The sequence below is a fragment of the Pristiophorus japonicus genome, unplaced genomic scaffold (genome assembly GCF_044704955.1).
Source record: "Pristiophorus japonicus isolate sPriJap1 unplaced genomic scaffold, sPriJap1.hap1 HAP1_SCAFFOLD_100, whole genome shotgun sequence".
Taxonomy (NCBI): Eukaryota; Metazoa; Chordata; class Chondrichthyes; family Pristiophoridae; genus Pristiophorus; species Pristiophorus japonicus.
Genome location: NW_027250650.1, coordinates 1086983 through 1363382, shown reverse-complemented (window position 1 = coordinate 1363382; position 276400 = coordinate 1086983).

Sequence of the window (276400 nt, the reverse complement as noted above, 5' to 3'; positions counted from 1 at the left end):
CTCAGTGTGTGAGGGACCAGTCTCAGGGTCCAGTGATCCAGAGCCAGCTGAAGTGTGTGTGAATGTGAGGCTCAGTGTGTGAGGGACCAGTCTCAGGGTCAAGTGATCCAGACCCAGCTGAAGTGTGTGTGAATGTGAGGCTCAGTGTGTGAGGGACCAGTCTCAGGGTCCAGTGATCCAGACCCAGCTGAAGTTTGTGTGAATGTGAGGCTCAGTGTGTGAGGGACCAGTCTCAGGGTCTAGTGATCCAGACCCAGCTGAAGTGTGTGTGAATGTGAGGCTCAGTCTGTGAGGGACCAGCCTCAGGGTCCAATGATCCAGACCCAGCTGAAGTGTGTGTGAATGTGAGGCTCAGTGTGTGAGGGACCAGTCTCAGGTTCCAGTGATCCAGACCCAGCTGAAGTGTGTGTGAATGTGAGGCTCAGTGTGTGAGGGACCAGCCTCAGAATCCAGTGATCCAGACCCAGCTGAAGTGTGTGTGAATGTGAGGCTCAGTGTGTGAGGGACCAGTCTCAGGGTCCAGTGATCCAGACCCAGCTGAAGTGTGTGTGAATCTGATGCTCAGTGTGTGAGGGACCTGTCTCAGGGTCCAGTGATCCAAACCCAGCTGAAGTGTGTGTGAATGTGAGGCTCAGTGTATGAGGGACCAGTCTCAGGGTCCAGTGATCCAGATCCAGCTGAAGTGTGTGTGAATGTGAGGCTCAGTGTGTGTGGGACCAGTCTCAGTGTCCAGTGATCCAGACCCAGCTGAAGTGTGTGTGAATGTGAGGCTCAGTGTGTGAGGGACCAGTCTCAGGATCCAGTGATCCAGACCCAGCTGAAGTGTGTGTGAATGTGAGGCTCAGTGTGTGAGGGACCAGTCTCAGGGTCCAGTGATTCAGACCCAGCTGAAGTGTGTGTGTATGTGAGGCTCAGTGTGTGAGGGACCAGTCTCAGGGTCCAGTGATCCAGACCCAGCTGAAGTGTGTGTGAATGTGAGGCTCAGTGTGTGAGGGACCAGTCTCAGGGTCTAGTGATCCAGACCCAGCTGAAGTTTGTGTGAATGTGAGGCTCAGGGTGTGAGGGACCAGCCTCAGGGTCCAGTCATCCAGACCCAGCTGAATGGTGTGTGAATGTGAGGCTCACTGTGTGAGGGACCAGTCTCAGGGTGCAATGATCCAGACCCAGCTGAAGTGTGTGTGAGATGAGGCTCAGTGTGTGAGGGACCAGCCTCAGGGTCCAGTGATCCAGACCCAGCTGAAGTGTGTGTGAATGTGAAGCTCAGTGTGTGAGGGACCAGTCTCAGGGTCCATTGATCCAGACCCAGCTGAAGTGTGTGTGAATGTGAGGCTCAGTGTGTGAGGGACCAGTCTCAGGGTCAAGTGATCCAGACCCAGCTGAAGTGTGTGTGAATGTGAGGCTCAGTGTGTGAGGGACCAGTCTCAGGGTCCAGTGATCCACAGCCAGCTGAAGTGTGTGTGAATGTGACGCTCAGTGTGTGAGGGACCAGTCTCAGGGTCCAGTGATCCAGACCCAGCTGAAGTGTGTGTGAATGAGAGGCGCAATGTGTGAGGGACCAGTCTCAGGGTCCAGTGATCCAGACCCAGCTGAAGTGTGTGTGAGATGAGGCTCAGTGTGTGAGGGACCAGCCTCAGGGTCCAGTGATCCAGACCCAGCTGAAGTGTGTGTGAATGTGAGGCTCAGTGTGTGAGGGACCAGCCTCAGGGTCCAGTGATCCCGACTCAGCTGAAGTGGGTGTGAATGTGAGGCTCAGTGTGTGAGGGACCAGTCTCAGGGTCCAGTGCTCCAGAACCAGCTGAAGTGTGTGTGAATGTGAGGCTCAGTGTGTGAGGGACCAGCCTCAGGATCCAGTGATCCAGACCCAGCTGAAGTGTGTGTGAATGTGAGGCTCAGTGTGTGAGTGACCAGCCTCAGGGTCTAGTGGTCCAGACCCAGCTGAAGTGTGTGTGAATTTGAGGCTCAGTGTGTGAGGGACCAGTCTCAGGGTCCAGTGATCCAGACCCAGCTGAAGTGTGTGTGAATGTGAGGCTCAGTGTGTGAGGGACCAGTCTCAGGGTCCAGTGATCCAGACCCAGCTGAAGTGTGTGTGAATGTGAGGCTCAGTGTGTGAGGGACCAGTCTCAGGGTCCAGTGATCCAGACCCAGCTGAAGTGTGTGTGAATGTGAGGCTCAGTGTGTGAGGGACCAGTCTCAGGGTCCAGTGCTCCAGACGCAGCTGAAGTGTGTGTGAATGTGAGGAACAGTATGTGACGGACCAGTCTCAGGATCCAGTGATCCAGACCTAGCTGAAGTGTGTGTGAATGTGAGGCTCAGTGTGTCAGGAATCAGCCTCAGTGTCAAGTGATCCAGACCCAGCTGAAGTGTGTGTGAATGTGAGGCTCAGTGTGTGAGGGACCAGTCTCAGGGTCCAGTGATGCAGACCCAGCTGAAGTGTGTGTGAATGTGAGGCTCATTGTGTGAGGGACCAGTCACAGGGTCCAGTGATCCAGACCCAGCTGAAGTGTGTGTGAATGTGAGGCTCAGTGTGTGAGGGACCAGTCTCAGGGTCCAGTGATCCAGACCCAGCTGAAGTGTGTGTGAATGTGAGGCTCAGAGTGTGAGGAACCAGTCTCAGGGTCTAGTGATCCAGACCCAGCTGAAGTGTGTGTGAATGTGAGGCTCAGGGTGTGAGGGACCAGCCTCAGGGTCCAGTGATCCAGACCCAGCTGAATTGTGTGTGAATGTGAGGCTCACTGTGTGAGGGACCAGTCTCAGGGTGCAATGATCCAGACCCAGCTGAAGTGTGTGTGAGATGAGGCTCAGTGTGTGAGGGACCAGCCTCAGGGTCCAGTGATCCAGACCCAGCTGAAGTGTGTGTGAATGTGAAGCTCAGTGTGTGAGGGACCAGTCTCAGGGTCCAGTGATCCCGACCCAGCTGAAGTGTGTGTGAATGTGAGGCTCAGTGTGTGAGGGACCAGTCTGAGGGTCAAGTGATCCAGACCCAGCTGAAGTGTGTGTGAATGTGAGGCTCAGTGTGTGAGGGACCAGTCTCAGGGTCCAGTGATCCAGACCCAGCTGAAGTTTGTGTGAATGTGAGGCTCAGTGTGTGAGGGACCAGTCTCAGGGTCTAGTGATCCAGACCCAGCTGAAGTGTGTGTGAATGTGAGGCTCAGTCTGTGAGGGACCAGCCTCAGGGTCCAATGATCCAGACCCAGCTGAAGTGTGTGTGAATGTGAGGCTCAGTGTGTGAGGGACCAGTCTCAGGGTCCAGTGATCCAGACCCAGCTGAAGTGTGTGTGAATCTGATGCTCAGTGTGTGAGGGACCTGTCTCAGGGTCCAGTGATCCAAACCCAGCTGAAGTGTGTGTGAATGTGAGGCTCAGTGTATGAGGGACCAGTCTCAGGGTCCAGTGATCCAGATCCAGCTGAAGTGTGTGTGAATGTGAGGCTCAGTGTGTGTGGGACCAGTCTCAGTGTCCAGTGATCCAGACCCAGCTGAAGTATGTGTGAATGTGAGGCTCAGTGTGTGAGGGACCAGTCTCAGGATCCAGTGATCCAGACCCAGCTGAAGTGTGTGTGAATGTGAGGCTCAGTGTGTGAGGGACCAGTCTCAGGGTCCAGTGATTCAGACCCAGCTGAAGTGTGTGTGTATGTGAGGCTCAGTGTGTGAGGGACCAGTCTCAGGGTCCAGTGATCCAGACCCAGCTGAAGTGTGTGTGAATGTGAGGCTCAGTGTGTGAGGGACCAGTCTCAGGGTCCAGTGATCCAGACCCAGCTGAAGTGTGTATGAATGTGAGGCTCAGTGTGTAAGGGACCAGTCTCACGGTCAAGTGATCCAGACACAGCTGAAGTGTGTGTGAATGTGAGGCTCAGTGTGTGAGGGACCAGCCTCAGGGTCCAGTGATCCAGACCCAGCTGAAGTGTGTGCGAATGTAAGGCTCAGTGTGTGAGGGACCAGTCTCAGGGTCCAGTGATCCAGACCCAGCTGAAGTATATGTGAATGTGAGGCTCAGTGTGTGAGGGACCAGTCTCAGGGTCCAGTGATCTAGAGTCAGCTGAAGTGTGTGTGAATGTGAGGCTCAGTGTGTGAGGAACCAATCTCAGGGTCCAGTGATCCAGACGCAGCTGAAGTGTGAGTGAATGTGAGGCTCAGTGTGTGAGGGACCAGTCATAGGATCCAGTGATCCAGACCCAGCTGAAGTGTGTGTGAATGTGAGGCTCAGTGTGTGAGGGACCAGTCTCAGGGTCCAGTGATCCAGACCCAGCTGAAGTGTGTGTGAATGTGAGGCTCAGTGTGTGAGGAACCAGTCTCAGGGTCTAGTGATCCAGACCCAGCTGAAGTGTGTGTGAATGTGAGGCTCAGGGTGTGAGGGACCAGCCTCAGGGTCCAGTGATCCCGACTCAGCTGAAGTGGGTGTGAATGTGAGGCTCAGTTTGTGAGGGACCAGTCTCAGGGTCCAGTGCTCCAGACCCAGCTGAAGTGTGTGTGAATGTGAGGCTCAGTGTGTGAGGGACCAGCCTCAGGATCCAGTGATCCAGACCCAGCTGAAGCGTGTGTGAATGTGAGGCTCAGTGTGTGAGGGACCAGCCTCAGGGTCTAGTGGTCCAGACCCAGCTGAGGTGTGTGTGAATTTGAGGCTCAGTGTGTGAGGGACCAGTCCCCGGGTCCAGTGATCCAGACCCAGCTGAAGTGTGTGTGAATGTGAGGCTCAGTGTGTGAGGGACCAGTCTCAGGGTCCAGTGATCCAGACCCAGCTGAAATGTGTGTGAATGTGAGGCTCAGTGTGTGAGGGACCAGTCTCAGGGTCCAGTGATCCAGACCCAGCTGAAGTGTGTGTGAATGTGAGGCTCAGTGTGTGAGGGACCAGTCTCAGGGTCCAGTGCTCCAGACGCAGCTGAAGTGTGTGTGAATGTGAGGCTCAGTATGTGACGGACCAGTCTCAGGATCCAGTGATCCAGACCTAGCTGAAGTGTGTGTGAATGTGAGGCTCAGTGTGTCAGGAATCAGCCTCAGGGTCAAGTGATCCAGACCCAGCTGAAGTGTGTGTGAATGTGAGGCTCAGTGTGTGAGGGACCAGTCTCAGGGTCCAGTGATGCAGACCCAGCTGAAGTGTGTGTGAATGTGAGGCTCATGTGTGAGGGACCAGTCTCATGGTCTAGTGATCCAGACCCAGCTGAAGTGTGTGTGACCGTGAGGCTCTGTGTGTGAGGGACCAGTATCAGGGTCCAGTGATCCAGACCCAGCTGAAGTGTGTGTGAATGTGAGGCTCAGTGTGTGAGGGACCAGTCTCAGTGTCCAGTGATCCAAACCCAGCTGAAGTGTGTGTGAATGCGAGGCTCAGTGTTATGAGGGACCAGTCTCAGGGTCTAGTGATCCAGACGCAGCTGAAGTGTGTGTGAATGTGAGGCTCAGTGTGTGAGGGACCAGTCTCAGGGTCCAGTGATCCAGACCCAGCTGAAGTGTGTGTGAGATGAGGCTCAGTGTGTGAGGGACCAGCCTCGGGGTCCAGTGATCCAGACCCAGCTGAAGTGTGTGTGAATGTGAAGCTCAGTGTGTGAGGGACCAGTCTCAGGGTCCAGTGATCCAGACCCAGCTGAAGTGTGTGTGAATGTGAGGCTCAGTGTGTGAGGGACCAGTCTCAGGGTCCAGTGATCCAGACCCAGCTGAAGTGTGTGTGAATGTGAGGCTCAGTGTGTGAGGAACCAGTCTCAGGGTCTAGTGATCCAGACCCAGCTGAAGTGTGTGTGAATGTGAGGCTCAGGGTGTGAGGGACCAGCCTCAAGGTCCAGTGATCCAGACCCAGCTGAAGTGTGTGTGAATGTGATGCTCAGTGTGTGAGGGACCAGTCTCAGGGTCCAGTGATGCAGACCCAGCTGAAGTGTGTGTGAATGTGAGGCTCAGTGTGTGAGGGAGCAGTCTCAGGGTCCAGTGATCCAGACCCAGCTGAAGTGTGTGTGAATGTGAGGCTCAGTGTGTGAGGAACCAGTCTCAGGGTCCAGTGATCCAGACCCAGTTGAAGTATGTGTGAATGTGAGGCTCAGTTTGTGAGGGACCTACCTCAGGGTCCAGTGATCCAGTGCCAGCTGAAGTATGTGTGAATGTGACGCTCAGTGTGTGAGGGACCAGTCTCAGGGTCCAGTGATCCAGACCCAGCTGAAGTGTGTGTGAATGAGAGGCTCAATGTGTGACGGACCAGTCTCAGGGTCCAGTGATCCAGACCCAGCTGAAGTGTGTGTGAGATGAGGCTCAGTGTGTGAGGGACCAGCCTCAGGTTCCAGTGATCCAGACCCAGCTGAAGTGTGTGTGAATGTGAGGCTCAGTGTGTGAGGGACCAGTCTCAGGATCCAGTGATCAAGACCCAGCTCAAGTGTGTGTGAATGTGAGGCTCAGTGTGTGAGAGACCAGCCTCAGGGTCCAGTGATCCAGACCCAGCTGAAGTGTGTGTGAATGTGAGGCTCAGTGTGTGAGGGACAAGTCTCAGGGTCCAGTGATGCAGACCCAGCTGAAGTGTGTGTGAATGTGGGGCTCAGTTTGTGAGGGACCAGTCTCAGGATCCAGTGATCCAGACCCAGCTGAAGTGTGTGTGAATGTGAGGCTCAGTGTGTGAGGAACCAGCCTCAGGGTCCAGTGAGCCAGACCCAGTTGAAGTGTGTGTGAATGTGAGGCTCAGTTTGTGAGGGACCTACCTCAGGGTCCAGTGATCCAGAGCCAGCTGAAGTGTGTGTGAATGTGACGCTCAGTGTGTGAGGGACCAGTCTCAGGGTCCAGTGATCCAGACCCAGCTGAAGTGTGTGTGAATGAGAGGCGCAATGTGTGATGGACCAGTCTCAGGGTCCAGTGATCCAGACCCAGCTGAAGTGTGTGTGAGATGAGGCTCAGTGTGTGAGGGACGAGCCTCAGGGTCCAGTGATCCAGACCCAGCTGAAGTGTGTGTGAATGTGAGGCTCAGTGTGTGAGGGACCAGTCTCAGGATCCAGTGATCAAGACCCAGCTGAAGTGTGTGTGAATGTGAGGCTCAGTGTGTGAGGGACCAGTCTCAGGGTCCAGTGATCCAGACCCACCTGAAGTGTGTGTGAATGTGAGCCTCAGTGTGTAAGGGACCAGTCTCACGGTCAAGTGATCCAGACACAGCTGAAGTGTGTGTGAATGTGAGGCTCAGTGTGTGAGGGACCAGCCTCAGGGTCCAGTGATCCAGACCCAGCTGAAGTGTGTGCGAATGTAAGGCTCAGTGTGTGAGGGACCAGTCTCAGGGTCCAGTGATCCAGACCCAGCTGAAGTATATGTGAATGTGAGGCTCAGTGTGTGAGGGACCAGTCTCAGGGTCCAGTGATCTAGAGTCAGCTGAAGTGTGTGTGAATGTGAGGCTCAGTGTGTGAGGAACCAATCTCAGGGTCCAGTGATCCAGACGCAGCTGAAGTGTGAGTGAATGTGAGGCTCAGTGTGTGAGGGACCAGTCATAGGATCCAGTGATCCAGACCCAGCTGAAGTGTGTGTGAATGTGAGGCTCAGTGTGTGAGGGACCAGTCTCAGGGTCCAGTGATCCAGACCCAGCTGAAGTGTGTGTGAATGTGAGGCTCAGTGTGTGAGGAACCAGTCTCAGGGTCTAGTGATCCAGACCCAGCTGAAGTGTGTGTGAATGTGAGGCTCAGGGTGTGAGGGACCAGCCTCAGGGTCCAGTGATCCCGACTCAGCTGAAGTGGGTGTGAATGTGAGGCTCAGTTTGTGAGGGACCAGTCTCAGGGTCCAGTGCTCCAGACCCAGCTGAAGTGTGTGTGAATGTGAGGCTCAGTGTGTGAGGGACCAGCCTCAGGATCCAGTGATCCTGACCCAGCTGAAGCGTGTGTGAATGTGAGGCTCAGTGTGTGAGGGACCAGCCTCAGGGTCTAGTGGTCCAGACCCAGCTGAGGTGTGTGTGAATTTGAGGCTCAGTGTGTGAGGGACCAGTCCCCGGGTCCAGTGATCCAGACCCAGCTGAAGTGTGTGTGAATGTGAGGCTCAGTGTGTGAGGGACCAGTCTCAGGGTCCAGTGATCCAGACCCAGCTGAAATGTGTGTGAATGTGAGGCTCAGTGTGTGAGGGACCAGTCTCAGGGTCCAGTGATCCAGACCCAGCTGAAGTGTGTGTGAATGTGAGGCTCAGTGTGTGAGGGACCAGTCTCAGGGTCCAGTGCTCCAGACGCAGCTGAAGTGTGTGTGAATGTGAGGCTCAGTATGTGACGGACCAGTCTCAGGATCCAGTGATCCAGACCTAGCTGAAGTGTGTGTGAATGTGAGGCTCAGTGTGTCAGGAATCAGCCTCAGGGTCAAGTGATCCAGACCCAGCTGAAGTGTGTGTGAATGTGAGGCTCAGTGTGTGAGGGACCAGTCTCAGGGTCCAGTGATGCAGACCCAGCTGAAGTGTGTGTGAATGTGAGGCTCATGTGTGAGGGACCAGTCTCATGGTCTAGTGATCCAGACCCAGCTGAAGTGTGTGTGACCGTGAGGCTCTGTGTGTGAGGGACCAGTATCAGGGTCCAGTGATCCAGACCCAGCTGAAGTGTGTGTGAATGTGAGGCTCAGTGTGTGAGGGACCAGTCTCAGTGTCCAGTGATCCAAACCCAGCTGAAGTGTGTGTGAATGCGAGGCTCAGTGTTATGAGGGACCAGTCTCAGGGTCTAGTGATCCAGACGCAGCTGAAGTGTGTGTGAATGTGAGGCTCAGTGTGTGAGGGACCAGTCTCAGGGTCCAGTGATCCAGACCCAGCTGAAGTGTGTGTGAGATGAGGCTCAGTGTGTGAGGGACCAGCCTCGGGGTCCAGTGATCCAGACCCAGCTGAAGTGTGTGTGAATGTGAAGCTCAGTGTGTGAGGGACCAGTCTCAGGGTCCAGTGATCCAGACCCAGCTGAAGTGTGTGTGAATGTGAGGCTCAGTGTGTGAGGGACCAGTCTCAGGGTCCAGTGATCCAGACCCAGCTGAAGTGTGTGTGAATGTGAGGCTCAGTGTGTGAGGAACCAGTCTCAGGGTCTAGTGATCCAGACCCAGCTGAAGTGTGTGTGAATGTGAGGCTCAGGGTGTGAGGGACCAGCCTCAAGGTCCAGTGATCCAGACCCAGCTGAAGTGTGTGTGAATGTGATGCTCAGTGTGTGAGGGACCAGTCTCAGGGTCCAGTGATGCAGACCCAGCTGAAGTGTGTGTGAATGTGAGGCTCAGTGTGTGAGGGAGCAGTCTCAGGGTCCAGTGATCCAGACCCAGCTGAAGTGTGTGTGAATGTGAGGCTCAGTGTGTGAGGAACCAGTCTCAGGGTCCAGTGATCCAGACCCAGTTGAAGTATGTGTGAATGTGAGGCTCAGTTTGTGAGGGACCTACCTCAGGGTCCAGTGATCCAGTGCCAGCTGAAGTATGTGTGAATGTGACGCTCAGTGTGTGAGGGACCAGTCTCAGGGTCCAGTGATCCAGACCCAGCTGAAGTGTGTGTGAATGAGAGGCTCAATGTGTGACGGACCAGTCTCAGGGTCCAGTGATCCAGACCCAGCTGAAGTGTGTGTGAGATGAGGCTCAGTGTGTGAGGGACCAGCCTCAGGTTCCAGTGATCCAGACCCAGCTGAAGTGTGTGTGAATGTGAGGCTCAGTGTGTGAGGGACCAGTCTCAGGATCCAGTGATCAAGACCCAGCTCAAGTGTGTGTGAATGTGAGGCTCAGTGTGTGAGGGACCAGCCTCAGGGTCCAGTGATCCAGACCCAGCTGAAGTGTGTGTGAATGTGAGGCTCAGTGTGTGAGGGACAAGTCTCAGGGTCCAGTGATGCAGACCCAGCTGAAGTGTGTGTGAATGTGGGGCTCAGTTTGTGAGGGACCAGTCTCAGGATCCAGTGATCCAGACCCAGCTGAAGTGTGTGTGAATGTGAGGCTCAGTGTGTGAGGAACCAGCCTCAGGGTCCAGTGAGCCAGACCCAGTTGAAGTGTGTGTGAATGTGAGGCTCAGTTTGTGAGGGACCTACCTCAGGGTCCAGTGATCCAGAGCCAGCTGAAGTGTGTGTGAATGTGACGCTCAGTGTGTGAGGGACCAGTCTCAGGGTCCAGTGATCCAGACCCAGCTGAAGTGTGTGTGAATGAGAGGCGCAATGTGTGATGGACCAGTCTCAGGGTCCAGTGATCCAGACCCAGCTGAAGTGTGTGTGAGATGAGGCTCAGTGTGTGAGGGACGAGCCTCAGGGTCCAGTGATCCAGACCCAGCTGAAGTGTGTGTGAATGTGAGGCTCAGTGTGTGAGGGACCAGTCTCAGGATCCAGTGATCAAGACCCAGCTGAAGTGTGTGTGAATGTGAGGCTCAGTGTGTGAGGGACCAGTCTCAGGGTCCAGTGATCCAGACCCACCTGAAGTGTGTGTGAATGTGAGCCTCAGTTTGTGAGGGACCAGTCTCAGGGTCTAGTGATTCAGACCCAGCGGAAGTGTGTGTGAATGTGAGGCTCAGTGTGTGAGGGACCAGTCTCAGGGTCCAGTGATCCAGACCCAGCTGAAGTGTGTATGAATGTGACGCTCAGTGTGTGAGGGACCAGTCTCAGGGTCCAGTGATCCAGAGTCATCTGAAGTGTGTGTGAATGTGAAGGCTCAGTGTGTGAGGAACCAATCTCAGGGTCCAGTGATCCAGACCCAGCTGAAGTGTGAGTGAATGTGAGGCTCAGTGTGTGAGGGACCAGTCATAGGATCCAGTGATCCAGACCCAGCTGAAGTGTGTGTGAATGTGAGGCTCAGTGTGCGAGAGACCAGTCTCAGGGTCCAGTGATCCTGACCCAGCTGAAGTGTGTGTGAATGTGAGGCTCAGTGTGTGAGGGACCAGTCTCAGTGTCCAGTGATCCAGACCCAGCTGAAGTGTGTGTGAATGTGAGGCTCAGTGTGTGAGGGACCAGCCTCAGGGTCCAGTGATCCCGACTCAGCTGAAGTAGGTGTGAATGTGAGGCTCAGTGTGTGAGGGACCAGTCTCAGGGTCCAGTGCTCCAGACCCAGCTGAAGTGTGTGGGAATGTGCGGCTCAGTGTGTGAGGGACCAGCCTCAGGATCCAGTGATCCAGACCCAGCTGAAGTGTGTGTGAATGTGAGGCTCACTGTGTGAGGGACCAGCCTCAGGGTCTAGCGGTCCAGACCCAGCTGAGGTGTGTGTGAATTTGAGGCTCAGTGTGTGAGGGACCAGTCTCAGGGTCCAGTGATCCAGACCCAGCTGAAGTGTGTGTGAATGTGAGGCTCAGTGTGTGAGGGACCAGTCTCAGTGTCCAGTGATCCAGACCCAGCTGAAATGTGTGTGAATGTGAGGCTCAGTGTGTGAGGGACCAGTCTCAGGGTCCAGTGATCCAGACCCAGCTGAAGTGTGTGTGAATGTGAGGCTCAGTGTGTGAGGGACCAGTCTCAGGGTCCAGTGCTCCAGACGCAGCTGAAGTGTGTGTGAATGTGAGGCTCAGTATGTGACGGACCAGTCTCAGGATCCAGTGATCCAGACCTAGCTGAAGTGTGTGTGAATGTGAGGCTCAGTGTGTGAGGGACCAGCCTCAGGGTCCAGTGATCCAGACCCAGCTGAAGTGTCTGTGAATGTGAGGCTCAGTGTGTGAGGGACCAGTCTCAGGGTCCAGTGATGCAGACCCAGCTGAAGTGTGTGTGAATGTGAGGCTCAGTGTGTGAGGGACCAGTCTCAGGGTCCAGTGATCCAGACCCAGCTGAAGTGTGTGTGAATGTGAGGCTCAATGTGTGAGGGACCAGTCTCAGGGTCCAGTGATCCAGACCCAGCTGAAGTGTGTGTGAGATGAGGCTCAGTGTGTGAGGGACCAGCCTCGGGGTCCAGTGATCCAGACCCAGCTGAAGTGTGTGTGAATGTGAAGCTCAGTGTGTGAGGGACCAGTCTCAGGGTCCAGTGATCCAGACCCAGCTGAAGTGTGTGTGAATGTGAGGCTCAGTGTGTGAGGGACCAGTCTCAGGGTCCAGTGATGCAGACCCAGCTGAAGTGTGTGTGAATGTGAGGCTCAGTGTGTGAGGGACCAGTCTCAGGGTCCAGTGATCCAGACCCAGCTGAAGTGTGTGTGAATGTGAGGCTCAGTGTGTGAGGGACCAGTCTCAGGGTCCAGTGATCCAGACCCAGCTGAAGTGTGTGTGAATGTGAGGCTCAGTGTGTGAGGAACCAGTCTCAGGGTCTAGTGATCCAGACCCAGCTGAAGTGTGTGTGAATGTGAGGCTCAGGGTGTGAGGGACCAGCCTCAGGGTCCAGTGATCCAGACCCAGCTGAAGTGTGTGTGAATGTGAGGCTCAGTGTGTGAGGGACCAGTCTCAGGGTCCAGTGATGCAGACCCAGCTGAAGTGTGTGTGAATGTGAGGCTCAGTGTGTGAGGGACCAGCCTCAGGGTCCAGTGATCCAGACCCAGCTGAAGTGTGTGCGAATGTAAGGCTCAGTGTGTGAGGGACCAGTCTCAGGGTCCAGTGATCCAGAACCAGCTGAAGTATATGTGAATGTGAGGCTCAGTGTGTGAGGGACCAGTCTCAGGGTCCAGTGATCCAGAGTCAGCTGAAGTGTGTGTGAATGTGAGGCTCAGTGTGTGAGGAACCAATCTCAGGGTCCAGTGATCCAGACCCAGCTGAAGTGTGAGTGAATGTGAGGCTCAGTGTGTGAGGGACCAGTCATAGGATCCAGTGATCCAGATCCAGCTGAAGTGTGTGTGAATGTGAGGCTCAGTGTGCGAGAGACCAGTCTCAGGGTCCAGTGATCCTGACCCAGCTGAAGTGTGTGTGAATGTGAGGCTCAGTGTGTGAGGGACCAGTCTCAGTGTCCAGTGATCCAGACCCAGCTGAAGTGTGTGTGAATGTGAGGCTCAGTGTGTGAGGGACCAGCCTCATGGTCCAGTGATCCCGACTCAGCTGAAGTGGTTGTGAATGTGAGGCTCAGAGTGTGAGGGACCAGTCTCAGGGTCCAGTGCTCCAGACCCAGCTGAAGTGTGTGTGAATGTGAGGCTCAGTGTGTGAGGGACCAGCCTCAGGATCCAGTGATCCAGACCCAGCTGAAGTGTGTGTGGATGTGAGGCTCAGTGTGTGAGGGACCAGCCTCAGGGACTAGTTGTCCAGACCCAGCTGAAGTGTTTGTGAATTTGAGGCTCAGTGTGTGAGGGACCAGTCTCAGGGTCCAGTGATCCAGACCCAGCTGAAGTGTGTGTGAATGTGAGGCTCAGTGTGTGAGGGACCAGTCTCAGGGTCCAGTGATCCAGACACAGCTGAAGTGTGTGTGAATGTGAGGCTCAGTGTGTGAGGGACCAGTCTCAGGGTCCAGTGATCCAGACCCAGCTGAAGTGTGTGTGAATGTGAGGCTCAGTGTGTGAGGGACCAGTCTCAGGATCCAGTGCTCCAGACGCAGCTGAAGTGTGTGTGAATGTGAGGAACAGTATGTGACGGACCAGTCTCAGGATCCAGTGATCCAGACCTAGCAGAAGTGTGTGTGAATGTGAGGCTCAGTGTGTCAGGAATCAGCCTCAGGGTCAATTGATCCAGACCCAGCTGAAGTGTGTGTGAATGTGAGGCTCAGTGTGTGAGGGACCAGTCTCAGGGTCCAGTGATGCAGACCCAGCTGAAGTGTGTGTGAATGTGAGGCTCATTGTGTGAGGGACCAGTCTCAGGGTCCAGTGATCCAGACCCAGCTGAAGTGTGTGTGAATGTGAGGCTCAGTGTGTGAGGGACCAGTCTCAGGGTCCAGTGATCCAGACCCAGCTGAAGTGTGTGTGAATGTGAGGCTCAGAGTGTGAGGAACCAGTCTCAGGGTCTAGTGATCCAGACCCAGCTGAAGTGTGTGTGAATGTGAGGCTCAGGGTGTGAGGGACCAGCCTCAGGGTCCAGTGATCCAGACCCAGCTGAATTGTGTGTGAATGTGAGGCTCACTGTGTGAGGGACCAGTCTCAGGGTGCAATGATCCAGACCCAGCTGAAGTGTGTGTGAGATGAGGCTCAGTTTGTGAGGGACCAGCCTCAGGGTCCAGTGATCCAGACCCAGCTGAAGTGTGTGTGAATGTGAAGCTCAGTGTGTGAGGGACCAGTCTCAGGGTCCAGTGATCCAGACCCAGCTGAAGTGTGTGTGAATGTGAGGCTCAGTGTGTGAGGGACCAGTCTCAGGGTCAAGTGATCCAGACCCAGCTGAAGTGTGTGTGAATGTGAGGCTCAGTGTGTGAGGGACCAGTCTCAGGGTCCAGTGATCCAGACCCAGCTGAAGTTTGTGTGAATGTGAGGCTCAGTGTGTGAGGGACCAGTCTCAGGGTCTAGTGATCCAGACCCAGCTGAAGTGTGTGTGAATGTGAGGCTCAGTGTGTGAGGGACCAGTCTCAGGGTCCAGTGATCCAGAGTCAGCTGAAGTGTGTGTGAATGTGAGGCTCAGTGTGTGAGGAACCAATCTCAGGGTCCAGTGATCCAGACCCAGCTGAAGTGTGAGTGAATGTGAGGCTCAGTGTGTGAGGGACCAGTCATAGGATCCAGTGATCCAGATCCAGCTGAAGTGTGTGTGAATGTGAGGCTCAGTGTGCGAGAGACCAGTCTCAGGGTCCAGTGATCCTGACCCAGCTGAAGTGTGTGTGAATGTGAGGCTCAGTGTGTGAGGGACCAGTCTCAGTGTCCAGTGATCCAGACCCAGCTGAAGTGTGTGTGAATGTGAGGCTCAGTGTGTGAGGGACCAGCCTCATGGTCCAGTGATCCCGACTCAGCTGAAGTGGGTGTGAATGTGAGGCTCAGTGTGTGAGGGACCAGTCTCAGGGTCCAGTGCTCCAGACCCAGCTGAAGTGTGTGTGAATGTGAGGCTCAGTGTGTGAGGGACCAGCCTCAGGATCCAGTGATCCAGACCCAGCTGAAGTGTGTGTGGATGTGAGGCTCAGTGTGTGAGGGACCAGCCTCAGGGTCTAGTGGTCCAGACCCAGCTGAAGTCTGTGTGAATTTGAGGCTCAGTGTGTGAGGGACCAGTCTCAGGGTCCAGTGATCCAGACCCAGCTGAAGTGTGTGTGAATGTGAGGCTCAGTGTGTGAGGGACCAGTCTCAGGGTCCAGTGATCCAGACACAGCTGAAGTGTGTGTGAATGTGAGGCTCAGTGTGTGAGGGACCAGTCTCAGGGTCCAGTGATCCAGACCCAGCTGAAGTGTGTGTGAATGTGAGGCTCAGTGTGTGAGGGACCAGTCTCAGGGTCCAGTGCTCCAGACGCAGCTGAAGTGTGTGTGAATGTGAGGAACAGTATGTGACGGACCAGTCTCAGGATCCAGTGATCCAGACCTAGCTGAAGTGTGTGTGAATGTGAGGCTCAGTGTGTCAGGAATCAGCCTCAGGGTCAATTGATCCAGACCCAGCTGAAGTGTGTGTGAATGTGAGGCTCAGTGTGTGAGGGACCAGTCTCAGGGTCCAGTGATGCAGACCCAGCTGAAGTGTGTGTGAATGTGAGGCTCATTGTGTGAGGGACCAGTCTCAGGGTCCAGTGATCCAGACCCAGCTGAAGTGTGTGTGAATGTGAGGCTCAGTGTGTGAGGGACCAGTCTCAGGGTCCAGTGATCCAGACCCAACTGAAGTGTGTGTGAATGTGAGGCTCAGAGTGTGAGGAACCAGTCTCAGGGTCTAGTGATCCAGACCCAGCTGAAGTGTGTGTGAATGTGAGGCTCAGGGTGTGAGGGACCAGCCTCAGGGTCCAGTGATCCAGACCCAGCTGAATTGTGTGTGAATGTGAGGCTCACTGTGTGAGGGACCAGTCTCAGGGTGCAATGATCCAGACCCAGCTGAAGTGTGTGTGAGATGAGGCTCAGTGTGTGAGGGACCAGCCTCAGGGTCCAGTGATCCAGACCCAGCTGAAGTGTGTGTGAATGTGAAGCTCAGTGTGTGAGGGACCAGTCTCAGGGTCCAGTGATCCAGACCCAGCTGAAGTGTGTGTGAATGTGAGGCTCAGTGTGTGAGGGACCAGTCTCAGGGTCAAGTGATCCAGACCCAGCTGAAGTGTGTGTGAATGTGAGGCTCAGTGTGTGAGGGACCAGTCTCAGGGTCCAGTGCTCCAGACCCAGCTGAAGTGTGTGGGAATGTGCGGCTCAGTGTGTGAGGGACCAGCCTCAGGATCCAGTGATCCAGACCCAGCTGAAGTGTGTGTGAATGTGAGGCTCACTGTGTGAGGGACCAGCCTCAGGGTCTAGCGGTCCAGACCCAGCTGAGGTGTGTGTGAATTTGAGGCTCAGTGTGTGAGGGACCAGTCTCAGGGTCCAGTGATCCAGACCCAGCTGAAGTGTGTGTGAATGTGAGGCTCAGTGTGTGAGGGACCAGTCTCAGTGTCCAGTGATCCAGACCCAGCTGAAATGTGTGTGAATGTGAGGCTCAGTGTGTGAGGGACCAGTCTCAGGGTCCAGTGATCCAGACCCAGCTGAAGTGTGTGTGAATGTGAGGCTCAGTGTGTGAGGGACCAGTCTCAGGGTCCAGTGCTCCAGACGCAGCTGAAGTGTGTGTGAATGTGAGGCTCAGTATGTGACGGACCAGTCTCAGGATCCAGTGATCCAGACCTAGCTGAAGTGTGTGTGAATGTGAGGCTCAGTGTGTGAGGGACCAGCCTCAGGGTCCAGTGATCCAGACCTAGCTGAAGTGTCTGTGAATGTGAGGCTCAGTGTGTGAGGGACCAGTCTCAGGGTCCAGTGATGCAGACCCAGCTGAAGTGTGTGTGAATGTGAGGCTCAGTGTGTGAGGGACCAGTCTCAGGGTCCAGTGATCCAGACCCAGCTGAAGTGTGTGTGAATGTGAGGCTCAATGTGTGAGGGACCAGTCTCAGGGTCCAGTGATCCAGACCCAGCTGAAGTGTGTGTGAGATGAGGCTCAGTGTGTGAGGGACCAGCCTCGGGGTCCAGTGATCCAGACCCAGCTGAAGTGTGTGTGAATGTGAAGCTCAGTGTGTGAGGGACCAGTCTCAGGGTCCAGTGATCCAGACCCAGCTGAAGTGTGTGTGAATGTGAGGCTCAGTGTGTGAGGGACCAGTCTCAGGGTCCAGTGATGCAGACCCAGCTGAAGTGTGTGTGAATGTGAGGCTCAGTGTGTGAGGGACCAGTCTCAGGGTCCAGTGATCCAGACCCAGCTGAAGTGTGTGTGAATGTGAGGCTCAGTGTGTGAGGGACCAGTCTCAGGGTCCAGTGATCCAGACCCAGCTGAAGTGTGTGTGAATGTGAGGCTCAGTGTGTGAGGAACCAGTCTCAGGGTCTAGTGATCCAGACCCAGCTGAAGTGTGTGTGAATGTGAGGCTCAGGGTGTGAGGGACCAGCCTCAGGGTCCAGTGATCCAGACCCAGCTGAAGTGTGTGTGAATGTGAGGCTCAGTGTGTGAGGGACCAGTCTCAGGGTCCAGTGATGCAGACCCAGCTGAAGTGTGTGTGAATGTGAGGCTCAGTGTGTGAGGGACCAGCCTCAGGGTCCAGTGATCCAGACCCAGCTGAAGTGTGTGCGAATGTAAGGCTCAGTGTGTGAGGGACCAGTCTCAGGGTCCAGTGATCCAGAACCAGCTGAAGTATATGTGAATGTGAGGCTCAGTGTGTGAGGGACCAGTCTCAGGGTCCAGTGATCCAGAGTCAGCTGAAGTGTGTGTGAATGTGAGGCTCAGTGTGTGAGGAACCAATCTCAGGGTCCAGTGATCCAGACCCAGCTGAAGTGTGAGTGAATGTGAGGCTCAGTGTGTGAGGGACCAGTCATAGGATCCAGTGATCCAGATCCAGCTGAAGTGTGTGTGAATGTGAGGCTCAGTGTGCGAGAGACCAGTCTCAGGGTCCAGTGATCCTGACCCAGCTGAAGTGTGTGTGAATGTGAGGCTCAGTGTGTGAGGGACCAGTCTCAGTGTCCAGTGATCCAGACCCAGCTGAAGTGTGTGTGAATGTGAGGCTCAGTGTGTGAGGGACCAGCCTCATGGTCCAGTGATCCCGACTCAGCTGAAGTGGGTGTGAATGTGAGGCTCAGTGTGTGAGGGACCAGTCTCAGGGTCCAGTGCTCCAGACCCAGCTGAAGTATGTGTGAATGTGAGGCTCAGTGTGTGAGGGACCAGCCTCAGGATCCAGTGATCCAGACCCAGCTGAAGTGTGTGTGGATGTGAGGCTCAGTGTGTGAGGGACCAGCCTCAGGGACTAGTGGTCCAGACCCAGCTGAAGTGTGTGTGAATTTGAGGCTCAGTGTGTGAGGGACCAGTCTCAGGGTCCAGTGATCCAGACCCAGCTGAAGTGTGTGTGAATGTGAGGCTCAGTGTGTGAGGGACCAGTCTCAGGGTCCAGTGATCCAGACACAGCTGAAGTGTGTGTGAATGTGAGGCTCAGTGTGTGAGGGACCAGTCTCAGGGTCCAGTGATCCAGACCCAGCTGAAGTGTGTGTGAATGTGAGGCTCAGTGTGTGAGGGACCAGTCTCAGGGTCCAGTGCTCCAGACGCAGCTGAAGTGTGTGTGAATGTGAGGAACAGTATGTGACGGACCAGTCTCAGGATCCAGTGATCCAGACCTAGCAGAAGTGTGTGTGAATGTGAGGCTCAGTGTGTCAGGAATCAGCCTCAGGGTCAATTGATCCAGACCCAGCTGAAGTGTGTGTGAATGTGAGGCTCAGTGTGTGAGGGACCAGTCTCAGGGTCCAGTGATGCAGACCCAGCTGAAGTGTGTGTGAATGTGAGGCTCAGAGTGTGAGGAACCAGTCTCAGGGTCTAGTGATCCAGACCCAGCTGAAGTGTGTGTGAATGTGAGGCTCAGGGTGTGAGGGACCAGCCTCAGGGTCCAGTGATCCAGACCCAGCTGAATTGTGTGTGAATGTGAGGCTCACTGTGTGAGGGACCAGTCTCAGGGTGCAATGATCCAGACCCAGCTGAAGTGTGTGTGAGATGAGGCTCAGTTTGTGAGGGACCAGCCTCAGGGTCCAGTGATCCAGACCCAGCTGAAGTGTGTGTGAATGTGAAGCTCAGTGTGTGAGGGACCAGTCTCAGGGTCCAGTGATCCAGACCCAGCTGAAGTGTGTGTGAATGTGAGGCTCAGTGTGTGAGGGACCAGTCTCAGGGTCAAGTGATCCAGACCCAGCTGAAGTGTGTGTGAATGTGAGGCTCAGTGTGTGAGGGACCAGTCTCAGGGTCCAGTGATCCAGACCCAGCTGAAGTTTGTGTGAATGTGAGGCTCAGTGTGTGAGGGACCAGTCTCAGGGTCTAGTGATCCAGACCCAGCTGAAGTGTGTGTGAATGTGAGGCTCAGTGTGTGAGGGACCAGTCTCAGGGTCCAGTGATCCAGAGTCAGCTGAAGTGTGTGTGAATGTGAGGCTCAGTGTGTGAGGAACCAATCTCAGGGTCCAGTGATCCAGACCCAGCTGAAGTGTGAGTGAATGTGAGGCTCAGTGTGTGAGGGACCAGTCATAGGATCCAGTGATCCAGATCCAGCTGAAGTGTGTGTGAATGTGAGGCTCAGTGTGCGAGAGACCAGTCTCAGGGTCCAGTGATCCTGACCCAGCTGAAGTGTGTGTGAATGTGAGGCTCAGTGTGTGAGGGACCAGTCTCAGTGTCCAGTGATCCAGACCCAGCTGAAGTGTGTGTGAATGTGAGGCTCAGTGTGTGAGGGACCAGCCTCATGGTCCAGTGATCCCGACTCAGCTGAAGTGGGTGTGAATGTGAGGCTCAGTGTGTGAGGGACCAGTCTCAGGGTCCAGTGCTCCAGACCCAGCTGAAGTGTGTGTGAATGTGAGGCTCAGTGTGTGAGGGACCAGCCTCAGGATCCAGTGATCCAGACCCAGCTGAAGTGTGTGTGGATGTGAGGCTCAGTGTGTGAGGGACCAGCCTCAGGGTCTAGTGGTCCAGACCCAGCTGAAGTGTGTGTGAATTTGAGGCTCAGTGTGTGAGGGACCAGTCTCAGGGTCCAGTGATCCAGACCCAGCTGAAGTGTGTGTGAATGTGAGGCTCAGTGTGTGAGGGACCAGTCTCAGGGTCCAGTGATCCAGACACAGCTGAAGTGTGTGTGAATGTGAGGCTCAGTGTGTGAGGGACCAGTCTCAGGGTCCAGTGATCCAGACCCAGCTGAAGTGTGTGTGAATGTGAGGCTCAGTGTGTGAGGGACCAGTCTCAGGGTCCAGTGCTCCAGACGCAGCTGAAGTGTGTGTGAATGTGAGGAACAGTATGTGACGGACCAGTCTCAGGATCCAGTGATCCAGACCTAGCTGAAGTGTGTGTGAATGTGAGGCTCAGTGTGTCAGGAATCAGCCTCAGGGTCAATTGATCCAGACCCAGCTGAAGTGTGTGTGAATGTGAGGCTCAGTGTGTGAGGGACCAGTCTCAGGGTCCAGTGATGCAGACCCAGCTGAAGTGTGTGTGAATGTGAGGCTCAGTGTGTGAGGGACCAGTCTCAGGGTCCAGAGATCCAGACCCAACTGAAGTGTGTGTGAATGTGAGGCTCAGAGTGTGAGGAACCAGTCTCAGGGTCTAGTGATCCAGACCCAGCTGAAGTGTGTGTGAATGTGAGGCTCAGGGTGTGAGGGACCAGCCTCAGGGTCCAGTGATCCAGACCCAGCTGAATTGTGTGTGAATGTGAGGCTCACTGTGTGAGGGACCAGTCTCAGGGTGCAATGATCCAGACCCAGCTGAAGTGTGTGTGAGATGAGGCTCAGTGTGTGAGGGACCAGCCTCAGGGTCCAGTGATCCAGACCCAGCTGAAGTGTGTGTGAATGTGAAGCTCAGTGTGTGAGGGACCAGTCTCAGGGTCCAGTGATCCAGACCCAGCTGAAGTGTGTGTGAATGTGAGGCTCGGTGTGTGAGGGACCAGTCTCAGGGTCAAGTGATCCAGACCCAGCTGAAGTGTGTGTGAATGTGAGGCTCAGTGTGTGAGGGACCAGTCTCAGGGTCCAGTGATCCAGACCCAGCTGAAGTTTGTGTGAATGTGAGGCTCAGTGTGTGAGGGACCAGTCTCAGGTTCTAGTGATCCAGACCCAGCTGAAGTGTGTGTGAATGTGAGGCTCAGTCTGTGAGGGACCAGCCTCAGGGTCCAATGATCCAGACCCAGCTGAAGTGTGTGTGAATGTGAGGCTCAGTGTGTGAGGGACCAGTCTCAGGTTCCAGTGATCCAGACCCAGCTGAAGTGTGTGTGAATGTGAGGCTCAGTGTGTGAGGGACCAGTCTCAGGGTCCAGTGATCCAGACCCAGCTGAAGTGTGTGTGAATCTGATGCTCAGTGTGTGAGGGACCTGTCTCAGGGTCCAGTGATCCAAACCCAGCTGAAGTGTGTGTGAATGTGAGGCTCAGGGTATGAGGGACCAGTCTCAGGGTCCAGTGATCCAGATCCAGCTGAAGTGTGTGTGAATGTGAGGCTCAGTGTGTGTGGGACCAGTCTCAGTGTCCAGTGATCCAGACCCAGCTGAAGTGTGTGTGAATGTGAGGCTCAGTGTGTGAGGGACCAGTCTCAGGATCCAGTGATCCAGACCCAGCTGAAGTGTGTGTGAATGTGAGGCTCAGTGTGTGAGGGACCAGTCTCAGGGTCCAGTGATTCAGACCCAGCTGAAGTGTGTGTGTATGTGAGGCTCAGTGTGTGAGGGACCAGTCTCAGGGTCCAGTGATCCAGACCCAGCTGAAGTGTGTGTGAATGTGAGGCTCAGTGTGTGAGGGACCAGTCTCAGGGTCCAGTGATCCAGACCCAGCTGAAGTGTGTATGAATGTGAGGCTCAGTGTGTGAGGGACCAGTCTCACGGTCAAGTGATCCAGACACAGCTGAAGTGTGTGTGAATGTGAGGCTCAGTGTGTGAGGGACCAGCCTCAGGGTCCAGTGATCCAGACCCAGCTGAAGTGTGTGCGAATGTAAGGCTCAGTGTGTGAGGGACCAGTCTCAGGGTCCAGTGATCCAGACCCAGCTGAAGTATATGTGAATGTGAGGCTCAGTGTGTGAGGGACCAGTCTCAGGGTCCAGTGATCCAGAGTCAGCTGAAGTGTGTGTGAATGTGAGGTTCAGTGTGTGAGGAACCAATCTCAGGGTCCAGTGATCCAGACCCAGCTGAAGTGTGAGTGAATGTGAGGCTCAGTGTGTGAGGGACCAGTCATAGGATCCAGTGATCCAGACCCAGCTGAAGTGTGTGTGAATGTGAGGCTCAGTGTGCGAGAGACCAGTCTCAGGGTCCAGTGATCCTGACCCAGCTGAAGTGTGTGTGAATGTGAGGCTCAGTGTGTGAGGGACCAGTCTCAGTGTCCAGTGATTGTGGAAATGTATTTTTATCTAAGCTGATACCATACGGTATTTGTGTGCCATTTGATTAAAATGGAGTCCTGGCCCTTCCAGAACTTTCTGCATTTTAGCAGCCAGCTTATTATGAACAGCTAAACCTGCTGTTAGATGGCTGATGGTTATCAGACAGCTAGGAGACAAGTCATGCTGAGACAAGTAACCCCCCATGGTGCTCTCCTATTGTCTACACTACAGGAGTTCCATGTCACCCCACCCTTATCTTCTAGCCATTATCTCTTTCCTTTACCTCATCCATTTTGAAGCAAACAGGTAAACTGACCAGGAAATAGCCCATTACCTATGACTCATGGAGTAATGGCCGTTTGGCTTTCTGATAACCCTGACAAAAGGGAATATCTTGACACCATTTCAGTCCAGGATATAGTAATTAACTCTTTATCTGTATTCACTGACTGTGAGACAGAGCAATACACAGGGAGAGGCCAGAACTTGGGTTTTACTGTATAAATATCTTGTGAAGCTGTACCATTGCGGAGGTTTCATTTTAGCCCTTGACTGAGTGAAACTTACCCCTTGCGAGCAAGTAAATTAAAAGGGAAACTTCCATCGGAGCTGTAAGTGTCGGAGTCATTCTTTTCTGAGGTCGAGATTTCGACAGTTATTGGAGGTTCCACCGAGATGCATACTCTCTGTTCTGTGAGTAAAACGGATACAGGCATAGTGCCTCTCCAGTGAAAGGCTTCGGTGGCCAAACAAGGTGAGCCTTTGCTCACAAGATGTTTCTTCACTGTTGAATCGCAGATGTAATCTGTTGTCCACAGCTGAGGTACTGCATCTACAAGACTCGGCATTTAAAAGTTAAAGGTATTTTTTTTTTATAACCATGTCTTTCTCAGCTCGCCAGCAGAAGAGAACAGGTTCTGAAAAAAAATCTCGAGACAGCCCGGGGAAGGTTTCAGTAGGTAAAAGAAAGCGCTAGTCGATCGAAAAGGGTTCCAGGTTCTTATATGATAAGATTTTTATTGTTTTTAATTCGGAAGGGGTTCTTATGTGATAAGACTATTAAAAGAAAAAAAAAAAAGAAAGCGCTAATAATCGATCGAAGGTTCTTATGTGATAAGATTTTTATTGTTTTTAATTCGGAAGGGGTTCTTTTGTGATAAGACTATTAAAAAAAAAGGAGCGCAATCGATCAAAGAGTTTGGGTACGGAACCTTAAGTTTTATCAGCTGTTATTAGGATAAGTTAAGGACTCGGTCTGTAGTGGCGTACAACGCAGACTGAGAATTTGTTTAGAGGTTATGATTTGTGTACTCACGGGAATATTGTTTGTTGTCCTTGTATTACTGTTGGTTGCAATACCTTTGTGAGTCATTGCCATTAGAGAAACGGGAAGAGTCACTAGGGAAAATTGTGATTCGAAAAAAAAAACCACAAGGATTGATTAAGAAAAGAAACAGTAACTGATTGATCAACTACGGTTGGTTCGTGCCAACATATCTCACACACCCAGACTGAGCCCGAATTAAGAGCCTTTTCAGGCCACGTAACGGCCAGGAGAAGTGGGCGTAGAGAACTCGGTTGGCCGAAAGGATTGTGAGATCAGAAACTGTGGGAAAATCTTAATCATCCAGAATGGGTGCCGGAGCAAGTTAAAACACCACAAAAGGCACACCAGCCTATGTCTTGCTCCAGAATTGTGGTCAGTCTTCAATTGACCAAAGAAACAAAAACCAGTAAAGTGGACTAAGGGTGAAAACAGGCCATTTCCACCCGATGGTTCATTTAATTTAGAGAGAACAACTTGTCTAGAGGAATGTCTTATAAACAGAGATCCAGGTAAAAAAAAAAAAGGAAAGTAATAGAAAAGGCCTGGGTTCCGATTCTTCAAGCCCATGTAAAATTAACAGAGAAAGTAAATCAAATGTAAAAAAAAAAAAGAGAACCTGATAGTGACTTATGAAAAAAAAAATGAAGCTAGTAAAAGAAAAAGCTTTATTGAATGGAGAGAGACTTGTGAATGTCTTGTCTTTGAATGAGAGTGCGTGAATGTCTTGTCTTTGAATGAGAGTGCTTCTGTCTTTTTTCCTTGTGTCTGGAAACCTGTTTGGAAAAGTTGTGGAGCTGCCTGTTTGTTTTAGCTCCACCCACTTTTTCAAACAAAGTGAAGTTTTTTTAACCCTTCATAGTGTTGTCCTGTATGTGGGAAGTTTAAGACATTTTAAGTTAGAAGCGCAGGTGTGGATTTATTCGGATGAGAGGTTACAGAGCTAGGAAATGCACAAAGGGATAGGTTTGTTGAGACATGGTCCCGGTGGTTAAAAGTTGTAATGTTTTTTTTTTAAAAAGCCTTTGTGGGTCTCTCGAGGTGCAGGCTGGGGGAGTACACTCTCATTGTCCTTGGTGTAAATTCTTGGTACAAAAGCTTCTAGCTCAGTAAGAGGATTTTTTTTTGATAAAGAGTGGCAGTAAAACAGTTGAATTGGGATTTTGAGATATTTCAGGTGATCTCTTGATCAACATTTTGGGTGTATTGGGAAAAAATCTTGGGTTTGGAAGCCTTTTAATAAAATTAGAAAACAAGTACTTTACATTCTGTGATCTGTGAATCACTATAAGCATAAATGAGAAGTCCGTGTAACACACAGATTTGTCCAGTTCAGAAGCCCACACAAATGGAGGTTTGTCCATGACCTACGAGCTGTGAATGAATCTACTATATTCTCACAATGCTTAAAGGATGTGGAATGAAGTATCCCGGAATGCTTTCCAGAACCTTAAGCAGTCCCTCACTTCAGCACCAGCCTTGGGATTACCAGATTACACTAAGCTATTCAACTTATTTGTGCATCACAAGTCGGGTTTTGCACAATCTGTTTTGACTCAGTTACATGGGGACAGGCATTTCAGTACCCAACTAGACCCAGTGGCACGCGGACTATCGGGATGTCTTCCTTCGTTGGCAGCAGCTTATTATGCTATGCAACAGGCTCAGACAATCAAAAATGCAGAACAAGTGGAAAATCTCCTGCGAGCCATTTAATGCCCCTTAAAACTTGCCATTATCAAATGCCAGGCACATACAGGCCAGTCGAATGAGGTGGCACTTGGGAATGCCAGAGCTGATAATGCAGCTAAGTCAGCAGCTCTGTCGAAAGGGGGGATGCAGGTGTCATTGTTCCCACTAAGGAAAAATAATTGCTCAGACCCGCCACCCACTATTAATGACGTGCTGGCCTTTCAGACACAGGCCAGTACGGAGGAGGTGGTGACCTGGACGAAGGATCAATGTTATAAAAATCCAGAAGGAATATGGGTTCACCATGACGGCCGCGTGGTGGCCCCTAGATCCTTACTTCCATGGATTGCCCGATGTGTTCATACATTCACACATGCAGGCAAAGGGGGATTGGCAGATTATATTTTGGCAACTTGGTATGCACCAGGTATTTCGGCAATTGCAAAACAAATCAGTGAAAATTGTGTTACCTGTCAGACAATGAATCCGGGTAAGACGGAAAAAGTAGAATCTGCCTCCCACCCAAATCCAATCGGGCCTTTTGTACATTTACAAATGGATTTTATTGAATTACCTATGTGTATGGGATTCAAGTATGTATTAGTTATTGTAGATGTGTTCTCTAGATGGATTGAAGCCTTTCCATGTAAAAAGGCCGATGCCACTACTGTTGCTAAATGTTTGTTAAAAGAAATTGTACCGCGCTTCGGAATCCCTGCTAAGCTTTCCAGTGATAACGGGTCACATTTCACGGGAACTGTCATAAGAGAAATGTGTAAAGCTTTACAGATTAATCAACGTTTTCATTGCAGTTATCATCCACAATCAGCTGGACTTGTTGAAAGATATAATGGAATGCTTAAAAATAAGCTGGCAAAACTATGCAATGACACTGGACTGAAATGGACAGAACTGCTGCCCTTAGCTTTGATGGTAATGCGATCTGCAACCAACAGAACAACAGGCTTGTCACCACATGAGATAGTTATGGGACGTCCCCAACGACTACCTTTTACAGCACCATTTACTGCAAAACAGATGGACATCCACAAAATGGAGGAAAATATGTTGAATTATTGTATTGCACTAACCAAATGTATTTCCAGCTTTCATTCACAGGTAAAGGAAGCCCAAGTCAAGCCAGCGGAAGGGAAGTGTCATAACCTGGAGCCAGGGGAATTCGTTTACATCAAGATTTTTAAAAGGAAAAGCAGTCTACAGCCAAGATTCGAAGGACCATACCAGGTCTTGCTGGCGACCAATACTGCAATCAAGGTAAAGGAAAGACCAACATGGATCCACGCATCCCATTGCAAACGGGCACCCGACCAGGAGGAAGGGACGAAGGAATCAGAGGAACAGAAAAAGGAAGACTGAATAAAGAACTGTATGGACTATGGGGACTGATGGTGCTGGGATTGACAGGGTTTTACTTCGCATTATTGATTACACCAGGGGTACAGACCCACCACCGAAGGGAATTGCACGTAAACGTATTTATGGCACTGAGTCATAGGTATGCTCAAGAAAGAAACTTGTCGAGTTGCTGGATATGTTCCCATGTACCTGTCCACTCCAGGGGGGGTATTCCCCTGAGATCTGTCCCCTTTAACGAATCAGAAATGGTAGAATGGTTGACAGTGCAAAACAGGACAAAACTAACTAAGGGACCAGAAACGAAGGAGCAAACAGAATGGAGGTCGGCAGGGTATAAACTTACAGCCTTCCAGGGATTGTACCAGCCCAATTATGATAATAACCATCAGCCTCCCTTCCTAAGCATTACTCCCAGAATAGGAAATCCTGAGGGTATAATATGCCTAGTGAGTAATGAAACTAAAAGTAATGGAAATGGAGAGACTGTACAAGATCAGAATGGATTGAGTTGTCCTTGTGAAGGACAAAATGGGGGAATGTGGAAATGTATTTTTATCTAAGCTGATACCATACGGTATTTGTGTGCCATTTGATTAAAATGGAGTCCTGGCCCTTCCAGAACTTTCTGCATTTTAGCAGCCAGCTTATTATGAACAGCTAAACCTGCTGTTAGATGGCTGATGGTTATCAGACAGCTAGGAGACAAGTCATGCTGAGACAAGTAACCCCCCATGGTGCTCTCCTATTGTCTACACTACAGGAGTTCCATGTCACCCCACCCTTATCTTCTAGCCATTATCTCTTTCCTTTACCTCATCCATTTTGAAGCAAACAGGTAAACTGACCAGGAAATAGCCCATTACCTATGACTCATGGAGTAATGGCCGTTTGGCTTTCTGATAACCCTGACAAAAGGGAATATCTTGACACCATTTCAGTCCAGGATATAGTAATTAACTCTTTATCTGTATTCACTGACTGTGAGACAGAGCAATACACAGGGAGAGGCCAGAACTTGGGTTTTACTGTATAAATATCTTGTGAAGCTGTACCATTGCGGAGGTTTCATTTTAGCCCTTGACTGAGTGAAACTTACCCCTTGCGAGCAAGTAAATTAAAAGTGAAACTTCCATCGGAGCTGTAAGTGTCGGAGTCATTCTTTTCTGAGGTCGAGATTTCGACATGATCCAGACCCAGCTGAAGTGTGTGTGAATGTGAGGCTCAGTGTGTGAGGGACCAGCCTCAGGGTCCAGTGATCCTGACTCAGCTGAAGTGGGTGTGAATGTGAGGCTCAGTGTGTGAGGGACCAGTCTCAGGGTCCAGTGCTCCAGACCCAGCTGAAGTGTGTGTGAATGTGAGGCACAGTGTGTGAGATACCAGCCTCAGGATCCAGTGATCCAGACCCAGCTGAAGTTTGTGTGAATGTGAGGCTCAGTGTGTGAGGGACCAGCCTCAGGGTCTAGTGGTCCAGACCCAGCTGAGGTGTGTGTGAATTTGAGGCTCAGTGTGTGAGGGACCAGTCTCAGGGTCCAATGATCCAGACCCAGCTGAAGTGTGTGTGAATGTGAGGCTCAGTGTGTGAGGGACCAGTCTCAGGGTCCAGTGATCCAGACCCAGCTGAAATGGGTGTGAATGTGAGGCTCAGTGTGTGAGGGACCAGTCTCAGGGTCCAGTGATCCAGACCCAGCTGAAGTGTGTGTGAATGCGAGGCTCAGTGTTTGAGGGACCAGTCTCAGGGTCCAGTGCTCCAGACGCAGCTGAAGTGTGTGTGAATGTGTGGCTCAGTATGTGACGGACCAGTCTCAGGATCCAGTGATCCAGACCTAGCTGAAGTGTGTGTGAATGTGAGGCTCAGTGTGTCAGGAATCAGCCTCAGGGTCAAGTGATCCAGACCCAGCTGAAGTGTGTGTGAATGTGAGGCTCAGTGTGTGAGGGACCAGTCTCAGGGTCCAGTGATGCAGACCCAGCTGAAGTGTGTGTGAATGTGAGGCTCAGTGTGTTCGGGACCAGTCTCAGGGTCCAGTGATCCAGACCCAGCTGAAGTGTGTGTGAATGTGAGGCTCAGGGTGTGAGGGACCAGCCTCAGGGTCCAGTGATCCAGACCCAGCTGAAGTGTGTGTGAATGTGAGGCTCACTGTGTGAGGGACCAGTCTCAGGATGCAATGATCCAGACCCAGCTAAAGTGTGTGTGAATGTGAGGCTCAGTGTGTGAGGGACCAGCCTCAGGGTCCAGTGATCCAGACCCAGCTGAAGTGTGTGTGAATGTGAGGCTTAGTGTGTGAGGGACCAGTCTCAGGGTCCAGTGATGCAGACCCAGCTGAAGTGTGTGTGAATGTGAGGCTCAGTTTGTGAGGGACCAGTCTCAGGGTCCAGTGATCCAGACTCAGCTGAAGTGTGTGTGAATGTGAGGCTCAATGTGTGAGGGACCAGTCTCAATGTCCAGTGATCCAGACCCAGCTGAAGTGTGTGTGAGATGAGGCTCAGTGTGTGAGGGACCAGCCTCGGGGTCCAGTGATCCAGACCCAGCTGAAGTGTGTGTGAATGTGAAGCTCAGTGTGTGAGGGACCAGTCTCAGGGTCCAGTGATCCAGACCCAGCTGAAGTGTGTGTGAATGTGAGGCTCAGTGTGTGAGGGACCAGTGTCAGGGTCCAGTGATCCAGACCCAGCTGAAGTGTGTGTGAATGTGAGGCTCAGTGTGTGAGGAACCAGTCTCAGGGTCTAGTGATCCAGACCCAGCTGAAGTGTGTGTGAATGTGAGGCTCAGGGTGTGGGGGACCAGCCTCAGCGTCCAGTGATCCAGACCCAGCTGAAGTGTGTGTGAATGTGAGGCTCAGTGTGTGAGGGACCAGTCTCAGGGTCCAGTGATGCAGACCCAGCTGAAGTGTGTGTGAATGTGAGGCTCAGTGTGTGAGGGACCAGTCTCAGGGTCCAGTGATCCAGACCCAGCTGAAGTGTGTGTGAATGTGAGGCTCAGTGTGTGAGGAACCAGTCTCAGGGTCCAGTGATCCAGACCCAGTTGAAGTGTGTGTGAATGTGAGGCTCAGTTTGTGAGGGACCTACCTCAGGGTCCAGTGATCCAGTGCCAGCTGAAGTGTGTGTGAATGTGACGCTCAGTGTGTGAGGGACCAGTCTCAGGGTCCAGTGATCCAGACCCAGCTGAAGTGTGTGTGAATGAGAGGCTCAATGTGTGACGGACCAGTCTCAGGGTCCAGTGATCCAGACCCAGCTGAAGTGTGTGTGAGATGAGGCTCAGTGTGTGAGGGACCAGCCTCAGGGTCCAGTGATCCAGACCCAGCTGAAGTGTGTGTGAATGTGAGGCTCAGTGTGTGAGGGACCAGTCTCAGGATCCAGTGATCAAGACCCAGCTGAAGTGTGTGTGAATGTGAGGCTCAGTGTGTGAGGGACCAGTCTCAGGGTCCAGTGATCCAGACCCAGCTGAAGTGTGTGTGAATGTGAGGCTCAGTGTGTGAGGGACCAGTCTCCGGGTCAAGTGATCCAGACACAGCTGAAGTGTGTGTGAATGTGAGGCTCAGTGTGTGAGGGACCAGCCTCAGGGTCCAGTGATCCAGACCCAGCTGAAGTGTGTGCGAATGTAAGGCTCAGTGTGTGAGGGACCAGTCTCAGGGTCCAGTGATCCAGACCCAGCTGAAGTATATGTGAATGTGAGGCTCAGTGTGTGAGGGACCAGTCTCAGGGTCCAGTGATCCAGAGTCAGCTGAAGTGTGTATGAATGTGAGGCTCAGTGTGTGAGGAACCAATCTCAGGGTCCAGTGATCCAGACCCAGCTGAAGTGTGAGTGAATGTGAGGCTCAGTGTGTGAGGGACCAGTCATAGGATCCAGTGATCCAGACCCAGCTGAAGTGTGTGTGAATGTGAGGCTCAGTGTGCGAGAGACCAGTCTCAGGGTCCAGTGATCCTGACCCAGCTGAAGTGTGTGTGAATGTGAGGCTCAGTGTGTGAGGGACCAGTCTCAGTGTCCAGTGATCCAGACCCAGCTGAAGTGTGTGTGAATGTGAGGCTCAGTGTGTGAGGGACCAGCCTCAGGGTCCAGTGATCCCGACTCAGCTGAAGTGGGTGTGAATGTGAGGCTCAGTGTGTGAGGGACCAGTCTCAGGGTCCAGTGCTCCAGACCCAGCTGAAGTGTGTGTGAATGTGAGGCTCAGTGTGTGAGGGACCAACCTCAGGATCCAGTGATCCAGACCCAGCTGAAGTGTGTGTGAATGTGAGGCTCAGTGTGTGAGGGACCAGCCTCAGGGTCTAGTGGTCCAGACCCAGCTGAAGTGTGTGTGAATTTGAGGCTCAGTGTGTGAGGGACCAGTATCAGGGTCCAGTGATCCAGACCCAGCTGAAGTGTGTGTGAATGTGAGGCTCAGTGTGTGAGGGACCAGTCTCAGGGTCCAGTGATCCAGACCCAGCTGAAGTGTGTGTGAATGTGAGGCTCAGTGTGTGATGGACCAGTCTCAGGGTGCAATGATCCAGACCCAGCTGAAGTGTGTGTGAGATGAGGCTCAGTGTGTGAGGGACCAGCCTCAGGGTCCAGTGATCCAGACCCAGCTGAATTGTGTGTGAATGTGAAGCTCAGTGTGTTAGGGACCAGTCTCAGGGTCCAGTGATCCAGACCCAGCTGAAGTGTGTGTGAATGTGAGGCTCAGTGTGTGAGGGACCAGTCTCAGGGTCAAGTGATCCAGATCCAGCTGAAGTGTGTGTGAATGTGAGGTTCAGTGTGTGAGGGACCAGTCTCAGGGTCCAGTGATCCAGACCCAGCTGAAGTTTGTGTGAATGTGAGGCTCAGTGTGTGAGGGACCAGTCTCAGGGTCTAGTGATCCAGACCCAGCTGAAGTGTGTGTGAATGTGAGGTTCAGTCTGTGAGGGACCAGCCTCAGGGTCCAATGATCCAGACCCAGCTGAAGTGTGTGTGAATGTGAGGCTCAGTGTGTGAGGGACCAGTCTTAGGTTCCAGTGATCCAGACCCAGCTGAAGTGTGTGTGAATGTGAGGCTCAGTGTGTGAGGGACCAGCCTCAGAATCCAGTGATCCAGACCCAGCTGAAGTGTGTGTGAATGTGAGGCTCAGTGTGTGAGGGACCAGTCTCAGGGTCCAGTGATCCAGACCCAGCTGAAGTGTGTGTGAATCTGATGCTCAGTGTGTGAGGGACCTGTCTCAGGGTCCAGTGAACCAAACCCAGCTGACGTGTGTGTGAATGTGAGGCTCAGTGTATGAGGGACCAGTCTCAGGGTCCATTGATCCAGATCCAGCTGAAGTGTGTGTGAATGTGAGCCTCAGTGTGTGTGGGACCAGTCTCAGTGTCCAGTGATCCAGACCCAGCTGAAGTGTGTGTGAATGTGAGGTTCAGTGTGTGAGGGACCAGTCTCAGGATCCAGTGATCCAGACCCAGTTGAAGTGTGTGTGAATGTGAGGCTCAGTGTGTGAGGGACCAGTCTCAGGGTCCAGTGATTCAGACCCAGCTGAAGTGTGTGTGTATGTGAGGCTCAGTGTGTGAGGGACCAGTCTCAGGGTCCAGTGATCCAGACCCAGCTGAAGTGTGTGTGAATGTGAGGCTCAGTGTGTGAGGGACCAGTCTCAGGGTCCAGTGATCCAGACGCAGCTGAAGTGTGTGTGAATGTGAGGCTCAGTATGTGACGGACCAGTCTCAGGATCCAGTGATCCAGACCTAGCTGAAGTGTGTGTGAATGTGAGGCTCAGTGTGTGAGGAATCAACCTCAGGGTCCAGTGATCCAGACCCAACTGAAGTGAGTGTGAATGTGAAGCTCAGTGTGTGAGGAACCAGTCTCAGGTTCCAGTGATCCAGACCCAGCTGAAGTGAGTGTGAATGTGAGGCTCAGTGTGTGATGGACCAGTCTCAGGGTCCAGTGATCCAGACCCAGCTGAAGTGTGTGTGAATGTGAGGACCAGTGTGTGAGGGACCAGTCTCAGGGTCTAGTGATCCAGACCCAGCTGAAGTGTGTGTGAATGTGAGGCTCAGTGTGTGAGGGACCAGTCACAGGGTCTAGTGATCCAGAACCAGCTGAAGTGTGTGTGAATGTGAGGCTCAGTGTGTGAGGGACCAGTCTCAGGGTCTAGTGATCCAGACCCAGCTGAAGTGTGTGTGAATGTGAGGATCAGTGTGTGAGGGACCAGTCTCAGGGTTCAGTGATCCAGACCCAGCTGAAGTGTATGTGAATGTGAGGCTCAGTGTGTGAGGGACCAGTCTCAGGTTCCAGTGATCCAGACCCAGCTGAAGTGTGTGTGAATGTGAGGCTCAGTGTGTGAGGGACCAGCCTCAGGGTCTAGTGATCCAGACCCAGCTGAAGTGTGTGTAAATGTGATGCTCAGTGTGTGAGGAACCAGTCTCAGGGTCCAGTGATCCAGACCCAGCTGAAGTGTGTGTGAATGTGAGGCTCAGTGTGTGAGGGACCAGTCTCAGGATCCAGTGATCCAGACCCAGCTGAAGTGTGTGTGAATTTGAGGCTCAGTGTGTGAGGGACCAGTCTCAGGGTCCAGTGATCCAGACCCAGATGAAGTGTGTGTGAATGTAAGGCTCAGTGTGTGAGGGACGAGTCTCAGGGTCTAGTGATCCAGACCCAGCTGAAGTGTGTGTGAATGTGAGGTTCAGTGTGTGAGGGACCAGTCTCAGGATCCAGTGATCCAGACCAAGCTGAAGTGTGTGTGAATGTGAGGCTCAGTGTGTGAGGGACCAGTCTCAGGGTCCAGTGATCCAGACCCAGCTGAAGTGTGTGTGAATGTGAGGCTCAGTGTGTGAGGGACCAGTCTCAGGATCCAGTGATCCAGACCCAGCTGAAGTTTGTGTGAATGTGAGGCTCAGTGTGTGAGGGACCAGTCTCAGTGTCCAGTGATCCAGACCCAGCTGAAGTCTGTGTGAATGTGAGGCTCAGTGTGTGAGGGACCAGTCTCAGGGTCCAGTGATCCAGACCCAGCTGAATTGTGTGTGAATGTGCGGCTCAGTGTGTGAGGGACCAGTCTCAGGGTCTAGTGATTCAGACCCAGCTGAAGTGTGTGTGAATGTGAGGCTCAGGGTGTGAGGAACCAGTCTCAGGGTCCAGTGATCCAGATCCAGCTGAAGTGTGTATGAATGTGAGGCTCAGTGTGTGAGGGACCAGTCTCAGGGTGCAATGATCCAGACGTAGCAGAAGTGAGTGTGAATGTGAGGCTCAGTGTGTGAGGGACCAGTCTCAGGGTCCAGTGATCCAGACCCAGCTGAAGTGTGTGTGAATGTGAGGCTCAGTGTGTGAGGGACCTGCCTCAGGGTCCAGTGATCCAGACCCAGCTGAAGTGTGTGTGAATGTGAGGCTCAGTGTGTGAGGGACCAGTCTCAGGGTCCAGTGATCCAGACCCAGCTGAAGTGGGTGTGAATGTAAGGCTCAGTGTGTGAAGGACCAGTCTCAGGGTCCAGTGATCCAGACCCAGCTGAAGTGTGTGTGAATATGAGGCTCAGTGTGTGAGGGACCAGTCTCAGGGTTCAGTGATCCAGACCCAGCTGAAGTGTGTGTGAATGTGAGGCTCAGTGTGTGAGGGACCAATCTCAGGTTCCAGTGATCCAGACCCAGCTGAAGTGGGTGTGAATGTAAGGCTCAGTGTGTGAGGGACCAGTCTCAGGGTCTAGTGATCCAGACCCAGCTGAAGTGTGTGTGAATGTGAGGCTCAGTGTGTGAGGGACCAGACTCAGGATCCAGTGATCTAGACCCAGCTGAAGTGTGTGTGAATGTGAGGCTCAGTGTGTGAGGGACCAGTCTCAGGGTCCAGTGATCCAGACCCAGCTGAAGTGTGTGTGAATGTTAGGCTCAGTGTGTGAGGGACCAGTCTCAGGGTCTAGTGATTCAGACCCAGCTGAAGTGTGTGTGAATGTGAGGCTCAGTGTGTGAGGGACCAGTCTCAGGGTCCAGTGATCCAGACCCAGCTGAAGTGTGTGTTAATGTGAGGCTCAGTGTGTGAGGGACCAGTCTCAGGGTCCAGTGATCCAGACCCAGCTGACGTGTGTGTGAATGTGAGGCTCAGTGTGTGAGGGACCAGCCTCAGGGTCCAGTGATCCAGACCCAGCTGAAGTGTGTGCGAATGTGACGCTCAATGTGTGAGGGACCAGTCTCAGGGTCCAGTGATCCAGACCCAGCTGAAGTGTATGTGAATATGAGGCTCAGTGTGTGAGGGACCAGTCTCAGGGTCCAGTGATCCAGAGTCATCTGAAGTGTGTGTGAATGTGAGGCTCAGTGTGTGAGGAACCAATCTCAGGGTCCAGTGATCCAGACCCAGCTGAAGTGTGAGTGAATGTGAGGCTCAGTGTTTGAGGGACCAGTCATAGGATCCAGTGATCCAGACCCAGCTGAAGTGTGTGTGAATGTGAGGCTCAGTGTGCGAGAGACCAGTCTCAGGGTCCAGTGATCCTGAACCAGCTGAAGTGTGTGTGAATGTGAGGCTCAGTGTGTGAGGGACCAGTCTCATTGTCCAGTGCTCCAGACCCAGCTGAAGTGTGTGTGAATGTGAGGCTCGGTGTGTGAGGGACCAGCCTCAGGGTCCAGTGATCCCGACCCAGCTGAAGTGTGTGTGAATGTGAGGCTCAGTGTGTGAGGGACCAGTCTCAGGCTCCAGTGCTCCAGACCTAGCTGAAGTGTGTGTGAATGTGAGGCTCAGTGTGTGAGGGACCAGTCTCAGGCTCCAGTGCTCCAGACCTAGCTGAAGTGTGTGTGAATGTGAGGCTCAGTGTGTGAGGGACCAGCCTCAGGATCCAGTGATCCAGACCCAGCTGAAGTGTGTGTGAATGTGAGGCTCAGTGTGTGAGGGACCAGCCTCAGGGTCTAGTGGTCCAGACCCAGCTGAAGTGTGTGTGAATTTGAGGCTCAGTGTATGAGGGACCAGTCTCAGGGTCCAGTGATCCAGACCCAGCTGAAGTGTGTGTGAATGTGAGGCTCAGTGTGTGAGGGACCAGTCTCAGGGTCCAGTGATCCAGACCCAGCTGAAGTGTGTGTGAATGTGAGGCTCAGTGTGTGAGGGACCAGTCTCAGGGTCCAGTGATCCAGACCCAGCTGAAGTGTGTGTGAATGTGAGGCTCAGTGTGTGAGGGACCAGTCTCAGGGTTCAGTGCTCCAGACGCAGCTGAAGTGTGTGTGAATGTGAGGCTCAGTATGTGACGGACCAGTCTCAGGATCCAGTGATCCAGACCTAGCTGAAGTGTGTGTGAATGTGAGGCTCAGTGTGTCAGGAATCAGCCTCAGGGTCAAGTGATCCAGATCCAGCTGAAGTGTGTGTGAATGTGAGGCTCAGTGTGTGAGGGACCAGTCTCAGGGTCCAGTGATGCAGACCCAGCTGAAGTGTGTGTGAATGTGAGGCTCAGTGTGTGAGGGACCAGTCTCAGGGTCCAGTGATCCAGACCCAGCTGAATTGTGTGTGAATGTGCGGCTCAGTGTGTGAGGGACCAGTCTCAGGGTCTAGTGATTCAGACCCAGCTGAAGTGTGTGTGAATGTGAGGCTCAGGGTGTGAGGAACCAGTCTCAGGGTCCAGTGATCCAGATCCAGCTGAAGTGTGTATGAATGTGAGGCTCAGTGTGTGAGGGACCAGTCTCAGGGTGCAATGATCCAGACGTAGCAGAAGTGAGTGTGAATGTGAGGCTCAGTGTGTGAGGGACCAGTCTCAGGGTCCAGTGATCCAGACCCAGCTGAAGTGTGTGTGAATGTGAGGCTCAGTGTGTGAGGGACCTGCCTCAGGGTCCAGTGATCCAGACCCAGCTGAAGTGTGTGTGAATGTGAGGCTCAGTGTGTGAGGGACCAGTCTCAGGGTCCAGTGATCCAGACCCAGCTGAAGTGGGTGTGAATGTAAGGCTCAGTGTGTGAAGGACCAGTCTCAGGGTCCAGTGATCCAGACCCAGCTGAAGTGTGTGTGAATATGAGGCTCAGTGTGTGAGGGACCAGTCTCAGGGTTCAGTGATCCAGACCCAGCTGAAGTGTGTGTGAATGTGAGGCTCAGTGTGTGAGGGACCAATCTCAGGTTCCAGTGATCCAGACCCAGCTGAAGTGGGTGTGAATGTAAGGCTCAGTGTGTGAGGGACCTGTCTCAGGGTCTAGTGATCCAGACCCAGCTGAAGTGTGTGTGAATGTGAGGCTCAGTGTGTGAGGGACCAGACTCAGGATCCAGTGATCTAGACCCAGCTGAAGTGTGTGTGAATGTGAGGCTCAGTGTGTGAGGGACCAGTCTCAGGGTCCAGTGATCCAGACCCAGCTGAAGTGTGTGTGAATGTTAGGCTCAGTGTGTGAGGGACCAGTCTCAGGGTCTAGTGATTCAGACCCAGCTGAAGTGTGTGTGAATGTGAGGCTCAGTGTGTGAGGGACCAGTCTCAGGGTCCAGTGATCCAGACCCAGCTGAAGTGTGTGTTAATGTGAGGCTCAGTGTGTGAGGGACCAGTCTCAGGGTCCAGTGATCCAGACCCAGCTGACGTGTGTGTGAATGTGAGGCTCAGTGTGTGAGGGACCAGCCTCAGGGTCCAGTGATCCAGACCCAGCTGAAGTGTGTGCGAATGTGACGCTCAATGTGTGAGGGACCAGTCTCAGGGTCCAGTGATCCAGACCCAGCTGAAGTGTATGTGAATATGAGGCTCAGTGTGTGAGGGACCAGTCTCAGGGTCCAGTGATCCAGAGTCATCTGAAGTGTGTGTGAATGTGAGGCTCAGTGTGTGAGGAACCAATCTCAGGGTCCAGTGATCCAGACCCAGCTGAAGTGTGAGTGAATGTGAGGCTCAGTGTTTGAGGGACCAGTCATAGGATCCAGTGATCCAGACCCAGCTGAAGTGTGTGTGAATGTGAGGCTCAGTGTGCGAGAGACCAGTCTCAGGGTCCAGTGATCCTGAACCAGCTGAAGTGTGTGTGAATGTGAGGCTCAGTGTGTGAGGGACCAGTCTCATTGTCCAGTGCTCCAGACCCAGCTGAAGTGTGTGTGAATGTGAGGCTCGGTGTGTGAGGGACCAGCCTCAGGGTCCAGTGATCCCGACCCAGCTGAAGTGTGTGTGAATGTGAGGCTCAGTGTGTGAGGGACCAGTCTCAGGCTCCAGTGCTCCAGACCTAGCTGAAGTGTGTGTGAATGTGAGGCTCAGTGTGTGAGGGACCAGTCTCAGGCTCCAGTGCTCCAGACCTAGCTGAAGTGTGTGTGAATGTGAGGCTCAGTGTGTGAGGGACCAGCCTCAGGATCCAGTGATCCAGACCCAGCTGAAGTGTGTGTGAATGTGAGGCTCAGTGTGTGAGGGACCAGCCTCAGGGTCTAGTGGTCCAGACCCAGCTGAAGTGTGTGTGAATTTGAGGCTCAGTGTATGAGGGACCAGTCTCAGGGTCCAGTGATCCAGACCCAGCTGAAGTGTGTGTGAATGTGAGGCTCAGTGTGTGAGGGACCAGTCTCAGGGTCCAGTGATCCAGACCCAGCTGAAGTGTGTGTGAATGTGAGGCTCAGTGTGTGAGGGACCAGTCTCAGGGTCCAGTGATCCAGACCCAGCTGAAGTGTGTGTGAATGTGAGGCTCAGTGTGTGAGGGACCAGTCTCAGGGTTCAGTGCTCCAGACGCAGCTGAAGTGTGTGTGAATGTGAGGCTCAGTATGTGACGGACCAGTCTCAGGATCCAGTGATCCAGACCTAGCTGAAGTGTGTGTGAATGTGAGGCTCAGTGTGTCAGGAATCAGCCTCAGGGTCAAGTGATCCAGATCCAGCTGAAGTGTGTGTGAATGTGAGGCTCAGTGTGTGAGGGACCAGTCTCAGGGTCCAGTGATGCAGACCCAGCTGAAGTGTGTGTGAATGTGAGGCTCAGTGTGTGAGGGACCAGTCTCAGGGTCCAGTGATCCAGACCCAGCTGAAGTGTGTGTGAATGTGAGGCTCAGTGTGTGAGGGACCAGTCTCAGGGTCCAGTGATCCAGACCCAGCTGAAGTGTGTGTGAATGTGAGGCTCAGTGTGTGAGGAACCAGTCTCAGGGTCTAGTGATCAAGACCCAGCTGAAGTGTGTGTGAATGTGAGGCTCAGGGTGTGAGGGACCAGCCTCAGGGTCCAGTGATCCAGACCCAGCTGAAGTGTGTGTGAATGTGAGGCTCAGTGTGTGAGGCACCAGTCTCAGGGTGCAATGATCCAGACCCAGCTGAAGTGTGTGTGAATGTGAGGCTCAGTGTGTGAGGGACCAGTCTCAGGGTCCAGTGATGCAGACCCAGCTGAAGTGTGTGTGAATGTGAGGCTCAGTGTGTGAGGGACCAGTCTCAGGGTCCAGTGATCCAGACCCAGCTGAAGTGTGTGTGAATGTGAGGCTCAGTGTGTGAGGAACCAGTCTCAGGGTCCAGTGATCCAGACCCAGTTGAAGTGTGTGTGAATGTGAGGCTCAGTTTGTGAGGGACCTACCTCAGGGTCCAGTGATCCAGAGCCAGCTGAAGTGTGTGTGAATGTGACGCTCAGTGTGTGAGGGACCAGTCTCAGGGTCCAGTGATCCAGACCCAGCTGAAGTGTGTGTGAATGTGAGGCTCAATGTGTGAGGGACCAGTCTCAGGGTCCAGTGATCCAGACCCAGCTGAAGTGTGTGTGAATGTGAGGCTCAGTGTGTGAGGAACCAATCTCAGGATCCAGTGATCCAGATCCAGCTGAAGTGTGAGTGAATGTGAGGCTCAGTGTGTGAGGGACCAGTCATAGGATCCAGTGATCCAGACCCAGCTGAAGTGTGTGTGAATGTGAGGCTCAGTGTGCGAGAGACCAGTCTCAGGGTCCAGTGATCCTGACCCAGCTGAAGTGTGTGTGAATGTGAGGCTCAGTGTGTGAGGGACCAGTCTCAGTGTCCAGTGATCCAGACGCAGCTGAAGTGTGTGTGAATGTGAGGCTCAGTGTGTGAGGGACCAGCCTCAGGGTCTAGTGGTCCAGACCCAACTGAAGTGTGTGTGAATTTGAGGCTCAGTGTGTGAGGGACCAGTCTCAGGGTCCAGTGATCCAGACCCAGCTGAAGTGTGTGTGAATGTGAGGCTCAGTGTGTGAGGGACCAGTCTCAGGGTCCAGTGATCCAGACCCAGCTGAAGTGTGTGTGAATGTGAGGATCAGTGTGTGAGGGACCAGTCTCAGGGTCCAGTGCTCCAGACGCAGCTGAAGTGTGTGTGAATGTGAGGCTCAGTATGTGACGGACCAGTCTCAGGATCCAGTGATCCAGACCTAGCTGAAGTGTGTGTGAATGTGAGGCTCAGTGTGTCAGGAATCAGCCTCAGGGTCAAGTGATCCAGACCCAGCTGAAGTGTGTGTGAATGTGAGGCTCAGTGTGTGAGGGACCAGTCTCAGGGTCCAGTGACACAGACCCAGCTGAAGTGTGTGTGAATTTGAGGCTCAGTGTGTGAGGGACCAGTCTCAGGGTTCAGTGATCCAGACCCAGCTGAAGTGTGTGTGAATGTGAGGCTCAGTGTGTGAGGGACCAGCCTCAGGGTCCAGTGATCCAGACCCAGCTGAAGTGTGTGCGAATGTAAGGCTCAGTGTGTGAGGGACCAGTCTCAGGGTCCAGTGATCCAGACCCAGCTGAAGTATATGTGAATGTGAGGCTCAGTGTGTGAGGGACCAGTCTCAGGGTCCAGTGATCCAGAGTCAGCTGAAGTGTGTATGAATGTGAGGCTCAGTGTGTGAGGAACCAATCTCAGGGTCCAGTGATCCAGACCCAGCTGAAGTGTGAGTGAATGTGAGGCTCAGTGTGTGAGGGACCAGTCATAGGATCCAGTGATCCAGACCCAGCTGAAGTGTGTGTGAATGTGAGGCTCAGTGTGCGAGAGACCAGTCTCAGGGTCCAGTGATCCTGACCCAGCTGAAGTGTGTGTGAATGTGAGGCTCAGTGTGTGAGGGACCAGTCTCAGTGTCCAGTGATCCAGACCCAGCTGAAGTGTGTGTGAATGTGAGGCTCAGTGTGTGAGGGACCAGCCTCAGGGTCCAGTGATCCCGACTCAGCTGAAGTGGGTGTGAATGTGAGGCTCAGTGTGTGAGGGACCAGTCTCAGGGTCCAGTGCTCCAGACCCAGCTGAAGTGTGTGTGAATGTGAGGCTCAGTGTGTGAGGGACCAACCTCAGGATCCAGTGATCCAGACCCAGCTGAAGTGTGTGTGAATGTGAGGCTCAGTGTGTGAGGGACCAGCCTCAGGGTCTAGTGGTCCAGACCCAGCTGAAGTGTGTGTGAATTTGAGGCTCAGTGTGTGAGGGACCAGTATCAGGGTCCAGTGATCCAGACCCAGCTGAAGTGTGTGTGAATGTGAGGCTCAGTGTGTGAGGGACCAGTCTCAGGGTCCAGTGATCCAGACCCAGCTGAAGTGTGTGTGAATGTGAGGCTCAGTGTGTGAGGGACCAGTCTCAGGGTGCAATGATCCAGACCCAGCTGAAGTGTGTGTGAGATGAGGCTCAGTGTGTGAGGGACCAGCCTCAGGGTCCAGTGATCCAGACCCAGCTGAATTGTGTGTGAATGTGAAGCTCAGTGTGTGAGGGACCAGTCTCAGGGTCCAGTGATCCAGACCCAGCTGAAGTGTGTGTGAATGTGAGGCTCAGTGTGTGAGGGACCAGTCTCAGGGTCAAGTGATCCAGATCCAGCTGAAGTGTGTGTGAATGTGAGGCTCAGTGTGTGAGGGACCAGTCTCAGGGTCCAGTGATCCAGACCCAGCTGAAGTTGGTGTGAATGTGAGGCTCAGTGTGTGAGGGACCAGTCTCAGGGTCTAGTGATCCAGACCCAGCTGAAGTGTGTGTGAATGTGAGGTTCAGTCTGTGAGGGACCAGCCTCAGGGTCCAATGATCCAGACCCAGCTGAAGTGTGTGTGAATGTGAGGCTCAGTGTGTGAGGGACCAGTCTTAGGTTCCAGTGATCCAGACCCAGCTGAAGTGTGTGTGAATGTGAGGCTCAGTGTGTGAGGGACCAGCCTCAGAATCCAGTGATCCAGACCCAGCTGAAGTGTGTGTGAATGTGAGGCTCAGTGTGTGAGGGACCAGTCTCAGGGTCCAGTGATCCAGACCCAGCTGAAGTGTGTGTGAATCTGATGCTCAGTGTGTGAGGGACCTGTCTCAGGGTCCAGTGATCCAAACCCAGCTGACGTGTGTGTGAATGTGAGGCTCAGTGTATGAGGGACCAGTCTCAGGGTCCATTGATCCAGATCCAGCTGAAGTGTGTGTGAATGTGAGCCTCAGTGTGTGTGGGACCAGTCTCAGTGTCCAGTGATCCAGACCCAGCTGAAGTGTGTGTGAATGTGAGGCTCAGTGTGTGAGGGACCAGTCTCAGGATCCAGTGATCCAGACCCAGTTGAAGTGTGTGTGAATGTGAGGCTCAGTGTGTGAGGGACCAGTCTCAGGGTCCAGTGATTCAGACCCAGCTGAAGTGTGTGTGTATGTGAGGCTCAGTGTGTGAGGGACCAGTCTCAGGGTCCAGTGATCCAGACCCAGCTGAAGTGTGTGTGAATGTGAGGCTCAGTGTGTGAGGGACCAGTCTCAGGGTCCAGTGATCCAGACGCAGCTGAAGTGTGTGTGAATGTGAGGCTCAGTATGTGACGGACCAGTCTCAGGATCCAGTGATCCAGACCTAGCTGAAGTGTGTGTGAATGTGAGGCTCAGTGTGTGAGGAATCAGCCTCAGGGTCCAGTGATCCAGACCCAACTGAAGTGAGTGTGAATGTGAAGCTCAGTGTGTGAGGAACCAGTCTCAGGGTCCAGTGATCCAGACCCAGCTGAAGTGAGTGTGAATGTGAGGCTCAGTGTGTGATGGACCAGTCTCAGGGTCCAGTGATCCAGACCCAGCTGAAGTGTGTGTGAATGTGAGGATCAGTGTGTGAGGGACCAGTCTCAGGGTCTAGTGATCCAGACCCAGCTGAAGTGTGTGTGAATGTGAGGCTCAGTGTGTGAGGGACCAGTCACAGGGTCTAGTGATCCAGAACCAGCTGAAGTGTGTGTGAATGTGAGGCTCAGTGTGTGAGGGACCAGTCTCAGGGTCTAGTGATCCAGACACAGCTGAAGTGTGTGTGAATGTGAGGATCAGTGTGTGAGGGACCAGTCTCAGGGTTCAGTGATCCAGACCCAGCTGAAGTGTATGTGAATGTGAGGCTCAGTGTGTGAGGGACCAGTCTCAGGTTCCAGTGATCCAGACCCAGCTGAAGTGTGTGTGAATGTGAGGCTCAGTGTGTGAGGGACCAGCCTCAGGGTCTAGTGATCCAGACCCAGCTGAAGTGTGTGTAAATGTGATGCTCAGTGTGTGAGGAACCAGTCTCAGGGTCCAGTGATCCAGACCCAGCTGAAGTGTGTGTGAATGTGAGGCTCAGTGTGTGAGGGACCAGTCTCAGGATCCAGTGATCCAGACCCAGCTGAAGTGTGTGTGAATTTGAGGCTCAGTGTGTGAGGGACCAGTCTCAGGGTCCAGTGATCCAGACCCAGATGAAGTGTGTGTGAATGTAAGGCTCAGTGTGTGAGGGACGAGTCTCAGGGTCTAGTGATCCAGACCCAGCTGAAGTGTGTGTGAATGTGAGGTTCAGTGTGTGAGGGACCAGTCTCAGGATCCAGTGATCCAGACCAAGCTGAAGTGTGTGTGAATGTGAGGCTCAGTGTGTGAGGGACCAGTCTCAGGGTCCAGTGATCCAGACCCAGCTGAAGTGTGTGTGAATGTGAGGCTCAGTGTGTGAGGGACCAGTCTCAGGGTCCAGTGATCCAGACCCAGCTGAAGTGTGTGTGAATGTGAGGATCAGTGTGTGAGGGACCAGTCTCAGGGTCCAGTGATCCAGACCCAGCTGATGTGTGTGTGAATATGAGGCTCAGTGTGTGAGGGACCAGTCTCAGGGTCTCGTGATCCAGATCCAGCTGAAGTGTGTGTGAATGTGAGGCTCAGTGTGTGAGGAACCAGTCTCAGGGTCCAGTGATCCAGACCCAGCTGAAGTGTGTGTGAATGTGAGGCTCAGTGTGTGAGGGACCAGTCTCAGGGTCCAGTGATCCAGACCCAGCTGAAGTGTGTGTGAATGTGAGGCTCAGTGTGTGAGGGACCAGTCTCAGGATCCAGTGATCCAGACCCAGCTGAAGTTTGTGTGAATGTGAGGCTCAGTGTGTGAGGGACCAGTCTCAGGGTCCAGTGATCCAGACCCAGCTGAAGTCTGTGTGAATGTGAGGCTCAGTGTGTGAGGGACCAGTCTCAGGGTCCAGTGATCCAGACCCAGCTGAATTGTGTGTGAATGTGCGGCTCAGTGTGTGAGGGACCAGTCTCAGGGTCTAGTGATTCAGACCCAGCTGAAGTGTGTGTGAATGTGAGGCTCAGGGTGTGAGGAACCAGTCTCAGGGTCCAGTGATCCAGATCCAGCTGAAGTGTGTATGAATGTGAGGCTCAGTGTGTGAGGGACCAGTCTCAGGGTGCAATGATCCAGACGTAGCAGAAGTGAGTGTGAATGTGAGGCTCAGTGTGTGAGGGACCAGTCTCAGGGTCCAGTGATCCAGACCCAGCTGAAGTGTGTGTGAATGTGAGGCTCAGTGTGTGAGGGACCAGCCTCAGGGTCCAGTGATCCAGACCCAGCTGAAGTGTGTGTGAATGTGAGGCTCAGTGTGTGAGGGACCAGTCTCAGGGTCCAGTGATCCAGACCCAGCTGAAGTGGGTGTGAATGTAAGGCTCAGTGTGTGAAGGACCAGTCTCAGGGTCCAGTGATCCAGACCCAGCTGAAGTGTGTGTGAATATGAGGCTCAGTGTGTGAGGGACCAGTCTCAGGGTTCAGTGATCCAGACCCAGCTGAAGTGTGTGTGAATGTGAGGCTCAGTGTGTGAGGGACCAATCTCAGGTTCCAGTGATCCAGACCCAGCTGAAGTGGGTGTGAATGTAAGGCTCAGTGTGTGAGGGACCAGTCTCAGGGTCTAGTGATCCAGACCCAGCTGAAGTGTGTGTGAATGTGAGGCTCAGTGTGTGAGGGACCAGACTCAGGATCCAGTGATCTAGACCCAGCTGAAGTGTGTGTGAATGTGAGGCTCAGTGTGTGAGGGACCAGTCTCAGGGTCCAGTGATCCAGACCCAGCTGAAGTGTGTGTGAATGTTAGGCTCAGTGTGTGAGGGACCAGTCTCAGGGTCTAGTGATTCAGACCCAGCTGAAGTCTGTGTGAATGTGAGGCTCAGTGTGTGAGGGACCAGTCTCAGGGTCCAGTGATCCAGACCCAGCTGAAGTGTGTGTTAATGTGAGGCTCAGTGTGTGAGGGACCAGTCTCAGGGTCCAGTGATCCAGACCCAGCTGACGTGTGTGTGAATGTGAGGCTCAGTGTGTGAGGGACCAGACTCAGGATCCAGTGATCTAGACCCAGCTGAAGTGTGTGTGAATGTGAGGCTCAGTGTGTGAGGGACCAGTCTCAGGGTCCAGTGATCCAGACCCAGCTGAAGTGTGTGTGAATGTTAGGCTCAGTGTGTGAGGGACCAGTCTCAGGGTCTAGTGATTCAGACCCAGCTGAAGTCTGTGTGAATGTGAGGCTCAGTGTGTGAGGGACCAGTCTCAGGGTCCAGTGATCCAGACCCAGCTGAAGTGTGTGTTAATGTGAGGCTCAGTGTGTGAGGGACCAGTCTCAGGGTCCAGTGATCCAGACCCAGCTGACGTGTGTGTGAATGTGAGGCTCAGTGTGTGAGGGACCAGCCTCAGGGTCCAGTGATCCAGACCCAGCTGAAGTGTGTGCGAATGTGAGGCTCAATGTGTGAGGGACCAGTCTCAGGGTCCAGTGATCCAGACCCAGCTGAAGTGTATGTGAATATGAGGCTCAGTGTGTGAGGGACCAGTCTCAGGGTCCAGTGATCCAGAGTCATCTGAAGTGTGTGTGAATGTGAGGCTCAGTGTGTGAGGAACCAATCTCAGGGTCCAGTGATCCAGACCCAGCTGAAGTGTGAGTGAATGTGAGGCTCAGTGTTTGAGGGACCAGTCATAGGATCCAGTGATCCAGACCCAGCTGAAGTGTGTGTGAATGTGAGGCTCAGTGTGCGAGAGACCAGTCTCAGGGTCCAGTGATCCTGACCCAGCTGAAGTGTGTGTGAATGTGAGGCTCAGTGTGTGAGGGACCAGTCTCATTGTCCAGTGCTCCAGACCCAGCTGAAGTGTGTGTGAATGTGAGGCTCGGTGTGTGAGGGACCAGCCTCAGGGTCCAGTGATCCCGACCCAGCTGAAGTGTGTGTGAATGTGAGGCTCAGTGTGTGAGGGACCAGTCTCAGGCTCCAGTGCTCCAGACCTAGCTGAAGTGTGTGTGAATGTGAGGCTCAGTGTGTGAGGGACCAGTCTCAGGCTCCAGTGCTCCAGACCTAGCTGAAGTGTGTGTGAATGTGAGGCTCAGTGTGTGAGGGACCAGCCTCAGGATCCAGTGATCCAGACCCAGCTGAAGTGTGTGTGAATGTGAGGCTCAGTGTGTGAGGGACCAGCCTCAGGGTCTAGTGGTCCAGACCCAGCTGAAGTGTGTGTGAATTTGAGGCTCAGTGTATGAGGGACCAGTCTCAGGGTCCAGTGATCCAGACCCAGCTGAAGTGTGTGTGAATGTGAGGCTCAGTGTGTGAGGGACCAGTCTCAGGGTCCAGTGATCCAGACCCAGCTGAAGTGTGTGTGAATGTGAGGCTCAGTGTGTGAGGGACCAGTCTCAGGGTCCAGTGATCCAGACCCAGCTGAAGTGTGTGTGAATGTGAGGCTCAGTGTGTGAGGGACCAGTCTCAGGGTTCAGTGCTCCAGACGCAGCTGAAGTGTGTGTGAATGTGAGGCTCAGTATGTGACGGACCAGTCTCAGGATCCAGTGATCCAGACCTAGCTGAAGTGTGTGTGAATGTGAGGCTCAGTGTGTCAGGAATCAGCCTCAGGGTCAAGTGATCCAGATCCAGCTGAAGTGTGTGTGAATGTGAGGCTCAGTATGTGAGGGACCAGTCTCAGGGTCCAGTGATGCAGACCCAGCTGAAGTGTGTGTGAATGTGAGGCTCAGTGTGTGAGGGACCAGTCTCAGGGTCCAGTGATCCAGACCCAGCTGAAGTGTGTGTGAATGTGAGGCTCAGTGTGTGAGGGACCAGTCTCAGGGTCCAGTGATCCAGACCCAGCTGAAGTGTGTGTGAATGTGAGGCTCAGTGTGTGAGGAACCAGTCTCAGGGTCTAGTGATCAAGACCCAGCTGAAGTGTGTGTGAATGTGAGGCTCAGGGTGTGAGGGACCAGCCTCAGGGTCCAGTGATCCAGACCCAGCTGAAGTGTGTGTGAATGTGAGGCTCAGGGTGTGAGGCACCAGTCTCAGGGTGCAATGATCCAGACCCAGCTGAAGTGTGTGTGAATGTGAGGCTCAGTGTGTGAGGGACCAGCCTCAGGGTCCAGTGATCCAGACCCAGCTGAAGTGTGTGTGAATGTGAGGCTCAGTGTGTGAGGGACCAGTCTCAGGGTCCAGTGATGCAGACCCAGCTGAAGTGTGTGTGAATGTGAGGCTCAGTGTGTGAGGGACCAGTCTCAGGGTCCAGTGATCCAGACCCAGCTGAAGTGTGTGTGAATGTGAGGTTCAGTGTGTGAGGAACCAGTCTCAGGGTCCAGTGATCCAGACCCAGTTGAAGTGTGTGTGAATGTGAGGCTCAGTTTGTGAGGGACCTACCTCAGGGTCCAGTGATCCAGAGCCAGCTGAAGTGTGTGTGAATGTGACGCTCAGTGTGTGAGGGACCAGTCTCAGGGTCCAGTGGTCCAGACCCAGCTGAAGTGTGTGTGAATGTGAGGCTCAATGTGTGAGGGACCAGTCTCAGGGTCCAGTGATCCAGACCCAGCTGAAGTGTGTGTGAGATGAGGCTCAGTGTGTGAGGGACCAGCCTCAGGGTCCAGTGATCCAGACCCAGCTGAAGTGTGTGTGAATGTGAGGCTCAGTGTGTGAGGGACCAGTCTCAGGGTCCAGTGATCCAGACCCAGCTGAAGTGTGTGTGAATGTGAGGCTCAGTGTGTGAGGGACCAGTCTCAGGGTCCAGTGATCCAGACCCAGCTGAAGTGTGTGTGAATGTGAGGCTCAGTGTGTGAGGGACCAGGCTCAGGGTCCAGTGATCCAGACCCAGCTGAAGTGTGTGCGAATGTGAGGCTCAGTGTGTGAGGGACCAGTCTTAGGGTCCAGTGATCCCGACCCAGCTGAAGTATATGTGAATGTGAGGCTCAGTGTATGAGGGACCAGTCTCAGGGTCCAGTGATCCAGAGTCAGCTGAAGTGTGTGTGAATGTGAGGCTCAGTGTGTGAGGAACCAATCTCAGGATCCAGTGATCCAGATCCAGCTGAAGTGTGAGTGAATGTGAGGCTCAGTGTGTGAGGGACCAGTCATAGGATCCAGTGATCCAGACCCAGCTGAAGTGTGTGTGAATGTGAGGCTCAGTGTGCGAGAGACCAGTCTCAGGGTCCAGTGATCCTGACCCAGCTGAAGTGTGTGTGAATGTGAGGCTCAGTGTGTGAGGGACCAGTCTCAGTGTCCAGTGATCCAGACGCAGCTGAAGTGTGTGTGAATGTGAGGCTCAGTGTGTGAGGGACCAGCCTCAGGGTCTAGTGGTCCAGACCCAACTGAAGTGTGTGTGAATTTGAGGCTCAGTGTGTGAGGGACCAGTCTCAGGTTCCAGTGATCCAGACCCAGCTGAAGTGTGTGTGAATGTGAGGTTCAGTGTGTGAGGGACCAGTCTCAGGGTCCAGTGATCCAGACCCAGCTGAAGTTTGTGTGAATGTGAGGCTCAGTGTGTGAGGGACCAGTCTCAGGGTCCAGTGATCCAGACCCAGCTGAAGTGTGTGTGAATGTGAGGATCAGTGTGTGAGGGACCAGTCTCAGGGTCCAGTGCTCCAGACGCAGCTGAAGTGTGTGTGAATGTGAGGCTCAGTATGTGACGGACCAGTCTCAGGATCCAGTGATCCAGACCTAGCTGAAGTGTGTGTGAATGTGAGGCTCAGTGTGTCAGGAATCAGCCTCAGGGTCAAGTGATCCAGACCCAGCTGAAGTGTGTGTGAATGTGAGGCTCAGTGTGTGAGGGACCAGTCTCAGGGTCCAGTGACACAGACCCAGCTGAAGTGTGTGTGAATGTGAGGCTCACTGTGTGAGGGACCAGTCTCAGGGTCCAGTGATCCAGACCCAGCTGAAGTGGGTGTGAATGTAAGGCTCAGTGTGTGAAGGACCAGTCTCAGGGTCCAGTGATCAAGACCCAGCTGAAGTGTGTGTGAATATGAGGCTCAGTGTGTGAGGGACCAGTCTCAGGGTTCAGTGATCCAGACCCAGCTGAAGTGTGTGTGAATGTGAGGCTCAGTGTGTGAGGGACCAATCTCAGGTTCCAGTGATCCAGACCCAGCTGAAGTGGGTGTGAATGTAAGGCTCAGTGTGTGAGGGACCAGTCCCAGGGTCTAGTGATCCAGACCCAGCTGAAGTGTGTGTGAATGTGAGGCTCAGTGTGTGAGGGACCAGTCTCAGGATCCAGTGATCCAGACCCAGCTGAAGTGTGTGTGAATGTGAGGATCAGTGTGTGAGGGACCAGTCTCAGGGTCTAGTGATCCAGACCCAGCTGAAGTGTGTGTGAATGTGAGGCTCAGTGTGTGAGGGACCAGACTCAGGATCCAGTGATCCAGACCCAGCTGAAGTGTGTCTGAATGTGAGGCTCAGTGTGTGAGGGACCAGTCTCAGGGTCCAGTGATCCAGACCCAGCTGAAGTGTGTGTGAATGTGAGGCTCAGTGTGTGAGGGACCAGTCTCAGGGTCTAGTGATACAGACCCAGCTGAAGTGTGTGTGAATGTGAGGCTCAGTGTGTGAGGGACCAGTCTCAGGGTCCAGTGATCCAGACCCAGCTGAAGTGTGTGTGAATGTGAGGCTCAGTGTGTGAGGGACCAGTCTCAGGGTCCAGTGATCCAGACCCAGCTGACGTGTGTGTGAATGTGAGGCTCAGTGTGTGAGGGACCAGCCTCAGGGTCCAGTGATCCAGACCCAGCTGAAGTGTGTGCGAATGTGAGGCTCAGTGTGTGAGGGACCAGTCTCAGGGTCCAGTGATCCAGACCCAGCTGAAGTGTATGTGAATGTGAGGCTCAGTGTGTGAGGGACCAGTCTCAGGGTCCAGTGATCCAAAGTCAGCTGAAGTGTGTGTGAATGTGAGGCTCAGTGTGTGAGGAACCAATCTCAGGGTCCAGTGATCCAGACCCAGCTGAAGTGTGAGTGAATGTGAGGCTCAGTGTTTGAGGGACCAGTCATAGGATCCAGTGATCCAGACCCAGCTGAAGTGTGTGTGAATGTGAGGCTCAGTGTGCGAGAGACCAGTCTCAGGGTCCAGTGATCCTGACCCAGCTGAAGTGTGTGTGAATGTGAGGCTCTGTGTGTGAGGGACCAGTCTCAGTGTCCAGTGCTCCAGACCCAGCTGAAGTGTGTGTGAATGTGAGGCTCGGTGTGTGAGGGACCAGCCTCAGGGTCCAGTGATCCCGACCCAGCTGAAGTGTGTGTGAATGTGAGGCTCAGTGTGTGAGGGACCAGTCTCAGGGTCCAGTGCTCCAGACCCAGCTGAAGTGTGTGTGAATGTGAGGCAAAGTTTGTGAGGGACCAGCCTCAGGATCCAGTGATCCAGACCCAGCTGAAGTGTATGTGAATGTGAGGCTCAGTGTGTGAGGGGCCAGTCTCAGGGTCCAGTGATCCAGACCCAGCTGAAGTGTGTGTGAATGTGAGGCTCAGTGTGTGAGGGACCAGTCTCAGGGTTCAGTGCTCCAGACGCAGCTGAAGTGTGTGTGAATGTGAAGCTCAGTATGTGACGGACCAGTCTCAGGATCCAGTGATCCTGACCGAGCTGAAGTGTGTGTGAATGTGAGGCTCAGTGTGTCAGGAATCAGCATCAGGGTCAAGTGATCCAGACCCAGCTGAAGTGTGTGTGAATGTGAGGCTCAGTGTATGAGGGACCAGCCTCAGGGTCTAGTGGTCCAGACCCAGCTGAAGTGTGTGTGAATGTGAGGCTCAGTGTGTGAGGGACAAGTCTCAGGGTCCAGTGATCCAGACCCAGCTGAAGTGTGTGTGAATGTGAGGCTCAGTGTGTGAGGGACCAGTCTCAGGGTCCAGTGATCCAGACCCAGCTGAAGTGTGTGTGAATGTGAGGCTCAGTGTGTGAGGGGCCAGTCTCAGGGTCCAGTGATCCAGACCCAGCTGAAGTGTGTGTGAATGTGAGGCTCAGTGTGTGAGGGACCAGTCTCAGGGTTCAGTACTCCAGACGCAGCTGAAGTGTGTGTGAATGTGAAGCTCAGTATGTGACGGACCAGTCTCAGGATCCAGTGATCCTGACCGAGCTGAAGTGTGTGTGAATGTGAGGCTCAGTGTGTCAGGAATCAGCATCAGGGTCAAGTGATCCAGACCCAGCTGAAGTGTGTGTGAATGTGAGGCTCAGTGTATGAGGGACCAGTCTCAGGGTCCAGTGATGCAGACCCAGCTGAAGTGTGTGTGAATGTGAGGCTCAGTGTGTGAGGGACAAGTCTCAGGGTCCAGTGATCCAGACCCAGCTGAAGTGTGTGTGAATGTGAGGCTCAGTGTGTGAGGGACCAGTCTCAGGGTCCAGTGATCCAGACCCAGCTGAAGTGTGTGTGAATGTGAGGCTCAGTGTGTGAGGAACCACTCTCAGGGTCTAGTGATCCAGACCCAGCTGAAGTGTGTGTGAATGTGAGGCTCAGGGTGTGAGGGACCAGCCTCAGGGTCCAGTGATCCAGACCCAGCTGAAGTGTGTGTGAATGTGAGGCTCAGTGTGTGAGGCACCAGTCTCAGGGTGCAATGATCCAGACCCAGCTGAAGTGTGTGTGAATGTGAGGCTCAGTGTGTGAGGGACCAGCCTCAGGGTCCAGTGATCCAGACCCAGCTGAAGTGTGTGTGAATGTGAGGCTCAGTTTGTGAGGGACCTACCTCAGGGTCCAGTGATCCAGAGCCAGCTGAAGTGTGTGTGAATGTGACGCTCAGTGTGTGAGGGACCAGTCTCAGGGTCCAGTGATCCAGACCCAGCTGAAGTGTGTGTGAATGTGAGGCTCAATGTGTGAGGGACCAGTCTCAGGGTCCAGTGATCCAGACCCAGCTGAAGTGTGTGTGAGATGAGGCTCAGTGTGTGAGGGACCAGCCTCAAGGTCCAGTGATCCAGACCCAGCTGAAGTATGTGTGAATGTGAGGCTCAGTGTGTGAGGGACCAGTCTCAGGATCCAGTGATCCAGACCCAGCTGAAGTGTGTGTGAATGTGAGGCTCAGTGTGTGAGGGACCAGTCTCAGGGTCCAGTGATCCAGACCCAGCTGAAGTATGTGTGAATGTGAGGCTCAGTTTGTGAGGGACCAGTCTCAGGGTCTAGTGATTCAGACCCAGCTGAAGTGTGTGTGAATGTGAGGCTCAGTGTGTGAGGGACCAGTCTCAGGGTCCAGTGATCCAGACCCAGCTGAAGTGTGTGTGAATGTGAGGCTCAGTGTGTGAGGGACCAGCTTCAGGGTCCAGTGATCCATACCCAGCTGAAGTGTGTGCGAATGTGAGGCTCAGTGTGTGAGGGACCAGTCTCAGGGTCCAGTGATCCAGACCCAGCTGAAGTGTGTGTGAATGTGAGGCTCAGTGTGTGAGGGACCAGTCTCAGGGTCCAGTGATCCAGACCCAGCTGAAGTGTGTGTGAATGTGAGGCTCAGTGTGTGAGGAACCAATCTCAGGGTCCAGTGATCCAGATCCAGCTGAAGTGTGAGTGAATGTGAGGCTCAGTGTGTGAGGGACCAGTCATAGGATCCAGTGATCCAGACCCAGCTGAAATGTGTGTGAATGTGAGGCTCAGTGTGCGAGAGACCAGTCTCAGGGTCCAGTGATCCTGACCCAGCTGAAGTGTGTGTGAATGTGAGGCTCAGTGTGTGAGGGACCAGTCTCAGTGTCCAGTGATCCAGACCCAGCTGAAGTGTGTGTGAATGTGAGGCTCAGTGTGTGAGGGATCAGCCTCAGGGTCCAGTGATCCCGACTCAGCTGAAGTGGGTGTGAATGTGAGGCTCAGTGTGTGAGGGACCAGTCTCATGGTCCAGTGCTCCAGACCCAGCTGAAGTGTGTGTGAATGTGAGGCTCAGTGTGTGTGGGACCAGCCTCAGGATCCAGTGATCCAGACCCAGCTGAAGTGTGTGTGAATGTGAGGCTCAGTGTGTGAGGGACCAGCTTCAGGGTCTAGTGGTCCAAGCCCAGCTGAAGTGTGTGTGAATTTGAGGCTCAGTGTGTGAGGGACCAGTCTCAGGGTCCAGTGATCCAGACCCAGCTGAAGTGTGTGTGAATGTGAGGTTCAGTGTGTGAGGGACCAGTCTCAGGATCCAGTGATCCAGACCCAGCTGAAGTGTGTGTGAATGTGAGGCTCAGTGTGTGAGGGACCAGTCTCAGGGTCCAGTGATCCAGACCCAGCTGAAGTGTGTGTGAATGTGAGGCTCAGTGTGTGAGGGACCAGTCTCAGGGTCCAGTGCTCCAGACGCAGCTGAAGTGTGTGTGAATGTGAGGCTCAGTATGTGACGGACCAGTCTCAGGATCCAGTGATCCAGACCTAGCTGAAGTGTGTGTGAATGTGAGGCTCAGTGTGTCAGGAATCAGCCTCAGGGTCAAGTGATCCAGACCCAGCTGAAGTGTGTGTGAACGTGAGGCTCAGTGTGTGAGGGACCAGTCTCAGGGTCCAGTGATGCAGACCCAGCTGAAGTTTGTGTGAATGTGAGGCTCAGTGTGTGAGGGACCAGTCTCAGGGTCCAGTGATCCAGACCCAGCTGAAGTGTGTGTGAATGTGAGGCTCAGTGTGTGAGGGACCAGTCTCAGGGTCCAGTGATCCAGACCCAGCTGAAGTGTGTGTGAATGTGAGGCTCAGTGTGTGAGGAACCAGTCTCAGGGTCTAGTGATCCAGACCCAGCTGAAGTGTGTGTGAATGTGAGGCTCAGGGTGTGAGGGACCAGCCTCAGGGTCCAGTGATCCAGACCCAGCTGAAGTGTTTGTGAATGTGAGGCTCACTGTGTGAGGGACCAGTCTCAGGGTGCAATGATCCAGACCCAGCTGAAGTGTGTGTGAATGTGAGGCTCAGTGTGTGAGGGACCAGCCTCAGGGTCCAGTGAACCAGACCCAGCTGAAGTGTGTGTGAATGTGAGGCTCAGTGTGTGAGGGACCAGTCTCAGGGTCCAGTGATGCAGACCCAGCTGAAGTGTGTGTGAATGTGAGGCTCAGTGTGTGAGGGACCAGTCTCAGGGTCCAGTGATCCAGACCCAGCTGAAGTATGTGTGAATGTGAGGCTCAATGTGTGAGGGACCAGCCTCAGGGTCCAGTGATCCAGACCCAGCTGAAGTGTGTGTGAGATGAGGCTCAGTGTGTGAGGGACCAGCCTCAGGGTCCAGTGGTCCAGACCCAGCTGAAGTGTGTGTGAATGTGAAGCTCACTGTGTGAGGGACCAGTCTCAGGGTCCAGTGATCCAGACCCAGCTGAAGTGTGTGTGAATGTGAGGCTCAGTGTGTGAGGGACCAGTCTCAGGGTCCAGTGATCCAGACCCAGCTGAAGTTTGTGTGAATGTGAGGCTCAGTGTGTGAGGGACCAGTCTCAGGGTCTAGTGATCCAGACCCAGCTGAAGTGTGTGTGAATGTGAGGCTCAGTCTGTGAGGGACCAGCCTCAGGGTCCAATGATCCAGACCCAGCTGAAGTGTATGTGAATGTGAGGCTCAGTGTGTGAGGGACCAGTCTCAGGTTCCAGTGATCCAGACCCAGCTGAAGTGTGTGTGAATTCGAGGCTCAGTGTGTGAGGGACCAGCCTCAGAATCCAGTGATCCAGACCCAGCTGAAGTGTATGTGAATGTGAGGCTCAGTGTGTGAGGGACCAGTCTCAGGGTCCAGTGATCCAGACCCAGCTGAAGTTTGTGTGAATCTGATGCTCAGTGTGTGAGGGACCTGTCTCAGGGTCCAGTGATCCAAACCCAGCTGAAGTGTGTGTGAATGTGAGGCTCTGTGTATGAGGGACCAGTCTCAGGATCCAGTGATCCAGATCCAGCTGAAGTGTGTGTGAATGTGAGGCTCAGTGTGTGTGGGACCAGTCTCAGTGTCCAGTGATCCAAACCCAGCTGAAGTGTGTGTGAATGTGAGGCTCAGTGTGTGAGGGACCAGTCTCAGGGTCCAGTGATCCAGAGTCAGCTGAAGTGTGTGTGAATGTGAGGCTCAGTGTGTGAGGAACCAATCTCAGGGTCCAGTGATCCAGATCCAGCTGAAGTGTGAGTGAATGTGAGGCTCAGTGTGTGAGGGATAAGTCATAGGATCCAGTAATCCAGACCCAGCTGAAGTGTGTGTGAATGTGAGGCTCAGTGTGCGAGAGACCAGTCTCAGGGTCCAGTGATCCAGACCCAGCTGAAGCGTGTGTGAATGTGAGGCTCAGTGTGTGAGGGACCAGTCTCAGGGTCCAGTGATCCTGACCCAGCTGAAGCGTGTGTGAATGTGAGGCTCAGTGTGTGAGGGACCAGTCTCAGTGTCCAGTGATCCAGACCCAGCTGAAGTGTGTGTGAATGTGAGGCTCAGTGTGTGAGCGACCAGCCTCAGGGTCCAGTGATCCCGACTCAGCTGAAGTGGGTGTGAATGTGAGGCTCAGTGTGTGAGGGACCAGTCTCAGGGTCCAGTGCTCCAGACCCAGCTGAGGTGTGTGTGAATGTGAGGCTCAGTGTGTGAGGGACCAGCCTCAGGATCCAGTGATCCAGACCCAGCTGAAGTGTGTGTGAATGTGAGGCTCAGTGTGTGAGGAACCAGTCTCAGGGTCTAGTGATCCAGACCCAGCTGAAGTGTGTGTGAATGTGAGGCTCAGGGTGTGAGGGACCAGCCTCAGGGTCCAGTGATCCAGACCCAGCTGAAGTGTTTGTGAATGTGAGGCTCACTGTGTGAGGGACCAGTCTCAGGGTGCAATGATCCAGACCCAGCTGAAGTGTGTGTGAATGTGAGGCTCAGTGTGTGAGGGACCAGCCTCAGGGTCCAGTGAACCAGACCCAGCTGAAGTGTGTGTGAATGTGAGGCTCAGTGTGTGAGGGACCAGTCTCAGGGTCCAGTGATGCAGACCCAGCTGAAGTGTGTGTGAATGTGAGGCTCAGTGTGTGAGGGACCAGTCTCAGGGTCCAGTGATCCAGACCCAGCTGAAGTGTGTGTGAATGTGAGGCTCAATGTGTGAGGGACCAGCCTCAGGGTCCAGTGATCCAAACCCAGCTGAAGTGTGTGTGAGATGAGGCTCAGTGTGTGAGGGACCAGCCTCAGGCTCCAGTGATCCAGACCCAGCTGAAGTGTGTGTGAATGTGAAGCTCACTGTGTGAGGGACCAGTCTCAGGGTCCAGTGATCCAGACCCAGCTGAAGTGTGTGTGAATGTGAGGCTCAGTGTGTGAGGGACCAGTCTCAGGGTCCAGTGATCCAGACCCAGCTGAAGTTTGTGTGAATGTGAGGCTCAGTGTGTGAGGGACCAGTCTCAGGGTCTAGTGATCCAGACCCAGCTGAAGTGTGTGTGAATGTGAGGCTCAGTCTGTGAGGGACCAGCCTCAGGGTCCAATGATCCAGACCCAGCTGAAGTGTATGTGAATGTGAGGCTCAGTGTGTGAGGGACCAGTCTCAGGTTCCAGTGATTCAGACCCAGCTGAAGTGTGTGTGAATGTGAGGCTCAGTGTGTGAGGGACCAGCCTCAGAACCAGTGATCCAGACCCAGCTGAAGTGTATGTGAATGTGAGGCTCAGTGTGTGAGGGACCAGTCTCAGGGTCCAGTGATCCAGACCCAGCTGAAGTTTGTGTGAATCTGATGCTCAGTGTGTGAGGGACCTGTCTCAGGGTCCAGTGATCCAAACCCAGCTGAAGTGTGTGTGAATGTGAGGCTCTGTGTATGAGGGACCAGTCTCAGTATCCAGTGATCCAGATCCAGCTGAAGTGTGTGTGAATGTGAGGCTCAGTGTGTGTGGGACCAGTCTCAGTGTCCAGTGATCCAAACCCAGCTGAAGTGTGTGTGAATGTGAGGCTCAGTGTGTGAGGGACCAGTCTCAGGGTCCAGTGATCCAGAGTCAGCTGAAGTGTGTGTGAATGTGAGGCTCAGTGTGTGAGGAACCAATCTCAGGGTCCAGTGATCCAGATCCAGCTGAAGTGTGAGTGAATGTGAGGCTCAGTGTGTGAGGGATAAGTCATAGGATCCAGTAATCCAGACCCAGCTGAAGTGTGTGTGAATGTGAGGCTCAGTCTGTGAGGGACCAGCCTCAGGGTCCAATGATCCAGACCCAGCTGAAGTGTATGTGAATGTGAGGCTCAGTGTGTGAGGGACCAGTCTCAGGTTCCAGTGATCCAGACCCAGCTGAAGTGTGTGTGAATTCGAGGCTCAGTGTGTGAGGGACCAGCCTCAGAATCCAGTGATCCAGACCCAGCTGAAGTGTATGTGAATGTGAGGCTCAGTGTGTGAGGGACCAGTCTCAGGGTCCAGTGATCCAGACCCAGCTGAAGTTTGTGTGAATCTGATGCTCAGTGTGTGAGGGACCTGTCTCAGGGTCCAGTGATCCAAACCCAGCTGAAGTGTGTGTGAATGTGAGGCTCTGTGTATGAGGTACCAGTCTCAGGATCCAGTGATCCAGATCCAGCTGAAGTGTGTGTGAATGTGAGGCTCAGTGTGTGTGGGACCAGTCTCAGTGTCCAGTGATCCAAACCCAGCTGAAGTGTGTGTGAATGTGAGGCTCAGTGTGTGAGGGACCAGTCTCAGGGTCCAGTGATCCAGAGTCAGCTGAAGTGTGTGTGAATGTGAGGCTCAGTGTGTGAGGAACCAATCTCAGGGTCCAGTGATCCAGATCCAGCTGAAGTGTGAGTGAATGTGAGGCTCAGTGTGTGAGGGATAAGTCATAGGATCCAGTAATCCAGACCCAGCTGAAGTGTGTGTGAATGTGAGGCTCAGTGTGCGAGAGACCAGTCTCAGGGTCCAGTGATCCAGACCCAGCTGAAGCGTGTGTGAATGTGAGGCTCAGTGTGTGAGGGACCAGTCTCAGGGTCCAGTGATCCTGACCCAGCTGAAGCGTGTGTGAATGTGAGGCTCAGTGTGTGAGGGACCAGTCTCAGTGTCCAGTGATCCAGACCCAGCTGAAGTGTGTGTGAATGTGAGGCTCAGTGTGTGAGCGACCAGCCTCAGGGTCCAGTGATCCCGACTCAGCTGAAGTGGGTGTGAATGTGAGGCTCAGTGTGTGAGGGACCAGTCTCAGGGTCCAGTGCTCCAGACCCAGCTGAGGTGTGTGTGAATGTGAGGCTCAGTGTGTGAGGGACCAGCCTCAGGATCCAGTGATCCAGACCCAGCTGAAGTGTGTGTGAATGTGAGGCTCAGTGTGTGAGGAACCAGTCTCAGGGTCTAGTGATCCAGACCCAGCTGAAGTGTGTGTGAATGTGAGGCTCAGGGTGTGAGGGACCAGCCTCAGGGTCCAGTGATCCAGACCCAGCTGAAGTGTTTGTGAATGTGAGGCTCACTGTGTGAGGGACCAGTCTCAGGGTGCAATGATCCAGACCCAGCTGAAGTGTGTGTGAATGTGAGGCTCAGTGTGTGAGGGACCAGCCTCAGGGTCCAGTGAACCAGACCCAGCTGAAGTGTGTGTGAATGTGAGGCTCAGTGTGTGAGGGACCAGTCTCAGGGTCCAGTGATGCAGACCCAGCTGAAGTGTGTGTGAATGTGAGGCTCAGTGTGTGAGGGACCAGTCTCAGGGTCCAGTGATCCAGACCCAGCTGAAGTGTGTGTGAATGTGAGGCTCAATGTGTGAGGGACCAGCCTCAGGGTCCAGTGATCCAAACCCAGCTGAAGTGTGTGTGAGATGAGGCTCAGTGTGTGAGGGACCAGCCTCAGGCTCCAGTGATCCAGACCCAGCTGAAGTGTGTGTGAATGTGAAGCTCACTGTGTGAGGGACCAGTCTCAGGGTCCAGTGATCCAGACCCAGCTGAAGTGTGTGTGAATGTGAGGCTCAGTGTGTGAGGGACCAGTCTCAGGGTCCAGTGATCCAGACCCAGCTGAAGTTTGTGTGAATGTGAGGCTCAGTGTGTGAGGGACCAGTCTCAGGGTCTAGTGATCCAGACCCAGCTGAAGTGTGTGTGAATGTGAGGCTCAGTCTGTGAGGGACCAGCCTCAGGGTCCAATGATCCAGACCCAGCTGAAGTGTATGTGAATGTGAGGCTCAGTGTGTGAGGGACCAGTCTCAGGTTCCAGTGATTCAGACCCAGCTGAAGTGTGTGTGAATGTGAGGCTCAGTGTGTGAGGGACCAGCCTCAGAACCAGTGATCCAGACCCAGCTGAAGTGTATGTGAATGTGAGGCTCAGTGTGTGAGGGACCAGTCTCAGGGTCCAGTGATCCAGACCCAGCTGAAGTTTGTGTGAATCTGATGCTCAGTGTGTGAGGGACCTGTCTCAGGGTCCAGTGATCCAAACCCAGCTGAAGTGTGTGTGAATGTGAGGCTCTGTGTATGAGGGACCAGTCTCAGGATCCAGTGATCCAGATCCAGCTGAAGTGTGTGTGAATGTGAGGCTCAGTGTGTGTGGGACCAGTCTCAGTGTCCAGTGATCCAAACCCAGCTGAAGTGTGTGTGAATGTGAGGCTCAGTGTGTGAGGGACCAGTCTCAGGGTCCAGTGATCCAGAGTCAGCTGAAGTGTGTGTGAATGTGAGGCTCAGTGTGTGAGGAACCAATCTCAGGGTCCAGTGATCCAGATCCAGCTGAAGTGTGAGTGAATGTGAGGCTCAGTGTGTGAGGGATAAGTCATAGGATCCAGTAATCCAGACCCAGCTGAAGTGTGTGTGAATGTGAGGCTCAGTGTGCGAGAGACCAGTCTCAGGGTCCAGTGATCCAGACCAGCTGAAGCGTGTGTGAATGTGAGGCTCAGTGTGTGAGGGACCAGTCTCAGGGTCCAGTGATCCTGACCCAGCTGAAGCGTGTGTGAATGTGAGGCTCAGTGTGTGAGGGACCAGTCTCAGTGTCCAGTGATCCAGACCCAGCTGAAGTGTGTGTGAATGTGAGGCTCAGTGTGTGAGCGACCAGCCTCAGGGTCCAGTGATCCCGACTCAGCTGAAGTGGGTGTGAATGTGAGGCTCAGTGTGTGAGGGACCAGTCTCAGGGTCCAGTGCTCCAGACCCAGCTGAGGTGTGTGTGAATGTGAGGCTCAGTGTGTGAGGGACCAGCCTCAGGATCCAGTGATCCAGACCCAGCTGAAGTGTGTGTGAATGTGAGGCTCAGTGTGTGAGGGACCAGCCTCAGGGTCTAGTGGTCCACACCCAGCTGAAGTGTGTGTGAATTTGAGGCTCAGTGTGTGAGGGACCAGTCTCAGGGTCCAGTGATCCAGACCGAGCTGAAGTGTGTGTGAATGTGAGGTTCAGTGTGTGAGGGACCAGTCTCAGGGTCCAGTGATCCAGACCCAGCTGAAGTGTGTGTGAATGTGAGGCTCAGTGTGTGAGGGACCAGTCTCAGGGTCCAGTGATCCAGACCCAGCTGAAGTGTGTGTGAATGTGAGGCTCAGTGTGTGAGGCACCAGTCTCAGGGTCCAGTGCTCCAGACGCAGCTGAAGTGTGTGTGAATGTGAGGCTCAGTATGTGACGGACCAGTCTCAGGATCCAGTGATCCAGACCTAGCTGAAGTGTGTGTGAATGTGAGGCTCAGTGTGTCAGGAATCAGCCTCAGGGTCAAGTGATCCAGACCCAGCTGAAGTGTGTGTGAATGTGAGGCTCAGTGTGTGAGGGACCAATCTCAGGTTCCAGTGATCCAGACCCAGCTGAAGTGGGTGTGAATGTAAGGCTCAATGTGTGAGGGACCAGTCCCAGGGTCTAGTGATCCAGACCCAGCTGAAGTGTGTGTGAATGTGAAGCTCTGTGTGTGAGGGACCAGTCTCAGGATCCAGTGGTCCAGATCCAGCTGAAGTGTGTGTGAATTTGAGGCTCAGTGTGTGAGGGACCAGTCTCAGGGTCCAGTGATCCAGACCCAGCTGAAGTGTGTGTGAATGTGAGGTTCAGTGTGTGAGGGACCAGTCTCAGGGTCCAGTGATCCAGACCCAGCTGAAGTGTGTGTGAATGTGAGGCTCAGTGTGTGAGGGACCAGTCTCAGGGTCCAGTGATCCCGACTCAGCTGAAGTGGGTGTGAATGTGAGGCTCAGTGTGTGAGGGACCAGTCTCAGGGTCCAGTGCTCCAGACCCAGCTGAAGTGTGTGTGAATGTGAGGCTCAGTGTGTGAGGGACCAGCCTCAGGATCCAGTGATCCAGACCCAGCTGAAGTGTGTGTGAATGTGAGGCTCATTGTGTGAGGGACCAGCCTCAGGGTCTAGTGGTCCAGACCCAGCTGAAGTGTGTGTGAATTTGAGGCTCAGTGTGTGAGGGACCAGTCTCAGGGTCCAGTGATCCAGACCCAGCTGAAGTGTGTGTGAATGTGAGGTTCAGTGTGTGAGGGACCAGTCTCAGGGTCCAGTGATCCAGACCCAGCTGAAGTGTGTGTGAATGTGAGGCTCAGTGTGTGAGGGACCAGTCTCAGGGTCCAGTGATCCAGACCCAGCTGAAGTGTGTGTGAATGTGAGGCTCAATGTGTGAGGGACCAGTCTCAGGGTCCAGTGCTCCAGACGCAGCTGAAGTGTGTGTGAATGTGAGGCTCAGTATGTGACGGACCAGTCTCAGGATCCAGTGATCCAGACCTAGCTGAAGTGTGTGTGAATGTGAGGCTCAGTGTTTCAGGAATCAGCCTCAGGGTCAAGTGATCCAGACCCAGCTGAAGTGTGTGTGAATGTGAGGCTCAGTGTGTGAGGGACCAGTCTCAGGGTCCAGTGATGCAGACCCAGCTGAAGTGTGTGTGAATGTGAGGCTCAGTGTGTGAGGGACCAGTCTCAGGGTCCAGTGATCCAGACCCAGCTGAAGTGTGTGTGAATGTGAGGCTCAGTGTGTGAGGGACCAGTCTCAGGGTCCAGTGATCCAGACCCAGCTGAAGTGTGTGTGAATGTGAGGCTCAGTGTGTGAGGAACCAGTCTCAGGGTCTAGTGATCCAGACCCAGCTGAAGTGTGTGTGAATGTGAGGCTCAGGGTGTGAGGGACCAGCCTCAGGGTCCAGTGATCCAGACACAGCTGAAGTGTTTGTGAATGTGAGGCTCACTGTGTGAGGGACCAGTCTCAGGGTGCAATGATCCAGACCCAGCTGAAGTGTGTGTGAATGTGAGGCTCAGTGCGTGAGGGACCAGCCTCAGGGTCCAGTGATCCAGAGCCAACTGAAGTGTGTGTGAATGTGAGGCTCAGTGTGTGAGGGACAAGTCTCAGGTTCCAGTGATGCAGACCCAGCTGAAGTGTGTGTGAATGTGAGGCTCAGTGTGTGAGGGACCAGTCTCAGGGTCCAGTGATCCAGACCCAGCTGAAGTGTGTGTGAATGTGAGGCTCAATGTGTGAGGGACCAGTCTCAGGGTCCAGTGATCCAGACCCAGCTGAAGTGTGTGTGAGATGAGGCTCAGTGTGTGAGGGACCAGTCTCAGGGTCCAGTGATCCAGACCCAGCTGAAGTGTGTGTGAATGTGAGGCTCAGTGTGTGAGGGACCAGTCTCAGGGTCTAGTGATCCAGACCCAGCTGAAGTGTATGTGAATGTGAGGCTCAGTGTGTGAGGGACCAGTCTCAGGGTCCAGTGATCCAGAGTCAGCTGAAGTGTGTGTGAATGTGAGGCTCAGTGTGTGAGGAACCAATCTCAGGGTCCAGTGATCCAGACCCAGCTGAAGTGTGAGTGAATGTGAGGCTCAGTGTTTGAGGGACCAGTCATAGGATCCAGTGATCCAGAACCAGCTGAAGTGTGTGTGAATGTGAGGCTCAGTGTGCGAGAGACCAGTCTCAGGTTCCAGTGATCCTGACCCAGCTGGAGTGTGTGTGAATTTGAGGCTCAGTGTGTGAGGGACCAGTCTCAGTGTCCAGTGCTCCAGACCCAGCTGAAGTGTGTGTGAATGTGAGGCTCGGTGTGTGAGGGACCAGCCTCAGGGTCCAGTGATCCCGACCCAGCTGAAGTGTGTGTGAATGTGAGGCTCAGTGTGTGAGGGACCAGTCTCAGGGTCCAGTGCTCCAGACCCAGCTGAAGTGTGTGTGAATGTGAGGCTCAGTGTGTGAGGGACCAGCCTCAGGATCCAGTGATCCAGACCCAGCTGAAGTGTGTGTGAATGTGAGGCTCAGTGTGTGAGGGACCAGCCTCAGGGTCTAGTGGTCCAGACCCAGCTGAAGTGTGTGTGAATTTGAGGCTCAGTGTATGAGGGACCAGTCTCAGGGTCCAGTTATCCAGACCCAGCTGAAGTGTGTGTGAATGTGAGGCTCAGTGTGTGAGGGACCAGTCTCAGGGTCCAGTGATCCAGACCCAGCTGAAGTGTGTGTGAATGTGAGGCTCAGTGTGTGAGGGACCAGTCTCAGGGTCCAGTGATCCAGACCCAGCTGAAGTGTGTGTGAATGTGAGGCTCAGTGTGTGAGGGACCAGTCTCAGGGTTCAGTGCTCCAGACGCAGCTGAAGTGTGTGTGAATGTGAGGCTCAGTATGTGACGGACCAGTCTCAGGATCCAGTGATCCAGACCTAGCTGAAGTGTGTGTGAATGTGAGGCTCAGTGTGTCAGGAATCAGCCTCAGGGTCAAGTGATCCAGACCCAGCTGAAGTGTGTGTGAATGTGAGGCTCAGTGTGTGAGGGACCAGTCTCAGGGTCCAGTGATGCAGACCCAGCTGAAGTGTGTGTGAATGTAAGGCTCAGTGTGTGAGGGACCAGTCTCAGGGTCCAGTGATCCAGACCCAGCTGAAGTGTGTGTGAATGTGAGGCTCAGTGTGTGAGGGACCAGTCTCAGGGTCCAGTGATCCAGACCCAGCTGAAGTGTGTGTGAATGTGAGGCTCAGTGTGTGAGGAACCAGTCTCAGGGTCTAGTGATCCAGACCCAGCTGAAGTGTGTGTGAATGTGAGGCTCAGGGTGTGAGGGACCAGCCTCAGGGTCCAGTGATCCAGACCCAGCTGAAGTGTGTGTGAATGTGAGGCTCAGTGTGTGAGGCACCAGTCTCAGGGTGCAATGATCCAGACCCAGCTGAAGTGTGTGTGAATGTGAGGCTCAGTGTGTGAGGGACCAGCCTCAGGGTCCAGTGATCCAGACCCAGCTGAAGTGTGTGTGAATGTGAGGCTCAGTGTGTGAGGGACCAGTCTCAGGGTCCAGTGACGCAGACCCAGATGAAGTGTGTGTGAATGTGAGGCTCAGTGTGTGAGGGACCAGTCTCAGGGTCCAGTGATCCAGACCCAGCTGAAGTGTGTGTGAATGTGAGGCTCAGTGTGTGAGGAACCAGTCTCAGGGTCCAGTGATCCAGACCCAGTTGAAGTGTGTGTGAATGTGAGGCTCAGTTTGTGAGGGACCTACCTCAGGGTCCAGTGATCCAGAGCCAGCTGAAGTGTGTGTGAATGTGACGCTCAGTGTGTGAGGGACCAGTCTCAGGGTCCAGTGATCCAGAACCAGCTGAAGTGTGTGTGAATGTGAGGCTCAATGTGTGAGGGACCAGTCTCAGGGTCCAGTGATCCAGACCCAGCTGAAGTGTGTGTGAGATGAGGCTCAGTGTGTGAGGGACCAGCCTCAGGGTCCAGTGATCCAGACCCAGCTGAAGTATGTGTGAATGTGAGGCTCAGTGTGTGAGGGACCAGTCTCAGGATCCAGTGATCCAGACCCAGCTGAAGTGTGTGTGAATGTGAGGCTCAGTGTGTGAGGGACCAGCCTCAGGGTCCAGTGATCCCGACCCAGCTGAAGTGTGTGTGAATGTGAGGCTCAGTGTGTGAGGGACCAGTCTCAGGGTCCAGTGCTCCAGACCCAGCTGAAGTGTGTGTGAATGTGAGGCTCAGTGTGTGAGGGACCAGTCTCAGGGTCCAGTGATCCAGACCCAGCTGAAGTGTGTGTGAATGTGAGGCTCAGTGTGTGAGGGACCAGTCTCAGGGTCCAGTGATCCAGACCCAGCTGAAGTGTGTGTGAATGTGAGGCTCAGTGTTTGAGGGAACAGCCTCAGGGTCCAGTGATCCAGACCCAGCTGAAGTGTGTGCGAATGTGAGGCTCAGTGTGTGAGGGACCAGTCTCAGGGTCCAGTGATCCAGACCCAGCTGAAGTATATGTGAATGTGAGGCTCAGTGTGTGAGGGACCAGTCTCAGGGTCCAGTGATCCAGAGTCAGCTGAAGTGTGTGTGAATGTGAGGCTCAGTGTGTGAGGAACCAATCTCAGGGTCCAGTGATCCAGATCCAGCTGAAGTGTGAGTGAATGTGAGGCTCAGTGTGTGAGGGACCAGTCATAGGATCCAGTGATCCAGACCCAGCTGAAGTGTGTGTGAATGTGAGGCTCAGTGTGCGAGAGACCAGTCTCAGGGTCCAGTGATCCTGACCCAGCTGAAGTGTGTGTGAATGTGAGGCTCAGTGTGTGAGGGACCAGTCTCAGTGTCCAGTGATCCAGACCCAGCTGAAGTGTGTGTGAATGTGAGGCTCAGTGTGTGAGGGACCAGCCTCAGGGTCCAGTGATCCCGACTCAGCTGAAGTGGGTGTGAATGTGAGGCTCAGTGTGTGAGGGACCAGTCTCAGGGTCCAGTGCTCCAGACCCAGCTGAAGTGTGTGTGAATGTGAGGCTCAGTGTGTGAGGGACCAGCCTCAGGATCCAGTGATCCAGACCCAGCTGAAGTGTGTGTGAATGTGAGGCTCATTGTGTGAGGGACCAGCCTCAGGGTCTAGTGGTCCAGACCCAGCTGAAGTGTGTGTGAATTTGAGGCTCAGTGTGTGAGGGACCAGTCTCAGGGTCCAGTGATCCAGAACCAGCTGAAGTGTGTGTGAATGTGAGGTTCAGTGTGTGAGGGACCAGTCTCAGGGTCCAGTGATCCAGACCCAGCTGAAGTGTGTGTGAATGTGAGGCTCAGTGTTTGAGGGACCAGTCTCAGGGTCCAGTGATCCAGACCCAGCTGAAGTGTGTGTGAATGTGAGGCTCAATGTGTGAGGGACCAGTCTCAGGGTCCAGTGCTCCAGACGCAGCTGAAGTGTGTGTGAATGTGAGGCTCAGTATGTGACGGACCAGTCTCAGGATCCAGTGATCCAGACCTAGCTGAAGTGTGTGTGAATGTGAGGCTCAGTGTTTCAGGAATCAGCCTCAGGGTCAAGTGATCCAGACCCAGCTGAAGTGTGTGTGAATGTGAGGCTCAGTGTGTGAGGGACCAGTCTCAGGGTCCAGTGATGCAGACCCAGCTGAAGTGTGTGTGAATGTGAGGCTCAGTGTGTGAGGGACCAGTCTCAGGGTCCAGTGATCCAGACCCAGCTGAAGTGTGTGTGAATGTGAGGCTCAGTGTGTGAGGGACCAGTCTCAGGGTCCAGTGATCCAGACCCAGCTGAAGTGTGTGTGAATGTGAGGCTCAGTGTGTGAGGAACCAGTCTCAGGGTCTAGTGATCCAGACCCAGCTGAAGTGTGTGTGAATGTGAGGCTCAGGGTGTGAGGGACCAGCCTCAGGGTCCAGTGATCCAGACCCAGCTGAAGTGTTTGTGAATGTGAGGCTCACTGTGTGAGGGAACAGTCTCAGGGTGCAATGATCCAGACCCAGCTGAAGTGTGTGTGAATGTGAGGCTCAGTGCGTGAGGGACCAGCCTCAGGGTCCAGTGATCCAGACCCAGCTGAAGTGTGTGTGAATGTGAGGCTCAGTGTGTGAGGGACAAGTCTCAGGTTCCAGTGATGCAGACCCAGCTGAAGTGTGTGTGAATGTGAGGCTCAGTGTGTGAGGGACCAGTCTCAGGGTCCAGTGATCCAGACCCAGCTGAAGTGTGTGTGAATGTGAGGCTCAATGTGTGAGGGACCAGTCTCAGGGTCCAGTGATCCAGACCCAGCTGAAGTGTGTGTGAGATGAGGCTCAGTGTGTGAGGGACCAGCCTCAGGGTCCAGTGATCCAGACCCAGCTGAAGTGTGTGTGAATGTGAAGCTCACTGTGTGAGGGACCAGTCTCAGGGTCCAGTGATCCAGACCCAGCTGAAGTGTGTGTGAATGTGAGGCTCAGTGTGTGAGGGACCAGTCTCAGAGTCAAGTGACCCAGACCCAGCTGAAGTGTGTGTGAATGTGAGGCTCAGTGTGTGAGGGACCAGTCTCAGGGTCCAGTCATCCAGACCCAGCTGAAGTTTGTGTGAATGTGAGGCTCAGTGTGTGAGGGACCAGTCTCAGGGTCTAGTGATCCAGACCCAGCTGAAGTGTGTGTGAATGTGAGGCTCAGTCTGTGAGGGACCAGCCTCAGGGTCCAATGATCCAGACCCAGCTGAAGTGTGTGTGAATGTGAGGCTCAGTGTGTGAGGGACCAGTCTCAGGTTCCAGTGATCCAGACCCAGCTGAAGTGTGTGTGAATGTGAGGCTCAGTGTGTGAGGGACCAGCCTCAGAATCCAGTGATCCAGACCCAGCTGAAGTGTGTGTGAATGTGAGGGTCAGTGTGTGAGGGACCAGTCTCAGGGTCCAGTGATCCAGACCCAGCTTAAGTTTGTGTGAATCTGATGCTCAGTGTGTGAGGAACCTGTCTCAGGGTCCAGTGATCCAAACCCAGCTGAAGTGTGTGTGAATGTGAGGCTCAGTGTATGAGGGACCAGTCTCAGGATCCAGTGATCCAGATCCAGCTGAAGTGTGTGTGAATGTGAGGCTCAGTGTGTGTGGGACCAGTCTCAGTGTCCAGTGATCCAGACCCAGCTGAAGTGTGTGTGAATGTGAGGCTCAGTGTGTGAGGGACCAGTCTCAGGATCCAGTGATCCAGACCCAGCTGAAGTGTGTGTGAATGTGAGGCTCAGTGTGTGAGGGACCAGTCTCAGGGTCCAGTGATCCAGACCCAGCTGAAGTTTGTGTGAATGTGAGGCTCAGTGTGTGAGGGACCAGTCTCAGGGTCCAGTGATCCAGACGCAGCTGTAGTGTGTGTGAATGTGAGGGTCAGTATGTGACGGACCAGTCTCAGGATCCAGTGATCCAGACCTAGCTGAAGTGTGTGTGAATGTGAGGCTCAGTGTGTGAGGAATCAGCCTCAGGGTCAAGTGATCCAGACCCAGCTGAAGTGTGTGTGAATGTGAGGCTCAGTGTGTGAGGAACCAGTCTCAGGGTCCAGTGATCCAGACCCAGCTGAAGTTAGTGTGAATGTGAGGCTCAGTGTGTGAGGAACCAGTCTCAGGGTCCAGTGATCCAGACCCAGCTGAAGTGAGTGTGAATGTGAGGCTCAGTGTGTGATGGACCAGTCTCAGGGTCCAGTGATCCAGAACCAGCTGAAGTGTGTGTGAATGTGAGGATCAGTGTGTGAGGGACCAGTCTCAGGGTCTAGTGATCCAGACCCAGCTGAAATGTGTGTGAATGTGAGGCTCAGTGTGTGAGGGACCAGTCTCAGGGTCTAGTGATCCAGACCCAGCTGAAGTGTGTGTGAATGTGAGGCTCAGTGTGTGAGGGACCAGTCTCAGGGTCTAGTGATCCAGACCCAGCTGAAGTGTGTGTGAATGTGAGGATCAGTGTGTGAGGGACCAGTCTCAGGGTTCAGTGATCCAGACCCAGCTGAAGTGTGTTTGAATGTGAGGCTCAGTGTGTGAGGGACCAGTCTCAGGTTCCAGTGATCCAGACCCAGCTGAAGTGTGTGTGAATGTGAGGCTCAGTGTGTGAGGGACCAGCCTCAGGGTCTAGTGATCCAGACCCAGCTGAAGTGTGTGTGAATGTGATGCTCAGTGTGTGAGGGACCAGTCTCAGGGTCCAGTGATCCAGACCCAGCTGAAGTGTGTGTGAATGTGAGGCTCAGTGTGTGAGGGACCAGTCTCAGGATCCAGTGATCCAGAACCAGCTGAAGTGTGTGTGAATGTGAGGATCAGTGTGTGAGGGACCAGTCTCAGGGTCTAGTGATCCAGACCCAGCTGAAATGTGTGTGAATGTGAGGCTCAGTGTGTGAGGGACCAGTCTCAGGGTCTAGTGATCCAGACCCAGCTGAAGTGTGTGTGAATGTGAGGATCAGTGTGTGAGGGACCAGTCTCAGGGTCTAGTGATCCAGACCCAGCTGAAGTGTGTGTGAATGTGAGGCTCAGTGTGTGAGGGACCAGTCTCAGGGTCTAGTGATCCAGACCCAGCTGAAGTGTGTGTGAATGTGAGGATCAGTGTGTGAAGGACCAGTCTCAGGGTCTAGTGATCCAGACCCAGCTGAAGTGTCTGTGAATGTGAGGCTCAGTGTGTGAGGGACCAGTCTCAGGGTCTAGTGATCCAGACCCAGCTGAAGTGTGTGTGAATGTGAGGATCAGTGTGTGAGGAACCAGTCTCAGGTTCCAGTGATCCAGACCCAGCTGAAGTGTGTGTGAATGTGAGGCTCAGTGTGTGAGGGACCAGCCTCAGGGTCCAGTGATCCAGACTAAGCTGAAGTGTGTGTGAATGTGAGGCTCAGTGTGTGAGGGACCAGTCTCAGGGTTCAGTGCTCCAGACGCAGCTGAAGTGTGTGTGAATGTGAGGCTCAGTATGTGACGGACCAGTCTCAGGATCCAGTGATCCAGACCTAGCTGAAGTGTGTGTGAATGTGAGGCTCAGTGTGTCAGGAATCAGCCTCAGGGTCAAGTGATCCAGACCCAGCTGAAGTGTGTGTGAATGTGAGGATCAGTGTGTGAAGGACCAGTCTCAGGGTATGGTGATCCAGACCCAGCTGAAGTGTGTGTGAATGTGAGGCTCAGTGTGTGAGGGACCAGTGTCAGGGTCTAGTGATCCAGAACCAGCTGAAGTGTGTGTGAATGTGAGGCTCACTGTGTGAGGGACCAGTCTCAGGGTCTAGTGATCCAGACCCAGCTGAAGTGTGTGTGAATGTGAGGATCAGTGTGTGAGGGACCAATCTCAGGGTTCAGTGATCCAGACCCAGCTGAAGTGTGTGTGAATGTGAGGCTCAGTGTGTGAGGGACCAGTCTCAGGTTCCAGTGATCCAGACCCAGCTGAAGTGTGTGTGAATGTGACGCTCAGTGTGTGAGGGACCAGCCTCAGGGTCCAGTGATCCAGACTAAGCTGAAGTGTGTGTGAATGTGAGGCTCAGTGTGTGAGGGACCAGTCTCAGGGTTCAGTGCTCCAGACGCAGCTGAAGTGTGCGTGAATGTGAGGCTCAGTATGTGACGGACGAGTCTCAGGATCCAGTGATCCAGACCTAGCTGAAGTGTGTGTGAATGTGAGGCTCAGTGTGTCAGGAATCAGCCTCAGGGTCAAGTGATCCAGACCGAGCTGAAGTGTGTGTGAATGTGAGGCTCAGTGTGTGAGGGACCAGTCTCAGGGTCCAGTGATGCAGACCCAGCTGAAGTGTGTGTGAATGTGAGGCTCAGTGTGTGAGGGACCAGTCTCAGGGTCCAGTGATCCAGACCCAGCTGAAGTGTGTGTGAATGTGAGGCTCAGTGTGTGAGGGACCAGTCTCAGGGTCCAGTGATCCAGACCCAGCTGAAGTGTATGTGAATGTGAGGCTCAGTGTGTGAGGAACCAGTCTCAGGGTCTAGTGATCCAGACCCAGCTGAAGTGTGTGTGAATGTGAGGCTCAGGGTGTGAGGGACCAGCCTCAGGGTCCAGTGATCCAGACCCAGCTGAAGTGTGTGTGAATGTGAGGCTCAGTGTGTGAGGCACCAGTCTCAGGGTGCAATGATCCAGACCCAGCTGAAGTGTGTGTGAATGTGAGGCTCAGTGTGTGAGGGACCAGTCTCAGGGTCCAGTGATCCAGGCCCAGCTGAAGTGTCTGTGAATGTGAGGCTCAGTGTGTGAGGGACCAGTCTCAGGGTCTAGTGATCCAGACCCAGCTGAAGTGTGTGTGAATGTGAGGATCAGTGTGTGAGGAACCAGTCTCAGGTTCCAGTGATCCAGACCCAGCTGAAGTGTGTGTGAATGTGAGGCTCAGTGTGTGAGGGACCAGCCTCAGGGTCCAGTGATCCAGACTAAGCTGAAGTGTGTGTGAATGTGAGGCTCAGTGTGTGAGGGACCAGTCTCAGGGTTCAGTGCTCCAGACGCAGCTGAAGTGTGTGTGAATGTGAGGCTCAGTATGTGACGGACCAGTCTCAGGATCCAGTGATCCAGACCTAGCTGAAGTGTGTGTGAATGTGAGGCTCAGTGTGTCAGGAATCAGCCTCAGGGTCAAGTGATCCAGACCCAGCTGAAGTGTGTGTGAATGTGAGGATCAGTGTGTGAAGGACCAGTCTCAGGGTATGGTGATCCAGACCCAGCTGAAGTGTGTGTGAATGTGAGGCTCAGTGTGTGAGGGACCAGTGTCAGGGTCTAGTGATCCAGAACCAGCTGAAGTGTGTGTGAATGTGAGGCTCACTGTGTGAGGGACCAGTCTCAGGGTCTAATGATCCAGACCCAGCTGAAGTGTGTGTGAATGTGAGGATCAGTGTGTGAGGGACCAATCTCAGGGTTCAGTGATCCAGACCCAGCTGAAGTGTGTGTGAATGTGAGGCTCAGTGTGTGAGGGACCAGTCTCAGGTTCCAGTGATCCAGACCCAGCTGAAGTGTGTGTGAATGTGACGCTCAGTGTGTGAGGGACCAGCCTCAGGGTCCAGTGATCCAGACTAAGCTGAAGTGTGTGTGAATGTGAGGCTCAGTGTGTGAGGGACCAGTCTCAGGGTTCAGTGCTCCAGACGCAGCTGAAGTGTGCGTGAATGTGAGGCTCAGTATGTGACGGACGAGTCTCAGGATCCAGTGATCCAGACCTAGCTGAAGTGTGTGTGAATGTGAGGCTCAGTGTGTCAGGAATCAGCCTCAGGGTCAAGTGATCCAGACCGAGCTGAAGTGTGTGTGAATGTGAGGCTCAGTGTGTGAGGGACCAGTCTCAGGGTCCAGTGATGCAGACCCAGCTGAAGTGTGTGTGAATGTGAGGCTCAGTGTGTGAGGGACCAGTCTCAGGGTCCAGTGATCCAGACCCAGCTGAAGTGTGTGTGAATGTGAGGCTCAGTGTGTGAGGGACCAGTCTCAGGGTCCAGTGATCCAGACCCAGCTGAAGTGTATGTGAATGTGAGGCTCAGTGTGTGAGGAACCAGTCTCAGGGTCTAGTGATCCAGACCCAGCTGAAGTGTGTGTGAATGTGAGGCTCAGGGTGTGAGGGACCAGCCTCAGGGTCCAGTGATCCAGACCCAGCTGAAGTGTGTGTGAATGTGAGGCTCAGTGTGTGAGGCACCAGTCTCAGGGTGCAATGATCCAGACCCAGCTGAAGTGTGTGTGAATGTGAGGCTCAGTGTGTGAGGGACCAGCCTCAGGGTCCAGTGATCCAGACTAAGCTGAAGTGTGTGTGAATGTGAGGCTCAGTGTGTGAGGGACCAGTCTCAGGGTTCAGTGCTCCAGACGCAGCTGAAGTGTGCGTGAATGTGAGGCTCAGTATGTGACGGACGAGTCTCAGGATCCAGTGATCCAGACCTAGCTGAAGCGTGTGTGAATGTGAGGCTCAGTGTGTCAGGAATCAGCCTCAGGTTCAAGTGATCCAGACCGAGCTGAAGTGTGTGTGAATGTGAGGCTCAGTGTGTGAGGGACCAGTCTCAGGGTCCAGTGAAGAAGACCCAGCTGAAGTGTGTGTGAATGTGAGGCTCAGTGTGTGAGGGACCAGTCTCAGGGTCCAGTGATCCAGACCCAGCTGAAGTGTGTGTGAATGTGAGGCTCAGTGTGTGAGGGACCAGTCTCAGGGTCCAGTGATCCAGACCCAGCTGAAGTGTGTGTGAATGTGAGGCTCAGTGTGTGAGGAACCAGTCTCAGGGTCCAGTGATCCAGACCCAGTTGAAGTGTGTGTGAATGTGAGGCTCAGTTTGTGAGGGACCTACCTCAGGGTCCAGTGATCCAGAGCCAGCTGAAGTGTGTGTGAATGTGACGCTCAGTGTGTGAGGGACCAGTCTCAGGGTCCAGTGATCCAGACCCAGCTGAAGTGTGTGTGAATGTGAGGCTCAATGTGTGAGGGACCAGTCTCAGGGTCCAGTGATCCAGACCCAGCTGAAGTGTGCGTGAGATGAGGCTCAGTGTGTTAGGGACCAGCCTCAGGGTCCAGTGATCCAGACCCAGCTGAAGTGTGTGTGAATGTGAGGCTCAGTGTGTGAGGGACCAGTCTCAGGATCCAGTGATCCAGACCCAGCTGAAGTGTGTGTGAATGTGAGGCTCAGTGTGTGAGGGACCAGTCTCAGGGTCCAGTGATCCAGACCCAGCTGAAGTGTGTGTGAATGTGAGGCTCAGTTTGTGAGGGACCAGTCTCAGGGTCTAGTGATTCAGACCCAGCTGAAGTGTGTGTGAATGTGAGGCTCAGTGTGTGAGGCACCAGTCTCAGGGTGCAATGATCCAGACCCAGCTGAAGTGTGTGTGAATGTGAGGCTCAGTGTGTGAGGGACCAGCCTCAGGGTCCAGTGATCCAGGCCCAGCTGAAGTGTGTGTGAATGTGAGGCTCAGTGTGTGAGGGACCAGTCTCAGGGTCCAGTGATGCAGACCCAGCTGAAGTGTGTGTGAATGTGAGGCTCAGTGTGTGAGGGACCAGTCTCAGGGTCCAGTGATCCAGACCCAGCTGAAGTGTGTGTGAATGTGAGGCTCAGTGTGTGAGGAACCAGTCTCAGGGTCCAGTGATCCAGACCCAGTTGAAGTGTGTGTGAATGTGAGGCTCAGTTTGTGAGGGACCTACCTCAGGGTCCAGTGATCCAGAGCCAGCTGAAGTGTGTGTGAATGTGACGCTCAGGGTGTGAGGGACCAGTCTCAGGGTCCAGTGATCCAGACCCAGCTGAAGTGTGTGTGAATGTGAGGCTCAATGTGTGAGGGACCAGTCTCAGGGTCCAGTGATCCAGACCCAGCTGAAGTGTGCGTGAGATGAGGCTCAGTGTGTTAGGGACCAGCCTCAGGGTCCAGTGATCCAGACCCAGCTGAAGTGTGTGTGAATGTGAGGCTCAGTGTGTGAGGGACCAGTCTCAGGATCCAGTGATCCAGACCCAGCTGAAGTGTGTGTGAATGTGAGGCTCAGTGTGTGAGGGACCAGTCTCAGGGTCCAGTGATCCAGACCCAGCTGAAGTGTGTGTGAATGTGAGGCTCAGTTTGTGCGGGACCAGTCTCAGGGTCTAGTGATTCAGACCCAGCTGAAGTTTGTGTGAATGTGAGGCTCAGTGTGTGAGGGACCAGTCTCAGGGTCCAGTGATCCAGACCCAGCTGAAGTGTGTGTGAATGTGAGGCTCAGTGTGTGAGGGACCCGTCTCAGGGTCCAGTGATCCAGACCCAGCTGAAGTGTGTGTGAATGTGAGGCTCAGTGTGTGAGGGACCAGCCTCAGGGTCCAGTGATCCAGACCCAGCTGAAGTGTGTGCGAATGTGAGGCTCAGTGTGTGAGGGACCAGTCTCAGGGTCCAGTGATCCAGACCCAGCTGAAGTATATGTGAATGTGAGGCTCAGTGTTTGAGGGACCAGTCTCAGGGTCCAGTGATCCAGAGTCAGCTGAAGTGTGTGTGAATGTGAGGCTCAGTGTGTGAGGAACCAATCTCAGGGTCCAGTGATCCAGACCCAGCTGAAGTGTGAGTGAATGTGAGGCTCAGTGTGTGAGGGACCAGTCATAGGATCCAGTGATCCAGACCCAGCTGAAGTGTGTGTGAATGTGAGGCTCAGTGTGCGAGAGACCAGTCTCAGGGTCCAGTGATCCTGACCCAGCTGAAGTGTGTGTGAATGTGAGGCTCAGTGTGTGAGGGACCAGTCTCAGTGTCCAGTGATCCAGACCCAGCTGAAGTGTGTGTGAATGTGAGGCTCAGTGTGTGAGGGACCAGCCTCAGGGTCCAGTGATCCCGACTCAGCTGAAGTGGGTGTGAATGTGAGGCTCAGTGTGTGAGGTACCAGTCTCAGGGTCCAGTGCTCCAGACCCAGCTGAAGTGTGTGTGAATGTGAGGCTCAGTGTTTGAGGGACCAGCCTCAGGATCCAGTGATCCAGACCCAGCTGAAGTGTGTGTGAATGTGAGGCTCAGTGTGTGAGGGACCAGCCTCAGGGTCTAGTGGTCCAGACCCAGCTGAAGTGTGTGTGAATTTGAGGCTCAGTGTGTGAGGGACCAGTCTCAGGGTCCAGTGATCCAGACCCAGCTGAAGTGTGTGTGAATGTGAGGCTCAGTGTGTGAGGGACCAGTCTCAGGGTCCAGTGATCCAGACCCAGCTGAAGTGTGTGTGAATGTGAGGCTCAGTGTGTGAGGGACCAGTCTCAGGGTCCAGTGATCCAGACCCAGCTGAAGTGTGTGTGAATGTGAGGCTCAGTGTGTGAGGAACCAGTCTCAGGGTCTAGTGATCCAGACCCAGCTGAAGTGTGTGTGAATGTGAGGCTCAGGGTGTGAGGGACCAGCCTCAGGGTCCAGTGATCCAAACCCAGCTGAAGTGTGTGTGAATGTGAGGCTCAGTGTGTGAGGCACCAGTCTCATGGTGCAATGATCCAGACCCAGCTGAAGTGTGTGTGAATGTGAGGCTCAGTGTGTGAGGGACCAGCCTCAGGGTCCAGTGATCCAGGCCCAGCTGAAGTGTGTGTGAATGTGAGGCTCAGTTTGTGAGGGACCAGTCTCAGGTTCCAGTGATGCAGACCCAGCTGAAGTGTGTGTGAATGTGAGGCTCAGTGTGTGAGGGACCAGTCTCAGGGTCCAGTGATCCAGACCCAGCTGAAGTGTGTGTGAATGTGAGGCTCAGTGTGTGAGGAACCAGTCTCAGGGTCCAGTGATCCAGACCCAGTTGAAGTGTGTGTGAATGTGAGGCTCAGTTTGTGAGGGACCTACCTCAGGGTCCAGTGATCCAGAGCCAGCTGAAGTGTGTGTGAATGTGACGCTCAGTGTGTGAGGGACCAGTCTCAGGGTCCAGTGATCCAGACCCAGCTGAAGTGTGTGTGAATGTGAGGCTCAATGTGTGAGGGACCAGTCTCAGGGTCCAGTGATCCAGAACCAGCTGAAGTGTGTGTGAGATGAGGCTCAGTGTGTGAGGGACCAGCCTCAGGGTCCAGTGATCCAGACCCAGCTGAAGTGTGTGTGAATGTGAGGCTCAGTGTGTGAGGGACCTGTCTCAGGATCCAGTGATCCAGACCCAGCTGAAGTGTGTGTGAATGTGAGGCTCAGTGTGTGAGGGACCAGTCTCAGGGTCCAGTGATCCAGACCCAGCTGAAGTGTGTGTGAATGTGAGGCTCAGTTTGTGAGGGACCAGTCTCAGGGTCTAGTGATTCAGACCCAGCTGAAGTGTGTGTGAATGTGAGGCTCAGTGTGTGAGGGACCAGTCTCAGGGTCCAGTGATCCAGACCCAGCTGAAGTGTGTGTGAATGTGAGGCTCAGTGTGTGAGGGACCAGTCTCAGGGTCCAGTGATCCAGACCCAGCTGAAGTGTGTGTGAATGTGAGGCTCAGTGTGTGAGGGACCAGCCTCAGGTTCCAGTGATCCAGACCCAGCTGAAGTGTGTGCGAATGTGAGGCTCAGTGTGTGAGGGACCAGTCTCAGGGTCCAGTGATCCAGACCCAGCTGAAGTATATGTGAATGTGAGGCTCAGTGTTTGAGGGACCAGTCTCAGGGTCCAGTGATCCAGAGTCAGCTGAAGTGTGTGTGAATGTGAGGCTCAGTGTGTGAGGAACCAATCTCAGGGTCCAGTGATCCAGACCCAGCTGAAGTGTGAGTGAATGTGAGGCTCAGTGTGTGAGGGACCAGTCATAGGATCCAGTGATCCAGACCCAGCTGAAGTGTGTGTGAATGTGTGGCTCAGTGAGCGAGAGACCAGTCTCAGGGTCCAGTGATCCTGACCCAGCTGAAGTGTGTGTGAATGTGAGGCTCAGTGTGTGAGGGACCAGTCTCAGTGTCCAGTGATCCAGACCCAGCTGAAGTGTGTTTGAATGTGAGGCTCAGTGTGTGAGGGACCAGCCTAAGGGTCCAGTGATCCCGACTCAGCTGAAGTGGGTGTGAATGTGAGGCTCAGTGTGTGAGGGACCAGTCTCAGGGTCCAGTGCTCCAGACCCAGCTGAAGTGTGTGTGAATGTGAGGCTCAGTGTGTGTGGGACCAGCCTCAGGATCCAGTGATCCAGACCCAGCTGAAGTGTGTGTGAATGTGAGGCTCAGTGTGTGAGGGACCAGCCTCAGGGTCTAGTGGTCCAGACCCAGCTGAAGTGTGTGTGAATTTGAGGCTCAGTGTGTGAGGGACCAGTCTCAGGGTCCAGTGATCCAGACCCAGCTGAAGTGTGTGTGAATGTGAGGCTCAGTGTGTGAGGGACCAGTCTCAGGGTCCAGTGATCCAGACCCAGCTGAAGTGTGTGTGAATGTGAGACTCAGTGTGTGAGGGACCAGTCTCAGGGTCCAGTGATCCAGACCCAGCTGAAGTGTGTGTGAATGTGAGGCTCAGTGTGTGACGGACCAGTCTCAGGGTTCAGTGCTCCAGACGCAGCTGAAGTGTGTGTGAATGTGAGGCTCAGTATGTGACGGACCAGTCTCAGGATCCAGTGATCCAGACCTAGCTGAAGTGTGTGTGAATGTGAGGCTCAGTGTGTCAGGAATCAGCCTCAGGGTCAAGTGATCCAGACCCAGCTGAAGTGTGTGTGAATGTGAGGCTCAGTGTGTGAGGGACCAGTCTCAGGGTCCAGTGATGCAGACCCAGCTGAAGTGTGTGTGAATGTGAGGCTCAGTGTGTGAGGGACAGTCTCAGGGTCCAGTGATCAAGACCCAGCTGAAGTGTGTGTGAATGTGAGGCTCAGTGTGTGAGGGACCAGTCTCAGGGTCCAGTGATCCAGACCAGCTGAAGTGTGTGTGAATGTGAGGCTCAGTGTGTGAGGAACCAGTCTCAGGGTCTAGTGATCCAGACACAGCTGAAGTGTGTGTGAATGTGAGGCTCAGCGTGTGAGGGACCAGCCTCAGGGTCCAGTGATCCAGACCCAGCTGAAGTGTTTGTGAATGTGAGGCTCACTGTGTGAGGGACCAGTCTCAGGGTGCAATGATCCAGACCCAGCTGAAGTGTGTGTGAATGTGAGGCTCAGTGTGTGAGGGACCAGCCTCAGGGTCCAGTGATCCAGACCCAGCTGAAGTGTGTGTGAATGTGAGGCTCAGTGTGTGAGGGACCAGTCTCAGGGTCCAGTGATGCAGACCCAGCTGAAGTGTGTGTGAATGTGAGGCTCAGTGTGTGAGGGACCAGTCTCAGGGTCCAGTGATCCAGACCCAGCTGAAGTGTGTGTGAATGTGAAGCTCAGTGTGTGAGGGACCAGTCTCAGGGTCCAGTGATCCAGACCCAGCTGAAGTGTGTGTGAATGTGAGGCTCAGTGTGTGAGGGACCAGTCTCAGGGTCAAGTGATCCAGACCCATCTGAAGTGTGTGTGAATGTGAGGCTCAGTGTGTGAGGGACCAGTCTCAGGGTCCAGTGATCCAGACCCAGCTGAAGTTTGTGTGAATGTGAGGCTCAGTGTGTGAGGGACCAGTCTCAGGGTCTAGTGATCCAGACCCAGCTGAAGTGTTTGTGAATGTGAGGCTCAGTCTGTGAGGGACCAGCCTCAGGGTCCAATGATCCAGACCCAGCTGAAGTGTGTGTGAATGTGAGGCTCAGTGTGTGACGGACCAGTCTCAGGGTTCAGTGCTCCAGACGCAGCTGAAGTGTGTGTGAATGTGAGGCTCAGTATGTGACGGACCAGTCTCAGGATCCAGTGATCCAGACCTAGCTGAAGTGTGTGTGAATGTGAGGCTCAGTGTGTCAGGAATCAGCCTCAGGGTCAAGTGATCCAGACCCAGCTGAAGTGTGTGTGAATGTGAGGCTCAGTGTGTGAGGGACCAGTCTCAGGGTCCAGTGATGCAGACCCAGCTGAAGTGTGTGTGAATGTGAGGCTCAGTGTGTGAGGGACCAGTCTCAGGGTCCAGTGATCAAGACCCAGCTGAAGTGTGTGTGAATGTGAGGCTCAGTGTGTGAGGGACCAGTCTCAGGGTCCAGTGATCCAGACCCAGCTGAAAGTGTGTGTGAATGTGAGGCTCAGTGTGTGAGGAACCAGTCTCAGGGTCTAGTGATCCAGACACAGCTGAAGTGTGTGTGAATGTGAGGCTCAGCGTGTGAGGGACCAGCCTCAGGGTCCAGTGATCCAGACCCAGCTGAAGTGTTTGTGAATGTGAGGCTCACTGTGTGAGGGACCAGTCTCAGGGTGCAATGATCCAGACCCAGCTGAAGTGTGTGTGAATGTGAGGCTCAGTGTGTGAGGGACCAGCCTCAGGGTCCAGTGATCCAGACCCAGCTGAAGTGTGTGTGAATGTGAGGCTCAGTGTGTGAGGGACCAGTCTCAGGGTCCAGTGATGCAGACCCAGCTGAAGTGTGTGTGAATGTGAGGCTCAGTGTGTGAGGGACCAGTCTCAGGGTCCAGTGATCCAGACCCAGCTGAAGTGTGTGTGAATGTGAGGCTCAATGTGTGAGGGACCAGTCTCAGGGTCCAGTGATCCAGACCCAGCTGAAGTGTGTGTGAGATGAGGCTCAGTGTGTGAGGGACCAGCCTCAGGGTCCAGTTATCCAGACCCAGCTGAAGTGTGTGTGAATGTGAAGCTCAGTGTGTGAGGGACCAGTCTCAGGGTCCAGTGATCCAGACCCAGCTGAAGTGTGTGTGAATGTGAGGCTCAGTGTGTGTGGGACCAGTCTCAGGGTCAAGTGATCCAGACCCAGCTGAAGTGTGTGTGAATGTGAGGCTCAGTGTGTGAGGGACCAGTCTCAGGGTCCAGTGATCCAGACCCAGCTGAAGTTTGTGTGAATGTGAGGCTCAGTGTGTGAGGGACCAGTCTCAGGGTCTAGTGATCCAGACCCAGCTGAAGTGTTTGTGAATGTGAGGCTCAGTCTGTGAGGGACCAGCCTCAGGGTCCAATGATCCAGACCCAGCAGAAGTGTGTGTGAATGTGAGGCTCAGTGTGTGAGGGACCAGTCTCAGGTTCCAGTGATCCAGACCCAGCTGAAGTGTGTGTGAATGTGAGGCTCAGTGTGTGAGGGACCAGCCTCAGAATCCAGTGATCCAGACCCAGCTGAAGTGTGTGTGAATGTGAGGCTCAGTGTGTGAGGGACCAGTCTCAGGGTCCAGTGATCCAGACCCAGCTGAAGTGTGTGTGAATCTGATGCTCAGTGTGTGAGGGACCTGTCTCAGGGTCCAGTGATCCAAACCCAGCTGAAGTGTGTGTGAATGTGAGGCTCAGTGTATGAGGGACCAGTCTCAGGGTCCAGTGATCCAGATCCAGCTGAAGTGTGTGTGAATGTGAGGCTCAGTGTGTGAGGGACCAGTCTCAGGGTCCAGTGATTCAGACCCAGCTGAAGTGTGTGTGAATGTGAGGCTCAGTGTGTGAGGGACCAGTCTCAGGGTCCAGTGATCCAGACCCAGCTGAAGTGTGTGTGAATCTGATGCTCAGTGTGTGAGGGACCTGTCTCAGGGTCCAGTGATCCAAACCCAGCTGAAGTGTGTGTGAATGTGAGGCTCAGTGTATGAGGGACCAGTCTCAGGGTCCAGTGATCCAGATCCAGCTGAAGTGTGTGTGAATGTGAGGCTCAGTGTGTGAGGGACCAGTCTCAGGGTCCAGTGATTCAGACCCAGCTGAAGTGTGTGTGAATGTGAGGCTCAGTGTGTGAGGAACCAGTCTCAGGGTCCAGTGATCCAGACCCAGCTGAAGTGAGTGTGAATGTGAGGCTCAGTGTGTGAGGGACCAGTCTCAGGATCCAGTGATCCAGACCCAGCTGAAGTGTGTGTGAATGTGAGGCTCAGTGTGTGAGGAACCAGTCTCAGGGTCCAGTGATCCAGATACAGCTGAAGTGTGTGTGAATGTGAGGCTCAGTGTGTGAGGGAACTTTCTCAGGGTCCAGTGATCCAGACCCAGCTGAAGTGTGTGTGAATGTGAGGATCAGTGTGTGAGGGACCAGTCTCAAGGTCCAGTGATCCAGACCCAGCTGAAGTGTGTGTGAATGTGAGGCTCAGTGTGTGAGGGACCAGTCTCAGGGTCTAGTGATCCAGAACCAGCTGAAGTGTGTGTGAATGTGAGGCTCAGTGTGTGAGGGACCAGTCTCAGGGTCCAGTGATCCAGACCCAGCTGAAGTGTGTGTGAATGTGAGGCTCAGTGTGTGAGGGACCAGCCTCAGAATCCAGTGATCCAGACCCAGCTGAAGTGTGTGTGAATGTGAGGCTCAGTGTGTGAGGGACCAGTCTCAGGGTCCAGTGATCCAGACCCAGCTGAAGTGTGTGTGAATCTGATGCTCAGTGTGTGAGGGACCTGTCTCAGGGTCCAGTGATCCAGACCCAGCTGAAGTGTGTGTGAATGTGAGGCTCAGTGTGTGAGGGACCAGTCTCAGGGTCCAGTGATCCAGACCCAGCTGAAGTGTGTGTGAATGTGAGACTCAGTGTGTGAGGGACCAGTCTCAGGGTCCAGTGATCCAGACCCAGCTGAAGTGTGTGTGAATGTGAGGCTCAGTGTGTGACGGACCAGTCTCAGGGTTCAGTGCTCCAGACGCAGCTGAAGTGTGTGTGAATGTGAGGCTCAGTATGTGACGGACCAGTCTCAGGATCCAGTGATCCAGACCTAGCTGAAGTGTGTGTGAATGTGAGGCTCAGTGTGTCAGGAATCAGCCTCAGGGTCAAGTGATCCAGACCCAGCTGAAGTGTGTGTGAATGTGAGGCTCAGTGTGTGAGGGACCAGTCTCAGGGTCCAGTGATGCAGACCCAGCTGAAGTGTGTGTGAATGTGAGGCTCAGTGTGTGAGGGACCAGTCTCAGGGTCCAGTGATCAAGACCCAGCTGAAGTGTGTGTGAATGTGAGGCTCAGTGTGTGAGGGACCAGTCTCAGGGTCCAGTGATCCAGACCAGCTGAAGTGTGTGTGAATGTGAGGCTCAGTGTGTGAGGAACCAGTCTCAGGGTCTAGTGATCCAGACACAGCTGAAGTGTGTGTGAATGTGAGGCTCAGCGTGTGAGGGACCAGCCTCAGGGTCCAGTGATCCAGACCCAGCTGAAGTGTTTGTGAATGTGAGGCTCACTGTGTGAGGGACCAGTCTCAGGGTGCAATGATCCAGACCCAGCTGAAGTGTGTGTGAATGTGAGGCTCAGTGTGTGAGGGACCAGCCTCAGGGTCCAGTGATCCAGACCCAGCTGAAGTGTGTGTGAATGTGAGGCTCAGTGTGTGAGGGACCAGTCTCAGGGTCCAGTGATGCAGACCCAGCTGAAGTGTGTGTGAATGTGAGGCTCAGTGTGTGAGGGACCAGTCTCAGGGTCCAGTGATCCAGACCCAGCTGAAGTGTGTGTGAATGTGAGGATCAATGTGTGAGGGACCAGTCTCAGGGTCCAGTGATCCAGACCCAGCTGAAGTGTGTGTGAGATGAGGCTCAGTGTGTGAGGGACCAGCCTCAGGGTCCAGTGATCCAGACCCAGCTGAAGTGTGTGTGAATGTGAAGCTCAGTGTGTGAGGGACCAGTCTCAGGGTCCAGTGATCCAGACCCAGCTGAAGTGTGTGTGAATGTGAGGCTCAGTGTGTGAGGGACCAGTCTCAGGGTCAAGTGATCCAGACCCATCTGAAGTGTGTGTGAATGTGAGGCTCAGTGTGTGAGGGACCAGTCTCAGGGTCCAGTGATCCAGACCCAGCTGAAGTTTGTGTGAATGTGAGGCTCAGTGTGTGAGGGACCAGTCTCAGGGTCTAGTGATCCAGACCCAGCTGAAGTGTTTGTGAATGTGAGGCTCAGTCTGTGAGGGACCAGCCTCAGGGTCCAATGATCCAGACCCAGCTGAAGTGTGTGTGAATGTGAGGCTCAGTGTGTGACGGACCAGTCTCAGGGTTCAGTGCTCCAGACGCAGCTGAAGTGTGTGTGAATGTGAGGCTCAGTATGTGACGGACCAGTCTCAGGATCCAGTGATCCAGACCTAGCTGAAGTGTGTGTGAATGTGAGGCTCAGTGTGTCAGGAATCAGCCTCAGGGTCAAGTGATCCAGACCCAGCTGAAGTGTGTGTGAATGTGAGGCTCAGTGTGTGAGGGACCAGTCTCAGGGTCCAGTGATGCAGACCCAGCTGAAGTGTGTGTGAATGTGAGGCTCAGTGTGTGAGGGACCAGTCTCAGGGTCCAGTGATCAAGACCCAGCTGAAGTGTGTGTGAATGTGAGGCTCAGTGTGTGAGGGACCAGTCTCAGGGTCCAGTGATCCAGACCCAGCTGAAAGTGTGTGTGAATGTGAGGCTCAGTGTGTGAGGAACCAGTCTCAGGGTCTAGTGATCCAGACACAGCTGAAGTGTGTGTGAATGTGAGGCTCAGCGTGTGAGGGACCAGCCTCAGGGTCCAGTGATCCAGACCCAGCTGAAGTGTTTGTGAATGTGAGGCTCACTGTGTGAGGGACCAGTCTCAGGGTGCAATGATCCAGACCCAGCTGAAGTGTGTGTGAATGTGAGGCTCAGTGTGTGAGGGACCAGCCTCAGGGTCCAGTGATCCAGACCCAGCTGAAGTGTGTGTGAATGTGAGGCTCAGTGTGTGAGGGACCAGTCTCAGGGTCCAGTGATGCAGACCCAGCTGAAGTGTGTGTGAATGTGAGGCTCAGTGTGTGAGGGACCAGTCTCAGGGTCCAGTGATCCAGACCCAGCTGAAGTGTGTGTGAATGTGAGGCTCAATGTGTGAGGGACCAGTCTCAGGGTCCAGTGATCCAGACCCAGCTGAAGTGTGTGTGAGATGAGGCTCAGTGTGTGAGGGACCAGCCTCAGGGTCCAGTGATCCAGACCCAGCTGAAGTGTGTGTGAATGTGAAGCTCAGTGTGTGAGGGACCAGTCTCAGGGTCCAGTGATCCAGACCCAGCTGAAGTGTGTGTGAATGTGAGGCTCAGTGTGTGTGGGACCAGTCTCAGGGTCAAGTGATCCAGACCCAGCTGAAGTGTGTGTGAATGTGAGGCTCAGTGTGTGAGGGACCAGTCTCAGGGTCCAGTGATCCAGACCCAGCTGAAGTTTGTGTGAATGTGAGGCTCAGTGTGTGAGGGACCAGTCTCAGGGTCTAGTGATCCAGACCCAGCTGAAGTGTTTGTGAATGTGAGGCTCAGTCTGTGAGGGACCAGCCTCAGGGTCCAATGATCCAGACCCAGCAGAAGTGTGTGTGAATGTGAGGCTCAGTGTGTGAGGGACCAGTCTCAGGGTCCAGTGATGCAGACCCAGCTGAAGTGTGTGTGAATGTGAGGCTCAGTGTGTGAGGGACCAGTCTCAGGGTCCAGTGATCCAGACCCAGCTGAAGTGTGTGTGAATGTGAGGCTCAATGTGTGAGGGACCAGTCTCAGGGTCCAGTGATCCAGACCCAGCTGAAGTGTGTGTGAGATGAGGCTCAGTGTGTGAGGGACCAGCCTCAGGGTCCAGTGATCCAGACCCAGCTGAAGTGTGTGTGAATGTGAAGCTCAGTGTGTGAGGGACCAGTCTCAGGGTCCAGTGATCCAGACCCAGCTGAAGTGTGTGTGAATGTGAGGCTCAGTGTGTGTGGGACCAGTCTCAGGGTCAAGTGATCCAGACCCAGCTGAAGTGTGTGTGAATGTGAGGCTCAGTGTGTGAGGGACCAGTCTCAGGGTCCAGTGATCCAGACCCAGCTGAAGTTTGTGTGAATGTGAGGCTCAGTGTGTGAGGGACCAGTCTCAGGGTCTAGTGATCCAGACCCAGCTGAAGTGTTTGTGAATGTGAGGCTCAGTCTGTGAGGGACCAGCCTCAGGGTCCAATGATCCAGACCCAGCAGAAGTGTGTGTGAATGTGAGGCTCAGTGTGTGAGGGACCAGTCTCAGGTTCCAGTGATCCAGACCCAGCTGAAGTGTGTGTGAATGTGAGGCTCAGTGTGTGAGGGACCAGCCTCAGAATCCAGTGATCCAGACCCAGCTGAAGTGTGTGTGAATGTGAGGCTCAGTGTGTGAGGGACCAGTCTCAGGGTCCAGTGATCCAGACCCAGCTGAAGTGTGTGTGAATCTGATGCTCAGTGTGTGAGGGACCTGTCTCAGGGTCCAGTGATCCAAACCCAGCTGAAGTGTGTGTGAATGTGAGGCTCAGTGTATGAGGGACCAGTCTCAGGGTCCAGTGATCCAGATCCAGCTGAAGTGTGTGTGAATGTGAGGCTCAGTGTGTGTGGGACCAGTCTGAGTGTCCAGTGATCCAGACCCAGCTGAAGTGTGTGTGAATGTGAGGCTCAGTTTGTGAGGGACCAGTCTCAGGATCCAGTGATCCAGAACCAGCTGAAGTGTGTGTGAATGTGAGGCTCAGTGTGTGAGGGACCAGTCTCAGGGTCCAGTGATTCAGACCCAGCTGAAGTGTGTGTGAATGTGAGGCTCAGTGTGTGAGGAACCAGTCTCAGGGTCCAGTGATCCAGACCCAGCTGAAGTGAGTGTGAATGTGAGGCTCAGTGTGTGAGGGACCAGTCTCAGGATCCAGTGATCCAGACCCAGCTGAAGTGTGTGTGAATGTGAGGCTCAGTGTGTGAGGAACCAGTCTCAGGGTCCAGTGATCCAGATACAGCTGAAGTGTGTGTGAATGTGAGGCTCAGTGTGTGAGGGAACTTTCTCAGGGTCCAGTGATCCAGACCCAGCTGAAGTGTGTGTGAATGTGAGGATCAGTGTGTGAGGGACCAGTCTCAAGGTCCAGTGATCCAGACCCAGCTGAAGTGTGTGTGAATGTGAGGCTCAGTGTGTGAGGGACCAGTCTCAGGGTCTAGTGATCCAGAACCAGCTGAAGTGTGTGTGAATGTGAGGCTCAGTGTGTGAGGGACCAGTCTCAGGGTCCAGTGATCCAGACCCAGCTGAAGTGTGTGTGAATGTGAGGCTCAGTGTGTGAGGGACCAGTCTCAGGGTCCAGTGATCCAGACCCAGCTGAAGTGTGTGTGAATCTGATGCTCAGTGTGTGAGGGACCTGTCTCAGGGTCCAGTGATCCAAACCCAGCTGAAGTGTGTGTGAATGTGAGGCTCAGTGTATGAGGGACCAGTCTCAGGGTCCAGTGATCCAGATCCAGCTGAAGTGTGTGTGAATGTGAGGCTCAGTGTGTGTGGGACCAGTCTGAGTGTCCAGTGATCCAGACCCAGCTGAAGTGTGTGTGAATGTGAGGCTCAGTTTGTGAGGGACCAGTCTCAGGATCCAGTGATCCAGAGTCAGCTGAAGTGTGTGTGAATGTGAGGCTCAGTGTGTGAGGAACCAATCTCAGGGTCCAGTGATCCAGACCCAGCTGAAGTGTGAGTGAATGTGAGGCTCAGTGTGTGAGGGACCAGTCATAGGATCCAGTGATCCAGACCCAGCTGAAGTGTGTGTGAATGTGAGGCTCAGTGTGCGAGAGACCAGTCTCAGGGTCGAGTGATCCTGACCCAGCTGAAGTGTGTGTGAATGTGAGGCTCAGTGTGTGAGGGACCAGTCTCAATGTCCAGTGATCCAGACCCAGCTGAAGTGTGTGTGAATGTGAGGCTCAGTGTGTGAGGGACCAGTCTCAGGGTCCAGTGATGCAGACCCAGCTGAAGTGTGTGTGAATGTGAGGCTCAGTGTGTGAGGGACCAGTCTCAGGGTCCAGTGATCCAGACCCAGCTGAAGTGTGTGTGAATGTGAGGCTCAATGTGTGAGGGACCAGTCTCAGGGTCCAGTGATCCAGACCCAGCTGAAGTGTGTGTGAGATGAGGCTCAGTGTGTGAGGGACCAGCCTCAGGGTCCAGTGATCCAGACCCAGCTGAAGTGTGTGTGAATGTGAAGCTCAGTGTGTGAGGGACCAGTCTCAGGGTCCAGTGATCCAGACCCAGCTGAAGTGTGTGTGAATGTGAGGCTCAGTGTGTGTGGGACCAGTCTCAGGGTCAAGTGATCCAGACCCAGCTGAAGTGTGTGTGAATGTGAGGCTCAGTGTGTGAGGGACCAGTCTCAGGGTCCAGTGATCCAGACCCAGCTGAAGTTTGTGTGAATGTGAGGCTCAGTGTGTGAGGGACCAGTCTCAGGGTCTAGTGATCCAGACCCAGCTGAAGTGTTTGTGAATGTGAGGCTCAGTCTGTGAGGGACCAGCCTCAGGGTCCAATGATCCAGACCCAGCAGAAGTGTGTGTGAATGTGAGGCTCAGTGTGTGAGGGACCAGTCTCAGGTTCCAGTGATCCAGACCCAGCTGAAGTGTGTGTGAATGTGAGGCTCAGTGTGTGAGGGACCAGCCTCAGAATCCAGTGATCCAGACCCAGCTGAAGTGTGTGTGAATGTGAGGCTCAGTGTGTGAGGGACCAGTCTCAGGGTCCAGTGATCCAGACCCAGCTGAAGTGTGTGTGAATCTGATGCTCAGTGTGTGAGGGACCTGTCTCAGGGTCCAGTGATCCAAACCCAGCTGAAGTGTGTGTGAATGTGAGGCTCAGTGTATGAGGGACCAGTCTCAGGGTCCAGTGATCCAGATCCAGCTGAAGTGTGTGTGAATGTGAGGCTCAGTGTGTGAGGGACGAGTCTCAGGGTCCAGTGATTCAGACCCAGCTGAAGTGTGTGTGAATGTGAGGCTCAGTGTGTGAGGGACCAGTCTCAGGGTCCAGTGATCCAGACCCAGCTGAAGTGTGTGTGAATCTGATGCTCAGTGTGTGAGGGACCTGTCTCAGGGTCCAGTGATCCAAACCCAGCTGAAGTGTGTGTGAATGTGAGGCTCAGTGTATGAGGGACCAGTCTCAGGGTCCAGTGATCCAGATCCAGCTGAAGTGTGTGTGAATGTGAGGCTCAGTGTGTGAGGGACCAGTCTCAGGGTCCAGTGATTCAGACCCAGCTGAAGTGTGTGTGAATGTGAGGCTCAGTGTGTGAGGAACCAGTCTCAGGGTCCAGTGATCCAGACCCAGCTGAAGTGAGTGTGAATGTGAGGCTCAGTGTGTGAGGGACCAGTCTCAGGATCCAGTGATCCAGACCCAGCTGAAGTGTGTGTGAATGTGAGGCTCAGTGTGTGAGGAACCAGTCTCAGGGTCCAGTGATCCAGATACAGCTGAAGTGTGTGTGAATGTGAGGCTCAGTGTGTGAGGGAACTTTCTCAGGGTCCAGTGATCCAGACCCAGCTGAAGTGTGTGTGAATGTGAGGATCAGTGTGTGAGGGACCAGTCTCAAGGTCCAGTGATCCAGACCCAGCTGAAGTGTGTGTGAATGTGAGGCTCAGTGTGTGAGGGACCAGTCTCAGGGTCTAGTGATCCAGAACCAGCTGAAGTGTGTGTGAATGTGAGGCTCAGTGTGTGAGGGACCAGTCTCAGGGTCCAGTGATCCAGACCCAGCTGAAGTGTGTGTGAATGTGAGGCTCAGTGTGTGAGGGACCAGCCTCAGAATCCAGTGATCCAGACCCAGCTGAAGTGTGTGTGAATGTGAGGCTCAGTGTGTGAGGGACCAGTCTCAGGGTCCAGTGATCCAGACCCAGCTGAAGTGTGTGTGAATCTGATGCTCAGTGTGTGAGGGACCTGTCTCAGGGTCCAGTGATCCAGACCCAGCTGAAGTGTGTGTGAATGTGAGGCTCAGTGTGTGAGGGACCAGTCTCAGGGTCCAGTGATCCAGACCCAGCTGAAGTGTGTGTGAATGTGAGACTCAGTGTGTGAGGGACCAGTCTCAGGGTCCAGTGATCCAGACCCAGCTGAAGTGTGTGTGAATGTGAGGCTCAGTGTGTGACGGACCAGTCTCAGGGTTCAGTGCTCCAGACGCAGCTGAAGTGTGTGTGAATGTGAGGCTCAGTATGTGACGGACCAGTCTCAGGATCCAGTGATCCAGACCTAGCTGAAGTGTGTGTGAATGTGAGGCTCAGTGTGTCAGGAATCAGCCTCAGGGTCAAGTGATCCAGACCCAGCTGAAGTGTGTGTGAATGTGAGGCTCAGTGTGTGAGGGACCAGTCTCAGGGTCCAGTGATGCAGACCCAGCTGAAGTGTGTGTGAATGTGAGGCTCAGTGTGTGAGGGACCAGTCTCAGGGTCCAGTGATCAAGACCCAGCTGAAGTGTGTGTGAATGTGAGGCTCAGTGTGTGAGGGACCAGTCTCAGGGTCCAGTGATCCAGACCAGCTGAAGTGTGTGTGAATGTGAGGCTCAGTGTGTGAGGAACCAGTCTCAGGGTCTAGTGATCCAGACACAGCTGAAGTGTGTGTGAATGTGAGGCTCAGCGTGTGAGGGACCAGCCTCAGGGTCCAGTGATCCAGACCCAGCTGAAGTGTTTGTGAATGTGAGGCTCACTGTGTGAGGGACCAGTCTCAGGGTGCAATGATCCAGACCCAGCTGAAGTGTGTGTGAATGTGAGGCTCAGTGTGTGAGGGACCAGCCTCAGGGTCCAGTGATCCAGACCCAGCTGAAGTGTGTGTGAATGTGAGGCTCAGTGTGTGAGGGACCAGTCTCAGGGTCCAGTGATGCAGACCCAGCTGAAGTGTGTGTGAATGTGAGGCTCAGTGTGTGAGGGACCAGTCTCAGGGTCCAGTGATCCAGACCCAGCTGAAGTGTGTGTGAATGTGAGGATCAATGTGTGAGGGACCAGTCTCAGGGTCCAGTGATCCAGACCCAGCTGAAGTGTGTGTGAGATGAGGCTCAGTGTGTGAGGGACCAGCCTCAGGGTCCAGTGATCCAGACCCAGCTGAAGTGTGTGTGAATGTGAAGCTCAGTGTGTGAGGGACCAGTCTCAGGGTCCAGTGATCCAGACCCAGCTGAAGTGTGTGTGAATGTGAGGCTCAGTGTGTGAGGGACCAGTCTCAGGGTCAAGTGATCCAGACCCATCTGAAGTGTGTGTGAATGTGAGGCTCAGTGTGTGAGGGACCAGTCTCAGGGTCCAGTGATCCAGACCCAGCTGAAGTTTGTGTGAATGTGAGGCTCAGTGTGTGAGGGACCAGTCTCAGGGTCTAGTGATCCAGACCCAGCTGAAGTGTTTGTGAATGTGAGGCTCAGTCTGTGAGGGACCAGCCTCAGGGTCCAATGATCCAGACCCAGCTGAAGTGTGTGTGAATGTGAGGCTCAGTGTGTGACGGACCAGTCTCAGGGTTCAGTGCTCCAGACGCAGCTGAAGTGTGTGTGAATGTGAGGCTCAGTATGTGACGGACCAGTCTCAGGATCCAGTGATCCAGACCTAGCTGAAGTGTGTGTGAATGTGAGGCTCAGTGTGTCAGGAATCAGCCTCAGGGTCAAGTGATCCAGACCCAGCTGAAGTGTGTGTGAATGTGAGGCTCAGTGTGTGAGGGACCAGTCTCAGGGTCCAGTGATGCAGACCCAGCTGAAGTGTGTGTGAATGTGAGGCTCAGTGTGTGAGGGACCAGTCTCAGGGTCCAGTGATCAAGACCCAGCTGAAGTGTGTGTGAATGTGAGGCTCAGTGTGTGAGGGACCAGTCTCAGGGTCCAGTGATCCAGACCCAGCTGAAAGTGTGTGTGAATGTGAGGCTCAGTGTGTGAGGAACCAGTCTCAGGGTCTAGTGATCCAGACACAGCTGAAGTGTGTGTGAATGTGAGGCTCAGCGTGTGAGGGACCAGCCTCAGGGTCCAGTGATCCAGACCCAGCTGAAGTGTTTGTGAATGTGAGGCTCACTGTGTGAGGGACCAGTCTCAGGGTGCAATGATCCAGACCCAGCTGAAGTGTGTGTGAATGTGAGGCTCAGTGTGTGAGGGACCAGCCTCAGGGTCCAGTGATCCAGACCCAGCTGAAGTGTGTGTGAATGTGAGGCTCAGTGTGTGAGGGACCAGTCTCAGGGTCCAGTGATGCAGACCCAGCTGAAGTGTGTGTGAATGTGAGGCTCAGTGTGTGAGGGACCAGTCTCAGGGTCCAGTGATCCAGACCCAGCTGAAGTGTGTGTGAATGTGAGGCTCAATGTGTGAGGGACCAGTCTCAGGGTCCAGTGATCCAGACCCAGCTGAAGTGTGTGTGAGATGAGGCTCAGTGTGTGAGGGACCAGCCTCAGGGTCCAGTGATCCAGACCCAGCTGAAGTGTGTGTGAATGTGAAGCTCAGTGTGTGAGGGACCAGTCTCAGGGTCCAGTGATCCAGACCCAGCTGAAGTGTGTGTGAATGTGAGGCTCAGTGTGTGTGGGACCAGTCTCAGGGTCAAGTGATCCAGACCCAGCTGAAGTGTGTGTGAATGTGAGGCTCAGTGTGTGAGGGACCAGTCTCAGGGTCCAGTGATCCAGACCCAGCTGAAGTTTGTGTGAATGTGAGGCTCAGTGTGTGAGGGACCAGTCTCAGGGTCTAGTGATCCAGACCCAGCTGAAGTGTTTGTGAATGTGAGGCTCAGTCTGTGAGGGACCAGCCTCAGGGTCCAATGATCCAGACCCAGCAGAAGTGTGTGTGAATGTGAGGCTCAGTGTGTGAGGGACCAGTCTCAGGTTCCAGTGATCCAGACCCAGCTGAAGTGTGTGTGAATGTGAGGCTCAGTGTGTGAGGGACCAGCCTCAGAATCCAGTGATCCAGACCCAGCTGAAGTGTGTGTGAATGTGAGGCTCAGTGTGTGAGGGACCAGTCTCAGGGTCCAGTGATCCAGACCCAGCTGAAGTGTGTGTGAATCTGATGCTCAGTGTGTGAGGGACCTGTCTCAGGGTCCAGTGATCCAAACCCAGCTGAAGTGTGTGTGAATGTGAGGCTCAGTGTATGAGGGACCAGTCTCAGGGTCCAGTGATCCAGATCCAGCTGAAGTGTGTGTGAATGTGAGGCTCAGTGTGTGTGGGACCAGTCTGAGTGTCCAGTGATCCAGACCCAGCTGAAGTGTGTGTGAATGTGAGGCTCAGTTTGTGAGGGACCAGTCTCAGGATCCAGTGATCCAGAACCAGCTGAAGTGTGTGTGAATGTGAGGCTCAGTGTGTGAGGGACCAGTCTCAGGGTCCAGTGATTCAGACCCAGCTGAAGTGTGTGTGAATGTGAGGCTCAGTGTGTGAGGAACCAGTCTCAGGGTCCAGTGATCCAGACCCAGCTGAAGTGAGTGTGAATGTGAGGCTCAGTGTGTGAGGGACCAGTCTCAGGATCCAGTGATCCAGACCCAGCTGAAGTGTGTGTGAATGTGAGGCTCAGTGTGTGAGGAACCAGTCTCAGGGTCCAGTGATCCAGATACAGCTGAAGTGTGTGTGAATGTGAGGCTCAGTGTGTGAGGGAACTTTCTCAGGGTCCAGTGATCCAGACCCAGCTGAAGTGTGTGTGAATGTGAGGATCAGTGTGTGAGGGACCAGTCTCAAGGTCCAGTGATACAGACCCAGCTGAAGTGTGTGTGAATGTGAGGCTCAGTGTGTGAGGGACCAGTCTCAGGGTCTAGTGATCCAGAACCAGCTGAAGTGTGTGTGAATGTGAGGCTCAGTGTGTGAGGGACCAGTCTCAGGGTCCAGTGATCCAGACCCAGCTGAAGTGTGTGTGAATGTGAGGCTCAGTGTGTGAGGGACCAGCCTCAGAATCCAGTGATCCAGACCCAGCTGAAGTGTGTGTGAATGTGAGGCTCAGTGTGTGAGGGACCAGTCTCAGGGTCCAGTGATCCAGACCCAGCTGAAGTGTGTGTGAATCTGATGCTCAGTGTGTGAGGGACCTGTCTCAGGGTCCAGTGATCCAAACCCAGCTGAAGTGTGTGTGAATGTGAGGCTCAGTGTATGAGGGACCAGTCTCAGGGTCCAGTGATCCAGATCCAGCTGAAGTGTGTGTGAATGTGAGGCTCAGTGTGTGTGGGACCAGTCTGAGTGTCCAGTGATCCAGACCCAGCTGAAGTGTGTGTGAATGTGAGGCTCAGTTTGTGAGGGACCAGTCTCAGGATCCAGTGATCCAGAGTCAGCTGAAGTGTGTGTGAATGTGAGGCTCAGTGTGTGAGGAACCAATCTCAGGGTCCAGTGATCCAGACCCAGCTGAAGTGTGAGTGAATGTGAGGCTCAGTGTGTGAGGGACCAGTCATAGGATCCAGTGATCCAGACCCAGCTGAAGTGTGTGTGAATGTGAGGCTCAGTGTGCGAGAGACCAGTCTCAGGGTCGAGTGATCCTGACCCAGCTGAAGTGTGTGTGAATGTGAGGCTCAGTGTGTGAGGGACCAGTCTCAATGTCCAGTGATCCAGACCCAGCTGAAGTGTGTGTGAATGTGAGGCTCAGTGTGTGAGGGACCAGCCTCAGGGTCCAGTGATCCCGACTCAGCTGAAGTGTGTGTGAATATGAGGCTCAGTGTGTGAGGGACCAGTCTCAGGGTCCAGTGCTCCAGACCCAGCTGAAGTTTGTGTGAATGTGAGGCTCAGTGTTTGAGGGACCAGCCTCAGGATCCAGTGATCCAGACCCAGCTGAAGTGTGTGTGAATGTGAGGCTCAGTGTGTGAGGGACCAGCCTCAGGGTCTAGTGGTCCAGACCCAGCTGAAGTGTGTGTGAATTTGAGGCTCAGTGTGTGAGGGACCAGTATCAGGGTCCAGTGATCCAGACCCAGCTGAAGTGTGTGTGAATGTGAGGCTCAGTGTGTGAGGGACCAGTCTCAGGGTCCAGTGATCCAGACCCAGCTGAAGTGTGTGTGAATGTGAGGCTCAGTGTGTGAGGGACCAGTCTCAGGGTCCAGTGATCCAGACCCAGCTGAAGTGTGTGTGAATGTGAGGCTCAGTGTGTGAGGAACCAGTCTCAGGGTCTAGTGATCCAGACCCAGCTGAAGTGTGTGTGAATGTGAGGCTCAGGGTGTGAGGGACCAGCCTCAGGGTCCAGTGATCCAGACCCAGCTGAAGTGTGTGTGAATGTGAGGCTCAGTGTGTGAGGCACCAGTCTCAGGGTCCAGTGATCCAGACCCAGCTGAAGTGTGTGTGAATGTGAGGCTCAGTGTGTGAGGCACCAGTCTCAGGGTGCAATGATCCAGACCCAGCTGAAGTGTGTGTGAATGTGAGGCTCAGTGTGTGAGGGACCAGCCTCAGGATCCAGTGATCCAGGCCCAGCTGAAGTGTGTGTGAATGTGAGGCTCAGTGTGTGAGGGACCAGTCTCAGGGTCCAGTGATGCAGACCCAGCTGAAGTGTGTGTGAATGTGAGGCTCAGTGTGTGAGGGACCAGTCTCAGGGTCCAGTGATCCAGACCCAGCTGAAGTGTGTGTGAATGTGAGGCTCAGTGTGTGAGGAACCAGTCTCAGGGTCCAGTGATCCAGACCCAGTTGAAGTGTGTGTGAATGTGAGGCTCAGTTTGTGAGGGACCTACCTCAGGGTCCAGTGATCCAGAGCCAGCTGAAGTGTGTGTGAATGTGACGCTCAGTGTGTGAGGGACCAGTCTCAGGATCCAGTGATCCAGACCCAGCTGAAGTGTGTGTGAATGTGAGGCTCAATGTGTGAGGGACCAGTCTCAGGGTCCAGTGATCCAGACCCAGCTGAAGTGTGTGTGAGATGAGGCTCAGTGTGTGAGGGACCAGCCTCAGGGTCCAGTGATCCAGACCCAGCTGAAGTGTGTGTGAATGTGAGGCTCAGTGTGTGAGGGACCAGTCTCAGGATCCAGTGATCCAGACCCAGCTGAAGTGTGTGTGAATGTGAGGCTCAGTGTGTGAGGGACCAGTCTCAGGGTCCAGTGATCCAGACCCAGCTGAAGTGTGTGTGAATGTGAGGCTCAGTTTGTGAGGGACCAGTCTCAGGGTCTAGTGATTCAGACCCAGCTGAAGTGTGTGTGAATGTGAGGCTCAGTGTGTGAGGGACCAGTCTCAGGGTCCAGTGATCCAGACCCAGCTGAAGTGTGTGTGAATGTGAGGCTCAGTGTGTGAGGGACCAGTCTCAGGGTCCAGTGATCCAGACCCAGCTGAAGTGTGTGTGAATGTGAGGCTCAGTGTGTGAGGGACCAGCCTCAGGTTCCAGTGATCCAGACCCAGCTGAAGTGTGTGCGAATGTGAGGCTCAGTCTGTGAGGGACCAGTCTCAGGGTCCAGTGATCCAGACCCAGCAGAAGTATATGTGAATGTGAGGCTCAGTGTTTGAGGGACCAGTCTCAGGGTCCAGTGATCCAGAGTCAGCTGAAGTGTGTGTGAATGTGAGGCTCAATGTGTGAGGAACCAATCTCAGGGTCCAGTGATCCAGACCCAGCTGAAGTGTGAGTGAATGTGAGGCTCAGTGTGTGAGGGACCAGTCATAGGATCCAGTGATCCAGACCCAGCTGAAGTGTGTGTGAATGTGAGGCTCAGTGAGTAAGAGACCAGTCTCAGGGTCCAGTGATTCTGACCCAGCTGAAGTGTGTGTGAATGTGAGGCTCAGTGTGTGAGGGACCAGTCTCAGTGTCCAGTGATCCAGACCCAGCTGAAGTGTGTGTGAATGTGAGGCTCAGTGTGTGAGGGACCAGCCTCAGGGTCCAGTGATCCCGACTCAGCTGAAGTGGGTGTGAATGTGAGGCTCAGTGTGTGAGGGACCAGTCTCAGGGTCCAGTGCTCCAGACCCAGCTGAAGTGTGTGTGAATGTGAGGCTCAGTGTGTGAGGGACCAGCCTCAGGATCCAGTGATCCAGACCCAGCTGAAGTGTGTGTGAATGTGAGGCTCAGTGTGTGAGGGACCAGCCTCAGGGTCTAGTGGTCCAGACCCAGCTGAAGTGTGTGTGAATTTGAGGCTCAGTGTGTGAGGGACCAGTCTCAGGGTCCAGTGATCCAGACCCAGCTGAAGTGTGTGTGAATGTGAGGCTCAGTGTGTGAGGGACCAGTCTCAGGGTCCAGTGATCCAGACCCAGCTGAAGTGTGTGTGAATGTGAGGCTCAGTGTGTGAGGGACCAGTCTCAGGGTCCAGTGATCCAGACCCAGCTGAAGTGTGTGTGAATGTGAGGCTCAGTGTGTGACGGACCAGTCTCAGGGTTCAGTGCTCCAGACGCAGCTGAAGTGTGTGTGAATGTGAGGCTCAGTATGTGACGGACCAGTCTCAGGATCCAGTGATCCAGACCCAGCTGAAGTGTGTGTGAATGTGAGGCTCAGTGTGTGAGGGACCAGTCTCAGGGTCCAGTGATCCAGACCCAGCTGAAGTGTGTGTGAATGTGAGGCTCAGTGTGTGAGGGACCATTCTCAGGGTCCAGTGATCCAGACCCAGCTGAAGTGTGTGTGAATGTGAGGCTCACTGTGTGAGGGACCAGTCTCAGGGTGCAATGATCCAGACCCAGCTGAAGTGTGTGTGAATGTGAGGCTCAGTGTGTGAGGGACCAGCCTCAGGGTCCAGTGATCCAGGCCCAGCTGAAGTGTGTGTGAATGTGAGGCTCAGTGTGTGAGGGACCAGTCTCAGGGTCCAGTGATGCAGACCCAGCTGAAGTGTGTGTGAATGTGAGGCTCAGTGTGTGAGGGACCAGTCTCAGGGTCCAGTGATCCAGACCCAGCTGAAGTGTGTGTGAATGTGAGGCTCAGTGTGTGAGGAACCAGTCTCATGGTCCAGTGATCCAGACCCAGTTGAAGTGTGTGTGAATGTGAGGCTCAGTTTGTGAGGGACCTACCTCAGGGTCCAGTGATCCAGAGCCAGCTGAAGTGTGTGTGAATGTGACGCTCAGTGTGTGAGGGACCAGTCTCAGGGTCCAGTGATCCAGACCCAGCTGAAGTGTGTGTGAATGTGAGGCTCAGTGTGTGAGGGACCAGTCTCAGGGTCCAGTGATCCAGACCCAGCTGAAGTGTGTGTGAATGTGAGGCTCAGTGTGTGAGGGACCAGTCTCAGGGTCCAGTGATCCAGACCCAGCTGAAGTGTGTGTGAATGTGAGGCTCAGTGTGTGACGGACCAGTCTCAGGGTTCAGTGCTCCAGACGCAGCTGAAGTGTGTGTGAATGTGAGGCTCAGTATGTGACGGACCAGTCTCAGGATCCAGTGATCCAGACCTAGCTGAAGTGTGTGTGAATGTGAGGCTCAGTGTGTCAGGAATCAGCCTCAGGGTCCAGTGATCCAGACCCAGCTGAAGTGTGTGTGAATGTGAGGCTCAGTGTGTGAGGGACCAGTCTCAGGGTCCAGTGATGCAGACCCAGCTGAAGTGTGTGTGAATGTGAGGCTCAGTGTGTGAGGGACCAGTCTCAGGGTCCAGTGATCAAGACCCAGCTGAAGTGTGTGTGAATGTGAGGCTCAGTGTGTGAGGGACCATTCTCAGGGTCCAGTGATCCAGACCCAGCTGAAGTGTGTGTGAATGTGAGGCTCACTGTGTGAGGGACCAGTCTCAGGGTGCAATGATCCAGACCCAGCTGAAGTGTGTGTGAATGTGAGGCTCAGTGTGTGAGGGACCAGCCTCAGGGTCCAGTGATCCAGGCCCAGCTGAAGTGTGTGTGAATGTGAGGCTCAGTGTGTGAGGGACCAGTCTCAGGGTCCAGTGATGCAGACCCAGCTGAAGTGTGTGTGAATGTGAGGCTCAGTGTGTGAGGGACCAGTCTCAGGGTCCAGTGATCCAGACCCAGCTGAAGTGTGTGTGAATGTGAGGCTCAGTGTGTGAGGAACCAGTCTCATGGTCCAGTGATCCAGACCCAGTTGAAGTGTGTGTGAATGTGAGGCTCAGTTTGTGAGGGACCTACCTCAGGGTCCAGTGATCCAGAGCCAGCTGAAGTGTGTGTGAATGTGACGCTCAGTGTGTGAGGGACCAGTCTCAGGGTCCAGTGGTCCAGACCCAGCTGAAGTGTGTGTGAATGTGAGGCTCAATGTGTGAGGGACCAGTCTCAGGGTCCAGTGATCCAGACCCAGCTGAAGTGTGTGTGAGATGAGGCTCAGTGTGTGAGGGACCAGCCTCAGGGTCCAGTGATCCAGATCCAGCTGAAGTGTGTGTGAATGTGAGGCTCAGTGTGTGAGGGACCAGTCTCAGGGTCCAGTGATCCAGACCCAGCTGAAGTGTGTATGAATGTGAGGCTCAGTGTGTGAGGGACCAGTCTCAGGGTCCAGTGATCCAGACCCAGCTGAAGTGTGTGTGAATGTGAGGCTCAGTGTGTGAGGGACCAGTCTCAGGGTCCAGTGATCCAGACCCAGCTGAAGTGTGTGTGAATGTGAGGCTCAGTGTGTGAGGGACCAGTCTCAGGGTCCAGTGATCCAGACCCAGCTGAAGTGTGTGTGAATGTGAGGCTCAGTGTGTGAGGGACCAGCCTCAGGTTCCAGTGATCCAGACCCAGCTGAAGTGTGTGCGAATGTGAGGCTCAGTCTGTGAGGGACCAGTCTCAGGGTCCAGTGATCCAGACCCAGCTGAAGTATATGTGAATGTGAGGCTCAGTGTTTGAGGGACCAGTCTCAGGGTCCAGTGATCCAGAGTCAGCTGAAGTGTGTGTGAATGTGAGGCTCAATGTGTGAGGAACCAATCTCAGGGTCCAGTGATCCAGACCCAGCTGAAGTGTGAGTGAATGTGAGGCTCAGTGTGTGAGGGACCAGTCATAGGATCCAGTGATCCAGACCCAGCTGAAGTGTGTGTGAATGTGAGGCTCAGTGAGCGAGAGACCAGTCTCAGGGTCCAGTGATCCTGACCCAGCTGAAGTGTGTGTGAATGTGAGGCTCAGTGTGTGAGGGACCAGTCTCAGTGTCCAGTGATCCAGACCCAGCTGAAGTGTGTGTGAATGTGAGGCTCAGTGTGTGAGGGACCAGCCTCAGGGTCCAGTGATCCCGACTCAGCTGAAGTGGGTGTGAATGTGAGGCTCAGTGTGTGAGGGACCAGTCTCAGGGTCCAGTGCTCCAGACCCAGCTGAAGTGTGTGTGAATGTGAGGCTCAGTGTGTGAGGGACCAGCCTCAGGATCCAGTGATCCAGACCCAGCTGAAGTGTGTGTGAATGTGAGGCTCAGTGTGTGAGGGACCAGCCTCAGGGTCTAGTGGTCCAGACCCAGCTGAAGTGTGTGTGAATTTGAGGCTCAGTGTGTGAGGGACCAGTCTCAGGGTCCAGTGATCAAGACCCAGCTGAAGTGTGTGTGAATGTGAGGCTCAGTGTGTGAGGGACCAGTCTCAGGGTCCAGTGATCCAGACCCAGCTGAAGTGTGTGTGAATGTGAGGCTCAGTGTGTGAGGGACCAGTCTCAGGGTCCAGTGATCCAGACCCAGCTGAAGTGTGTGTGAATGTGAGGCTCAGTGTGTGACGGACCAGTCTCAGGGTTCAGTGCTCCAGACGCAGCTGAAGTGTGTGTGAATGTGAGGCTCAGTATGTGACGGACCAGTCTCAGGATCCAGTGATCCAGACCTAGCTGAAGTGTGTGTGAATGTGAGGCTCAGTGTGTCAGGAATCAGCCTCAGGGTCAAGTGATCCAGACCCAGCTGAAGTGTGTGTGAATGTGAGGCTCAGTGTGTGAGGGACCAGTCTCAGGGTCCAGTGATGCAGACCCAGCTGAAGTGTGTGTGAATGTGAGGCTCAGTGTGTGAGGGACCAGTCTCAGGGTCCAGTGATCAAGACCCAGCTGAAGTGTGTGTCAATGTGAGGCTCAGTGTGTGAGGGACCAGTCTCAGGGTCCAGTGATCCAGACCCAGCTGAAGTGTGTGTGAATGTGAGGCTCACTGTGTGAGGGACCAGTCTCAGGGTGCAATGATCCAGACCCAGCTGAAGTGTGTGTGAATATGAGGCTCAGTGTGTGAGGGACCAGCCTCAGGGTCCAGTGATCCAGACCCAGCTGAAGTGTGTGTGAATGTGAGGCTCATTGTGTGAGGGACCAGTCTCAGGGTCCAGTGATGCAGACCCAGCTGAAGTGTGTGTGAATGTGAGGCTCAGTGTGTGAGGGACCAGTCTCAGGGTCCAGTGATCCAGACCCAGCTGAAGTGTGTGTGAATGTGAGGCTCAATGTGTGAGGGACCAGTCTCAGGGTCCAGTGATCCAGACCCAGCTGAAGTGTGTGTGAGATGAGGCTCAGTGTGTGAGGGACCAGCCTCAGGGTCCAGTGATCCAGACCCAGCTGAAATGTGTGTGAATGTGAAGCTCAGAGTGTGAGGGACCAGTCTCAGGGTCCATTGATCCAGACCCAGCTGAAGTGTGCTTGAATGTGAGGCTCAGTGTGTGAGGGACCAGTCTCAGGGTCAAGTGATCCAGACCCAGCTGAAGTGTGTGTGAATGTGAGGCTCAGTGTCTGAGGGACCAGTCTCAGGGTCCAGTGATCCAGACCCAGCTGAAGTTTGTGTGAATGTGAGGCTCAGTGTGTGAGGGACCAGTCTCAGGGTCTAGTGATCCAGACCCAGCTGAAGTGTGTGTGAATGTGAGGCTCAGTGTGTGAGGGACCAGCCTCAGGGTCCAATGATCCAGACCCAGCTGAAGTGTGTGTGAATGTGAGGCTCAGTGTGTGAGGGACCAGTCTCAGGTTCCAGTGATCCAGACCCAGCTGAAGTGTGTGTGAATGTGAGGCTCAGTGTGTGAGGGACCAGCCTCAGAATCCAGTGATCCAGACCCAGCTGAAGTGTGTGTGAATGTGAGGCTCAGTGTGTGAGGGACCAGTCTCAGGGTCCAGTGATCCAGACCCAGCTGAAGTGTATGTGAATCTGATGCTCAGTGTGTGAGGGACCTGTCTCAGGATCCAGTGATCCAGACCCAGCTGAAGTGTGTGTGAATGTGAGGCTCAGTTTGTGAGGGACCAGTCTCAGGATCCAGTGATCCAGACCCAGCTGAAGTGTGTGTGAATGTGAGGCTCAGTGTGTGAGGGACCAGTCTCAGGGTCCTTTGATTCAGACCCAGCTGAAGTGTGTGTGAATGTGAGGCTCAGTGTGTGAGGAACCAGTCTCAGGGTCCAGTGATCCAGACCCAGCTGAAGTGAGTGTGAATGTGAGGCTCAGTGTGTGAGGGACCAGTCTCAGGATCCAGTGATCCAGACCCAGCTGAAGTGTGTGTGAATGTGAGGCTCAGTGTGTGAGGGACCAGTCTCAGGGTCCAGTGATCCAGATACAGCTGAAGTGTGTGTGAATGTGAGGCTCAGTGTGTGAGGGAACTTTCTCAGGGTCCAGTGATCCAGACCCAGCTGAAGTGTGTGTGAATGTGAAGATCAGTGTGTGAGGGACCAGTCTCAAGGTCCAGTGATCCAGACCCAGCTGAAGTGTGTGTGAATGTGAGGCTCAGTGTGTGAGGGACCAGTCTCAGGGTCTATTGATCCAGAACCAGCTGAAGTGTGTGTGAATGTGAGGCTCAGTGTGTGAGGGACCAGTCTCAGGGTCTAGTGATCCAGACCCAGCTGAAGTGTGTGTGAATGTGAGGATCAGTGTGTGAGGGACCAGTCTCAGGGTTCAGTGATCCAGACCCAGCTGAAGTGTGTGTGAATGTGAGTCTCAGTGTGTGAGGGACCAGTCTCAGGTTCCAGTGATCCAGACCCAGCTGAAGTGTGTGTGAATGTGAGGCTCAGTGTGTGAGGGACCAGCCTCAGGGTCTAGTGATCCAGACCCAGCTGAAGTGTGTGTGAATGTGATGCTCAGTGTGTCAGGGACCAGTCTCAGGGTCCAGTGATCCAGACCCAGCTGAAGTGTGTGTGAATGTGAGGCTCAGTGTGTAAGGGACCAGTCTCAGGATCCAGTGATCCAGACCCAGCTGAAGTGTGTGTGAATGTGAGGCTCAGTGTCTGAGGGACCAGTCTCAGGGTCCAGTGATCCAGACCCAGCTGAAGTATGTGTGAATGTAAGGCTCAGTGTGTGAGGGACCAGTCTCAGGGTCTAGTGATCCAGACCCAGCTGAAGTGTGTGTGAATGTGAGGTTCAGTGTGTGAGGGACCAGTCTCAGGGTCCAGTGATCCAGACCCAGCTGAAGTGTGTGTGAATGTGAGGCTCAATGTGTGAGGGCCAGTCTCAGGGTCCAGTGATACAGACCCAGCTGAAGTGTGTGTGAATGTGAGGCTCAGTGTGTGAGGGACCAGTCTCAGGGTCTAGTGATCCAGACCCAGCTGAAGTGTGTGTGAATGTGAGGCTCAGTGTGTGAGGGACCAGTCTCAGGGTCCAGTGATCCAGACCCAGCTGAAGTGTGTGTGAATGTAAGGCTCAGTGTGTGAAGGACCAGTCTCAGGGTCCAGTGATCCAGACCCAGCTGAAGTGTGTGTGAATGTGAGGCTCAGTGTGTGAGGGACCAGCCTCAGGGTCCAGTGATCCAGACCCAGCTGAAGTGTGTGTGAATGTGAGGCTCAGTGTGTGAGGGACCAGCCTCAGGGTCCAGTGATCCAGACCCAGCTGAAGTGTGTGTGAATGTGAGGATCAGTGTGTGAGGGATCAGTCTCAGGGTCTAGTGATCAAGACCCAGCTGAAGTGTGTGTGAATGTGAGGTTCAGTGTGTGAGGGACCAGTCTCAGGGTCTAGTGATCCAGACCCAGCTGAAGTGTGTGTGAATGTGAGGCTCAGTGTGTGAGGGACCAGTCTCCGGGTCCAGTGATCCAGACCCAACTGAAGTGTGTGTGAATGTGAGGCTCAGTGTGTGAGGGACCAGTCTCAGGGTCCAGTGATCCAGACCCAGCTGAAGTGTGTGTGAATGTGAGGCTCAGTGTGTGAGGGACCAGTCTCAGGGTCCAGTGATCCAGACCCAGCTGAAGTGTGTGTGAATGTGATGCTCAGTGTGTGAGGAACCAGTCTCAGGGTCCAGTGATCCAGACCCAGCTGAAGTGTGTGTGAATGTGAGGATCAGTGTGTGAGGGACCAGTCTCAGGGTCTAGTGATCCAGACCCAGCTGAAGACTGTGTGAATGTAAGGCTCAGTGTGTGAGGGACCAGTCTCCTGGGTCCTGTGATCTAGACCCAGCTGAATTGTGTGTGAATGTGAGGCTCAGTGTGTGAGGGACCAGTCTCAGGGTCCAGTGATCCAGACTCAGCTGAAGTGTGTGTGAATGTGAGGATCAGTGTGTGAGGGACCAGTCTCAAGGGTCCAGTGATGCAGACCCAGCTGAAGTGTGTGTGAATGTGAGGATCAGTGTGTGAGGGACCAGTCTCAGGGTCCAGTGATCCAGACCCAGCTGAAGTGTGTGTGAATGTGAGGCTCAGTGTGTGAGGGACCAGTCTCAGGGTCTAGTGATCCAGACCCAGCTGAAGTTTGTGTGAATGTGATCATCAGTGTGTGAATGAATAGTCTCAGGGTCCAGTGATCCAGACGCAGCTGAAGTGTGTGTGAATGTGAGGCTCAGTGTATGAGGGACCAGTCTCAGGGTCCAGTGATCCAGACCCAGCTGAAGTTTGTGTGAATGTGATGCTCAGTGAGTGAGGGACCAGTCTCAGGGTCCAGTGATCCAGACCCAGCTGAAGTGTGTGTGAATGTGAAGCTCAGTGTGTGAGGAACCAGTCTCAGGGTCCAGTGATCCAGACCCAGCTGAAGTGTGTGTGAATGTGAGGATCAGTGTGTGAGGGACCAGTCTCAGGGTCTAGTGATCCAGACCCAGCTGAAGACTGTGTGAATGTGAGGCTCAGTGTGTGAGGGACCAGACTCCTGGGTCCTGTGATCTAGACCCAGCTGAAGTGTGTGTGAATGTGAGGCTCAGTGTGTGAGGGACCAGTCTCAGAGTCCAGTGATCCAGACCCAGCTGAAGTGTGTGTGAATGTGAGGCTCAGTGTGTGAGGGACCAGTCTCAGGATCTACTGATCCAGACCCAGCTGAAGTGTGTGTGAATGTGAGGTTCAGTGTGTGAGGGACCAGTCTCAGGATCCAGTGATCTTGACCCAGCTGAAGTGTGTGTGAACGTGATGATCAGTGTGTGTGGGACCAGCCTCAGGGTCCAGTGATCAAGACCCAGCTGAAGTGTGTGTGAATGTGAGGGTCAGAGTGTGAGGGACTAGTCTCAGGGTCTCGTGATCCAGACCCAGCTGAAGTGTGTGTGAATGTGAGGCTCAGTGTGTGAGGGACCAGTCTCAGGGTCTTGTGATCCAGACCCAGCTGAAGTGTGTGTGAATGTGAGAATCAATGTGTGAGGGACCAGTCTCAGGGTCCAGTGATCCAGACCCAGCTGAAGTGTGTGTGAATGTGAGGCTCAGTGTGTGAGGGACCAGTCTCAGGGTCTAGTGATCCAGACCCAGCTGAAGTGTTTGTGAATGTGAGGATCAGTGTGTGAGGGACCAGTCTCAGGGTCTAGTGATCCAGACTCAGCTCAAGACTATGTGAATGTGAGGCTCAGTGTGTGAGGGACCAGTCTCCTGGGTCCTGTGATCTAGACCCAGCTGAAGTGTGTGTGAATGTGAGGCTCAGTGTGTGAGGGACCAGTCTCAGGGTCCAGTGATCCAGACACAGCTGAAGTGTGTGTGAATGTGAGGATCAGTGTGTGAGGGACCTTTCTCAGGGTCCAGTGATCCAGACCCAGCTGAAGTGTGTGTGAATGTGAGGATCAGTGTGTGAGGGACCAGTCCCATGGTCTAGTGATCCAGACCCAGCTGAAGTGTGTGTGAATGTGAGGCTCAGTGTGTGAGGGACCAGTCTCACGGTCCAGTGATCCAGACCCAGCTGATGTGTGTGTGAATATGAGGCTCAGTGTGTGAGGGACCAGTCTCAGGGTCTCGTGATCCAGACCCAGCTGAAGTGTGTGTGAATGTGAGGATCAGTGTGTGAGGGACTAGTCTCAGGGTCTAGTGATCCAGACCCAGCTGAAGTGTGTGTGAATGTGAGGCTCAGTGTGTGAGGGACCAGTCTCAGGGTCCAGTGATCCAGACCCAGCTGAAGTATATGTGAATGTGAGGCTCAGTGTTTGAGGGACCAGTCTCAGGGTCCAGTGATCCAGAGTCAGCTGAAGTGTGTGTGAATGTGAGGCTCAATGTGTGAGGAACCAATCTCAGGGTCCAGTGATCCAGACCCAGCTGAAGTGTGAGTGAATGTGAGGCTCAGTGTGTGAGGGACCAGTCATAGGATCCAGTGATCCAGACCCAGCTGAAGTGTGTGTGAATGTGAGGCTCAGTGAGCGAGAGACCAGTCTCAGGGTCCAGTGATCCTGACCCAGCTGAAGTGTGTGTGAATGTGAGGCTCAGTGTGTGAGGGACCAGTCTCAGTGTCCAGTGATCCAGACCCAGCTGAAGTGTGTGTGAATGTGAGGCTCAGTGTGTGAGGGACCAGCCTCAGGGTCCAGTGATCCCGACTCAGCTGAAGTGGGTGTGAATGTGAGGCTCAGTGTGTGAGGGACCAGTCTCAGGGTCAAGTGATCCAGACCCAGCTGAAGTGTGTGTGAATGTGAGGCTCAGTGTCTGAGGGACCAGTCTCAGGATCCAGTGATCCAGACCTAGCTGAAGTGTGTGTGAATGTGAGGCTCAGTGTGTCAGGAATCAGCCTCAGGGTCAAGTGATCCAGACCCAGCTGAAGTGTGTGTGAATGTGAGGCTCAGTGTGTGAGGGACCAGTCTCAGGGTCCAGTGATGCAGACCCAGCTGAAGTGTGTGTGAATGTGAGGCTCAGTGTGTGAGGGACCAGTCTCAGGGTCCAGTGATCAAGACCCAGCTGAAGTGTGTGTCAATGTGAGGCTCAGTGTGTGAGGGACCAGTCTCAGGGTCCAGTGATCCAGACCCAGCTGAAGTGTGTGTGAATGTGAGGCTCACTGTGTGAGGGACCAGTCTCAGGGTGCAATGATCCAGACCCAGCTGAAGTGTGTGTGAATATGAGGCTCAGTGTGTGAGGGACCAGCCTCAGGGTCCAGTGATCCAGACCCAGCTGAAGTGTGTGTGAATGTGAGGCTCATTGTGTGAGGGACCAGTCTCAGGGTCCAGTGATGCAGACCCAGCTGAAGTGTGTGTGAATGTGAGGCTCAGTGTGTGAGGGACCAGTCTCAGGGTCCAGTGATCCAGACCCAGCTGAAGTGTGTGTGAATGTGAGGCTCAATGTGTGAGGGACCAGTCTCAGGGTCCAGTGATCCAGACCCAGCTGAAGTGTGTGTGAGATGAGGCTCAGTGTGTGAGGGACCAGCCTCAGGGTCCAGTGATCCAGACCCAGCTGAAATGTGTGTGAATGTGAAGCTCAGTGTGTGAGGGACCAGTCTCAGGGTCCATTGATCCAGACCCAGCTGAAGTGTGCTTGAATGTGAGGCTCAGTGTGTGAGGGACCAGTCTCAGGGTCAAGTGATCCAGACCCAGCTGAAGTGTGTGTGAATGTGAGGCTCAGTGTCTGAGGGACCAGTCTCAGGGTCCAGTGATCCAGACCCAGCTGAAGTTTGTGTGAATGTGAGGCTCAGTGTGTGAGGGACCAGTCTCAGGGTCTAGTGATCCAGACCCAGCTGAAGTGTGTGTGAATGTGAGGCTCAGTGTGTGAGGGACCAGCCTCAGGGTCCAATGATCCAGACCCAGCTGAAGTGTGTGTGAATGTGAGGCTCAGTGTGTGAGGGACCAGTCTCAGGTTCCAGTGATCCAGACCCAGCTGAAGTGTGTGTGAATGTGAGGCTCAGTGTGTGAGGGACCAGCCTCAGAATCCAGTGATCCAGACCCAGCTGAAGTGTGTGTGAATGTGAGGCTCAGTGTGTGAGGGACCAGTCTCAGGGTCCAGTGATCCAGACCCAGCTGAAGTGTATGTGAATCTGATGCTCAGTGTGTGAGGGACCTGTCTCAGGATCCAGTGATCCAGACCCAGCTGAAGTGTGTGTGAATGTGAGGCTCAGTTTGTGAGGGACCAGTCTCAGGATCCAGTGATCCAGACCCAGCTGAAGTGTGTGTGAATGTGAGGCTCAGTGTGTGAGGGACCAGTCTCAGGGTCCTTTGATTCAGACCCAGCTGAAGTGTGTGTGAATGTGAGGCTCAGTGTGTGAGGAACCAGTCTCAGGGTCCAGTGATCCAGACCCAGCTGAAGTGAGTGTGAATGTGAGGCTCAGTGTGTGAGGGACCAGTCTCAGGATCCAGTGATCCAGACCCAGCTGAAGTGTGTGTGAATGTGAGGCTCAGTGTGTGAGGGACCAGTCTCAGGGTCCAGTGATCCAGATACAGCTGAAGTGTGTGTGAATGTGAGGCTCAGTGTGTGAGGGAACTTTCTCAGGGTCCAGTGATCCAGACCCAGCTGAAGTGTGTGTGAATGTGAAGATCAGTGTGTGAGGGACCAGTCTCAAGGTCCAGTGATCCAGACCCAGCTGAAGTGTGTGTGAATGTGAGGCTCAGTGTGTGAGGGACCAGTCTCAGGGTCTATTGATCCAGAACCAGCTGAAGTGTGTGTGAATGTGAGGCTCAGTGTGTGAGGGACCAGTCTCAGGGTCTAGTGATCCAGACCCAGCTGAAGTGTGTGTGAATGTGAGGATCAGTGTGTGAGGGACCAGTCTCAGGGTTCAGTGATCCAGACCCAGCTGAAGTGTGTGTGAATGTGAGTCTCAGTGTGTGAGGGACCAGTCTCAGGTTCCAGTGATCCAGACCCAGCTGAAGTGTGTGTGAATGTGAGGCTCAGTGTGTGAGGGACCAGCCTCAGGGTCTAGTGATCCAGACCCAGCTGAAGTGTGTGTGAATGTGATGCTCAGTGTGTCAGGGACCAGTCTCAGGGTCCAGTGATCCAGACCCAGCTGAAGTGTGTGTGAATGTGAGGCTCAGTGTGTAAGGGACCAGTCTCAGGATCCAGTGATCCAGACCCAGCTGAAGTGTGTGTGAATGTGAGGCTCAGTGTCTGAGGGACCAGTCTCAGGGTCCAGTGATCCAGACCCAGCTGAAGTATGTGTGAATGTAAGGCTCAGTGTGTGAGGGACCAGTCTCAGGGTCTAGTGATCCAGACCCAGCTGAAGTGTGTGTGAATGTGAGGTTCAGTGTGTGAGGGACCAGTCTCAGGGTCCAGTGATCCAGACCCAGCTGAAGTGTGTGTGAATGTGAGGCTCAATGTGTGAGGGCCAGTCTCAGGGTCCAGTGATACAGACCCAGCTGAAGTGTGTGTGAATGTGAGGCTCAGTGTGTGAGGGACCAGTCTCAGGGTCTAGTGATCCAGACCCAGCTGAAGTGTGTGTGAATGTGAGGCTCAGTGTGTGAGGGACCAGTCTCAGGGTCCAGTGATCCAGACCCAGCTGAAGTGTGTGTGAATGTAAGGCTCAGTGTGTGAAGGACCAGTCTCAGGGTCCAGTGATCCAGACCCAGCTGAAGTGTGTGTGAATGTGAGGCTCAGTGTGTGAGGGACCAGCCTCAGGGTCCAGTGATCCAGACCCAGCTGAAGTGTGTGTGAATGTGAGGCTCAGTGTGTGAGGGACCAGCCTCAGGGTCCAGTGATCCAGACCCAGCTGAAGTGTGTGTGAATGTGAGGATCAGTGTGTGAGGGATCAGTCTCAGGGTCTAGTGATCAAGACCCAGCTGAAGTGTGTGTGAATGTGAGGTTCAGTGTGTGAGGGACCAGTCTCAGGGTCTAGTGATCCAGACCCAGCTGAAGTGTGTGTGAATGTGAGGCTCAGTGTGTGAGGGACCAGTCTCCGGGTCCAGTGATCCAGACCCAACTGAAGTGTGTGTGAATGTGAGGCTCAGTGTGTGAGGGACCAGTCTCAGGGTCCAGTGATCCAGACCCAGCTGAAGTGTGTGTGAATGTGAGGCTCAGTGTGTGAGGGACCAGTCTCAGGGTCCAGTGATCCAGACCCAGCTGAAGTGTGTGTGAATGTGATGCTCAGTGTGTGAGGAACCAGTCTCAGGGTCCAGTGATCCAGACCCAGCTGAAGTGTGTGTGAATGTGAGGATCAGTGTGTGAGGGACCAGTCTCAGGGTCTAGTGATCCAGACCCAGCTGAAGACTGTGTGAATGTAAGGCTCAGTGTGTGAGGGACCAGTCTCCTGGGTCCTGTGATCTAGACCCAGCTGAATTGTGTGTGAATGTGAGGCTCAGTGTGTGAGGGACCAGTCTCAGGGTCCAGTGATCCAGACTCAGCTGAAGTGTGTGTGAATGTGAGGATCAGTGTGTGAGGGACCAGTCTCAAGGGTCCAGTGATGCAGACCCAGCTGAAGTGTGTGTGAATGTGAGGATCAGTGTGTGAGGGACCAGTCTCAGGGTCCAGTGATCCAGACCCAGCTGAAGTGTGTGTGAATGTGAGGCTCAGTGTGTGAGGGACCAGTCTCAGGGTCTAGTGATCCAGACCCAGCTGAAGTGTGTGTGAATGTGATCATCAGTGTGTGAATGAATAGTCTCAGGGTCCAGTGATCCAGACGCAGCTGAAGTGTGTGTGAATGTGAGGCTCAGTGTATGAGGGACCAGTCTCAGGGTCCAGTGATCCAGACCCAGCTGAAGTTTGTGTGAATGTGATGCTCAGTGAGTGAGGGACCAGTCTCAGGGTCCAGTGATCCAGACCCAGCTGAAGTGTGTGTGAATGTGAAGCTCAGTGTGTGAGGAACCAGTCTCAGGGTCCAGTGATCCAGACCCAGCTGAAGTGTGTGTGAATGTGAGGATCAGTGTGTGAGGGACCAGTCTCAGGGTCTAGTGATCCAGACCCAGCTGAAGACTGTGTGAATGTGAGGCTCAGTGTGTGAGGGACCAGACTCCTGGGTCCTGTGATCTAGACCCAGCTGAAGTGTGTGTGAATGTGAGGCTCAGTGTGTGAGGGACCAGTCTCAGAGTCCAGTGATCCAGACCCAGCTGAAGTGTGTGTGAATGTGAGGCTCAGTGTGTGAGGGACCAGTCTCAGGATCTACTGATCCAGACCCAGCTGAAGTGTGTGTGAATGTGAGGTTCAGTGTGTGAGGGACCAGTCTCAGGATCCAGTGATCTTGACCCAGCTGAAGTGTGTGTGAACGTGATGATCAGTGTGTGAGGGACCAGCCTCAGGGTCCAGTGATCCAGACCCAGCTGAAGTGTGTGTGAATGTGAGGGTCAGAGTGTGAGGGACTAGTCTCAGGGTCTCGTGATCCAGACCCAGCTGAAGTGTGTGTGAATGTGAGGCTCAGTGTGTGAGGGACCAGTCTCAGGGTCTTGTGATCCAGACCCAGCTGAAGTGTGTGTGAATGTGAGAATCAATGTGTGAGGGACCAGTCTCAGGGTCCAGTGATCCAGACCCAGCTGAAGTGTGTGTGAATGTGAGGCTCAGTGTGTGAGGGACCAGTCTCAGGGTCTAGTGATCCAGACCCAGCTGAAGTGTTTGTGAATGTGAGGATCAGTGTGTGAGGGACCAGTCTCAGGGTCTAGTGATCCAGACTCAGCTCAAGACTATGTGAATGTGAGGCTCAGTGTGTGAGGGACCAGTCTCCTGGGTCCTGTGATCTAGACCCAGCTGAAGTGTGTGTGAATGTGAGGCTCAGTGTGTGAGGGACCAGTCTCAGGGTCCAGTGATCCAGACACAGCTGAAGTGTGTGTGAATGTGAGGATCAGTGTGTGAGGGACCTTTCTCAGGGTCCAGTGATCCAGACCCAGCTGAAGTGTGTGTGAATGTGAGGATCAGTGTGTGAGGGACCAGTCCCATGGTCTAGTGATCCAGACCCAGCTGAAGTGTGTGTGAATGTGAGGCTCAGTGTGTGAGGGACCAGTCTCACGGTCCAGTGATCCAGACCCAGCTGATGTGTGTGTGAATATGAGGCTCAGTGTGTGAGGGACCAGTCTCAGGGTCTCGTGATCCAGACCCAGCTGAAGTGTGTGTGAATGTGAGGATCAGTGTGTGAGGGACTAGTCTCAGGGTCTAGTGATCCAGACCCAGCTGAAGTGTGTGTGAATGTGAGGCTCAGTGTGTGAGGGACCAGTCTCAGGGTCCAGTGATCCAGACCCAGCTGAAGTATATGTGAATGTGAGGCTCAGTGTTTGAGGGACCAGTCTCAGGGTCCAGTGATCCAGAGTCAGCTGAAGTGTGTGTGAATGTGAGGCTCAATGTGTGAGGAACCAATCTCAGGGTCCAGTGATCCAGACCCAGCTGAAGTGTGAGTGAATGTGAGGCTCAGTGTGTGAGGGACCAGTCATAGGATCCAGTGATCCAGACCCAGCTGAAGTGTGTGTGAATGTGAGGCTCAGTGAGCGAGAGACCAGTCTCAGGGTCCAGTGATCCTGACCCAGCTGAAGTGTGTGTGAATGTGAGGCTCAGTGTGTGAGGGACCAGTCTCAGTGTCCAGTGATCCAGACCCAGCTGAAGTGTGTGTGAATGTGAGGCTCAGTGTGTGAGGGACCAGCCTCAGGGTCCAGTGATCCCGACTCAGCTGAAGTGGGTGTGAATGTGAGGCTCAGTGTGTGAGGGACCAGTCTCAGGGTCCAGTGCTCCAGACCCAGCTGAAGTGTGTGTGAATGTGAGGCTCAGTGTGTGAGGGACCAGCCTCAGGATCCAGTGATCCAGACCCAGCTGAAGTGTGTGTGAATGTGAGGCTCAGTGTGTGAGGGACCAGCCTCAGGGTCTAGTGGTCCAGACCCAGCTGAAGTGTGTGTGAATTTGAGGCTCAGTGTGTGAGGGACCAGTCTCAGGGTCCAGTGATCCAGACCCAGCTGAAGTGTGTGTGAATGTGAGGCTCAGTGTGTGAGGGACCAGTCTCAGGGTCCAGTGATCCAGACCCAGCTGAAGTGTGTGTGAATGTGAGGCTCAGTGTGTGAGGGACCAGTCTCAGGGTCCAGTGATCCAGACCCAGCTGAAGTGTGTGTGAATGTGAGGCTCAGTGTGTGACGGACCAGTCTCAGGGTTCAGTGCTCCAGACGCAGCTGAAGTGTGTGTGAATGTGAGGCTCAGTATGTGACGGACCAGTCTCAGGATCCAGTGATCCAGACCTAGCTGAAGTGTGTGTGAATGTGAGGCTCAGTGTGTCAGGAATCAGCCTCAGGGTCAAGTGATCCAGACCCAGCTGAAGTGTGTGTGAATGTGAGGCTCAGTGTGTGAGGGACCAGTCTCAGGGTCCAGTGATGCAGACCCAGCTGAAGTGTGTGTGAATGTGAGGCTCAGTGTGTGAGGGACCAGTCTCAGGGTCCAGTGATCAAGACCCAGCTGAAGTGTGTGTGAATGTGAGGCTCAGTGTGTGAGGGACCAGTCTCAGGGTCCAGTGATCCAGACCCAGCTGAAGTGTGTGTGAATGTGAGGCTCACTGTGTGAGGGACCAGTCTCAGGGTGCAATGATCCAGACCCAGCTGAAGTGTGTGTGAATATGAGGCTCAGTGTGTGAGGGACCAGCCTCAGGGTCCAGTGATCCAGACCCAGCTGAAGTGTGTGTGAATGTGAGGCTCATTGTGTGAGGGACCAGTCTCAGGGTCCAGTGATGCAGACCCAGCTGAAGTGTGTGTGAATGTGAGGCTCAGTGTGTGAGGGACCAGTCTCAGGGTCCAGTGATCCAGACCCAGCTGAAGTGTGTGTGAATGTGAGGCTCAATGTGTGAGGGACCAGTCTCAGGGTCCAGTGATCCAGACCCAGCTGAAGTGTGTGTGAGATGAGGCTCAGTGTGTGAGGGACCAGTCTCAGGGTCCAGTGCTCCAGACCCAGCTGAAGTGTGTGTGAATGTGAGGCTCAGTGTGTGAGGGACCAGCCTCAGGATCCAGTGATCCAGACCCAGCTGAAGTGTGTGTGAATGTGAGGCTCAGTGTGTGAGGGACCAGCCTCAGGGTCTAGTGGTCCAGACCCAGCTGAAGTGTGTGTGAATTTGAGGCTCAGTGTGTGAGGGACCAGTCTCAGGGTCCAGTGATCCAGACCCAGCTGAAGTGTGTGTGAATGTGAGGCTCAGTGTGTGAGGGACCAGTCTCAGGGTCCAGTGATCCAGACCCAGCTGAAGTGTGTGTGAATGTGAGGCTCAGTGTGTGAGGGACCAGTCTCAGGGTCCAGTGATCCAGACCCAGCTGAAGTGTGTGTGAATGTGAGGCTCAGTGTGTGACGGACCAGTCTCAGGGTTCAGTGCTCCAGACGCAGCTGAAGTGTGTGTGAATGTGAGGCTCAGTATGTGACGGACCAGTCTCAGGATCCAGTGATCCAGACCTAGCTGAAGTGTGTGTGAATGTGAGGCTCAGTGTGTCAGGAATCAGCCTCAGGGTCAAGTGATCCAGACCCAGCTGAAGTGTGTGTGAATGTGAGGCTCAGTGTGTGAGGGACCAGTCTCAGGGTCCAGTGATGCAGACCCAGCTGAAGTGTGTGTGAATGTGAGGCTCAGTGTGTGAGGGACCAGTCTCAGGGTCCAGTGATCAAGACCCAGCTGAAGTGTGTGTGAATGTGAGGCTCAGTGTGTGAGGGACCAGTCTCAGGGTCCAGTGATCCAGACCCAGCTGAAGTGTGTGTGAATGTGAGGCTCACTGTGTGAGGGACCAGTCTCAGGGTGCAATGATCCAGACCCAGCTGAAGTGTGTGTGAATATGAGGCTCAGTGTGTGAGGGACCAGCCTCAGGGTCCAGTGATCCAGACCCAGCTGAAGTGTGTGTGAATGTGAGGCTCATTGTGTGAGGGACCAGCCTCAGGGTCTAGTGGTCCAGACCCAGCTGAAGTGTGTGTGAATTTGAGGCTCAGTGTGTGAGGGACCAGTCTCAGGGTCCAGTGATCCAGACCCAGCTGAAGTGTGTGTGAATGTGAGGCTCAGTGTGTGAGGGACCAGTCTCAGGGTCCAGTGATCCAGACCCAGCTGAAGTGTGTGTGAATGTGAGGCTCAGTGTGTGAGGGACCAGTCTCAGGGTCCAGTGATCCAGACCCAGCTGAAGTGTGTGTGAATGTGAGGCTCAGTGTGTGACGGACCAGTCTCAGGGTTCAGTGCTCCAGACGCAGCTGAAGTGTGTGTGAATGTGAGGCTCAGTATGTGACGGACCAGTCTCAGGATCCAGTGATCCAGACCTAGCTGAAGTGTGTGTGAATGTGAGGCTCAGTGTGTCAGGAATCAGCCTCAGGGTCAAGTGATCCAGACCCAGCTGAAGTGTGTGTGAATGTGAGGCTCAGTGTGTGAGGGACCAGTCTCAGGGTCCAGTGATGCAGACCCAGCTGAAGTGTGTGTGAATGTGAGGCTCAGTGTGTGAGGGACCAGTCTCAGGGTCCAGTGATCAAGACCCAGCTGAAGTGTGTGTGAATGTGAGGCTCAGTGTGTGAGGGACCAGTCTCAGGGTCCAGTGATCCAGACCCAGCTGAAGTGTGTGTGAATGTGAGGCTCACTGTGTGAGGGACCAGTCTCAGGGTGCAATGATCCAGACCCAGCTGAAGTGTGTGTGAATATGAGGCTCAGTGTGTGAGGGACCAGCCTCAGGGTCCAGTGATCCAGACCCAGCTGAAGTGTGTGTGAATGTGAGGCTCATTGTGTGAGGGACCAGTCTCAGGGTCCAGTGATGCAGACCCAGCTGAAGTGTGTGTGAATGTGAGGCTCAGTGTGTGAGGGACCAGTCTCAGGGTCCAGTGATCCAGACCCAGCTGAAGTGTGTGTGAATGTGAGGCTCAATGTGTGAGGGACCAGTCTCAGGGTCCAGTGATCCAGACCCAGCTGAAGTGTGTGTGAGATGAGGCTCAGTGTGTGAGGGACCAGCCTCAGGGTCCAGTGATCCAGACCCAGCTGAAATGTGTGTGAATGTGAAGCTCAGTGTGTGAGGGACCAGTCTCAGGATCCATTGATCCAGACCCAGCTGAAGTGTGCTTGAATGTGAGGCTCAGTGTGTGAGGGACCAGTCTCAGGGTCAAGTGATCCAGACCCAGCTGAAGTGTGTGTGAATGTGAGGCTCAGTGTCTGAGGGACCAGTCTCAGGGTCCAGTGATCCAGACCCAGCTGAAGTTTGTGTGAATGTGAGGCTCAGTGTGTGAGGGACCAGTCTCAGAGTCTAGTGTTCCAGACCCAGCTGAAGTGTGTGTGAATGTGAGGCTCAGTCTGTGAGGGACCAGCCTCAGGGTCCAATGATCCAGACCCAGCTGAAGAGTGTGTGAATGTGAGGCTCAGTGTGTGAGGGACCAGTCTCAGGTTCCAGTGATCCAGACCCAGCTGAAGTGTGTGTGAATGTGAGGCTCAGTGTGTGAGGGACCAGCCTCAGAATCCAGTGATCCAGACCCAGCTGAAGTGTGTGTGAATGTGAGGCTCAGTGTGTGAGGGACCAGTCTCAGGGTCCAGTGATCCAGACCCAGCTGAAGTGTATGTGAATCTGATGCTCAGTGTGTGAGGGACCTGTCTCAGGGTCCAGTGATCCAGACCCAGCTGAAGTGTGTGTGAATGTGAGGCTCAGTTTGTGAGGGACCAGTCTCAGGATCCAGTGATCCAGACCCAGCTGAAGTGTGTGTGAATGTGAGGCTCAGTGTGTGAGGGACCAGTCTCAGGGTCCTTTGATTCAGACCCAGCTGAAGTGTGTGTGAATGTGAGGCTCAGTGTGTGAGGAACCAGTCTCAGGGTCCAGTGATCCAGACCCAGCTGAAGTGAGTGTGAATGTGAGGCTCAGTGTGTGAGGGACCAGTCTCAGGATCCAGTGATCCAGACCCAGCTGAAGTGTGTGTGAATGTGAGGCTCAGTGTGTGAGGGACCAGTCTCAGGGTCCAGTGATCCAGATACAGCTGAAGTGTGTGTGAATGTGAGGCTCAGTGTGTGAGGGAACTTTCTCAGGTTCCAGTGATCCAGACCCAGCTGAAGTGTGTGTGAATGTGAGGATCAGTGTGTGAGGGACCAGTCTCAAGGTCCAGTGATCCAGACCCAGCTGAAGTGTGTGTGAATGTGAGGCTCAGTGTGTGAGGGACCAGTCTCAGGGTCTATTGATCCAGAACCAGCTGAAGTGTGTGTGAATGTGAGGCTCAGTGTGTGAGGGACCAGTCTCAGGGTCTAGTGATCCAGACCCAGCTGAAGTGTGTGTGAATGTGAGGATCAGTGTGTGAGGGACCAGTCTCAGGGTTCAGTGATCCAGACCCAGCTGAAGTGTGTGTGAATGTGAGTCTCAGTGTGTGAGGGACCAGTCTCAGGTTCCAGTGATCCAGACCCAGCTGAAGTGTGTGTGAATGTGAGGCTCAGTGTGTGAGGGACCAGCCTCAGGGTCTAGTGATCCAGACCCAGCTGAAGTGTGTGTGAATGTGATGCTCAGTGTGTCAGGGACCAGTCTCAGGGTCCAGTGATCCAGACCCAGCTGAAGTGTGTGTGAATGTGAGGCTCAGTGTGTAAGGGACCAGTCTCAGGATCCAGTGATCCAGACCCAGCTGAAGTGTGTGTGAATGTGAGGCTCAGTGTCTGAGGGACCAGTCTCAGGGTCCAGTGATCCAGACCCAGCTGAAGTATGTGTGAATGTAAGGCTCAGTGTGTGAGGGACCAGTCTCAGGGTCTAGTGATCCAGACCCAGCTGAGGTGTGTGTGAATGTGAGGTTCAGTGTGTGAGGGACCAGTCTCAGGGTCCAGTGATCCAGACCCAGCTGAAGTGTGTGTGAATGTGAGGCTCAATGTGTGAGGGCCAGTCTCAGGGTCCAGTGATACAGACCCAGCTGAAGTGTGTGTGAATGTGAGGCTCAGTGTGTGAGGGACCAGTCTCAGGGTCTAGTGATCAAGACCCAGCTGAAGTGTGTGTGAATGTGAGGCTCAGTGTGTGAGGGACCAGTCTCAGGGTCCAGTGATCCAGACCCAGCTGAAGTGTGTGTGAATGTAAGGCTCAGTGTGTGAGGGACCAGTCTCAGGGTCCAGTGATCCAGACCCAGCTGAAGTGTGTGTGAATGTGAGGCTCAGTGTGTGAGGGACCAGCCTCAGGGTCCAGTGATCCAGACCCAGCTGAAGTGTGTGTGAATGTGAGGCTCAGTGTGTGAGGGACCAGCCTCAGGGTCCAGTGATCCAGACCCAGCTGAAGTGTGTGTGAATGTGAGGATCAGTGTGAGGGATCAGTCTCAGGGTCTAGTGATCAAGACCCAGCTGAAGTGTGTGTGAATGTGAGGTTCAGTGTGTGAGGGACCAGTCTCAGGGTCAAGTGATCCAGACCCAGCTGAAGTGTGTGTGAATGTGAGGCTCAGTGTGTGAGGGACCAGTCTCCGGGTCCAGTGATCCAGACCCAGCTGAAGTGTGTGTGAATGTGAGGCTCAGTGTGTGAGGGACCAGTCTCAGGGTCCAGTGATCCAGACCCAGCTGAAGTGTGTGTGAATGTGAGGCTCAGTGTGTGAGGGACCAGTCTCAGGGTCCAGTGATCCAGACCCAGCTGAAGTGTGTGTGAATGTGATGCTCAGTGTGTGAGGAACCAGTCTCAGGGTCCAGTGATCCAGACCCAGCTGAAGTGTGTGTGAATGTGAGGATCAGTGTGTGAGGGACCAGTCTCAGGGTCTAGTGATCCAGACCCAGCTGAAGACTGTGTGAATGTAAGGCTCAGTGTGTGAGGGACCAGTCTCCTGGGTCCTGTGATCTAGACCCAGCTGAATTGTGTGTGAATGTGAGGCTCAGTGTGTGAGGGACCAGTCTCAGGGTCCAGTGATCCAGACTCAGCTGAAGTGTGTGTGAATGTGAGGATCAGTGTGTGAGGGACCAGTCTCAAGGGTCCAGTGATGCAGACCCAGCTGAAGTGTGTGTGAATGTGAGGATCAGTGTGTGAGGGACCAGTCTCAGGGTCCAGTGATCCAGACCCAGCTGAAGTGTGTGTGAATGTGAGGCTCAGTGTGTGAGGGACCAGTCTCAGGGTCTAGTGATCCAGACCCAGCTGAAGTGTGTGTGAATGTGATCATCAGTGTGTGAATGAATAGTCTCAGGGTCCAGTGATCCAGACGCAGCTGAAGTGTGTGTGAATGTGAGGCTCAGTGTATGAGGGACCAGTCTCAGGGTCCAGTGATCCAGACCCAGCTGAAGTTTGTGTGAATGTGATGCTCAGTGAGTGAGGGACCAGTCTCAGGGTCCAGTGATCCAGACCCAGCTGAAGTGTGTGTGAATGTGAAGCTCAGTGTGTGAGGAACCAGTCTCAGGGTCCAGTGATCCAGACCCAGCTGAAGTGTGTGTGAATGTGAGGATCAGTGTGTGAGGGACCAGTCTCAGGGTCTAGTGATCCAGACCCAGCTGAAGACTGTGTGAATGTGAGGCTCAGTGTGTGAGGGACCAGACTCCTGGGTCCTGTGATCTAGACCCAGCTGAAGTGTGTGTGAATGTGAGGCTCAGTGTGTGAGGGACCAGTCTCAGAGTCCAGTGATCCAGACCCAGCTGAAGTGTGTGTGAATGTGAGGCTCAGTGTGTGAGGGACCAGTCTCAGGATCTACTGATCCAGACCCAGCTGAAGTGTGTGTGAATGTGAGGTTCAGTGTGTGAGGGACCAGTCTCAGGATCCAGTGATCTTGACCCAGCTGAAGTGTGTGTGAACGTGAGGATCAGTGTGTGAGGGACCAGCCTCAGGGTCCAGTGATCCAGACCCAGCTGAAGTGTGTGTGAATGTGAGGGTCAGAGTGTGAGGGACTAGTCTCAGGGTCTCGTGATCCAGACCCAGCTGAAGTGTGTGTGAATGTGAGAATCAATGTGTGAGGGACCAGTCTCAGGGTCCAGTGATCCAGACCCAGCTGAAGTGTGTGTGAATGTGAGGCTCAGTGTGTGAGGGACCAGTCTCAGGGTCCAGTGATCCAGACCCAGCTGAAGTGTGTGTGAATGTGAGGCTCACTGTGTGAGGGACCAGTCTCAGGGTGCAATGATCCAGACCCAGCTGAAGTGTGTGTGAATATGAGGCTCAGTGTGTGAGGGACCAGCCTCAGGGTCCAGTGATCCAGACCCAGCTGAAGTGTGTGTGAATGTGAGGCTCATTGTGTGAGGGACCAGTCTCAGGGTCCAGTGATGCAGACCCAGCTGAAGTGTGTGTGAATGTGAGGCTCAGTGTGTGAGGGACCAGTCTCAGGGTCCAGTGATCCAGACCCAGCTGAAGTGTGTGTGAATGTGAGGCTCAATGTGTGAGGGACCAGTCTCAGGGTCCAGTGATCCAGACCCAGCTGAAGTGTGTGTGAGATGAGGCTCAGTGTGTGAGGGACCAGCCTCAGGGTCCAGTGATCCAGACCCAGCTGAAATGTGTGTGAATGTGAAGCTCAGTGTGTGAGGGACCAGTCTCAGGGTCCATTGATCCAGACCCAGCTGAAGTGTGCTTGAATGTGAGGCTCAGTGTGTGAGGGACCAGTCTCAGGGTCAAGTGATCCAGACCCAGCTGAAGTGTGTGTGAATGTGAGGCTCAGTGTCTGAGGGACCAGTCTCAGGGTCCAGTGATCCAGACCCAGCTGAAGTTTGTGTGAATGTGAGGCTCAGTGTGTGAGGGACCAGTCTCAGGGTCTAGTGATCCAGACCCAGCTGAAGTGTGTGTGAATGTGAGGCTCAGTCTGTGAGGGACCAGCCTCAGGGTCCAATGATCCAGACCCAGCTAAAGAGTGTGTGAATGTGAGGCTCAGTGTGTGAGGGACCAGTCTCAGGTTCCAGTGATCCAGACCCAGCTGAAGTGTGTGTGAATGTGAGGCTCAGTGTGTGAGGGACCAGCCTCAGAATCCAGTGATCCAGACCCAGCTGAAGTGTGTGTGAATGTGAGGCTCAGTGTGTGAGGGACCAGTCTCAGGGTCCAGTGATCCAGACCCAGCTGAAGTGTATGTGAATCTGATGCTCAGTGTGTGAGGGACCTGTCTCAGGGTCCAGTGATCCAGACCCAGCTGAAGTGTGTGTGAATGTGAGGCTCAGTTTGTGAGGGACCAGTCTCAGGATCCAGTGATCCAGACCCAGCTGAAGTGTGTGTGAATGTGAGGCTCAGTGTGTGAGGGACCAGTCTCAGGGTCCTTTGATTCAGACCCAGCTGAAGTGTGTGTGAATGTGAGGCTCAGTGTGTGAGGAACCAGTCTCAGGGTCCAGTGATCCAGACCCAGCTGAAGTGAGTGTGAATGTGAGGCTCAGTGTGTGAGGGACCAGTCTCAGGATCCAGTGATCCAGACCCAGCTGAAGTGTGTGTGAATGTGAGGCTCAGTGTGTGAGGGACCAGTCTCAGGGTCCAGTGATCCAGATACAGCTGAAGTGTGTGTGAATGTGAGGCTCAGTGTGTGAGGGAACTTTCTCAGGGTCCAGTGATCCAGACCCAGCTGAAGTGTGTGTGAATGTGAGGATCAGTGTGTGAGGGACCAGTCTCAAGGTCCAGTGATCCAGACCCAGCTGAAGTGTGTGTGAATGTGAGGCTCAGTGTGTGAGGGACCAGTCTCAGGGTCTATTGATCCAGAACCAGCTGAAGTGTGTGTGAATGTGAGGCTCAGTGTGTGAGGGACCAGTCTCAGGGTCTAGTGATCCAGACCCAGCTGAAGTGTGTGTGAATGTGAGGATCAGTGTGTGAGGGACCAGTCTCAGGGTTCAGTGATCCAGACCCAGCTGAAGTGTGTGTGAATGTGAGTCTCAGTGTGTGAGGGACCAGTCTCAGGTTCCAGTGATCCAGACCCAGCTGAAGTGTGTGTGAATGTGAGGCTCAGTGTGTGAGGGACCAGCCTCAGGGTCTAGTGATCCAGACCCAGCTGAAGTGTGTGTGAATGTGATGCTCAGTGTGTCAGGGACCAGTCTCAGGGTCCAGTGATCCAGACCCAGCTGAAGTGTGTGTGAATGTGAGGCTCAGTGTGTAAGGGACCAGTCTCAGGATCCAGTGATCCAGACCCAGCTGAAGTGTGTGTGAATGTGAGGCTCAGTGTCTGAGGGACCAGTCTCAGGGTCCAGTGATCCAGACCCAGCTGAAGTATGTGTGAATGTAAGGCTCAGTGTGTGAGGGACCAGTCTCAGGGTCTAGTGATCCAGACCCAGCTGAAGTGTGTGTGAATGTGAGGTTCAGTGTGTGAGGGACCAGTCTCAGGGTCCAGTGATCCAGACCCAGCTGAAGTGTGTGTGAATGTGAGGCTCAATGTGTGAGGGCCAGTCTCAGGGTCCAGTGATACAGACCCAGCTGAAGTGTGTGTGAATGTGAGGCTCAGTGTGTGAGGGACCAGTCTCAGGGTCTAGTGATCCAGACCCAGCTGAAGTGTGTGTGAATGTGAGGCTCAGTGTGTGAGGGACCAGTCTCAGGGTCCAGTGATCCAGACCCAGCTGAAGTGTGTGTGAATGTAAGGCTCAGTGTGTGAGGGACCAGTCTCAGGGTCCAGTGATCCAGACCCAGCTGAAGTGTGTGTGAATGTGAGGCTCAGTGTGTGAGGGACCAGCCTCAGGGTCCAGTGATCCAGACCCAGCTGAAGTGTGTGTGAATGTGAGGCTCAGTGGGTGAGGGACCAGCCTCAGGGTCCAGTGATCCAGACCCAGCTGAAGTGTGTGTGAATGTGAGGATCAGTGTGTGAGGGATCAGTCTCAGGGTCTAGTGATCAAGACCCAGCTGAAGTGTGTGTGAATGTGAGGTTCAGTGTGTGAGGGACCAGTCTCAGGGTCAAGTGATCCAGACCCAGCTGAAGTGTGTGTGAATGTGAGGCTCAGTGTGTGAGGGACCAGTCTCCGGGTCCAGTGATCCAGACCCAGCTGAAGTGTGTGTGAATGTGAGGCTCAGTGTGTGAGGGACCAGTCTCAGGGTCCAGTGATCCAGACCCAGCTGAAGTGTGTGTGAATGTGAGGCTCAGTGTGTGAGGGACCAGTCTCAGGGTCCAGTGATCCAGACCCAGCTGAAGTGTGTGTGAATGTGATGCTCAGTGTGTGAGGAACCAGTCTCAGGGTCCAGTGATCCAGACCCAGCTGAAGTGTGTGTGAATGTGAGGATCAGTGTGTGAGGGACCAGTCTCAGGGTCTAGTGATCCAGACCCAGCTGAAGACTGTGTGAATGTAAGGCTCAGTGTGTGAGGGACCAGTCTCCTGGGTCCTGTGATCTAGACCCAGCTGAATTGTGTGTGAATGTGAGGCTCAGTGTGTGAGGGACCAGTCTCAGGGTCCAGTGATCCAGACTCAGCTGAAGTGTGTGTGAATGTGAGGATCAGTGTGTGAGGGACCAGTCTCAAGGGTCCAGTGATGCAGACCCAGCTGAAGTGTGTGTGAATGTGAGGATCAGTGTGTGAGGGACCAGTCTCAGGGTCCAGTGATCCAGACCCAGCTGAAGTGTGTGTGAATGTGAAGCTCAGTGTGTGAGGGACCAGTCTCAGGGTCTAGTGATCCAGACCCAGCTGAAGTGTGTGTGAATGTGATCATCAGTGTGTGAATGAATAGTCTCAGGGTCCAGTGATCCAGACGCAGCTGAAGTGTGTGTGAATGTGAGGCTCAGTGTATGAGGGACCAGTCTCAGGGTCCAGTGATCCAGACCCAGCTGAAGTTTGTGTGAATGTGATGCTCAGTGAGTGAGGGACCAGTCTCAGGGTCCAGTGATCCAGACCCAGCTGAAGTGTGTGTGAATGTGAAGCTCAGTGTGTGAGGAACCAGTCTCAGGGTCCAGTGATCCAGACCCAGCTGAAGTGTGTGTGAATGTGAGGATCAGTGTGTGAGGGACCAGTCTCAGGGTCTAGTGATCCAGACCCAGCTGAAGACTGTGTGAATGTGAGGCTCAGTGTGTGAGGGACCAGACTCCTGGGTCCTGTGATCTAGACCCAGCTGAAGTGTGTGTGAATGTGAGGCTCAGTGTGTGAGGGACCAGTCTCAGAGTCCAGTGATCCAGACCCAGCTGAAGTGTGTGTGAATGTGAGGCTCAGTGTGTGAGGGACCAGTCTCAGGATCTACTGATCCAGACCCAGCTGAAGTGTGTGTGAATGTGAGGTTCAGTGTGTGAGGGACCAGTCTCAGGATCCAGTGATCTTGACCCAGCTGAAGTGTGTGTGAACGTGAGGATCAGTGTGTGAGGGACCAGCCTCAGGGTCCAGTGATCCAGACCCAGCTGAAGTGTGTGTGAATGTGAGGATCAGTGTGTGAGGGACCAGTCTCAAGGGTCCCGTGATGCAGACCCAGCTGAAGTGTGTGTGAATGTGAGGCTCAGTGTGTGAGGGACCAGTCTCAGGGTCTAGTGATCCAGAACCAGCTGAAGTGTGTGTGAATGTGAGGCTCAGTGTGTGAGGGACCAGTCTCAGGGTCCAGTGATCCAGACCCAGCTGAAGTGTGTGTGAATGTGAGGCTCAGTGTGTGAGGGACCAGTCTCAGGGTCTAGTGATCCAGACCCAGCTGAAGTGTTTGTGAATGTGAGGATCAGTGTGTGAGGGACCAGTCTCAGGGTCTAGTGATCCAGACTCAGCTCAAGACTGTGTGAATGTGAGGCTCAGTGTGTGAGGGACCAGTCTCCTGGGTCCTGTGATCTAGACCCAGCTGAAGTGTGTGTGAATATGAGGCTCAGTGTGTGAGGGACCAGTCTCAGGGTCCAGTGATCCAGACACAGCTGAAGTGTGTGTGAATGTGAGGATCAGTGTGTGAGGGACCTTTCTCAGGGTCCAGTGATCCAGACCCAGCTGAAGTGTGTGTGAATGTGAGGATCAGTGTGTGAGGGACCAGTCCCATGGTCTAGTGATCCAGACCCAGCTGAAGTGTGTGTGAATGTGAGGCTCAGTGTGTGAGGGACCAGTCTCAGGGTCCAGTGATCCAGACCCAGCTGATGTGTGTGTGAATATGAGGCTCAGTGTGTGAGGGACCAGTCTCAGGGTCTCGTGATCCAGACCCAGCTGAAGTGTGTGTGAATGTGAGGATCAGTGTGTGAGGGACTAGTCTCAGGGTCTAGTGATCCAGACCCAGCTGAAGTGTTTGTGAATGTGAGGCTCAGTGTGTGAGGGACAAGTCTCAGGGTCCAGTGATCCAGACCCAGCTGAAGTGTGTGTGAATGTGATCATCAGTGTGTGAGGGACCAGTCTCAGGGTCCAGTGATCCAGACCCAGCTGAAGTGTGTGTGAATGTGAGGCTCAGTGTATGAGGGACCAGTCTCAGGGTCCAGTGATCCAGACCCAGCTGAAGTGTGTGTGAATGTGAGGCTCAGTGTGTGAGGAACCAGTCTCAGGGTCCAGTGATCCAGACCCAGCTGAAGTGTGTGTGAATGTGAGGATCAGTGTGTGAGGGACCAGTCTCAGGGTCCAGTGATCCAGACCCAGCTGAAGTGTGTGTGAATGTGAGGCTCAGTGTGTGAGGACCAGTCTCAGGGTCCAGTGATCCAGACCCAGCTGAAGTGTGTGTGAATGTGAGGATCAGTGTGTGAGGGACCAGTCTCAGGGTCTAGTGATCCAGACCCAGCTGAAGTGTGTGTGAATGTGAGGCTCAGTGTGTGAGGGACCAGTCTCAGGGTCGAGTGATCCAGACCCATCTGAAGACTGTGTGAATGTGAGGCTCATTGTGTGAGGGACCAGAATCCTGGGTCCTGTGATCTAGACCCAGCTGATGTGTGTGTGAATGTGAGGCTCAGTGTGTGAGGGACCAGTCTCAGAGTCCAGTGATCCAGACCCGGCTGAAGTGTGTGTGAATGTGAGGCTCAGTGTGTGAGGGACCAGTCTCAGGGTCTAGTGATCCAGACCCAACTGAAGTGTGTGTGAATGTGAGGTTCAGTGTGTGAGGGACCAGTCTCAAGTTCCAGTGATCTTGACCCAGCTGAAGTGTGTGTGAACGTGAGGATCAGTGTGTGAGGGACCAGCCTCAGGGTCCAGTGATCCAGACCCAGCTGAAGTGTGTGTGAATGTGAGGGTCAGAGTGTGAGGGACTAGTCTCAGGGTCTCGTGATCCAGACCCAGCTGAAGTGTGTGTGAATGTGAGGCTCAGTGTGTGAGGGACCAGTCTCAGGGTCTTGTGATCCAGACCCAGCTGAAGTGTGTGTGAATGTGAGAATCAATGTGTGAGGGACCAGTCTCAGGGTCCAGTGATCCAGACCCAGCTGAAGTGTGTGTGAATGTGAGGCTCAGTGTGTGAGGGACCAGTCTCAGGGTCTAGTGATCCAGACCCAGCTGAAGTGTTTGTGAATGTGAGGATCAGTGTGTGAGGGACCAGTCTCAGGGTCTAGTGATCCAGACTCAGCTCAAGACTGTGTGAATGTGAGGCTCAGTGTGTGAGGGACCAGTGTCCTGGGTCCTGTGATCTAGACCCAGCTGAAGTGTGTGTGAATGTGAGGCTCAGTGTGTGAGGGACCAGTCTCAGGGTCCAGTGATCCAGACACAGCTGAAGTGTGTGTGAATGTGAGGATCAGTGTGTGAGGGACCTTTCTCAGGGTCCAGTGATCCAGACCCAGCTGAAGTGTGTGTGAATGTGAGGATCAGTGTGTGAGGGACCAGTCCCATGGTCTAGTGATCCAGACCCAGCTGAAGTGTGTGTGAATGTGAGGCTCAGTGTGTGAGGGACCAGTCTCAGGGTCCAGTGATCCAGACCCAGCTGATGTGTGTGTGAATATGAGGCTCAGTGTGTGAGGGACCATTCTCAGGGTCTCGTGATCCAGACCCAGCTGAAGTGTGTGTGAATGTGAGGATCAGTGTGTGAGGGACTAGTCTCAGGGTCTAGTGATCCAGACCCAGCTGAAGTGTGTGTGAATGTGAGGCTCAGTGTGTGAGGGACAAGTCTCAGGGTCCAGTGATCCAGACCCAGCTGAAGTGTGTGTGAATGTGATCATCAGTGTGTGAGGGACCAGTCTCAGGGTCCAGTGATCCAGACCCAGCTGAAGTGTGTGTGAATGTGAGGCTCAGTGTATGAGGGACCAGTCTCAGGGTCCAGTGATCCAGACCCAGCTGAAGTGTGTGTGAATGTGAGGCTCAGTGTGTGAGGAACCAGTCTCAGGGTCCAGTGATCCAGACCCAGCTGAAGTGTGTGTGAATGTGAGGATCAGTGTGTGAGGGACCAGTCTCAGGGTCTAGTGATCCAGACCCAGCTGAAGTGTGTGTGAATGTGAGGCTCAGTGTGTGAGGGACCAGTCTCAGGGTCGAGTGATCCAGACCCATCTGAAGACTGTGTGAATGTGAGGCTCAGTGTGTGAGGGACCAGAATCCTGGGTCCTGTGATCTAGACCCAGCTGAAGTGTGTGTGAATGTGAGGCTCAGTGTGTGAGGGACCAGTCTCAGAGTCCAGTGATCCAGACCCGGCTGAAGTGTGTGTGAATGTGAGGCTCAGTGTGTGAGGGACCAGTCTCAGGGTCTAGTGATCCAGACCCAACTGAAGTGTGTGTGAATGTGAGGATCAGTGTGTGAGGGACCAGTCTCAGGGTCTAGTGATCCAGACCCAGCTGAAGTGTGTGTGAATGAGAGGGTCAGTGTGTGAGGGACCAGTCTCAGGATCTACTGATCCAGACCCAGCTGAAGTGTGTGTGAATGTGAGGTTCAGTGTGTGAGGGACCAGTCTCAATTTCCAGTGATCTTGACCCAGATGAAGTGTGTGTGAACGTGAGGATCAGTGTGTGAGGGACCAGCCTCAGGGTCCAGTGATCCAGACCCAGCTGAAGTGTGTGTGAATGTGAGGGTCAGAGCGTGAGGGACTAGTCTCAGGGTCTCGTGATCCAGACCCAGCTGAAGTGTGTGTGAATGTGAGGCTCAGTGTGTGAGGCACCAGTCTCAGGGTCGTGTGATCCAGACCCAGCTGAAGTGTGTGTGAATGTGAGGATCAGTGTGTGAGGGACCAGTCTCAGGGTCCAGTGATCCAGACCCAGCTGAAGTGTGTGTGAATGTGAGGCTCAGTGTGTGAGGGACCAGTCTCAGGGTCTAGTGATCCAAACCCAGCTGAAGTGTGTGTGAATGTGAGGATCAGTGTGTGAGGGACCAGTCTCAGGGTCTAGTGATCCAGACTCAGCTCAAGACTGTGTGAATGTGAGGCTCAGTGTGTGAGGGACCAGTCTCCTGGGTCCTGTGATCTAGACCCAGCTGAAGTGTGTGTGAATGTGAGGCTCAGTGTGTGAGGGACTAGTCTCAGGGTCTCGTGATCCAGACCCAGCTGAAGTGTGTGTGAATGTGAAGCTCAGTGTATGAGGGACCAGTCTCAGGGTCTTGTGATCCAGACCCAGCTGAAGTGTGTGTGAATGTGAGGCTCAGTGTGTGAGGGACCAGTCTCAGGGTCCAGTGATCCAGACCCAGCTGATGTGTGTGTGAATATGAGGCTCAGTGTGTGAGGGACCAGTCTCAGGGTCCAGTGATCCAGACCCAGCTGAAGTGTGTGTGAATGTGAGGCTCAGTGTGTGAGGAACCAGTCTCAGGGTCTAGTGATCCAGACCCAGCTGAAGTGTGTGTGAATGTGAGGCTCAGGGTGTGAGGGACCAGCCTCAGGGTCCAGTGATCCAGACCCAGCTGAAGTGTTTGTGAATGTGAGGCTCACTGTGTGAGGGACCAGTCTCAGGGTGCAATGATCCAGACCCAGCTGAAGTGTGTGTGAATGTGAGGCTCAGTGTGTGAGGGACCAGCCTCAGGGTCCAGTGATCCAGACCCAGCTGAAGTGTGTGTGAATGTGAGGCTCATTGTGTGAGGGACCAGTCTCAGGGTCCAGTGATGCAGACCCAGCTGAAGTGTGTGTGAATGTGAGGCTCAGTGTGTGAGGGACCAGTCTCAGGGTCCAGTGATCCAGACCCAGCTGAAGTGTGTGTGAATGTGAGGCTCAATGTGTGAGGGACCAGTCTCAGGATCTACTGATCCAGACCCAGCTGAAGTGTGTGTGAATGTGAGGTTCAGTGTGTGAGGGACCAGTCTCAATTTCCAGCGATCTTGACCCAGATGAAGTGTGTGTGAACGTGAGGATCAGTGTGTGAGGGACCAGCCTCAGGGTCCAGTGATCCAGACCCAGCTGAAGTGTGTGTGAATGTGAGGGTCAGAGCGTGAGGGACTAGTCTCAGGGTCTCGTGATCCAGACCCAGCTGAAGTGTGTGTGAATGTGAGGCTCAGTGTGTGAGGCACCAGTCTCAGGGTCGTGTGATCCAGACCCAGCTGAAGTGTGTGTGAATGTGAGGATCAGTGTGTGAGGGACCAGTCTCAGGGTCCAGTGATCCAGACCCAGCTGAAGTGTGTGTGAATGTGAGGCTCAGTGTGTGAGGGACCAGTCTCAGGGTCTAGTGATCCAGACCCAGCTGAAGTGTGTGTGAATGTGAGGATCAGTGTGTGAGGGACCAGTCTCAGGGTCTAGTGATCCAGACTCAGCTCAAGACTGTGTGAATGTGAGGCTCAGTGTGTGAGGGACCAGTCTCCTGGGTCCTGTGATCTAGACCCAGCTGAAGTTTGTGTGAATGTGAGGCTCAGTGTGTGAGGGACTAGTCTCAGGGTCTCGTGATCCAGACCCAGCTGAAGTGTGTGTGAATGTGAGGCTCAGTGTGTGAGGGACCAGTCTCAGGGTCTTGTGATCCAGACCCAGCTGAAGTCTGTGTGAATGTGAGGCTCAGTGTGTGAGGGACCAGTCTCAGGGTCCAGTGATCCAGACCCAGCTGATGTGTGTGTGAATATGAGGCTCAGTGTGTGAGGGACCAGTCTCAGGGTCCAGTGATCCAGACCCAGCTGAAGTGTGTGTGAATGTGAGGCTCAGTGTGTGAGGAACCAGTCTCAGGGTCTAGTGATCCAGACCCAGCTGAAGTGTGTGTGAATGTGAGGCTCAGGGTGTGAGGGACCAGCCTCAGGGTCCAGTGATCCAGACCCAGCTGAAGTGTTTGTGAATGTGAGGCTCACTGTGTGAGGGACCAGTCTCAGGGTGCAATGATCCAGACCCAGCTGAAGTGTGTGTGAATGTGAGGCTCATTGTGTGAGGGACCAGCCTCAGGGTCCAGTGATCCAGACCCAGCTGAAGTGTGTGTGAATGTGAGGCTCATTGTGTGAGGGACCAGTCTCAGGGTCCAGTGAGGCAGACCCAGCTGAAGTGTGTGTGAATGTGAGGCTCAGTGTGTGAGGGACCAGTCTCAGGGTCCAGTGATCCAGACCCAGCTGAAGTGTGTGTGAATGTGAGGCTCAATGTGTGAGGGACCAGTCTCAGGGTCCAGTGATCCAGACCCAGCTGAAGTGTGTGTGAGATGAGGCTCAGTGTGTGAGGGACCAGCCTCAGGGTCCAGTGATCCAGACCCAGCTGAAATGTGTGTGAATGTGAAGCTCAGTGTGTGAGGGACCTGTCTCAGGGTCCATTGATCCAGACCCAGCTGAAGTGTGTGTGAATGTGAGGCTCAGTGTGTGAGGGACCAGTCTCAGGGTCAAGTGATCCAGACCCAGCTGAAGTGTGTGTGAATGTGAGGCTCAGTGTGTGAGGGACCAGTCTCAGGGTCCAGTGATCCAGACCCAGCTGAAGTTTGTGTGAATGTGAGGCTCAGTGTGTGAGGGACCAGTCTCAGGGTCTAGTGATCCAGACCCAGCTGAAGTGTGTGTGAATGTGAGGCTCAGTCTGTGAGGGACCAGCCTCAGGGTCCAATGATCCAGACCCAGCTGAAGAGTGTGTGATTGTGAGGCTCAGTGTGTGAGGGACCAGTCTCAGGTTCCAGTGATCCAGACCCAGCTGAAGTGTGTGTGAATGTGAGGCTCAGTGTGTGAGGGACCAGCCTCAGAATCCAGTGATCCAGACCCAGCTGAAGTGTGTGTGAATGTGAGGCTCAGTGTGTGAGGGACCAGTCTCAGGGTCCAGTGATCCAGACCCAGCTGAAGTGTGTGTGAATCTGATGCTCAGTGTGTGAGGGACCTGTCTCAGGGTCCAGTGATCCAAACCCAGCTGAAGTGTGTGTGAATGTGAGGCTCAGTGTATGAGGGACCAGTCTCAGGGTCCAGTGATCCAGATCCAGCTGAAGTGTGTGTGAATGTGAGGCTCAGTGTGTGTGGGACCAGTCTTAGTGTCCAGTGATCCAGACCCAGCTGAAGTGTGTGTGAATGTGAGGCTCAGTTTGTGAGGGACCAGTCTCAGGATCCAGTGATCCAGACCCAGCTGAAGTGTGTGTGAATGTGAGGCTCAGTGTGTGAGGGACCAGTCTCAGGGTCCATTGATTCAGACCCAGCTGAAGTGTGTGTGAATGTGAGGCTCAGTGTGTGAGGAACCAGTCTCAGGGTCCAGTGATCCAGACCCAGCTGAAGTGAGTGTGAATGTGAGGCTCAGTGTGTGAGGGACCAGTCTCAGGATCCAGTGATCCAGACCCAGCTGAAGTGTGTGTGAATGTGAGGCTCAGTGTGTGAGGGACCAGTCTCAGGGTCCAGTGATCCAGATACAGCTGAAGTGTGTGTGAATGTGAGGCTCAGTGTGTGAGGGAACTTTCTCAGGGTCCAGTGATCCAGACCCAGCTGAAGTGTGTGTAAATGTGAGGATCAGTGTGTGAGGGACCAGTCTCAAGGTCCAGTGATCCAGACCCAGCTGAAGTGTGTGTGAATGTGAGGCTCAGTGTGTGAGGGACCAGTCTCAGGGTCTATTGATCCAGAACCAGCTGAAGTGTGTGTGAATGTGAGGCTCAGTGTGTGAGGGACCAGTCTCAGGGTCTAGTGATCCAGACCCAGCTGAAGTGTGTGTGAATGTGAGGATCAGTGTGTGAGGGACCAGTCTCAGGGTTCAGTGATCCAGACCCAGCTGAAGTGTGTGTGAATGTGAGTCTCAGTGTGTGAGGGACCAGTCTCAGGTTCCAGTGATCCAGACCCAGCTGAAGTGTGTGTGAATGTGAGGCTCAGTGTGTGAGGGACCAGCCTCAGGGTCTAGTGATATAGACCCAGCTGAAGTGTGTGTGAATGTGATGCTCAGTGTGTCAGGGACCAGTCTCAGGGTCCAGTGATCCAGACCCAGCTGAAGTGTGTGTGAATGTGAGGCTCAGTGTCTGAGGGACCAGTCTCACGGTCCAGTGATCCAGACCCAGCTGAAGTATATGTGAATGTAAGGCTCAGTGTGTGAGGGACCAGTCTCAGGGTCTAGTGATCCAGACCCAGCTGAAGTGTGTGTGAATGTGAGGTTCAGTGTGTGAGGGACCAGTCTCAGGGTCCAGTGATCCAGACCCAGCTGAAGTGTGTGTGAATGTGAGGCTCAATGTGTGAGGGCCAGTCTCAGGGTCCAGTGATACAGACCCAGCTGAAGTGTGTGTGAATGTGAGGCTCAGTGTGTGAGGGACCAGTCTCAGGGTCTAGTGATCCAGACCCAGCTGAAGTGTGTGTGAATGTGAGGCTCAGTGTATGAGGGACCAGTCTCAGGGTCCAGTGATCCAGACCCAGCTGAAGTGTGTGTGAATGTAAGGCTCAGTGTGTGAGGGACCAGTCTCAGGGTCCAGTGATCCAGACCCAGCTGAAGTGTGTGTGAATGTGAGGCTCAGTGTGTGAGGTACCAGTCTCAGGGTCCAGTGATCCAGACCCAGCTGAAGTGTGTGTGAATGTGAGGCTCAGTGTGTGAGGGACCAGCCTCAGGGTCCAGTGATCCAGACCCAGCTGAAGTGTGTGTGAATGTGAGGCTCAGTGTGTGAGGGACCAGCCTCAGGGTCCAGTGATCCAGACCCAGCTGAAGTGTGTGTGAATGTGAGGATCAGTGTGTGAGGGATCAGTCTCAGGGTCTAGTGATCAAGACCCAGCTGAAGTGTGTGTGAATGTGAGGTTCAGTGTGTGAGGGACCAGTCTCAGGGTCTAGTGATCCAGACCCAGCTGAAGTGTGTGTGAATGTGAGGCTCAGTGTGTGAGGGACCAGTCTCCGGGTCCAGTGATCCAGACCCAGCTGAAGTGTGTGTGAATGTGAGGCTCAGTGTGTGAGGGACCAGTCTCAGGGTCCAGTGATCCAGACCCAGCTGAAGTGTGTGTGAATGTGAGGCTCAGTGTGTGAGGGACCAGTCTCAGGGTCCAGTGATCCAGACCCAGCTGAAGTGTGTGTGAATGTGATGCTCAGTGTGTGAGGAACCAGTCTCAGGGTCCAGTGATCCAGACCCAGCTGAAGTGTGTGTGAATGTGAGGATCAGTGTGTGAGGGACCAGTCTCAGGGTCTAGTGATCCAGACCCAGCTGAAGACTGTGTGAATGTGAGGCTCAGTGTGTGAGGGACCAGTCTCCTGGGTCCTGTGATCTAGACCCAGCTGAATTGTGTGTGAATGTGAGGCTCAGTGTGTGAGGGACCAGTCTCAGGGTCCAGTGATCCAGACTCAGCTGAAGTGTGTGTGAATGTGAGGATCAGTGTGTGAGGGACCAGTCTCAAGGGTCCAGTGATGCAGACCCAGCTGAAGTGTGTGTGAATGTGAGGATCAGTGTGTGAGGGACCAGTCTCAGGGTCCAGTGATCCAGACCCAGCTGAAGTGTGTGTGAATGTGAGGCTCAGTGTGTGAGGGACCAGTCTCAGGGTCTAGTGATCCAGACCCAGCTGAAGTGTGTGTGAATGTGAGGCTCAGTGTGTGAGGGACCAGTCTCCGGGTCCAGTGATCCAGACCCAGCTGAAGTGTGTGTGAATGTGAGGCTCAGTGTGTGAGGGACCAGTCTCAGGGTCCAGTGATCCAGACCCAGCTGAAGTGTGTGTGAATGTGAGGCTCAGTGTGTGAGGGACCAGTCTCAGGGTCCAGTGATCCAGACCCAGCTGAAGTGTGCGTGAATGTGATGCTCAGTGTGTGAGGAACCAGTCTCAGGGTCCAGTGATCCAGACCCAGCTGAAGTGTGTGTGAATGTGAGGATCAGTGTGTGAGGGACCAGTCTCAGGGTCTAGTGATCCAGACCCAGCTGAAGACTGTGTGAATGTGAGGCTCAGTGTGTGAGGGACCAGTCTCCTGGGTCCTGTGATCTAGACCCAGCTGAATTGTGTGTGAATGTGAGGCTCAGTGTGTGAGGGACCAGTCTCAGGGTCCAGTGATCCAGACTCAGCTGAAGTGTGTGTGAATGTGAGGATCAGTGTGTGAGGGACCAGTCTCAAGGGTCCAGTGATGCAGACCCAGCTGAAGTGTGTGTGAATGTGAGGATCAGTGTGTGAGGGACCAGTCTCAGGGTCCAGTGATCCAGACCCAGCTGAAGTGTGTGTGAATGTGAGGCTCAGTGTGTGAGGGACCAGTCTCAGGGTCTAGTGATCCAGACCCAGCTGAAGTGTGTGTGAATGTGATCATCAGTGTGTGAATGAATAGTCTCAGGGTCCAGTGATCCAGACGCAGCTGAAGTGTGTGTGAATGTGAGGCTCAGTGTATGAGGGACCAGTCTCAGGGTCCAGTGATCCAGACCCAGCTGAAGTTTGTGTGAATGTGATGCTCAGTGAGTGAGGGACCAGTCTCAGGGTCCAGTGATCCAGACCCAGCTGAAGTGTGTGTGAATGTGAAGCTCAGTGTGTGAGGAACCAGTCTCAGGGTCCAGTGATCCAGACCCAGCTGAAGTGTGTGTGAATGTGAGGATCAGTGTGTGAGGGACCAGTCTCAGGGTCTAGTGATCCAGACCCAGCTGAAGACTGTGTGAATGTGAGGCTCAGTGTGTGAGGGACCAGACTCCTGGGTCCTGTGATCTAGACCCAGCTGAAGTGTGTGTGAATGTGAGGCTCAGTGTGTGAGGGACCAGTCTCAGAGTCCAGTGATCCAGACCCAGCTGAAGTGTGTGTGAATGTGAGGCTCAGTGTGTGAGGGACCAGTCTCAGGATCTACTGATCCAGACCCAGCTGAAGTGTGTGTGAATGTGAGGTTCAGTGTGTGAGGGACCAGTCTCAGGATCCAGTGATCTTGACCCAGCTGAAGTGTGTGTGAACGTGAGGATCAGTGTGTGAGGGACCAGCCTCAGGGTCCAGTGATCCAGACCCAGCTGAAGTGTGTGTGAATGTGAGGGTCAGAGTGTGAGGGACTAGTCTCAGGGTCTCGTGATCCAGACCCAGCTGAAGTGTGTGTGAATGTGAGGCTCAGTGTGTGAGGGACCAGTCTCAGGGTCTTGTGATCCAGACCCAGCTGAAGTGTGTGTGAATGTGAGAATCAATGTGTGAGGGACCAGTCTCAGGGTCCAGTGATCCAGACCCAGCTGAAGTGTGTGTGAATGTGAGGCTCAGTGTGTGAGGGACCAGTCTCAGGGTCTAGTGATCCAGACCCAGCTGAAGTGTTTGTGAATGTGAGGATCAGTGTGTGAGGGACCAGTCTCAGGGTCTAGTGATCCAGACTCAGCTCAAGACTGTGTGAATGTGAGGCTCAGTGTGTGAGGGACCAGTCTCCTGGGTCCTGTGATCTAGACCCAGCTGAAGTGTGTGTGAATGTGAGGCTCAGTGTGTGAGGGACCAGTCTCAGGGTCCAGTGATCCAGACACAGCTGAAGTGTGTGTGAATGTGAGGATCAGTGTGTGAGGGACCTTTCTCAGGGTCCAGTGATCCAGACCCAGCTGAAGTGTGTGTGAATGTGAGGATCAGTGTGTGAGGGACCAGTCCCATGGTCTAGTGATCCAGACCCAGCTGAAGTGTGTGTGAATGTGAGGCTCAGTGTGTGAGGGACCAGTCTCAGGGTCCAGTGATCCAGACCCAGCTGATGTGTGTGTGAATATGAGGCTCAGTGTGTGAGGGACCAGTCTCAGGGTCTCGTGATCCAGACCCAGCTGAAGTGTATGTGTGAATGTGAGGATCAGTGTGTGAGGGACTAGTCTCAGGGTCTAGTGATCCAGACCCAGCTGAAGTGTGTGTGAATGTGAGGCTCAGTGTGTGAGGGACCAGTCTCAGGGTCCAGTGATCCAGACCCAGCTGAAGTGTGTGTGAATGTGATCATCAGTGTGTGAGGGACCAGTCTCAGGGTCCAGTGATCCAGACCCAGCTGAAGTGTGTGTGAATGTGAGGGTCAGTGTATGAGGGACCAGTCTCAGGGTCCAGTGATCCAGACCCAGCTGAAGTGTGTGTGAATATGAGGCTCAGTGTGTGAGGAACCAGTCTCAGGGTCCAGTGATCCAGACCCAGCTGAAGTGTGTGTGAATGTGAGGATCAGTGTGTGAGGGACCAGTCTCAGGGTCTAGTGATCCAGACCCAGCTGAAGTGTGTGTGAATGTGAGGCTCAGTGTGTGAGGGACCAGTCTCAGGGTCGAGTGATCCAGACCCATCTGAAGACTGTGTGAATGTGAGGCTCAGTGTGTGAGGGACCAGAATCCTGGGTCCTGTGATCTAGACCCAGCTGAAGTGTGTGTGAATGTGAGGCTCAGTGTGTGAGGGACCAGTCTCAGAGTCCAGTGATCCAGACCCGGCTGAAGTGTGTGTGAATGTGAGGCTCAGTGTGTGAGGGACCAGTCTCAGGGTCTAGTGATCCAGACCCAACTGAAGTGTGTGTGAATGTGAGGATCAGTGTGTGAGGGACCAGTCTCAGGGTCTAGTGATCCAGACTCAGCTCAAGACTGTGTGAATGTGAGGCTCAGTGTGTGAGGGACCAGTCTCCTGGGTCCTGTGATCTAGACCCAGCTGAAGTTTGTGTGAATGTGAGGCTCAGTGTGTGAGGGACTAGTCTCAGGGTCTCGTGATCCAGACCCAGCTGAAGTGTGTGTGAATGTGAGGCTCAGTGTGTGAGGGACCAGTCTCAGGGTCTTGTGATCCAGACCCAGCTGAAGTGTGTGTGAATGTGAGGCTCAGTGTGTGAGGGACCAGTCTCAGGGTCCAGTGATCCAGACCCAGCTGATGTGTGTGTGAATATGAGGCTCAGTGTGTGAGGGACCAGTCTCAGGGTCTCGTGATCCAGACCCAGCTGAAGTGTGTGTGAATGTGAGGATCAGTGTGTGAGGGACTAGTCTCAGGGTCTAGTGATCCAGACCCAGCTGAAGTGTGTGTGAATGTGAGGCTCAGTGTGTGAGGGACCAGTCTCAGGGTCTAGTTATCCAGAACCAGCTGAAGTGTGTGTGAATGTGAGGCTCAGTGTGTGAGGGACCAGTCTCAGGGTCTAGTGATCCAGACCCAGCTAAAGTGTGTGTGAATGTGAGGATCAGTGTGTGAGGGACCAGTCTCAGGGTCCAGTGATCCAGACCCAGCTGAAGTGTGTGTGAATGTGATGCTCAGTGTGTGAGGGACCAGTCTCAGGGTCCAGTGATCCAGACCCAGCTGAAGTATGTGTGATTGTGAGGATCAGTGTGTGAGGGACCAGTCTCAGGATCCAGTGATCCAGACCCAGCTGAAGTGTGTGTGAATGTGAGGCTCAGTGTGTGAGGGACCATTCTCAGGGTCCAGTGATCCAGACCCAGATGAAGTGTGTGTGAATGTGAGGCTCAGTGTGTGAGAGACCAGCCTCAGGGTCCAGTGATCCAGACCCAGCTGAAGTGTGTGTGAATGTGAGGATCAGTGTGTGAGCGACCAGTCTCAGGGTCCAGTGATCCAGACCCAGCTGAAGTGTGTGTGAATGTGAGGATCAGTGCGTGAGGGACCAGTCTAAGGGTCCAGTGATCCAGAACCAGCTGAAGTGTGTGTGAATGTGAGGATCAGTGTGTGAGGGATCAGTCTCAGGGTCTAGTGATCAAGACCCAGCTGAAGTGTGTGTGAATGTGAGGTTCAGTGTGTGAGGGACCAGTCTCAGGGTGTAGTGATCCAGACCCAGCTGAAGTGTGTGTGAATGTGAGGCTCAGTGTGTGAGGGACCAGTCTCATGGTCCAGTGATCCAGACCCAGCTGAAGTGTGTGTGAATGTGTGGATCAGTGTGTGAGGGACCAGTCTCAGGGTCTAGTGATCCAGACCCAGCTGAAGTGTGTGTGAATGTGAGGATCAGTGTGTGAGGGACCAGTCTCAGGGTCCAGTGATCCAGACCCAGCTGAAGTGTGTGTGAATGTGAGGCTCAGTGTGTGAGGGACCAGCCTCAGGGTCCAGTGATCCAGACCCAGCTGAAGTGTGTGTATATGTGAGGCTCAGTGTGTGAGGGACCAGTCTCAGGGTCCAGTGATCCAGACCCAGCTGAAGAGTGTGTGAATGTGAGGCTCAGTGTGTGAGGGACCAGTCTCAGGGTCCAGTGATCCAGACCCAGCTGAAGTGTGTGTGAATGTGAGGCTCAGCGTGTGAGGGACCAGTCTCAGTGTCCAGTGATCCAGACCCAGCTGAAGTGTGTGTGAATGTGAGGCTCAGTGTGTGAGGGACCAGTCTCAGGGTCCAGTGATCCAGACCCAGCTGAAGTGTGTGTGAATGTGAGGATCAGTGTGTGAGGGACCAGTCTCATGGTCCAGTGATCCAGACCGAGCTGAAGTGTTTGAGAATGTGAGGATCAGTGTGTGAGGGACCAGTCTCAGGGTCCAGTGATCCAGACCCAGCTGAAGTGTGTGTGAATGTGAGGCTCAGTGTGTGAGGGACCAGTCTCAGGGTCCAGTGATCCAGACCCAGCTGAAGTGTGTGTGAATGTGAGGCTCAGTGTGTGAGGGACCAGTCTCAGGGTCCAGTGATCCAGACCCATCTGAAGTGTGTGTTACTGTGAGGATCAGTGTGTGAGGGACCAGCCTCAGGGCCCAGTGATCCAGAGGCAGCTGAAGTGTGTGTGAATGTGTGGCTCAGTGTGTGAGGGACCAGCATCTGGGTCCAGTGATCCAGACCCAGCTGAAGTGTGTGTGAATGTGTGGCTCAGTGTGTGAGGGACCAGTCTCAGGGTCCAGTGATACAGACCCAGCTGAAGTGTGTGTGAATGTGAGGCTCAGTGTGTGAGGGACCAGCCTCAGGGTCTAGTTATCCAGACCCAGCTGAAGTGTGTGTGAATGTGAGGCTCAGTGTGTGAGGGACCAGTCTCAGGGTCCAGTGATCCAGACCCAGCTGAAGTGTGTGTGAATGTGAGGCTCAGTGTGTGAGGGACCAGTCTCAGGGTCCAGTGAACCAGACCCAGCTGAAGTGTGTGTGAATGTGAGGCTCAGTGTGTGAGGGACCAGCCTCAGGGTCCAGTGATCCAGACCCAGCTGAAGTGTGTGTGAATGTGAGGCTCAGTGTGTGAGGGACCAGTCTCAGCGTCCAGTGATCCAGACCCAGCTGAAGTGTGTGTGAATGTGAGGATCAGTGTGTGAGAGACCAGTCTCATGGTCCAGTGATCCAGACCGAGCTGAAGTGTTTGTGAATGTGAGGCTCAGTGTGTGAGGGACCAGTCTCAGGGTCCAGTGATCCAGACCCAGCTGAAGTGTGTGTGAATGTGAGGCCCAGTGTGTGAGGGACCAGTCTCAGGGTCCAGTGATCCAGACCCAGCTGAATTGTGTGTGATTGTGAGGCTCAGTGTGTGAGGGACCAGTCTCAGGGTCCAGTGATCAAGACCCAGCTGAAGTGTGTGTGAATGTGACGCTCAGTGTGTGAGGGACCAGCCTCAGGATCCAGTGATCCAGACCCAGCTGAAGTGTGTGTGAATGTGAGGCTCAGTGTGTGAGGGACCAGTTTTAGGGTCATGTGATCCAGACCCAGCTGAAGTGTGTGCGAATGCGAGTCTCAGTGTGTGAGGGACCAGTCTCAGGGACCATTGATCCAGACCCAGCTGAAGTGTGTATGAATGTGAGGCTCAGTGTGTGAGGGACCAGCCTCAGGATCCAGTGATCCAGACCCAGCTGAAGTGTGTGTGAATGTGAGGCTCAGTGTGTGAAGGACCAGTCTCAGGGTCCAGTGATCCAGACCCAGCTGAAGTATGTGTGAATGTGAGGCTCAGTGTGTGAGGGACCAGCCTCAGGGTCCAGTGATCCAGACCCAGCTGAACTGTGTGTGAATGTGAGGCTCAGTGTGTGAGGGACCAGTCTCTTGGTCCAGTGTTCCAGACCCAGCTGAAGTGTGTGTGAATGTGAGGCTCAGTGTGTGAGGGACCAGTCTCAGGGTCTAGTGATCCAGACCCAGCTGAAGTGCGTGTGAATGTGAGGCTCAGTGTGTGAGCGACCAGTCTCAGGATCCAGTGATCCAGACCCAGTTGAAGTGTGTGTGAATGTGAGGCTCAGTGTGTGAGTGACCAGTCTCAGGGTCCAGTGATCCAGACCCAGCTGAAGTGTGTGTGAATGTGAGGATCATTGTGTGAGGGACCAGCCTCAGGGTCCAGTGATCCAGACCCAGCTGAAGTGTGTGTGAATGTGAGGCTCAGTGTGTGAGGGACCAGTCTCAGCGTCCAGTGATCCAGACCCAGCTGAAGTGTGTGTGAATGTGAAGCTCAGTGTGTGAGGGACCAGTCTCAGGGTCCAGTGATCCAGACCCAGCTGAAGAGTGTGTGAATGTGAGGCTCAGTGTGTGAGCGACCAGTCTCAGGGTCCAGTGATCCAGACCCAGCTGAAGTGTGCGTGAATGTGAGGCTCAGTGTGTGAGGGACCTGTCTCAGGGTCCAGTGATCCAGACTCAGCTGAAGTTTGTGTGAATGTGAGGCTCAGTGTGTGATGGACAAGCCTCAGGGTCCAGTGATCCAGACCCAGCTGAAGTGTGTGTGAATGTGAGGCTCAGTGTGTGAGGGACCAGCCTCAGGTTCCAGTGATCCAGACCCAGCTGAAGAGTGAGTGAATGTGAGGCTCAGTGTGTGAGGGACCAGTCTCATGGTCCAGTGATCCAGACCCAGCTGAAGTGTGTGTGAATGTGAGGCTCAGTGTGTGAGGGACCAGTCTCAGGGTCCAGTGATCCAGACCCAGCTGAAATGTGTGTGAATGTGAGGCTGAGTGTGTGAGGGACCAGTCTCAGGGTCCAGTGATCCAGACCCAGCTGAAGTGTGTGTTACTGTGAGGATCAGTGTGTGAGGGACCAGTCTCAGGGTCCAGTGATCCAGACCCAGCTGAAGTGTGTGTGAATGTGAGGCTCAGTGTGTGAGGGACCAGTCTCAGGGTCCAGTGATCCAGACCCAGCTGAAGTGTGTGTGAATGTGAGGCTCAGTGTGTGAGGGACCAGTCTCAGGGTCCAGTGATCCAGACCCAGCTGAAGTGTGTGTTACTGTGAGGATCAGTGTGTGAGGAACCAGTCTCAGGGTCCAGTGATCCAGACCCAGCAGAAGTGTGTGTGAATTTGAGGCTCAGTGTGTGAGGGACCAGCCTCAGGGTCCAGTGATCGAGACCCAGCTGAATTGTGTTTGAATTTGAGGCTCAGTGTGTGAGGAACCAGTCTCAGGGTCCAGTGATCCAGACCCAGCTGAAGTGTGTGTGAATGTGAGGCTCAGTGTGTGAGGGACCAGCCTCAGTTCCAGTGATCCAGACCCAGCTGAAGAGTGTGTGAATGTGAGCCTCAGTGTGTGAGGGACCAGTCTCAGGGTCCAGTGATCCAGACCCAGCTGAAGTGTGTGCGAATGTGAGGCTCAGTGTGTGAGGGACCAGCCTCAGGCTCCAGTAATCCAGACCCAGCTGAAGAGTGTGTGAATGTGAGGCTCAGTGTGTGAGGGACCAGTCCCAGGCTCCAGTGATCCAGACCCAGCTGAAGTGTGTGTGAATGTGAGGCTCAGTGTGTGCGGGACCAGTCTCAGGATCCAGTGATCCAGACCCAGCTGAAGTGTTTGTGACTGTGAGGCTCAGTGTGTGAGGGACCAGTCTCATTGTCCAGTGATTCTACCCAGCTGAAGTGTGTGTGAATGTGAGGCTCAGTGTGTGAGGGACCAGTCTCAGGGTCCAGTGATCCAGACCCAGCTGAAGTGTGTGTGAATGTGAGGCTCAGTGTGTGAGGGACCAGTCTCAGGGTCCAGTGATCCAGACCCAGCTGAAGTCTGTGTGAATGTGAGGCTCAGGGTGTGGGGAACCAGTCTCAGGGTCCAGTGATCCAGACCCATCTGAAGTGTGTGTGAATGTGAGGCTCAGTGTGTGAGGAACCAGTCTCAGGTTCCAGTGATCCAGACCCAGCTGAAGTGTGTGTGAATATGAGGCTCAGTGTGTGAGGGACCAATCTCAGGTTCCAGTGATCCAGATCCAGCTGAAGTGTGTGTGAATGTGAGGCTCAGTGTGTGAGGGACCAGTCTCAGGGTCCAGTGATCCAGACCCAGCTGAAGTTTGTGTGAATGTGAGGATCAGTGTGTGAGGGACCAGTCTCAGGGTCAGGTGATCCAGACCCAGCTGAAGTGTGTGTGAATGTGAGGCTCAGTGTGTGAGGGACCAGTCTCAGGATCCAGTGATCCAGACCCAGCTGAAGTGTGTGTGAATGTGAGGATCAGTGTGTGAGGGACCAGTCTCAGGGTCCAGTGATCCAGACCCAGCTGAAGTCTGTGTGAATGTGAGGCTCAGGGTGTGGGGAACCAGTCTCAGGGTCCAGTGATCCAGACCCAGCTGAAGTGTGTGTGAATGTGAGGCTCAGTGTGTGAGGAACCAGTCTCAGGGTCCAGTGATCCAGACCCAGCTGAAGTGTGTGTGAATGTGAGGCTCAGGGTGTGAGGGACCAGTCTCAGGGTCCAGTGATCCAGACCCAGCTGAAGTGTGTGTGAATGTGAGGATCAGTGCGTGAGGGACCAGTCTCAGGGTTCAGTGATCCAGACCCAGCTGAAGTGTGTGTGAATGTGAGGCTCAGTGTGTGAGGAACCAGTCTCAGTGTCCAGTGATCCTACCCAGCTGAAGTGTGTGTGAATGTGAGGCTCAGTGTGTGAGGGACCAGTCTCAGGGTGCAATGATCCAGACGCAGCAGAAGTGAGTGTGAATGTGAGGCTCAGTGTGTGAGGGACCAGTCTCAGGGTCCAGTGATCCAGACCCAGCTGAAGTGTGTGTGAATGTGAGGCTCAGTGTGTGAGGGACCAGCCTCAGGGTCCAGTGATCCAGACCCAGCTGAAGTGGGTGTGAATGTAAGGCTCAGTGTGTGAAGGACCAGTCTCAGGGTCCAGTGATCCAGACCCAGCTGAAGTGTGTGTGAATATGAGGCTCATGTGTGAGGGACCAGTCTCAGGGTTCAGTGATCCAGACCCAGCTGAAGTGTGTGTGAATGTGAGGCTCAGTGTGTGAGGGACCAGTCTCAGGGTCTAGTGATCCAGACCCAGCTGAAGTGTGTGTGAATGTGAGGATCAGTGTGTGAGGGACCAGTCTCAGGGTCTAGTGATCCAGACTCAGCTCAAGACTGTGTGAATGTGAGGCTCAGTGTGTGAGGGACCAGTCTCAGGGTCTAGTGATCCAGACCCAGCTGAAGTGTGTGTGAATGTGAGGCTCAGTGTGTGAGGGACCAGTCTCAGGATCCAGTGATCCAGACCCAGCTGAAGTGTGTGTGAATGTGAGGCTCAGTGTGTGAGGGACCAGTCTCAGGCTCCAGTGATCCAGACCCAGCTGAAGTGTGTGTGAATGTGAGGCTCAGTGTTTGAGGGACCAGTCTCAGGGTCTAGTGATTCAGACCCAGCTGAAGTGTGTGTGAATGTGAGGATCAGTGTGTGAGGGACCAGTCTCAGGGTCTGGTGATCCAGACCCAGCTGAAGTGTGTGTGAATGTGAGGCTCAGTGTGTGAGGGACCAGTCTCATGGTCCAGTGATCCAGACCCAGCTGAAGTGTGTGTGAATGTGAGGCTCAGTGTGTGAGGGACCAGTCTCAGGGTCCAGTGATCCAGACCCAGCTGAAGTGTGTGTGAATGTGAGGCTCAGTGTGTGAGGAACCAGTCTCAGTGTCCAGTGATCCTACCCAGCTGAAGTGTGTGTGAATGTGAGGCTCAGTGTGTGAGGGACCAGTCTCAGGGTGCAATGATTCCAGACGCAGCAGAAGTGAGTGTGAATGTGAGGCTCAGTGTGTGAGGTACCAGTCTCAGGGTCCAGTGATCCAGACCCAGCTGAAGTGTGTGTGAATGTGAGGCTCAGTGTGTGAGGGACCAGCCTCAGGGTCCAGTGATCCAGACCCAGCTGAAGTGTGTGTGAATGTGAGGCTCAGTGTGTGAGGGACCAGTCTCAGGGTCCAGTGATCCAGACCCAGCTGAAGTGGGTGTGAATGTAAGGCTCAGTGTGTGAAGGACCAGTCTCAGGGTCTGGTGATCCAGACCCAGCTGAAGTGTGTGTGAATGTGAGGCTCAGTGTGTGAGGGACCAGTCTCAGGATCCAGTGATCCAGACCCAGCTGAAGTGTGTGTGAATGTGAGGATCAGTGTGTGAGGGACCAGTCTCAGGGTCCAGTGATCCAGACCCAGCTGAAGTCTGTGTGAATGTGAGGCTCAGGGTGTGGGGAACCAGTCTCAGGGTCCAGTGATCCAGACCCAGCTGAAGTGTGTGTGAATGTGAGGCTCAGTGTGTGAGGAACCAGTCTCAGGGTCCAGTGATCCAGACCCAGCTGAAGTGTGTGTGAATGTGAGGCTCAGGGTGTGAGGGACCAGTCTCAGGGTCTAGTGATCCAGACCCAGCTGAAGTGTGTGTGAATATGAGGCTCAGTGTGAGAGGGACCAGTCTCAGGGTTCAGTGATCCAGACCCAGCTGAAGTGTGTGTGAATGTGAGGCTCAGTGTGTGAGGAACCAGTCTCAGTGTCCAGTGATCCTACCCAGCTGAAGTGTGTGTGAATGTGAGGCTCAGTGTGTGAGGGACCAGTCTCAGGGTGCAATGATCCAGACGCAGCAGAAGTGAGTGTGAATGTGAGGCTCAGTGTGTGAGGGACCAGTCTCAGGGTCCAGTGATCCAGACCCAGCTGAAGTGTGTGTGAATGTGAGGCTCAGTGTGTGAGGGACCAGCCTCAGGGTCCAGTGATCCAGACCCAGCTGAAGTGGGTGTGAATGTAAGGCTCAGTGTGTGAAGGACCAGTCTCAGGGTCCAGTGATCCAGACCCAGCTGAAGTGTGTGTGAATATGAGGCTCAGTGTGTGAGGGACCAGTCTCATGGTTCAGTGATCCAGACCCAGCTGAAGTGTGTGTGAATGTGAGGATCAGTGTGTGAGGGACCAGTCTCAGGGTCTAGTGATCCAGACCCAGCTGAAGTGTGTGTGAATGTGAGGCTCAGTGTGTTAGGGACCAGTCTCAGGATCCAGTGATCCAGACCCAGCTGAAGTGTGTGTGAATGTGAGGCTCAGTGTTTGAGGGACCAGTCTCAGGCTCCAGTGATCCAGACCCAGCTGAAGTGTGTGTGAATGTGAGGCTCAGTGTTTGAGGGACCAGTCTCAGGGTCTAGTGATTCAGACCCAGCTGAAGTGTGTGTGAATGTGAGGATCAGCGTGTGAGGGACCAGGCTCAGGGTCTGGTGATCCAGACCCAGCTGAAGTGTGTGTGAATGTGAGGCTCAGTGTGTGAGGGACCAGTCTCAGGATCCAGTGATCCAGACCCAGCTGAAGTGTGTGTGAATGTGAGGCTCAGGGTGTGAGGGACCAGTCTCAGGGTCTAGTGATCCAGACCCAGCTGAAGTGTGTGTGAATATGAGGCTCAGTGTGTGAGGAACCAGTCTCAGTGTCCAGTGATCCTACCCAGCTGAAGTGTGTGTGAATGTGAGGCTCAGTGTGTGAGGGACCAGTCTCAGGGTGCAATGATCCAGACGCAGCAGAAGTGAGTGTGAATGTGAGGCTCAGTGTGTGAGGGACCAGTCTCAGGGTCCAGTGATCCAGACCCAGCTGAAGTTTGTGTGAATGTGAGGCTCAGTGTGTGAGGGACCAGCCTCAGGGTCCAGTGATCCAGACCCAGCTGAAGTGTGTGTGAATGTGAGGCTCAGTGTGTGAGGGACCAGTCTCAGGGTCTGGTGATCCAGACCCAGCTGAAGTGTGTGTGAATGTGAGGCTCAGTGTGTGAGGGACCAGTCTCAGGATCCAGTGATCCAGAATCAGCTGAAGTGTGTGTGAATGTGAGGATCAGTGTGTGAGGGACCAGTCTCAGGGTCCAGTGATCCAGACCCAGCTGAAGTCTGTGTGAATGTGAGGCTCAGGGTGTGGGGAACCAGTCTCAGGGTCCAGTGATCCAGACCCAGCTGAAGTGTGTGTGAATGTGAGGCTCAGTGTGTGAGGAACCAGTCTCAGGGTCCAGTGATCCAGACCCAGCTGAAGTGTGTGTGAATGTGAGGCTCAGGGTGTGAGGGACCAGTCTCAGGGTCTAGTGATCCAGACCCAGCTGAAGTGTGTGTGAATATGAGGCTCAGTGTGTGAGGGACCAGTCTCAGGGTTCAGTGATCCAGACCCAGCTGAAGTGTGTGTGAATGTGAGGCTCAGTTTGTGAGGAACCAGTCTCAGTGTCCAGTGATCCTACCCAGCTGAAGTGTGTGTGAATGTGAGGCTCAGTGTGTGAGGGACCAGTCTCAGGGTGCAATGATCCAGACGCAGCAGAAGTGAGTGTGAATGTGAGGCTCAGTGTGTGAGGGACCAGTCTCAGGGTCCAGTGATCCAGACTCAGCTGAAGTGTGTGTGAATGTGAGGCTCAGTGTGTGAGGGACCAGCCTCAGGGTCCAGTGATCCAGACCCAGCTGCAGTGGGTGTGAATGTAAGGCTCAGTGTGTGAAGGACAAGTCTCAGGGTCCAGTGATCCAGACCCAGCTGAAGTGTGTGTGAATATGAGGCTCAGTGTGTGAGGGACCAGTCTCAGGGTTCAGTGATCCAGACCCAGCTGAAGTGTGTGTGAATGTGAGGATCAGTGTGTGAGGGACCAGTCTCAGGGTCTAGTGATCCTGACCCAGCTGAAGTGTGTGTGAATGTGAGGCTCAGTGTGTGAGGGACCAGTCTCAGGATCCAGTGATCCAGACCCAGCTGAAGTGTGTGTGAATGTGAGGCTCAGTGTGTGAGGGACCAGTCTCAGGCTCCAGTGATCCAGACCCAGCTGAAGTGTGTGTGAATATGAGGCTCAGTGTTTGAGGGACCAGTCTCAGGGTCTAGTGATTCAGACCCAGCTGAAGTGTGTGTGAATGTGAGGCTCAGTGTGTGAGGAACCAGTCTCAGTGTCCAGTGATCCTACCCAGCTGAAGTGTGTGTGAATGTGAGGCTCAGTGTGTGAGGGACCAGTCTCAGGGTGCAATGATCCAGACGCAGCAGAAGTGAGTGTGAATGTGAGGCTCAGTGTGTGAGGGACCAGTCTCAGGGTCCAGTGATCCAGACCCAGCTGAAGTGTGTGTGAATGTGAGGCTCAGTGTGTGAGGGACCAGCCTCAGGGTCCAGTGATCCAGACCCAGCTGAAGTGTGTGTGAATGTGAGGCTCAGTGTGTGAGGGACCAGTCTCAGGGTCCAGTGATCCAGACCCAGCTGAAGTGGGTGTGAATGTAAGGCTCAGTGTGTGAAGGACCAGTCTCAGGGTCCAGTGATCCAGACCCAGCTGAAGTGTGTGTGAATATGAGGCTCAGTGTGTGAGGGACCAGTCTCAGGGTTCAGTGATCCAGATCCAGCTGAAGTGTGTGTGAATGTGAGGCTCAGTGTGTGAGGGACCAATCTCAGGTTCCAGTGATCCAGATCCAGCTGAAGTGTGTGTGAATGTGAGGCTCAGTGTGTGAGGGACCAGTCTCAGGGTCCAGTGATGCAGACCCAGCTGAAGTGTGTGTGAATGTGAGGATCAGTGTGTGAGGGACCAGTCTCAGGGTCTGGTGATCCAGACCCAGCTGAAGTGTGTGTGAATGTGAGGCTCAGTGTGTGAGGGACCAGTCTCAGGATCCAGTGATCCAGACCCAGCTGAAGTGTGTGTGTGAATGTGAGGATCAGTGTGTGAGGGACCAGTCTCAGGGTCCAATGATCCAGACCCAGCTGAAGTTTGTGTGAATGTGAGGCTCAGGGTGTGGGGAACCAGTCTCAGGGTCCAGTGATCCAGACCCAGCTGAAGTGTGTGTGAATGTAAGGCTCAGTGTGTGAGGAACCAGTCTCAGGGTCCAGTGATCCAGACCCAGCTGAAGTGTGTGTGAATGTGAGGCTCAGGGTGTGAGGGACCAGTCTCAGGGTCTAGTGATCCAGACCCAGCTGAAGTGTGTGTGAATATGAGGCTCAGTGTGTGAGGGACCAGTCTCAGGGTCCAGTGATCCAGACCCAGCTGAAGTGTGTGTGAATGTGAGGCTCAGTGTGTGAGGAACCAGTCTCAGTGTCCAGTGATCCTACCCAGCTGAAGTGTGTGTGAATGTGAGGCTCAGTGTGTGAGGGACCAGTCTCAGGGTGCAATGATCCAGACGCAGCAGAAGTGAGTGTGAATGTGAGGCTCAGTGTGTGAGGGACCAGTCTCAGTGTCCAGTGATCCAGACCCAGCTGAAGTGTGTGTGAATGTGAGGCTCAGTGTGTGAGGGACCAGCCTCAGGGTCCAGTGATCCAGACCCAGCTGAAGTGTGTGTGAATTTGAGGATCAGTGTGTGAGGGACCAGTCTCAGGGTCTAGTGATCCAGACCCAGCTGAAGTGTGTGTGAATGTGAGGCTCAGTGTGTGAGGGACCAGTCTCAGGATCCAGTGATCCAGACCCAGCTGAAGTGTTTGTGAATGTGAGGCTCAGTGTGTGAGGGACCAGTCTCAGGCTCCAGTGATCCAGACCCAGCTGAAGTGTGTGTGAATGTGAGGCTCAGTGTTTGAGGGACCAGTCTCAGGGTCTAGTGATTCAGACCCAGCTGAAGTGTGTATGAATGTGAGGCTCAGGGCGTGAGGAACCAGTCTCAGGGTCTAGTGATCCAGACCCAGCTGAAGTGTGTGTGAATGTGAGGTTCAGTGTGTGAGCGACCAGTCTCAGGATCCAGTGATCCAGACCCAGCTGAAGTGTGTGTGAATGTGAGGCTCAGTGTGTGAGGGACCAGTCTCACGGTCCAGTGATCCAGACCCAGCTGAAGTGTGTGTGAATGTGAGGCTCAGTGTGTGAGGGACCAGTCTCAGGGTCCAGTGATCCAGACCCAGCTGAAGTGTGTGTGAATGTGAAGCTCAGTGTGTGAGGGACCAGTCTCAGGGTCTAGTGATTCAGACCCAGCTGAAGTGTGTGTGAATGTGAGGCTCAGGGTGTGAGGAACCAGTCTCAGGGTCCAGTGATCCAGATCCAGCTGCAGTGTGTGTGAATGTGAGGCTCAGTGTGTGAGGAACCAGTCTCAGGGTCCAGTGATCCAGACCCAGCTGAAGTGTGTGTGAATGTGAGGCTCAGTGTGTGAGGAACCAGTCTCAGGGTCCAGTGATCCAGACCCAGCTGAAGTGTGTGTGAATGTGAGGCTCAGTGTGTGAGGGACCAGTCTCAGGGTCCAGTGATCCAGACCCAGCTGAAGTGTGTGTGAATGTGAGGCTCAGTGTGTGAGGGACCAGTCTCAGGGTCCAGTGATCCAGACCCAGCTGAAGTGTGTGTGAATGTGAGGCTCAGTGTGTGAGGGACCAGTCTCAGGGTCTAGTGATTCAGACCCAGCTGAAGTGTGTGTGAATGTGAGGCTCAGGGTGTGAGGAACCAGTCTCAGGGTCCAGTGATCCAGATCCAGCTGAAGTGTGTGTGAATGTGAGGCTCAGTGTGTGAGGAACCAGTCTCAGGGTCCAGTGATCCAGACCCAGCTGAAGTGTGTGTGAATGTGAGGCTCAGTGTGTGAGGGACCAGTCTCAGGGTCCAGTGATCCAGACCCAGCTGAAGTGTGTGTGAATGTGAGGCTCAGTGTGTGAGGAACCAGTTTCAGGGTACAGTGATCCAGACGCAGCTGAAGTGTGTGTGAATGTGAGGCTCAGTGTGTGAGGAACCAGTCTCAGTGTCCAGTGATCCTACCCAGCTGAAGTGTGTATGAATGTGAGGCTCAGTGTGTGAGGGACCAGTCTCAGGATCCAGTGATCCAGACCCAGCTGAAGTGTGTGTGAATGTGAGGCTCAGTGTGTGAGGGACCAGTCTCAGGGTCTAGTGATTCAGACCCAGCTGAAGTGTGTGTGAATGTGAGGCTCAGTGTGTGAGGGACCAATCTCAGGGTCCAGTGATCCAGACCCAGCTGAAGTGTGTGTGAATGTGAGGCTCAGTGTGTGAGGGACCAGTCTCAGGGTCCAGTGATCCAGACCCAGCTGAAGTGTGTGTGAATGTGAGGCTCAGTGTGTGAGGGACCAGCCTCAGGGTCCAGTGATCCAGACCCAGCTGAAGTGTGTGCGAATGTGAGGCTCAGTGTGTGAGGGACCAGTCTCAGGGTCCAGTGATCCAGACCCAGCTGAAGTGTATGTGAATGTGAGGCTCAGTGTGTGAGGGAACAGTCTCAGGGTCCAGTGATCCAGAGTCAGCTGAAGTGTGTGTGAATGTGAGCCTCAGTGTGTGAGGAACCAATCTCAGGGTCCAGTGATCCAGACCCAGCTGAAGTGTGAGTGAATGTGAGGCTCAGTGTTTGAGGCACCAGTCATAGGATCCAGTGATCCAGACCCAGCTGAAGTGTGTGTGAATGTGACGCTCAGTGTGCGAGAGACCCGTCTCAGGGTCCAGTGATCCTGACCCAGCTGAAGTGTGTGTGAATGTGAGGCTCAGTGTGTGAGGGACCAGTCTCAGTGTCCAGTGATCCAGACCCAGCTGAAGTGTGTGTGAATGTGAGGCTCAGTGTGTGAGGGACCAGCCTCAGGGTCCAGTGATCCCGACCCAGCTGAAGTGTGTGTGAATGTGAGGCTCAGTGTGTGAGGGACCAGTCTCAGGGTCCAGTGCTCCAGACCCAGCTGAAGTGTGTGTGAATGTGAGGCTCAGTGTGTGAGGGACCAGCCTCAGGATCCAGTGATCCAGACCCAGCTGAAGTGTGTGTGAATGTGAGGCTCAGTGTGTGAGGGACCAGCCTCAGGGTCCAGTGATCCAGACCCAGCTGAAGTGTGTGTGAATGTGAGGCTCAGTGTGTGAGGGACCATTCTCAGGGTCCAGTGATCCAGACCCAGCTGAAGTGTGTGTGAATGTGAGGCTCAGTGTGTGAGGGACCAGTCTCAGGGTCCAGTGATCCAGACCCAGCTGAAGTGTGTGTGAATGTGAGGCTCAGTGTGTGAGGGACCAGCCTCAGGGTCCAGTGATCCAGACCCAGCTGAAGTGTGTGTGAATGTGAGGCTCAGTGTGTGAGGGACCAGTCTCAGGGTCCAGTGATCCAGACCCAGCTGAAGTGGGTGTGAATGTAAGGCTCAGTGTGTGAAGGACCAGTCTCAGGGTCCAGTGATCCAGACCCAGATGAAGTGTGTGTGAATATGAGGCTCAGTGTGTGAGGGACCAGTCTCAGGGTTCAGTGATCCAGACCCAGCTGAAGTGTGTGTGAATGTGAGGCTCAGTGTGTGAGGGACCAATCTCAGGTTCCAGTGATCCAGACCCAGCTGAAGTGGGTGTGAATGTAAAGCTCAGTGTGTGAGGGACCAGTCCCAGGGTCTAGTGATCCAGACCCAGCTGAAGTGTGTGTGAATGTGAGGCTCAGTGTGTGAGGGACCAGTCTCAGGATCCAGTGATCCAGACCCAGCTGAAGTGTGTGTGAATGTGAGGATCAGTGTGTGAGGGACCAGTCTCAGGGTCTAGTGATCCAGACCCAGCTGAAGTGTGTGTGAATGTGAGGCTCAGTGTGTGAGGGACCAGTCTCAGGATCCAGTGATCCAGACCCAGCTGAAGTGTGTGTGAATGTGAGGCTCAGTGTGTGAGGGACCAGTCTCAGGGTCCAGTGATCCAGACCCAGCTGAAGTGTGTGTGAATGTGAGGCTCAGTGTGTGAGGGACCAGTCTCAGGGTCTAGTGATTCAGACCCAGCTGAAGTGTGTGTGAATGTGAGGCTCAGTGTGTGAGGGACCAGTCTCAGGGTCCAGTGATCCAGACCCAGCTGAAGTGTGTGTGAATGTGAGGCTCAGTGTGTGAGGGACCAGTCTCAGGGTCCAGTGATCCAGACCCAGCTGAAGTGTGTGTGAATGTGAGGCTCAGTGTGTGAGGGACCAGCCTCAGGGTCCAGTGATCCAGACCCAGCTGAAGTGTGTGCGAATGTGAGGCTCAGTGTGTGAGGGACCAGTCTCAGGGTCCAGTGATCCAGACCCAGCTGAAGTGTATGTGAATGTGAGGCTCAGTGTGTGAGGGAACAGTCTCAGGGTCCAGTGATCCAGAGTCAGCTGAAGTGTGTGTGAATGTGAGCCTCAGTGTGTGAGGAACCAATCTCAGGGTCCAGTGATCCAGACCCAGCTGAAGTGTGAGTGAATGTGAGGCTCAGTGTTTGAGGCACCAGTCATAGGATCCAGTGATCCAGACCCAGCTGAAGTGTGTGTGAATGTGAGGCTCAGTGTGCGAGAGACCAGTCTCAGGGTCCAGTGATCCTGACCCAGCTGAAGTGTGTGTGAATGTGAGGCTCAGTGTGTGAGGGACCAGTCTCAGTGTCCAGTGATCCAGACCCAGCTGAAGTGTGTGTGAATGTGAGGCTCAGTGTGTGAGGGACCAGCCTCAGGGTCCAGTGATCCCGACCCAGCTGAAGTGTGTGTGAATGTGAGGCTCAGTGTGTGAGGGACCAGTCTCAGGGTCCAGTGATCCAGACCCAGCTGAAGTGTGTGTGAATGTGAGGCTCAGTGTGTGAGGGACCAGTCTCAGGGTCTAGTGATTCAGACCCAGCTGAAGTGTGTGTGAATGTGAGGCTCAGGGTGTGAGGAACCAGTCTCAGGGTCCAGTGATCCAGATCCAGCTGAAGTGTGTGTGAATGTGAGGCTCAGTGTGTGAGGAACCAGTCTCAGGGTCCAGTGATCCAGACCCAGCTGAAGTGTGTGTGAATGTGAGGCTCAGTGTGTGAGGGACCAGTCTCAGGGTCCAGTGATCCAGACCCAGCTGAAGTGTGTGTGAATGTGAGGCTCAGTGTGTGAGGAACCAGTTTCAGGGTACAGTGATCCAGACGCAGCTGAAGTATGTGTGAATGTGAGGCTCAGTGTGTGAGGAACCAGTCTCAGTGTCCAGTGATCCTACCCAGCTGAAGTGTGTATGAATGTGAGGCTCAGTGTGTGAGGGACCAGTCTCAGGATCCAGTGATCCAGACCCAGCTGAAGTGTGTGTGAATGTGAGGCTCAGTGTGTGAGGGACCAGTCTCAGGGTCTAGTGATTCAGACCCAGCTGAAGTGTGTGTGAATGTGAGGCTCAGTGTGTGAGGGACCAATCTCAGGGTCCAGTGATCCAGACCCAGCTGAAGTGTGTGTGAATGTAAGGCTCAGTGTGTGAGGGACCAGTCTCAGGGTCCAGTGATCCAGACCCAGCTGAAGTGTGTGTGAATGTGAGGCTCAGTGTGTGAGGGACCAGCCTCAGGGTCCAGTGATCCAGACCCAGCTGAAGTGTGTGCGAATGTGAGGCTCAGTGTGTGAGGGACCAGTCTCAGGGTCCAGTGATCCAGACCCAGCTGAAGTGTATGTGAATGTGAGGCTCAGTGTGTGAGGGAACAGTCTCAGGGTCCAGTGATCCAGAGTCAGCTGAAGTGTGTGTGAATGTGAGCCTCAGTGTGTGAGGAACCAATCTCAGGGTCCAGTGATCCAGACCCAGCTGAAGTGTGAGTGAATGTGAGGCTCAGTGTTTGAGGCACCAGTCATAGGATCCAGTGATCCAGACCCAGCTGAAGTGTGTGTGAATGTGAGGCTCAGTGTGCGAGAGACCCGTCTCAGGGACCAGTGATCCTGACCCAGCTGAAGTGTGTGTGAATGTGAGGCTCAGTGTGTGAGGGACCAGTCTCAGTGTCCAGTGATCCAGACCCAGCTGAAGTGTGTGTGAATGTGAGGCTCAGTGTGTGAGGGACCAGCCTCAGGGTCCAGTGATCCCGACCCAGCTGAAGTGTGTGTGAATGTGAGGCTCAGTGTGTGAGGGACCAGTCTCAGGGTCCAGTGCTCCAGACCCAGCTGAAGTGTGTGTGAATGTGAGGCTCAGTGTGTGAGGGACCAGCCTCAGGATCCAGTGATCCAGACCCAGCTGAAGTGTGTGTGAATGTGAGGCTCAGTGTGTGAGGGACCAGCCTCAGGGTCTAGTGGTCCAGACCCAGCTGAAGTGTGTGTGAATTTGAGGCTCAGGGTATGAGGGACCAGTCTCAGGGTCCAGCGATCCAGACCCAGCTGAAGTGTGTGTGAATGTGAGGCTCAGTGTGTGAGGGACCATTCTCAGGGTCCAGTGATCCAGACCCAGCTGAAGTGTATGTGAATGTGAGGCTCAGTGTGTGAGGGAACAGTCTCAGGGTCCAGTGATCCAGAGTCAGCTGAAGTGTGTGTGAATGTGAGCCTCAGTGTGTGAGGAACCAATCTCAGGGTCCAGTGATCCAGACCCAGCTGAAGTGTGAGTGAATGTGAGGCTCAGTGTTTGAGGCACCAGTCATAGGATCCAGTGATCCAGACCCAGCTGAAGTGTGTGTGAATGTGAGGCTCAGTGTGCGAGAGACCCGTCTCAGGGTCCAGTGATCCTGACCCAGCTGAAGTGTGTGTGAATGTGAGGCTCAGTGTGTGAGGGACCAGTCTCAGTGTCCAGTGATCCAGACCCAGCTGAAGTGTGTGTGAATGTGAGGCTCAGTGTGTGAGGGACCAGCCTCAGGGTCCAGTGATCCCGACCCAGCTGAAGTGTGTGTGAATGTGAGGCTCAGTGTGTGAGGGACCAGTCTCAGGGTCCAGTGCTCCAGACCCAGCTGAAGTGTGTGTGAATGTGAGGCTCAGTGTGTGAGGGACCAGCCTCAGGATCCAGTGATCCAGACCCAGCTGAAGTGTGTGTGAATGTGAGGCTCAGTGTGTGAGGGACCAGCCTCAGGGTCCAGTGATCCAGACCCAGCTGAAGTGTGTGTGAATGTGAGGCTCAGTGTGTGAGGGACCATTCTCAGGGTCCAGTGATCCAGACCCAGCTGAAGTGTGTGTGAATGTGAGGCTCAGTGTGTGAGGGACCAGTCTCAGGGTCCAGTGATCCAGACCCAGCTGAAGTGTGTGTGAATGTGAGGCTCAGTGTGTGAGGGACCAGCCTCAGGGTCCAGTGATCCAGACCCAGCTGAAGTGTGTGTGAATGTGAGGCTCAGTGTGTGAGGGACCAGTCTCAGGGTCCAGTGATCCAGACCCAGCTGAAGTGGGTGTGAATGTAAGGCTCAGTGTGTGAAGGACCAGTCTCAGGGTCCAGTGATCCAGACCCAGCTGAAGTGTGTGTGAATATGAGGCTCAGTGTGTGAGGGACCAGTCTCAGGGTTCAGTGATCCAGACCCAGCTGAAGTGTGTGTGAATGTGAGGCTCAGTGTGTGAGGGACCAATCTCAGGTTCCAGTGATCCAGACCCAGCTGAAGTGGGTGTGAATGTAAAGCTCAGTGTGTGAGGGACCAGTCCCAGGGTGTAGTGATCCAGACCCAGCTGAAGTGTGTGTGAATGTGAGGCTCAGTGTGTGAGGGACCAGTCTCAGGATCCAGTGATCCAGACCCAGCTGAAGTGTGTGTGAATGTGAGGATCAGTGTGTGAGGGACCAGTCTCAGGGTCTAGTGATCCAGACCCAGCTGAAGTGTGTGTGAATGTGAGGCTCAGTGTGTGAGGGACCAGTCTCAGGATCCAGTGATCCAGACCCAGCTGAAGTGTGTGTGAATGTGAGGCTCAGTGTGTGAGGGACCAGTCTCAGGGTCCAGTGATCCAGACCCAGCTGAAGTGTGTGTGAATGTGAGGCTCAGTGTGTGAGGGACCAGTCTCAGGGTCTAGTGATTCAGACCCAGCTGAAGTGTGTGTGAATGTGAGGCTCAGTGTGTGAGGGACCAGTCTCAGGGTCCAGTGATCCAGACCCAGCTGAAGTGTGTGTGAATGTGAGGCTCAGTGTGTGAGGGACCAGTCTCAGGGTCCAGTGATCCAGACCCAGCTGAAGTGTGTGTGAATGTGAGGCTCACTGTGTGAGGGACCAGCCTCAGGGTCCAGTGATCCAGACCCAGCTGAAGTGTGTGCGAATTGAGGCTCAGTGTGTGAGGGACCAGTCTCAGGGTCCAGTGATCCAGACCCAGCTGAAGTGTATGTGAATGTGAGGCTCAGTGTGTGAGGGAACAGTCTCAGGGTCCAGTGATCCAGAGTCAGCTGAAGTGTGTGTGAATGTGAGCCTCAGTGTGTGAGGAACCAATCTCAGGGTCCAGTGATCCAGACCCAGCTGAAGTGTGAGTGAATGTGAGGCTCAGTGTTTGAGGCACCAGTCATAGGATCCAGTGATCCAGACCCAGCTGAAGTGTGTGTGAATGTGAGGCTCAGTGTGCGAGAGACCAGTCTCAGGGTCCAGTGATCCTGACCCAGCTGAAGTGTGTGTGAATGTGAGGCTCAGTGTGTGAGGGACCAGTCTCAGTGTCCAGTGATCCAGACCCAGCTGAAGTGTGTGTGAATGTGAGGCTCAGTGTGTGAGGGACCAGCCTCAGGGTCCAGTGATCCCGACCCAGCTGAAGTGTGTGTGAATGTGAGGCTCAGTGTGTGAGGGACCAGTCTCAGGGTCCAGTGATCCAGACCCAGCTGAAGTGTGTGTGAATGTGAGGCTCAGTGTGTGAGGGACCAGTCTCAGGGTCTAGTGATTCAGACCCAGCTGAAGTGTGTGTGAATGTGAGGCTCAGGGTGTGAGGAACCAGTCTCAGGGTCCAGTGATCCAGATCCAGCTGAAGTGTGTGTGAATGTGAGGCTCAGTGTGTGAGGAACCAGTCTCAGGGTCCAGTGATCCAGACCCAGCTGAAGTGTGTGTGAATGTGAGGCTCAGTGTGTGAGGGACCAGTCTCAGGGTCCAGTGATCCAGACCCAGCTGAAGTGTGTGTGAATGTGAGGCTCAGTGTGTGAGGAACCAGTTTCAGGGTACAGTGATCCAGACGCAGCTGAAGTATGTGTGAATGTGAGGCTCAGTGTGTGAGGAACCAGTCTCAGTGTCCAGTGATCCTACCCAGCTGAAGTGTGTATGAATGTGAGGCTCAGTGTGTGAGGGACCAGTCTCAGGATCCAGTGATCCAGACCCAGCTGAAGTGTGTGTGAATGTGAGGCTCAGTGTGTGAGGGACCAGTCTCAGGGTCTAGTGATTCAGACCCAGCTGAAGTGTGTGTGAATGTGAGGCTCAGTGTGTGAGGGACCAATCTCAGGGTCCAGTGATCCAGACCCAGCTGAAGTGTGTGTGAATGTAAGGCTCAGTGTGTGAGGGACCAGTCTCAGGGTCCAGTGATCCAGACCCAGCTGAAGTGTGTGTGAATGTGAGGCTCAGTGTGTGAGGGACCAGCCTCAGGGTCCAGTGATCCAGACCCAGCTGAAGTGTGTGCGAATGTGAGGCTCAGTGTGTGAGGGACCAGTCTCAGGGTCCAGTGATCCAGACCCAGCTGAAGTGTATGTGAATGTGAGGCTCAGTGTGTGAGGGAACAGTCTCAGGGTCCAGTGATCCAGAGTCAGCTGAAGTGTGTGTGAATGTGAGCCTCAGTGTGTGAGGAACCAATCTCAGGGTCCAGTGATCCAGACCCAGCTGAAGTGTGAGTGAATGTGAGGCTCAGTGTTTGAGGCACCAGTCATAGGATCCAGTGATCCAGACCCAGCTGAAGTGTGTGTGAATGTGAGGCTCAGTGTGCGAGAGACCCGTCTCAGGGACCAGTGATCCTGACCCAGCTGAAGTGTGTGTGAATGTGAGGCTCAGTGTGTGAGGGACCAGTCTCAGTGTCCAGTGATCCAGACCCAGCTGAAGTGTGTGTGAATGTGAGGCTCAGTGTGTGAGGGACCAGCCTCAGGGTCCAGTGATCCCGACCCAGCTGAAGTGTGTGTGAATGTGAGGCTCAGTGTGTGAGGGACCAGTCTCAGGGTCCAGTGCTCCAGACCCAGCTGAAGTGTGTGTGAATGTGAGGCTCAGTGTGTGAGGGACCAGCCTCAGGATCCAGTGATCCAGACCCAGCTGAAGTGTGTGTGAATGTGAGGCTCAGTGTGTGAGGGACCAGCCTCAGGGTCTAGTGGTCCAGACCCAGCTGAAGTGTGTGTGAATTTGAGGCTCAGGGTATGAGGGACCAGTCTCAGGGTCCAGCGATCCAGACCCAGCTGAAGTGTGTGTGAATGTGAGGCTCAGTGTGTGAGGGACCATTCTCAGGGTCCAGTGATCCAGACCCAGCTGAAGTGTGTGTGAATGTGAGGCTCAGTGTGCGAGAGACCCGTCTCAGGGACCAGTGATCCTGACCCAGCTGAAGTGTGTGTGAATGTGAGGCTCAGTGTGTGAGGGACCAGTCTCAGTGTCCAGTGATCCAGACCCAGCTGAAGTGTGTGTGAATGTGAGGCTCAGTGTGTGAGGGACCAGCCTCAGGGTCCAGTGATCCCGACCCAGCTGAAGTGTGTGTGAATGTGAGGCTCAGTGTGTGAGGGACCAGTCTCAGGGTCCAGTGCTCCAGACCCAGCTGAAGTGTGTGTGAATGTGAGGCTCAGTGTGTGAGGGACCAGTCTCAGGGTCCAGTGATCCAGACCCAGCTGAAGTGTGTGTGAATGTGAGGCTCAGTGTGTGAGGGACCAGCCTCAGGGTCCAGTGATCCAGACCCAGCTGAAGTGTGTGTGAATGTGAGGCTCAGTGTGTGAGGGACCAGTCTCAGGGTCCAGTGATCCAGACCCAGCTGAAGTGGGTGTGAATGTAAGGCTCAGTGTGTGAAGGACCAGTCTCAGTGTCCAGTGATCCAGACCCAGCTGAAGTGTGTGTGAATATGAGGCTCAGTGTGTGAGGGACCAGTCTCAGGGTTCAGTGATCCAGACCCAGCTGAAGTGTGTGTGAATGTGAGGCTCAGTGTGTGAGGGACCAATCTCAGGTTCCAGTGATCCAGACCCAGCTGAAGTGGGTGTGAATGTAAAGCTCAGTGTGTGAGGGACCAGTCCCAGGGTCTAGTGATCCAGACCCAGCTGAAGTGTGTGTGAATGTGAGGCTCAGTGTGTGAGGGACCAGTCTCAGGATCCAGTGATCCAGACCCAGCTGAAGTGTGTGTGAATGTGAGGATCAGTGTGTGAGGGACCAGTCTCAGGGTCTAGTGATCCAGACCCAGCTGAAGTGTGTGTGAATGTGAGGCTCAGTGTGTGAGGGACCAGTCTCAGGATCCAGTGATCCAGACCCAGCTGAAGTGTGTGTGAATGTGAGGCTCAGTGTGTGAGGGACCAGTCTCAGGGTCCAGTGATCCAGACCCAGCTGAAGTGTGTGTGAATGTGAGGCTCAGTGTGTGAGGAACCAGTCTCAGGGTCTAGTGATTCAGACCCAGCTGAAGTGTGTGTGAATGTGAGGCTCAGTGTGTGAGGGACCAGTCTCAGGGTCCAGTGATCCAGACCCAGCTGAAGTGTGTGTGAATGTGAGGCTCAGTGTGTGAGGGACCAGTCTCAGGGTCCAGTGATCCAGACCCAGCTGAAGTGTGTGTGAATGTGAGGCTCAGTGTGTGAGGGACCAGCCTCAGTGTCCAGTGATCCAGACCCAGCTGAAGTGTGTGCGAATGTGAGGCTCAGTGTGTGAGGGACCAGTCTCAGGGTCCAGTGATCCAGACCCAGCTGAAGTGTATGTGAATGTGAGGCTCAGTGTGTGAGGGAACAGTCTCAGGGTCCAGTGATCCAGAGTCAGCTGAAGTGTGTGTGAATGTGAACCTCAGTGTGTGAGGAACCAATCTCAGGGTCCAGTGATCCAGACCCAGCTGAAGTGTGAGTGAATGTGAGGCTCAGTGTTTGAGGCACCAGTCATAGGATCCAGTGATCCAGACCCAGCTGAAGTGTGTGTGAATGTGAGGCTCAGTGTGCGAGAGACCAGTCTCAGGGTCCAGTGATCCTGACCCAGCTGAAGTGTGTGTGAATGTGAGGCTCAGTGTGTGAGGGACCAGTCTCAGTGTCCAGTGATCCAGACCCAGCTGAAGTGTGTGTGAATGTGAGGCTCAGTGTGTGAGGGACCAGCCTCAGGGTCCAGTGATCCCGACCCAGCTGAAGTGTGTGTGAATGTTAGGCTCAGTGTGTGAGGGACCAGTCTCAGGGTCCAGTGCTCCAGACCCAGCTGAAGTGTGTGTGAATGTTAGGCTCAGTGTGTGAGGGACCAGCCTCAGGATCCAGTGATCCAGACCCAGCTGAAGTGTGTGTGAATGTGAGGCTCAGTGTGTGAGGGACCAGCCTCAGGGTCTAGTGATCCAGACCCAGCTGAAGTGTGTGTGAATGTGAGGCTCAGTGTGTGAGGGACCATTCTCAGGGTCCAGTGATCCAGACCCAGCTGAAGTGTGTGTGAATGTGAGGCTCAGTGTGTGAGGGACCAGTCTCAGGGTCCAGTGATCCAGAACCAGCTGAAGTGTGTGTGAATGTGAGGCTCAGTGTGTGAGGGACCAGCCTCAGGGTCCAGTGATCCAGACCCAGCTGAAGTGTGTGTGAATGTGAGGCTCAGTGTGTGAGGGACCAGTCTCAGGGTCCAGTGATCCAGACCCAGCTGAAGTGGGTGTGAATGTAAGGCTCAGTGTGTGAAGGACCAGTCTCAGGGTCCAGTGATCCAGACCAAGCTGAAGTGTGTGTGAATATGAGGCTCAGTGTGTGAGGGACCAGTCTCAGGGTTCAGTGATCCAGACCCAGCTGAAGTGTGTGTGAATGTGAGGCTCAGTGTGTGAGGGACCAATCTCAGGTTCCAGTGATCCAGACCCAGCTGAAGTGGGTGTGAATGTAAAGCTCAGTGTGTGAGGGACCAGTCCCAGGGTCTAGTGATCCAGACCCAGCTGAAGTGTGTGTGAATGTGAGGCTCAGTGTGTGAGGGACCAGTCTCAGGATCCAGTGATCCAGACCCAGCTGAAGTGTGTGTGAATGTGAGGATCAGTGTGTGAGGGACCAGTCTCAGGGTCTAGTGATCCAGACCCAGCTGAAGTGTGTGTGAATGTGAGGCTCAGTGTGTGAGGGACCAGTCTCAGGATCCAGTGATCCAGACCCAGCTGAAGTGTGTGTGAATGTGAGGCTCAGTGTGTGAGGGACCAGTCTCAGGGTCCAGTGATCCAGACCCAGCTGAAGTGTGTGTGAATGTGAGGCTCAGTGTGTGAGGGACCAGTCTCAGGGTCTAGTGATTCAGACCCAGCTGAAGTGTGTGTGAATGTGAGGCTCAGTGTGTGAGGGACCAGTCTCAGGGTCCAGTGATCCAGACCCAGCTGAAGTGTGTGTGAATGTGAGGCTCAGTGTGTGAGGGACCAGTCTCAGGGTCCAGTGATCCAGACCCAGCTGAAGTGTGTGTGAATGTGAGGCTCAGTGTGTGAGGGACCAGCCTCAGGGTCCAGTGATCCAGACCCAGCTGAAGTGTGTGCGAATGTGAGGCTCAGTGTGTGAGGGAACAGTCTCAGGGTCCAGTGATCCAGAGTCAGCTGAAGTGTGTGTGAATGTGAGCCTCAGTGTGTGAGGAACCAATCTCAGGGTCCAGTGATCCAGACCCAGCTGAAGTGTGAGTGAATGTGAGGCTCAGTGTTTGAGGCACCAGTCATAGGATCCAGTGATCCAGACCCAGCTGAAGTGTGTGTGAATGTGAGGCTCAGTGTGCTAGAGACCAGTCTCAGGGTCCAGTGATCCTGACCCACATGAAGTGTGTGTGAATGTGAGGCTCAGTGTGTGAGGGACCAGTCTCAGTGTCCAGTGATCCAGACCCAGCTGAAGTGTGTGTGAATGTGAGGCTCAGTGTGTGAGGGACCAGCCTCAGGGTCCAGTGATCCCGACCCAGCTGAAGTGTGTGTGAATGTGAGGCTCAGTGTGTGAGGGACCAGTCTCAGGGTCCAGTGATCCAGACCCAGCTGAAGTGTGTGTGAATGTGAGGCTCAGTGTGTGAGGGACCAGTCTCAGGGTCTAGTGATTCAGACCCAGCTGAAGTGTGTGTGAATGTGAGGATCAGTGTGTGAGGGACCAGTCTCAGGGTCTAGTGATCCAGACCCAGCTGAAGTGTGTGTGAATGTGAGGCTCAGTGTGTGAGGGACCAGTCTCAGGATCCAGTGATCCAGACCCAGCTGAAGTGTGTGTGAATGTGAGGCTCAGTGTGTGAGGGACCAGTCTCAGGGTCCAGTGATCCAGACCCAGCTGAAGTGTGTGTGAATGTGAGGCTCAGTGTGTGAGGGACCAGTCTCAGGGTCTAGTGATTCAGACCCAGCTGAAGTGTGTGTGAATGTGAGGCTCAGTGTGTGAGGGACCAGTCTCAGGGTCCAGTGATCCAGACCCAGCTGAAGTGTGTGTGAATGTGAGGCTCAGTGTGTGAGGGACCAGTCTCAGGGTCCAGTGATCCAGACCCAGCTGAAGTGTGTGTGAATGTGAGGCTCACTGTGTGAGGGACCAGCCTCAGGGTCCAGTGATCCAGACCCAGCTGAAGTGTGTGCGAATTGAGGCTCAGTGTGTGAGGGACCAGTCTCAGGGTCCAGTGATCCAGACCCAGCTGAAGTGTATGTGAATGTGAGGCTCAGTGTGTGAGGGAACAGTCTCAGGGTCCAGTGATCCAGAGTCAGCTGAAGTGTGTGTGAATGTGAGCCTCAGTGTGTGAGGAACCAATCTCAGGGTCCAGTGATCCAGACCCAGCTGAAGTGTGAGTGAATGTGAGGCTCAGTGTTTGAGGCACCAGTCATAGGATCCAGTGATCCAGACCCAGCTGAAGTGTGTGTGAATGTGAGGCTCAGTGTGCGAGAGACCAGTCTCAGGGTCCAGTGATCCTGACCCAGCTGAAGTGTGTGTGAATGTGAGGCTCAGTGTGTGAGGGACCAGTCTCAGTGTCCAGTGATCCAGACCCAGCTGAAGTGTGTGTGAATGTGAGGCTCAGTGTGTGAGGGACCAGCCTCAGGGTCCAGTGATCCCGACCCAGCTGAAGTGTGTGTGAATGTGAGGCTCAGTGTGTGAGGGACCAGTCTCAGGGTCCAGTGATCCAGACCCAGCTGAAGTGTGTGTGAATGTGAGGCTCAGTGTGTGAGGGACCAGTCTCAGGGTCTAGTGATTCAGACCCAGCTGAAGTGTGTGTGAATGTGAGGCTCAGGGTGTGAGGAACCAGTCTCAGGGTCCAGTGATCCAGATCCAGCTGAAGTGTGTGTGAATGTGAGGCTCAGTGTGTGAGGAACCAGTCTCAGGGTCCAGTGATCCAGACCCAGCTGAAGTGTGTGTGAATGTGAGGCTCAGTGTGTGAGGGACCAGTCTCAGGGTCCAGTGATCCAGACCCAGCTGAAGTGTGTGTGAATGTGAGGCTCAGTGTGTGAGGAACCAGTTTCAGGGTACAGTGATCCAGACGCAGCTGAAGTATGTGTGAATGTGAGGCTCAGTGTGTGAGGAACCAGTCTCAGTGTCCAGTGATCCTACCCAGCTGAAGTGTGTATGAATGTGAGGCTCAGTGTGTGAGGGACCAGTCTCAGGATCCAGTGATCCAGACCCAGCTGAAGTGTGTGTGAATGTGAGGCTCAGTGTGTGAGGGACCAGTCTCAGGGTCTAGTGATTCAGACCCAGCTGAAGTGTGTGTGAATGTGAGGCTCAGTGTGTGAGGGACCAATCTCAGGGTCCAGTGATCCAGACCCAGCTGAAGTGTGTGTGAATGTAAGGCTCAGTGTGTGAGGGACCAGTCTCAGGGTCCAGTGATCCAGACCCAGCTGAAGTGTGTGTGAATGTGAGGCTCAGTGTGTGAGGGACCAGCCTCAGGGTCCAGTGATCCAGACCCAGCTGAAGTGTGTGCGAATGTGAGGCTCAGTGTGTGAGGGACCAGTCTCAGGGTCCAGTGATCCAGACCCAGCTGAAGTGTATGTGAATGTGAGGCTCAGTGTGTGAGGGAACAGTCTCAGGGTCCAGTGATCCAGAGTCAGCTGAAGTGTGTGTGAATGTGAGCCTCAGTGTGTGAGGAACCAATCTCAGGGTCCAGTGATCCAGACCCAGCTGAAGTGTGAGTGAATGTGAGGCTCAGTGTTTGAGGCACCAGTCATAGGATCCAGTGATCCAGACCCAGCTGAAGTGTGTGTGAATGTGAGGCTCAGTGTGCGAGAGACCCGTCTCAGGGACCAGTGATCCTGACCCAGCTGAAGTGTGTGTGAATGTGAGGCTCAGTGTGTGAGGGACCAGTCTCAGTGTCCAGTGATCCAGACCCAGCTGAAGTGTGTGTGAATGTGAGGCTCAGTGTGTGAGGGACCAGCCTCAGGGTCCAGTGATCCCGACCCAGCTGAAGTGTGTGTGAATGTGAGGCTCAGTGTGTGAGGGACCAGTCTCAGGGTCCAGTGCTCCAGACCCAGCTGAAGTGTGTGTGAATGTGAGGCTCAGTGTGTGAGGGACCAGCCTCAGGATCCAGTGATCCAGACCCAGCTGAAGTGTGTGTGAATGTGAGGCTCAGTGTGTGAGGGACCAGCCTCAGGGTCTAGTGGTCCAGACCCAGCTGAAGTGTGTGTGAATTTGAGGCTCAGGGTATGAGGGACCAGTCTCAGGGTCCAGCGATCCAGACCCAGCTGAAGTGTGTGTGAATGTGAGGCTCAGTGTGTGAGGGACCATTCTCAGGGTCCAGTGATCCAGACCCAGCTGAAGTGTGTGTGAATGTGAGGCTCAGTGTGCGAGAGACCCGTCTCAGGGACCAGTGATCCTGACCCAGCTGAAGTGTGTGTGAATGTGAGGCTCAGTGTGTGAGGGACCAGTCTCAGTGTCCAGTGATCCAGACCCAGCTGAAGTGTGTGTGAATGTGAGGCTCAGTGTGTGAGGGACCAGCCTCAGGGTCCAGTGATCCCGACCCAGCTGAAGTGTGTGTGAATGTGAGGCTCAGTGTGTGAGGGACCAGTCTCAGGGTCCAGTGCTCCAGACCCAGCTGAAGTGTGTGTGAATGTGAGGCTCAGTGTGTGAGGGACCAGTCTCAGGGTCCAGTGATCCAGACCCAGCTGAAGTGTGTGTGAATGTGAGGCTCAGTGTGTGAGGGACCAGCCTCAGGGTCCAGTGATCCAGACCCAGCTGAAGTGTGTGTGAATGTGAGGCTCAGTGTGTGAGGGACCAGTCTCAGGGTCCAGTGATCCAGACCCAGCTGAAGTGGGTGTGAATGTAAGGCTCAGTGTGTGAAGGACCAGTCTCAGTGTCCAGTGATCCAGACCCAGCTGAAGTGTGTGTGAATATGAGGCTCAGTGTGTGAGGGACCAGTCTCAGGGTTCAGTGATCCAGACCCAGCTGAAGTGTGTGTGAATGTGAGGCTCAGTGTGTGAGGGACCAATCTCAGGTTCCAGTGATCCAGACCCAGCTGAAGTGGGTGTGAATGTAAAGCTCAGTGTGTGAGGGACCAGTCCCAGGGTCTAGTGATCCAGACCCAGCTGAAGTGTGTGTGAATGTGAGGCTCAGTGTGTGAGGGACCAGTCTCAGGATCCAGTGATCCAGACCCAGCTGAAGTGTGTGTGAATGTGAGGATCAGTGTGTGAGGGACCAGTCTCAGGGTCTAGTGATCCAGACCCAGCTGAAGTGTGTGTGAATGTGAGGCTCAGTGTGTGAGGGACCAGTCTCAGGATCCAGTGATCCAGACCCAGCTGAAGTGTGTGTGAATGTGAGGCTCAGTGTGTGAGGGACCAGTCTCAGGGTCCAGTGATCCAGACCCAGCTGAAGTGTGTGTGAATGTGAGGCTCAGTGTGTGAGGAACCAGTCTCAGGGTCTAGTGATTCAGACCCAGCTGAAGTGTGTGTGAATGTGAGGCTCAGTGTGTGAGGGACCAGTCTCAGGGTCCAGTGATCCAGACCCAGCTGAAGTGTGTGTGAATGTGAGGCTCAGTGTGTGAGGGACCAGTCTCAGGGTCCAGTGATCCAGACCCAGCTGAAGTGTGTGTGAATGTGAGGCTCAGTGTGTGAGGGACCAGCCTCAGTGTCCAGTGATCCAGACCCAGCTGAAGTGTGTGCGAATGTGAGGCTCAGTGTGTGAGGGACCAGTCTCAGGGTCCAGTGATCCAGACCCAGCTGAAGTGTATGTGAATGTGAGGCTCAGTGTGTGAGGGAACAGTCTCAGGGTCCAGTGATCCAGAGTCAGCTGAAGTGTGTGTGAATGTGAACCTCAGTGTGTGAGGAACCAATCTCAGGGTCCAGTGATCCAGACCCAGCTGAAGTGTGAGTGAATATGAGGCTCAGTGTTTGAGGCACCAGTCATAGGATCCAGTGATCCAGACCCAGCTGAAGTGTGTGTGAATGTGAGGCTCAGTGTGCGAGAGACCAGTCTCAGGGTCCAGTGATCCTGACCCAGCTGAAGTGTGTGTGAATGTGAGGCTCAGTGTGTGAGGGACCAGTCTCAGTGTCCAGTGATCCAGACCCAGCTGAAGTGTGTGTGAATGTGAGGCTCAGTGTGTGAGGGACCAGCCTCAGGGTCCAGTGATCCCGACCCAGCTGAAGTGTGTGTGAATGTGAGGCTCAGTGTGTGAGGGACCAGTCTCAGGGTCCAGTGCTCCAGACCCAGCTGAAGTGTGTGTGAATGTTAGGCTCAGTGTGTGAGGGACCAGCCTCAGGATCCAGTGATCCAGACCCAGCTGAAGTGTGTGTGAATGTGAGGCTCAGTGTGTGAGGGACCAGCCTCAGGGTCTAGTGATCCAGACCCAGCTGAAGTGTGTGTGAATGTGAGGCTCAGTGTGTGAGGGACCATTCTCAGGGTCCAGTGATCCAGACCCAGCTGAAGTGTGTGTGAATGTGAGGCTCAGTGTGTGAGGGACCAGTCTCAGGGTCCAGTGATCCAGAACCAGCTGAAGTGTGTGTGAATGTGAGGCTCAGTGTGTGAGGGACCAGCCTCAGGGTCCAGTGATCCAGACCCAGCTGAAGTGTGTGTGAATGTGAGGCTCAGTGTGTGAGGGACCAGTCTCAGGGTCCAGTGATCCAGACCCAGCTGAAGTGGGTGTGAATGTAAGGCTCAGTGTGTGAAGGACCAGTCTCAGGGTCCAGTGATCCAGACCAAGCTGAAGTGTGTGTGAATATGAGGCTCAGTGTGTGAGGGACCAGTCTCAGGGTTCAGTGATCCAGACCCAGCTGAAGTGTGTGTGAATGTGAGGCTCAGTGTGTGAGGGACCAATCTCAGGTTCCAGTGATCCAGACCCAGCTGAAGTGGGTGTGAATGTAAAGCTCAGTGTGTGAGGGACCAGTCCCAGGGTCTAGTGATCCAGACCCAGCTGAAGTGTGTGTGAATGTGAGGCTCAGTGTGTGAGGGACCAGTCTCAGGATCCAGTGATCCAGACCCAGCTGAAGTGTGTGTGAATGTGAGGATCAGTGTGTGAGGGACCAGTCTCAGGGTCTAGTGATCCAGACCCAGCTGAAGTGTGTGTGAATGTGAGGCTCAGTGTGTGAGGGACCAGTCTCAGGATCCAGTGATCCAGACCCAGCTGAAGTGTGTGTGAATGTGAGGCTCAGTGTGTGAGGGACCAGTCTCAGGGTCCAGTGATCCAGACCCAGCTGAAGTGTGTGTGAATGTGAGGCTCAGTGTGTGAGGGACCAGTCTCAGGGTCTAGTGATTCAGACCCAGCTGAAGTGTGTGTGAATGTGAGGCTCAGTGTGTGAGGGACCAGTCTCAGGGTCCAGTGATCCAGACCCAGCTGAAGTGTGTGTGAATGTGAGGCTCAGTGTGTGAGGGACCAGTCTCAGGGTCCAGTGATCCAGACCCAGCTGAAGTGTGTGTGAATGTGAGGCTCAGTGTGTGAGGGACCAGCCTCAGGGTCCAGTGATCCAGACCCAGCTGAAGTGTGTGCGAATGTGAGGCTCAGTGTGTGAGGGAACAGTCTCAGGGTCCAGTGATCCAGAGTCAGCTGAAGTGTGTGTGAATGTGAGCCTCAGTGTGTGAGGAACCAATCTCAGGGTCCAGTGATCCAGACCCAGCTGAAGTGTGAGTGAATGTGAGGCTCAGTGTTTGAGGCACCAGTCATAGGATCCAGTGATCCAGACCCAGCTGAAGTGTGTGTGAATGTGAGGCTCAGTGTGCTAGAGACCAGTCTCAGGGTCCAGTGATCCTGACCCACATGAAGTGTGTGTGAATGTGAGGCTCAGTGTGTGAGGGACCAGTCTCAGTGTCCAGTGATCCAGACCCAGCTGAAGTGTGTGTGAATGTGAGGCTCAGTGTGTGAGGGACCAGCCTCAGGGTCCAGTGATCCCGACCCAGCTGAAGTGTGTGTGAATGTGAGGCTCAGTGTGTGAGGGACCAGTCTCAGGGTCCAGTGATCCAGACCCAGCTGAAGTGTGTGTGAATGTGAGGCTCAGTGTGTGAGGGACCAGTCTCAGGGTCTAGTGATTCAGACCCAGCTGAAGTGTGTGTGAATGTGAGGCTCAGGGTGTGAGGAACCAGTCTCAGGGTCCAGTGATCCAGATCCAGCTGAAGTGTGTGTGAATGTGAGGCTCAGTGTGTGAGGAACCAGTCTCAGGGTCCAGTGATCCAGACCCAGCTGAAGTGTGTGTGAATGTGAGGCTCAGTGTGTGAGGGACCAGTCTCAGGGTCCAGTGATCCAGACCCAGCTGAAGTGTGTGCGAATGTGAGGCTCAGTGTGTGAGGAACCAGTTTCAGGGTACAGTGATCCAGACGCAGCTGAAGTATGTGCGAATGTGAGGCTCAGTGTGTGAGGAACCAGTCTCAGTGTCCAGTGATCCTACCCAGCTGAAGTGTGTATGAATGTGAGGCTCAGTGTGTGAGGGACCAGTCTCAGGATCCAGTGATCCAGACCCAGCTGAAGTGTGTGTGAATGTGAGGCTCAGTGTGTGAGGGACCAGTCTCAGGGTCTAGTGATTCAGACCCAGCTGAAGTGTGTGTGAATGTGAGGCTCAGTGTGTGAGGGACCAATCTCAGGGTCCAGTGATCCAGACCCAGCTGAAGTGTGTGTGAATGTGAGGCTCAGTGTGTGAGGGACCAGTCTCAGGGTCCAGTGATCCAGACCCAGCTGAAGTGTGTGTGAATGTGAGGCTCAGTGTGTGAGGGACCAGCCTCAGGGTCCAGTGATCCAGACCCAGCTGAAGTGTGTGCGAATGTGAGGCTCAGTGTGTGAGGGACCAGTCTCAGGGTCCAGTGATCCAGACCCAGCTGAAGTGTATGTGAATGTGAGGCTCAGTGTGTGAGGGAACAGTCTCAGGGTCCAGTGATCCAGAGTCAGCTGAAGTGTGTGTGAATGTGAGCCTCAGTGTGTGAGCAACCAATCTCAGGGTCCAGTGATCCAGACCCAGCTGAAGTGTGAGTGAATGTGAGGCTCAGTGTTTGAGGCACCAGTCATAGGATCCAGTGATCCAGACCCAGCTGTAGTGTGTGTGAATGTGAGGCTCAGTGTGCGAGAGACCCGTCTCAGGGACCAGTGATCCTGACCCAGCTGAAGTGTGTGTGAATGTGAGGCTCAGTGTGTGAGGGACCAGTCTCAGTGTCCAGTGATCCAGACCCAGCTGAAGTGTGTGTGAATGTGAGGCTCAGTGTGTGAGGGACCAGCCTCAGGGTCCAGTGATCCCGACCCAGCTGAAGTGTGTGTGAATGTGAGGCTCAGTGTGTGAGGGACCAGTCTCAGGGTCCAGTGCTCCAGACCCAGCTGAAGTGTGTGTGAATGTGAGGCTCAGTGTGTGAGGGACCAGCCTCAGGATCCAGTGATCCAGACCCAGCTGAAGTGTGTGTGAATGTGAGGCTCAGTGTGTGAGGGACCAGCCTCAGGGTCTAGTGGTCCAGACCCAGCTGAAGTTTGTGTGAATTTGAGGCTCAGGGTATGAGGGACCAGTCTCAGGGTCCAGCGATCCAGACCCAGCTGAAGTGTGTGTGAATGTGAGGCTCAGTGTGTGAGGGACCATTCTCAGGGTCCAGTGATCCAGACCCAGCTGAAGTGTGTGTGAATGTGAGGCTCAGTGTGTGAGGGACCAGTCTCAGGGTCCAGTGATCCAGACCCAGCTGAAGTGTGTGTGAATGTGAGGCTCAGTGTGTGAGGGACCAGCCTCAGGGTCCAGTGATCCAGACCCAGCTGAAGTGTGTGTGAATGTGAGGCTCAGTGTGTGAGGGACCAGTCTCAGGGTCCAGTGATCCAGACCCAGCTGAAGTGGGTGTGAATGTAAGGCTCAGTGTGTGAAGGACCAGTCTCAGGGTCCAGTGATCCAGACCCAGCTGAAGTGTGTGTGAATATGAGGCTCAGTGTGTGAGGGACCAGTCTCAGGGTTCAGTGATCCAGACCCAGCTGAAGTGTGTGTGAATGTGAGGCTCAGTGTGTGAGGGACCAATCTCAGGTTCCAGTGATCCAGACCCAGCTGAAGTGGGTGTGAATGTAAAGCTCAGTGTGTGAGGGACCAGTCCCAGGGTCTAGTGATCCAGACCCAGCTGAAGTGTGTGTGAATGTGAGGCTCAGTGTGTGAGGGACCAGTCTCAGGATCCAGTGATCCAGACCCAGCTGAAGTGTGTGTGAATGTGAGGATCAGTGTGTGAGGGACCCGTCTCAGGGTCTAGTGATCCAGACCCAGCTGAAGTGTGTGTGAATGTGAGGCTCAGTGTGTGAGGGACCAGTCTCAGGATCCAGTGATCCAGACCCAGCTGAAGTGTGTGTGAATGTGAGGCTCAGTGTGTGAGGGACCAGTCTCAGGGTCCAGTGATCCAGATCCAGCTGAAGTGTGTGTGAATGTGAGGCTCAGTGTGTGAGGAACCAGTCTCAGGGTCTAGTGATTCAGACCCAGCTGAAGTGTGTGTGAATGTGAGGCTCAGTGTGTGAGGGACCAGTCTCAGGGTCCAGTGATCCAGACCCAGCTGAAGTGTGTGTGAATGTGAGGCTCAGTGTGTGAGGGACCAGCCTCAGGGTCCAGTGATCCAGACCCAGCTGAAGTGTGTGCGAATGTGAGGCTCAGTGTGTGAGGGACCAGTCTCAGGGTCCAGTGATCCAGACCCAGCTGAAGTGTATGTGATTGTGAGGCTCAGTGTGTGAGGGAACAATCTCAGGGTCCAGTGATCCAGAGTCAGCTGAAGTGTGTGTGAATGTGAGCCTCAGTGTGTGAGGAACCAATCTCAGGGTCCAGTGATCCAGACCCAGCTGAAGTGTGAGTGAATGTGAGGCTCAGTGTTTGAGGCACCAGTCATAGGATCCAGTGATCCAGACCCAGCTGAAGTGTGTGTGAATGTGAGGCTCAGTGTGCGAGAGACCAGTCTCAGGGTCCAGTGATCCTGACCCAGCTGAAGTGTGTGTGAATGTGAGGCTCAGTGTGTGAGGGACCAGTCTCAGTGTCCAGTGATCCAGACCCAGCTGAAGTGTGTGTGAATGTGAGGCTCAGTGTGTGAGGGACCAGCCTCAGGGTCCAGTGATCCCGACCCAGCTGAAGTGTGTGTGAATGTGAGGCTCAGTGTGTGAGGGACCAGTCTCAGGGTCCAGTGCTCCAGACCCAGCTGAAGTGTGTGTGAATGTTAGGCTCAGTGTGTGAGGGACCAGCCTCAGGATCCAGTGATCCAGACCCAGCTGAAGTGTGTGTGAATGTGAGGCTCAGTGTGTGAGGGACCAGCCTCAGGGTCTAGTGGTCCAGACCCAGCTGAAGTGTGTGTGAATTTGAGGCTCAGGGTATGAGGGACCAGTCTCAGGGTCCAGTGATCCAGACCCAGCTGAAGTGTGTGTGAATGTGAGGTTCAGTGTGTGAGGGACCATTCTCAGGGTCCAGTGATCCAGACCCAGCTGAAGTGTGTGTGAATGTGAGGCTCACTGTGTGAGGGACCAGTCTCAGGGTCCAGTGATCCAGACCCAGCTGAAGTGTGTGTGAATGTGAGGCTCAGTGTGTGAGGGACCAGTCTCAGGGTCCAGTGCTCCAGACGCAGCTGAAGTGTGTGTGAATGTGAGGCTCAGTATGAGACGGACCAGTCTCAGGTTCCAGTGATCCAGATCCAGCTGAAGTGTGTGTGAATGTGAGGCTCAGTGTGTGAGGGACCAGTCTCAGGGTCCAGTGATCCAGACCCAGCTGAAGTGTGTGTGAATGTGAGGATCAGTGTGTGAGGGACCAGTCTCAGGGTCTGGTGATCCAGACCCAGCTGAAGTTTGTGTGAATGTGAGGCTCAGTGTGTGAGGGACCAGTCTCAGGATCCAGTGATTCAGACCCAGCTGAAGTGTGTGTGAATGTGAGGATCAGTGTGTGAGGGACCAGACTCAGGGTCCAGTGATCCAGACCCAGCTGAAGTCTGTGTGAATGTGAGGCTCAGGGTGTGGGGAACCAGTCTCAGGGTCCAGTGATCCAGACCCAGCTGAAGTGTGTGTGAATGTGAGGCTCAGTGTGTGAGGAACCAGTCTCAGGGTCCAGTGATCCAGACCCAGCTGAAGTGTGTGTGAATGTGAGGCTCAGGGTGTGAGGGACCAGTCTCAGGGTCTAGTGATCCAGACCCAGCTGAAGTGTGTGTGAATATTAGGCTCAATGTGTGAGGGACCAGTCTCAGGGTCCAGTGATCCAGACCCAGCTGAAGTGTGTGTGAATGTGAGGCTCAGTGTGTGAGGAACCAGTCTCAGTGTCCAGTGATCCAACCCAGCTGAAGTGTGTGTGAATGTGAGGCTCAGTGTGTGAGGGACCAGTCTCAGGGTGCAATGATCCAGACGCAGCAGAAGTGAGTGTGAATGTGAGGCTCAGTGTGTGAGGGACCAGTCTCAGGGTCCAGTGATCCAGACCCAGCTGAAGTGTGTGTGAATGTGAGGCTCAGTGTGTGAGGGACCAGCCTCAGGGTCCAGTGATCCAGACCCAGCTGAAGTGGGTGTGAATGTAAGGCTCAGTGTGTGAAGGACCAGTCTCAGGGTCCAGTGATCCAGACCCAGCTGAAGTGTGTGTGAATATGAGGCTCAGTGTGTGAGCGACCAGTCTCAGGGTTCAGTGATCCAGACCCAGCTGAAGTGTGTGTGAATGTGAGGCGCAGTGTGTGAGGAACCAGTCTCAGTGTCCAGTGATCCTACCCAGCTGAAGTGTGTGTGAATGTGAGGCTCAGTGTGTGAGGGACCAGTCTCAGGGTGCAATGATCCAGACGCAGCAGTATGAGTGTGAATGTGAGGCTCAGTGTGTGAGGGACCAGTCTCAGGGTCCAGTGATCCAGACCCAGCTGAAGTGTGTGTGAATGTGAGGCTCAGTGTGTGAGGGACCAGCCTCAGGGTCCAGTGATCCAGACCCAGCTGAAGTGTGCGTGAATGTGAGGCTCAGTGTGTGAGGGACCAGTCTCAGGGTCCAGTGATCCAGACCAAGCTGAAGTGGGTGTGAATGTAAGGCTCAGTGTGTGAAGCACCAGTCTCAGGGTCCAGTGATCCAGACCCAGCTGAAGTGTGTGTGAATATGAGGCTCAGTGTGTGAGGGACCAGTCTCAGGGTTCAGTGATCCAGATCCAGCTGAAGTGTGTGTGAATGTGAGGCTCAGTGTGTGAGGGACCAATCTCAGGTTCCAGTGATCCAGATCCAGCTGAAGTGTGTGTGAATGTGAGGCTCAGTGTGTGAGGGACCAGTCTCAGGGTCCAGTGATCCAGACCGAGCTGAAGTGTGTGTGAATGTGAGGATCAGTGTGTGAGGGACCAGTCTCAGGGTCTGGTGATCCAGACCCAGCTGAAGTGTGTGTAAATGTGAGGCTCAGTGTGTGAGGGACCAGTCTCAGGATCCAGTGATCCAGACCCAGATGAAGTGTGTGTGAATGTGAGGCTCAGGGTGTGGGGAACCAGTCTCAGGGTCCAGTGATCCAGACCCAGCTGAAGTGTGTGTGAATGTGAGGCTCAGTGTGTGAGGAACCAGTCTCAGGGTCCAGTGATCCAGACCCAGCTGAAGTGTGTGCGAATGTGAGGCTCAGGGTGTGAGGGACCAGTCTCAGGGTCTAGTGATCCAGACCCAGCTGAAGTGTGTGTGAATATGAGGCTCTGTGTGTGAGGGACCAGTCTCAGGGTCCAGTGATCCAGACCCAGCTGAAGTGTGTGTGAATGTGAGGCTCAGTGTGTGAGGAACCAGTCTCAGTGTCCAGTGATCCTACCCAGCTGAAGTTTGTGTGAATGTGAGGCTCAGTGTGTGAGGGACCAGTCTCAGGGTGCAATGATCCAGACGCAGCAGAAGTGAGTGTGAATGTGAGGCTCAGTGTGTGAGGGACCAGTCTCAGGGTCCAGTGATCCAGACCCAGCTGAAGTGTGTGTGAATGTGAGGCTCAGTGTATGAGGGACCAGCCTCAGGGTCCAGTGATCCAGACCCAGCTGAAGTGTGTGTGAATGTGAGGCTCAGTGTGTGAGGGACCAGTCTCAGGGTCTAGTGATTCAGACCCAGCTGAAGTGTGTGTGAATGTGAGGCTCAGTGTGTGAGGGACCAGTCTCAGGGTCCAGTGATCCAGACCCAGCTGAAGTGTGTGTGAATGTGAGGCTCAGTGTGTGAGGGACCAGTCTCAGGGTCCAGTGATCCAGACCCAGCTGAAGTGTGTGTGAATGTGAGGCTCAGTGTGTGAGGGACCAGCCTCAGGGTCCAGTGATCCAGACCCAGCTGAAGTGTGTGCGAATGTGAGGCTCAGTGTGTGAGGGACCAGTCTCAGGGTCCAGTGATCCAGACCCAGCTGAAGTGTATGTGAATGTGAGGCTCAGTGTGTGAGGGAACAGTCTCAGGGTCCAGTGATCCAGAGTCAGCAGAAGTGTGTGTGAATGTGAGCCTCAGTGTGTGAGGAACCAATCTCAGGGTCCAGTGATCCAGACTCAGCTGAAGTGTGAGTGAATGTGAGGCTCAGTGTTTGAGGCACCAGTCATAGGATCCAGTGATCCAGACCCAGCTGAAGTGTGTGTGAATGTGAGGCTCAGTGTGCGAGAGACCCGTCTCAGGGTCCAGTGATCCTGACCCAGCTGAAGTGTGTGTGAATGTGAGGCTCAGTGTGTGAGGGACCAGCCTCAGGGTCCAGTGATCCCGACCCAGCTGAAGTGTGTGTGAATGTGAGGCTCAGTGTGTGAGGGACCAGTCTCAGGGTCCAGTGGTCCAGACCCAGCTGAAGTGTGTGTGAATGTGAGGTTCAGTGTGTGAGGGACCAGCCTCAGGATCCAGTGATCCAGACCCAGCTGAAGTGTGTGTGAATGTGAGGCTCAGTGTGTGAGGGACCAGCCTCAGGGTCTAGTGGTCCAGACCCAGCTGAAGTGTGTGTGAATTTGAGGCTCAGTGTATGAGGGACCAGTCTCAGGGTCCAGTGATCCAGACCCAGCTGAAGTGTGTGTGAATGTGAGGCTCAGTGTGTGAGGGACCATTCTCAGGGTCCAGTGATCCAGACCCAGCTGAAGTGTGTGTGAATGTGAGGCTCAGTGTGTGAGGGACCAGTCTCAGGGTCCAGTGATCCAGACCCAGCTGAAGTGTGTGTGAATGTGAGGCTCAGTGTGTGAGGGACCAGCCTCAGGGTCCAGTGATCCAGACCCAGCTGAAGTGTGTGTGAATGTGAGGCTCAGTGTGTGAGGGACCAGTCTCAGGGTCCAGTGATCCAGACCCAGCTGAAGTGGGTGTGAATGTAAGGCTCAGTGTGTGAGGGACCAGTCCCAGGGTCTAGTGATCCAGACCCAGCTGAAGTGTGTGTGAATGTGAGGCTCAGTGTGTGAGGGACCAGTCTCAGGATCCAGTGATCCAGACCCAGCTGAAGTGTGTGTGAATGTGAGGATCAGTGTGTGAGGGACCAGTCTCAGGGTCTAGTGATCCAGACCCAGCTGAAGTGTGTGTGAATGTGAGGCTCAGTGTGTGAGGGACCAGTCTCAGGATCCAGTGATCCAGACCCAGCTGAAGTGTGTGTGAATGTGAGGCTCAGTGTGTGAGGGACCAGTCTCAGGGTCCAGTGATCCAGACCCAGCTGAAGTGTGTGTGAATGTGAGGCTCAGTGTGTGAGGGACCAGTCTCAGGGTCTAGTGATTCAGACCCAGCTGAAGTGTGTGTGAATGTGAGGCTCAGTGTGTGAGGGACCAGTCTCAGGGTCCAGTGATCCAGACCCAGCTGAAGTGTGTGTGAATGTGAGGCTCAGTGTGTGAGGGACCAGTCTCAGGGTCCAGTGATCCAGACCCAGCTGAAGTGTGTGTGAATGTGAGGCTCAGTGTGTGAGGGACCAGCCTCAGGGTCCAGTGATCCAGACCCAGCTGAAGTGTGTGCGAATGTGAGGCTCAGTGTGTGAGGGACCAGTCTCAGGGTCCAGTGATCCAGACCCAGCTGAAGTGTATGTGAATGTGAGGCTCAGTGTGTGAGGGAACAGTCTCAGGGTCCAGTGATCCAGAGTCAGCTGAAGTGTGTGTGAATGTGAGCCTCAGTGTGTGAGGAACCAATCTCAGGGTCCAGTGATCCAGACCCAGCTGAAGTGTGAGTGAATGTGAGGCTCAGTGTTTGAGGCACCAGTCATAGGATCCAGTGATCCAGACCCAGCTGAAGTGTGTGTGAATGTGAGGCTCAGTGTGCGAGAGACCAGTCTCAGGGTCCAGTGATCCTGACCCAGCTGAAGTGTGTGTGAATGTGAGGCTCAGTGTGTGAGGGACCAGTCTCAGGATCCAGTGCTCCAGACCCAGCTGAAGTGTGTGTGAATGTGAGGCTCAGTGTGTGAGGGACCAGCCTCAGGATCCAGTGATCCAGACCCAGCTGAAGTGTGTGTGAATGTGAGGCTCAGTGTGTGAGGGACCAGCCTCAGGGTCTAGTGGTCCAGACCCAGCTGAAGTGTGTGTGAATTTGAGGCTCAGGGTATGAGGGACCAGTCTCAGGGTCCAGTGATCCAGACACAGCTGAAGTGTGTGTGAATGTGAGGTTCAGTGTGTGAGGGACCATTCTCAGGGTCCAGTGATCCAGACCCAGCTGAAGTGTGTGTGAATGTGAGGCTCAGTGTGTGAGGGACCAGTCTCAGGGTCCAGTGATCCAGACCCAGCTGAAGTGTGTGTGAATGTGAGGCTCAGTGTGTGAGGGACCAGTCTCAGGGTCCAGTGCTCCAGACGCAGCTGAAGTGTGTGTGAATGTGAGGCTCAGTATGTGACGGACCAGTCTCAGGTTCCAGTGATCCAGATCCAGCTGAAGTGTGTGTGAATGTGAGGCTCAGTGTGTGAGGGACCAGTCTCAGGGTCCAGTGATCCAGACCCAGCTGAAGTGTGTGTGAATGTGAGGATCAGTGTGTGAGGGACCAGTCTCAGGGTCTGGTGATCCAGACCCAGCTGAAGTGTGTGTGAATGTGAGGCTCAGTGTGTGAGGGACCAGTCTCAGGATCCAGTGATCCAGACCCAGCTGAAGTGTGTGTGAATGTGAGGATCAGTGTGTGAGGGACCAGTCTCAGGGTCCAGTGATCCAGACCCAGCTGAAGTCTGTGTGAATGTGAGGCTCAGGGTGTGGGGAACCAGTCTCAGGGTCCAGTGATCCAGACCCAGCTGAAGTGTGTGTGAATGTGAGGCTCAGTGTGTGAGGAACCAGTCTCAGGGTCCAGTGATCCAGACCCAGCTGAAGTGTGTGTGAATGTGAGGCTCAGGCTGTGAGGGACCAGTCTCAGGGTCTAGTGATCCAGACCCAGCTGAAGTGTGTGTGAATATTAGGCTCAATGTGTGAGGGACCAGTCTCAGGGTCCAGTGATCCAGACCCAGCTGAAGTGTGTGTGAATGTGAGGCTCAGTGTGCGAGAGACCCGTCTCAGGGTCCAGTGATCCTGACCCAGCTGAAGTGTGTGTGAATGTGAGGCTCAGTGTGTGAGGGACCAGTCTCAGTGTCCAGTGATCCAGACCCAGCTGAAGTGTGTGTGAATGTGAGGCTCAGTGTGTGAGGGACCAGCCTCAGGGTCTAGTGGTCCAGACCCAGCTGAAGTGTGTGTGAATTTGAGGCTCAGGGTATGAGGGACCAGTCTCAGGGTCCAGTGATCCAGACCCAGCTGAAGTGTGTGTGAATGTGAGGCTCAGTGTGTGAGGGACCATTCTCAGGGTCCAGTGATCCAGACCCAGCTGAAGTGTGTGTGAATGTGAGGCTCAGTGTGTGAGGGACCAGTCTCAGGGTCCAGTGATCCAGACCCAGCTGAAGTGTGTGTGAATGTGAGGCTCAGTGTGTGAGGGACCAGCCTCAGGGTCCAGTGATCCAGACCCAGCTGAAGTGTGTGTGAATGTGAGGCTCAGTGTGTGAGGGACCAGTCTCAGGGTCCAGTGATCCAGACCCAGCTGAAGTGGGTGTGAATGTAAGGCTCAGTGTGTGAAGGACCAGTCTCAGGGTCCAGTGATCCAGACCCAGCTGAAGTGTGTGTGAATATGAGGCTCAGTGTGTGAGGGACCAGTCTCAGGGTTCAGTGATCCAGACCCAGCTGAAGTGTGTGTGAATGTGAGGCTCAGTGTGTGAGGGACCAATCTCAGGTTCCAGTGATCCAGACCCAGCTGAAGTGGGTGTGAATGTAAAGCTCAGTGTGTGAGGGACCAGTCCCAGGGTCTAGTGATCCAGACCCAGCTGAAGTGTGTGTGAATGTGAGGCTCAGGCTGTGAGGGACCAGTCTCAGGGTCTAGTGATCCAGACCCAGCTGAAGTGTGTGTGAATATTAGGCTCAATGTGTGAGGGACCAGTCTCAGGGTCCAGTGATCCAGACCCAGCTGAAGTGTGTGTGAATGTGAGGCTCAGTGTGCGAGAGACCCGTCTCAGGGTCCAGTGATCCTGACCCAGCTGAAGTGTGTGTGAATGTGAGGCTCAGTGTGTGAGGGACCAGTCTCAGTGTCCAGTGATCCAGACCCAGCTGAAGTGTGTGTGAATGTGAGGCTCAGTGTGTGAGGGACCAGCCTCAGGGTCTAGTGGTCCAGACCCAGCTGAAGTGTGTGTGAATTTGAGGCTCAGGGTATGAGGGACCAGTCTCAGGGTCCAGTGATCCAGACCCAGCTGAAGTGTGTGTGAATGTGAGGCTCAGTGTGTGAGGGACCATTCTCAGGGTCCAGTGATCCAGACCCAGCTGAAGTGTGTGTGAATGTGAGGCTCAGTGTGTGAGGGACCAGTCTCAGGGTCCAGTGATCCAGACCCAGCTGAAGTGTGTGTGAATGTGAGGCTCAGTGTGTGAGGGACCAGCCTCAGGGTCCAGTGATCCAGACCCAGCTGAAGTGTGTGTGAATGTGAGGCTCAGTGTGTGAGGGACCAGTCTCAGGGTCCAGTGATCCAGACCCAGCTGAAGTGGGTGTGAATGTAAGGCTCAGTGTGTGAAGGACCAGTCTCAGGGTCCAGTGATCCAGACCCAGCTGAAGTGTGTGTGAATATGAGGCTCAGTGTGTGAGGGACCAGTCTCAGGGTTCAGTGATCCAGACCCAGCTGAAGTGTGTGTGAATGTGAGGCTCAGTGTGTGAGGGACCAATCTCAGGTTCCAGTGATCCAGACCCAGCTGAAGTGGGTGTGAATGTAAAGCTCAGTGTGTGAGGGACCAGTCCCAGGGTCTAGTGATCCAGACCCAGCTGAAGTGTGTGTGAATGTGAGGCTCAGTGTGTGAGGGACCAGTCTCAGGATCCAGTGATCCAGACCCAGCTGAAGTGTGTGTGAATGTGAGGATCAGTGTGTGAGGGACCAGTCTCAGGGTCTAGTGATCCAGACCCAGCTGAAGTGTGTGTGAATGTGAGGCTCAGTGTGTGAGGGACCAGTCTCAGGATCCAGTGATCCAGACCCAGCTGAAGTGTGTGTGAATGTGAGGCTCAGTGTGTGAGGGACCAGTCTCAGGGTCCAGTGATCCAGACCCAGCTGAGGTGTGTGTGAATGTGAGGCTCAGTGTGTGAGGGACCAGTCTCAGGGTCTAGTGATTCAGACCCAGCTGAAGTGTGTGTGAATGTGAGGCTCAGTGTGTGAGGGACCAGTCTCAGGGTCCAGTGATCCAGACCCAGCTGAAGTGTGTGTGAATGTGAGGCTCAGTGTGTGAGGGACCAGTCTCAGGGTCCAGTGATCCAGACCCAGCTGAAGTGTGTGTGAATGTGAGGCTCAGTGTGTGAGGGACCAGCCTCAGGGTCCAGTGATCCAGACCCAGCTGAAGTGTGTGCGAATGTGAGGCTCAGTGTGTGAGGGACCAGTCTCAGGGTCCAGTGATCCAGACCCAGCTGAAGTGTATGTGAATGTGAGGCTCAGTGTGTGAGGGAACAGTCTCAGGGTCCAGTGATCCAGAGTCAGCTGAAGTGTGTGTGAATGTGAGCCTCAGTGTGTGAGGAACCAATCTCAGGGTCCAGTGATCCAGACCCAGCTGAAGTGTGAGTGAATGTGAGGCTCAGTGTTTGAGGCACCAGTCATAGGATCCAGTGATCCAGACCCAGCTGAAGTGTGTGTGAATGTGAGGCTCAGTGTGCGAGAGACCAGTCTCAGGGTCCAGTGATCCTGACCCAGCTGAAGTGTGTGTGAATGTGAGGCTCAGTGTGTGAGGGACCAGTCTCAGTGTCCAGTGATCCAGACCCAGCTGAAGTGTGTGTGAATGTGAGGCTCAGTGTGTGAGGGACCAGCCTCAGGGTCCAGTGATCCCGACCCAGCTGAAGTGTGTGTGAATGTGAGGCTCAGTGTGTGAGGGACCAGTCTCAGGATCCAGTGCTCCAGACCCAGCTGAAGTGTGTGTGAATGTGAGGCTCAGTGTGTGAGGGACCAGCCTCAGGATCCAGTGATCCAGACCCAGCTGAAGTGTGTGTGAATGTGAGGCTCAGTGTGTGAGGGACCAGCCTCAGGGTCTAGTGGTCCAGACCCAGCTGAAGTGTGTGTGAATTTGAGGCTCAGGGTATGAGGGACCAGTCTCAGGGTCCAGTGATCCAGACACAGCTGAAGTGTGTGTGAATGTGAGGTTCAGTGTGTGAGGGACCATTCTCAGGGTCCAGTGATCCAGACCCAGCTGAAGTGTGTGTGAATGTGAGGCTCAGTGTGTGAGGGACCAGTCTCAGGGTCCAGTGATCCAGACCCAGCTGAAGTGTGTGTGAATGTGAGGCTCAGTGTGTGAGGGACCAGTCTCAGGGTCCAGTGCTCCAGACGCAGCTGAAGTGTGTGTGAATGTGAGGCTCAGTATGTGACGGACCAGTCTCAGGTTCCAGTGATCCAGATCCAGCTGAAGTGTGTGTGAATGTGAGGCTCAGTGTGTGAGGGTCCAGTCTCAGGGTCCAGTGATCCAGACCCAGCTGAAGTGTGTGTGAATGTGAGGATCAGTGTGTGAGGGACCAGTCTCAGGGTCTGGTGATCCAGACCCAGCTGAAGTGTGTGTGAATGTGAGGCTCAGTGTGTGAGGGACCAGTCTCAGGATCCAGTGATCCAGACCCAGCTGAAGTGTGTGTGAATGTGAGGATCAGTGTGTGAGGGACCAGTCTCAGGGTCCAGTGATCCAGACCCAGCTGAAGTCTGTGTGAATGTGAGGCTCAGGGTGTGGGGAACCAGTCTCAGGGTCCAGTGATCCAGACCCAGCTGAAGTGTGTCTGAATGTGAGGCTCAGTGTGTGAGGAACCAGTCTCAGGGTCCAGTGATCCAGACCCAGCTGAAGTGTGTGTGAATGTGAGGCTCAGGCTGTGAGGGACCAGTCTCAGGGTCTAGTGATCCAGACCCAGCTGAAGTGTGTGTGAATATTAGGCTCAATGTGTGAGGGACCAGTCTCAGGGTCCAGTGATCCAGACCCAGCTGAAGTGTGTGTGAATGTGAAGCTCAGTGTGTGAGGAACCAGTCTCAGTGTCCAGTGATCCTACCCAGCTGAGGTGTGTGTGAATGTGAGGCTCAGTGTGTGAGGGACCAGTCTCAGGGTGCAATGATCCAGACGCAGCAGAAGTGAGTGTGAATGTGAGGCTCAGTGTGTGTGGGACCAGTCTCAGGGTCCAGTGATCCAGACCCAGCTGAAGTGTGTGTGAATGTGAGGCTCAGTGTGTGAGGGACCAGCCTCAGGGTCCAGTGATCCAGACCCAGCTGAAGTGGGTGTGAATGTAAGGCTCAGTGTGTGAAGGACCAGTCTCAGGGTCCAGTGATCCAGACCCAGCTGAAGTGTGTGTGAATATGAGGCTCAGTGTGTGAGGGACCAGTCTCAGGGTTCAGTGATCCAGACCCAGCTGAAGTGTGTGTGAATGTGAGGCTCAGTGTGTGAGGAACCAGTCTCAGTGTCCAGTGATCCTACATAGCTGAAGTGTGTGTGAATATGAGGCTCAGTGTGTGAGGGACCAGTCTCAGGGTTCAGTGATCCAGATCCAGCTGAAGTGAGTGTGAATGTGAGGCTCAGTTTGTGAGGGACCAATCTCAGGTTCCAGTGATCCAGATCCAGCTGAAGTGTGTGTGAATGTGAGGCTCAGTGTGTGAGGGATCAGTCTCAGGGTCCAGTGATCCAGACCCAGCTGAAGTGTGTGTGAATGTGAGGATCAGTGTGTGAGGGACCAGTCTCAGGGTCTGGTGATCCAGACCCAACTGAAGTGTGTGTGAATGTGAGGCTCAGTGTGTGAGGGACCAGTCTCAGGATCCAGTGATCCAGACCCAGCTGAAGTGTGTGTGAATGTGAGGCTCAGTGTGTGAGGAACCAGTCTCAGTGTCCAGTGATCCTACCCAGCTGAAGTGTGTGTGAATGTGAGGCTCAGTGTGTGAGGGACCAGTCTCAGGGTGCAATGATCCAGACGCAGCAGAAGTGAGTGTGAATGTGAGGCTCAGTGTGTGAGGGACCAGTCTCAGTGTCCAGTGATCCAGACCCAGCTGAAGTGTGTGTGAATGTGAGGCTCAGTGTATGAGGGACCAGCCTCAGGGTTCAGAGATCCAGACCCAGCTGAAGTGTGTGTGAATGTGAGGCTCAGTGTGTGAGGGACCAGTCTCAGGGTCCAGTGATCCAGACCCAGCTGAAGTGGGTGTGAATGTAAGGCTCAGTGTGTGAGGGACCAGTCTCAGGGTCCAGTGATCCAGACCCAGCTGAAGTGTGTGTGAATGTGAGGATCAGTGTGTGAGGGACCAGTCTCAGGGTCTGGTGATCCAGACCCAGCTGAAGTGTGTGTGAATGTGAGGCTCAGTGTGTGAGGGACCAGTCTCAGGATCCAGTGATCCAGACCCAGCTGAAGTGTGTGTGAATGTGAGGATCAGTGTGTGAGTGACCAGTCTCAGGCTCCAGTGATCCAGACCCAGCTGATGTGTGTGTGAATGTGAGGCTCAGTGTTTGAGGGACCAGTCTCAGGGTCTAGTGATTCAGACCCAGCTGATGTGTGTGTGAATATAAGGCTCAGGGTGTGAGGAACCAGTCTCAGGGTCCAGTGATCCAGATCCAGCTGAAGTGTGTGTGAATGTGAGGCTCAGTGTGTGAGGAACCAGTCTCAGGGTCCAGTGATCCAGACCCAGCTGAAGTGTGTGTGAATGTGAGGCTCAGTGTGTGAGGGACCAGTCTCAGGGTCCAGTGATCCAGACCCAGCTGAAGTGTGTGTGAATGTGAGGCTCAGTGTGTGAGGGACCAGTCTCAGGGTCCAGTGATCCAGACCCAGCTGAAGTGTGTGTGAATGTGAGGCTCAGTGTGTGAGGGACCAGTCTCAGGGTCTAGTGATTCAGACCCAGCTGTTCACCCAGAGAGTGGTGAACCTGTAGAATTCTCTACCACAGAAAGTTGTTGAGGCCAATTCACTAAATATATACAAAAAGGAGTTAGATGAGGTCCTTACTGCTAGGGGGATCAAGGGGTATGGCGAGAAAGCAGGAAGGGGGTACTGAAGTTTCATGTTCAGCCATGAACTCATTGAATGGCGGTGCAGGCTAGAAGGGCTGAATGGCCTGCTACTGCACCTATTTTCTATGTTTCTATGTTTCTATGTGAGGCTCAGGGTGTGAGGAACCAGTCTCAGTGTCCAGTGATCCTACCCAGCTGAAGTGTGTATGAATGTGAGGCTCAGTGTATGAGGGACCAGTCTCAGGGTGCAATGATCCAGACGCAGCAGAAGTGAGTGTGAATGTGAGGCTCAGTGTGTCAGGGACCAGTCTCAGGGTCCAGTGATCCAGACCCAGCTGAAGTGTGTGTGAATGTGAGGCTCAGTGTGTGAGGGACCAGTCTCAGGGTCCAGTGATCCAGACCCAGCTGAAGTGGGTGTGAATGTAAGGCTCAGTGTGTGAAGGACCAGTCTCAGGGTCCAGTGATCCAGACCCAGCTGAAGTGTGTGTGAATATGAGGCTCAGTGTGTGAGGGACCAGTCTCAGGGTTCAGTGATCCAGACCCAGCTGAAGTGTGTGTGAATGTGAGGCTCAGTGTGTGAGGGACCAATCTCAGGGTCCAGTGATCCAGACCCAGCTGAAGTGGGTGTGAATGTAAGGCTCAGTGTGTGAGGGACCAGTCCCAGGGTCTAGTGATCCAGACCCAGCTGAAGTGCGTGTGAATGTGAGGCTCAGTGTGTGAGGGACCAGTCTCAGGATCCAGTGATCCAGACCCAGCTGAAGTGTGTGTGAATGTGAGGCTCAGTGTGTGAGGGACCAGTCTCAGGGTCCAGTGATCCAGACCCAGCTGAAGTGTGTGTGAATGTGAGGCTCAGTGTGTGAGGGACCAGCCTCAGGGTCCAGTGATCCAGACCCAGCTGAAGTGTGTGCGAATGTGAGGCTCAGTGTGTGAGGGACCAGTCTCAGGGTCCAGTGATCCAGACCCAGCTGAAGTGTATGTGAATGTGAGGCTCAGTGTGTGAAGGAACAGTCTCAGGGTCCAGTGATCCAGAGTCAGCTGAAGTGTGTGTGAATGTGAGCCTCAGTGTGTGAGGAACCAATCTCAGGGTCCAGTGATCCAGACCCAGCTGAAGTGTGAGTGAATGTGAGGCTCAGTGTTTGAGGCACCAGTCATAGGATCTAGTGATCCAGACCCAGCTGAAGTGTGTGTGAATGTGAGGCTCAGTGTGCGAGAGACCAGTCTCAGGGTCCAGTGATCCTGACCCAGCTGAAGTGTGTGTGAATGTGAGGCTCAGTGTGTGAGGGACCATTCTCAGGGTCCAGTGATCCAGACCCAGCTGAAGTGTGTGTGAATGTGAGGCTCAGTGTGTGAGGGACCAGTCTCAGGGTCCAGTGATCCAGACCCAGCTGAAGTGTGTGTGAATGTGAGGCTCAGTGTGTGAGGGACCAGTCTCAGGGTCCAGTGCTTCAGACCCAGCTGAAGTGTGTGTGAATGTGAGGCTCAGTGTGTGAGGAACCAGTCTCAGGGTCTAGTGATCCAGACCCAGCTGAAGTGTGTGTGAATGTGAGGCTCAGGGTGTGAGGGACCAGCCTCAGGGTCCAGTGATCCAGACCCAGCTGAAGTGTGTGTGAATGTGAGGCTCAGTGTGCGAGAGACCAGTCTCAGGGTCCAGTGATCCTGACCCAGCTGAAGTGTGTGTGAATGTGAGGCTCAGTGTTTGAGGGACCAGTCTCAGTGTCCAGTGATCCAGACCCAGCTGAAGTGTGTGTGAATGTGAGGCTCAGTGTGTGAGGGACCAGCCTCAGGTTCCAGTGATCCCGACTCAGCTGAAGTGTGTGTGAATGTGAGGCTCAGTGTGTGAGGGACCAGTCTCAGGGTCCAGTGCTCCAGACCCAGCTGAAGTGTGTGTGAATGTGAGGCTCAGTGTGTGAGGGACTAGCCTCAGGGTCCAGTGATCCAGACCCAGCTGAAGTGTGTGTGAATGTGAGGCTCAGTGTGTGAGGGACCAGCCTCAGGGTCTAGTGGTCCAGACCCAGCTGAAGTGTGTGTGAATTTGAGGCTCAGGGTATGAGGGACCAGTCTCAGGGTCCAGTGATCCTGACCCAGCTGAAGTGTGTGTGAATGTGAGGCTCAGTGTGTGAGGGACCATTCTCAGGGTCCAGTGATCCAGACCCAGCTGAAGTGTGTGTGAATGTGAGGCTCAGTGTGTGAGGGACCAGTCTCAGGGTCCAGTGATCCAGACCCAGCTGAAGTGTGTGTGAATGTGAGGCTCAGTGTGTGAGGGACCAGTCTCAGGGTCCAGTGCTCCAGACGCAGCTGAAGTGTGTATGAATGTGAGGCTCAGTATGTGACGGACCAGTCTCAGGATCCAGTGATCCAGACCGAGCTGAAGTGTGAGTGAATGTGAGGCTCAGTGTGTCAGGAATCAGTCTCAGGGTCTAGTGATCCAGACCCAGCTGAAGTGTGTGTGAATGTGAGGCTCAGGGTGTGAGGGACAAGCCTCAGGGTCCAGTGATCCAGACCCAGCTGAAGTGTGTGTGAATGTGAGGCTCAGTGTGTGAGGGACCAGTCTCAGGGTGCAATGATCCAGACCCAGCTGAAGTGTGTGTGAATGTGAGGCTCAGTGTGTGAGGGACCAGCCTCAGGGTCCAGTGATCCAGACCCAGCTGAAGTGTGTGTGAATGTGAGGCTCAGTGTGTGAGGGACCAGTCTCAGGGTCCAGTGATGCAGACCCAGCTGAAGTGTGTGTGAATGTGAGGCTCAGTGTGTGAGGGACCAGTCTCAGGGTCCAGTGATCCAGACCCAGCTGAAGTGTGTGTGAATGTGAGGCTCAGTGTGTGAGGAACCAGTCTCAGGGTCCAGTGATCCAGACCCAGTTGAAGTGTGTGTGAATGTGAGGCTCAGTTTGTGAGGGACCTACCTCAGGGTCCAGTGATCCAGAGCCAGCTGAAGTGAGTGTGAATGTGACGCTCAGTGTGTGAGGGACCAGTCTCAGGGTCCAGTGATCCAGACCCAGCTGAAGTTTGTGTGAATGTGAGGCTCAATGTGTGAGGGTCCAGTCTCAGGGTCCAGTGATCCATACCCAGCTGAAGTGTGTGTGAGATGAGGCTCAGTGTGTGAGGGACCAGCCTCAGGGTCCAGTGATCCAGACCCAGCTGAAGTGTGTGTGAATGTGAGGCTCAGTGTGTGAGGGACCAGTCACAGGATCCAGTGATCCAGACCCAGCTGAAGTGTGTGTGAATGTGAGGCTCAGTGTGTGAGGGACCAGTGTCAGGGTCCAGTGATCCAGACCCAGCTGAAGTGTGTGTGAATGTGAGGCTCAGTTTGTGAGGGACCAGTCTAAGGGTCTAGTGATTCAGACCCAGCTGAAGTGTGTGTGAATGTGAGGCTCAGTGTGTGAGGGACCAGTCTCAGGGTCCAGTGATCCAGACCCAGCTGAAGTGTGTGTGAATGTGAGGCTCAGTGTGTGAGGGACCAGTCTCAGGGTCCAGTGATCCAGACCCAGCTGAAGTGTGTGTGAATGTGAGGCTCAGTGTGTGAGGGACCAGCCTCAGGGTCCAGTGAACCAGACCCAGCTGAAGTGTGTGCGAATGTGAGGCTCAGTGTGTGAGGGACCAGTCTCAGGATCCAGTGATCCAGACCCAGCTGAAGTATATGTGAATGTGAGGCTCAGTGTGTGAGGGACCAGTCTCAGGGTCCAGTGATCCAGAGTCAGCTGAAGTGTGTGTGAATGTGAGCCTCAGTGTGTGAGGAACCAATCTCAGGGTCCAGTGTTCCAGACCCAGCTGAAGTGTGAGTGAATGTGAGGCTCAGTGTGTGAGGGACCAGTCATAGGATCCAGTGATCCAGACCCAGCTGAAGTGTGTGTGAATGTGAGGCTCAGTAGTGCGAGAGACCAGTCTCAGGGTCCAGTGATCCTGACCCAGCTGAAGTGTGTGTGAATGTGAGGCTCAGTGTGTGAGGGACCAGTCTCCGTGTCCAGTGATCCAGACCCAGCTGAAGTGTGTGTGAATGTGAGGCTCAGTGTGTGAGGGACCAGCCTCAGGGTCCAGTGATCCCGACTCAGCTGAAGTGGGTGTGAATGTGAGGCTCAATGTGTGAGGGACCAGTCTCAGGGTCCAGTGCTCCAGACCGAGCTGAAGTGTGTGTGAATGTGAGGCTCAGTGTGTGAGGGACCAGCCTCAGGATCCAGTGATCCAGACCCAGCTGAAGTGTGTGTGAATGTGAGGCTCAGTGTGTGAGGGACCAGCCTCAGGGTCTAGTGGTCCAGACCCAGCTGAAGTGTGTGTGAATTTGAGGCTCAGTGTGTGAGGGACCAGCCTCAGGGTCCAGTGATCCAGACCCAGCTGAAGTGGGTGTGAATGTAAGGCTCAGTGTGTGAAGGACCAGTCTCAGGGTCCAGTGATCCAGACCCAGCTGAAGTGTGTGTGAATATGAGGCTCAGTGTGTGAGGGACCAGTCTCAGGGTTCAGTGATCCAGACCCAGCTGAAGTGTGTGTGAATGTGAGGCTCAGTGTGTGAGGAACCAGTCTCAGTGTCCAGTGATCCTACCCAGCTGAAGTGTGTGTGAATGTGAGGCTCAGTGTGTGAGGGACCAGTCTCAGGGTGCAATGATCCAGACGCAGCAGAAGTGAGTGTGAATGTGAGGCTCAGTGTGTGAGGGACCAGTCTCAGGGTCCAGTGATCCAGACCCAGCTGAAGTGTGTGTGAATGTGAGGCTCAGTGTGTGAGGGACCAGCCTCAGGGTCCAGTGATCCAGACCCAGCTGAAGTGTGTGTGAATGTGAGGCTCAGTGTGTGAGGGACCAGTCTCAGGGTGCAGTGATCCAGACCCAGCTGAAGTGGGTGTGAATGTAAGGCTCAGTGTGTGAAGCACCAGTCTCAGGGTCCAGTGATCCAGACCCAGCTGAAGTGTGTGTGAATATGAGGCTCAGTGTGTGAGGGACCAGTCTCAGGGTTCAGTGATCCAGATCCAGCTGAAGTGTGTGTGAATGTGAGGCTCAGTTTGTGAGGGACCAATCTCAGTTTCCAGTGATCCAGATCCAGCTGAAGTGTGTGTGAATGTGAGGCTCAGTGTGTGAGGGATCAGTCTCAGGGTCCAGTGATCCAGACCCAGCTGAAGTGTGTGTGAATGTGAGGATCAGTGTGTGAGGGACCAGTCTCAGGGTCTGGTGATCCAGACCCAGCTGAAGTGTGTGTGAATGTGAGGCTCAGTGTGTGAGGGACCAGTCTCAGGATCCAGTGATCCAGACCCAGCTGAAGTGTGTGTGAATGTGAGGATCAGTGTGTGAGGGACCAGTCTCAGGGTCCAGTGATCCAGATCCAGTCGAAGTCTGTGTGAATGTGAGGCTCAGGGTGTGGGGAACCAGTCTCAGGGTCCAGTGATCCAGACCCAGCTGAAGTGTGTGTGAATGTGAGGCTCAGTGTGTGAGGAACCAGTCTCAGGGTCCAGTGATCCAGACCCAGCTGAAGTGTGTGTGAATGTGAGGCTCAGGGTGTGAGGGACCAGTCTCAGGGTCTAGTGATCCAGACCCAGCTGAAGTGTGTGTGAATATGAGGCTCAGTGTGTGAGGGACCAGTCTCAGGGTCCAGTGATCCAGACCCAGCTGAAGTGTGTGTGAATGTGAGGCTCAGTGTGTGAGGAACCAGTCTCAGTGTCCAGTGATCCTACCCAGCTGAAGTGTGTGTGAATGTGAGGCTCAGTGTGTGAGGGACCAGTCTCAGGGTGCAATGATCCAGACGCAGCAGAAGTGAGTGTGAATGTGAGGCTCAGTGTGTGAGGGACCAGTCTCAGTGTCCAGTGATCCACACCCAGCTGAAGTGTGTGTGAATGTGAGGCTCAGTGTATGAGGGACCAGCCTCAGGGTCCAGAGATCCAGACCCAGCTGAAGTGTGTGTGAATGTGAGGCTCAGTGTGTGAGGGACCAGTCTCAGGGTCCAGTGATCCAGACCCAGCTGAAGTGGGTGTGAATGTAAGGCTCAGTGTGTGAAGGACCAGTCTCAGGGTCCAGTGATCCAGACCCAGCTGAAGTGTGTGTGAATATGAGGCTCAGTGTTTGAGGGACCAGTCTCAGGGTTCAGTGATCCAGACCCAGCTGAATTGTGTGTGAATGTGAGGCTCAGTGTGTGAGGGACCAATCTCAGGTTCCAGTGATCCAGATCCAGCTGAAGTGTGTGTGAATGTAAGGCTCAGTGTGTGAGGGACCAGTCTCAGGGTCCAGTGATCCAGACCCAGCTGAAGTGTGTGTGAATGTGAGGATCAGTGTGTGAGGGACCAGTCTCAGGGTCTGGTGATCCAGACCCAGCTGATGTGTGTGTGAATGTGAGGCTCAGTGTGTGAGGGACCAGTCTCAGGATCCAGTGATCCAGACCCAGCTGAAGTGTGTGTGAATGTGAGGATCAGTGTGTGAGGGACCAGTCTCAGGGTCTAGTGATCCAGACCCAGCTGAAGTGTGTGTGAATGTGAGGCTCAGTGTGTGAGGGACCAGTCTCAGGATCCATTGATCCAGACCCAGCTGAAGTGTGTGTCAATGTGAGGCTCAGTGTGTGAGTGACCAGTCTCAGGCTCCAGTGATCCAGACCCAGCTGATGTGTGTGTGAATGTGAGGCTCAGTGTTTGAGGGACCAGTCTCAGGGTCTAGTGATTCAGACCCAGCTGATGTGTGTGTGAATGTGAGGCTCAGGGTGTGAGGAACCAGTCTCAGGGTCCAGTGATCCAGATCCAGCTGAAGTGTGTGTGAATGTGAGGCTCAGTGTGTGAGGAACCAGTCTCAGGGTCCAGTGATCCAGACCCAGCTGAAGTGTGTGTGAATGTGAGGCTCAGTGTGTGAGGGACCAGTCTCAGGGTCCAGTGATCCAGACCCAGCTGAAGTGTGTGTGAATGTGAGGCTCAGTGTGTGAGGGACCAGTCTCAGGTTCCAGTGATCCAGACCCAGCTGAAGTGTGTGTGAATGTGAGGCTCAGTGTGTGAGGGACCAGTCTCAGGGTCTAGTGATTCAGACCCAGCTGTTCACCCAGAGAGTGGTGAACCTGTAGAATTCTCTACCACAGAAAGTTGTTGAGGCCAATTCACTAAATATATACAAAAAGGAGTTAGATGAGGTCCTTACTGCTAGGGGGATCAAGGGGTATGGCGAGAAAGCAGGAAGGGGGTACTGAAGTTTCATGTTCAGCCATGAACTCATTGAATGGCGGTGCAGGCTAGAAGGGCTGAATGGCCTGCTACTGCACCTATTTTCTATGTTTCTATGTTTCTATGTGAGGCTCAGGGTGTGAGGAACCAGTCTCAGTGTCCAGTGATCCTACCCAGCTGAAGTGTGTATGAATGTGAGGCTCAGTGTGTGAGGGACCAGTCTCAGGGTGCAATGATCCAGACGCAGCAGAAGTGAGTGTGAATGTGAGGCTCAGTGTGTCAGGGACCAGTCTCAGGGTCCAGTGATCCAGACCCAGCTGAAGTGTGTGTGAATGTGAGGCTCAGTGTGTGAGGGACCAGTCTCAGGGTCCAGTGATCCAGACCCAGCTGAAGTGGGTGTGAATGTAAGGCTCAGTGTGTGAAGGACCAGTCTCAGGGTCCAGTGATCCAGACCCAGCTGAAGTGTGTGTGAATATGAGGCTCAGTGTGTGAGGGACCAGTCTCAGGGTTCAGTGATCCAGACCCAGCTGAAGTGTGTGTGAATGTGAGGCTCAGTGTGTGAGGGACCAATCTCAGGTTCCAGTGATCCAGACCCAGCTGAAGTGGGTGTGAATGTAAGGCTCAGTGTGTGAGGGACCAGTCCCAGGGTCTAGTGATCCAGACCCAGCTGAAGTGCGTGTGAATGTGAGGCTCAGTGTGTGAGGGACCAGTCTCAGGATCCAGTGATCCAGACCCAGCTGAAGTGTGTGTGAATGTGAGGATCAGTGTGTGAGGGACCAGTCTCAGGGTCTAGTGATCCAGACCCAGCTGCAGTGTGTGTGAATGTGAGGCTCAGTGTGTGAGGGACCAGTCTCAGGATCCAGTGATCCAGACCCAGCTGAAGTGTGTGTGAATGTGAGGCTCAGTGTGTGAGGGACCAGTCTCAGGGTCCAGTGATCCAGACCCAGCTGAAGTGTGTGTGAATGTGAGGCTCAGTGTGTGAGGGACCAGTCTCAGGGTCTAGTGATTCAGACCCAGCTGAAGTGTGTGTGAATGTGAGGCTCAGTGTGTGAGGGACCAGTGTCAGGGTCCAGTGATCCAGACCCAGCTGAAGTGTGTGTGAATGTGAGGCTCAGTGTGTGAGGGACCAGTCTCAGGGTCCAGTGATCCAGACCCAGCTGAAGTGTGTGTGAATGTGAGGCTCAGTGTGTGAGGGACCAGCCTCAGGGTCCAGTGATCCAGACCCAGCTGAAGTGTGTGCGAATGTGAGGCTCAGTGTGTGAGGGACCAGTCTCAGGGTCCAGTGATCCAGACCCAGCTGAAGTGTATGTGAATGTGAGGCTCAGTGTGTGAAGGAACAGTCTCAGGGTCCAGTGATCCAGAGTCAGCTGAAGTGTGTGTGAATGTGAGCCTCAGTGTGTGAGGAACCAATCTCAGGGTCCAGTGATCCAGACCCAGCTGAAGTGTGAGTGAATGTGAGGCTCAGTGTTTGAGGCACCAGTCATAGGATCTAGTGATCCAGACCCAGCTGAAGTGTGTGTGAATGTGAGGCTCAGTGTGCGAGAGACCAGTCTCAGGGTCCAGTGATCCTGACCCAGCTGAAGTGTGTGTGAATGTGAGGCTCAGTGTGTGAGGGACCAGTCTCAGGGTCCAGTGATCCAGACCCAGCTGAAGTGCGTGTGAATGTGAGGCTCAGTGTGTGAGGGACCAGTCTCAGGGTCCAGTGATCCTGACCCAGCTGAAGTGTGTGTGAATGTGAGGCTCAGTGTGTGAGGGACCAGTCTCAGTGTCCAGTGATCCAGACCCAGCTGAAGTGTGTGTGAATGTGAGGCTCAGTGTGTGAGGGACCAGCCTTAGGTTCCAGTGATCCCGACTCAGCTGAAGTGTGTGTGAATGTGAGGCTCAGTGTGTGAGGGACCAGTCTCAGGGTCCAGTGCTCCAGACCCAGCTGAAGTGTGTGTGAATGTGAGGCTCAGTGTGTGAGGGACCAGCCTCAGGGTCCAGTGATCCAGACCCAGCTGAAGTGTGTGTGAATGTGAGGCTCAGTGTGTGAGGGACCAGCCTCAGGGTCTAGTGGTCCAGACCCAGCTGAAGTGTGTGTGAATTTGAGGCTCAGGGTATGAGGGACCAGTCTCAGGGTCCAGTGATCCTGACCCAGCTGAAGTGTGTGTGAATGTGAGGCTCAGTGTGTGAGGGACCATTCTCAGGGTCCAGTGATCCAGACCCAGCTGAAGTGTGTGTGAATGTGAGGCTCAGTGTGTGAGGGACCAGTCTCAGGGTCCAGTGATCCAGACCCAGCTGAAGTGTGTGTGAATGTGAGGCTCAGTGTGTGAGGGACCAGTCTCAGGGTCCAGTGCTCCAGACGCAGCTGAAGTGTGTGTGAATGTGAGGCTCAGTATGTGACGGACCAGTCTCAGGATCCAGTGATCCAGACCGAGCTGAAGTGTGAGTGAATGTGAGGCTCAGTGTGTCAGGAATCAGTCTCAGGGTCTAGTGATCCAGACCCAGCTGAAGTGTGTGTGAATGTGAGGCTCAGGGTGTGAGGGACAAGCCTCAGGGTCCAGTGATCCAGACCCAGCTGAAGTGTGTGTGAATGTGAGGCTCAGTGTGTGAGGGACCAGTCTCAGGGTGCAATGATCCAGACCCAGCTGAAGTGTGTGTGAATGTGAGGCTCAGTGTGTGAGGGACCAGCCTCAGGGTCCAGTGATCGAGACCCAGCTGAAGTGTGTGTGAATGTGAGGCTCAGTGTGTGAGGGACCAGTCTCAGGGTCCAGTGATGCAGACCCAGCTGAAGTGTGTGTGAATGTGAGGCTCAGTGTGTGAGGGACCAGTCTCAGGGTCCAGTGATCCAGACCCAGTTGAAGTGTGTGTGAATGTGAGGCTCAGTTTGTGAGGGACCAACCTCATGGTCCAGTGATCCAGAGCCAGCTGAAGTGTGTGTGAATGTGACGCTCAGTGTGTGAGGGACCAGTCTCAGGGTCCAGTGATCCAGACCCAGCTGAAGTGTGTGTGAATGTGAGGCTCAATGTGTGAGGGACCAGTCTCAGGGTCCAGTGATCCATACCCAGCTGAAGTGTGTGTGAGATGAGGCTCAGTGTGTGAGGGACCAGCCTCAGGGTGAAGTGATCCAGACCCAGCTGAAGTGTGTGTGAATGTGAGGCTCAGTGTGTGAGGGACCAGTCTCAGGATCCAGTGATCCAGACCCAGCTGAAGTGTGTGTGAATGTGAGGCTCAGTGTGTGAGGGACCAGTGTCAGGGTCCAGTGATCCAGACCCAGCTGAAGTGTGTGTGAATGTGAGGCTCAGTTTGTGAGGGACCAGTCTAAGGGTCTAGTGATTCAGACCCAGCTGAAGTGTGTGTGAATGTGAGGCTCAGTGTGTGAGGGACCAGTCTCAGGGTCCAGTGATCCAGACCCAGCTGAAGTGTGTGTGAATGTGAGGCTCAGTGTGTGAGGGACCAGTCTCAGGGTCCAGTGATCCAGACCCAGCTGAAGTGTGTGTGAATGTGAGGCTCAGTGTGTGAGGGACCAGCCTCAGGGTCCAGTGAACCAGACCCAGCTGAAGTGTGTGCGAATGTGAGGCTCAGTGTGTGAGGGACCAGTCTCAGGATCCAGTGATCCAGACCCAGCTGAAGTATATGTGAATGTGAGGCTCAGTGTGTGAGGGACCAGTCTCAGGGTCCAGTGATCCAGAGTCAGCTGAAGTGTGTGTGAATGTGAGCCTCAGTGTGTGAGGAACCAATCTCAGGGTCCAGTGTTCCAGACCCAGCTGAAGTGTGAGTGAATGTGAGGCTCAGTGTGTGAGGGACCAGTCATAGGATCCAGTGATCCAGACCCAGCTGAAGTGTGTGTGAATGTGAGGCTCAGTGTGCGAGAGACCAGTCTCAGGGTCCAGTGATCCTGACCCAGCTGAAGTGTGTGTGAATGTGAGGCTCAGTGTGTGAGGGACCAGTCTCCGTGTCCAGTGATCCAGACCCAGCTGAAGTGTGTGTGAATGTGAGGCTCAGTGTGTGAGGGACCAGCCTCAGGGTCCAGTGATCCCGACTCAGCTGAAGTGGGTGTGAATGTGAGGCTCAATGTGTGAGGGACCAGTCTCAGGGTCCAGTGCTCCAGACCGAGCTGAAGTGTGTGTGAATGTGAGGCTCAGTGTGTGAGGGACCAGCCTCAGGATCCAGTGATCCAGACCCAGCTGAAGTGTGTGTGAATGTGAGGCTCAGTGTGTGAGGGACCAGCCTCAGGGTCTAGTGGTCCAGACCCAGCTGAAGTGTGTGTGAATTTGAGGCTCAGTGTGTGAGGGACCAGTCTCAGGGTCCAGTGATCCAGACCCAGCTGAAGTGTGTGTGAATGTGAGGCTCAGTGTGTGAGGGACCAGTCTCAGGGTCCAGTGATCCAGACCCAGCTGAAGTGTGTGTGAATGTGAGGCTCAGTGTGTGAGGGACCAGTCTCAGGGTCCAGTGATCCAGACCCAGCTGAAGTGTGTGTGAATGTGAGGCTCAGTGTGTGAGGGACCAGTCTCAGGGTCCAGTGCTCCAGACGCAGCTGAAGTGTGTGTGAATGTGAGGCTCAGTATGTGACGGACCAGTCTCAGGATCCAGTGATCCAGACCTAGCTGAAGTGTGTGTGAATGTGAGGCTCAGTGTGTGAGGGACCATTCTCAGGGTCCAGTGATCCAGACCCAGCTGAAGTGTGTGTGAATGTGAGGCTCAGTGTGTGAGGGACCAGTCTCAGGGTCCAGTGATCCAGACCCAGCTGAAGTGTGTGTGAATGTGAGGCTCAGTGTGTGAGGAACCAGTCTCAGGGTCTAGTGATCCAGACCCAGCTGAAGTGTGTGTGAATGTGAGGCTCAGGGTGTGAGGGACCAGCCTCAGGGTCCAGTGATCCAGACCCAGCTGAAGTGTGTGTGAATGTGAGGCTCACTGTGTGAGGGACCAGTCTCAGGGTGCAATGATCCAGACCCAGCTGAAGTGTGTGTGAATGTGAGGCTCAGTGTGTGAGGGACCAGCCTCAGGGTCCAGTGATCCAGACCCAGCTGAAGTGTGTGTGAATGTGAGGATCAGTGTGTGAGGGACCAGTCTCAGGGTCCAGTGATGCAGACCCAGCTGAAGTGTGTGTGAATGTGAGGCTCAGTGTGTGAGGGACCAGTCTCAGGGTCCAGTGATCCAGACCCAGCTGAAGTGTGTGTGAATGTGAGGCTCAATGTGTGAGGGACCAGTCTCAGGGTCCAGTGATCCAGACCCAGCTGTAGTGTGTGTGAGATGAGGCTCATTGTGTGAGGGACCAGCCTCAGGGTCCAGTGATCCAGACCCAGCTGAAGTGTGTGTGAATGTGAAGCTCAGTGTGTGAGGGACCAGTCTCAGGGTCCAGTGATCCAGACCCAGCTGAAGTGTGTGTGAATGTGAGGCTCAGTGTGTGAGGGACCAGTCTCAGGGTCAAGTGATCCAGACCCAGCTGAAGTGTGTGTGAATGTGAGGCTCAGTGTGTGAGGGACCAGTCTCAGGGTCCAGTGATCCAGACCCAGCTGAAGTTTGTGTGAATGTGAGGCTCAGTTTGTGAGGGACCAGTCTCAGGGTCAAGTGATCCAGACCCAGCTGAAGTGTGTGTGAATGTGAGGCTCAGTCTGTGAGGGACCAGCCTCAGGGTCCAATGATCCAGACCCAGCTGAAGTGTGTGTGAAAGTGAGGCTCAGTGTGTGAGGGACCAGTCTCAGGTTCCAGTGATCCAGACCCAGCTGAAGTGTGTGTGAATGTAAGGCTCAGTGTTTGAGGACCAGCCTCAGAATCCAGTGATCCAGACCCAGCTGAAGTGTGTGTGAATGTGAGGCTCAGTGTGTGAGGGACCAGTCTCAGGGTCCAGTGATCCAGACCCAGCTGAAGTGTGTGTGAATCTGATGCTCAGTGTGTGAGGGACCTGTCTCAGGGTCCAGTGATCCAAACCCAGCTGAAGTGTGTGTGAATGTGAGGCTCAGTGTATGAGGGACCAGTCTCAGGTTCCAGTGATCCAGATCCAGCTGAAGTGTGTGTGAATGTGAGGCTCAGTTTGTGTGGGACCAGTCTCAGTGTCCAGTGATCCAGACCCAGCTGAAGTTTGTGTGAATGTGAGGCTCAGTGTGTGAGGGACCAGTCTCAGGATCCAGTGATCCAGACCCAGCTGAAGTGTGTGTGAATGTGAGGCTCAGTGTGTGAGGGACCAGTCTCAGAGTCCAGTGATTCAGACCCAGCTGAAGTGTGTGTGAATGTGAGGCTCAGTGTGTGAGGGACCAGTCTCAGGGTCCAGTGATCCAGACCCAGCTGAAGTGTGTGTGAATGTGAGGCTCAGTGTGTGAGGGACCAGTCTCAGGGTCCAGTGATCCAGACGCAGCTGAATTGTGTGTGAATGTGAGGCTCAGTATGTGACGGACCAGTCTCAGGATCCAGTGATCCAGACCTAGCTGAAGTGTGTGTGAATGTGAGGCTCAGTGTGTGAGGAATCAGCCTCAGGGTCAAGTGATCCAGACCCAGCTGAAGTATGTGTGAATGTGAGGCTCAGTGTGTGAGGAACCAGTCTCAGGGTCCAGTGATCCAGACCCAGCTGAAGTGAGTGTGAATGTGATGCTCAGTGTGTGAGGAACCAGTCTCAGGGTCCAGTGATCCAGACCCAGCTGAAGTGAGTGTGAATGTGAGGCTCAGTGTGTGATGGACCAGTCTCAGGGTCCAGTGATCCAGACCCAGCTGAAGTGTGTGTGAATGTGAGGCTCAGTATGTGAAGGACCAGTCTCAGGGTCCAGTGATCCAGACCCAGCTGAAGTGTGTGTGAATGTGAGGTTCAGTGTGTGAGGGACCAGTCTCAGGGTCCAGTGATGCAGACCCAGCTGAAGTGTGTGTGAATGTGAGGCTCAGTGTGTGAGGGACCAGTCTCAGGGTCCAGTGATCCAGACCCAGCTGAAGTGTGTGTGAATGTGAGGCTCAGTGTGTGAGGGACCAGTCTCAGGTCCAGTGATCCAGACCCAGCTGAAGTGTGTGTGAATGTGAGGCTCAGTGTGTGAGGAACCAGTCTCAGGGTCTAGTGATCCAGACCCAGCTGAAGTGTGTGTGAATGTGAGGCTCAGGGTGTGAGGGACCAGCCTCAGGGTCCAGTGATCCAGACCCAGCTGAAGTGTGTGTGAATGTGAGGCTCAGTGTGTGAGGGACCAGTCTCAGGGTGCAATGATCCAGACCCAGCTGAAGTGTGTGTGAATGTGAGGCTCAGTGTGTGAGGGACCAGTCTCAGGGTCCAGTGATGCAGACCCAGCTGAAGTGTTTGTGAATGTGAGGCTCAGTGTGTGAGGGACCAGTCTCAGGGTCCAGTGATCCAGACCCAGCTGAAGTGTGTGTGAATGTGAGGCTCAGTGTGTGAGGAACCACTCTCAGGGTCCAGTGATCCAGACCCAGTTGAAGTGTGTGTGAATGTGAGGCTCAGTTTGTGAGGGACCTACCTCAGGGTCCAGTGATCTAGAGCCAGCTGAAGTGTGTGTGAATGTGAGGCTCATTCTGTGAGGAACCAGTCTCAGGGTCCAGTGATCCAGACCCAGCTGAAGTGTGTGTGAATGTGAGGCTCAGTGTGTGAGGGACCAGTCTCAGGGTCCAGTGATCCAGACCTAGCTGAAATGTGTGTGAATGTGAGGCTCAGTGTGTGAGGGACCAGTCTCAGGGTCCAGTGATCCAGACCCAGATGAAGTTTGTGTGAATGTGAGGCACAGTGTGTGAGGGACCAGTCTCAGGGTCTAGTGATCCAGACACAGCTGAAGTGTGTGTGAATGTGAGGCTCAGTCTGTAAGGGTCCAGCCTCAGGGTCCAATGATCCAGACCCAGCTGAAGTGTGTGTGAATGTGAGGCTCAGTGTGTGAGGGACGAGTCTCAGGTTCCAGTGATCCAGACCCAGCTGAAGTGTGTGTGAATGTGAGGCTCAGTGTGTGAGGGGCCAGTCTCAGGATCCAGTGATCCAGACCCAGCTGAAGTGTGTGTGAATGTGAGGATCAGTGTGTGAGGGACCAGTCTCAGGGTCTAGTGATCGAGACCCAGCTGAAGTGTGTGTGAATGTGAGGCTCAGTGTGTGAGGGACCAGTCTCAGGATCCAGTGATCCATACCCAGCTGAAGTGTGTGTGAATGTGAGGCTCAGTGTGTGAGTGACCAGTCTCAGGGTCCAGTGATCCAGACCCAGCTGAAGTGTGTGTGAATGTGAGGCTCAGTGTGTGAGGGACCAGTCTCAGGGTCTAGTGATTCAGACCCAGCTGAAGTGTGTGTGAATGTGAGGCTCAGTGTGTGAGGGACCAGTCTCAGGGTCCAGTGATCCAGACCCAGCTGAAGTGTGTGTGAATGTGAGGCTCAGTGTGTGAGGGACCAGTCTCAGGGTCCAGTGATCCAGACCCAGCTGAAGTGTGTGTGAATGTGAGGCTCAGTGTGTGAGGGACCAGCCTCAGGGTCCAGTGATCCAGACCCAGCTGAAGTGTGTGCGAATGTGAGGCTCAGTGTGTGAGGGACCAGTCTCAGGGTCCAGTGATCCAGACCCAGCTGAAGTGTATGTGAATGTGAGGCTCAGTGTGTGAAGGAACAGTCTCAGGGTCCAGTGATCCAGAGTCAGCTGAAGTGTGTGTGAATGTGAGCCTCAGTGTGTGAGGAACCAATCTCAGGGTCCAGTGATCCAGACCCAGCTGAAGTGTGAGTGAATGTGAGGCTCAGTGTTTGAGGCACCAGTCATAGGATCCAGTGATCCAGACCCAGCTGAAGTGTGTGTGAATGTGAGGCTCAGTGTGCGAGAGACCAGTCTCAGGGTCCAGTGATCCTGACCCAGCTGAAGTGTGTGTGAATGTGAGGCTCAGTGTGTGAGGGACCAGTCTCAGTGTCCAGTGATCCAGACCCAGCTGAAGTGTGTGTGAATGTGAGGCTCAGTGTGTGAGGGACCAGCCTCAGGGTCCAGTGATCCCGACCCAGCTGAAGTGTGTGTGAATGTGAGGCTCAGTGTGTGAGGGACCAGTCTCAGGATCCAGTGCTCCAGACCCAGCTGAAGTGTGTGTGAATGTGAGGCTCAGTGTGTGAGGGACCAGCCTCAGGATCCAGTGATCCAGACCCAGCTGAAGTGTGTGTGAATGTGAGGCTCAGTGTGTGAGGGACCAGCCTCAGGGTCTAGTGGTCCAGACCCAGCTGAAGTGTGTGTGAATTTGAGGCTCAGGGTATGAGGGACCAGTCTCAGGGTCCAGTGATCCAGACCCAGCTGAAGTGTGTGTGAATGTGAGGCTCAGTGTGTGAGGGACCAGTCTCAGCGTCCAGTGATCCAGACCCTGCTGAAGTGTGTGTGAATGTGAGGCTCAGTGTGTGAGGGACCAGTCTCAGGGTCCAGTGATCCAGACCCAGCTGAAGTGTGTGTGAATGTGAGGCTCAGTGTGTGAGCGACCAGTCTCAGGGTCCAGTGCTCCAGACGCAGCTGAAGTGTGTGTGAATGTGAGGCTCAGTATGTGACGGACCAGTCTCAGGATCCAGTGATCCAGACCTAGCTGAAGTGTGTGTGAATGTGAGGCTCAGTGTGTCAGGAATCAGCCTCAGGGTCAAGTGATCCAGACCCAGCTGAAGTGTGTGTGAATGTGAGGCTCAGTGTGTGAGGGACCAGTCTCAGGGTCCAGTGATGCAGACCCAGCTGAAGTGTGTGTGAATGTGAGGCTCAGTGTGTGAGGGACCAGTCTCAGGGTCCAGTGATCCAGACCCAGCTGAAGTGTGTGTGAATGTGAGGCTCAGTGTGTGAGGGACCAGTCTCAGGGTCCAGTGATCCAGACCCAGCTGAAGTGTGTGTGAATGTGAGGCTCAGTGTGTGAGGAACCAGTCTCAGGGTCTAGTGATCCAGACCCAGCTGAAGTGTGTGTGAATGTGAGGCTCAGGGTGTGAGGGACCAGCCTCAGGGTCCAGTGATCCAGACCCAGCTGAAGTGTGTGTGAATGTGAGGCTCAGTGTGCGAGAGACCAGTCTCAGGGTCCAGTGATCCTGACCCAGCTGAAGTGTGTGTGAATGTGAGGCTCAGTGTGTGAGGGACCAGTCTCAGTGTCCAGTGATCCAGACCCAGCTGAAGTGTGTGTGAATGTGAGGCTCAGTGTGTGAGGGACCAGCCTCAGGGTCCAGTGATCCCGACCCAGCTGAAGTGTGTGTGAATGTGAGGCTCAGTGTGTGAGGGACCAGTCTCAGGGTCCAGTGCTCCAGACCCAGCTGAAGTGTGTGTGAATGTGAGGCTCAGTGTGTGAGGGACCAGCCTCAGGATCCAGTGATCCAGACCCAGCTGAAGTGTGTGTGAATGTGAGGCTCAGTGTGTGAGGGACCAGCCTCAGGGTCTAGTGGTCCAGACCCAGCTGAAGTGTGTGTGAATTTGAGGCTCAGGGTATGAGGGACCAGTCTCAGGGTCCAGTGATCCTGACCCAGCTGAAGTGTGTGTGAATGTGAGGCTCAGTGTGTGAGGGAACATTCTCAGGGTCCAGTGATCCAGACCCAGCTGAAGTGTGTGTGAATGTGAGGCTCAGTGTGTGAGGGACCAGTCTCAGGGTCCAGTGATCCAGACCCAGCTGAAGTGTGTGTGAATGTGAGGCTCAGTGTGTGAGGGACCAGTCTCAGGGTCCAGTGCTCCAGACGCAGCTGAAGTGTGTGTGAATGTGAGGCTCAGTATGTGAAGGACCAGTCTCAGGATCCAGTGATCCAGACCTAGCTGAAGTGTGAGTGAATGTGAGGCTCAGTGTGTCAGGAATCAGTCTCAGGGTCTAGTGATCCAGACCCAGCTGAAGTGTGTGTGAATGTGAGGCTCAGGGTGTGAGGGACCAGCCTCAGGGTCCAGTGATCCAGACCCAGCTGAAGTGTGTGTGAATGTGAGGCTCAGTGTGTGAGGGACCACTCTCAGGGTGCAATGATCCAGACCCAGCTGAAGTGTGTGTGAATGTGAGGCTCAGTGTGTGAGGGACCAGCCTCAGGGTCCAGTGATCCAGACCCAGCTGAAGTGTGTGTGAATGTGAGGCTCAGTGTGTGAGGGACCAGTCTCAGGGTCCAGTGATGCAGACCCAGCTGAAGTGTGTGTGAATGTGAGGCTCAGTGTGTGAGGGACCAGTCTCAGGGTCCAGTGATCCAGACCCAGCTGAAGTGTGTGTGAATGTGAGGCTCAGTGTGTGAGGAACCAGTCTCAGGGTCCAGTGATCCAGACCCAGTTGAAGTGTGTGTGAATGTGAGGCTCAGTTTGTGAGGGACCTACCTCAGGGTCCAGTGATCCAGAGCCAGCTGAAGTGTGTGTGAATGTGACGCTCAGTGTGTGAGGGACCAGTCTCAGGGTCCAGTGATCCAGACCCAGCTGAAGTGTGTGTGAATGTGAGGCTCAATGTGTGAGGGACCAGTCTCAGGGTCCAGTGATCCATACCCAGCTGAAGTGTGTGTGAGATGAGGCTCAGTGTGTGAGGGACCAGCCTCAGGGTCCAGTGATCCAGACCCAGCTGAAGTGTGTGTGAATGTGAGGCTCAGTGTGTGAGGGACCAGTCTCAGGATCCAGTGATCCAGACCCAGCTGAAGTGTGTGTGAATGTGAGGCTCAGTGTGTGAGGGACCAGTGTCAGGGTCCAGTGATCCAGACCCAGCTGAATTGTGTTTGAATGTGAGGCTCAGTTTGTGAGGGACCAGTCTAAGTGTGTAGTGATTCAGACCCAGCTGAAGTGTGTGTGAATGTGAGGCTCAGTGTGTGAGGGACCAGCCTCAGGGTCCAGTGATCCAGACCCAGCTGAAGTGTGTGTGAATGTGAGGCTCAGTGTGTGAGGGACCAGTCTCAGGGTCCAGTGATCCAGACCCAGCTGAAGTGTGTGTGAATGTGAGGCTCAGTGTGTGAGGGACCAGCCTCAGGGTCCAGTGAACCAGACCCAGCTGAAGTGTGTGCGAATGTGAGGCTCAGTGTGTGAGGGACCAGTCTCAGGATCCAGTGATCCAGACCCAGCTGAAGTATATGTGAATGTGAGGCTCAGTGTGTGAGGGACCAGTCTCAGGGTCCAGTGATCCAGAGTCAGCTGAAGTGTGTGTGAATGTGAGGCTCAGTGTGTGAGGAACCAATCTCAGGGTCCAGTGATCCAGACCCAGCTGAACTGTGAGTGAATGTGAGGCTCAGTGTGTGAGGGACCAGTCATAGGATCCAGTGATCCAGACCCAGCTGAAGTGTGTGTGAATGTGAGGCTCAGTGTGCGAGAGACCAGTCTCAGGGTCCAGAGATCCTGACCCAGCTGAAGTGTGTGTGAATGTGAGGCTCAGTGTGTGAGGGACCAGTCTCAGTGTCCAGTGATCCAGACCCAGCTGAAGTGTGTGTGAATGTGAGGCTCAGTGTGTGAGGGACCAGCCTCAGGGTCCAGTGATCCCGACTCAGCTGAAGTGGGTATGAATGTGAGGCTCAATGTGTGAGGGACCAGTCTCAGGGTCCAGTGCTCCAGACCCAGCTGAAGTGTGCGTGAATGTGAGGCTCAGTGTGTGAGGGACCAGCCTCAGGATCCAGTGATCCAGACCCAGCTGAAGTGTGTGTGAATGTGAGTCTCAGTGTGTGAGGGACCAGCCTCAGGGTCTAGTGGTCCAGACCCAGCTGAAGTGTGTGTGAATTTGAGGCTCAGTGTGTGACGGACCAGTCTCAGGGTCCAGTGATCCAGACCCAGCTGAAGTGTGTGTGAATGTGAGGCTCAGTGTGTGAGGGACCAGTCTCAGGGTCCAGTGATCCAGACCCAGCTGAAGTGTGTGTGAAAGTGAGGCTCAGTGTGTGAGGGACCAGTCTCAGGGTCCAGTGATCCAGACCCAGCTGAAGTGTGTGTGAATGTGAGGCTCAGTGTGTGAGGGACCAGTCTCAGGGTCCAGTGCTCCAGACGCAGCTGAAGTGTGTGTGAATGTGAGGCTCAGTATGTGACGGACCAGTCTCAGGATCCAGTGATCCAGACCTAGCTGAAGTGTGTGTGAATGTGAGGCTCAGTGTGTGAGGAACCAGTCTCAGGGTCTAGTGATCCAGACCCAGCTGAAGTGTGTGTGAATGTGAGGCTCAGGGTGTGAGGGACCAGCCTCAGGGTCCAGTGATCCAGACCCAGCTGAAGTGTGTGTGAATGTGAGGCTCACTGTGTGAGGGACCAGTCTCAGGGTGCAATGATCCAGACCCAGCTGAAGTGTGTGTGAATGTGAGGCTCAGTGTGTGAGGGACCAGCCTCAGGGTCCAGTGATCCAGACCCAGCTGAAGTGTGTGTGAATGTGAGGCTCAGTGTGTGAGGGACCAGTCTCAGGGTCCAGTGATGCAGACCCAGCTGAAGTGTGTGTGAATGTGAGGCTCAGTGTGTGAGGGACCAGTCTCAGGGTCCAGTGATCCAGACCCAGCTGAAGTGTGTGTGAATGTGAGGCTCAATGTGTGAGGGACCAGTCTCAGGGTCCAGTGATCCAGACCCAGCTGTAGTGTGTGTGAGATGAGGCTCATTGTGTGAGGGACCAGCCTCAGGGTCCAGTGATCCAGACCCAGCTGAAGTGTGTGTGAATGTGAAGCTCAGTGTGTGAGGGACCAGTCTCAGGGTCCAGTGATCCAGACCCAGCTGAAGTGTGTGTGAATGTGAGGCTCAGTGTGTGAGGGACCAGTCTCAGGGTCAAGTGATCCAGACCCAGCTGAAATGTGTGTGAATGTGAGGCTCAGTGTGTGAGGGACCAGTCTCAGGGTCCAGTGATCCAGACCCAGCTGAAGTTTGTGTGAATGTGAGGCTCAGTTTGTGAGGGACCAGTCTCAGGGTCTAGTGATCCAGACCCAGCTGAAGTGTGTGTGAATGTGAGGCTCAGTCTGTGAGGGACCAGCCTCAGGGTCCAATGATCCAGACCCAGCTGAAGTGTGTGTGAAAGTGAGGCTCAGTGTGTGAGGGACCAGTCTCAGGTTCCAGTGATCCAGACCCAGCTGAAGTGTGTTTGAATGTGAGGCTCAGTGTGTGAGGGACCAGCCTCAGAATCCAGTGATCCAGACCCAGCTGAAGTGTGTGTGAATGTGAGGCTCAGTGTGTGAGGGACCAGTCTCAGGGTCCAGTGATCCAGACCCAGCTGAAGTGTGTGTGAATCTGATGCTCAGTGTGTGAGGGACCTGTCTCAGGGTCCAGTGATCCAAACCCAGCTGAAGTGTGTGTGAATGTGAGGCTCAGTGTATGAGGGACCAGTCTCAGGTTCCAGTGATCCAGATCCAGCTGAAGTGTGTGTGAATGTGAGGCTCCGTGTGTGTGGGACCAGTCTCAGGGTCCAGTGATCCAGACCCAGCTGAAGTTTGTGTGAATGTGAGGCTCAGTGTGTGAGGGACCAGTCTCAGGATCCAGTGATCCAGACCCAGCTGAAGTGTGTGTGAATGTGAGGCTCAGTGTGTGAGGGACCAGTCTCAGGGTCCAGTGATTCAGACCCAGCTGAAGTGTGTGTGAATGTGAGGCTCAGTGTGTGAGGGACCAGTCTCAGGGTCCAGTGATCCAGAACCAAATGAAGTGTGTGTGAATGTGAGGCTCAGTGTGTGAGGGACCAGTCTCAGGGTCCAGTGATGCAGACCCAGCTGAAGTGTGTGTGAATGTGAGGCTCAGTGTGTGAGGGACCAGCCTCAGGGTCCAGTGATCCAGACCCAGCTGAAGTGTGTGTGAATGTGAGGCTCAGTGTGTGAGGGACCAGTCTCAGGGTGCAATGATCCAGACCCAGCTGAAGTGTGTGTGAATGTGAGGCTCAGTGTGTGAGGGACCAGTCTCAGGGTCCAGTGATGCAGACCCAGCTGAAGTGTGTGTGAATGTGAGGCTCAGTGTGTGAGGGACCAGTCTCAGGGTCCAGTGATCCAGACCCAGCTGAAGTGTGTGTGAATGTGAGGCTCAGTGTGTGAGGAACCAGTCTCAGGGTCCAGTGATCCAGACCCAGTTGAAGTGTGTGTGAATGTGAGGCTCAGTTTGTGAGGGACCTACCTCAGGGTCCAGTGATCCAGACCCAGCTGAAGTGTGTGTGAATGTGAGGCTCATTCTGTGAGGGACCAGTCTCAGGGTCCAGTGATCCAGACCCAGCTGAAGTGTGTGTGAATGTGAGGCTCAGTGTGTGAGGGACCAGTCTCAGGGTCCAGTGATCCAGACCTAGCTGAAGTGTGTGTGAATGTGAGGCTCAGTGTGTGAGGGACCAGTCTCAGGGTCCAGTGATCCAGACCCAGCTGAAGTTTGTGTGAATGTGAGGCTCAGTGTGTGAGGGACCAGTCTCAGGGTCTAGTGATCCAGACACAGCTGAAGTGTGTGTGAATGTGAGGCTCAGTCTGTGAGGGTCCAGCCTCAGGGTCCAATGATCCAGACCCAGCTGAAGTGTGTGTGAATGTGAGGCTCAGTGTGTGAGGGACGAGTCTCAGGTTCCAGTGATCCAGACCCAGCTGAAGTGTGTGTGAATGTGAGGCTCAGTGTGTGAGGGACCAGCCTCAGAATCCAGTGATCCAGACCCAGCTGAAGTGTGTGTGAATGTGAGGCTCAGTGTGTGAGGGACCAGTCTCAGGGTCCAGTGATCCAGACCCAGCTGAAGTGTGTGTGAATGTGAGGCTCAGTGTGTGAGGGACCAGTCTCAGGGTCCAGTGATCCAGATCCAGCTGAAGTGTGTGTATGTGAGGCTCAGTGTGTGAGGGACCAGTCTCAGTATCCAGTGATCCAGACCCAGCTGAAGTGTGTGTGAATGTGAGGCTCAGTGTGTGAGGGACCAGTCTCAGGATCCAGTGATCCAGACCCAGCTGAAGTGTGTGTGAATGTGAGGCTCAGTGGGTGAGGGACCAGTCTCAGGGTCCAGTAATTCAGACCCAGCTGAAGTGTGTGTGAATGTGAGGCTCAGTGTGTGAGGGACCAGTCTCAGGGTCTAGTGATCCAGACCCAGCTGAAGTGTGTGTGAATGTGAGGCTCAGGGTGTGAGGGACCAGTCTCAGGGTCTAGCGATCCAGACCCAGCTGAAGTGTGTGTGAATGTCAGGCTCAATGTGTGAGGGACCAGTCTCAGGGTCCAGTGATCCAGACCCAGCTGAAGTGTGTGTGAATGTGAGGCTCAGTGTGTGAGGGACCAGTCTCAGGGTCCAGTGATTCAGACCCAGCTGAAGTGTGTGTGAATGTGAGGCTCAGTGTGTGAGGGACCAGTCTCAGGGTCTAGTGATCCAGACCCAGCTGAAGTGCGTGTGAATGTGAGGCTCAGGGTGTGAGGGACCAGTCTCAGGGTCTAGTGATCCAGACCCAGCTGAAGTGTGTGTGAATGTGAGGCTCAGTGTGTGAGGGACCAGTCTCAGGGTCCAGTGATCCAGACCCAGCTGATATGTGTGTGAATGTGAGGCTCAGTGTGTGAGGGACCAGCCTCAGGGTCCAGTGATCCAGACCCAGCTGAAGTGTGTGTGAATGTGAGGCTCAGTGTGTGAGGGACCAGTCTCAGGGTGCAATGATCCAGACCCAGCTGAAGTATGTGTGAATGTGAGGCTCAGTGTGTGCGGGACCAGTCTCAGGGTCCAGTGATCCAGACCCAGCTGAAGTGTGTGTGAATGTGTGGCTCAGTGTGTGTATTTGACCAGTCTCAGGGTCCAGTTATCCAGACCCAGCTGAAGTGTGTGAATGTGAGGCTCAGTGTGTGAGGGACCAGTGCCAGGCTCCAGTGATCCAGACCCAGCTGAAGTGTGTGTGAATGTGAGGCTCAGTGTGTGAGGGACCAGTCTCAGGATCCAGTGATCCAGACCCAGCTGAAGTGTGTGTGACTGTGAGGCTCAGTGTGTGAGGGACCAGTCTCATTGTCCAGTGATTCTACCCAGCTGAAGTGTGTGTGAATGTGAGGCTCAGTGTGTGAGGGACCAGTCTCAGGGTCCAGTGATCCAGACCCAGCTGAAGTGTGTGTGAATGTGAGGCTCAGTGTGTGAGGGACCAGTCTCAGGGTCCAGTGATCCAGACCCAGCTGAAGTCTGTGTGAATGTGAGGCTCAGGGTGTGAGGAACCAGTCTCAGGGTCCAGTGATCCAGACCCAGCTGAAGTGTGTGTGAATGTGAGGCTCAGTGTGTGAGGAACCAGTCTCAGGGTCCAGTGATCCAGACCCAGCTGAAGTGTGTGTGAATGTGAGGCTCAGTGTGTGAGGGACCAGCCTCAGGGTCCAGTGATCCAGAGCCAGCTGGAGTGTGTGTGAATGTGAGGCTCAGTGTGTGAGGGACCAGTCTCAGGGTCTAGTGAACCAAACGCAGCTGAAGTGTGTGTGAATGTGAGGCTCAGGGTGTGAGGGACCAGTCTCAGGGTCCAGTGATCCAGACCCAGCTGAAGTGTGTGTGAATGTGAGGCTCAGTGTGTGAGGAACAAGTTTCAGGGTACAGTGATCCAGACCCAGCTGAAGTGTGTGTGAATGTGAGGATCAGTGTGTGAGGAACCAGTCTCAGTGTCCAGTGATCCTACCCAGCTGAAGTGTGTGTGAATGTGAGGCTCAGTGTGTGAGGGACCAGTCTCAGGGTGCAATGATCCAGACGCAGCAGAAGTGAGTGTGAATGTGAGGCTCAGTGTGTGAGGGACCAGTCTCAGAGTCCAGTGATCCAGACCCAGCAGACGAGTGTGTGAATGTGAGGCTCAGTGTGTGAGTGACAAGCCTCAGGGTCCAGTGATCCAGACCCAGCTGAAGTGTGTGTGAATGTGAGGCTCAGTGTGTGAGGGACCAGTCTCAGTGTCCAGTGTTCCAGACCCAGCTGAAGTGGGTGTGAATGTAAGGCTCAGTGTGTGAATACCAGTCTCAGGGTCCAGTGATCCAGACCCAGCTGAAGTGTGTGTGAATATGAGGCTCAGTGTGTGAGGGACCAGTCTCAGGGTTCAGTGATCCAGACCCAGCTGAAGTGTGTGTGAATGTGAGGCTCAGTGTGTGAGGGACCAGTCTCAGGGTCCAGTGATCCAGACCCAACTGAAGTGTGTGTGAATGTGAGGATCAGTGTGTGAGGGACCAGTCTCAGGGTCTAGTGATCCAGACCCAGCTGAAGTTTGTGTGAATGTGAGGATCAGTGTGTGTGGGACCAGTCTCAGGGTCTAGTGAACCAGACCCAGCTGAAGTGTGTGTGAATGTGAGGCTCAGTGTGTGAGGGACCAGTCTCAGGATCCAGTGATCCAGACCCAGCTGAAGTGTGTGTGAATGTGAGGCTCAGTGTGTGAGGGACCAGTCTCAGGGTCCAGTGATCCAGACCCAGCTGAAGTGTGTGTGAATGTGTGGCTCAGTGTGCGAGGGACCAGTCTCAGGGTCTAGTGATTCAGACCCAGCTGAAGTGTGTGTGAATGTGAGGCTCAGTGTGTGAGGGACCAGTCTCAGGCTCCAGTGATCCAGACCCAGCTGAAGTGTGTGTGAATGTGAGGCTCAGTGTGTGAGTGACCAGTCTCAGGGTCCAGTGATCCAGACCCAGCTGAAGTGTGTGTGAATGTGAGGCTCAGTGTGTGAGGGACCAGCCTCAGAATCCAGTGATCCAGAACCAGCTGAAGTGTGTGTGAATGTGAGGCTCAGTGTGTGAGGGACCAGACTCAGGGTCCAGTGATTCAGACCCAGCTGAAGTGTCTGTGAATGTGAGGCTCAGTGTGTGAGGGACCAGTCTCAGGGGCCAGTGATCCAGACCCATCTGAAGTGTGTGTGAATGTGAGGCTCAGTGTGTGAGGGACCAATCTCAGGGTCCAGTGATCCAGACACAGCTGAAGTGTGTGTGAATGTGAGGCTCAGTGTGTGAGGGATGAGTCTCAGGGTCTCGTGATCCAGACGCAGCTGAAGTGTGTGTGAAGGTGAGGCTCAGTGTGTGAGGGACCAGTCTCAGGGTCCAGTGATCCAGACCCAGCTGAAGTGTGTGTGAATGTGATACTCAGTGTGTGAGGGACCAGTCTCAGGGTCCAGTGATCCAGACCCAGCTGAAGTGTGTGTGAATGTGAGGCTCAGTGTGTGAGGGACCAGTCTCAGGGTCCAGTGATCCAGACCCAGCTGAAGTGTGTGTGAATGTGAGGCTCAGTGTGTGAGGGACCAGTCTCAGGGTCCAGTGCTCCAGACACAGCTGAAGTGTGTGTGAATGTGAGGCTCAGTGTGTGAGGGACCAGTCTCAGGATCCAGTGATCCTGACCCAGCTGAAGTGTGTGTGAATGTAAGGCTCAGTATGTGAGGGACCAGTCTCAGGGTCCAGTGATCCAGACCCAGCTGAAGTGTGTGTGAATGTGAGGCTCATTGTGTGAGGGACAAGTCTCAGGGTCCAGTGATCCAGACCCAGCTGAAGTGTGTGTGAGATGAGGCTCAGTGTGTGAGGGACCAGCCTCAGGGTCCAGTGATCCAGACCCAGCTGAAGTGTGTGTGAATGTGAAGCTCAGTGTGTGAGGGACCAGTCTCAGGGTCCAGTGATCCAGACCCAGCTGAAGTGTGTGTGAATGTGAGGCTCAGTGTGTGAGGGACCAGTCTCAGGGTCAAGTGATCCAGACCCAGCTGAAGTTTGTGTGAATGTGAGGCTCAGTGTGTGAGGGACCAGTCTCAGGGTCCAGTGATCCAGACCCAGCTGAAGTTTGTGTGAATGTGAGGCTCAGTGTGTGAGGGACCAGTCTCAGGGTCTAGTGATCCAGACCCAGCTGAAGTGTGTGTGAATGTGAGGCTCAGTCTGTGAGGGACCAGCCTCAGGGTCCAATGATCCAGACCCAGCTGAAGTGTGTGTGAATGTGAGGCTCTGTGTGTGAGGGACCAGTCTCAGGTTCCAGTGATCCAGACCCAGCTGAAGTGTGTGTGAATGTGAGGCTCAGTGTGTGAGGGACCAGCCTCAGAATCCAGTGATCCAGACCCAGCTGAAGTGTGTGTGAATGTGAGGCTCAGTGTGTGAGGAACCAGTCTCAGGGTCCAGTGATCCAGACCCAGCTGAAGTGAGTGTGAATGTGAGGCTCAGTGTGTGAGGAACCAGTCTCAGGGTCCAGTGATCCAGACCCAGCTGAAGTGAGTGTGAATATGAGGCTCAGTGTGTGATGGACCAGTCTCAGGGTCCAGTGATCCAGACCCAGCTGAAGTGTGTGTGAATGTGAGGATCAGTATGTGAAGGACCAGTCTCAGGGTCCAGTGATCCAGACCCAGCTGAAGTGTGTGTGAATGTGAGGCTCAGTGTGTGAGGGACCAGTCTCAGGGTCCAGTGATGCAGACCCAGCTGAAGTGTGTGTGAATGTGAGGCTCAGTGTGTGAGGGACCAGTCTCAGGGTCCAGTGATCCAGACCCAGCTGAAGTGTGTGTGAATGTGAGGCTCAGTGTGTGAGGGACCAGTCTCAGGGTGCAATGATCCAGACCCAGCTGAAGTGTGTGTGAATGTGAGGCTCAGTGTGTGAGGAACCAGTCTCAGGGTCCAGTGATCCAGACCCAGTTGAAGTGTGTGTGAATGTGAGGCTCAGTTTGTGAGGGACCTACCTCAGGGTCCAGTGATCCAGAGCCAGCTGAAGTGTGTGCGAATGTGAGGCTCATTCTGTGAGGCACCAGTCTCAGGTTCCAGTGATCCAGACCCAGCTGAAGTGTGTGTGAATGTGAGGCTCAGTGTGTGAGAGACCAGTCTCAGGGTCCAGTGATCCAGACCCAGCTGAAGTGTGTGTGAATGTGAGGATCAGTGTGTGAGGGACCAGTCTCATGGTCCAGTGATCCAGACCCAGCTGAAGTGTATGTGAATGTGAGGCTCAGTGTATGAGGGAGCAGTCTCAGGGTCCAGTGATCCAGACCCAGCTGAAGTGTGTGTGAATGTGAGGCTCAGTGTGTGAGGGACCAGTCTCAGGGTCCAGTGATCCAGACCCAGCTGAAGTGTGTGTGAATGTGAGGATCAGTGTGTGAGGGACCAGTCTCAGGGTCCAGTGATCCAGACCCAGCTGAAGTGTGTGTGAATGTGAGACTCAGTGTGTGAGGGAGCAGTCTCAGGGTCTAGTGATCCAGACCCAGCTGAAGTGTGTGTGAATGTGAGGCTCAGTGTGTGAGGGACCAGCCTCAGAATCCAGTGATCCAGACCCAGCTGAAGTGTGTGTGAATGTGAGGCTCAGTGTGTGAGGGACCAGTCTCAGGGTCCAGTGATCCAGACCCAGCTAAAGTGTGTGTGAATGTGAGGCTCAGTGTGTGAGGGACCAGTCTCAGGGTCTAGTGATCCAGACCCAGCTGAAGTGTGTGTGAATGTGAGGCTCAGGGTGTGAGGGACCAGTCTCAGGGTCTAGTGATCCAGACCCAGCTGAAGTGTGTGTGAATGTGAGGCTCAGTGTGTGAGGGACCAGTCTCAGGGTCCAGTGATCCAGACCCAGCTGTAGTGTGTGTGAATGTGAGGCTCAGTGTGTGAGGGACCAGCCTCAGGGTCCAGTGATCCAGACCCAGCTGAAGTGTGTGTGAATGTGAGGCTCAGTGTGTGAGGGACCAGTCTCAGGGTGCAATGATCCAGACCCAGCTGAAGTATGTGTGAATGTGAGGCTCAGTGTGTGCGGGACCAGTCTCAGGGTCCAGTGATCCAGACCCAGCTGAAGTGTGTGTGAATGTGTGGCTCAGTGTGTGTATTTGACCAGTCTCAGGGTCCAGTGATCCAGACCCAGCTGAAGTGTGTGAATGTGAGGCTCAGTGTGTGAGGGACCAGTGCCAGGCTCCAGTGATCCAGACCCAGCTGAAGTGTGTGTGAATGTGAGGCTCAGTGTGTGAGGGACCAGTCTCAGGATCCAGTGATCCAGACCCAGCTGAAGTGTGTGTGACTGTGAGGCTCAGTGTGTGAGGGACCAGTCTCATTGTCCAGTGATTCTACCCAGCTGAAGTGTGTGTGAATGTGAGGCTCAGTGTGTGAGGGACCAGTCTCAGGGTCCAGTGATCCAGACCCAGCTGAAGTTTGTGTGAATGTGAGGCTCAGTGTGTGAGGGACCAGTCTCAGGGTCCAGTGAGCCAGACCCAGCTGAAGTGTGTGTGAATGTGAGGCTCAGTCTGTGAGGGACCAGCCTCAGGGTCCAATGATCCAGACCCAGCTGAAGTGTGTGTGAATGTGAGGCTCTGTGTGTGAGGGACCAGTCTCAGGTTCCAGTGATCCAGACCCAGCTGAAGTGTGTGTGAATGTGAGGCTCAGTGTGTGAGGGACCAGCCTCAGAATCCAGTGATCCAGACCCAGCTGAAGTGTGTGTGAATGTGAGGCTCAGTGTGTGAGGAACCAGTCTCAGGGTCCAGTGATCCAGACCCAGCTGACGTGAGTGTGAATGTGAGGCTCAGTGTGTGAGGAACCAGTCTCAGGGTCCAGTGATCCAGACCCAGCTGAAGTGAGTGTGAATATGAGGCTCAGTGTGTGATGGACCAGTCTCAGGGTCCAGTGATCCAGACCCAGCTGAAGTGTGTGTGAATGTGAGGATCAGTATGTGAAGGACCAGTCTCAGGGTCCAGTGATCCAGACCCAGCTGAAGTGTGTGTGAATGTGAGGCTCAGTGTGTGAGGGACCAGTCTCAGGGTCCAGTGATGCAGACCCAGCTGAAGTGTGTGTGAATGTGAGGCTCAGTGTGTGAGGGACCAGTCTCAGGGTCCAGTGATCCAGACCCAGCTGAAGTGTGTGTGAATGTGAGGCTCAGTGTGTGAGGGACCAGTCTCAGGGTGCAATGATCCAGACCCAGCTGAAGTGTGTGTGAATGTGAGGCTCAGTGTGTGAGGAACCAGTCTCAGGGTCCAGTGATCCAGACCCAGTTGAAGTGTGTGTGAATGTGAGGCTCAGTTTGTGAGGGACCTACCTCAGGGTCCAGTGATCCAGAGCCAGCTGAAGTGTGTGCGAATGTGAGGCTCATTCTGTGAGGCACCAGTCTCAGGTTCCAGTGATCCAGACCCAGCTGAAGTGTGTGTGAATGTGAGGCTCAGTGTGTGAGAGACCAGTCTCAGGGTCCAGTGATCCAGACCCAGCTGAAGTGTGTGTGAATGTGAGGATCAGTGTGTGAGGGACCAGTCTCATGGTCCAGTGATCCAGACCCAGCTGAAGTGTATGTGAATGTGAGGCTCAGTGTGTGAGGGAGCAGTCTCAGGGTCCAGTGATCCAGACCCAGCTGAAGTGTGTGTGAATGTGAGGCTCAGTGTGTGAGGGACCAGTCTCAGGGTCCAGTGATCCAGACCCAGCTGAAGTGTGTGTGAATGTGAGGATCAATGTGTGAGGGACCAGTCTCAGGGTCCAGTGATCCAGACCCAGCTGAAGTGTGTGTGAATGTGAGACTCAGTGTGTGAGGGAGCAGTCTCAGGGTCCAGTGATCCAGACCCAGCTGAAGTGTGTGTGAATGTGAGGCTCAGTGTGTGAGGGACCAGCCTCAGAATCCAGTGATCCAGACCCAGCTGAAGTGTGTGTGAATGTGAGGCTCAGTGTGTGAGGGACCAGTCTCAGGGTCCAGTGATCCAGACCCAGCTGAAGTGTGTGTGAATGTGAGGCTCAGTGTGTGAGGGACCAGTCTCAGGGTCCAGTGATTCAGACCCAGCTGAAGTGTGTGTGAATGTGAGGCTCAGTGTGTGAGGGACCAGTCTCAGGGTCTAGTGATCCAGACCCAGCTGAAGTGTGTGTGAATGTGAGGCTCAGGGTGTGAGGGACCAGTCTCAGGGTCTAGTGATCCAGACCCAGCTGAAGTGTGTGTGAATGTGAGGCTCAGTGTGTGAGGGACCAGTCTCAGGGTCCAGTGATCCAGACCCAGCTGAAGTGTGTGTGAATGTGAGGCTCAGTGTGTGAGGGACCAGCCTCAGGGTCCAGTGATCCAGACCCAGCTGAAGTGTGTGTGAATGTGAGGCTCAGTGTGTGAGGGACCAGTCTCAGGGTGCAATGATCCAGACCCAGCTGAAGTATGTGTGAATGTGAGGCTCAGTGTGTGCGGGACCAGTCTCAGGGTCCAGTGATCCAGACCCAGCTGAAGTGTGTGTGAATGTGTGGCTCAGTGTGTGTATTTGACCAGTCTCAGGGTCCAGTGATCCAGACCCAGCTGAAGTGTGTGAATGTGAGGCTCAGTGTGTGAGGGACCAGTGCCAGGCTCCAGTGATCCAGACCCAGCTGAAGTGTGTGTGAATGTGAGGCTCAGTGTGTGAGGGACCAGTCTCAGGATCCAGTGATCCAGACCCAGCTGAAGTGTGTGTGACTGTGAGGCTCAGTGTGTGAGGGACCAGTCTCATTGTCCAGTGATTCTACCCAGCTGAAGTGTGTGTGAATGTGAGGCTCAGTGTGTGAGGGACCAGTCTCAGGGTCCAGTGATCCAGACCCAGCTGAAGTTTGTGTGAATGTGAGGCTCAGTGTGTGAGGGACCAGTCTCAGGGTCCAGTGATCCAGACCCAGCTGAAGTCTGTGTGAATGTGAGGCTCAGGGTGTGAGGAACCAGTCTCAGGGTCCAGTGATCCAGACCCAGCTGAAGTGTGTGTGAATGTGAGGCTCAGTGTGTGAGGGACCAGCCTCAGGGTCCAGTGATCCAGAGCCAGCTGGAGTGTGTGTGAATGTGAGGCTCAGTGTGTGAGGAACCAGTCTCAGGGTCCAGTGATCCAGACCCAGCTGAAGTGTGTGTGAATGTGAGGCTCAGTGTGTGAGGGACCAGCCTCAGGGTCCAGTGATCCAGAGCCAGCTGGAGTGTGTGTGAATGTGAGGCTCAGTGTGTGAGGGACCAGTCTCAGGGTCTAGTGAACCAAACGCAGCTGAAGTGTGTGTGAATGTGAGGCTCAGGGTGTGAGGGACCAGTCTCAGGGTCCAGTGATCCAGACCCAGCTGAAGTGTGTGTGAATGTGAGGCTCAGTGTGTGAGGAACAAGTTTCAGGGTACAGTGATCCAGACCCAGCTGAAGTGTGTGTGAATGTGAGGATCAGTGTGTGAGGAACCAGTCTCAGTGTCCAGTGATCCTACCCAGCTGAAGTGTGTGTGAATGTGAGGCTCAGTGTGTGAGGGACCAGTCTCAGGGTGCAATGATCCAGACGCAGCAGATGTGAGTGTGAATGTGAGGCTCAGTGTGTGAGGGACCAGTCTCAGAGTCCAGTGATCCAGACCCAGCTGACGAGTGTGTGAATGTGAGGCTCAGTGTGTGAGTGACAAGCCTCAGGGTCCAGTGATCCAGACCCAGCTGAAGTGTGTGTGAATGTGAGGCTCAGTGTGTGAGGGACCAGTCTCAGTGTCCAGTGTTCCAGACCCAGCTGAAGTGGGTGTGAATGTAAGGCTCAGTGTGTGAATACCAGTCTCAGGGTCCAGTGATCCAGACCCAGCTGAAGTGTGTGTGAATATGAGGCTCAGTGTGTGAGGGACCAGTCTCAGGGTTCAGTGATCCAGACCCAGCTGAAGTGTGTGTGAATGTGAGGCTCAGTGTGTGAGGGACCAGTCTCAGGGTCCAGTGATCCAGACCCAACTGAAGTGTGTGTGAATGTGAGGATCAGTGTGTGAGGGACCAGTCTCAGGGTCTAGTGATCCAGACCCAGCTGAAGTTTGTGTGAATGTGAGGATCAGTGTGTGTGGGACCAGTCTCAGGGTCTAGTGAACCAGACCCAGCTGAAGTGTGTGTGAATGTGAGGCTCAGTGTGTGAGGGACCAGTCTCAGGATCCAGTGATCCAGACCCAGCTGAAGTGTGTGTGAATGTGAGGCTCAGTGTGTGAGGGACCAGTCTCAGGGTCCAGTGATCCAGACCCAGCTGAAGTGTGTGTGAATGTGTGGCTCAGTGTGCGAGGGACCAGTCTCAGGGTCTAGTGATTCAGACCCAGGTGAAGTGTGTGTGAATGTGAGGCTCAGTGTGTGAGGGACCAGTCTCAGGCTCCAGTGATCCAGACCCAGCTGAAGTGTGTGTGAATGTGAGGCTCAGTGTGTGAGTGACCAGTCTCAGGGTCCAGTGATCCAGACCCAGCTGAAGTGTGTGTGAATGTGAGGCTCAGTGTGTGAGGGACCAGCCTCAGAATCCAGTGATCCAGAACCAGCTGAAGTGTGTGTGAATGTGAGGCTCAGTGTGTGAGGGACCAGACTCAAGGTCCAGTGATTCAGACCCAGCTGAAGTGTCTGTGAATGTGAGGCTCAGTGTGTGAGGGACCAGTCTCAGGGTCCAGTGATCCAGACCCATCTGAAGTGTGTGTGAATGTGAGGCTCAGTGTGTGAGGGACCAGTCTCAGGGTCCAGTGATCCAGACACAGCTGAAGTGTGTGTGAATGTGAGGCTCAGTGTGTGAGGGATGAGTCTCAGGGTCTCGTGATCCAGACGCAGCTGAAGTGTGTGTGAAGGTGAGGCTCAGTGTGTGAGGGACCAGTCTCAGGGTCCAGTGATCCAGACCCAGCTGAAGTGTGTGTGAATGTGAGGCTCAGTGTGTGAGGGACCAGTCTCAGGGTCCAGTGATCCAGACCCAGCTGAAGTGTGTGTGAATGTGAGGCTCAGTGTGTGAGGGACCAGTCTCAGGGTCCAGTGCTCCAGACCCAGCTGAAGTGTGTGTGAATGTGAGGCTCAGTGTGTGAGGGACCAGTCTCAGGATCCAGTGATCCTGACCCAGCTGAAGTGTGTGTGAATGTAAGGCTCAGTATGTGAGGGACCAGTCTCAGGGTCCAGTGATCCAGACCCAGCTGAAGTGTGTGTGAATGTGAGGCTCAGTGTGTGAGGGACAAAGTCTCAGGGTCCAGTGATCCAGACCCAGCTGAAGTGTGTGTGAATGTGAGGCTCAATGTGTGAGGGACAAGTCTCAGGGTCCAGTGATCCAGACCCAGCTGAAGTGTGTGTGAGATGAGGCTCAGTGTGTGAGGGACCAGCCTCAGGGTCCAGTGATCCAGACCCAGCTGAAGTTTGTGTGAATGTGAAGCTCAGTGTGTGAGGGACCAGTCTCAGGGTCCAGTGATCCAGACCCAGCTGAAGTGTGTGTGAATGTGAGGCTCAGTGTGTGAGGGACCAGTCTCAGGGTCAAGTGATCCAGACCCAGCTGAAGTTTGTGTGAATGTGAGGCTCAGTGTGTGAGGGACCAGTCTCAGGGTCCAGTGATCCAGACCCAGCTGAAGTTTGTGTGAATGTGAGGCTCAGTGTGTGAGGGACCAGTCTCAGGGTCTAGTGATCCAGACCCAGCTGAAGTGTGTGTGAATGTGAGGCTCAGTCTGTGAGGGACCAGCCTCAGGGTCCAATGATCCAGACCCAGCTGAAGTGTGTGTGAATGTGAGGCTCTGTGTGTGAGGGACCAGTCTCAGGTTCCAGTGATCCAGACCCAGCTGAAGTGTGTGTGAATGTGAGGCTCAGTGTGTGAGGGACCAGCCTCAGAATCCAGTGATCCAGACCCAGCTGAAGTGTGTGTGAATGTGAGGCTCAGTGTGTGAGGAACCAGTCTCAGGGTCCAGTGATCCAGACCCAGCTGAAGTGAGTGTGAATGTGAGGCTCAGTGTGTGAGGAACCAGACTCAGGGTCCAGTGATCCAGACCCAGCTGAAGTGTGTGTGAATGTGAGGATCAGTGTGTGAGGGACCAGTCTCAGGGTCCAGTGATCCAGACCCAGCTGAAGTGTGTGTGAATGTGAGGCTCAGTGTGTGAGGGAGCAGTCTCAGTATCCAGTGATCCAGACCCAGCTGAAGTGTGTGTGAATGTGAGGCTCAGTGTGTGAGGGACCAGTCTCAGGGTCCAGTGATCCAGACCCAGCTGAAGTGTGTGTGAATGTGAGGATCAGTGTGTGAGGGACCAGTCTCAGGGTCCAGTGATCCAGACCCAGCTGAAGTGTGTGTGAATGTGAGACTCAGTGTGTGAGGGAGCAGTCTCAGGGTCCAGTGATCCAGACCCAGCTGAAGTGTGTGTGAATGTGAGGCTCAGTGTGTGAGGGACCAGCCTCAGAATCCAGTGATCCAGACTCAGCTGAAGTGTGTGTGAATGTGAGGCTCAGTGTGTGAGGGACCAGTCTCAGGGTCCAGTGATCCAGACCCAGCTGAAGTGTGTGTGAATGTGAGTCTCAGTGTGTGAGGGACCAGTCTCAGGGTCCAGTGATCCAGATCCAGCTATAGTGTGTGTATGTGAGGCTCAGTGTGTGAGGGACCAGTCTCAGTGTCCAGTGATCCAGACCCAGCTGAAGTGTGTGTGAATGTGAGGCTCAGTGTGTGAGGGACCAGACTCAGGATCCAGTGATCCTTCCCAGCTGAAGTGTGTGTGAATGTGAGGCTCAGTGTGTGAGGGACCAGTCTCAGGGTCCAGTGATTCAGACCCAGCTGAAGTGTGTGTGAATGTGAGGCTCAGTGTGTGAGGGACCAGTCTCAGGGTCTAGTGATCCAGACCCAGCTGAAGTGTGTGTGAATGTGAGGCTCAGTGTGTGAGGGACCAGTCTCAGGGTCTAGTGATCCAGACCCAGCTGAAGTGTGTGTGAATGTGAGGCTCAGGGTGTGAGGGACCAGTCTCAGGGTCTAGTGATCCAGACCCAGCTGAAGTGTGTGTGATTGTGAGGCTCAATGTGTGAGGGACCAGTCTCAGGGTCCAGTGATCCAGACCCAGCTGAAGTGTGTGTGAATGTGAGGCTCAGTGTGTGAGGGACCAGTCTCAGGGTCCAGTGATCCAGACCCAGCTGAAGTGTGTGTGAATGTGAGGCTCAGTGTGTGAGGGACCAGTCTCAGGGTGCAATGATCCAGACCCAGCTGAAGTGTGTGTGAATGTGAGGCTCAGTGTGTGCGGGACCAGTCTCAGGGTCCAGTGATCCAGACCCAGCTGAAGTGTGTGTGAATGTGAGGCTCAGTGTGTGAGGGACCAGCCTCAGAATCCAGTGATCCAGACCCAGCTGAAGTGTGTGTGAATGTGAGGCTCAGTGTGTGAGGGACCAGTCTCAGGGTCCAGTGATCCAGACCCAGCTGAAGTGTGTGTGAATGTGAGGCAAAGTGTGTGAGGGACCAGTCTCAGGGTCCAGTGATCCAGACCCAGCTGAAGTGTGTGTGAATGTGAGGCTCAGTGTGTGAGGGACCAGCCTCAGGGTCCAGTGATCCAGACCCAGCTGAAGTGTGTGTGAATGTGAGGCTCAGTGTGTGAGGGACCAGTCTCAGGGTCCAGTGATCCAGACCCAGCTGAAGTGTGTGTGAATGTGAGGCTCAATGTGTGAGGGACCACTCTCAGGGTACAGTGATCCAGACCCAGCTGAAGTGTGTGTGAATGTGATGCTCAGTGTGTGAGGGACCAGTCTCAGGGTCCAGTGATCCAGACCCAGCTGAAGAGTGTGTGTGAATGTGAGGCTCAGTGTGTGAGGGACCAGTCTCAGGATCCAGTGATCCAGACCCAGCTGAAGTGTGTGTGACTGTGAGGCTCAGTGTGTGAGGGACCAGTCTCATTGTCCAGTGATTCTACCCAGCTGAAGTGTGTGTGAATGTGAGGCTCAGTGTGTGAGGGACCAGTCTCAGGGTCCAGTGATCCAGACCCAGCTGAAGTGTGTGTGAATGTGAGGCTCAGTGTGTGAGGGACCAGTCTCAGGGTCCAGTGATCCAGACCCAGCTGAAGTCTGTGTGAATGTGAGGCTCAGGGTGTGAGGAACCAGTCTCAGGGTCCAGTGATCCAGACCCAGCTGAAGTGTGTGTGAATGTGAGGCTCAGTGTGTGAGTAACCAGTCTCAGGGTCCAGTGATCCAGACCCAGCTGAAGTGTGTGTGAATGTGAGGCTCAGTGTGTGAGGGACCAGCCTCAGGGTCCAGTGATCCAGAGCCAGCAGAAGTGAGTGTGAATGTGAGGCTCAGGTTGCGGGGGACCAGTCTCAGGGTCCAGTGATCCAAACGCAGCTGAAGTGTGTGTGAATGTGAGCCTCAGTGTGTGAGGAACAAGTTTCAGGGTACAGTGATCCAGACCCAGCTGAAGTGTGTGTGAATGTGAGGATCAGTGTGTGAGGAACCAGTCTCAGTGTCCAGTGATCCTACGCAGCTGAAGTGTGTGTGAATGTGAGGCTGAGTGTGTGAGGGACCAGTCTCAGGGTGCAATGATCCAGACGCAGCAGAAGTGAGTGTGAATGTGAGGCTCAGTGTGTGAGGGACCAGTCTCAGGGTCCAGTGATCCAGACCCAGCTGAAGTGTGTGTGAATGTGAGGCTCAGTGTGTGAGGGACCAGTCTCAGGGTGCAATGATCCAGACCCAGCTGAAGTGTGTGTGAATGTGAGGCTCAGTGTGTGCGGGACCAGTCTCAGGGTCCAGTGATCCAGACCCAGCTGAAGTGTGTGTGAATGTGAGGCTCAGTGTGTGAGGGACCAGCCTCAGAATCCAGTGATCCAGACCCAGCTGAAGTGTGTGTGAATGTGAGGCTCAGTGTGTGAGGGACCAGTCTCAGGGTCCAGTGATCCAGACCCAGCTGAAGTGTGTGTGAATGTGAGGCAAAGTGTGTGAGGGACCAGTCTCAGGGTCCAGTGATCCAGACCCAGCTGAAGTGTGTGTGAATGTGAGGCTCAGTGTGTGAGGGACCAGCCTCAGGGTCCAGTGATCCAGACCCAGCTGAAGTGTGTGTGAATGTGAGGCTCAGTGTGTGAGGGACCAGTCTCAGGGTCCAGTGATCCAGACCCAGCTGAAGTGTGTGTGAATGTGAGGCTCAATGTGTGAGGGACCACTCTCAGGGTACAGTGATCCAGACCCAGCTGAAGTGTGTGTGAATGTGATGCTCAGTGTGTGAGGGACCAGTCTCAGGGTCCAGTGATCCAGACCCAGCTGAAGAGTGTGTGTGAATGTGAGGCTCAGTGTGTGAGGGACCAGTCTCAGGATCCAGTGATCCAGACCCAGCTGAAGTGTGTGTGACTGTGAGGCTCAGTGTGTGAGGGACCAGTCTCATTGTCCAGTGATTCTACCCAGCTGAAGTGTGTGTGAATGTGAGGCTCAGTGTGTGAGGGACCAGTCTCAGGGTCCAGTGATCCAGACCCAGCTGAAGTGTGTGTGAATGTGAGGCTCAGTGTGTGAGGGACCAGTCTCAGGGTCCAGTGATCCAGACCCAGCTGAAGTCTGTGTGAATGTGAGGCTCAGGGTGTGAGGAACCAGTCTCAGGGTCCAGTGATCCAGACCCAGCTGAAGTGTGTGTGAATGTGAGGCTCAGTGTGTGAGTAACCAGTCTCAGGGTCCAGTGATCCAGACCCAGCTGAAGTGTGTGTGAATGTGAGGCTCAGTGTGTGAGGGACCAGCCTCAGGGTCCAGTGATCCAGAGCCAGCAGAAGTGAGTGTGAATGTGAGGCTCAGGTTGCGGGGGACCAGTCTCAGGGTCCAGTGATCCAAACGCAGCTGAAGTGTGTGTGAATGTGAGCCTCAGTGTGTGAGGAACAAGTTTCAGGGTACAGTGATCCAGACCCAGCTGAAGTGTGTGTGAATGTGAGGATCAGTGTGTGAGGAACCAGTCTCAGTGTCCAGTGATCCTACGCAGCTGAAGTGTGTGTGAATGTGAGGCTGAGTGTGTGAGGGACCAGTCTCAGGGTGCAATGATCCAGACGCAGCAGAAGTGAGTGTGAATGTGAGGCTCAGTGTGTGAGGGACCAGTCTCAGGGTCCAGTGATCCAGACCCAACTGAAGAGTGTGTGAATGTGAGGCTCAGTGTGTGAGTGACAAGCCTCAGGGTCCAGTGATCCAGACCCAGCTGAAGTGTGTGTGAATGTGAGGCTCAGTGTGTGAGGGACCAGTCTCAGTGTCCAGTGTTCCAGACCCAGCTGAAGTGGGTGTGAATGTAAGGCTCAGTGTGTGAAGGACCAGTCTCAGGGTCCAGTGATCCAGACCCAGCTGAAGTGTGTGTGAATATGAGGCTCAGTGTGTGAGGGACCAGTCTCAGGGTTCAGTGATCCAGACCCAGCTGAAGTGTGTGTGAATGTGAGGCTCAGTGTGTGAGGGACCAGTCTCAGGGTCCAGTGATCCAGACCCAACTGAAGTGTGTGTGAATGTGAGGATCAGTGTGTGAGGGACCAGCCTCAGAATCCAGTGATCCAGACCGAGCTGAAGTGTGTGTGAATGTGAGGCTCAGTGTGTGAGGGACCAGTCTCAGGGTCCAGTGATCCAGACCCAGCTGAAGTGTGTGTGAATGTGAGGCTCAGTGTGTGAGGGACCAGTCTCAGGGTCCAGTGATCCAGATCCAGCTATAGTGTGTGTATGTGAGGCTCAGTGTGTGAGGGACCAGTCTCAGTGTCCAGTGATCCAGACCCAGCTGAAGTGTGTGTGAATGTGAGGCTCAGTGTGTGAGGGACCAGTCTCAGGATCCAGTGATCCTTCCCAGCTGAAGTGTGTGTGAATGTGAGGCTCAGTGTGTGAGGGACCAGTCTCAGGGTCCAGTGATTCAGACCCAGCTGAAGTGTGTGTGAATGTGAGGCTCAGTGTGTGAGGGACCAGTCTCAGGGTCTAGTGATCCAGACCCAGCTGAAGTGTGTGTGAATGTGAGGCTCAGTGTCTGAGGGACCAGTCTCAGGGTCTAGTGATCCAGACCCAGCTGAAGTGTGTGTGAATGTGAGGCTCAGGGTGTGAGGGACCAGTCTCAGGGTCTAGTGATCCAGACCCAGCTGAAGTGTGTGTGAATGTGAGGCTCAATGTGTGAGGGACCAGTCTCAGGGTCCAGTGATCCAGACCCAGCTGAAGTGTGTGTGAATGTGAGGCTCAGTGTGTGAGGGACCAGTCTCAGGGTTTAGTGATTCAGACCCAGCTGAAGTGTGTGTGAATGTGAGGCTCATTGTGTGAGGGACCAGTCTCAGGGTGCAATGATCCAGACCCAGCTGAAGTGTGTGTGAATGTGAGGCTCAGTGTGTGCGGGACCAGTCTCAGGGTCCAGTGATCCAGACCCAGCTGAAGTGTGTGTGAATGTGAGGCTCAGTGTGTGAGGGACCAGCCTCAGAATCCAGTGATCCAGACCCAGCTGAAGTGTGTATGAATGTGAGGCTCAGTGTGTGAGGGACCAGTCTCAGGGTCCAGTGATCCAGACCCAGCTGAAGTGTGTGTGAATGTGAGGCTCAGTGTGTGAGGGACCAGTCTCAGGGTCCAGTGATCCAGACCCAGCTGAAGTGTGTGTGAATGTGAGGCTCAGTGTGTGAGGGACCAGCCTCAGGGTCCAGTGATCCAGACACAGCTGAAGTGTGTGTGAATGTGAGGCTCAGTGTGTGAGGGACCAGTCTCAGGGTCCAGTGATCGAGACCCAGCTGAAGTGTGTGTGAATGTGAGGCTCAGTGTGTGAGGGACCACTCTCAGGGTCCAGTGATCCAGACCCAGCTGAAGTGTGTGTGAATGTGATGCTCAGTGTGTGAGGGACCAGTCTCAGGGTCCAGTGATCCAGACCCAGCTGAAGAGTGTGTGTGAATGTGAGGCTCAGTGTGTGAGGGACCAGTCGCAGGGTCCAGTGATCCAGACCCAGCTGAAGTGTGTGTGAATGTGTGGCTTAGTGTGTGATTGACCAGTCTCAGTGTCCAGTGATCCAGACCCAGCTGAAGTGTGTGAATGTGAGGCTCAGTGTGTGAGGGACCAGTGCCAGGCTCCAGTGATCCAGACCCAGCTGAAGTGTGTGTGAATGTGAGGCTCAGTGTGTGAGGGACCAGTCTCAGGATCCAGTGATCCAGACCCAGCTGAAGTGTGTGTGACTGTGAGGCTCAGTGTGTGAGGGACCAGTCTCATTGTCCAGTGATTCTACCCAGCTGAAGTGTGTGTGAATGTGAGGCTCAGTGTGTGAGGGACCAGTCTCAGGGTCCAGTGATCCAGACCCAGCTGAAGTGTGTGTGAATGTGAGGCTCAGTGTGTGAGGGACCAGTCTCAGGGTCCAGTGATCCAGACCCAGCTGAAGTCTGTGTGAATGTGAGGCTCAGGGTGTGAGGAACCAGTCTCAGGGTCCAGTGATCCAGACCCAGCTGGAGTGTGTGTGAATGTGAGGCTCAGTGTGTGAGGGACCAGTCTCAGGGTTTAGTGATCCAAACGCAGCTGAAGTGTGTGTGAATGTGAGGCTCAGGGTGGGGGGACCAGTCTCAGGGTCCAGTGATCCAGACCCAGCTGAAGTGTGTGTGAATGTGAGCCTCAGTGTGTGAGGAACAAGTTTCAGGGTACAGTGATCCAGACCCAGCTGAAGTGTGTGTGAATGTGAGGATCAGTGTGTGAGGAACCAGTCTCAGTGTCCAGTGATCCTACCCAGCTGAAGTGTGTGTGAATGTGAGGCTCAGTGTGTGAGGGACCAGTCTCAGGGTGCAATGATCCAGACGCAGCAGAAGTGAGTGTGAATGTGAGGCTCAGGTTGCGGGGGACCAGTCTCAGGGTCCAGTGATCCAGACCCAGCTGAAGTGTGTGTGAATGTGAGCCTCAGTGTGTGAGGAACAAGTTTCAGGGTACAGTGATCCAGACCCAGCTGAAGTGTGTGTGAATGTGAGGATCAGTGTGTGAGGAACCAGTCTCAGTGTCCAGTGATCCTACGCAGCTGATGTGTGTGTGAATGTGAGGCTCAGTGTGTGAGGGACCAGTCTCAGGGTGCAATGATCCAGACGCAGCAGAAGTGAGTGTGAATGTGAGGCTCAGTGTGTGAGGGACCAGTCTCAGGTTCCAGTGATCCAGACCCAACTGAAGTGTGTGTGAATGTGAGGCTCAGTGTATGAGTGACAAGCCTCAGGGTCCAGTGATCCAGACCCAGCTGAAGTGTGTGTGAATGTGAGGCTCAGTGTGTGAGGGACCAATCTCAGTGTCCAGTGTTCCAGACCCAGCTGAAGTGGGTGTGAATGTAAGGCTCAGTGTGTGAAGGACCAGTCTCAGGGTCCAGTGATCCAGACCCAGCTGAAGTGTGTGTGAATATGAGGCTCAGTGTGTGAGGGACCAGTCTCAGGGTTCAGTGATCCAGACCCAGCTGAAGTGTGTGTGAATGTGAGGCTCAGTGTGTGAGGGACCAGTCTCAGGGTCCAGTGATCCAGACCCAACTGAAGTGTGTGTGAATGTGAGGATCAGTGTGTGAGGGACCAGTCTCAGGGTCTAGTGATCCAGACCCAGCTGAAGTGTGTGTGATTGTGAGGCTCAGTGTGTGAGGGACCAGTCTCAGGATCCAGTGATCCAGACCCAGCTGAAGTTTGTGTGAATGTGAGGATCAGTGTGTTAGGGACCAGTCTCAGGGTCTAGTGAACCAGACCCAGCTGAAGTGTGTGTGAATGTGAGGCTCAGTGTGTGAGGGATGAGTCTCAGGGTCTCGTGATCCAGACGCAGCTGAAGTGTGTGTGAATGTGAGCCTCAGTGTGTGAGGAACAATTTTCAGGGTACAGTGATCCAGACCCAGCTGAAGTGTGTGTGAATGTGAGGATCAGTGTGTGAGGAACCAGTCTCAGTGTCCAGTGATCCTACGCAGCTGAAGTGTGTGTGAATGTGAGGCTCAGTGTGTGAGGGACCAGTCTCAGGGTGCAATGATCCAGACGCAGCAGAAGTGAGTGTGAATGTGAGGCTCAGTGTGTGAGGGACCAGTCTCAGGTTCCAGTGATCCAGACCCAACTGAAGTGTGTGTGAATGTGAGGCTCAGTGTATGAGTGACAAGCCTCAGGGTCCAGTGATCCAGACCCAGCTGAAGTGTGTGTGAATGTGAGGCTCAGTGTGTGAGGGACCAGTCTCAGTGTCCAGTGATCCAGACCCAGCTGAAGTGGGTGTGAATGTAAGGCTCAGTGTGTGAAGGACCAGTCTCAGGGTCCAGTGATCCAGACCCAGCTGAAGTGTGTGTGAATATGAGGCTCAGTGTGTGAGGGACCAGTCTCAGGGTTCAGTGATCCAGACCCAGCTGAAGTGTGTGTGAATGTGAGGCTCAGTGTGTGAGGGACCAGTCTCAGGGTCCAGTGATCCAGACCCAACTGAAGTGTGTGTGAATGTGAGGATCAGTGTGTGAGGGACCAGTCTCAGGGTCTAGTGATCCAGACCCAGCTGAAGTGTGTGTGAATGTGAGGCTCAGTGTGTGAGGGACCAGTCTCAGGATCCAGTGATCCAGACCCAGCTGAAGTGTGTGTGAATGTGAGGCTCAGTGTGTGAGGGACCAGTCTCAGGGTCTAGTGATCCAGACCCAGCTGAAGTGTGTGTGAATGTGAGGCTCAGTCTGTGAGGGACCAGCCTCAGGGTCCAATGATCCAGACCCAGCTGAAGTGTGTGTGAATGTGAGGCTCTGTGTGTGAGGGACCAGTCTCAGGTTCCAGTGATCCAGACCCAGCTGAAGTGTGTGTGAATGTGAGGCTCAGTGTGTGAGGGACCAGCCTCAGAATCCAGTGATCCAGACCCAGCTGAAGTGTGTGTGAATGTGAGGCTCAGTGTGTGAGGAACCAGTCTCAGGGTCCAGTGATCCAGACCCAGCTGAAGTGAGTGTGAATGTGAGGCTCAGTGTGTGAGGAACCAGTCTCAGGGTCCAGTGATCCAGACCCAGCTGAAGTGAGTGTGAATGTGAGGCTCAGTGTGTGATGGACCAGTCTCAGGGTCCAGTGATCCAGACCCAGCTGAAGTGTGTGTGAATGTGAGGATCAGTATGTGAAGGACCAGTCTCAGGGTCCAGTGATCCAGACCCAGCTGAAGTGTGTGTGAATGTGAGGCTCAGTGTGTGAGGGACCAGTCTCAGGGTCCAGTGATGCAGACCCAGCTGAAGTGTGTGTGAATGTGAGGCTCAGTGTGTGAGGGACCAGTCTCAGGGTCCAGTGATCCAGACCCAGCTGAAGTGTGTGTGAATGTGAGGCTCAGTGTGTGAGGGACCAGTCTCAGGGTGCAATGATCCAGACCCAGCTGAAGTGTGTGTGAATGTGAGGCTCAGTGTGTGAGGAACCAGTCTCAGGGTCCAGGGATCCAGACCCAGTTGAAGTGTGTGTGAATGTGAGGCTCAGTTTGTGAGGGACCTACCTCAGGGTCCAGTGATTCAGAGCCAGCTGAAGTGTGTGTGAATGTGAGGCTCATTCTGTGAGGCACCAGTCTCAGGTTCCAGTGATCCAGACCCAGCTGAAGTGTGTGTGAATGTGAGGCTCAGTGTGTGAGGGACCAGTCTCAGGGTCCAGTGATACAGACCCAGCTGAAGTGTGTGTGAATGTGAGGATCAGTGTGTGAGGGACCAGTCTCAGGGTCCAGTGATCCAGACCCAGCTGAAGTGTGTGTGAATGTGAGGCTCAGTGTGTGAGGGAGCAGTCTCAGGTTCCAGTGATCCAGACCCAGCTGAAGTGTGTGTGAATGTGAGGCTCAGTGTGTGAGGGACCAGTCTCAGGGTCCAGTGATCCAGACCCAGCTGAAGTGTGTGTGAATGTGAGGATCAGTGTGTGAGGGACCAGTCTCAGGGTCCAGTGATCCAGACCCAGCTGAAGTGTGTGTGAATGTGAGACTCAGTGTGTGAGGGAGCAGTCTCAGGGTCCAGTGATCCAGACCCAGCTGAAGTGTGTGTGAATGTGAGGCTCAGTGTGTGAGGGACCAGCCTCAGAATCCAGTGATCCAGACCCAGCTGAAGTGTGTGTGAATGTGAGGCTCAGTGTGTGAGGGACCAGTCTCAGGGTCCAGTGATCCAGACCCAGCTGAAGTGTGTGTGAATGTGAGTCTCAGTGTGTGAGGGACCAGTCTCAGGGTCCAGTGATCCAGATCCAGCTATAGTGTGTGTATGTGAGGCTCAGTGTGTGAGGGACCAGTCTCAGTGTCCAGTGATCCAAACCCAGCTGAAGTGTGTGTGAATGTGAGGCTCAGTGTGTGAGGGACCAGACTCAGGATCCAGTGATCCTTCCCAGCTGAAGTGTGTGTGAATGTGAGGCTCAGTGTGTGAGGGACCAGTCTCAGGGTCCAGTGATTCAGACCCAGCTGAAGTGTGTGTGAATGTGAGGCTCAGTGTGTGAGGGACCAGTCTCAGGGTCTAGTGATCCAGACCCAGCTGAAGTGTGTGTGAATGTGAGGCTCAGTGTGTGAGGGACCAGTCTCAGGGTCTAGTGATCCAGACCCAGCTGAAGTGTGTGTGAATGTGAGGCTCAGGGTGTGAGGGACCAGTCTCAGGGTCTAGTGATCCAGACCCAGCTGAAGTGTGTGTGAATGTGAGGCTCAATGTGTGAGGGACCAGTCTCAGGGTCCAGTGATCCAGACCCAGCTGAAGTGTGTGTGAATGTGAGGCTCAGTGTGTGAGGGACCAGTCTCAGGGTCCAGTGATCCAGACCCAGCTGAAGTGTGTGTGAATGTGAGGCTCAGTGTGTGAGGGACCAGTCTCAGGGTGCAATGATCCAGACCCAGCTGAAGTGTGTGTGAATGTGAGGCTCAGTGTGTGCGGGACCAGTCTCAGGGTCCAGTGATCCAGACCCAGCTGAAGTGTGTGTGAATGTGAGGCTCAGTGTGTGAGGGACCAGCCTCAGAATCCAGTGATCCAGACCCAGCTGAAGTGTGTGTGAATGTGAGGCTCAGTGTGTGAGGGACCAGTCTCAGGGTCCAGTGATCCAGACCCAGCTGAAGTGTGTGTGAATGTGAGGCAAAGTGTGTGAGGGACCAGTCTCAGGGTCCAGTGATCCAGACCCAGCTGAAGTGTGTGTGAATGTGAGGCTCAGTGTGTGAGGGACCAGCCTCAGGGTCCAGTGATCCAGACCCAGCTGAATTGTGTGTGAATGTGAGGCTCAGTGTGTGAGGGACCAGTCTCAGGGTCCAGTGATCCAGACCCAGCTGAAGTGTGTGTGAATGTGAGGCTCAATGTGTGAGGGACCACTCTCAGGGTCCAGTGATCCAGACCCAGCTGAAGTGTGTGTGAATGTGATGCTCAGTGTGTGAGGGACCAGTCTCAGGGTCCAGTGATCCAGACCCAGCTGAAGAGTGTGTGTGAATGTGAGGCTCAGTGTGTGAGGGACCAGTCTCAGGATCCAGTGATCCAGACCCAGCTGAAGTGTGTGTGACTGTGAGGCTCAGTGTGTGAGGGACCAGTCTCATTGTCCAGTGATTCTACCCAGCTGAAGTGTGTGTGAATGTGAGGCTCAGTGTGTGAGGGACCAGTCTCAGGGTCCAGTGATCCAGACCCAGCTGAAGTGTGTGTGAATGTGAGGCTCAGTGTGTGAGGGACCAGTCTCAGGGTCCAGTGATCCAGACCCAGCTGAAGTCTGTGTGAATGTGAGGCTCAGGGTGTGAGGAACCAGTCTCAGGGTCCAGTGATCCAGACCCAGCTGAAGTGTATGTGAATGTGAGGCTCAGTGTGTGAGTAACCAGTCTCAGGGTCCAGTGATCCAGACCCAGCTGAAGTGTGTGTGAATGTGAGGCTCAGTGTGTGAGGGACCAGCCTCAGGGTCCAGTGATCCAGAGCCAGCTGGAGTGTGTGTGAATGTGAGGCTCAGTGTGTGAGGGACCAGTCTCAGGGTCTAGTGATCCAAACGCAGCTGAAGTGTGTGTGAATGTGAGGCTCAGGGTGCGGGGGACCAGTCTCAGGGTCCAGTGATCCAGACCCAGCTGAAGTGTGTGTGAATGTGAGGATCCGTGTGTGAGGAACCAGTCTCAGTGTCCAGTGATCCTACCCAGCTGAAGTGTGTGTGAATGTGAGGCTCAGTGTGTGAGGGACCAGTCTCAGGGTGCAATGATCCAGACGCAGCAGAAGTGAGTGTGAATGTGAGGCTCAGGTTGCGGGGGACCAGTCTCAGGGTCCAGTGATCCAGACCCAGCTGAAGTGTGTGTGAATGTGAGCCTCAGTGTGTGAGGAACAAGTTTCAGGGTACAGTGATCCAGACCCAGCTGAAGTGTGTGTGAATGTGAGGATCAGTGTGTGAGGAACCAGTCTCAGTGTCCAGTGATCCTACGCAGCTGAAGTGTGTGTGAATGTGAGGCTCAGTGTGTGAGGGACCAGTCTCAGGGTGCAATGATCCAGACGCAGCAGAAGTGAGTGTGAATGTGAGGCTCAGTGTGTGAGGGACCAGTCTCAGGGTCCAGTGATCCAGACCCAACTGAAGAGTGTGTGAATGTGAGGTTCAGTGTGTGAGTGACAAGCCTCAGGGTCCAGTGATCCAGACCCAGCTGAAGTGTGTGTGAATGTGAGGCTCAGTGTGTGAGGGACCAGTCTCAGTGTCCAGTGTTCCAGACCCAGCTGAAGTGGGTGTGAATGTAAGGCTCAGTGTGTGAAGGACCAGTCTCAGGGTCCAGTGATCCAGACCCAGCTGAAGTCTGTGTGAATATGAGGCTCAGTGTGTGAGGGACCAGTCTCAGGGTTCAGTGATCCAGACCCAGCTGAAGTGTGTGTGAATGTGAGGCTCAGTGTGTGAGGGACCAGTCTCAGGGTCCAGTGATCCAGACCCAACTGAAGTGTGTGTGAATGTGAGGATCAGTGTGTGAGGGACCAGCCTCAGAATCCAGTGATCCAGACCCAGCTGAAGTGTGTGTGAATGTGAGGCTCAGTGTGTGAGGGACCAGTCTCAGGGTCCAGTGATCCAGACCCAGCTGAAGTGTGTGTGAATGTGAGGCTCAGTGTGTGAGGGACCAGTCTCAGGGTCCAGTGATCCAGATCCAGCTATAGTGTGTGTATGTGAGGCTCAGTGTGTGAGCGACCAGTCTCAGTGTCCAGTGATCCAGACCCAGCTGAAGTGTGTGTGAATGTGAGGCTCAGTGTGTGAGGGACCAGTCTCAGGATCCAGTGATCCTTCCCAGCTGAAGTGTGTGTGAATGTGAGGCTCAGTGTGTGAGGGACCAGTCTCAGGGTCCAGTGATTCAGACCCAGCTGAAGTGTGTGTGAATGTGAGGCTCAGTGTCTGAGGGACCAGTCTCAGGGTCTAGTGATCCAGACCCAGCTGAAGTGTGTGTGAATGTGAGGCTCAGGGTGTGAGGGACCAGTCTCAGGGTCTAGTGATCCAGACCCAGCTGAAGTGTGTGTGAATGTGAGGCTCAATGTGTGAGGGACCATTCTCAGGGTCCAGTGATCCAGACCCAGCTGAAGTGTGTGTGAATGTGAGGCTCAGTGTGTGAGGGACCAGTCTCAGGGTTTAGTGATTCAGACCCAGCTGAAGTGTGTGTGAATGTGAGGCTCAGTGTGTGCGGGACCAGTCTCAGGGTCCAGTGATCCAGACCCAGCTGAAGTGTGTGTGAATGTGAGGCTCAGTGTGTGAGGGACCAGCCTCAGAATCCAGTGATCCAGACCCAGCTGAAGTGTGTGTGAATGTGAGGCTCAGTGTTTGAGGGACCAGTCTCAGGGTCCAGTGATCCAGACCCAGCTGAAGTGTGTGTGAATGTGAGGCTCAGTGTGTGAGGGACCAGTCTCAGGGTCCAGTGATCCAGACCCAGCTGAAGTGTGTGTGAATGTGAGGCTCAGTGTGTGAGGGACCAGCCTCAGGGTCCAGTGATCCAGACACAGCTGAAGTGTGTGTGAATGTGAGGCTCAGTGTGTGAGGGACCAGTCTCAGGGTCCAGTGATCGAGACCCAGCTGAAGTGTGTGTGAATGTGAGGCTCAGTGTGTGAGGGAACAGTCTCAGGGTCCAGTGATCCAGACCCAGCTGAAGTGTGTGTGAATGTGAGGCTCAGTGTGTGAGGGAACACTCTCAGGGTCCAGTGATCCAGACCCAGCTGAAGTGTGTGTGAATGTGATGCTCAGTGTGTGAGGGACCAGTCTCAGGGTCCAGTGATCCAGACCCAGCTGAAGAGTGTGTGTGAATGTGAGGCTCAGTGTGTGAGGGACCAGTCGCAGGGTCCAGTGATCCAGACCCAGCTGAAGTGTGTGTGAATGTGTGGCTCAGTGTGTGATTGACCAGTCTCAGTGTCCAGTGATCCAGACCCAGCTGAAGTGTGTGAATGTGAGGCTCAGTGTGTGAGGGACCAGTGCCAGGCTCCAGTGATCCAGACCCAGCTGAAGTGTGTGTGAATGTGAGGCTCAGTGTGTGAGGGACCAGTCTCAGGATCCAGTGATCCAGACCCAGCTGAAGTGTGTGTGACTGTGAGGCTCAGTGTGTGAGGGACCAGTCTCATTGTCCAGTGATTCTACCCAGCTGAAGTGTGTGTGAATGTGAGGCTCAGTGTGTGAGGGACCAGTCTCAGGGTCCAGTGATCCAGACCCAGCTGAAGTGTGTATGAATGTGAGGCTCAGTGTGTGAGGGACCAGTCTCAGGGTCCAGTGATCCAGACCCAGCTGAAGTCTGTGTGAATGTGAGGCTCAGGGTGTGAGGAACCAGTCTCAGGGTCCAGTGATCCAGACCCAGCTGAAGTGTGTGTGAATGTGAGGCTCAGTGTGTGAGGAACCAGTCTCAGGGTCCAGTGATCCAGACCCAGCTGAAGTGTGTGTGAATGTGAGGCTCAGTGTGTGAGGGACCAGCCTCAGGGTCCAGTGATCCAGAGCCAGCTGGAGTGTGTGTGAATGTGAGGCTCAGTGTGTGAGGGACCAGTCTCAGGGTCTAGTGATCCAAACGCAGCTGAAGTGTGTGTGAATGTGAGGCTCAGGGTGCGGGGGACCAGTCTCAGGGTCCAGTGATCCAGACCCAGCTGAAGTGTGTGTGAATGTGAGCCTCAGTGTGTGAGGAACAAGTTTCAGGGTACAGTGATCCAGACCCAGCTGAAGTGTGTGTGAATGTGAGGATCAGTGTGTGAGGAACCAGTCTCAGTGTCCAGTGATCCTACCCAGCTGAAGTGTGTGTGAATGTGAGGCTCAGTGTGTGAGGGACCAGTCTCAGGGTGCAATGATCCAGACGCAGCAGAAGTGAGTGTGAATGTGAGGCTCAGGTTGCGGGGGACCAGTCTCAGGGTCCAGTGATCCAGACCCAGCTGAAGTGTGTGTGAATGTGAGCCTCAGTGTGTGAGGAACAAGTTTCAGGGTACAGTGATCCAGACCCAGCTGAAGTGTGTGTGAATGTGAGGATCAGTGTGTGAGGAACCAGTCTCAGTGTCCAGTGATCCTACGCAGCTGAAGTGTGTGTGAATGTGAGGCTCAGTGTGTGAGGGACCAGTCTCAGGGTGCAATGATCCAGACGCAGCAGAAGTGAGTGTGAATGTGAGGCTCAGTATGTGAGGGACCAGTCTCAGGTTCCAGTGATCCAGACCCAACTGAAGTGTGTGTGAATGTGAGGCTCAGTGTATGAGTGACAAGCCTCAGGGTCCAGTGATCCAGACCCAGCTGAAGTGTGTGTGAATGTGAGGCTCAGTGTGTGAGGGACCAGTCTCAGTGTCCAGTGTTCCAGACCCAGCTGAAGTGGGTGTGAATGTAAGGCTCAGTGTGTGAAGGACCAGTCTCAGGGTCCAGTGATCCAGACCCAGCTGAAGTGTGTGTGAATATGAGGCTCAGTGTGTGAGGGACCAGTCTCAGGGTTCAGTGATCCAGACCCAGCTGAAGTGTGTGTGAATGTGAGGCTCAGTGTGTGAGGGACCAGTCTCAGGGTCCAGTGATCCAGACCCAACTGAAGTGTGTGTGAATGTGAGGATCAGTGTGTGAGGGACCAGTCTCAGGGTCTAGTGATCCAGACCCAGCTGAAGTGTGTGTGATTGTGAGGCTCAGTGTGTGAGGGACCAGTCTCAGGATCCAGTGATCCAGACCCAGCTGAAGTTTGTGTGAATGTGAGGATCAGTGTGTGAGGGACCAGCCTCAGGGTCTAGTGAACCAGACCCAGCTGAAGTGTGTGTGAATGTGAGGCTCAGTGTGTGAGGGACCAGTCTCAGGATCCAGTGATCCAGACCCAGCTGAAGTGTGTGTGAATGTGAGGCTCAGTGTGTGAGGGACCAGTCTCAGGGTCCAGTGATCCAGACCCAGCTGAAGTATGTGTGAATGTGAGGCTCAGTGTGCGAGGGACCAGTCTCAGGGTCTAGTGATTCAGACCCAGCTGAAGTGTGTGTGAATGTGAGGCTCAGTGTGTGATGGATGAGTCTCAGGGTCTCGTGATCCAGACGCAGCTGAAGTGTGTGTGAATGTGAGCCTCAGTGTGTGAGGAACAAGTTTCAGGGTACAGTGATCCAGACCCAGCTGAAGTGTGTGTGAATGTGAGGATCAGTGTGTGAGGAACCAGTCTCAGTGTCCAGTGATCCTACGCAGCTGAAGTGTGTGTGAATGTGAGGCTCAGTGTGTGAGGGACCAGTCTCAGGGTGCAATGATCCAGACACAGCAGAAGTGAGTGTGAATGTGAGGCTCAGTGTGTGAGGGACCAGTCTCAGGTTCCAGTGATCCAGACCCAACTGAAGTGTGTGTGAATGTGAGGCTCAGTGTATGAGTGACAAGCCTCAGGGTCCAGTGATCCAGACCCAGCTGAAGTGTGTGTGAATGTGAGGCTCAGTGTGTGAGGGACCAGTCTCAGTGTCCAGTGATCCAGACCCAGCTGAAGTGGGTGTGAATGTAAGGCTCAGTGTGTGAAGGACCAGTCTCAGGGTCCAGTGATCCAGACCCAGCTGAAGTGTGTGTGAATATGAGGCTCAGTGTGTGAGGGACCAGTCTCAGGGTTCAGTGATCCAGACCCAGCTGAAGTGTGTGTGAATGTGAGGCTCAGTGTGTGAGGGACCAGTCTCAGGGTCCAGTGATCCAGACCCAACTGAAGTGTGTGTTAATGTGAGGATCAGTGTGTGAGGGACCAGTCTCAGGGTCTAGTGATCCAGACCCAGCTGAAGTGTGTGTGAATGTGAGGCTCAGTGTGTGAGGGACCAGTCTCAGGATCCAGTGATCCAGACCCAGCTGAAGTGTGTGTGAATGTGAGGCTCAGTGTGTGAGGGACCAGTCTCAGGGTCCAGTGATCCAGACCCAGCTGAAGTATGTGTGAATGTGAGGCTCAGTGTGCGAGGGACCAGTCTCAGGGTCCAGTGATCCAGACCCAGCTGAAGTGTGTGTGAATGTGAGGCTCAGTGTGTGAGGGATGAGTCTCAGGGTCTCGTGATCCAGACGCAGCTGAAGTGTGTGTGAAGGTGAGGCTCAGTGTGTGAGGGACCAGTCTCAGGGTCCAGTGATCCAGACCCAGCTGAAGTGTGTGTGAATGTGATACTCAGTGTGTGAGGGACCAGTCTCAGGGTCCAGTGATCCAGACCCAGCTGAAGTGTGTGTGAATGTGAGGCTCAGTGTGTGAGGGACCAGTCTCAGGGTCCAGTGATCCAGACCCAGCTGAAGTGTGTGTGAATGTGAGGCTCAGTGTGTGAGTGACAAGCCTCAGGGTCCAGTGATCCAGACCCAGCTGAAGTGTGTGTGAATGTGAGGCTCAGTGTGTGAGGGACCAGTCTCAGTGTCCAGTGTTCCAGACCCAGCTGAAGTAGGTGTGAATGTAAGGCTCATTGTGTGAAGGACCAGTCTCAGGGTCCAGTGATCCAGACCCAGCTGAAATGTGTGTGAATATGAGGCTCAGTGTGTGAGGGACCAGTCTCAGGGTTCAGTGATCCAGACCCAGCTGAAGTATGTGTCAATGTGAGGCTCAGTGTGTGAGGGACCAGTCTCAGGGTCCAGTGATCCAGACCCAACTGAAGTGTGTGTGAATGTGAGGATCAGTGTGTGAGGGACCAGTCTCAGGGTCTAGTGATCCAGACCCAGCTGAAGTGTGTGTGATTGTGAGGCTCAGTGTGTGAGGGACCAGTCTCAGGATCCAGTGATCCAGACCCAGCTGAAGTTTGTGTGAATGTGAGGATCAGTGTGTGAGGGACCAGTCTCAGGGACTAGTGAACCAGACCCAGCTGAAGTGTGTGTGAATGTGAGGCTCAGTGTGTGAGGGACCAGTCTCAGGATCCAGTGATCCAGACCCAGCTGAAGTGTGTGTGAATGTGAGGCTCAGTGTGTGAGGGACCAGTCTCAGGGTCCAGTGATCCAGACCCAGCTGAAGTGTGTGTGAATGTGAGGCTCAGTGTGCAAGGGACCAGTCTCAGGGTCTAGTGATTCAGACCCAGCTGAAGTGTGTGTGAATGTGAGGCTCAGTGTGTGAGGGACCAGTCTCAGGGTCCAGTGATCCAGACCCAGCTGAAGTGTGTGTGAATGTGAGGCTCAGTGTGTGAGGGACCAGCCTCAGAATCCAGTGATCCAGAACCAGCTGAAGTGTGTGTGAATGTGAGGCTCAGTGTGTGAGGGACCAGACTCAGGGTCCAGTGATTCAGACCCAGCTGAAGTGTGTGTGAATGTGAGGCTCAGTGTGTGAGGGACCAGACTCAGGGTCCAGTTATCCAGACCCATCTGAAGTGTGTGTGAATGTGAGGCTCAGTGTGTGAGGGACCAGTCTCAGGGTCCAGTGATCCAAACACAGCTGAAGTGTGTGTGAATGTGAGGCTGTGTGTGAGGGACCAGTCTCAGGGTCCAGTGATCCAGACGCAACTGAAATGTGTGTGAATGTGAGGCTCAGTGTATGAGGGACCAGTCTCAGGGTCCAGTGATCCAGACCCAGCTGAAGTGTGTGTGAATGTGAGGCTCAGTGTGTGAGGGATGAGTCTCAGGGTCTCGTGGTCTAGACGCAGCTGAAGTGTGTGTGAAGGTGAGGCTCAGTGTGTGAGGGACCAGTCTCAGGGTCCAGTGATCCAGACCCAGCTGAAGTGTGTGTGAATGTGATACTCAGTGTGTGAGGGACCAGTCTCAGGGTCCAGTGATCCAGACCCAGCTGAAGTGTGTGTGAATGTGAGGCTCAGTGTGTGAGGGACCAGTCTCAGGGTCCAGTGATCCAGACCCAGCTGAAGTGTGTGTGAATGTGAGGCTCAGTGTGTGAGGGACCAGTCTCAGGGTCCAGTGCTCCAGAACCAGCTGAAGTTTGTGTGAATGTGAGGCTCAGTGTGTGAGGGACCAGTCTCAGGGTGCAGTGATCCAGACCCAGCTGAAGAATGTGTGTGAATGTGAGGCTCAGTGTGTGAGGAACCAGTCTCAGGGTCCAGTGATCCAGACTCAGCTGAAGTGTGTGTGAATGTGAGGCTCAATATTTGAGGGACCAGTCTCAGGGTCCAGTGATCCAGACCCAGCTGAAGTGTGTGTGAGATGAGGCTCAGTGTGTGAGGGAACAGCCTCAGGGTCCAGTGATCCAGACCCAGCTGAAGTGTGTGTGAATGTGAAGCTCAGTGTGTGAGGGACCAGTCTCAGAGTCCAGTGATCCAGACCCAGCTGAAGTGTGTGTGAATGTGAGGCTCAGTGTGTGAGGGACCAGCCTCAGGGTCCAGTGATCCAGACCCAGCTGAAGTGTGTGTGAATGTGGGACTCAGTGTATGAGGGATGAGTCTCAGGGTCTCGTGATCCAGACGCAGCTGAAGTGTGTGTGAAGGTGAGGCTCAGTGTGTGAGGGACCAGTCTCAGGGTCCAGTGATCCAGACGCAGCTGAAGTGTGTGTAAATGTGAGGCTCAGTGTGTGAGGGACCAGTCTCAGGGTCCAGTGATCCAGACCCAGCTGAAGTGTGTGTGAATGTGAGGCTCAGTGTGTGAGGGACCAGTCTCAGGGTCCAGTGCTCCAGACTCAGCTGAAGTGTGTGTGAATGTGAGGCTCAGTGTGTGAGGGACCAGTCTCAGGATCCAGTGATCCTGACCCAGCTGAAGTGTGTGTGAATATGAGGCTCAGTGTGTGAGGGACCAGTCTCAGGATCCAGTGATCCTGTCCAAGCTGAAGTGTGTGTGAATGTGAGGCTCAGTGTGTGAGGGACCAGTCTCAGGGTCCAGTGATCCAGACCCAGCTGAAGTGTGTGTGATTGTGAGGCTCAGTGTGTGAGGGACCAGTCTCAGGGTCCAGTGATCCAGACCCAGCTGAAGTGTGTGTGAGATGAGGCTCAGTGTGTGAGGGACCAGCCACAGGATCCAGTGATCCAGACCCTGCTGAAGTGTGTGTGAATGTGAGGCTCAGTGTGTGAGGGACCAGTCCAAGGGCCAGTGATCCAGACCCAGCTGAAGTGTGTGTGAATGTGAGGCTCAGTGTTTGAGGGACCAGTCTCAGTGTCCAGTGATCCAGACGCAGCTGAAATTTGTGTGAATGTGAGGCTCAGTGTATGAGGGACCAGTCTCAGGGTCCAGTGATCCAGACCCAGCTGAAGTGTGTGTAAATGTGAGGCTCAGTGTGTGAGGGATGAGTCTCAGGGTCTCGTGATCCAGACGCAGCTGAAGTGTGTGTGAAGGTGAGGCTCAGTGTGTGAGGGACCAGTCTCAGGATCCAGTGATCCAGACCCAGCTGAAGTGTGTGTGAATGTGAGGCTCAGTGTGTGAGGTACCAGTCTCAGGGTCCAGTGATCCAGACCCAGCTGAAGTGTGTGTGAATGTGAGGCTCAGTGTGTGAGGAACCAGTCTCAGGGTCCAGTGATCCAGACCCAGCTGAAGTGTGTGTGAATGTGAGGCTCAATGTTTGAGGGACCAGTCTCAGGGTCCAGTGATCCAGACCCAGCTGAAGTGTGTGTGAAGGTGAGGCTCAGTGTGTGAGGGACCAGTCTCAGGGTCCAGTGATCCAGACCCAGCTGAAGTGTGTGTGAATGTGAGGCTCAGTGTGTGAGGGACCAGTCTCAGGGTCCAGTGCTCCAGACCCAGCTGAAGTGTGTGTGAATGTGAGGCTCAGTGTGTGAGGGACCAGTCTCAGGATCCAGCGATCCTGACCCAGCTGAAGTGTGTGTGAATATGAGGCTCAGTGTGTGAGGGACCAGTCTCAGGATCCAGTGATCCTGACCCAACTGAAGTGTGTGTGAATGTGAGGCTCAGTGTGTGAGGGACCAGTCTCAGGGTCCAGTGATCCAGACCCAGCTGAAGTGTGTGTGATTGTGAGGCTCAGTGTCTGAGGGACCAGTCTCAGGGTCCAGTGATCCAGACCCAGCTGAAGTGTGTGTGAGATGAGGCTCAGTGTGTGAGGGACCAGCCTCAGGATCCAGTGATCCAGACCCAGCTGAAGTGTGTGTGAATGTGAGGCTCAGTGTGTGAGGGACCAGTCCAAGGGCCAGTGATCCAGACCCAGCTGAAGTGTGTGTGAATGTGAAGCTCAGTGTGTGAGGGACCAGTCTCAGGGTCCAGTGATCCAGACCCAGCTGAAGTGTGTGTGAATGTGAGGCTCCGTGTGTGAGGGACCAGCCTCAGGCTCCAGTGATCCAGACGCAGCTGAAGTGTGTGTGAATAAGAGGCTCAGTGTGTGATGGACCAGTCTCAGGGTCCAGTGATCCAGACCCAGCTGAAGTGTGTGTGAATGTGAGGCTCAGTGTGTGAGGGACCAGTCTCAGGGTCCAGTGATCCAGACCCAGCTGAAGTGTGTGTGAATGTGAGGCTCAGTGTGTGAGGGACCAGTCTCAGGGTCCAATGATCCAGACCCAGCTGAAGTGTGTGTGAAGGTGAGGCTCAGTGTGTGAGGGACCAGTCTCAGGGTCCAGTGATCCAGACCCAGCTGAAGTGTGTGTGAATGTGAGGCTCAGTGTGTGAGGGACCAGTCTCAGGGTCCAGTGCTCCAGACCCAGCTGAAGTGTGTGTGAATGTGAGGCTCAGTGTGTGAGGGACCAGTCTCAGGATCCAGCGATCCTGACCCAGCTGAAGTGTGTGTGAATATGAGGCTCAGTGTGTGAGGGACCAGTCTCAGGATCCAGTGATCCTGACCCAGCTGAAGTGTGTGTGAATGTGAGGCTCAGTGTGTGAGGGACCAGTCTCAGGGTCCAGTGATCCAGACCCAGCTGAAGTGTGTGTGATTGTGAGGCTCAGTGTCTGAGGGACCAGTCTCAGGGTCCAGTGATCCAGACCCAGCTGAAGTGTGTGTGAGATGAGGCTCAGTGTGTGAGGGACCAGCCTCAGGATCCAGTGATCCAGACCCAGCTGAAGTGTGTGTGAATGTGAGGCTCAGTGTGTGAGGGACCAGTCCAAGGGCCAGTGATCCAGACCCAGCTGAAGTGTGTGTGAATGTGAAGCTCAGTGTGTGAGGGACCAGTCTCAGGGTCCAGTGATCCAGACCCAGCTGAAGTGTGTGTGAATGTGAGGCTCAGTGTGTGAGGGACCAGCCTCAGGCTCCAGTGATCCAGACGCAGCTGAAGTGTGTGTGAATAAGAGGCTCAGTGTGTGATGGACCAGTCTCAGGGTCCAGTGATCCAGACCCAGCTGAAGTGTGTGTGAATGTGAGGCTCAGTGTGTGAGGGACCAGTCTCAGCGTCCAGTGATCCAGACCCAGCTGAAGTGTGTGTGAATGTGAGGCTCAGTGTGTGAGGGACCAGTCTCAGGGTCCAGTGATCCAGACCCAGCTGAAGTGTGTGTGAATGTGAGGCTCAGTGTGTGAGGGACCAGTCTCAGGCTCCAGTGATGCAGACCCAGCTGAAGTGTGTGTGAATGTGAGGCTCAGTGTGTGAGTGACCAGTCTCAGGGTCCAGTGATCCAGACCCAGCTGAAGTGTGTGTGAATGTGAGGCTCAGTGTGTGAGGGACCAGCCTCACAATCCAGTGATCCAGAACCAGCTGAAGTGTGTGTGAATGTGAGGCTCAGTGTGTGAGGGACCAGACTCAGGTTCCAGTGATCCAGACCCAGCTGAAGTATGTGTGAATGTGAAGCTCAGTGTGTGAGGGACCAGCCTCAGGGTCCAGTGATCCAGACCCAGCTGAAGTGTGTGTGAATGTGAGGCTCAGTGTGTGAGGGACCAGCCTCAGAATCCAGTGATCCAGACCCAGCTGAAGTGTGTGTGAATGTGATGGTCAGTGTTTGAGGGACCAGTCTCAATGTCCAGTGATCCAGACGCAGCTGAAATTTGTGTGAATGTGAGGCTCAGTGTATGAGGGACCAGTCTCAGGGTCCAGTGATCCAGACCCAGCTGAAGTGTGTGTAAATGTGAGGCTCAGTGTGTGAGGGATGAGTCTCAGGGTCTCGTGATCCAGACGCAGCTGAAGTGTGTGTGAAGGTGAGGCTCAGTGTGTGAGGGACCAGTCTCAGGATCCAGTGATCCAGAGCCAGCTGAAGTGTGTGTGAATGTGAGGCTCAGTGTGTGAGGGACCAGTCTCAGGGTCCAGTGATCCAGACCCAGCTGAAGTGTGTGTGAATGTGAGGCTCAGTGTGCGAAGGGCCAGTCTCAGGGTCCAGTGCTCCAGACCCAGCTGAAGTGTGTGTGAATGTGAGGCTCAGTGTGTGAGGGACCAGTCTCAGGATCCAGTGATCCTGACCCAGCTGAAGTGTGTGTGAATGTGAGGCTCAGTGTGTGAGGGACCAGTCTCAGGGTCCAGTGCTCCAGACCCAGCTGAAGTGTGTGTGAATGTGAGGCTCAGTGTGTGAGGGACCAGTCTCAGGGTCCAGTGATCCAGACCCAGCTGAAGTGTGTGTGAATGTGAGGCTCAGTGTGTGAGGGACCAGTCTCAGGGTCCAGTGATCCAGACCCAGCTGAAGTGTGTCTGAATGTGAGGCTCAGTTTCTGAGGAACCAATCTCAGGATCCAGTGATCCAGACCCAGTTGAAGTGTGTGTGAATGTGAGGCTCAGTTTGTGAGGGACCTGCCTCAGGGTCCAGTGATCCAGACCAAGTTGAAGTGTGTGTGAATGTGAGACTCAGTGTGTGAGGGACCAGTCTCAGGGTCCAGTGATCCAGACCCAGCTGAAGTGTGTGTGAATGTGAAGCTCAGTGTGTGAGGGACCAGTCTCAGGGTCCAGTGATCCAGACCCAGCTGAAGTGTGTGTGAATGTGAGGCTCAGTGTGTGAGGGTCCAGCCTCAGGGTCCAGTGATCCAGACCCAGCTGAGGTTTGTGTGAATGTGAGGCTCAGTGTGTGATGGACCAGTCTCAGGGTCCAGCGATCGAGACCCAGCTGAAGTGTGTCTGAATGTGAGGCTCAGTGTGTGAGGGACCAGTCTCAGGGTCCAGTGATCCAGACCCAGCTGAAGTGTGTGTGAATGTGAGGCTCAGTGTGTGAGGAACCAGTCTCAGTGTCCAGTGATCCTACCCAGCTGAAGTGTGTGTGAATGTGAGGCTCAGTGTGTGACGGACCAGTCTCAGGGTGCAATGATCCAGACGCAGCAGAAGTGAGTGTGAATGTGAGGTTCAGTGTGTGAGGGACCAGTCTCAGGGTCCAGTGATCCAGACCCAGCTGAAGTGTGTGTGAATGTGAGGCTCAGTGTGTGAGGGACCAGTCTCAGGATCTAGTGATCCAGACCTAGCTGAAGTGTGTGTGAATGTGAGGCTCAGTGTGTGAGGGACCAGCCTCAGAATCCAGTGATCCAGACCCAGCTGAAGTGTGTGTGAATGTGAGGCTCAGTGTGTGAGGGACCAGTCTCAGGGTCCAGTGATCCAGACCCAGCTGAAGTGTGTGTGAATGTCAGGCTCAGTGTATGAGGGACCAGTCTCAGGGTCCAGTGATCCAGACCCAGCTGAAGTGTGTGTGAATGTGAGGCTCAGTGTGTGAGGGACCAGTCTCAGGGTCCAGTGATCCAGATCCAGCTGAAGTGTGTGTGAATGTGAGGCTCAGTGTGTGAGGGATGAGTCTCAGGCTCCAGTGATCCAGACCCAGCTGAAGTGTGTGTGAATGTGAGGCTCAGTGTGTGAGTGACCAGTCTCAGGGTCCAGTGATCCAGACCCAGCTGAAGTGTGTGTGAATGTGAGGCTCAGTGTGTGAGGGATCAGCCTCAGAGTCCAGTGATCCAGAACCAGCTGAAGTGTGTGTGAATGTGAGGCTCAGTGTGTGAGGGACCAGTCTCAGGGTCCAGTGATCCAGATCCAGCTGAAGTGTGTGTGAATGTGAGGCTCAGTGTGTGAGGGATGAGTCTCAGGGTCTCGTGATCCAGACGCAGCTGAAGTGTGTTTGAAGGTGAGGCTCAGTGTGTGAGGGACCAGTCTCAGGATCCAGTGATCCTGACCCAGCTGAAGTGTGTGTGAATGTGAGGCTCAGTGTGTGAGGGACCAGTCTCAGGGTCCAGTGCTCCAGACCCAGCTGAAGTGTGTGTGAATGTGAGGCTCAGTGTGTGAGGGACCAGTCTCAGGGTCCAGTGATCCAGACCCAGCTGAAGTGTGTGTGAATGTGAGGCTCAGTGTGTGAGGGACCAGTCTCAGGGTCCAGTGATCCAGACCCAGCTGAAGTGTGTGTGAATGTGAGGCTCAGTTTCTGAGGAACCAATCTCAGGATCCAGTGATCCAGACCCAGTTGAAGTGTGTGTGAATGTGAGGCTCAGTTTGTGAGGGACCTGCCTCAGGGTCCAGTGATCCAGACCAAGTTGAAGTGTGTGTGAATGTGAGACTCAGTGTGTGAGGGACCAGTCTCAGGGTCCAGTGATCCAGACCCAGCTGAAGTGTGTGTGAATGTGAAGCTCAGTGTGTGAGGGACCAGTCTCAGGGTCCAGTGATCCAGACCCAGCTGAAGTGTGTGTGAATGTGAGGCTCAGTGTGTGAGGGTCCAGCCTCAGGGTCCAGTGATCCAGACCCAGCTGAGGTGTGTGTGAATGTGAGGCTCAGTGTGTGATGGACCAGTCTCAGGGTCCAGTGATCGAGACCCAGCTGAAGTGTGTCTGAATGTGAGGCTCAGTGTGTGAGGGACCAGTCTCAGTGTCCAGTGATCCAGACCCAGCTGAAGTGTGTGTGAATGTGAGGCTCAGTGTGTGAGGAACCAGTCTCAGTGTCCAGTGATCCTACCCAGCTGAAGTGTGTGTGAATGTGAGGCTCAGTGTGTGAGGGACCAGTCTCAGGGTGCAATGATCCAGACGCAGCAGAAGTGAGTGTGAATGTGAGGCTCAGTGTGTGAGGGACCAGTCTCAGGGTCCAGTGATCCAGACCCAGCTGAAGTGTGTGTGAATGTGAGGCTCAGTGTGTGAGGAACCAGTCTCAGGGTCCAGTGATCCAGACCCAGCTGAAGTGTGTGTGAATGTGAGGCTCAATGTTTGAGGGACCAGTCTCAGGGTCCAGTGATCCAGACCCAGCTGAAGTGTGTGTGAAGGTGAGGCTCAGTGTGTGAGGGACCAGTCTCAGGGTCCAGTGATCAAGACCCAGCTGAAGTGTGTGTGAATGTGAGGCTCAGTGTGTGAGGGACCAGTCTCAGGGTCCAGTGCTCCAGACCCAGCTGAAGTGTGTGTGAATGTGAGGCTCAGTGTGTGAGGGACCAGTCTCAGTCTCCAGCGATCCTGACCCAGCTGAAGTGTGTGTGAATATGAGGCTCAGTGTGTGAGGGACCAGTCTCAGGATCCAGTGATCCTGACCCAGCTGAAGTGTGTGTGAATGTGAGGCTCAGTGTGTGAGGGACCAGTCTCAGGGTCCAGTGATCCAGACCCAGCTGAAGTGTGTGTGATTGTGAGGCTCAGTGTCTGAGGTACCAGTCTCAGGGTCCAGTGATCCAGACCCAGCTGAAGTGTGTGTGAGATCAGGCTCAGTGAGTGAGGGACCAGCCTCAGGATCCAGTGATCCAGACCCAGCTGAAGTGTGTGTGAATGTGAGGCTCAGTGTGTGAGGGACCAGTCCAAGGGCCAGTGATCCAGACCCAGCTGAAGTGTGTGTGAATGTGAAGCTCAGTGTGTGAGGGACCAGTCTCAGGGTCCAGTGATCCAGACCCAGCTGAAGTGTGTGTGAATGTGAGGCTCAGTGTGTGAGGGACCAGCCTCAGGCTCCAGTGATCCAGACGCAGCTGAAGTGTGTGTGAATAAGAGGCTCAGTGTGTGATGGACCAGTCTCAGGGTCCAGTGATCCAGACCCAGCTGAAGTGTGTGTGAATGTGAGGCTCAGTGTGTGAGGGACCAGTCTCAGGGTCCAGTGATCCAGACCCAGCTGAAGTGTGTGTGAATGTGAGGCTCAGTGTGTGAGGGACCAGTCTCAGGGTCCAGTGATCCAGACCCAGCTGAAGTGTGTGTGAATGTGAGGCTCAGTGTGTGAGGGACCAGTCTCAGGCTCCAGTGATGCAGACCCAGCTGAAGTGTGTGTGAATTTGAGGCTCAGTGTGTGAGTGACCAGTCTCAGGGTCCAGTGATCCAGACCCAGCTGAAGTGTGTGTGAATGTGAGGCTCAGTGTGTGAGGGACCAGCCTCACAATCCAGTGATCCAGAACCAGCTGAAGTGTGTGTGAATGTGAGGCTCAGTGTGTGAGGGACCAGACTCAGGGTCCAGTGATCCAGACCCAGCTGAAGTATGTGTGAATGTGAAGCTCAGTGTGTGAGGGACCAGCCTCAGGGTCCAGTGATCCAGACCCAGCTGAAGTGTGTGTGAATGTGAGGCTCAGTGTGTGAGGGACCAGCCTCAGAATCCAGTGATCCAGACCCAGCTGAAGTGTATGTGAATGTGATGGTCAGTGTTTGAGGGACCAGTCTCAGTGTCCAGTGATCCAGACGCAGCTGAAATTTGTGTGAATGTGAGGCTCAGTGTATGAGGGACCAGTCTCAGGGTCCAGTGATCCAGACCCAGCTGAAGTGTGTGTAAATGTGAGGCTCAGTGTGTGAGGGATGAGTCTCAGGGTCTCGTGATCCAGACGCAGCTGAAGTGTGTGTGAAGGTGAGGCTCAGTGTGTGCGGGACCAGTCTCAGGATCCAGTGATCCAGAGCCAGCTGAAGTGTGTGTGAATGTGAGGCTCAGTGTGTGAGGGACCAGTCTCAGGGTCCAGTGATCCAGACGCAGCTGAAGTGTGTGTGAATGTGAGGCTCAGTGTGTGAGGGACCAGTCTCAGGGTCTAGTGATCCAGACCCAGCTGAAGTGTGTGTGAATGTGAGGCTCAGTGTGCGAAGGGCCAGTCTCAGGGTCCAGTGCTCCAGACCCAGCTGAAGTGTGTGTGAATGTGAGGCTCAGTGTGTGAGGGACCAGTCTCAGGATCCAGTGATCCTGACCCAGCTGAAGTGTGTGTGAATGTGAGGCTCAGTGTGTGAGGGACCAGTCTCAGGGTCCAGTGCTCCAGACCCAGCTGAAGTGTGTGTGAATGTGAGGCTCAGTGTGTGAGGGACCAGTCTCAGGGTCCAGTGATCCAGACCCAGCTGAAGTGTGTGTGAATGTGAGGCTCTGTGTGTGAGGGACCAGTCTCAGGGTCCAGTGATCCAGACCCAGCTGAAGTGTGTCTGAATGTGAGGCTCAGTTTCTGAGGAACCAATCTCAGGATCCAGTGATCCACACCCAGTTGAAGTGTGTGTGAATGTGAGGCTCAGTTTGTGAGGGACCTGCCTCAGGGTCCAGTGATCCAGACCAAGTTGAAGTGTGTGTGAATGTGAGACTCAGTGTGTGAGGGACCAGTCTCAGGGTCCAGTGATCCAGACCCAGCTGAAGTATGTGTGAATGTGAGGCTCAGTGTGTGAGGGTCCAGCCTCAGGGTCCAGTGATCCAGACCCAGCTGAGGTTTCTGTGAATGTGAGGCTCAGTGTGTGATGGACCAGTCTCAGGCTCCAGTGATCGAGACCCAGCTGAAGTGTGTCTGAATGTGAGGCTCAGTGTGTGAGGGACCAGTCTCAGGGTCCAGTGATCCAGACCCAGCTGAAGTGTGTGTGAATGTGAGGCTCAGTGTGTGAGGAACCAGTCTCAGTGTCCAGTGATCCTACCCAGCTGAAGTGTGTGTGAATGTGAGGCTCAGTGTGTGAGGGACCAGTCTCAGGGTGCAATGATCCAGACGCAGCAGAAGTGAGTGTGAATGTGAGGCTCAGTGTGTGAGGGACCAGTCTCAGGGTCCAGTGATCCAGACCCAGCTGAAGTGTGTGTGAATGTGAGGCTCAGTGTGTGAGGGACCAGTCTCAGGGTCTAGTGATCCAGACCTAGCTGAAGTGTGTGTGAATGTGAGGCTCAGTGTGTGAGTGACCAGTCTCAGGGTCCAGTGATCCAGACCCAGCTGAAGTGTGTGTGAATGTGAGGCTCAGTGTGTGAGGGATCAGCCTCAGAATCCAGTGATCCAGAACCAGCTGAAGTGTGTGTGAATGTGAGGCTCAGTGTGTGAGGAACCAGTCTCAGGGTCCAGTGATCCAGATCGAGCTGAAGTGTGTGTGAATGTGAGGCTCAGTGTGTGAGGGATGAGTCTCAGGGTCTCGTGATCCAGACGCAGCTGAAGTGTGTGTGAAGGTGAGGCTCAGTGTGTGAGGGACCAGTCTCAGGATCCAGTGATCCTGACCCAGCTGAAGTGTGTGTGAATGTGAGGCTCAGTGTGTGAGGGACCAGTCTCAGGGTCCAGTGCTCCAGACCCAGCTGAAGTGTGTGTGAATGTGAGGCTCAGTGTGTGAGGGACCAGTCTCAGGGTCCAGTGATCCAGACCCAGCTGAAGTGTGTGTGAATGTGAGGCTCAGTGTGTGAGGGACCAGTCTCAGGGTCCAGTGATCCAGACCCAGCTGAAGTGTGTGTGAATGTGAGGCTCAGTTTCTGAGGAACCAATCTCAGGATCCAGTGAACCAGACCCAGTTGAAGTGTGTGTGAATGTGAGGCTCAGTTTGTGAGGGACCTGCCTCAGGGTCCAGTGATCCAGACCAAGTTGAAGTGTGTGTGAATGTGAGACTCAGTGTGTGAGGGACCAGTCTCAGGGTCCAGTGATCCAGACCCAGCTGAAGTGTGTGTGAATGTGAAGCTCAGTGTGTGAGGGACCAGTCTCAGGGTCCAGTGATCCAGACCCAGCTGAAGTGTGTGTGAATGTGAGGCTCAGTGTGTGAGGGTCCAGGCTCAGGGTCCAGTGATCCAGTCCCAGCTGAGGTGTGTGTGAATGTGAGGCTCAGTGTGTGATGGACCAGTCTCAGGGTCCAGTGATCGAGACCCAGCTGAAGTGTGTCTGAATGTGAGGCTCAGTGTGTGAGGGACCAGTCTCAGTGTCCAGTGATCCAGACCCAGCTGAAGTATGTCTGAATGTGAGGCTCAGTGTGTGAGGAACCAGTCTCAGTGTCCAGTGATCCTACCCAGCTGAAGTGTGTGTGAATGTGAGGCTCAGTGTGTGAGGGACCAGTCTCAGGGTGCAATGATCCAGACGCAGCAGAAGTGAGTGTGAATGTGAGGCTCAGTGTGTTAGGGACCAGTCTCAGGGTCCAGTGATCCAGACCCAGCTGAAGTGTGTGTGAATGTGAGGCTCAGTGTGTGAGGGACCAGTCTCAGGGTCTAGTGATCCAGACCTAGCTGAAGTGTGTGTGAATGTGAGGCTCAGTGTGTGAGGGACCAGCCTCAGAATCCAGTGATCCAGACCCAGCTGAAGTGTGTGTGAATGTGAGGCTCAGTGTGTGAGGGACCAGTCTCAGGGTCCAGTGATCCAGACCCAGCTGAAGTGTGTGTGAATGTCAGGCTCAGTGTATGAGGGACCAGTCTCAGGGTCCAGTGATCCAGACCCAGCTGAAGTGTGTGTGAATGTGAGGCTCAGTGTGTGAGGGACCAGTCTCAGGGTCCATTGATCCAGATCCAGCTGAAGTGTGTGTGAATGTGAGGCTCAGTGTGTGAGGGATGAGTCTCAGGGTCTCGTGATCCAGACGCAGCTGAAGTGTGTGTGAAGGTGAGGCTCAGTGTGTGAGGGACCAGTCTCAGGGTCCAGTGCTCCAGACCCAGCTGAAGTGTGTGTGAATGTGAGGCTCAGTGTGTGAGGGACCAGTCTCAGGGTCCAGTGATCCAGACCCAGCTGAAGTGTGTGTGAATGTGAGGCTCAGTGTGTGAGGGACCAGTCTCAGGGTCCAGTGATCCAGACCCAGCTGAAGTGTGTCTGAATGTGAGGCTCAGTTTCTGAGGAACCAATCTCAGGATCCAGTGATCCAGACCCAGTTGAAGTGTGTGTGAATGTGAGGCTCAGTTTGTGAGGGACCTGCCTCAGGGTCCAGTGATCCAGATCAAGTTGAAGTGTGTGTGAATGTGAGGCTCAGTGTGTGAGGGTCCAGCCTCAGGGTCCAGTGATCCAGACCCAGCTGAGGTTTGTGTGAATGTGAGGCTCAGTGTGTGATGGACCAGTCTCAGGCTCCAGTGATCGAGACCCAGCTGAAGTGTGTCTGAATGTGAGGCTCAGTGTGTGAGGGACCAGTCTCAGGGTCCAGTGATCCAGACCCAGCTGAAGTGTGTGTGAATGTGAGGCTCAGTGTGTGAGGAACCAGTCTCAGTGTCCAGTGATCCTACCCAGCTGAAGTGTGTGTGAATGTGAGGCTCAGTGTGTGAGGGACCAGTCTCAGGGTGCAATGATCCAGACGCAGCAGAAGTGAGTGTGAATGTGAGGCTCAGTGTGTGAGGGACCAGTCTCAGGGTCCAGTGATCCAGACCCAGCTGAAGTGTGTGTGAATGTGAAGCTCAGTGTGTGAGGGACCAGTCTCAGGGTCCAGTGATCCAGACCCAGCTGAAGTGTGTGTGAATGTGAGGCTCAGTGTGTGAGGGTCCAGCCTCAGGGTCCAGTGATCCAGACCCAGCTGAGGTTTGTGTGAATGTGAGGCTCAGTGTGTGATGGACCAGTCTCAGGCTCCAGTGATCGAGACCCAGCTGAAGTGTGTCTGAATGTGAGGCTCAGTGTGTGAGGGACCAGTCTCAGGGTCCAGTGATCCAGACCCAGCTGAAGTGTGTGTGAATGTGAGGCTCAGTGTGTGAGGAACCAGTCTCAGTGTCCAGTGATCCTACCCAGCTGAAGTGTGTGTGAATGTGAGGCTCAGTGTGTGAGGGACCAGTCTCAGGGTGCAATGATCCAGACGCAGCAGAAGTGAGTGTGAATGTGAGGCTCAGTGTGTGAGGGACCAGTCTCAGGGTCCAGTGATCCAGACCCAGCTGAAGTGTGTGTGAATGTGAGGCTCAGTGTGTGAGGGACCAGTCTCAGGGTCTAGTGATCCAGACCTAGCTGAAGTGTGTGTGAATGTGAGGCTCAGTGTGTGAGGGACCAGCCTCAGAATCCAGTGATCCAGACCCAGCTGAAGTGTGTGTGAATGTGAGGCTCAGTGTGTGAGGGACCAGTCTCAGTGTCCAGTGATCCAGACCCAGCTGAAGTGTGTGTGAATGTCAGGCTCAGTGTATGAGGGACCAGTCTCAGGGTCCAGTGATCCAGACCCAGCTGAAGTATGTGTGAATGTGAGGCTCAGTGTGTGAGGGACCAGTCTCAGGGTCCAGTGATCCAGATCCAGCTGAAGTGTGTGTGAATGTGAGGCTCAGTGTGTGAGGGATGAGTCTCAGGCTCCAGTGATCCAGACCCAGCTGAAGTGTGTGTGAATGTGAGGCTCAGTGTGTGAGTGACCAGTCTCAGGGTCCAGTGATCCAGACCCAGCTGAAGTGTGTGTGAATGTGAGGCTCAGTGTGTGAGGGATCAGCCTCAGAATCCAGTGATCCAGAACCAGCTGAAGTGTGTGTGAATGTGAGGCTCAGTGTGTGAGGAACCAGTCTCAGGGTCCAGTGATCCAGATCGAGCTGAAGTGTGTCTGAATGTGAGGCTCAGTGTGTGAGGGATGAGTCTCAGGGTCTCGTGATCCAGACGCAGCTGAAGTGTGTGTGAAGGTGAGGCTCAGTGTGTGAGGGACCAGTCTCAGGATCCAGTGATCCTGACCCAGCTGAAGTGTGTGTGAATGTGAGGCTCAGTGTGTGAGGGACCAGTCTCAGGGTCCAGTGCTCCAGACCCACCGGAATGTGTGTGAATGTGAGGCTCAGTGTGTGAGGGACCAGTCTCAGGGTCCAGTGATCCAGACCCAGCTGAAGTGTGTGTGAATGTGAGGCTCAGTGTGTGAGGGACCAGTCTCAGGGTCCAGTGATCCAGACCCAGCTGAAGTGTGTGTGAATGTGAGGCTCAGTTTCTGAGGAACCAATCTCAGGATCCAGTGATCCAGACCCAGTTGAAGTGTGTGTGAATGTAAGGCTCAGTTTGTGAGGGACCTACCTCAGGGTCCAGTGATCCAGACCAAGTTGAAGTGTGTGTGAATGTGAGACTCAGTGTGTGAGGGACCAGTCTCAGGGTCCAGTGATCCAGACCCAGCTGAAGTGTGTGTGAATGTGAAGCTCAGTGTGTGAGGGACCAGTCTCAGGGTCCAGTGATCCAGACCCAGCTGAAGTGTGTGTGAATGTGAGGCTCAGTGTGTGAGGGTCCAGCCTCAGGGTCCAGTGATCCAGACCCAGCTGAGGTGTGTGTGAATGTGAGGCTCAGTGTGTGATGGACCAGTCTCAGGGTCCAGTGATCGAGACCCAGCTGAAGTGTGTGTGAATGTGAGGCTCAGTGTGTGAGGGACCAGTCTCAGGGTGCAATGATCCAGACGCAGCAGAAGTGAGTGTGAATGTGAGGCTCAGTGTGTGAGGGACCAGTCTCAGGGTCCAGTGATCCAGAACCAGCTGAAGTGTGTGTGAATGTGAGGCTCAGTGTGTGATGGACCAGTCTCAGGGTCTAGTGATCCAGACCTAGCTGAAGTGTGTGTGAATGTGAGGCTCAGTGTGTGAGGGACCAGCCTCAGAATCCAGTGATCCAGACCCAGCTGAAGTGTGTGTGAATGTGAGGCTCAGTGTGTGAGGGACCAGTCTCAGGGTCCAGTGATCCAGACCCAGCTGAAGTGTGTGTGAATGTCAGGCTCAGTGTATGAGGGACCAGTCTCAGGGTCCAGTGTTCCAGACCCAGCTGAAGTGTGTGTGAATGTGAGGCTCAGTGTGTGAGGGACCAGTCTCAGGGTCCATTGATCCAGATCCAGCTGAAGTGTGTGTGAATGTGAGGCTCAGTGTGTGAGGGATGAGTCTCAGGGTCTCGTGATCCAGACGCAGCTGAAGTGTGTGTGAAGGTGAGGCTCAGTGTGTGAGGGACCAGTCTCAGGGTCCAGTGATCCAGACCCAGCTGAAGTGTGTGTGATTATGAGGCTCAGTGTCTGAAGGACCAGTCTCCGGGTCCAGTGATCCAGACCCAGCTGAAGTGTGTGTGAATGTGAGGCTCAGTGTGTGAGGGACCAGTCTCAGGGTCTAGTGATCCAGACCTAGCTGAAGTGTGTGTGAATGTGAGGCTCAGTGTGTGAGGGACCAGCCTCAGAATCCAGTGATCCAGACCCAGCTGAAGTGTGTGTGAATGTGAGGCTCAGTGTGTGAGGGACCAGTCTCAGGGTCCAGTGATCCAGACCCAGCTGAAGTGTGTGTGAATGTCAGGCTCAGTGTATGAGGGACCAGTCTCAGGGTCCAGTGATCCAGACCCAGCTGAAGTGTGTGTGAATGTGAGGCTCAGTGTGTGAGGGACCAGTCTCAGGGTCCAGTGATCCAGATCCAGCTGAAGTGTGTGTGAATGTGAGGCTCAGTGTGTGAGGGATGAGTCTCAGGCTCCAGTGATCCAGACCCAGCTGAAGTGTGTGTGAATGTGAGGCTCAGTGTGTGAGTGACCAGTCTCAGGGTCCAGTGATCCAGACCCAGCTGAAGTGTGTGTGAATGTGAGGCTCAGTGTGTGAGGGATCAGCCTCAGAATCCAGTGATCCAGAACCAGCTGAAGTGTGTGTGAATGTGAGGCTCAGTGTGTGAGGAACCAGTCTCAGGATCCAGTGATCCAGATCGAGCTGAAGTGTGTCTGAATGTGAGGCTCAGTGTGTGAGGGATGAGTCTCAGGGTCTCGTGATCCAGACGCAGCTGAAGTGTGTGTGAAGGTGAGGCTCAGTGTGTGAGGGACCAGTCTCAGGATCCAGTGATCCTGACCCAGCTGAAGTGTGTGTGAATGTGAGGCTCAGTGTGTGAGGGACCAGTCTCAGGGTCCAGTGCTCCAGACCCAGCTGAAGTGTGTGTGAATGTGAGGCTCAGTGTGTGAGGGACCAGTCTCAGGGTCCAGTGATCCAGACCCAGCTGAAGTGTGTGTGAATGTGAGGCTCAGTGTGTGAGGGACCAGTCTCAGGGTCCAGTGATCCAGACCCAGCTGAAGTGTGTGTGAATGGGAGGCTCAGTTTCTGAGGAACCAATCTCAGGATCCAGTGATCCAGACCCAGTTGAAGTGTGTGTGAATGTGAGGCTCAGTTTGTGAGGGACCTACCTCAGGGTCCAGTGATCCAGACCAAGTTGAAGTGTGTGTGAATGTGAGACTCAGTGTGTGAGGGACCAGTCTCAGGGTCCAGTGATCCAGACCCAGCTGAAGTGTGTGTGAATGTGAAGCTCAGTGTGTGAGGGACCAGTCTCAGGGTCCAGTGATCCAGACCCAGCTGAAGTGTGTGTGAATGTGAGGCTCAGTGTGTGATGGACCAGTCTCAGGGTCCAGTGATCGAGACCCAGCTGAAGTGTGTGTGAATGTGAGGCTCAGTGTGTGAGGGACCAGTCTCAGGGTGCAATGATCCAGACGCAGCAGAAGTGAGTGTGAATGTGAGGCTCAGTGTGTGAGGGACCAGTCTCAGGGTCCAGTGATCCAGACCCAGCTGAAGTGTGTGTGAATGTGAGGCTCAGTGTGTGAGGGACCAGTCTCAGGGTCTAGTGATCCAGACCTAGCTGAAGTGTGTGTGAATGTGAGGCTCAGTGTGTGAGGGACCAGCCTCAGAATCCAGTGATCCAGACCCAGCTGAAGTGTGTGTGAATGTGAGGCTCAGTGTGTGAGGGACCAGTCTCAGGGTCCAGTGATCCAGACCCAGCTGAAGTGTGTGTGAATGTCAGGCTCAGTGTATGAGGGACCAGTCTCAGGGTCCAGTGATCCAGACCCAGCTGAAGTGTGTGTGAATGTGAGGCTCAGTGTGTGAGGGACCAGTCTCAGGGTCCATTGATCCAGATCCAGCTGAAGTGTGTGTGAATGTGAGGCTCAGTGTGTGAGGGATGAGTCTCAGGGTCTCGTGATCCAGACGCAGCTGAAGTGTGTGTGAAGGTGAGGCTCAGTGTGTGAGGGACCAGTCTCAGGGTCCAGTGATCCAGACCCAGCTGAAGTGTGTGTGATTATGAGGCTCAGTGTCTGAAGGACCAGTCTCAGGGTCCAGTGATCCAGACCCAGCTGAAGTGTGTGTGAGATGAGGCTCAGTGTGTGAGGGACCAGCCTCAGGATCCAGTGATCCAGACCCAGCTGAAGTGTGTGTGAATGTGAGGCTCAGTGTGTGAGGGACCAGTCCAAGTACCAGTGATCCAGACCCAGCTGAAGTGTGTGTGAATGTGAAGCTCAGTGTGTGAGGGACCAGTCTCAGGCTCCAGTGATGCAGACCCAGCTGAAGTGTGTGTGAATATGAGGCTCAGTGTGTGATGGACCAGTCTCAGGGTCCAGTGATCCAGACCCAGCTGAAGTGTGTGTGAATGTGAGGCTCAGTGAGTGAGGGACCAGTCTCAGGGTCCAGTGATCCAGACCCAGCTGAAGTGTGTGTGAATGTGAGGCTCAGTGTGTGAGGGACCAGTCTCAGGGTCCAGTGATTCATACCCAGCTGAAGTGTGTGTGAATGTGAGGCTCAGTGTGTGAGGGACCAGTCTCAGGCTCCAGTGATGCAGACCCAGCTGAAGTGTGTGTGAATGTGAGGCTCAGTGTGTGAGTGACCAGTCTCAGGGTCCAGTGATCCAGACCCAGCTGAAGTGTGTGTGAATGTGAGGCTCAGTGTGTGAGGGACCAGCCTCACAATCCAGTGATCCAGAACCAGCTGAAGTGTGTGTGAATGTGAGGCTCAGTGTGTGAGGGACCAGACTCAGGGTCCAGTGATCCAGACCCAGCTGAAGTATGTGTGAATGTGAAGCTCAGTGTGTGAGGGACCAGCCTCAGGGTCCAGTGATCCAGACCCAGCTGAAGTGTGTGTGAATGTGAGGCTCAGTGTGTGAGGGACCAGCCTCAGATTCCAGTGATCCAGACCCAGCTGAAGTGTGTGTGAATGTGATGCTCAGTGTTTGAGGGACCAGTCTCAGTGTCCAGTGATCCAGACGCAGCTGAAATTTGTGTGAATGTGAGGCTCAGTGTGTGAGGGACCAGTCTCAGGATCCAGTGATCCAGAGCCAGCTGAAGTGTGTGTGAATGTGAGGCTCAGTGTGTGAGGGACCAGTCTCAGGGTCCAGTGATCCAGACGCAGCTGAAGTGTGTGTGAATGTGAGGCTCAGTGTGTGAGGGACCAGTCTCAGGGTCTAGTGATCCAGAACCAGCTGAAGTGTGTGTGAATGTGAGGCTCAGTGTGCGAAGGGCCAGTCCCAGGGTCCAGTGCTCCAGACCCAGCTGAAATGTGTGTGAATGTGAGGCTCAGTGTGTGAAGGACCAGTCTCAGGATCCAGTGATCCTGACCCAGCTGAAGTGTGTGTGAATGTGAGGCTCAGTGTGTGAGGGACCAGTCTCAGGGTCCAGTGCTCCAGACCCAGCTGAAGTGTGTGTGAATGTGAGGCTCAGTGTGTGAGGGACCAGACTCAGGGTCCAGTGATCCAGACCCAGCTGAAGTGTGTGTGAATGTGAGGCTCAGTGTGTGAGGGACCAGTCTCAGGGTCCAGTGATCCAGACCCAGCTGAAGTGTGTCTGAATGTGAGGCTCAGTTTCTGAGGAACCAATCTCAGGATCCAGTGATCCAGACCCAGTTGAAGTGTGTGTGAATGTGAGGCTCAGTTTGTGAGGGACCTGCCTCAGGGTCCAGTGATCCAGACCAAGTTGAAGTGTGTGTGAATGTGAGACTCAGTGTGTGAGGGACCAGTCTCAGGGTCCAGTGATCCAGACCCAGCTGAAGTGTGTGTGAATGTGAAGCTCAGTGTGTGAGGGACCAGTCTCAGGGTCCAGTGATCCAGACCCAGCTGAAGTGTGTGTGAATGTGAGAATCAGTGTGTGAGGGTCCAGCCTCAGGGTCCAGTGATCCAGACCCAGCTGAGGTTTGTGTGAATGTGAGGCTCAGTGTGTGATGGACCAGTCTCAGGGTCCAGTGATCGAGACCCAGCTGAAGTGTGTCTGAATGTGAGGCTCAGTGTGTGAGGGACCAGTCTCAGGGTCCAGTGATCCAGACCCAGCTGAAGTGTGTGTGAATGTGAGGCTCAGTGTGTGAGGAACCAGTCTCAGTGTCCAGTGATCCTACCCAGCTGAAGTGTGTGTGAATGTGAGGCTCAGTGTGTGAGGGACCAGTCTCAGGGTGCAATGATCCAGACGCAGCAGAAGTGAGTGTGAATGTGAGGCTCAGTGTGTGAGGGACCAGTCTCAGGGTCCAGTGATCCAGACCCAGCTGAAGTGTGTGTGAATGTGAGGCTCAGTGTGTGAGGGACCTTTCTCAGGGTCCAGTGATCCAGATCTAGCTGAAGTGTGTGTGAATGTGAGGCTCAGTGTGTGAGGGACCAGCCTCAGAATCCAGTGATCCAGACCCAGCTGAAGTGTGTGTGAATGTGAGGCTCAGTGTGTGAGGGACCAGTCTCAGGGTCCAGTGCTCCAGACCCAGCTGAAGTGTGTGTGAATGTCAGGCTCAGTGTATGAGGGACCAGTCTCAGGGTCCAGTGATCCAGACCCAGCTGAAGTGTGTGTGAATGTGAGGCTCAGTGTGTGAGGGACCAGTCTCAGTGTCCAGTGATCCAGATCCAGCTGAAGTGTGTGTGAATGTGAGGCTCAGTGTGTGAGGGATGAGTCTCAGGCTCCAGTGATCTAGACCCAGCTGAAGTGTGTGTGAATGTGAGGCTCAGTGTGTGAGTGACCAGTCTCAGGGTCCAGTGATCCAGACCCAGCTGAAGTGTGTGTGAATGTGAGGCTCAGTGTGTGAGGGACCAGCCTCAGAATCCAGTGATCCAGAACCAGCTGAAGTGTGTGTGAATGTGAGGCTCAGTGTGTGAGGGACCAGTCTCAGGGTCCAGTGATCCAGATCCAGCTGAAGTGTGTGTGAATGTGAGGCTCAGTGTGTGAGGGATGAGTCTCAGGGTCTCGTGATCCAGACGCAGCTGAAGTGTGTGTGAAGGTGAGGCTCAGTGTGTGAGGGACCAGTCTCAGGATCCAGTGATCCTGACCCAGCTGAAGTGTGTGTGAATGTGAGGCTCAGTGTCTGAGGGACCAGTCTCAGGGTCCAGTGCTCCAGACCCAGCTGAAGTGTGTGTGAATGTGAGGCTCAGTGTGTGAGGGACCAGTCTCAGGGTCCAGTGATCCAGACACAGCTGAAGTGTGTGTGAATGTGAGGCTCAGTGTGTGAGGGACCAGTCTCAGGGTCCAGTGATCCAGACCCAGCTGAAGTGTGTGTGAATGTGAGGCTCAGTTTCTGAGGAACCAATCTCAGGATCCAGTGATCCAGACCCAGTTGAAGTGTGTGTGAATGTGAGGCTCAGTTTGTGAGGGACCTGCCTCAGGGTCCAGTGATCCAGACCAAGTTGAAGTGTGTGTGAATGTGAGACTCAGTGTGTGAGAGACCAGTCTCAGGGTCCAGTGATCCAGACCCAGCTGAAGTGTGTGTGACTGTGAAGCTCAGTGTGTGAGGGACCATTCTCAGGGTCCAGTGATCCAGACCCAGCTGAAGTGTGTGTGAATGTGAGGCTCAGTGTGTGAGGGTCCATCCTCAGGGTCCAGTGATCCAGACCCAGCTGAGGTGTGTGTGAATGTGAGGCTCAGTGTGTGATGGACCAGTCTCAGGGTCCAGTGATCGAGACCCAGCTGAAGTGTGTCTGAATGTGAGGCTCAGTGTGTGAGGGACCAGTCTCAGTGTCCAGTGATCCAGACCCAGCTGAAGTGTGTGTGAATGTGAGGCTCAGTGTGTGAGGAACCAGTCTCAGTGTCCAGTGATCCTACCCAGCTGAAGTGTGTGTGAATGTGAGGCTCAGTGTGTGAGGGACCAGTCTCAGGGTGCAATGATCCAGACGCAGCAGAAGTGAGTGTGAATGTGAGGCTCAGTGTGTGAGGGACCAGTCTCAGGGTCCAGTGATCCAGACCCAGCTGAAGTGTGTGTGAATGTGAGGCTCAGTGTGTGAGGGACCAGTCTCAGGATCCAGTGATCCAGACCCAGCTGAAGTGTGTGTGAATGTCAGGCTCAGTGTATGAGGGACCAGTCTCAGGGTCCAGTGATCCAGACCCAGCTGAAGTGTGTGTGAATGTGAGGCTCAGTGTGTGAGGGACCAGTCTCAGGGTCCATTGATCCAGATCCAGCTGAAGTGTGTGTGAATGTGAGGCTCAGTGTGTGAGGGATGAGTCTCAGGGTCTCGTGATCCAGACGCAGCTGAAGTGTGTGTGAAGGTGAGGCTCAGTGTGTGAGGGAGAAGTCTCAGGGTCCAGTGATCCAGACCCAGCTGAAGTGTGTGTGAATGTGAGGCTCAGTGTGTGAGGGACCAGTCTCAGGGTCCAGTGATCCAGACCCAGCTGAAGTGTGTGTGAATGTGAAGCTCAGTGTGTGAGGGACCAGTCTCAGGGTCCAGTGATCCAGACCCAGCTGAAGTGTGTGTGAATGTGAGGCTCAGTGTGTGAGGGTCCAGCCTCAGGGTCCAGTGATCCAGAAATAGCTGAAGTGTGTGTGAATGTGAGGTTCAGTGTGTGATGGACCAGTCTCAGGGTCCAGTGATCCAGACCCAGCTGAAGTGTGTGTGAATGTGAGGCTCAGTGTGTGAGGGACCAGTCTCAGGGTCCAGTGATCCAGACCCAGCTGAAGTGTGTGTGAATGTGAGGCTCAGTGTGTGAGGAACCAGTCTCAGTGTCCAGTGATCCTACCCAGCTGAAGTGTGTGTGAATGTGAGGCTCAGTGTGTGAGGGACCAGTCTCAGGGTGCAATGATCCAGACGTATCAGAAGTGAGTGTGAATGTGAGGCTCAGTGTGTGAGGGACCAGTCTCAGGGTCCCGTGATCCAGACCCAGCTGAAGTGTGTGTGAATGTGAGGCTCAGTGTGTGAGGGACCAGTCTCAGGGTCTAGTGATCCAGACCCAGCTGAAGTGTGTGTGAATGTGAGGCTCAGTTTGTGAGGGACCAGCCTCTGAATCCAGTGATCCAGACCCAGCTGAAGTGTGTGTGAATGTGAGGCTCAGTGTGTGAGGGACCAGTCTCAGGGTCCAGTGATCCAGACCCAGCTGAAGTGTGTGTGAATGTGAGGCTCAGTGTATGAGGGACCAGTCTCAGGGTCCAGTGATCCAGACCCAGCTGAAGTGTGTGTGAATGTGAGGCTCAGTGTGTGAGGGACCAGTCTCAGGATCCAGTGATCCAGACCCAGCTGAAGTGTGTGTGAATGTGAGGCTCAGTGTGTGAGGGATGAGTCTCAGGGTCTCGTGATCCAGACGCAGCTGAAGTGTGTGTGAAGGTGAGGCTCAATGTGTGAGGGACAAGTCTCAGGGTCCAGTGATCCAGACCCAGCTGAAGTGTGTGTGAATGTGAGGCTCAGTGTGTGAGGGACCAGTCTCAGGGTCCAGTGATCCAGACGCAGCTGAAGTGTGTGTGAATGTGAGGCTCAGTGTGTGAGGAACCAGTCTCAGTGTCCAGTGATCCTACCCAGCTGAAGTGTGTGTGAATGTGAGGCTCAGTGTGTGAGGGACCAGTCTCAGGGTGCAATGATCCAGACGTAGCAGACGTGAGTGTGAATGTGAGGCTCAGTGTGTGAGGGACCAGTCTCAGGGTCCCGTGATCCAGACCCAGCTGAAGTGTGTGTGAATGTGAGGCTCAGTGTGTGAGGGACCAGTCTCAGGGTCTAGTGATCCAGACCCAGCTGAAGTGTGTGTGAATGTGAGGCTCAGTTTGTGAGGGACCAGCCTCTGAATCCAGTGATCCAGACCCAGCTGAAGTGTGTGTGAATGTGAGGCTCAGTGTGTAAGGGACCAGTCTCAGGGTCCAGTGATCCAGACCCAGCTGAAGTGTGTGTGAATGTGAGGCTCAGTGTATGAGGGACCAGTCTCAGGGTCCAGTGATCCAGACCCAGCTGAAGTGTGTGTGAATGTGAGGCTCAGTGTGTGAGGGACCAGTCTCAGGATCCAGTGATCCAGACCCAGCTGAAGTGTGTGTGAATGTGAGGCTCAGTGTGTGAGGGATGAGTCTCAGGGTCTCGTGATCCAGACGCAGCTGAAGTGTGTGTGAAGGTGAGGCTCAATGTGTGAGGGACAAGTCTCAGGGTCCAGTGATCCAGACCCAGCTGAAGTGTGTGTGAATGTGAGGCTCAGTGTGTGAGGGACCAGTCTCAGGGTCCAGTGATCCAGACGCAGCTGAAGTGTGTGTGAATGTGAGGCTCAGTGCGTGAGGGACCAGTCTCAGTTTCCAGTGATCCAGACCCAGCTGAAGTGTGTGTGAATGTGAGGCTCAGTTTGTGAGGGGCCAGTCTCAGGGTCCAGTGATCCAGACCCAGCTGAAGTGTGTGTGAATGTGAGGCTCAGTGTGTGAGGAACCAGTCTCAGGTTCCAGTGATTCAGACCCAGTTGCAGCCTGTGTGAATGTGAGGCTCAGTTTGTGAGGGACCTGCCTCAGGGTCCAGTGATCCAGACCCAGCTGAAGTGTCTGTGAATGTGAGGCTCAGTGTGTGAGGGAATCAGTATCAGGGTCCAGTGATCCAGACCCAGCTGAAGTGTGTGTGAATGTGAGGCTCAATGTGTGAGGGACCAGTCTCAGGGTCCAGTGATCCAGACCCAGCTGAAGTGTGTGTGAGATGAGGCTCAGTGTGTGAGGGACCAGCCTCAGGGTCCAGTGATCCATACCCAGCTGAAGTGTGTGTGAATGTGAGGCTCAGTGTGTGAGGGACAAGTCTCAGGGTCCAGTGATCCACACCCAGCTGAAGTGTGTGTGAATGTGAGGCTCAGTGTGTGATGGACCAGTCTCAGGGTCCAGTGATCCAGACACAGCTGAAGTGTGTGTGAATGTGAGGCTCAGTGTGTGAGGGACCAGTCTCAGGGTCCAGTGATGCAGACCCACCTGAAGTGTGTGTGAATGTGAGGCTCAGTGTGTGAGGGACCAGTCTCAGGGTCCAGTGATCCAGACCCAGCTGAAGTGTGTGTGAATGTGAGGCTCAGTGTGTGAGGGACCAGTCTCAGGATCCAGTGATCCAGACCCAGCTGAAGTGTGTGTGAATGTGAGGCTCAGTGTGTGAGGGACCAGTCTCAGGGTCCAGTGATCCATTCCCAGCTGAAGAGTGTGTGAATGTGAAGCTCTGTGTGTGAGGGACCAGCCTCAGGGTCCAGTGATCCAGACCCAGCTGAAGAGTGTGTGACTGTGATGCTCAGTGTGTGAGGGACCAGTCTCAGAGTCCAGTGATCCAGACCCAGCTGAAGTGTGTGTGAATGTGAGGCTCAGTGTGTGAGGGACCAGTCTCAGGGTCCAGTGATCCAGACCCAGCTGAAGTGTGTGTGAATGTGAGGCTCAGTGTGTGAGGGATGAGTCTCAGGGTCTCGTGATCCAGACGCAGCTGAAGTGTGTGTGAAGGTGAGGCTCAGTGTGTGAGGGACAAGTCTCAGGGTCCAGTGATCCAGACCCAGCTGAAGTGTGTGTGAATGTGAGGCTCAGTGTGTGAGGGACCAGTCTCAGGGTCCAGTGATCCAGACGCAGCTGTGAGTGTGTGTGAATGTGAGGCTCAGTGTGTGAGGGACCAGTCTCAGGGTCCAGTGATCCAGACCCAGCTGAAGTGTGTGTGAATGTGAGGCTCAGTGTGTGAGGGACCAGTCTCAGGGTCCAGTGCTCCAGACCCAGCTGAAGTGTGTGTGAATGTGAGGCTCAGTGTGTGAGGGACCAGTCTCAGGCTCCAGTGATCCTGACCCAGCTGAAGTGTGTGTGAATGTAAGGCTCAGTATGTGAGTGACCAGTCTCAGAGTCCAGTGATCCAGACCCAGCTGAAGTGTGTGTGAATGTGAGGCTCAGTGTGTGAGGGACCAGTCTCAGGGTCCAGTGATCCAGACCCAGCTGAAGTGTGTGTGAATGTGAGGCTCAGTGTGTGAGGAACCAGTCTCAGGGTCCAGTGATCCAGACCCAGTTGAAGCGTGTGTGAATGTGAGGCTCAGTTTGTGAGGGACCTGCCTCAGGGTCCAGTGATCCAGACCCAGCTGAAGTGTCTGTGAATGTGAGGCTCAGTGTGTGAGGGAATCAGTCTCAGGGTCCAGTGATCCAGACCCAGCTGAAGTGTGTGTGAATGTGAGGCTCAATGTGTGAGGGACCAGTCTCAGGGTCCAGTGATCCAGACCCAGCTGAAGTGTGTGTGAGATGAGGCTCAGTGTGTGAGGGACCAGTCTCAGGGTCCAGTGATCCAGACCCAGCTGAAGTGTGTGTGAATGTGAGGCTCAGTGTGTGAGGGACAAGTCTCAGGTTCCAGTGATCCAGACCCAGCTGAAGTGTGTGTGAATGTGAAGCTCAGTGTGTGAGGGACCAGTCTCAGGGTCTCGTGATCCAGACGCAGCTGAAGTGTGTGTGAAGGTGAGGCTCAATGTGTGAGGGACAAGTCTCAGGGTCCAGTGATCCAGACCCAGCTGAAGTGTGTGTGAATGTGAGGCTCAGTGTGTGAGGGACCAGTCTCAGGGTCCAGTGATCCAGACGCAGCTGAAGTGTGTGTGAATGTGAGGCTCAGTGTGTGAGGAACCAGTCTCAGTGTCCAGTGATCCTACCCAGCTGAAGTGTGTGTGAATGTGAGGCTCAGTGTGTGAGGGACCAGTCTCAGGGTGCAATGATCCAGACGTAGCAGACGTGAGTGTGAATGTGAGGCTCAGTGTGTGAGGGACCAGTCTCAGGGTCCCGTGATCCAGACCCAGCTGAAGTGTGTGTGAATGTGAGGCTCAGTGTGTGAGGGACCAGTCTCAGGGTCTAGTGATCCAGACCCAGCTGAAGTGTGTGTGAATGTGAGGCTCAGTTTGTGAGGGACCAGCCTCTGAATCCAGTGATCCAGACCCAGCTGAAGTGTGTGTGAATGTGAGGCTCAGTGTGTAAGGGACCAGTCTCAGGGTCCAGTGATCCAGACCCAGCTGAAGTGTGTGTGAATGTGAGGCTCAGTGTATGAGGGACCAGTCTCAGGGTCCAGTGATCCAGACCCAGCTGAAGTGTGTGTGAATGTGAGGCTCAGTGTGTGAGGGACCAGTCTCAGGATCCAGTGATCCAGACCCAGCTGAAGTGTGTGTGAATGTGAGGCTCAGTGTGTGAGGGATGAGTCTCAGGGTCTCGTGATCCAGACGCAGCTGAAGTGTGTGTGAAGGTGAGGCTCAATGTGTGAGGGACAAGTCTCAGGGTCCAGTGATCCAGACCCAGCTGAAGTGTGTGTGAATGTGAGGCTCAGTGTGTGAGGGACCAGTCTCAGGGTCCAGTGATCCAGACGCAGCTGAAGTGTGTGTGAATGTGAGGCTCAGTGCGTGAGGGACCAGTCTCAGATTCCAGTGATCCAGACCCAGCTGAAGTGTGTGTGAATGTGAGGCTCAGTTTGTGAGGGGCCAGTCTCAGGGTCCAGTGATCCAGACCCAGCTGAAGTGTGTGTGAATGTGAGGCTCAGTGTGTGAGGAACCAGTCTCAGGTTCCAGTGATTCAGACCAAGTTGCAGCCTGTGTGAATGTGAGGCTCAGTTTGTGAGGGACCTGCCTCAGGGTCCAGTGATCCAGACCCAGCTGAAGTGTCTGTGAATGTGAGGCTCAGTGTGTGAGGGAATCAGTATCAGGGTCCAGTGATCCAGACCCAGCTGAAGTGTGTGTGAATGTGAGGCTCAATGTGTGAGGGACCAGTCTCAGGGTCCAGTGATCCAGACCCAGCTGAAGTGTGTGTGAGATGAGGCTCAGTGTGTGAGGGACCAGCCTCAGGGTCCAGTGATCCATACCCAGCTGAAGTGTGTGTGAATGTGAGGCTCAGTGTGTGAGGGACAAGTCTCAGGGTCCAGTGATCCACACCCAGCTGAAGTGTGTGTGAATGTGAGGCTCAGTGTGTGATGGACCAGTCTCAGGGTCCAGTGATCCAGACACAGCTGAAGTGTGTGTGAATGTGAGGCTCAGTGTGTGAGGGACCAGTCTCAGGGTCCAGTGATGCAGACCCACCTGAAGTGTGTGTGAATGTGAGGCTCAGTGTGTGAGGGACCAGTCTCAGGGTCCAGTGATCCAGACCCAGCTGAAGTGTGTGTGAATGTGAGGCTCAGTGTGTGAGGGACCAGTCTCAGGATCCAGTGATCCAGACCCAGCTGAAGTGTGTGTGAATGTGAGGCTCAGTGTGTGAGGGACCAGTCTCAGGGTCCAGTGATCCATTCCCAGCTGAAGAGTGTGTGAATGTGAAGCTCTGTGTGTGAGGGACCAGCCTCAGGGTCCAGTGATCCAGACCCAGCTGAAGAGTGTGTGACTGTGATGCTCAGTGTGTGAGGGACCAGTCTCAGAGTCCAGTGATCCAGACCCAGCTGAAGTGTGTGTGAATGTGAGGCTCAGTGTGTGAGGGACCAGTCTCAGGGTGCAATGATCCAGACGCAGCAGAAGTGAGTGTGAATGTGAGGCTCAGTGTGTGAGGGACCAGTCTCAGGGTCCAGTGATCCAGACCCAGCTGAAGTGTGTGTGAATGTGAGGCTCAGTGTGTGAGGGACCAGTCTCAGGGTCTAGTGATCCAGACCCAGCTGAAGTGTGTGTGAATATGAGGCTCAGTTTGTGAGGGACCAGCCTCAAAATCCAGTGATCCAGACCCAGCTGAAGTGTGTGTGAATGTGAGGCTCAGTGTGTGAGGGACCAGTCTCAGGGTCCAGTGATCCAGACCCAGCTGCAGTGTGTGTGAATGTGAGGCTCAGTGTATGAGGGACCAGTCTCAGGGTCCAGTGATCCAGACCCAGCTGAAGTGTGTGTGAATGTGAGGCTCAGTGTGTGAGGGACCAGTCTCAGGGTCCAGTGATCCAGACCCAGCTGAAGTGTGTGTGAATGTGAGGCTCAGTGTGTGAGGGATGAGTCTCAGGGTCTCGTGATCCAGACGCAGCTGAAGTGTGTGTGAAGGTGAGGCTCAGTGTGTGAGGGACAAATCTCAGGGTCCAGTGATCCAGACCCAGCTGAAGTGTGTGTGAATGTGAGGCTCAGTGTGTGAGGGACCAGTCTCAGGGTCCAGTGATCCAGACGCAGCTGTGAGTGTGTGTGAATGTGAGGCTCAGTGTGTGAGGGACCAGTCTCAGGGTCCAGTGATCCAGACCCAGCTGAAGTGTGTGTGAATGTGAGGCTCAGTGTGTGAGGGACCAGTCTCAGGGTCCAGTGCTCCAGACCCAGCTGAAGTGTGTGTGAATGTGAGGCTCAGTGTGTGAGGGACCAGTCTCAGGCTCCAGTGATCCTGACCCAGCTGAAGTGTGTGTGAATGTAAGGCTCAGTATGTGAGTGACCAGTCTCAGAGTCCAGTGATCCAGACCCAGCTGAAGTGTGTGTGAATGTGAGGCTCAGTGTGTGAGGGACCAGTCTCAGGGTCCAGTGATCCAGACCCAGCTGAAGTGTGTGTGAATGTGAGGCTCAGTGTGTGAGGAACCAGTCTCAGGGTCCAGTGATCCAGACCCAGTTGAAGCGTGTGTGAATGTGAGGCTCAGTTTGTGAGGGACCTGCCTCAGGGTCCAGTGATCCAGACCCAGCTGAAGTGTCTGTGAATGTGAGGCTCAGTGTGTGAGGGAATCAGTCTCAGGGTCCAGTGATCCAGACCCAGCTGAAGTGTGTGTGAATGTGAGGCTCAATGTGTGAGGGACCAGTCTCAGGGTCCAGTGATCCAGACCCAGCTGAAGTGTGTGTGAGATGAGGCTCAGTGTGTGAGGGACCAGTCTCAGGGTCCAGTGATCCAGACCCAGCTGAAGTGTGTGTGAATGTGAGGCTCAGTGTGTGAGGGACAAGTCTCAGGTTCCAGTGATCCAGACCCAGCTGAAGTGTGTGTGAATGTGAAGCTCAGTGTGTGAGGGACCAGTCTCAGGTTCCAGTGATCCAGACCCAGCTGAAGTGTGTGTGAATGTGAGGCTCAGTGTGTGAGGGACCAGCCTCAGGGTCCAGTGATCCAGACCCAGCTGAAGTGTGTGTGAATGTGAGGCTCAGTGTGTGATGGACCAGTCTCTGGGTCCAGTGATCCAGACCCAGCTGAAGTGTGTGTGAATGTGAGGCTCAGTGTGTGAGGGACCAGTCTCAGGGTCCAGTGATCCAGACGCAGCTGTGAGTGTGTGTGAATGTAAGACTCAGTGTGTGAGGGACCAGTCTCAGGGTCCAGAAATCCAGACCCAGCTGAAGTGTGTGTGAATGTGAGGCTCAGTGTGTGAGGGACCAGTCTCAGGGTCCAGTGCTCCAGACCCAGCTGAAGTGTGTGTGAATGTGAGGCTCAGTGTGTGAGGGACCAGTCTCAGGCTCCAGTGATCCTGACCCAGCTGAAGTGTGTGTGAATGTAAGGCTCAGTATGTGAGTGACCAGTCTCAGAGTCCAGTGATCCAGACCCAGCTGAAGTGTGTGTGAATGTGAGGCTCAGTGTGTGAGGGACCAGTCTCAGGGTCCAGTGATCCAGACCCAGCTGAAGTGTGTGTGAATGTGAGGCTCAGTGTGTGAGGAACCAGTCTCAGGGTCCAGTGATCCAGACCCAGTTGAAGCGTGTGTGAATGTGAGGCTCAGTTTGTGAGGGACCTGCCTCAGGGTCCAGTGATCCAGACCCAGCTGAAGTGTCTGTGAATGTGAGGCTCAGTGTGTGAGGGAATCAGTCTCAGGGTCCAGTGATCCAGACCCAGCTGAAGTGTGTGTGAATGTGAGGCTCAATGTGTGAGGGACCAGTCTCAGGGTCCAGTGATCCAGACCCAGCTGAAGTGTGTGTGAGATGAGGCTCAGTGTGTGAGGGACCAGTCTCAGGGTCCAGTGATCCAGACCCAGCTGAAGTGTGTGTGAATGTGAGGCTCAGTGTGTGAGGGACAAGTCTCAGGTTCCAGTGATCCAGACCCAGCTGAAGTGTGTGTGAATGTGAAGCTCAGTGTGTGAGGGACCAGTCTCAGGGTCCAGTGATCCAGACCCAGCTGAAGTGTGTGTGAATGTGAGGCTCAGTGTGTGAGGGACCAGCCTCAGGGTCCAGTGATCCAGACCCAGCTGAAGTGTGTGTGAATGTGAGGCTCAGTGTGTGATGGACCAGTCTCTGGGTCCAGTGATCCAGACCCAGCTGAAGTGTGTGTGAATGTGAGGCTCAGTGTGTGAGGGACCAGTCTCAGGGTCCAGTGATCCAGACCCAGCTGAAGTGTGTGTGAATGTGAGGCTCAGTGTGTGAGGGACCAGTCTCAGGGTCCAGTGATCCAGACCCAGCTGAAGTGTGTGTGAATGTGAGGCTCAGTGTGTGAGGGACCAGTCTCAGGCTCCAGTGATCCAGACCCAGCTGAAGTGTGTGTGAATGTGAGGCTCAGTGTGTGAGGGACCAGTCTCAGGGTCCAGTGATCCATTCCCAGCTGAAGAATGTGTGAATGTGAAGCTCTGTGTGTGAGGGACCAGACTCAGGGTCCAGTGATCCAGACCCAGCTGAAGTGGGTGTGAATGTAAGGCTCAGTGTCTGAGGGACCAGTCGCAGGGTCCAGTGATCCAGACCCAGCTGAAGTGTGTGTGTGAATGTGAGGCTCAGTGTGTGAGGGACAAGTCTCAGGTTCCAGTGATCCAGACCCAGCTGAAGTGTGTGTGAATGTGAAGCTCAGTGTGTGAGGGACCAGTCTCAGGGTCCAGTGATCCAGACCCAGCTGAAGTGTGTGTGAATGTGAGGCTCAGTGTGTGAGGGACCAGCCTCAGGGTCCAGTGATCCAGACCCAGCTGAAGTGTGTGTGAATGTGAGGCTCAGTGTGTGATGGACCAGTCTCTGGGTCCAGTGATCCAGACCCAGCTGAAGTGTGTGTGAATGTGAGGCTCAGTGTGTGAGGGACCAGTCTCAGGGTCCAGTGATCCAGACGCAGCTGTGAGTGTGTGTGAATGTGAGGCTCAGTGTGTGAGGGACCAGTCTCAGGGTCCAGTGATCCAGACCCAGCTGAAGTGTGTGTGAATGTGAGGCTCAGTGTGTGAGGGACCAGTCTCAGGGTCCAGTGCTCCAGACCCAGCTGAAGTGTGTGTGAATGTGAGGCTCAGTGTGTGAGGGACCAGTCTCAGGCTCCAGTGATCCTGACCCAGCTGAAGTGTGTGTGAATGTAAGGCTCAGTATGTGAGTGACCAGTCTCAGAGTCCAGTGATCCAGACCCAGCTGAAGTGTGTGTGAATGTGAGGCTCAGTGTGTGAGGGACCAGTCTCAGGGTCCAGTGATCCAGACCCAGCTGAAGTGTGTGTGAATGTGAGGCTCAGTGTGTGAGGAACCAGTCTCAGGGTCCAGTGATCCAGACCCAGTTGAAGCGTGTGTGAATGTGAGGCTCAGTTTGTGAGGGACCTGCCTCAGGGTCCAGTGATCCAGACCCAGCTGAAGTGTCTGTGAATGTGAGGATCAGTGTGTGAGGGAATCAGTCTCAGGGTCCAGTGATCCAGACCCAGCTGAAGTGTGTGTGAATGTGAGGCTCAATGTGTGAGGGACCAGTCTCAGGGTCCAGTGATCCAGACCCAGCTGAAGTGTGTGTGAGATGAGGCTCAGTGTGTGAGGGACCAGTCTCAGGGTCCAGTGATCCAGACCCAGCTGAAGTGTGTGTGAATGTGAGGCTCAGTGTGTGAGGGACCAGCCTCAGGGTCCAGTGATCCAGACCCAGCTGAAGTGTGTGTGAATGTGAGGCTCAGTGTGTGATGGACCAGTCTCTGGGTCCAGTGATCCAGACCCAGCTGAAGTGTGTGTGAATGTGAGGCTCAGTGTGTGAGGGACCAGTCTCAGGGTCCAGTGATCCAGACCCAGCTGAAGTGTGTGTGAATGTGAGGCTCAGTGTGTGAGGGACCAGTCTCTGGGTCCAGTGATCCAGACCCAGCTGAAGTGTGTGTGAATGTGAGGCTCAGTGTGTGAGGGACCAGTCTCAGGCTCCAGTGATCCAGACCCAGCTGAAGTGTGTGTGAATGTGAGGCTCAGTGTGTGAGGGACCAGTCTCAGGGTCCAGTGATCCATTCCCAGCTGAAGAATGTGTGAATGTGAAGCTCTGTGTGTGAGGGACCAGACTCAGGGTCCAGTGATCCAGACCCAGCTGAAGTGGGTGTGAATGTAAGGCTCAGTGTCTGAGGGACCAGTCGCAGGGTCCAGTGATCCAGACCCAGCTGAAGTGTGTGTGTGAATGTGAGGCTCAGTGTGTGAGGGACAAGTCTCAGGTTCCAGTGATCCAGACCCAGCTGAAGTGTGTGTGAATGTGAAGCTCAGTGTGTGAGGGACCAGTCTCAGGGTCCAGTGATCCAGACCCAGCTGAAGTGTGTGTGAATGTGAGGCTCAGTGTGTGAGGGACCAGCCTCAGGGTCCAGTGATCCAGACCCAGCTGAAGTGTGTGTGAATGTGAGGCTCAGTGTGTGATGGACCAGTCTCAGGGTCCAGTGATCCAGACCCAGCTGAAGTGTGTGTGAATGTGAATCTCAGTGTGTGAGGGACCAGTCTCAGGGTCCAGTGATCCAGACCCAGCTGAAGTGTGTGTGAATGTGAGGCTCAGTGTGTGAGGGACCAGTCTCAGGGTCCAGTGATCCAGACCCAGCTGAATTGTGTGTGAATGTGAGGCTCAGTGTGTGAGGGACCAGTCTCAGGCTCCAGTGATCCAGACCCAGCTGAAGTGTGTGTGAATGTGAGGCTCAGTGTGTGAGGGACCAGTCTCAGGGTCCAGTGATCCATTCCCAGCTGAAGAGTGTGTGAATGTGAAGCTCTGTGTGTGAGGGACCAGCCTCAGGGTCCAGTGATCCAGACCCAGCTGAAGAGTGTGTGAATGTGATGCTCAGTGTGTGAGGGACCAGTCTCAGAGTCCAGTGATCCAGACCCAGCTGAAGAGTGTGTGTGAATGTGAGGCTCAGTGTGTGAGGGACCAGTCTCAGGGTCCAGTGATCCAGACCCAGCTGAAGTGTGTGTGAATGTGTGGCTCAGTGTGTGATGGACCAGTCTCAGGGTCCAGTGATCCAGACCCAGCTGAAGTATATGTGAATGTGAGGCTCAGTGTGTGAGGGACCAGTCCCAGGGTCCAGTGATCCAGACCCAGCTGAAGTGTGTGTGAATGTGAGGCTCAGTGTGTGAGGGACCAGTCTCAGGATCCAGTGATCCAGACCCAGCTGAAGTATGTGTGACTGTGAGGCTCAGTGTGTGAGGGACCAGTCTCAGTGTCCAGTGATCCTACCCAGCTGAAGTATGTGTGAATGTGAGGCTCAGTGTGTGAGGGACCAGTCTCAGGCTCCAGTGATCCTGACCCAGCTGAAGTGTGTGTGAATGTAAGGCTCAGTATGTGAGTGACCAGTCTCAGAGTCCAGTGATCCAGACCCAGCTGAAGTGTGTGTGAATGTGAGGCTCAGTGTGTGAGGGACCAGTCTCAGGGTCCAGTGATCCAGACCCAGCTGAAGTGTGTGTGAATGTGAGGCTCAGTGTTTGAGGAACCAGTCTCAGGGTCCAGTGATCCAGACCCAGTTGAAGCGTGTGTGAATGTGAGGCTCAGTTTGTGAGGGACCTGCCTCAGGGTCCAGTGATCCAGACCCAGCTGAAGTGTCTGTGAATGTGAGGCTCAGTGTGTGAGGGAATCAGTCTCAGGGTCCAGTGATCCAGACCCAGCTGAAGTGTGTGTGAATGTGAGGCTCAATGTGTGAGGGACCAGTCTCAGGGTCCAGTGATCCAGACCCAGCTGAAGTGTGTGTGAGATGAGGCTCAGTGTGTGAGGGACCAGTCTCAGGGTCCAGTGATCCAGACCCAGCTGAAGTGTGTGTGAATGTGAGGCTCAGTGTGTGAGGGACAAGTCTCAGGTTCCAGTGATCCAGACCCAGCTGAAGTGTGTGTGAATGTGAAGCTCAGTGTGTGAGGGACCAGTCTCAGGGTCCAGTGATCCAGACCCAGCTGAAGTGTGTGTGAATGTGAGGCTCAGTGTGTGAGGGACCAGCCTCAGGGTCCAGTGATCCAGACCCAGCTGAAGTGTGTGTGAATGTGAGGCTCAGTGTGTGATGGACCAGTCTCTGGGTCCAGTGATCCAGACCCAGCTGAAGTGTGTGTGAATGTGAGGCTCAGTGTGTGAGGGACCAGTCTCAGGGTCCAGTGATCCAGACCCAGCTGAAGTGTGTGTGAATGTGAGGCTCAGTGTGTGAGGGACCAGTCTCAGGGTCCAGTGATCCAGACCCAGCTGAAGTGTGTGTGAATGTGAGGCTCAGTGTGTGAGGGACCAGTCTCAGGCTCCAGTGATCCAGACCCAGCTGAAGTGTGTGTGAATGTGAGGCTCAGTGTGTGAGGGACCAGTCTCAGGGTCCAGTGATCCATTCCCAGCTGAAGAATGTGTGAATGTGAAGCTCTGTGTGTGAGGGACCAGACTCAGGGTCCAGTGATCCAGACCCAGCTGAAGTGTGTGTGAGATGAGGCTCAGTGTGTGAGGGACCAGTCTCAGGGTCCAGTGATCCAGACCCAGCTGAAGTGTGTGTGAATGTGAGGCTCAGTGTGTGAGGGACAAGTCTCAGGTTCCAGTGATCCAGACCCAGCTGAAGTGTGTGTGAATGTGAAGCTCAGTGTGTGAGGGACCAGTCTCAGGGTCCAGTGATCCAGACCCAGCTGAAGTGTGTGTGAATGTGAGGCTCAGTGTGTGAGGGACCAGCCTCAGGGTCCAGTGATCCAGAGCCAGCTGAAGTGTGTGTGAATGTGAGGCTCAGTGTGTGATGGACCAGTCTCTGGGTCCAGTGATCCAGACCCAGCTGAAGTGTGTGTGAATGTGAGGCTCAGTGTGTGAGGGACCAGTCTCAGGGTCCAGTGATCCAGACCCAGCTGAAGTGTGTGTGAATGTGAGGCTCAGTGTGTGAGGGACCAGTCTCAGGGTCCAGTGATCCAGACCCAGCTGAAGTGTGTGTGAATGTGAGGCTCAGTGTGTGAGGGACCAGTCTCAGGCTCCAGTGATCCAGACCCAGCTGAAGTGTGTGTGAATGTGAGGCTCAGTGTGTGAGGGACCAGTCTCAGGGTCCAGTGATCCATTCCCAGCTGAAGAATGTGTGAATGTGAAGCTCTGTGTGTGAGGGACCAGACTCAGGGTCCAGTGATCCAGACCCAGCTGAAGTGGGTGTGAATGTAAGGCTCAGTGTCTGAGTGACCAGTCTCAGGGTCCAGTGATCCATTCCCAGCTGAAGAATGTGTGAATGTGAAGCTCTGTGTGTGAGGGACCAGACTCAGGGTCCAGTGATCCAGACCCAGCTGAAGTGGGTGTGAATGTAAGGCTCAGTGTCTGAGGGACCAGTCGCAGGGTCCAGTGATCCAGACCCAGCTGAAGTGTGTGTGTGAATGTGAGGCTCAGTGTGTGAGGGACAAGTCTCAGGTTCCAGTGATCCAGACCCAGCTGAAGTGTGTGTGAATGTGAAGCTCAGTGTGTGAGGGACCAGTCTCAGGGTCCAGTGATCCAGACCCAGCTGAAGTGTGTGTGAATGTGAGGCTCAGTGTGTGAGGGACCAGCCTCAGGGTCCAGTGATCCAGACCCAGCTGAAGTGTGTGTGAATGTGAGGCTCAGTGTGTGATGGACCAGTCTCAGGGTCCAGTGATCCAGACCCAGCTGAAGTGTGTGTGAATGTGAATCTCAGTGTGTGAGGGACCAGTCTCGGGGTCCAGTGATCCAGACCCAGCTGAAGTGTGTGTGAATGTGAGGCTCAGTGTGTGAGGGACCAGTCTCAGGGTCCAGTGATCCAGACCCAGCTGAATTGTGTGTGAATGTGAGGCTCAGTGTGTGAGGGACCAGTCTCAGGCTCCAGTGATCCAGACCCAGCTGAAGTGTGTGTGAATGTGAGGCTCAGTGTGTGAGGGACCAGTCTCAGGGTCCAGTGATCCATTCCCAGCTGAAGAGTGTGTGAATGTGAAGCTCTGTGTGTGAGGGACCAGCCTCAGGGTCCAGTGATCCAGACCCAGCTGAAGAGTGTGTGAATGTGATGCTCAGTGTGTGAGGGACCAGTCTCAGAGTCCAGTGATCCAGACCCAGCTGAAGAGTGTGTGTGAATGTGAGGCTCAGTGTGTGAGGGACCAGTCTCAGGGTCCAGTGATCCAGACCCAGCTGAAGTGTGTGTGAATGTGTGGCTCAGTGTGTGATGGACCAGTCTCAGGGTCCAGTGATCCAGACCCAGCTGAAGTATATGTGAATGTGAGGCTCAGTGTGTGAGGGACCAGTCCCAGGGTCCAGTGATCCAGACCCAGCTGAAGTGTGTGTGAATGTGAGGCTCAGTGTGTGAGGGACCAGTCTCAGGATCCAGTGATCCAGACCCAGCTGAAGTATGTGTGACTGTGAGGCTCAGTGTGTGAGGGACCAGTCTCAGTGTCCAGTGATCCTACCCAGCTGAAGTATGTGTGAATGTGAGGCTCAGTGTGTGAGGGACCAGTCTCAGGCTCCAGTGATCCTGACCCAGCTGAAGTGTGTGTGAATGTAAGGCTCAGTATGTGAGTGACCAGTCTCAGAGTCCAGTGATCCAGACCCAGCTGAAGTGTGTGTGAATGTGAGGCTCAGTGTGTGAGGGACCAGTCTCAGGGTCCAGTGATCCAGACCCAGCTGAAGTGTGTGTGAATGTGAGGCTCAGTGTGTGAGGAACCAGTCTCAGGGTCCAGTGATCCAGACCCAGTTGAAGCGTGTGTGAATGTGAGGCTCAGTTTGTGAGGGACCTGCCTCAGGGTCCAGTGATCCAGACCCAGCTGAAGTGTCTGTGAATGTGAGGCTCAGTGTGTGAGGGAATTAGTCTCAGGGTCCAGTGATCCAGACCCAGCTGAAGTGTGTGTGAATGTGAGGCTCAATGTGTGAGGGACCAGTCTCAGGGTCCAGTGATCCAGACCCAGCTGAAGTGTGTGTGAGATGAGGCTCAGTGTGTGAGGGACCAGTCTCAGGGTCCAGTGATCCAGACCCAGCTGAAGTGTGTGTGAATGTGAGGCTCAGTGTGTGAGGGACAAGTCTCAGGTTCCAGTGATCCAGACCCAGCTGAAGTGTGTGTGAATGTGAAGCTCAGTGTGTGAGGGACCAGTCTCAGGGTCCAGTGATCCAGACCCAGCTGAAGTGTGTGTGAATGTGAGGCTCAGTGTGTGAGGGACCAGCCTCAGGGTCCAGTGATCCAGACCCAGCTGAAGTGTGTGTGAATGTGAGGCTCAGTGTGTGATGGACCAGTCTCTGGGTCCAGTGATCCAGACCCAGCTGAAGTGTGTGTGAATGTGAGGCTCAGTGTGTGAGGGACCAGTCTCAGGGTCCAGTGATCCAGACCCAGCTGAAGTGTGTGTGAATGTGAGGCTCAGTGTGTGAGGGACCAGTCTCAGGGTCCAGTGATCCAGACCCAGCTGAAGTGTGTGTGAATGTGAGGCTCAGTGTGTGAGGGACCAGTCTCAGGCTCCAGTGATCCAGACCCAGCTGAAGTGTGTGTGAATGTGAGGCTCAGTGTGTGAGGGACCAGTCTCAGGGTCCAGTGATCCATTCCCAGCTGAAGAATGTGTGAATGTGAAGCTCTGTGTGTGAGGGACCAGACTCAGGGTCCAGTGATCCAGACCCAGCTGAAGTGTGTGTGAGATGAGGCTCAGTGTGTGAGGGACCAGTCTCAGGGTCCAGTGATCCAGACCCAGCTGAAGTGTGTGTGAATGTGAGGCTCAGTGTGTGAGGGACAAGTCTCAGGTTCCAGTGATCCAGACCCAGCTGAAGTGTGTGTGAATGTGAAGCTCAGTGTGTGAGGGACCAGTCTCAGGGTCCAGTGATCCAGACCCAGCTGAAGTGTGTGTGAATGTGAGGCTCAGTGTGTGAGGGACCAGCCTCAGGGTCCAGTGATCCAGACCCAGCTGAAGTGTGTGTGAATGTGAGGCTCAGTGTGTGATGGACCAGTCTCTGGGTCCAGTGATCCAGACCCAGCTGAAGTGTGTGTGAATGTGAGGCTCAGTGTGTGAGGGACCAGTCTCAGGGTCCAGTGATCCAGACCCAGCTGAAGTGTGTGTGAATGTGAGGCTCAGTGTGTGAGGGACCAGTCTCAGGGTCCAGTGATCCAGACCCAGCTGAAGTGTGTGTGAATGTGAGGCTCAGTGTGTGAGGGACCAGTCTCAGGCTCCAGTGATCCAGACCCAGCTGAAGTGTGTGTGAATGTGAGGCTCAGTGTGTGAGGGACCAGTCTCAGGGTCCAGTGATCCATTCCCAGCTGAAGAATGTGTGAATGTGAAGCTCTGTGTGTGAGGGACCAGACTCAGGGTCCAGTGATCCAGACCCAGCTGAAGTGGGTGTGAATGTAAGGCTCAGTGTCTGAGGGACCAGTCGCAGGGTCCAGTGATCCAGACCCAGCTGAAGTGTGTGTGTGAATGTGAGGCTCAGTGTGTGAGGGACAAGTCTCAGGTTCCAGTGATCCAGACCCAGCTGAAGTGTGTGTGAATGTGAAGCTCAGTGTGTGAGGGACCAGTCTCAGGGTCCAGTGATCCAGACCCAGCTGAAGTGTGTGTGAATGTGAGGCTCAGTGTGTGAGGGACCAGCCTCAGGGTCCAGTGATCCAGACCCAGCTGAAGTATGTGTGAATGTGAGGCTCAGTGTGTGATGGACCAGTCTCAGGGTCCAGTGATCCAGACCCAGCTGAAGTGTGTGTGAATGTGAATCTCAGTGTGTGAGGGACCAGTCTCAGGGTCCAGTGATCCAGACCCAGCTGAAGTGTGTGTGAATGTGAGGCTCAGTGTGTGAGGGACCAGTCTCAGGGTCCAGTGATCCAGACCCAGCTGAATTGTGTGTGAATGTGAGGCTCAGTGTGTGAGGGACCAGTTTCAGGCTCCAGTGATCCAGACCCAGCTGAAGTGTGTGTGAATGTGAGGCTCAGTGTGTGAGGGACCAGTCTCAGGGTCCAGTGATCCATTCCCAGCTGAAGAGTGTGTGAATGTGAAGCTCTGTGTGTGAGGGACCAGCCTCAGGGTCCAGTGATCCAGACCCAGCTGAAGAGTGTGTGAATGTGATGCTCAGTGTGTGAGGGACCAGTCTCAGAGTCCAGTGATCCAGACCCAGCTGAAGAGTGTGTGTGAATGTGAGGCTCAGTGTGTGAGGGACCAGTCTCAGGGTCCAGTGATCCAGACCCAGCTGAAGTGTGTGTGAATGTGTGGCTCAGTGTGTGATGGACCAGTCTCAGGGTCCAGTGATCCAGACCCAGCTGAAGTATATGTGAATGTGAGGCTCAGTGTGTGAGGGACCAGTCCCAGGGTCCAGTGATCCAGACCCAGCTGAAGTGTGTGTGAATGTGAGGCTCAGTGTGTGAGGGACCAGTCTCAGGATCCAGTGATCCAGACCCAGCTGAAGCATGTGTGACTGTGAGGCTCAGTGTGTGAGGGACCAGTCTCAGTGTCCAGTGATCCTACCCAGCTGAAGTATGTGTGAATGTGAGGCTCAGTGTGTGAGGGACCAGTCTCAGGCTCCAGTGATCCTGACCCAGCTGAAGTGTGTGTGAATGTAAGGCTCAGTATGTGAGTGACCAGTCTCAGAGTCCAGTGATCCAGACCCAGCTGAAGTGTGTGTGAATGTGAGGCTCAGTGTGTGAGGGACCAGTCTCAGGGTCCAGTGATCCAGACCCAGCTGAAGTGTGTGTGAATGTGAGGCTCAGTGTGTGAGGAACCAGTCTCAGGGTCCAGTGATCCAGACCCAGTTGAAGCGTGTGTGAATGTGAGGCTCAGTTTGTGAGGGAGCTGCCTCAGGGTCCAGTGATCCAGACCCAGCTGAAGTGTCTGTGAATGTGAGGCTCAGTGTGTGAGGGAATCAGTCTCAGGGTCCAGTGATCCAGACCCAACTGAAGTGTGTGTGAATGTGAGGCTCAATGTGTGAGGGACCAGTCTCAGGGTCCAGTGATCCAGACCCAGCTGAAGTGTGTGTGAGATGAGGCTCAGTGTGTGAGGGACCAGTCTCAGGGTCCAGTGATCCAGACCCAGCTGAAGTGTGTGTGAATGTGAGGCTCAGTGTGTGAGGGACAAGTCTCAGGTTCCAGTGATCCAGACCCAGCTGAAGTGTGTGTGAATGTGAAGCTCAGTGTGTGAGGGACCAGTCTCAGGGTCCAGTGATCCAGACCCAGCTGAAGTGTGTGTGAATGTGAGGCTCAGTGTGTGAGGGACCAGCCTCAGGGTCCAGTGATCCAGACCCAGCTGAAGTGTGTGTGAATGTGAGGCTCAGTGTGTGATGGACCAGTCTCTGGGTCCAGTGATCCAGACCCAGCTGAAGTGTGTGTGAATGTGAGGCTCAGTGTGTGAGGGACCAGTCTCAGGGTCCAGTGATCCAGACCCAGCTGAAGTGTGTGTGAATGTGAGGCTCAGTGTGTGAGGGACCAGTCTCAGGGTCCAGTGATCCAGACCCAGCTGAAGTGTGTGTGAATGTGAGGCTCAGTGTGTGAGGGACCAGTCTCAGGCTCCAGTGATCCAGACCCAGCTGAAGTGTGTGTGAATGTGAGGCTCAGTGTGTGAGGGACCAGTCTCAGGGTCCAGTGATCCATTCCCAGCTGAAGAATGTGTGAATGTGAAGCTCTGTGTGTGAGGGACCAGACTCAGGGTCCAGTGATCCAGACCCAGCTGAAGTGGGTGTGAATGTAAGGCTCAGTGTCTGAGGGACCAGTCGCAGGGTCCAGTGATCCAGACCCAGCTGAAGTGTGTGTGTGAATGTGAGGCTCAGTGTGTGAGGGACAAGTCTCAGGTTCCAGTGATCCAGACCCAGCTGAAGTGTGTGTGAATGTGAAGCTCAGTGTGTGAGGGACCAGTCTCAGGGTCCAGTGATCCAGACCCAGCTGAAGTGTGTGTGAATGTGAGGCTCAGTGTGTGAGGGACCAGCCTCATGGTCCAGTGATCTAGACCCAGCTGAAGTGTGTGTGAATGTGAGGCTCAGTGTGTGATGGACCAGTCTCAGGGTCCAGTGATCCAGACCCAGCTGAAGTGTGTGTGAATGTGAATCTCAGTGTGTGAGGGACCAGTCTCAGGGTCCAGTGATCCAGACCCAGCTGAAGTGTGTGTGAATGTGAGGCTCAGTGTGTGAGGGACCAGTCTCAGGGTCCAGTGATCCAGACCCAGCTGAATTGTGTGTGAATGTGAGGCTCAGTGTGTGAGGGACCAGTCTCAGGCTCCAGTGATCCAGACCCAGCTGAAGTGTGTGTGAATGTGAGGCTCAGTGTGTGAGGGACCAGTCTCAGGGTCCAGTGATCCATTCCCAGCTGAAGAGTGTGTGAATGTGAAGCTCTGTGTGTGAGGGACCAGCCTCAGGGTCCAGTGATCCAGACCCAGCTGAAGAGTGTGTGAATGTGATGCTCAGTGTGTGAGGGACCAGTCTCAGAGTCCAGTGATCCAGACCCAGCTGAAGAGTGTGTGTGAATGTGAGGCTCAGTGTGTGAGGGACCAGTCTCAGGGTCCAGTGATCCAGACCCAGCTGAAGTGTGTGTGAATGTGTGGCTCAGTGTGTGATGGACCAGTCTCAGGGTCCAGTGATCCAGACCCAGCTGAAGTATATGTGAATGTGAGGCTCAGTGTGTGAGGGACCAGTCCCAGGGTCCAGTGATCCAGACCCAGCTGAAGTGTGTGTGAATGTGAGGCTCAGTGTGTGAGGGACCAGTCTCAGGATCCAGTGATCCAGACCCAGCTGAAGTATGTGTGACTGTGAGGCTCAGTGTGTGAGGGACCAGTCTCAGTGTCCAGTGATCCTACCCAGCTGAAGTATGTGTGAATGTGAGGCTCAGTGTGTGAGGGACCAGTCTCAGGGTCCAGTGATCCAGACCCAGCTGAAGTGTGTGTGAATGTGAGGCTCAGTGTCTGAGGGACCAGTCTCAGGGTCCAGTGATCCAGACCCAGCTGAAGTGTGTGTGAATGTGAGGCTCAGTGTGTGAGGGACCAGTCTCAGGGTCCAGTGATCCAGCCCCAGCTGAAGTGTGTGTGAATGTGACGCTCAGTGTGTGAGGGACCAGACTCAGGGTCCAGTGATCCAGACCCAGCTGAAGTGGGTGTGAATGTAAGGCTCAGTGTCTGAGGGACCAGTCGCAGGGTCCAGTGATCCAGACCCAGCTGAAGTGTGTGTGAATGTGAGGCTCAGTGTGTGAGGGACCAGTCTCAGGGTTCAGTGATCCAGACCCAGCTGAAGTGTGTGTGAATGTGAGGCTCAGTGTGTGAGGGACCAGTCTCAGGGTCCAGTGATCCAGACCCAGCTGAAGTGTGTGTGAATGTGAGGCTCAGTGTGTGATGGACCAGTCTCAGGGTCCAGTGATCCAGACCCAGCTGAAGTGTGTGTGAATGTGAGGCTCAGTGTGTGAGGGACCAGTCTCAGGGTCCAGTGATCCTGACCCAGCTGAAGTGTGTGTGAATGTGAGGCTCAGTGTGTGAGGGACCAGTCTCAGGGTCCAGTGATCCAGACCCAGCTGAAGTGTGTGTGAATGTGAGGCTCAGTGTGTGAGGGACCAGTCTCAGGATCCAGTGATCCAGACCCAGCTGAAGTGTGTGTGAATGTGAGGCTCAGTGTGTGAGGGACCAGTCTCAGGGTTCAGTGATCCAGACCCAGCTGAAGTGTGTGTGAATTTGAGGCTCAGTGTGTGAGGGACCAGCCTCAGGGTCCAGTGATCCAAACCCAGCTGAAGTGTGTGTGAATGTGAGGCTCAGTGTGTGATGGACCAGTCTCAGGGTCCAGTGATCCAGAC